At 41.5% G+C, this 245,661-nt stretch overlaps 30 protein-coding genes, 2 long non-coding RNA genes and 12 other non-coding genes across 72 annotated transcripts, besides 3 other annotated features; 20 read left to right on the top strand and 24 right to left on the bottom strand.

Moving 5' to 3' along the window:
• The first annotated feature begins 12,598 nt into the window (after positions 1 to 12,598).
• On the top strand, positions 12,599 to 54,825 carry mspo (M-spondin). 2 transcript variants are annotated; one of them, NM_001299498.1, is made up of 6 exons: positions 12,599 to 13,409; positions 41,614 to 42,068; positions 42,451 to 42,672; positions 46,049 to 46,278; positions 53,145 to 53,567; positions 53,836 to 54,825. In NM_001299498.1, exons 1-6 carry the CDS (start codon positions 12,953 to 12,955, stop codon positions 53,852 to 53,854), a joined length of 1,806 nt encoding a protein of 601 aa, NP_001286427.1. In that variant the 5' UTR covers positions 12,599 to 12,952; the 3' UTR covers positions 53,855 to 54,825. The 2 variants fall into 2 exon arrangements, with proteins under 2 accessions (NP_001286427.1, NP_725407.1); NM_166063.2 differs by having other exon boundaries at positions 53,836 to 54,268.
• On the top strand, positions 48,085 to 51,615 carry CG30480 (uncharacterized protein). 2 transcript variants are annotated; one of them, NM_001274047.1, is made up of 2 exons: positions 48,085 to 50,921; positions 50,993 to 51,615. In NM_001274047.1, the coding sequence occupies exon 1, from the start codon at positions 48,133 to 48,135 to the stop codon at positions 50,893 to 50,895; it is 2,763 nt and encodes a 920-aa protein (NP_001260976.1). In that variant the 5' UTR covers positions 48,085 to 48,132; the 3' UTR covers positions 50,896 to 50,921; positions 50,993 to 51,615. The 2 variants fall into 2 exon arrangements, with proteins under 2 accessions (NP_001260976.1, NP_725409.1); NM_166064.2 differs by having other exon boundaries at positions 48,085 to 51,050.
• On the top strand, positions 48,085 to 51,756 carry CG30479 (uncharacterized protein). 2 transcript variants are annotated; one of them, NM_001274046.1, is made up of 2 exons: positions 48,085 to 50,921; positions 50,993 to 51,615. In NM_001274046.1, exon 2 carries the CDS (start codon positions 51,193 to 51,195, stop codon positions 51,514 to 51,516), a length of 324 nt encoding a protein of 107 aa, NP_001260975.1. In that variant the 5' UTR covers positions 48,085 to 50,921; positions 50,993 to 51,192; the 3' UTR covers positions 51,517 to 51,615. The 2 variants fall into 2 exon arrangements, with proteins under 2 accessions (NP_001260975.1, NP_610981.1); NM_137137.3 differs by lacking the exon at positions 48,085 to 50,921 and having other exon boundaries at positions 51,159 to 51,756.
• On the bottom strand, positions 54,546 to 57,830 carry Targ (Tarag). 4 transcript variants are annotated; one of them, NM_001299497.1, is made up of 7 exons: positions 57,783 to 57,830; positions 57,121 to 57,722; positions 56,699 to 56,953; positions 56,298 to 56,634; positions 55,631 to 56,238; positions 55,077 to 55,569; positions 54,546 to 55,012 (listed from the first exon to the last, which is right to left on the bottom strand). In NM_001299497.1, exons 1-4 carry the CDS (start codon positions 57,803 to 57,805, stop codon positions 56,441 to 56,443), a joined length of 1,074 nt encoding a protein of 357 aa, NP_001286426.1. In that variant the 5' UTR covers positions 57,806 to 57,830; the 3' UTR covers positions 54,546 to 55,012; positions 55,077 to 55,569; positions 55,631 to 56,238; positions 56,298 to 56,440. The 4 variants fall into 4 exon arrangements, with proteins under 4 accessions (NP_001286426.1, NP_001286425.1, NP_610980.2 ...); NM_001299496.1 differs by having other exon boundaries at positions 55,631 to 56,247; positions 56,703 to 56,953; NM_137136.2 differs by having other exon boundaries at positions 56,703 to 56,953.
• Positions 57,831 to 59,403: 1,573 nt separating this feature from the next.
• CG12860 (uncharacterized protein) lies at positions 59,404 to 60,580 on the top strand. The gene has a single exon (NM_137135.3). It carries the CDS (start codon positions 59,530 to 59,532, stop codon positions 60,478 to 60,480), a length of 951 nt encoding a protein of 316 aa, NP_610979.1. The 5' UTR covers positions 59,404 to 59,529; the 3' UTR covers positions 60,481 to 60,580.
• Positions 60,581 to 60,714: 134 nt separating this feature from the next.
• Positions 60,715 to 60,747: a mobile genetic element.
• A 117-nt stretch (positions 60,748 to 60,864) lies between these two features.
• On the top strand, positions 60,865 to 61,975 carry CG12861 (uncharacterized protein). The gene has a single exon (NM_137134.3). The coding sequence runs from the start codon at positions 60,973 to 60,975 to the stop codon at positions 61,690 to 61,692; it is 720 nt and encodes a 239-aa protein (NP_610978.2). The 5' UTR covers positions 60,865 to 60,972; the 3' UTR covers positions 61,693 to 61,975.
• A 5,490-nt stretch (positions 61,976 to 67,465) lies between these two features.
• Positions 67,466 to 69,423, top strand: Adgf-E (Adenosine deaminase-related growth factor E). The gene is made up of 2 exons (NM_137133.2): positions 67,466 to 68,554; positions 68,722 to 69,423. Exons 1-2 carry the CDS (start codon positions 67,556 to 67,558, stop codon positions 69,340 to 69,342), a joined length of 1,620 nt encoding a protein of 539 aa, NP_610977.1. The 5' UTR covers positions 67,466 to 67,555; the 3' UTR covers positions 69,343 to 69,423.
• Positions 69,424 to 79,876: 10,453 nt separating this feature from the next.
• Positions 79,877 to 80,951, bottom strand: CG10139 (uncharacterized protein). Of its 2 annotated transcripts, NM_001299495.1 has the most exons (3): positions 80,912 to 80,951; positions 80,665 to 80,847; positions 79,877 to 80,607 (listed from the first exon to the last, which is right to left on the bottom strand). In NM_001299495.1, the coding sequence occupies exons 2-3, from the start codon at positions 80,821 to 80,823 to the stop codon at positions 80,134 to 80,136; spliced, it is 633 nt and encodes a 210-aa protein (NP_001286424.1). In that variant the 5' UTR covers positions 80,824 to 80,847; positions 80,912 to 80,951; the 3' UTR covers positions 79,877 to 80,133. The 2 variants fall into 2 exon arrangements, with proteins under 2 accessions (NP_001286424.1, NP_610976.1); NM_137132.3 differs by having other exon boundaries at positions 80,070 to 80,607; positions 80,665 to 80,951.
• A 4,643-nt stretch (positions 80,952 to 85,594) lies between these two features.
• CG12862 (uncharacterized protein) lies at positions 85,595 to 86,007 on the top strand (the record flags this gene model as incomplete). Its single annotated transcript, NM_137131.1, has 2 exons — positions 85,595 to 85,677; positions 85,767 to 86,007. The coding sequence occupies 2 exons, from the start codon at positions 85,595 to 85,597 to the stop codon at positions 86,005 to 86,007; spliced, it is 324 nt and encodes a 107-aa protein (NP_610975.1).
• A 451-nt stretch (positions 86,008 to 86,458) lies between these two features.
• On the bottom strand, positions 86,459 to 86,860 carry lncRNA:CR42715 (long non-coding RNA:CR42715). The gene is made up of 2 exons (NR_133119.1): positions 86,791 to 86,860; positions 86,459 to 86,725 (listed from the first exon to the last, which is right to left on the bottom strand). It is a non-coding gene; the product is annotated as a long non-coding RNA:CR42715 (long non-coding RNA).
• Positions 86,861 to 87,285: 425 nt separating this feature from the next.
• Mtkl (Mtk-like) lies at positions 87,286 to 87,683 on the bottom strand. 2 transcript variants are annotated; one of them, NM_001299494.1, is made up of 1 exon: positions 87,286 to 87,683. In NM_001299494.1, the coding sequence occupies exon 1, from the start codon at positions 87,661 to 87,663 to the stop codon at positions 87,511 to 87,513; it is 153 nt and encodes a 50-aa protein (NP_001286423.1). In that variant the 5' UTR covers positions 87,664 to 87,683; the 3' UTR covers positions 87,286 to 87,510. The 2 variants fall into 2 exon arrangements, with proteins under 2 accessions (NP_001286423.1, NP_001246322.1); NM_001259393.2 differs by having other exon boundaries at positions 87,446 to 87,683.
• Positions 87,684 to 95,197: 7,514 nt separating this feature from the next.
• On the bottom strand, positions 95,198 to 96,311 carry Had2 (beta Hydroxy acid dehydrogenase 2). The gene is made up of 2 exons (NM_137130.3): positions 95,890 to 96,311; positions 95,198 to 95,833 (listed from the first exon to the last, which is right to left on the bottom strand). The coding sequence occupies exons 1-2, from the start codon at positions 96,298 to 96,300 to the stop codon at positions 95,297 to 95,299; spliced, it is 948 nt and encodes a 315-aa protein (NP_610974.1). The 5' UTR covers positions 96,301 to 96,311; the 3' UTR covers positions 95,198 to 95,296.
• Positions 96,312 to 101,722: 5,411 nt separating this feature from the next.
• Positions 101,723 to 104,620, bottom strand: Uhg5 (U snoRNA host gene 5). Of its 2 annotated transcripts, NR_033157.2 has the most exons (12): positions 104,471 to 104,620; positions 104,201 to 104,261; positions 103,927 to 103,981; positions 103,690 to 103,743; positions 103,455 to 103,508; positions 103,217 to 103,276; positions 102,976 to 103,032; positions 102,752 to 102,804; positions 102,490 to 102,534; positions 102,243 to 102,301; positions 102,001 to 102,064; positions 101,723 to 101,818 (listed from the first exon to the last, which is right to left on the bottom strand). It is a non-coding gene; the product is annotated as a U snoRNA host gene 5 (long non-coding RNA). The 2 variants fall into 2 exon arrangements; NR_033158.2 differs by lacking the exon at positions 103,690 to 103,743.
• Positions 101,891 to 101,968, bottom strand: snoRNA:Or-CD4. The gene has a single exon (NR_003804.1). It is a non-coding gene; the product is annotated as a snoRNA:Or-CD4 (small nucleolar RNA).
• Positions 102,130 to 102,214, bottom strand: snoRNA:Me28S-G2703c. Its single transcript, NR_003803.1, has one exon. It is a non-coding gene; the product is annotated as a snoRNA:Me28S-G2703c (small nucleolar RNA).
• snoRNA:Me28S-G2703b lies at positions 102,371 to 102,457 on the bottom strand. Its single transcript, NR_003802.1, has one exon. It is a non-coding gene; the product is annotated as a snoRNA:Me28S-G2703b (small nucleolar RNA).
• snoRNA:Me28S-G2703a lies at positions 102,614 to 102,704 on the bottom strand. Its single transcript, NR_003801.1, has one exon. It is a non-coding gene; the product is annotated as a snoRNA:Me28S-G2703a (small nucleolar RNA).
• On the bottom strand, positions 102,875 to 102,945 carry snoRNA:Me28S-A992. The gene has a single exon (NR_003800.1). It is a non-coding gene; the product is annotated as a snoRNA:Me28S-A992 (small nucleolar RNA).
• snoRNA:Me18S-A1061 lies at positions 103,104 to 103,179 on the bottom strand. Its single transcript, NR_003799.1, has one exon. It is a non-coding gene; the product is annotated as a snoRNA:Me18S-A1061 (small nucleolar RNA).
• On the bottom strand, positions 103,344 to 103,419 carry snoRNA:Me18S-G1952. The gene has a single exon (NR_003798.1). It is a non-coding gene; the product is annotated as a snoRNA:Me18S-G1952 (small nucleolar RNA).
• snoRNA:Me28S-U1848 lies at positions 103,572 to 103,651 on the bottom strand. The gene has a single exon (NR_003797.1). It is a non-coding gene; the product is annotated as a snoRNA:Me28S-U1848 (small nucleolar RNA).
• snoRNA:Me28S-C3227b lies at positions 103,812 to 103,891 on the bottom strand. Its single transcript, NR_003796.1, has one exon. It is a non-coding gene; the product is annotated as a snoRNA:Me28S-C3227b (small nucleolar RNA).
• On the bottom strand, positions 104,054 to 104,133 carry snoRNA:Me28S-C3227a. Its single transcript, NR_003795.1, has one exon. It is a non-coding gene; the product is annotated as a snoRNA:Me28S-C3227a (small nucleolar RNA).
• On the bottom strand, positions 104,340 to 104,439 carry snoRNA:Me18S-C1366. The gene has a single exon (NR_003794.1). It is a non-coding gene; the product is annotated as a snoRNA:Me18S-C1366 (small nucleolar RNA).
• Positions 104,621 to 104,900: 280 nt separating the features above from the next.
• On the top strand, positions 104,901 to 106,423 carry CG12863 (uncharacterized protein). Its single transcript, NM_137129.4, has 3 exons — positions 104,901 to 105,363; positions 105,415 to 105,603; positions 105,659 to 106,423. Exons 1-3 carry the CDS (start codon positions 104,969 to 104,971, stop codon positions 106,386 to 106,388), a joined length of 1,314 nt encoding a protein of 437 aa, NP_610973.3. The 5' UTR covers positions 104,901 to 104,968; the 3' UTR covers positions 106,389 to 106,423.
• Positions 106,424 to 106,539: 116 nt separating this feature from the next.
• Sec61beta (Sec61 beta subunit) lies at positions 106,540 to 107,450 on the bottom strand. Its single transcript, NM_143780.4, has 3 exons — positions 107,319 to 107,450; positions 107,051 to 107,262; positions 106,540 to 106,987 (listed from the first exon to the last, which is right to left on the bottom strand). Exons 1-3 carry the CDS (start codon positions 107,319 to 107,321, stop codon positions 106,900 to 106,902), a joined length of 303 nt encoding a protein of 100 aa, NP_652037.1. The 5' UTR covers positions 107,322 to 107,450; the 3' UTR covers positions 106,540 to 106,899.
• A 652-nt stretch (positions 107,451 to 108,102) lies between these two features.
• Positions 108,103 to 119,067, top strand: Su(var)2-HP2. 2 transcript variants are annotated; one of them, NM_137128.4, is made up of 9 exons: positions 108,103 to 108,403; positions 108,476 to 108,793; positions 108,861 to 109,175; positions 109,235 to 109,378; positions 109,460 to 109,711; positions 109,821 to 114,440; positions 114,530 to 114,601; positions 114,737 to 118,323; positions 118,388 to 119,067. In NM_137128.4, exons 1-9 carry the CDS (start codon positions 108,355 to 108,357, stop codon positions 118,802 to 118,804), a joined length of 9,774 nt encoding a protein of 3,257 aa, NP_610972.2. In that variant the 5' UTR covers positions 108,103 to 108,354; the 3' UTR covers positions 118,805 to 119,067. The 2 variants fall into 2 exon arrangements, with proteins under 2 accessions (NP_610972.2, NP_788354.1); NM_176174.3 differs by lacking the exons at positions 109,460 to 109,711; positions 109,821 to 114,440.
• Positions 119,068 to 119,240: 173 nt separating this feature from the next.
• Positions 119,241 to 119,914, top strand: CG33468 (uncharacterized protein). Its single transcript, NM_206115.3, has 2 exons — positions 119,241 to 119,292; positions 119,360 to 119,914. Exons 1-2 carry the CDS (start codon positions 119,262 to 119,264, stop codon positions 119,845 to 119,847), a joined length of 519 nt encoding a protein of 172 aa, NP_995837.1. The 5' UTR covers positions 119,241 to 119,261; the 3' UTR covers positions 119,848 to 119,914.
• Positions 119,915 to 119,918: 4 nt separating this feature from the next.
• Positions 119,919 to 120,569, top strand: CG33469 (uncharacterized protein). Of its 2 annotated transcripts, NM_001299493.1 has the most exons (2): positions 119,919 to 119,977; positions 120,029 to 120,569. In NM_001299493.1, the coding sequence occupies exon 2, from the start codon at positions 120,046 to 120,048 to the stop codon at positions 120,526 to 120,528; it is 483 nt and encodes a 160-aa protein (NP_001286422.1). In that variant the 5' UTR covers positions 119,919 to 119,977; positions 120,029 to 120,045; the 3' UTR covers positions 120,529 to 120,569. The 2 variants fall into 2 exon arrangements, with proteins under 2 accessions (NP_001286422.1, NP_995836.1); NM_206114.3 differs by having other exon boundaries at positions 119,919 to 120,569.
• Positions 120,570 to 120,923: 354 nt separating this feature from the next.
• On the top strand, positions 120,924 to 121,672 carry CG12868 (uncharacterized protein). The gene is made up of 2 exons (NM_137127.3): positions 120,924 to 121,054; positions 121,116 to 121,672. The coding sequence occupies exons 1-2, from the start codon at positions 121,021 to 121,023 to the stop codon at positions 121,583 to 121,585; spliced, it is 504 nt and encodes a 167-aa protein (NP_610971.2). The 5' UTR covers positions 120,924 to 121,020; the 3' UTR covers positions 121,586 to 121,672.
• A 211-nt stretch (positions 121,673 to 121,883) lies between these two features.
• tra2 (transformer 2) lies at positions 121,884 to 124,217 on the top strand. Of its 7 annotated transcripts, NM_057417.3 has the most exons (7): positions 121,884 to 122,024; positions 122,098 to 122,237; positions 122,296 to 122,487; positions 122,720 to 122,873; positions 122,932 to 123,060; positions 123,345 to 123,717; positions 123,779 to 124,217. In NM_057417.3, coding segments are annotated over exons 3-7 (681 nt in total). In that variant the 5' UTR covers positions 121,884 to 122,024; positions 122,098 to 122,237; positions 122,296 to 122,485; the 3' UTR covers positions 123,802 to 124,217.
• scaRNA:PsiU5-44 (small Cajal body-specific RNA : PsiU5-44) lies at positions 123,097 to 123,235 on the top strand. The gene has a single exon (NR_048113.2). It is a non-coding gene; the product is annotated as a small cajal body-specific RNA : PsiU5-44 (small nucleolar RNA).
• On the bottom strand, positions 124,211 to 124,943 carry Blos1 (Biogenesis of lysosome-related organelles complex 1, subunit 1). The gene is made up of 2 exons (NM_166060.3): positions 124,818 to 124,943; positions 124,211 to 124,759 (listed from the first exon to the last, which is right to left on the bottom strand). The coding sequence occupies exons 1-2, from the start codon at positions 124,876 to 124,878 to the stop codon at positions 124,377 to 124,379; spliced, it is 444 nt and encodes a 147-aa protein (NP_725401.2). The 5' UTR covers positions 124,879 to 124,943; the 3' UTR covers positions 124,211 to 124,376.
• Positions 124,944 to 125,004: 61 nt separating this feature from the next.
• Polr1A (RNA polymerase I subunit A) lies at positions 125,005 to 130,610 on the top strand. The gene is made up of 10 exons (NM_079019.3): positions 125,005 to 125,445; positions 125,503 to 125,866; positions 125,923 to 127,288; positions 127,348 to 127,841; positions 127,897 to 128,182; positions 128,249 to 129,176; positions 129,235 to 129,439; positions 129,500 to 129,617; positions 129,678 to 129,777; positions 129,835 to 130,610. Exons 1-10 carry the CDS (start codon positions 125,103 to 125,105, stop codon positions 130,557 to 130,559), a joined length of 4,929 nt encoding a protein of 1,642 aa, NP_523743.1. The 5' UTR covers positions 125,005 to 125,102; the 3' UTR covers positions 130,560 to 130,610.
• CG12869 (uncharacterized protein) lies at positions 130,604 to 135,018 on the bottom strand. 4 transcript variants are annotated; one of them, NM_137125.3, is made up of 4 exons: positions 134,992 to 135,018; positions 133,340 to 133,672; positions 133,178 to 133,270; positions 130,604 to 133,007 (listed from the first exon to the last, which is right to left on the bottom strand). In NM_137125.3, the coding sequence occupies exons 2-4, from the start codon at positions 133,457 to 133,459 to the stop codon at positions 131,163 to 131,165; spliced, it is 2,058 nt and encodes a 685-aa protein (NP_610969.1). In that variant the 5' UTR covers positions 133,460 to 133,672; positions 134,992 to 135,018; the 3' UTR covers positions 130,604 to 131,162. The 4 variants fall into 3 exon arrangements, with proteins under 4 accessions (NP_610969.1, NP_001286420.1, NP_001369085.1 ...); NM_001299491.1 differs by lacking the exon at positions 134,992 to 135,018 and adding an exon at positions 134,144 to 134,219 and having other exon boundaries at positions 133,340 to 134,078; NM_001382021.1 differs by lacking the exon at positions 134,992 to 135,018 and having other exon boundaries at positions 133,340 to 133,676.
• A 3,285-nt stretch (positions 135,019 to 138,303) lies between these two features.
• ttv (tout-velu) lies at positions 138,304 to 199,954 on the bottom strand. 4 transcript variants are annotated; one of them, NM_001369957.1, is made up of 10 exons: positions 198,230 to 199,645; positions 173,157 to 173,309; positions 163,136 to 163,210; positions 162,836 to 162,962; positions 161,148 to 161,267; positions 143,198 to 143,301; positions 142,975 to 143,125; positions 142,590 to 142,916; positions 142,211 to 142,527; positions 140,900 to 142,103 (listed from the first exon to the last, which is right to left on the bottom strand). In NM_001369957.1, exons 1-10 carry the CDS (start codon positions 199,027 to 199,029, stop codon positions 141,959 to 141,961), a joined length of 2,319 nt encoding a protein of 772 aa, NP_001356963.1. In that variant the 5' UTR covers positions 199,030 to 199,645; the 3' UTR covers positions 140,900 to 141,958. The 4 variants fall into 3 exon arrangements, with proteins under 4 accessions (NP_001260971.1, NP_001356963.1, NP_477231.1 ...); NM_001274042.1 differs by having other exon boundaries at positions 138,304 to 142,103; positions 198,230 to 199,954; NM_001274043.1 differs by lacking the exons at positions 162,836 to 162,962; positions 163,136 to 163,210; positions 173,157 to 173,309; positions 198,230 to 199,645 and adding an exon at positions 162,213 to 162,340.
• On the top strand, positions 150,450 to 155,411 carry LamC (Lamin C). Of its 2 annotated transcripts, none has more exons than NM_079018.3 (4): positions 150,450 to 150,996; positions 153,374 to 153,968; positions 154,039 to 154,761; positions 154,910 to 155,411. In NM_079018.3, exons 1-4 carry the CDS (start codon positions 150,596 to 150,598, stop codon positions 155,054 to 155,056), a joined length of 1,866 nt encoding a protein of 621 aa, NP_523742.2. In that variant the 5' UTR covers positions 150,450 to 150,595; the 3' UTR covers positions 155,057 to 155,411. The 2 variants fall into 2 exon arrangements, with proteins under 2 accessions (NP_523742.2, NP_001260974.1); NM_001274045.1 differs by having other exon boundaries at positions 154,039 to 154,844.
• CG43919 (uncharacterized protein) lies at positions 171,912 to 172,456 on the top strand (the record flags this gene model as incomplete). Its single annotated transcript, NM_001274044.1, has 2 exons — positions 171,912 to 172,176; positions 172,248 to 172,456. 2 exons carry the CDS (start codon positions 171,912 to 171,914, stop codon positions 172,454 to 172,456), a joined length of 474 nt encoding a protein of 157 aa, NP_001260973.1.
• Positions 179,849 to 182,071, top strand: CG30076 (uncharacterized protein). The gene is made up of 3 exons (NM_166059.2): positions 179,849 to 179,977; positions 180,085 to 180,158; positions 180,446 to 182,071. Exons 1-3 carry the CDS (start codon positions 179,963 to 179,965, stop codon positions 181,782 to 181,784), a joined length of 1,428 nt encoding a protein of 475 aa, NP_725400.2. The 5' UTR covers positions 179,849 to 179,962; the 3' UTR covers positions 181,785 to 182,071.
• Positions 189,019 to 189,077: a mobile genetic element.
• Positions 199,955 to 211,009: 11,055 nt separating the features above from the next.
• Positions 211,010 to 213,662, top strand: Cpr51A (Cuticular protein 51A). The gene is made up of 2 exons (NM_137124.3): positions 211,010 to 211,152; positions 213,155 to 213,662. Exons 1-2 carry the CDS (start codon positions 211,093 to 211,095, stop codon positions 213,527 to 213,529), a joined length of 435 nt encoding a protein of 144 aa, NP_610968.1. The 5' UTR covers positions 211,010 to 211,092; the 3' UTR covers positions 213,530 to 213,662.
• Positions 211,229 to 212,191, bottom strand: CG30197 (uncharacterized protein). Its single transcript, NM_166058.2, has 4 exons — positions 212,137 to 212,191; positions 212,006 to 212,068; positions 211,765 to 211,938; positions 211,229 to 211,417 (listed from the first exon to the last, which is right to left on the bottom strand). The coding sequence occupies exons 1-4, from the start codon at positions 212,138 to 212,140 to the stop codon at positions 211,317 to 211,319; spliced, it is 342 nt and encodes a 113-aa protein (NP_725399.1). The 5' UTR covers positions 212,141 to 212,191; the 3' UTR covers positions 211,229 to 211,316.
• Positions 213,663 to 213,727: 65 nt separating the features above from the next.
• On the bottom strand, positions 213,728 to 222,263 carry Asx (Additional sex combs). Of its 4 annotated transcripts, none has more exons than NM_166057.2 (11): positions 221,852 to 222,263; positions 220,739 to 221,053; positions 219,740 to 220,670; positions 219,076 to 219,679; positions 218,872 to 218,964; positions 218,740 to 218,805; positions 217,909 to 218,681; positions 216,438 to 217,835; positions 216,061 to 216,381; positions 215,758 to 215,998; positions 213,728 to 215,216 (listed from the first exon to the last, which is right to left on the bottom strand). In NM_166057.2, exons 2-11 carry the CDS (start codon positions 220,972 to 220,974, stop codon positions 214,870 to 214,872), a joined length of 5,010 nt encoding a protein of 1,669 aa, NP_725398.1. In that variant the 5' UTR covers positions 220,975 to 221,053; positions 221,852 to 222,263; the 3' UTR covers positions 213,728 to 214,869. The 4 variants fall into 4 exon arrangements, with proteins under 4 accessions (NP_725398.1, NP_001260969.1, NP_001260970.1 ...); NM_001274040.1 differs by having other exon boundaries at positions 218,740 to 218,808; positions 221,852 to 221,994; NM_001274041.1 differs by lacking the exon at positions 218,740 to 218,805 and having other exon boundaries at positions 215,727 to 215,998; positions 221,651 to 222,263.
• A 469-nt stretch (positions 222,264 to 222,732) lies between these two features.
• Cpsf160 (Cleavage and polyadenylation specificity factor 160) lies at positions 222,733 to 228,874 on the top strand. Of its 2 annotated transcripts, NM_206111.3 has the most exon segments (5): positions 222,733 to 223,690; positions 223,760 to 224,323; positions 224,382 to 224,867; positions 224,925 to 227,663; positions 228,777 to 228,874. In NM_206111.3, coding segments are annotated over 4 exon segments (4,368 nt in total). In that variant the 5' UTR covers positions 222,733 to 222,856; the 3' UTR covers positions 227,409 to 227,663; positions 228,777 to 228,874.
• Positions 227,672 to 228,777: a mobile genetic element.
• Positions 228,875 to 228,908: 34 nt separating the features above from the next.
• On the bottom strand, positions 228,909 to 245,034 carry PRAS40 (Proline-rich Akt substrate 40 kDa). Its single transcript, NM_001316420.1, has 4 exons — positions 244,431 to 245,034; positions 229,881 to 231,069; positions 229,642 to 229,814; positions 228,909 to 229,574 (listed from the first exon to the last, which is right to left on the bottom strand). Exons 1-4 carry the CDS (start codon positions 244,638 to 244,640, stop codon positions 229,458 to 229,460), a joined length of 1,689 nt encoding a protein of 562 aa, NP_001303349.1. The 5' UTR covers positions 244,641 to 245,034; the 3' UTR covers positions 228,909 to 229,457.
• Between the last annotated feature and the right edge of the window lie 627 nt (positions 245,035 to 245,661).

Raw genomic sequence — 245,661 nt, 5'->3', positions numbered from 1 at the left:
GGAAATCGATTAAACTCAATTGATGCCATAAATTTGAAAAGGAGCTGTGTGCATTCTTGCAAGGAGTTTGCAGGAGTATATAGCCATTGCAACATATTGTTGTTTTTTTTTTTTCGAACCACATTTTTTGACAGTGTACGAGCCAAACTTTTGCTGGGGGTATATGTGAGTCTCAGATGTCGACAGCTAACGCGCTTTAATGCAGGTGATTAATTGCTTTTGAGGTTCCGTCGGCTGCGTGTTGGAAAATTTTGAAAATTTCATTAACTCTTGTGTAGAAGTTTTCCGAGCTTAAGCCTTGTGCTTCGCCCCAAGTGGAGTTTTTCGTGTGCGGGAATCTCTGCCGCTGAGTGACTTTTGTCGGCGAGCATTTCTATTTGGCTTAGTCGCTGGCTAATTAAGTTAAAGTCTACCGCCTGACAGGTGCCCCGCCCACTCGTCCTTCGATACAGAGGCGGCTGCTAATGATGCCGGCTGACGGGCTTTAAATTGTTTTTGATTTACTTACTTCCGCTCTGATAAATTACATTTGCCGACGACAAAGTTCACTCGACAGTTTGGCTAATGCGCAAACTTTTCGCGGCAAAATGCGTGTGTGAGTGTGCGAGTCTGTGTGTAGTGAAAAGCTTGTTGGGAATTTGAATAATTTATTCATATGTTACGTGGTTGTCGCTGCTTGTCGCCAACGGATTCGCGGCCAAACGCGCAGCTCTAATGCAAATTTAATTAGCCCCCGAGTGTATCAAATTGTCATCTGTCTGCAGCTCAACTTTCTTAATACCAAATGTGTTTTTCCATTTTCTCCTAGCCTTTCCCTTCCTCTCCTCTCCTCTCCTCACCGACTTTTCTTTTGAGCTGAGCAAACAAATCTAAGCACAAATTTATTTGGCCAAGCAAGAGGAGCTGATCAAATTGAGCACTTCTGTTGGCAGCGAGCAGCTGCAAAAAGGCAAACAATTTTTATAATTTATTTGCTCTGCTTGCAACTGTATAGAAAATGTCATAAAAATTGTTGAATGCACGGAGAAGGGGACTTCAGATTTTTCAGGATGAAAACCACTTTTGAAGTGAACCAAGTCTTGAGAATTGCATCCCTTGGCTTGTCCTCCACTCAAGTGGACTTTGGCCAATAAAATGTGTTATCTAATCCCCGGAAATAGTTAGTACTTTAGCACCCTTCTATGCGCCCCTTTTCGAATATCAGCAAAAAAAAAAACGAGGAGCTGCGGAAAATCCAAGAACCGGAAATTGTTGCATTAAAAATGCATTTTCTGTACAAACTAGTCAAGTAATAATGAGGTTTTATTAGTAAGAACTTGCGCTTGCGTTGGGTAAATTTCAGAAAAATGTCAGCCAACTGAAGTTTTTTTAACCTTGGGCTAGAAATCGTCCTTGAGCGAATTTAAATACGCCAAACTATGAAAACAACCATTATTTAACGAAATTACAAATCGAAGCCCACAACAATTATATTTAAACGATTTCACGCAACAATAAGACGATTATGTTTTCCGATTTGAAACCCTTAAAAAAGTTTTGCCAATGGGCTTTATCAATAGTTACCTATGGTGCCAAGCAATAATAATGTAATAAAAAACTCTTGAGCTCAAAGCATTTCGCAGTCAAAGCGCATTTCGATTTCAAGGACCCCAAAGATTAGAGCGGCTCCTTGGCAACAGGACCTGCGTAGAGGTTTTCCCTTTTGCTCCTTTTTGGCAAACTGCCTCACGCACTCAAACAAACACACGTCCTGCGTTGAGAGGGCAAACTTGAGGCTGTCAGGATATAATAATTGGCGTAATTCAAGAGGCTGGCAAATGAAAAATGAGCCCAGATTTCAGTTTTTTGTTTGCCCTGAGTGTGCAAATAAATAAATAAATAAATAACTCACAGGGATGCCAAGTGTCAAGTGGCGGGGGGCAGTTCACAGGACCCTCAACCAAGTCCATAAATAACAAATTGGATTTTGATGGGCCATTTGTTAGCCAGCTAATTCGAAACGTGTATTTATTTCCAGGCCCCGTATTTCCCGGCCAATTAAAAAGCCGGTAAGAAGTGCAAATTATGACAGCCATCTGCGGCCCAGATGCATTTGCCAAATGTTAGTTTTGGCTTAATTAGCTGGCCAAGGACCAGCAGCATCCGCCAACGCTTTTGCAATTTAAAACTGTCAACGGCAGGACAGGACGGGACAGGACCTTGTAGTCCCCCCATTTCCTGGCCATTTCTGGCGGCACATGTCCACAGCATGCTGTAATTTATTAGCAACAGTCAACCGCACAGGATCTCCACTTTCCACTATCCAAAAGGACCTATCCGCTCTCTACACACGCACCATGATAAATGGCATTTATATTGGGTTACACTCTCGGCCAAAACTGGAGAAACACTTCTGCATGCCATAATTATCAAGGACCTCATCGCTCCCGCTCCCTCTCCCTCTCCCTCTACCCTCTACTTCCTGTCTCTTTCTACGGCTCCTGTCGCCTCCTGTTTGTCGTTTGCCTTTTCAGCTTTAATTGCCCTTTTTGTGTGAGCGGTTGGAAATATACCCACTAAGCTGACAACTGTAATTATTCACTGTAATATGACATTATTTATGCTCTTTTAATGCTACATTTTCTTTGCCGCGCTCCATAAATGATTCACAAAGGGGTAACAAGCATGTACGTATACTAACTCGAACTTTAATGCTTACCTTATTTTACTTAAATTCAATTTTTCCATTCCGCAATCAACTTTCTTTTCATTTTCAATTTGTCACTTAAAGATTTATGGCCGTTGGGACAGGCTCACCCTCAAAAAAAAAAAAAGAAAGCGAATTCGGTTGTATTGACAACATTGGATACTTTTTAATTTCAGACCCACGTAACCTGAAATTTGAAACTTTTCTCGGCCAGTTGTCACATACATTGGGTCAAGTTGTCAACGCCACAGTTGCCACGTTTAACTTCCTTGTTTTTACCAGGACATTTTCTCCTTTGAGCCACCCCAACCATCCAAGGAGAAGGAACCACCCAGGCGGCAACTTGTCGCCACTTTATTAACTGTCAATTTGAAAATGAAATTTTTTTTCAGCGGGACTTGCATTTCTCTTTCATGAAATTAATATATGGCGAGTGTATGCTAGATATGGTTTAACAATAAATTATTATTTACTTAAGCAGAACATTTAGATGATAATGATTAATAATTATTTCACATACGGTTTCAGCATACACAAATTTTATTTCTATTCCCCCCTTTTAAAGTGACTTAAATTCTGAGTTCTATAAATATGTCCGAGTTCTGTGACAACGTGGGTTAATTATAATTAATCAACGAAATTGGGCACATTCTTTAGCTTGGCTATTTTTGGTGCTTCCGGGAATACTTTAAAGTGCCGATTTATGAATGCTTAGCGCCATTGGTTTGTATTTAAGTTATTAGGGTATTCGAGTAACTTATTTATTTATTTGTAGATTTCATGTAATATTGTGCCTGGAATTTGACAATATGCTGGCACCTACTTCCTTATAAGCAGGAAACTCCCGCTGGGGGTAGAAGATGTATGTTCCACTTCGTCCCACTTTCTCCACATCAGCGACTTACTCTGTCACTTTCTCGGTTGCGCCTGACAAAACATGAAATTTAATATTTGTTGTCATGTTAGAGGAAAAAACATGGAAAATTTGAACATGATAAATGTTTTTTGGAGGGCATCCGAGCAACGCACATGCCAGGGAAAACTTCCTGGGCCCCGGCCCCTGATTGTTCCGCCACGTGGGTGTCGTTTTGCCTGCTGAGACATGGCACGGGGATTTGTTCAACAAAATAACAACAAAATAATAAAACCAGCAGCAACAAAAGCAGCAGAAAAAAGCAGCAACAACAAAATAATAAAACCAGCAGCAACAAAAGGAGAAGATGAACAGAGTGTTTGTGCCATTAACCCAGTTGTTGAATTTCTCTATTTTTTTTTTGCCTTCAGACTTGCAACATCAAAGCGGCAGAGCGACAATGCCGATGATGCCCAGATAGAAAAACTCAACGAGCTGCGGGACTTGCCCCGCTCGACATTCAAGTGCATGGCACAATTGCGGGCGCAGCGAAATAAAAGTATAAATATAAATAAAATTGTATAAAAAATCCCGAGTGCAATAAAGACTGAAATAAGAAATACGGAATATATATGTACATATTCACAATATATCCGCTGCCTTATGAAGTGAGTGTTGTGGGCGGTTTTTTTTTGGCTGGGTTTGTTGCACCATAAGAACCTTGACATGCAATCCAGAATCGAAAGTATGTTTCGCTTTTTTGTTTTTTTTTTTTGGTAGCTGGAAGGTTGCAAATGCTGGCAGTGAAATGAAAAGCATTTGCTTGTTCGTCTGACATTTCAATTGTTTGATTTATTAGGGAATATTTGTATCGTGCTGAAACTGATTACGTTCTTCACACGTCACAGATGGTGTTTTCAAGTTAATTTACAAACTCCATATTATTTGTATAGATACATACTTTTTAAAATATATATATTCCAATGTTCTTGTTGTTATTTTTAATAAATTTGCTGTTAGCTCCTTGACATTGATGATTCTTGTGCCACACACTCATCTTCCTGCTTTGAACTTAATATAGACGACAGACACTCAACATGACAGATTCAATCCCTAACTACTCATTTTCATGTACATGTACTTTGTAGTAAAAATACATATATATACATATATGTACATATGTACCATTTGCTGTTGTAGATTTGTTTTTAAAAGTAGCAAGCTGCCAGATTTTCAGTGGCTCTCCCCTCATTTTTTCCCCTCATAACATAAAAAACTAGCGTGTCTAATGAGCAATTCAGAAAGTTTTCATTTTCATTTTCATTTTCTGCGCTCTTTGCTTTTTCCGCGCATTTTGCCTTTGGCTTTGCCGTGCCATCTTCACCACACAGAACCGCACTTAGACCTTCTTAAGTGACAACTTGAGAGTCAGCTGGAGGGTAGAAAGAATTTCCACTGCCCCCGCCGCATTGCCACGCCCGCTCCTTTCGCGCCGCCCGTTTTCCGAGTCTTGGCTAATAGGCCTTGGTCTTGATGCTGCATTTTCCTCCGCTGGCTGGGGCGAAAATAGTTTTCCGCGCTTCGTCGTTGTTGTCTCGAGTATTTGAGTGAGTGATTCACGTCAACTGAGGCATGATTCTATAGAACTAAATGAGTTGTCGCTCTTATTTTGCTTATTTTCAGTTTTTATTTTGTCTTTTGTGTGGGGGTGAATGGTGATCTTTAAGGCGCTGCCACAGTGGCACTTCAATTTAGTGGAAAAAGCGCTAATTTACTAGTTCACTGTAAGAATAAGATTAGCTATAAATCACTGTAAAATATAATATAATATTCTACTAAATGCGAAGTATTTCATTAAATATATATTTAATATATATATATTAGTAATATGAATTAAATAAATTTACACTTTTGAGTTAAGTGTGTTCGCTTTCCTCGCACATCAAAGAAGAACAACCCTCCTGGAAAATGTTTAAAAATATTGAAATCCGTCTTGTTGAGCAGCAAAATATTTTCGTGTAATTTGTAGCTGCAGTGCTTATTAAATATTTGCCATATTTTCCATCCGTCCGCCAAAATTTTCCACCCCAGAACCGTTTAGATTACAAGCAGCGACAACTGCAGGAAAAGCATCTTGAAATATGCCATGGCAAAATCACGGCAATCGCGTAATTAGCAATTTTCCAAGTTGTTGTTTCTGTGCAATCTCGCAGATATTTTGTGTATGCACTTTATATTTAGCCCGATTTGGTAGTGCAAGTTCCTCTTTCGGTGTTCCCAGTCTTCCGTGGATTATACGAAATTCCTTGGAATTATGTGGGGCGACAAGTAAATTGAGCGCACAGGCGGCAGCCCCTTCGCATCTCTTCGTCTCTGTCCTTTTGCTCTATCGCTCTCTTTCTTAGTTGGCCTTCCTTTCACCTGCCACATGTCGCCTGCGAACAGTGGCCAAAAATGCAAATGCCACATATATAAGTTAGCTAAAGAATTATAAGCTTAAATATCATCTTATACTGTTGTTAACTTTAAAAAAACTTTTTTTAATATGTTTTTTGTATTAAGATTTATATTTTTCTAAAGCTACGCTTTTTTGTCTTTTTTAATATTTCATAAAAGAAACCATCAGTTGTGTTAACCTTTATCAATATTTAAAAATTCAATTTATTGCTGCTCTTAGCGAAATTCGTATCCACTATGCCAGTCCTTGGGCTTTCTTTGCCTTCCGTTGCCAGGTTTTCCCCATTTTCACCGCCTTTTCCTTCCTTCCTCGGCTTTTTCTTCCTTCTCGGCCTGTGTCAACGGCAATTTTTGCATTTTAATTGCCTGACAGGCTAATTGCTGCCGTAGTTGTGGTAGTTGCTGTTGTTTTTTCAGCCAACTCGATTGTTGTTTCAGCACTTAGCCCGTTTCTCGAGCAGTCCACGGCCTAAGTCTACCAATATGCCGGAGCATTCATTTGCCGAAGGATTCGAAAGAAGGATGTGTTAGCGTTTTCGAGCAAACAGCAAAACGGCAGGAACGGATGAAAAACATGGCAAAAGTTGCACACTGCGTGGCTCTAATAATAAATGTTGTTTTGCCAACCAATCGCCCCCTGTCAGTGGCAAATGCGATGAAATGCGTGCCGAAGGAATTGCAAAATGCCGGAATATCCTTTTCATTGTCCCCGACTTTCGCCGGAAGTCACGTGCTCGGCATCAGTGGCAGGCGGTGCCCCAGAAAGTTGCAAAATGATTTGGAACTATTTATTGAAAATTACCGTGTGAGTGCGTTCATTCCGCCGAATTACTTGTGGTGAAAATCGGAAAAAATGTACGGAATCCGTACTACGGATGCCCGAAAATTGTTGGCGTATGTGTCACACGAACGTAATAAGTGCAAGAAAAATCGCTTTTCTATTTGTTTTCGCTTTCACAGTCGAGTTCCAGCAAAAAAGAAAGAAAGAATGAAAAGTACTGGTCTGAATAATAAGAAGAAACTTACTTTCATATAAATGTTATACATTTGGTCTTAGCTTACAGATATATTAATAATATCACAAAAGCAAAAAACTTTGTCTATGAATATAAACCCATTATTATACAGTTAAATAAAAAATTTCTTTAATAGTAATTTTTTACAAACTTATCTAGCTGATAGTTGATACTATTTTATTCAAATTTTTTTTCAAAAAAGTGAATTTAAAATAAGGGGAAAAACTGCACCACAAGGACATTAAATTCTTCGACCATAATGAAGAGCCTGGAAATCGTTTTAATAACGCTGAATTTAATATCCTGGCGAACTGGCAAAAAGGAGCAGTGCATTAAAAGCCGCGTTAAATGGCAAAGGAATGCCGTCCCTGTTGCTCCTGCAGGACGTGAATTTTAATGAAATGACGACTGATTTAAGAGGCGGACAGTGGGCGTGGCAACAGGTTTGAGTTACATTTTCATAGCACACTTTTCAGATGCGCAAAAATGCGTTATGCATGAGCACTTGGCGAGTGCAGGAAAGCAGAAAGAAAGCCAGAAGCTGACACAGTTAGGCATAAAATTATGACAGACAGGCGGTTTGGAAAATAGGCGGTGGAAAAACTGGTGGCGCAGCTGAAAGGCAAAATACGAGGGCGAGCGAGCAGTCAAGGGTGCGTGGCTGGGACTACATTTTAATGACTTTTCCTTGGCTCTTTAAATTCTCCCCATCCCCAGTCCACACGAAATTTATGCAATTAATGTTGCGCAAATGTTTGGAAATGCAATTCTCCATTTGGCATGCACTTTGACACAGACGTCCGCAGCAAAAACGCCAGCGACTGGAACCGAATGGCAGGCGAATGCAGAGCGTAGCACCCAAATTAGCTTTTCGTTTTCCACATTTTCCCCCAACCTACCAGTTTCCACCATTTCCTACCACTTTTTGTTTTTTTCCTTCTTTTTTTCTTTTCGGCGCTCACACAAAGTAGTCAAATGCCATCGGGCATGAGCCAAGGAATTGCCAAAGTGACAGGCAGTAACAACAATTTGGCCAGGAGTGCGGGTCTCGGATTGGATTAGACAGTGGCTACGTGACCCTGCGCTTTAATTAAGCGCAGTCGGCAAGTTGCCCCAAAGTGGGTGGCTGTGGGCCAAGTGGGCAGTTCAGGGCATAAAAAGTTGGAAAAGGGCATAGAAGTGCACGCTTTGTCAAGGAAATACCGCCTTTCTGAGACTTAAAACGAAATCCTAATCGACTTTCAATAGCTGTAACTAACTTCGTTATTGCCTCAGCATTCTATTGCATCACATCAAAGGAGCTGTATTTAATTCAACTTTATAATATCGAAGAACGCTACAAACATTCGATGATTCTACACTTCTATTATTCCATAGAAATTCGTACTTTAATGTTTTCTTTTCATGTTGAATAAGTTATGATTCTAGGAACGCTGAACCACACAACCGCAGATAAGCCCGTGAACATAGAGATCCAAACTAAGCATCAAAACAATTTCCACTCGTTTATAATCAATTATTGGGAACCCAACAATACAATCAATGGCCATTGATGGGCGGGAACTTATGGGCTTCCTTTGTACGCCTCATTATGCCGCGTGCAAAATTAATTGAATCAGAGCGATAACAAAAGCCAACTGGTCGCTTAAATCGGGCCAATTGCAATCACCGCATAATTACTGCCAAATTCGAAATGCATTTTCAGTGTCACAGATGCTAGGACGAGGGCCAAACCAAAAAAAAAAACCTAATTGAAATTATATAATTCGTGGCGAGACAATTGCATAAAAGCAGCGAACAGCTCCCTTACACAAATATGTATTTTTAATTGATTTGCAATGGATTTTTGCACAGGCAGCTAATAAAATGTAGCCACAGATCGACTGACCGAAACTAAATGTTATTCCATTTAATTTGCATTCGACTGTGTCGAGTAATATATCAATGGATTTCAGTTAGCTGCAAGTAAGTGTTGTTGCGTCATCAGCATACTAAAAATCAAATTAAATGTTTCGTCATCATAAAAATGTTAGCGAAAATACATATTTGACCAGCGCAGCAAAACCAAGAAATGGGTAAATATTATTTATTTATATGTATAATATCTATGTATATGTATTTTGGCTGACCAACGCCGAGGAGCATAAATTATGCGCTAAGCCCTCGGAAACTGACAAATTTTTGGCGTTGCACTGGATTATGTGACTTAAGAGCGAATGATGCCAAAGAATTTTTAATGAACTCGTTCACTTCCCCCTTTCACCACATAATTTTCACCACATTTCTGATAAATTACCTACATGACGGAAATATTTTATTATTCAGCCTGATATATCAAAAGCTACCGTTCTTAAATGTTAATTTCTCACTTAGAGCCAAGTTATCACATTGCTACCATACATTCCAAAAGGTAAAAATAGCTAATTTACCAAACCAATGCAGTTTGCGAAAGGGGAATGCAGTTTGTCAGATGCATTTTGAGTGAGCATCTGCCATGGATACCAAAACGCCGACCTCTTCAAAATGCCAAGCAGGAATTGAGTCAAAAGTCTGATGATTGTGGGTGGCCCAGAATGCATTGTGAGGTAAACGTAGTTGCAACACGCAGCATGCAACATGCAAATTCATTGATCAATGTTTCATCGAGACCTTCGGAGTATTTTGATTTTCCGATGACATTCGTGTGCAGCCTTTGTTGTTTCTATGCAGTGGATTTGTTGCGATAAATAAGAATATATGTGCAATGCATGCATAGTTTTTATGCAAATGTGCCACCAAAGCATTCACGATTTCCAGGAGGAAGTGCATCCGACGTACGCCAGATGCATCAACAGTCGCTGCTGGTTGGCATTTTGGTTGCTTTGTGTTCGGCTTTCAATAAAACAGCGACAGCGGAACAGGTGAGGTTGGGCAGGAAAATTTCGGGGGTTTTGGAAAATTGCATACATATGTGGCATGGGGTCTACGGATCCTGTTTGTCTGCACGTCTACGTGTCTGTTTGGCAAATGCCAACTTTATTAGGAATTTTTGCCATTCGCTGGCTCATGAGGCGAGCGTAGAACATTTTTGGGGGCCGCATTTCCACATTTTCCTGCCAATCCATCCGCTGTCCCTTTTGGTTCATGTATTTGGGATTTTACTTTGGCTGAATGGATTATATTCGTATTTTGCCGACAAACAAACACAAATATCTTGTCTGCTCAGGTGGGTGGAAGTGAGAGCGAAACTAAAAACCGGGGAAAACCAGAGAGAGAGAGGGAGAGAGAGAGAGAGAGAGAGTGAGGAAAATGAGAGGAAGAAAACTCATGCGCTGTGCAGTGGAGAGAATTTCCCATTGTTTTCTAAACATCAGTAGTTAATGCCGACATTATTGAAAACCTATATATAAATTATAATTTATAGAGCTCTTAGATTATTTTTGTTGATTTTGTTGATAAGCTTAAAATATTAATCTTAGAATTGTTATAAATTTTTCGCATAAAATAAAATCATTTTTGTTTGTGTCATTATAAAATTTATTCGTTTTTTTCACGATCATGAAGATGGTTTTACAAATTAGTATGTAAATATTATATTATCTTAAACCTATTTTAAAAAGAAATACATAAAAATAAATTTGGAATTAATTTCCATAAATCGAAGTCGTCAATTGTAACTCTCCTGCATTAGGTCACAAACATTACACAAAACGAGCATTAGCACCTCATTTGAATGGATTCCATTAGGGCTTGTGTATTTGTGTATGACGCACTTAACTAATGGCCCGGCGTTTAAAGCCCCATAAAAAGGCCCAAAGGACAGCTGAACAACCTGGTAGTGACCATGTCTAAGACAAATGGCGGACTGTCCGTTTATAATTGACCGCAGGCGGTTAGAGACACGGCCAAGTGGTTGGGGCTACACATTATCGTTGTGGTCGTCGTTCAAGTAGAATGGACAATTATTATTAACTGCAATAAATTTCACGCACGCACAATTTACATAGACTGGGAAAAACGAGGAGCAGTCAATTTTGTTAACTGTGATAACATATAGTGACTTTCGTCACTACGTAGACATGCTGTTCGTTAAATACAGTTGAATAATGAATATATATTATTTTATACAAGATTGATAAAAAATAAATTTAATTTCTTCGAGTGCCGAGAAGTACTCAAGCGTATCGCAGGACACGATCTATAAAGGACACAGGACACGGACATTCGGTCAGGACACGTACAACTCATTTAAGTGCAACATAATTGTGTGTGTCCAAGTTTCGGGAAGCTCCCACCTGAAGACTGCGCTTCCCCGAGGGATGGGACAATGGATCCAGGGGGGGTGGGGGTGGTATAATTGCCACCGGGAGCACATGTCAATGGCAATTACCGGCAGTGAGTTCAAGTGGAGTTCTGAAAGAATGCCGGACCGCTGACCACCACCCCCATACTAAATAAATCGATAGTTGTGGCCGTTGTGTTGCCATTAGCGTGTTGTTTAATTGAATTGTAGCAATTAAAGAGCTTCAATTGGTTTTAATCGGAAATTGTTCTCATTGTTCGAGCACAATGGTAAAAGTCGAGCTGTCGCACACACACACACATGCTCGTTGATAGTCGCAGATTGAGATAGATGTGTGCACACACACACACATATACGTAAATAGTCGTCATTCACATAAGCCCGCCTCATTAACGCTGACATTCAGAACTGGCAGAAAGGAAATGTGCAATAAATGCGACTAAGCCTGTGGAAATCACCAGCAACAAGAGCAACAACAACAACAACAACAACAACAATAATAGCAACAGAAGCGGAGTGGTGCGGAAAAGCACCACACAAGCCACGGTAATCACAGGGGGTTAATCGCAGTTGGGGGTTAAGCCAACAATGGGAGTTCAACTAACGCTCATCTGGGGAAAAGTCAAGTGTTCGGCGGCAGTCAAATTCGCAGTCTCATAAGGGATTTTCGAGTTTCTGTCATTGAACTGCATAAGTGAAGGTTAAAATCCATCAACATAGTACTTAAATAATACAGTAAAAACTATTGGAACTCAAATTAATCATGAAACATAGTAAAATCTTTTATTATTACATAAAAAAAGAAAATTCCTGATGGTTATTAAATTATAAGTAATAGTAGTAATGTTAAATGCTCTTATGTTTATATTTATATGTATGTTTATATTGACGCTTAAAAACTATATTTTAATGAAATCTAAATTGACATAAAAATAGAAGATATTAGTCAGATTATTAAATAAACTATCACTCTCTTTATAATTTAATGTTAGTCCTAGCTGTTAACAGAACAGTAAAAGTTAACATAAAACTTAACATCAACCTAGTGGCACTAAAAAATATCCTCGGGCAACACCAGTTAGCTGGGAGCTCAACAGGCTGTTTCTTTCTTTTTTCTCCGCCTTCAACAACAGTTGGACGATAAGAATTTCCCCAACACGGAAATTTCTTTACTCTCTCTGCCAAAGGATGGTTAATATTCTCCCGCATTTCCGCACTCTCTCTCTCACTCTCAATTTCTGCAGTGCTTCACCGTTGTTCTCTCTCCCATGGGCCATGTTTTCATTGCCTGCCGCAACATTTGCTCAGTCCGCGACGAACTCTCAACGCGGGCGGTTGTGTAGAATCTGTGGCAAGTTCTTGCTCCATTCGCACCCATATCGAATTTATTGAGCTTGCTGCGCGCCAAAAGTCCAAAAAGTGAAGAAAACGCAGAGCGTACAAAGTTGGAGAAACCAAAAATAAATATGTGAATGCCGCGAGTGTGTGTGTGCGTTTATTTTTAAGCGACGGCCCCCGAAGGCAAATGTGAAGTGTAAGCGGCAAACAAAATACAAAAAAAAAGCAAAAAAGATAAGTAAAGAGCGAGAAATATAAATTATATCAAAACAAAAATAGCCGCCAGAAGGCAAGCGAATTAGCACGCAACATTTGACGAAATGGGAGCGACACCGAAAACAGACTTTCCGGCTCACTGGCTGCTGTGTATCCTTCTGGCTCTCGGCTCCTTATCCTCGAAAGCGAATGCCGTTAGTGCTTATGGCGCCTCCTTCATTTCGAACCCATCCATATATGCATACAGTGTCGAAAATCAGCCGGATGAACGCGAGTCCAGGGACAACAACATCAAGTTTGCCGCTGAGCACGGCAATCTGAATTCCAATTCCAATCTGAATCGTAATTACTACTACACCGATGATCCCAGTCCCGTTTCCAATCTGAATCCGACTGCCTCGCTGGCCACGCCTCCCGCCACCCAGCCCGCCCCGCAGACGGGCTGCACCCTGGACCGCCTGGCCGTCTACAAGGTCGTCTTGCACACCTACTGGACCCGGGAGCTCTTCCCCAAGCACTATCCCGACTGGCGACCCACCGCCCAGTGGACCAAGACATTAGGTGAGTACTCCATATGACACCATTATAATTGTTTTTAAATTTTGGTTTTACTTAAGACTATTAACCAAACAAATAAATGCAAGTTGGTCTAGGCTTGTGTATCTAGAAACCATAAACTTGTGATCATAAACTTTGATAATAAAATAATGATTTTTAAAGAAATATAGCACTGATTTAAGAGCGCAAGCTTTTTAGGTTTATAAACATAAATTGAAACGTATTTAATGCTTTAATATTTGTACGCTTTAATTTGCGCCTAATTGGAATTCCAGCAGAATTGCAGCATCAATTTTCGTACAAATATTTTGCGATTTTCCAATTTTTTTAAATTCGTTCAAACAAGCAAATCCAAACCAATTGGGCCCAATGCCCCAGCCAAAATGGGTCAAACATTGTGTGTCTCCCACTCCAGTGATTACTCAATCGTTGAGATGGGGATAAGGATCTCATAATTTGTGCCAGCACAGCAGCCAGGCACCAAATGCCCACAGACTAATTTGTCACAATGCCTTACCTCTCACCTCTCTCCCAATTTGTCAGACATGCATATGTACACACGGATATGTATGGGCATCTACATACGTAAGGAAAATAAATCGAAAAGCAATTTCGCAGCAAGTTGGCTAAACATTTTCGGTTCGTTTTGGTATTTTGGGTTAAATCAGTGGGGTCTTTGGTTTGGTTTGGAAAATGCCTTTGGCCGCATTGGCGTGTCGCTTGTCTTATCAATGTTTTTGCAGATTTAGCTGTCGATTTATAGCACACAGGCACACACACTCGCTCACTCGCTCACACACTCCCACACTCACATTGGTAGCTTGCAGGATATTCAGACGACCCAGTGAGACAAGTAAATCTGACAGCTAAACAACCAAAGCCTGGCCCACATGCAGGGCCAAATAAAAAAGGATAAGCAGGAAGCGGAAAAGAAATGCGATTTGTACGTGCTTATGCGCGATGTGCTGGTCTCAGCGCAAAACGAGAAATTGGATAAAGTTGTTCAATATAAATAAGAGGGAAAGGACCTGCCATCACATAGCTCATTCTTATCCGGGAATTCGAATTTTTGATGTTTTGATTTTAAAGCTTATCGTGAAGAATGGTCGCTCTATATTTTTCTCTCTCATATGAGTAATTAAATGGGCATTACGAGCTATACATCTCTGGGCCATAAACTTCATTCTTTCCCTTGTTGTTTATAGTGTCGTCTGGCTTATTTATAGTTTTTCCTCTTGCGGCAGGCAGTGTGCCACAGTGCGTATGCGTGATTTATGTGAGCACTGCACTTGTGCTTATACTTGCATAAAATATAGCGAAAAGGACTAGTGCCCGTACTTTATCGTAAACTACACTATAGTTTTGCTATTCAGTCGAGTGTTTTTGCTGCTTAACACTTAAAATGCAGTAGAGTGTGCGTTTATTTTGGAGAATTTCTTCAGGTTTCCCCTTAAGAATGCTTGATATAGTGTGAATTATTATTTTAGAAACTTTTTTCTGTATGGGATAAACACAAAAGAAAAATAATCGTTGTTAAGATAGCAACTATGAAATATTCGAAGTACTTGGTATCCATAGAGTTAATTTGTTTTTGCCTTAAAACAAGCTTATCAACTACCAAAATATACATGACACATTTCGCAGAACACTAGGCATTTCACATTAAATATGAACTAATGCCCCCGGACACAATATCCTTCTCGGAATTCTGGAATTCCTGCTACTCCTGTCACTGGCGTCTCAACTTGTTTCCCCTGATAGCCGTTTAGTCCTGGCCAGCGGCACATGCGAAGCTGGTCTGATACTGTTCCCTTAGTCCGAGAACGAGTCCTGGCCGAATCCGGAATGCCATTTGGCATTAAAATTCAAGCAGCAGAGCGGGGCAAAAGGATAGCAACAGAACAAAAAAAAAAACAAAAAAAAGTAAGGAAAAAGCTTAGCAATGCACTTCGACTTGGGGCGGTGGAAAATCGTAGTCGAAGTGGGTGGGCTGGAGGGGCAATGGCTTCCTGCCTGTCATATCCTGTTTATATATAATTTTCAGTGCGCAACTCTAACATCCGTTACATTTCAACTGGTTGGAGGCGGCACAGAACAAAAAAAAAAAAAACAACTAGGAGCACCAGCAAAAAAGGATATACTATATATATGGAGGTCCTTTTGTTTTTGCTGTCGAAGGAGTTTCGCAGCGCAAAATTTATTATGAATGTTCAAAAACAAGCAGCGACAGCGATTGCAGCGCGAGGGAAATGCACTGCCCTCGTCCGCTCGCCTTTTGTGCCGCCAAGTCGCCCCCAATGTCCCAATGCCTGATCCTTTCCCATTCTCATTGCATTTCCCATTCGAGTTTGCTCCTCGGCGAGTTGTTAAATTTCATTTGCCGCTGCCCCGGCGACTGTTGTCGCTGTTTTTATCGCAAATTGAAACCGAAATAAAGTTCGCCTCCTGCTGAATATTTGTTTTAGTCCTGCCATTTTTTCCATTCGCTCACTCCTTGCGCCGCCTTGTCACAGTTTTTGTTTGGCCCAAAACGAAACACATTCGCCGAAAGAAGCATTTTCGCAACAGTTTTATGCTTTTTTGTTTGCTGATAGTTCGGCTTTGGTAGTCGGTTCGTCTCTGTTTTTGCCATTTTTATTGCTTGTCGAGGTTTTTGTTGAGTCAATTCTCGAGCGTTTTGCAAGCCAAAATGAAATGTTGCACTCTGGCAAGTTGCATTTCAAATGACTGCCACGAAAAACGGCCTCGAGGCACTGAAAAAAAAACCTACTAGTTTCTGAGGCATTAACTTTATGCTGTCAGCTTAAATTATTTCATACAATTTGTTCTCTATCTTGAGAGCAATTGTTTTTATAAATTCACCTTAGATGAACAATTTACTTAAGCAATTAAAATACACTTTTCTGAATTACCAAATATTTCTCGCAGTGCCTGAATATGCGATTTATCGGCCAGGGTTCACTTGTTTAGGTCGACGGCTTTTACCGGCTAGATTGCCAAAATTAATTGGTCTACAAATAAAGAGGGAAGTTGATTGAATTTCGGAGGTGGTCGCCAGGTATATCCGATAATCCCCCCGCCCCACTGATCCGTTGTCAATGCCACTTTACGACCCACCACCACGAACATCGCCACCACCATCATGGCCAACAATATTCCGCCCCTCGAAGTGTTCGCAATTTGTGCCGCATAACTTGCGGCCCATTGTCCAGAGTCCTGCCGAGAAGTCCTTGCGGCTTTCAGCTCGTTAATTGCCACGTCCATTGGGGCAATTATCCTGGCTGCTGCTTTCGCCGCTGCCCATTTGTTTTTGACTGCCGCTGCGGCAGGACGTGCGTGCGTTTGTAGTTGGTGTTAAATACTTTCGCCTGCGGCACTTTCACGCCTCGCATTTTATTGTTGCCTCTGCCTAATTTTCAACTTTCTTTTTGCTCTTTTGACTAAATAAATTATCGAGTAACAGGCGGCGCATAAATGTATGCTGCATACACATACATTTCACATGAGCCAAGTACTCTCTTTTGCCGCATATTTAATGCATTTCCCCACAGACAAAAAACATACGGAAAATGCCAGCGAGGCCCTTGTGTCTCTGCGCCTTTTTATTTCATTTTCAAACCAAACTTTAAATGTTTGTAATTTTTTGTTTCAAGCATATGGGAAAATGGGAAGCATAAGGCGCATGTTCGAGCCGAAAATATCGTACGATAAAAATGGCAACTACGGATGGAGGATTATTTCCCAGGAGGATTTATTTTGGGGGGCTTTTGTCTGTTAAGCTAATGGGAAAATCGTGTAAGAAATGGAAAATGTTTTAATCAGCAGACTTAAATGTTTACCACACGTATATATATTTATATTATTTCAAGAAAATGCTCTAGCTATATGTGCCATTAATTTGCTTCGCGCAACTGATAACCATTAGATAAACGGTTTGTGAACCCAGATTACGGCTTAAAGCATTTCGGATTTGTTCCATGCGTATTTTTTTTTTCGGTTAGGGAGTGCTTCGCCTTTATAAGTCCGGAGTCATACATTAAGAATTCATAACACAGAACAAGAAAAGCTCCTGGCAGAGCCGTACATCTTGAAAATGCTGCTGACAACGCAATTTCCTTGCGTCTGGCGCTGTTTCTCAGCTGAAGCATAAGTACATTAATAATAAATGTAAATACTTTTTCTTATTTTACCTGGTCTTTTTTGCTAGCAGAGGGGAGAGCACTGTTTTTCCGAGATCTTTCCGACCACTTGCACTTACTTAGTGCCGGCTAAAGCTTAAAGTGTCGTAATTAAAAGCAGCCAATGCTACCCAAATGTTGTGCTTTCCCTCGGTGAAAAACCAGATTTCCCCCTGGATGTAAAATGAGTAGCGGTAGCTCTTTTACATGGCTAAAAATCACGGCAAACAAAATTTTCGCTGGCTCACTTTCCCAGCTCAGCCGTTTTCCATTTTTCCCGCATTTACTTGCATGAATAAATTTCGTCTGCATGTCCTTTACGTTCGTCCTGCTCCGCTCGGCCCCCCTCCCTTCCTTCTCATTCCATCACTTTCAGTTCTTTCTTTTGTATACATTGTGCCTTGTCAAATTCATATCATTATTCATTCATACATGATTAGACAACGCAACAGAACACGAGAGAAGACAAGAAAACCGTGCCCAGGTTTTGTATTACACAGAGAGTGAAAGTTTTCCAGTGGGCTGTTGCCAAGGGTGGGGTAAGAGAAAATGGGAAATGGGAAAATCCTTGAGCCGGGGCAAAAGCCTGAACCCAACGAGTCAGACAGGCGTGGCATTGGCAAATGGAAATTAATGAATGAAATTTGATATAATGTCAGGTTCGGTTTCCCCCAGGCTTCCAGAGTTTTCAGTGCTTTATTTGGATTTTTACTTTAACAATGTTTGCTCGATATTAAATGCTATCCAGCAGATTGCGTATAAGCCAATTTTAATTATTTATTCGGCGCGCATTAAAATTACATTATATTTATATTATTCGCGGTGTGTTACATAAATGAATCAATTGAACAACGTATGCTTGGCGGGTAAAAAAAACACACAAAAAATCAGATATGAGGACATATTTCACCTGGGCTAATTAACAATCAATTTCACAATTTGTTTCACGTTTTTATTGCTCTTGGTAAATTTAAATCCAAATGTAAGGTTGTAAGGAAACCCGAATGAGAATAATTCAACTTAAATTAAAACACAAATATTTTGAATTAGCATAATCCTAATTGGCCAAAACATGCTTCCGATCGATTGGCCGTGTTTATGAATATTTATTTATTAAATTGCATTGATCTAGTTTATCTATTGTTGGTTGTAATGTTTTGTTTTGCATTTATTTTTGATGCGCAAAGAGAAAATCATTTTAAATGCTTAAATGATTAAAATGTAAATGTGCTTGAAAATACACCAGTAAGGTTTGTTGACTTTTTGCATGATGGAAATTAATTGTCAAATAATACAGAGTTTTTATCGCAACAAAATACTCTACGAAAAAATGGCAAATTGCGCCGAGCAAAAAACAAGGCTATTAAATTTTTAATGTGTTTTTTTATCTAAAGAAATGCATAAATTCCGCGATAAATATTTGCTATAAGTTTTTATTAAAATCATATATTAAAAGTGGCAAAGTCTATTAATCAAGCATATTTAGGACTTCGGTTCCAAGCGGGTTACCTTTGCGCACTTTTTCATTGCGTATCTTTCATGACAAATCGGAAGGTAATAAAATTCGCAATTGGAAATTGCGAAATTCCGGTTAAATGCATTTGCTGACCGTTTACTCATTTACATATATGTACGTAGTTTGCCCTGCCAAACGCAATATTTGTGCAGTTTATTTATTTTATTGTGGCTGCATTTTTTTTTTGTATTTGTCAGCACAAATGACTAGCTTTTGATTTATGTTTGCATGCGTGGCAGTGTGCACAAAATCAATATTTAACAAAATTCAAAATAGGTTGAAATAAAACCGCGCGACGCTGGAAAGTAGGCAACGCAAATTGGGACAGCAAATCGAGATCCTAATTAAGTGTGCCACATAAATCAGTGGCGCCCCCAAAAGAAATCCGCCTCATTAATAATGCATTTGCATGGAAATGTGTAAGCGATATGATCACAAAACCCTTCAACACAAATTTATGGTCTGTGCAAACAGGGAGATTTTTGAAAAAGTACCTTGCGGTTACTTCTTGCTTGCCACAACGAGAGTTATGTATGAATGTCTGTGTGTCTGTGTGCCACCCAACTGCTAATGGCAGCCTAATTATGCCGAGAGTGAGCGGGAAAAGGGACTTCCTCTGTTGCAAAAGGGTTTCCCGTCTGGCTCGTAAATTTTCCCCCCATTTACCTGCAGCTTTAAGACGCACACAAACACAAACACACACATACACACACACCTTTTTTGGTCTACATAAATCTTTTCTGCCAGGTGGCTGAACCCTGCGCAGTTTTTCCAAACAGAGTTGTCTCTTTCCAGACAAGCGGCAGACAACATGCGTGCCCCTTTTCCCATTTTCCCGCCGCCACCGGAAAACAGCACCGAAATCGGAAACGCGTCGCACAAAACTTTGTTTGTCTGTATTTATGTCTGCGTAATGTGCTGCGATTCGTGGGTGCGCCATTTCATAGGTGGGCGGCATTTTTGTTTGTGATGGTGGGCCCGGGAGTGTTTTACTTTTCTTGTTGTGCGTCTGAGTTTTCTTTTGAGGCTTTCTTTCACGGGCTTTTCCCGCCAGCTGCAAAAGTCTGGCGTTACGTTTCCCCCTGGAGAATGTGAACAAATTATAGACGCATTTTGTGATTTATATCACTGAAAAGTAGGCATTTTAGGTCGCGGGGTTGAACTTTAAAATCATTAAACTGGGAATGTGGCAAGCATGACGATGTGAAATTAGAAAGCCTGCGATAAAATTGAATGTAAATTGTTTGGCAAACAAAAAAAAAAAAAACAGGTAGGATGATTTATACGTGATATAAAAGGTGCCTGTTTATCGACTTTATTTTGATGTACGTTAATGTTTTACTCAATCTATTGCTTTCGGTGAAAAAGTATTTGAGTTATCCATGTCACATAAGTTATACCATTTTATTCCATTCATTGCTAACGCTTTCAAAGGCCACGTGTGACATTTATCTGTTTCGTCTGACAGGACATCACGCGTGTATTGTTATCCTTTAGATTGTATCTTTTCCCCTGGCCAACCGACAACACACCCGAGGCCTTAATTAAGGACACCGACAGAACGAACCGAACCCGAGAATTCGAAAAAGAAAAGGAAACAAATATTAAGATAGGGGAAAATTATGATTGAGACAAATTGTCGGCTACGTGACAAGTCCGCATAAATTTTCTCGCATTCCGTTTGAGCGACTGTCAATAGGACATAAAACTCATTTAATTAAGCAATTTCATGAACGGAAGACGATGGCGGAGTGGTGAAGACCAATGAAGAAGAAGCATTTCCTAGATGTTGGAAGCAATTTATAAGGATTGCACCCTGGGGAGAGGCCATATTTTTGTTTTGCGGCAAGTTAATGGCTGCACAGTAAAGTTGGAGAATATGCGGATGTGGAGGAAAGATCAAAGCTGTGGCTTCTTAGACAACTTTTTTATTTCGATAGATGATCCAATTTTTATGGTCAATCAGGCGTGTAATGAGATAAACTCAATGAGATTTTCTTCAGGCGCTCGGATGACCGATAGCCGGGATACGATAGCCCATGGCTAAATTAACCACTTGCCGATGCATTCGAAATGAGCCGGCAAAGAGGAAAATGAGGGGACTGAACGCGTCAAGCGGGAAAATAACAAGGAACAACGACCCAGCCGGGTGGGTGTCAGTCTGCGGAAAATGGTAAACAACGTTCGCAAAGAAAAACAACCAAGGGGGTCAATTTTCCCAAAGGGGGGAGGGAGGAGAGGCACTGCAGGCAATCTGTCGCGAGAAAAAACCTTCAAGTGTTAATAAATGCGGCGGCACAACAACAAACAACCCAAGAAACTGAACTGAACTGAACCCAAAGAACTTCAAAGCCCCCCAAAAACCAAAAATACGAAACACAATTTCTTGGTGGAAAATTAAATATGAACCGTAAGCTTCTTGAAATAAAAATAAGCCTCTGTGAAAGATTACCGAATATATCTACCTTAACCTAATTAGAGTTTCGTCGAGGGTGAGATTTTATACCAGGGGCTAGGAAAATGATTTGGGGTTGTTCAAATAGGGGGATTGGTTTTTAATACGGCAGTTATGGTTGAGTAAAGTAAACAATCTTGGGGTTGTGTCAAAAATAGGTTAGCAATTTGAAGATATGATGTATTTTCTTTTTTTTAAAAAGGTAATAACAATGCTTTTATCATGAGCAAAAAAGCAATTGGGTATTGCTTGTATTAGAAACTCCGAATATTTGGCTAACCTGTGTTGCTGTTAATTTGCGTTACGCAAAAACTCTGAGGGGGATTAAGAACTCAGTTTTGCATGTTTAAAAAGCGCGAGACAAAAGTTTGGTCCAATAAAACAGACACGAAATACACGTAAAACAACTTGGAAGCGCCAGAAAATTTGCTAAAGCGTTAAAAAATGTACTCAAACCCCCCCGGCTCACTCTGGCCCTCCAAAAACTGTAGAATAAGTAACAAATAAAAACAAAATAGGGGGAAAAAAAAACTTGGCTAAGCGTAAATAAACCAAATATAAACTTTGGCTGCTGCTGCTGTCCGGGATGGCATGGTACGAGTCGAGTATTGCCTGGCAGACAAACTTGCTCTCAACTTGGCTTTCTACGCCCGAGTTTGCTTAGTAGCCGAAGACAATAACAACAAGAAAATCCTAGCATCCTACGGGGGGCACTTTCTCTAGTCTCTATTCTCATTTCCCCGCTGCGGTCGCTTCTACTGCTGCTGCTGCTGCTGTTGTTGTTGTCGTTTCGGTGTGAATAATGTTGCTGTTATTTATGCCTCAATGCGCCACGCCCTGAAAAAAAATAAACCCAGAAGAAATTGCAATTTCCACGCCCAAGTTTCGGGCACTTTCACTTGACGATGCTCGCCCCACCTCCAAGGACCCAAAAAGCAACCCCAAAATGTTGCTGCTTTTTATTAAAAGTTTCTTTCTTCTTCACAAAACCCATACCCCTAAACCCTAATACCCACATAGACCATTCCTCGTACCCCAGAACAATGGGCACATTTTTTAAAGTGTTTTTTATTGTCGCGTTAACCGACCGCAACGACTTATTGGTAGGTTGGGCATGGGCAGAGAGTTTCGCCAACTTTTGCGTAAGTGTAAATTATTGTCAGGGTCAGAAAGTTGCGCCCAAAGTTAGTTGCCAGACTGGCAGTAACTTTGGCTTAATACCTTTAACTAAGTTCTCGAGCTGCATAATTTTTGAGAACATTTAACTTAATTAACAGTCCAATGCAGACGCTTTTGTACGGTCCAGTCCGAAAGTGTAAATAAAAACGCCGCACTAACTTTCAATTAACGTCGACTTAACCGGAGGTTAACCCCACTGAACGTGTAATAAACTCGCCTTATTGTTGTTGTTCTTTAAATAAAAATTTATGTGCCACTTCTGCGCTGCAGCCAAGTGAGGCAAAGAAAAAACACTTTCACTAAGGCTGCCGGACTGTCCTGTTTATATATCCTTTGGCCCCCCCCCCCTCCCTTCTGACTTTTGAAATATGTTCGAGCTGTTTGTGAAATTTGGAAAGGGAAAAGGACCGTTTCAGTTCAGCTTTTGGACAGCAATTAAGTGAGCAGTCTGACCCCGAGAAACGAAAAGAAAGCTGAAGTAAATATTTTCTAAAAATCAAGATGAAAGAGTTATTCAATAAGATAGCTTTAAAAATATTTTTAATACAATATATTCAATTAAAGTGCTCAGTGTAAACTCGTTAAAAAAAAGAACTTGTCTATAAAGCTGCACTTTTCCATTGTCTGCTATTATAATTTTTTCTTCTTCGTAATTGTTTAAAGGAATCTTAAGGACAATGCCAAGTCGTTCATTGTTTAAACTGCATTCCTTGGTTGCCTGCGTTTTATGGTTAAATTGGCATTGATGGGGGTCGTCGACCCTCTTGATTTGTTGCCGACAATTGAATGCCTTGAAAATCTTTGCCTTCCTCACAAAACCAGAAATGAAAAGCCAACTAATGCCGAAGGGCAAAAATTTCCTAAGGGAACGGCACAGAGTCATCAAATTTTAATGCCACTCATAATTTTTTCAGGCAACCAATGCGCAAGGTTTTTGCTGTCACTAACCGAGGCAGCAAAATAAATGTCAAATCAGCAGATATGAGAGTACAGTTATGCCAAAGGGAATTGAGAATTGAAAAGTTTTTTGCTTTCTGAAAAAAAAAAATCAGCAGAGATGTAACATTTAAAGGGGTTTAGATACGGAAACTTTTGCGTTTTTGCCATTTATAAATGACAATAAACTGATAATATAATTTTATTGCACATACAAGGCACAAAATCCAGTACTTCTGAGCTTTACAATTTTATCGGCATATATCGATTAATCGAATCAGTGACAGATTTACAAGGTACAGTCTGGCATCTCTGACACGTGAACCACTTACATCCATCGCACACAATCCCCGAGCATCATATGCCATTTCGCTTTTCCAACCTTTTTTTCCGCCGGCTCCTCTTGTTTGTGGCCAACTTTTGAGTGCGGAAGTTCCTTGAGGGTTAGACACACAGAACAACAATACGAAAAAAAAGGCCTAAAAGGGTTGCTCTTATTGTTATCGAAGCGAGTGGATGGTGTACGGCTCCATTGAATTATGTGCACAACATGAAAACAAACAAACAAATAAAGTAGGCAGCTGAATTGATTGTTGCACTGTAGACCTACTCCACCTTGCTCCACAATTGGAGATCATAAATATTTATGTGGCACCCTTTCGAGGAACTGTGATAGGTATATAAATATCAGCAGCACCTTTCTCGTAACAACAGCACAGTATCAGTGTGGTGTAGTTGAGCGTGAAACGCAGAATTTATTATGTTATCGCTTCAGCGATTTACTTTATCGATTTCACAATCAGTGAGAATGAAGCCCTTAAAAAAATAACCTTTTGGCAACTCTGATGCTCCCCAGATAATTTTCAGACCCCCACCATCCCTGTTTGTTTGCCTTGGCATTTCGGCAGCCTCCTTTAGGCAATGTGGCAAATATTGTTATTTGTTTTAAAAATTTAAGGCCAACGCGCACTTGACTTTGATTCGAGCTTAGGTCACCTTACTTATCTGACTTGTGCATTTTTAATGAGCTCTCCTAATGGATAATGCTCAACTTTGATGTAGGTTATGCAAAGAGTTATGCAGAAGGTTATTGATAACCGTTGTTGTGCGGATTTCCAAAAGTTATAATCAGCTTATTTTTATGCAGTGAGAACATTTTTCGAGGGAAAGGAATTTGAAAGTTGGAAATGTTAGCAGCGCACAGCGATGATCAGAAATTTAAGCTCGGTTAGATACTCATAGTTTTACAAAGAAAAACTTATTTGACATCCATACTTGTTAGTCCTCTTCTTGTTGTTTAAATATTTGAAAACAATATCTAATAATTTATTTTACATTTCCTCCCTGTAAAATATTCACTAATTCGCTTTTGTTCGTTCCCATTCCAGGTAAGAATATCCTGCGCTATCCTTTAGCTGCCCAGGACTCGAGTTGGGGCTTCGAATCCTGTTTATTTATAACGCTATTAGGACTGCATCCGTTGCCCGATGGCGAGTTTTGCAGCCCTGGTCCCGTCACTGAATTGATAATAATTGGATTAGCACATATTTTTGCGAGCGGTACGAGGGGGGCGGTAAGTGAACCGTGTACGTGGAGCCCGTTGGCCCCAGCGGTCGGTTAATAGTGCCCAAAAGGTTTACGCCACGTTGGCCACGCATCGAAGCATCACTGTGATATATGGCTGGTCGTGGGCTGGTGTCCTGAAAGGAGGACGGTTAGTGGCTGCAAAATATTTTGCAAAATTTTTCACCGCCTGCCATATTTTTCAATATTCCTGTCGAGAGCTGGGCGCGTTGTGGATGCGTTGCGCTCCAGCAATTTTACATTTTATATGGCCAGGCTTGGCGACCTAAATCGACTTAGCTACCCCTCATATATACATACATATGTATAAATATATATTTATATATATAGACGTATGTGTATACCTCTCTCTGTCTGGCGCTCTCGCATACATACATATATATACATATACATATGTATAAATATATATTTATATATATAGACGTATGTGTATACCTCTCTCTGTCTGGCGCTCTCGCACTTTGTGGCAGCAAGTTTATGCGCCCTAAAGTATTCATCACTTAATTTCCACGTGCCGTTGCCATTTTCAAAATTTATGACTTCGCTTTGCAGCTATCTAGCCTTCTATGCACTGCCCCATCCTCCATTCACCATGTTGACAACTTTCGCAGAGGGAGCTACGTACATTTAGCCAGAGGGAAAATCCCCATTTCGGGTTACAGTTTGCCGTTTGCCATCTGTCAGCGTCCCCAAATAGAATTATGTCAGCTAATTGAATTTGACGTCGACTTGACATGGATTTATGCTCTAATGCAGTTGCCCCGGAAACGGCGGTATAATCAAATTTTAGCGGAAAATAGTTTTCCATTTTTGGGGGGATTTCTAGTTGTGGGGTGCAAAATTTGGCTGCAACTTTTTACGTATGGTTCAAGGGACCAAGGCAAATAACATTATTGGCGATTTAATAGCCTATGGTCGTACTAAATGGCAATTAAACGGGAATTAAGGGAAAATCTATTAGAGAATTTATGCTATAATAGGAAAGAGCTAACTGGAATTTAGCACTCCACATTCCCATCGAATTTCGAACAAAAAAATTGGTTTGCGATATTCCTTTGAAACCAACTTGTCCTTTCAAAGCCATATTCAATCACAGTTCAGCTTTTGTGCCCACAATTGATGATGTGCATTTTTCAAGCTCAATTTAAAATTAATCAATTGTTTTGCCTGCCTTTGGATTGAACACTCGATCACAGATGTGTGCGGTCTGGTGGACTTTTAAAATGTCGTTTATCTTGTGGCTGTCTGCGCTTTTCCATAATGACCTTTCATTCACTTTTTGATTGATTTTGTGGTCAGAACACCACAATTTCTCTCTATAATTCGATGTTCCTCAATGGCGGCCGTGCTTTTTCCCAGTCCGATGACACTTTGTTCAACTTTTAACAACCGCATTGCGTATCTGTGGCCAAAAATAATGAAGATTTTATGGCTAACGGCTCGTCGATTTCAATACCCAGTGCGCGCTGGGGTTGTTCAGTAAATCCGCAAAAATAAAACCGATACTGGTTGCAATTGAATTCCTAACCCGAATCGAATGCAGCATCATCAATTGTATACAATTATATTCCGGCTGTTATCTGAAATAAACACGAAAATCTATCGAAACGTAACGAATTGTGTTGGACGTGCCTAACTGTTAATGCGGTTATAATACGCCACCGGATTATCATTGATTATGGGTGTGGGTGGTTGGGGGTGTATGGGTGTGTGTATGTGTGTCTGTGCTTCTCGGGGGTGGCAAGTGGGAGGTATGCGAGTGTGTGTGTGAACACGCCCTCCAGGAGCAGAAATAACTGTTTGTGCGCGTCGATCCAAACAGACACAAAACGCACAAAACTCGACATACGCCACGTTTATGCGTTAAATAACTCGAACTAGCAATTCAATGCTGTAACATGGTGTAAAAATGGTTTTACATACTTTCGAAACTAAATTATTAAAATCACAACGTAATGAATAAAATAAGTGTCTTAAGTTTTTTTTTTTATTAAAAAAATGATTGAGACGCCCTCAAATTGATTTCGAGTTTATAAATCAGCTTTGTATGAACGAAGAAAGATTTCCGTTTAACATAGAATAATTATTTTTGAAATGCTGCTTCATACGAAATTATCAAGATATCGACTCTGCATAAACCAGCGGCAGTTTGGAATCTATTCCCCCGCTTAACTTCTCTCTGTCTGCCGTAAAACTTTGTCGAGTGTATAGACATAATTTCAATTTTCATTTGGTATTAATGTCTCTCCTATAACTGCTTATGTGTTTGTTATGTGTAGCTGTGTCTGTGCACAAATTGCCGCAGCCTTGTCTGGGAAATGGATCAGGAGCTGGTGGTAGCGGTGTGGGTGAACCGGAGTATAGGGTTTCCAGAACTTAAATGAGCTCCTCGTTATATATGACTGGAAAATGCGGTATTGGCAAAATCCCAGGAGCGCGCTTTAGTTGATAGCACTGGCGAAATACAATAGATGCAGAAAAAAAAAAAACTGGTTACCGCTCAGTTAGTGAGCCATAGGGTCGATTGGCTAAAATAGAGGAACAAATAGGGTTGGAGAAGTGGTATAAATTCCACTTGCTTTTTACGACCATCGTACATGCTTCAATAAATGAAATATGTCAGAGAAAAAGTTTGTTGTGATAAAATATGCTGGAATTTCATTTTATCGCATAAATCTGCAGGGCACTAAGCAAAAAATGTGCGCACATAAAATTGGTAAGTATATTTTTGTTGAAACTGGTACTTTGTCAAAAGGCAAGTTAGATTTTAATTAAAAAACGTTCGCCTGTCAAAGAGTTCTATTTTCCGTTGAAGTATTAAAGCAATAATGGCTAGTGCATCTTATTGATTGCACAACAAAGTTTTATTAAAATCTTTTAAATGAGCAACACAAACTTCTGAAATCAAATTCATACAATTAATTAATTCTTCTCTTAAATGAGTCGAAGTTTGAGTTTTCATCCAACTTCTGTAATTGCTCGAAACTCAAATAATTTGCACACAATTCGTTTTTAATTAAAAATAAATATTCAGATGTCTCCAAAAATCTAAAATGCCCACTCCAACACGGGGATTACAGTCTTAGACCTGTGAAGTAGCCGCAAAATTTAAATTTCAAATCAAAGTCCCATGAAAGAAGAAAGAATATTTGATGGCAGCAGACAAAGGCCGTTAAGTAAACCAATCAAAGTGGAAGAAGACCAGGCCGCAAAAAGAATTTAATAATATCGCAGGAACGCGAAAAGTCCTGACGCGGGGGTAGTAGGCCACAAAATGCCAGGGAAATGCAAAACACAAACAGTTTGAACTGGCCAGCCACATCCGGCAAACTCGGCGGGGTTTTCCCTAGCTTTTCCCGCTTCTCCGTGCACCTCCTCAAAAAACCCCCGACTAGTTGTGCTCTTCGTTGCGTGCTTAATTAAATGATCATCATTTGCGCGCAATCAACGCACAAATAAATTTTCAGCCGCCATCTCTTTCTGGGTTTTCTCCGTTTCCCATCCGTTCCCGCTTTTCCGGCATCCTGGTCCTGTTCCTGGTCCTGACCCAAGGCGTTTGTTAGTTGTGTTTGTTTGGCGGGTTTCCGCTTGAAATTATACCCTGACTACCGAGCGTCGCTTGCCTGGGCTGTTGTCTTAATTAATTCCTAATTTTCCTCTTCGGCTTTGACTCCTTTTTGCGTATTTAATTGAAAATTTCTTCAAAGAAATTCCATTGTTGGCTTGTTTATGGGTGAAAAGCTGGCTGCCAACTGTTGGCCATTTGACAGACGACGCGTTTTATTCATTTGCATATTGCTTTGGCTTTGGCTTTGGCACTTTCTTGCCTTTTTGTTATGGCTTTGTTTATGGGGCCGCCTTACGTTTCCGCTTTTATTGGCGTCCTGCCAATTGCTGCCCATAAATTTGATTACATTTCGGACCAAGATTATAGCGCAGACTTTCGCAGGCCCTTGGGCGCTCAATTAGCGGGGTCAGGAGCGCTAATTAAATTTCCACTGCAGCCGCAACAATTCGATAAAATGCATAACGCATACGCCCTGGTGTCTGCGCGCTTATGATGCTTGCATTACGTTTCCGGCGATGCATAATTAAACAATTTTTTGACTTGCAGCCAGTTGACCCGGTCGATCCGATATAAGTATATAATGTTAATCAGCTTTCGAGCGATTTCCTTACAAATTGCTTGGTAATGTCATTATAATTCGATTGAAAAAGCAGGAGAAATGTGGTTAAGACTATAAGATACCCGTTACTCAGACAGTGAAGAGGCAAAGCGGGGATTGTTTCATTCAGAAAGTTTATGCTTTAGTCCTTATAGTCCTTTTCTTCGTTCTACCTGTTACATACTTTTCATTGAATCTAGCATACCCTCTTACTCTGCTAGTAAGGGGTATAATTGCTACACAGGCCTCACTGCATAATTGCATTTGCAGTGCCAGCCGGAGTATATTGCATTCGCACATTCATCACATATTCGTGTCACTTGTGCATCGATGGGGCTTATTAAGTGCCGCTAGTAGCTGCTCATGCAATTAACCCAATTCGGCCAAATGAGTTTTACATGTTTTACAGTCGCGTCCGCTATGAGCCGAATTTAGCATCACTTGCAGCTGGCTAAATGCTGTCGCCACTTCTGCTCTATTTAAGCAACCGTTTGAGAGTATTTGAATACCAAATCTTAATCATTTTATATGAGCTTAGTCATGTCTGGCAGTTTTGTGATACATAGCAGTAACTAACCGTTGATACTAATACTAATACAAATATTTGTTTAATACAACATCAAACTTCAACTATCTCAGCTGACTTTATCTACCGACTGTCCCACAGAAGCCAAATTGACAGCCACAAAGTCTTTTGTTCGAAAGTTGTATCTCTACTTTTTCAACACACGAATGAGGGGCCATAAAAATTAGACAAAAACATGGAAAAATCTGACAAAAACCAAAGAAGCCGAAACATACTCCCGAGCTAATTTTCAGTGGGTTCCTTTGTTTGAGTCCCTATTTTTGTAAAGCCTAACGCGCTTTATTTAACACTCGCGGCTCAGAACGCAAGCAAAATGGCACAAATATATATATATATATGTATATATACATAAGCTGGAATCGGCAAAAGAGAGTTGGGGAAACGCAGAGCGGCAAGCAAAACAAGTCATAAAGATAAAGAAAATTTATGGAGGCGGCAAGAGAGCTTTGAGGGAAAACAACAATTTTGGGGGAAGGGGGGGGGGGGTGGGGAAAGGGAGGACAAAAGGATCCAGAAGCTGGGTACCAGGAAAATTAGGTTAACGATTTTTCACTCTCGGCTGCAAAAGCAGCGCAGGATAAAAACAAAGAATATGTTTTCAGCAGCCGAAACGAAATGGAGACTATCTGCTGTTTTTGCGAGTGAGTTTTGCACAATTTACAGTCGACCCGTTACAGTTTAAAGTTTATGGGCCCCGCCCTTTGTCCAAAAATGTCGCCTTTATCGCTAAACGATGCCTAAGTGAGGCTCCAATACCAACCAACCAACCACCCACCCGCCACCCCTTTTCCGGGACACATTAGCCGGAAAGGACATCGATATCCCAGCCTTGGCATGTTCCCTTCTTTTTGGGTTAATGGCCTCCGCCTCCAGCTTGTGCGCTTTCCATTTCACTTTAAAGGCTGCCTAAGTCCACAGTTTGCGGTTACTTAAGGAGTCCTTTTCCTTGCCCTCATCGAAGTCGAAGTCGCAGCGAAATTAACAATCCTTGCAATAAATTCTTGGAACAACTGGGGCGTTGCGCAATCGATAGAGGGATTTGGTTTTTTTGTTTTTGTATTTTTTGCGAAAAAACATAAAATTAATTAAAATTAATTGCCGCAACATATTTGCTTTTGGTTGGCTTTCGGGTTTTTCGGAAACTTTTATTTCTGGCTCCATGGAATTCGTTGTTTGTCTTTTGGCTGGGTTTCTGTACCAGCTTGTTACAAAAATATTTCAACAAGCTGCGCACACAAAATAAAACCCAAAATCGCATGCACAACAATGGCGTAGAGGTGAGGGTGGCATCCTGGCAGGATGTTCGGCTATTGTGACCTACTTGCAGGTGTGCGGCATATGTTGTGGCCCAGCTCTTTGTGTTTGGGCCAAGTTGTGGCTGAAGGCTTAGATAAGCTTCCTCAAAGCCTGCCGCTGCTGTTGCTGCTGCTGATGAAGTGATGTTTCGTGGCCAACTTTGCTTGGTGAATTGTGCTCCTGCACCTCAGAAGGCAAAGGCGCTGAAGATTGGATGAGTAATATTTATAGATGAGAATTCAATTCTGCGAAACGCTAGCTTCAGATGAAGTGAGTGGGGTGTTTGTGTCAACTGTTCTATATATTTTACTTTTTTGGCTATTTATAACATATAAATAGGCATATATGTAAATATAACATTTACATTGTTGTATGCGTAATTCGTAATGTAGCTAATAGCAGTAACTGGAGAGCTTTGGTAATATATTTTTAGCACTGATGGATTAATTTTTTTTTTATATTTTCCAGAACGAATACCTCAGATTCAAAGGGTATTTTAGTAACGACTTTGGGTGTGTTCATTTCCTCTTGCACCCATCCGTTTGTGGTTTTTGCCTACCATATTGTTGATGCTGTTTCTCTTTCATTTTTTTCGTTATTGGAAATTGAATTCTGTTGCTGTTTTCCCAGTTTTTTTTGTCTATTTTTTTTGTTGTGGTCTTTGCAGCTTGTGGCTGGTTGTTTGTACTGTTTTTGTTGGCGCTGCCGTTTTGTATTTATATTTATTTCTGATCTTCTTGCTTGGGGCCCACTATTGGTGCAACTTTTGTGCGGCCTCAACCTCAACTTGCCTCTGGTCAAGCATTTGCCTTAAAAAATAGTTTATGAAGTATGGCAAGTATTTCCATTTGCCAGTTTAACACAGTTGTAAATGTTTTACAAAATAGTAGAATCAAATAGAAATGAAATAAAAATGGCCAGGAGGTCTTGGGGTGGTAAAGGTAACTGCTTGTGTCCACCTGTTTCGTCCTTTGGCATGTCTAGGATTCTGTTTGCATTGCCAATGGCTGTTCGGTCTAGTAAATAACAACAAAGTCGGAAATTTCAGCTGCCTGGGATGTTGTTGTTTCGGTTGTTGTTGTTGTCTGGCAGTGCATAAATATGCTAAAAATGTAAATATTTCGAGGAAAATATTGCACAAGTAAGTCACGAATCGTACATGTGTATTTGCTTGGCTACAAGTCCGTTTTCTCGTTTCGCATGGCCCCCTTTTTCATTTCGGTGGCATATAGGGCGTATGCGTAATATTTCACTCGCATCGATGCATTGATAAATATGCAAATCGAGAGCAATTTCATCGCAATTTTATCGAACTTTTAATTAAAAGACAATCAAGGCGTCGAGGAATATGAAATATGTGTTTAAGGTATTAAAGAAAAAACCGAATTTCGAACTTTTCAGATTTAATTTTACAAAAGGTAATAAATACATGCAGCTTTACTTTGGCAAAATATGAAAACCATACTGCAGCTTAAGGGCACTTTTCGTAGGTAAGCTTGGCTTTTGTGTTTTGTAATTTTTTTTTTTTTACTTTTTTTTCTGTGCGTGTCTCGAGGGCGCAACGTGTAAACAAAAGTTTAGACTTTAGTGCGATAAGCGCTCCTGTGTACGCATGTGTGTGTCTATTTTCTTGTGTGTGTGTGTGTGTGTGTGTGCAGACGCTGACAGTTTACATGGCAGCAAAGTTTCAAGAGTTTAGCCAACAAAACTGCCAAAGGAATTACATAAACATTGCGGGAGGAGAAAGCTGAAGGCAGTGGGTTGTGCAGAGAAAAGGCAGAAAGCAAAAGACAAGCCAAGCGGGCGCCTGATTACGAGTGGAAAACAGAAATAACACAGCGCAAAAAAAAAAAGAGCCAAGATACTTTCCAACTTCAGGTTGAATGTCTACCTACAACTTTAGCAACTTTGATTAAAAATTCCACTAATAAACAAACAAACCAAACAGTATTCTTTTCACGTCGCTGCTTCAGTCCTCGAGAGCCTTGTCAACATTGATGGTTGACAAGGAGCACACACACGTGGGTATTGTTTTAATAAACGGCCCTAAGCTGGCTTGCTTAAGAACCTTTCCTAAATTATTATTAAAAACATAATAAATAGTAATTACATTCACATATATAACCAAGATCTAAAGCCCATCTTAAGCCAGTTACAATCTACTTTATTTATTAAAAATGAAAAAAAAACGTAAGTTATAAGAAACCTACAGGTAGAGAAAGACATCAGTAAAGATTTTTTGAATGTTTTGTGCATAAATTAAGCAGATATATTTATATATATAAGATATAAATTTAAACTTTTAGCTAATCAACGTATATGTTGTAATTTCCGAAACCGCTAACTGAACAAAAAGGTAATTCCCTTTGTGCGTCTAAGAAAAACCCTTTTTCCCGAAAACACACAATCTCTGTTCCCAATCGTTTCACCTCAAGATGACAGACGGGGATTGTGGGGGGGCTTTTGGAAAACTTTGTAAGCTCAATAAACATTGCGTTTACCGAAAAAAAAAGTTTGTTACTTTCTATATATATATTTTTTAGTTGCTGCTTGCATTGCACTCCTGTGTGGGTGCGTTTGCCTGTATGGGTGCCGCCATTTTGTTGTGTAAACTTGTTGGCGCGTCCAAAAGTTTACGCCCACCCACCCACTAACACACACACAAACACATACACCCACACAGACGTGAGACTCCCGCTTCTGCAGCCATTTTGTAAATTTCATGTGCATTATATTTGCAAATTTGCGTTGTTTATTTATGCGCGGCAATGCGCAGAGCACAACGAACACACAACATACAACGTACAACATACAAACACACACATACACAGGCACTCGCACGCACACAGATGCGGCAAACCAGCTAACGCACACACACTCACATGCGACTGGGGAGCGTTATTTGCTCGTTTGTGGTTGTGCATAATGCACGAGTATTTTGTTGAACTTTGCTCTTTAATTGCAATTGCATTTTAAGCTGGAACAATACTAGAATTGTTTTATACGCTTGTGTGTGTGTGTGTGTGGCTGTGCGCGTGCATGTGAGTGGCCCTAAATAAATTTATTAATTAAATATAGTTGCTAATTAAAGTTGTGCCGGGGCACCAGAACGTATACGCCATGATATCCCCCGTATATTCCCACTTTCCTAATTGCATATTTAATGGGCAAAGCTTGCCGTTTGACTTATTGATTGGCTTTCGCTTGTTGTTCATCGTTGTTGCTTGTTTTGGATTTGTGCAGGGGTTCAACTGCTAATTAATTTTCACTTTGTCGCTGTACGAGAAATGGAAAAGTGTAAAGGGCAAATTGCATTCGGTGCAGGATCAAATGGTTTTACGTCTGGAGCGGAGCCACTCAGCTTTTACAATTTGTATTGGATTGCAAAACAGCATTTTTGCGTTTGCTATTTGCACAGATATGAGTTCCCTGGTGTTTATTAATCAACTATGTTATTCCCACACAGCAAGTTCAGTGGCCTTGTGGGTTGGAAACTGTTGCTTTCTGCATTTGTTTTCTTCTTTCTAGTTGGAAAACACAATCCACTCTAATCAACGAATGGAAAGTTGTTAAATAAGTAGAAAGTTCTACAGTGGAATGTTGTAAAATTTAGTTTAATCATGTTAAGTTTCTTTAGCTACAGAATCAGCTTAGAGTTATTAATCACAGGGCTTTATTAATACTCAGACATAGAATTGTTAACAAAAGATTGAAAATTAAGTGTTCCAATTAAATCCGACTCACGTCTTTAATCTCCTTCAATCTGATTTTCTTGAAATAAATGTCGAACTCATTTTGTTTTACTCAATTTCACCGTAGCAACATTAAATTGGCAACAAAATCTTCATGTTCTTTGCCCCGGCAGTCTGATGATAGCTCTTCGCTATTGGTTTTATTATTTTGTTCAATTATTCGAATGCAACAAATGTATTGACGACAACAGAAATTTCCAGTTAAATGCGGGACTTCAAGTGTCTGTGCATGTGCGTACCATTTCAGTTTGTTTTTATGAATGTGGCTTGTTTTATTTAGCAGCTTTACGAGCCGAGTAGCGGAAAAGGTGGAGTTGGGTGGAAATGGGGCGGAAGAGTGGGTGGTTGGGCATGAGTGAGTGGTGAAATGTCGCTGACTTGCCGCAAGAAATCAATCAAAAACTGTGGCAAGTACAAAAGAAAAGGAAGCAAAAAAAAAAATAACAAAAGGCTCGGCGCACGCGATGCTCATCAATTTGTGTGTCATTCGGAGAGTGTCCTTGCATGCTCCTGTGGCCTTATGTGAGTGGGTGTGGTATGTGTGTGTGAGTGTATAAAGGATGTGCTTCTGTCAATGTGTGTGCTAGCGTGGGTAATGCCTGGCTTTTGTGTTTGCTTAGTGCAGTGCAAACAAAGGACAATGCATTCAGTCCACAATCATTGGGCTCCTCCTTCTTGCCGATTTTTCCTCTCCCAGTTTCACCCTGCCCTCCTGTTGCTCCTCTTCGTATTTCGCTATTGCAACCTAACATGACTGACACACTTTTCATGCTACAATAAGCCATTATAATGAATGTAGCCAGAAAGTAAGCCAAAAACCCAACACACATTCCGTTTCAGTCAGCCGAAGGAAAACAGGAAAGCAGGCAACAGGAAAAAAGCATTTCGAAAATTGTTAAGAGGGGCAAAGATTGGAGGATAATACCCCCAGGTGTTGAATTCAGGGAATTGTTAGGTGTATGCAGTCTAACAAGCAGTCTAAATAGGTATTAGGGATACCAGTAAAATCAATACTTGCCTGCACATTTTGAAGGTAAGCCCTTCAGTTGATACAAGCACACAGAATTTGGTACACAATTTTCCAGTCATTCATTAGTTTGCACTAATAGAAATTGCTTAAATTAAAAAAATTCCAATAAATATGCGTGTGTTTACGAAAGAAGCTTTAAATCTAAATGGCAAACCTGTTTATGATCATTCCCAGTTCAATTTCAGTAATTGAAATGCATGTTTGCGAACAAATTTGGCCAAAGTAGAAAAGTCATAAGCAAACACGAATGCTATTTTGAACACATTCACTTAGCTTAAGACACTTTTAGGCACAGGAATTTTCGAAAATTAGCTTCGAAGAGAGCATTGTCATCCCGATAAAGCTGGAAAATGGTACATAATTGGCACTGCAATTTGCCACAGTGAGGCATGCGTCATAACGACCATGTGTTTGCAGACAAATGACAGATGGACCAGACAGATAAATAGGAGGACAGATGACAGGACGACTAAGTAAGCTAAGCAACCCTCATTTGTCACATGATTTTATAAACTCTTGTTGCCCTGATCATCCTGGCATTGTGATGGCGATGCTGATGTTGATGGTAGCTCCTTACGCAGGCCAACAGGCATCTTGTTAGCTTGTTATGTTTTTGGTCAATTTCGTTTGTAATCCCCTTTGAGCCTCTCGCAAACATTCGCCGGCTCATTGTGAGGGCGTCAATAGAAGAGGTAGTCATGGGATGGAAGATGGGTTTGTTCGTTGGGAAATGGGGCCAAGTGACAAGTTTAATGCCAGCTTTCTTGTTTGCCAACATAATTGGCCAGCTGATGGCTTCTGGGCCAGGCACATCTTGGCCTAATCCCGACATGTAGCTGCACACATTAATTAACACAGATAAGGCTGAGAGGCAGCCGCAACTGCAACTAAAAATCCTTCAACCCTGCAGTCATTAAACTTAAAAGAACAACCGAGAAAACTGACAATGAAACCGCACACTGTACGAAAAGCGGTTGCTATTTTCAAGTCAAGAGAAAGGGTGGTATAGAAATTTTATTGATAGTAATAAACTATATTACACTTTTATATACAATATTATATAATACGGTTTAGCAATTATTTCTGTTTGCTTGAGTGGGGACGTTTTCTATATGTATAATAGAATTCAACCATTATTTTGGTTTTATCCTATACATTTATATTCAGCATTTCATAGAAAACAATATTTAAAGTGTTATCGTCACCGTAAGAGAAAATCCCTTGCACACGACTATCCGGACATTCTATTCTCTGCGTGTCTGCGGTTGCCTAAGGATCCAAAATGGGTGCTGCGGTTGCCGGAGCCTGGAAATCTCCCACGTACTCAGTGTTGATGCTAGTGCCTTAGGTTACCACATCACAGGCGACACCAAGTTGACATTTTATCGGGAGTCGTGACTGCTAGTTCCACTGGCAAATATGACAGAAATTACTATTAACAGGCAGTCGCAGTCGCAGTTGCAGCTGCATTCGCTCATTCCACTTCCTTGGCTTTATTGAGCGCATGAGAAGTGCAGCATTCCGCATTCTGCATCCAGCATATGCGGCGTATGCGTAATGTCACTGTGGGTGGTATGTGCCACCATGGATGTGTCTTAAGGCAGGAGCTGCAGCTTCTGACATCTGACAATGTCAGATTTTTGGCTCTCCCTCTGCTGCTTTTGCTGCTTTTGTACTGCTTTAAAATTCAGACGTTATACGCCATGTGAGCCGGGCGAAATTAGGTAAAATGCAAATATTTATTTAGCGGAAAGTGATATTCGCGTGTGTATAAAGCAATTTATATTAAGCACATGCATTACGTATACGCCAGGTGTGCGTTTCTATGCCATTTTCCTGTGGCTCATTTCTATTTTTTGTTTTTTTTTTTTTGGCTGTAATCTATTAATAGCGTGTCCGTCGACGTTTCGGATTTACCTATTTGCCTGGACTGACAAGCCAATTAAATTTGACATACATAATTAAGTGCGCTGTGTGAGTAGAAAGGCAAATAACAGACAATCGCTGGGAATGGGAAAAATGAATTTTTAATTAGCGGCCAGCTGAATGCAGGATGATTATAGATTGATATAGGTTGTCTAGAGCAGATATCCAGCCAATTTTAGATAAAAACGAGTGGTCTGAGTGTATATCAATCAAGTTCCCTCCCTGGCATCCAATTAAACTTATTCATCATTATATATGAATATATTAAGGTATATTTGAGTTAATTCCATCACTACGGACAAACATCGGGATATTTGAGCAGAACGTTATTCATTTTCCCAGCGGAGAATTAAGCTTGGATGAATTTCAGCTGTGGGGCCTGACTTGCTCGAAGCTTAACATTTAAGCATCGGATATAACCGTAGCCACACATATAGCATTCCATCAAATAGCAAACGTGCGCTGACACACCCATTTCACCGGCTTTTCCTCACAGTTTTTCCCGCTTTTCTCTCTGGCCATGATATTGCTGCGTTAATCCTTCTTCTCCTGGCTTATTTATGTGTACTTTCCGTCTCTTATTTGAGTTTCTCAGTTCTTTTACTGTGTTTTTCGAGGCGAGAGACAATGCCTGTGCCGGCGGCGACTTAATGCCTCGGCTATTAAATTCAAATTTATTGCCTATAATTAAATTTTTTCGTGACGGAAATCGCAGGAAATTGAGCATCCAGCCAAACGAAAACAAGCGACCAGAAAAAAAAAACGCGACGAATCGTAATTCATTTTTCGCACAGAAAAACCTGTGTATGTGTGTATATGCATGTGGGTGAGATAGTGTGGGAAAAGTGTGTCAGCTGTGCGTCATAAATTGAATGAAATGTGTGTCATATTGGTTGGATTTATACATATATTAATACCGACCGACCGGAGCACATATTTTTCTGCCAATTAAAAAGCAATACGCTAGAGCAGGGTATGTTTACCATGAGTCATAACAGTTGCTTTTGGCCAGCAGCCAGATTGCACTATTTAGATATTGTGTATCAATGTTGTTATTCTCGGGCAAGGTTGCCGATTTTCAATTATGATATGATCAGACACACAGAGCGCAGAGAATCGAGCCAGACCAAACATTCTCCTAAGTTTGCGGTGCCAACGGGCCATTGGGCCAACGGGGCGTATGCGCAATGTCTTTTCATTCGAATGCTAACTGAAATTTATGGAGCATACGAGGCATGCATTTATATTACGTGCCGTGCCGTGAGTCCTGCTTGGCAGTAATTTCCGGCAGCTTCGTGGCTGTTTTTGGCTTTTAATGTGCATAATTAAGCATTAATTACGCCCCCACCATCCATCGCAATAACCCAGAAATGGTTGTTTTTACAGCGCCCATTTATTTGGCCGCCTCGGAAATTTCGCCCCCAGATGTGGGGGACATGGGAACTCAAACCGCGTCACCATATCGGGAAACCATTTGCACAATTTAAGCATTTAATTGCAAATTTATTATGCTTATTCTGTGGCCATTCTGTAATTGATTGACCGTTGCGTTTGGTTTAAACATATACATATGTATGTATGTACATGTGCCATTCTATTTTGTGGATTTGTCTGGGAAAGCGAAAGCAGCTGAAGGTGAACAGCTGTGGTCTGCTGACCTTTATTGGTGTGTAGAACAGACAAATCCTGTTGCTTTTCGAGACTCTTGTTAGTTTACAGATAGAATTCTTCATTGGTATAATGATCTATTCTCATGGACTTATGTTTCTTGACACTCTTTTTTACATTTTAAGCATAGAGGTCATTTTTAACTTATTACAAATATACACTTTTATCAGACTTAATTTACGTAGCTTGAAGTTACAGAGTTTCTACTGTTGTCCTAATTATTCACCTATTGATTTGTCTTCTATCTATGCAAATTGAAAATGTTGTATGTAGCAAAACATGGAAACTTGTTTGGCATGTTTGACACAATTTCCCCGAGTCAATTTATTAGCTCGATTTCTCCGCTCGTCGCCATGCTGGAAAATCTGCTAAAATGGCCAGAAACTTTTCAGAAATTCTCCAACAGACGCCCTCGCACCATTTTCGGCCACATTTTTCCCCAATCCATTTGACAGCAGTGACCCGAGAGTCGGCTACAGAGCTTGTCAATTACCCAGAGTGCCACCCAGGTGGTGGAAACTATGCCAGCGAATAAATAATATTTCATTTGACTTAGTTTCCAGAGAGGAGGGAAAAAATGGCAACGGCTGTGATGAAAGCCAGCGGCAAAGTTGAAAAGGCAGAAATATGCTTTGTAGTTTAGTTTATTCATTAGTCGTCGTCGCCATCATCGTCACGGCCTGTTGTCAAAGAAGTCCGTCGTCTTACACTCGCAGCAAAACTTGTAAATTAAAAATGCGTCCACAGAGAGCGGGGCAAACTAATAAATAAGCCGGCAGCACAGCAAAAGCGGAAGGAAAACGAAACGAAACGAAATAAAAAAGCGCAAAAGAAAAATATCTCAGAATGAAATGGCAGATGAAAGCAGACAAAGGGGAAAAAGTGGCACAAGTGGCATGTTGCAATGTTAATTGAAGACAAATAAGAGCCGACGGAGAACCGTTGCGATGCTGTTGAGGTTACTCGATGAGGCCGACTTCCCGAGATCCGCCTCGAAGGACCATGCAAACAAGAAACCACCAGTCGCAACATCAAAGGCCACTGCACGGCTGCAGGAGACCCTAGACCCTAGACCCCAGACCCTAGTCGAGGTGGTGCTCCATAGTTGCTTCATGCTGCTCAATGGGTGCTGCGCAACTGGGTGGGTTTTCATGTGACACCCAGATGACTTTGAGGCCCAGCGCGAATTGGAGCGCAGTAGTTTTAAATTACTTGCGGTCTGGGCGAAAGGCAAAGAGATAAATATAAGACGGAAGTTTGCTGGTGAAAAAAAAAAACTTTATACAGGTGCTAATCAAAGACGCGGGGCGCTTTCATGATAAAGTTTTTATTAAAAAAAATAGTTGAAAGTAAATAGCTGACGGGAAAAAAGTAATAAAAAAAAATTAAAAGGAAAATATATAACAATTTGCTAATTTCTAGTAAGCTTTATTTTCTACTTTCATCTAAATATAGTTGTTATATATTACCCTTATCTTTGTTCAGACACTCGTTTCTCTTAATTTAAAGTACTTCCCATCAGCTTTTTGTGCATTTTTCCCATGTCGCCTTGCACCACTTCCACTCCACTCAATTTTACCACACTTTTACAACCGATTAAGTATTTTCCCAATTTCCCATACCGCACCCAGCTGCATTTCCCATGGCAACCATTTAACGCTCAGCACTTTGGCTGAAAAAGTGTCGCTTTAATTCGACGCGCAGCCGTTGCGTATACGTAATCTGCCACTTAAGTTGACACCATTTTGAAACAGTTGAAAAGCACTCGTTGAATCTTGAACGCAGAGAATGGCGCAAGTGACAACCAGCTGCTAAATTGCAAATATTTGCAAATTTTCAGCATTTCTTTCTGTTTGGCTTCGAAAAGCTCATTAAATTTTAATGACTCGCCAATGATGAGCTCCGTTCACCGTTTCGCTTCTTTTTCGCCCGCAGGTCGCACCCACAATGCCAACTATGCACTGTACCACATTGGACAACCGGCGACGGCGGCTGTCAAACAGTTTGCGGAATCGGGACGAACGGATCTGCTGGACAGCAATGCCGGCGAGCAGCAGCAGGTCCAGATGCAGCTGCAGTCGCAGATGCAGGCGGGCAAATCCCCATCAGGTGGGATCAGCAGCGGCACGACTAGTTTCAACGCCACAGCCGCATCCACAGCCACACCCACTGGTGGTAGTGGTGGCAGCGGTGGCAGCGGTGGCAGCGGTGGCACTGGCACCACCACCGCCGAGCGCAGCGTGTTCGATGAGTTCAGCATGCCGGCGATTCCGATGGGCGCCGGACGCAGTGAGGCAAAAGTGTTTGTCGACAGCAATCACAGTCTGGTCTCGCTAATGACACGCATTGTTCCCTCGCCGGACTGGTTCATCGGCGTGGATTCGTTCGAGGTGAGAGCATAAGCCACAAAATCACAGAAAATCAAACGGATGAAATTTCTGTTCGATTGTTGCATCTATAGGAGATGCCATTTTTCCCCAATTCATAGGGGCTTTCAATAACTAGCAGTGCAGTGACAGCATGTATTTGAGTTATTTGAGTTCGATTCATTCAAATAATTTAAACGGTTCTACCTTCTCCTTAACTTGCATCTTGCCAAAAATTTGCTAATTTGACATTTATGTAGCTTAAGCCCAATTAAACCTGTTCATCATATTACATTCCTTTGTGGCTTACAGTTTACATTTATGATTTTAAGCACAATCGCTTAAGGATTTAACAAAAATGCTTTAGCAGTTACCTAAAACTTCCTTGAATGCCCACATCTTTTAGCTCTGCGTGGGTGGCTCCTGGATCGATACGGTGACCGTTGAGCTGGATCCTTTGGATGCGGGCACGGATAATGGCTTCACCTTCACGGCGCCCAACTGGCCAACAGAACCTCAGGGCGTCATCTATCGGATCACCTCGCGTTATCCTGGACATCCTGCGGGTAGCTTTTATTATCCGAAGAGCAAACGATTGCCGCCCATCGCCACGTTCCAGTTTATCAAGGTGAGTGGACGCCAAACGGATCCTCGGATTCCCGCTGCAAATGGAAAAGGTTAAACAAGTTAATTAACAGCAAATTAGCAGTCGAAATGCCTTTTTTCCCAACAATTCACACCACTCGGGCAACCATAATGACTTTTTCCAAAAAACCAAAAAAAAAAAAAAAAGAGAAAACCAGTGCGAAAAAATCAAAGTGCTAATGAGCCATTAGCATTACAATGGCGTCAACAGCGTCTACCACATTCGCACAAACGCACACACATAAACAAAGCAACCACTTTTCTCGCCATGCAAACATGTGTAATGGCTGTGCGTGTCTCTCTGCCTGTGTGTGTGTGTATGTTGGTATATCTGTGTGTGTGAGATGGTGTGCGTGTAAAGGGCGTATTCCCTTGGCTGCGTGTTAATGCGCTTTATAAATCAGTTGAGTTCACAGCTTGGATCGTGGAAAAAAAAGGAACGCACGAAATACGAAATGGCCAACGGAAAAAAAAATACGGGAAATAATGATAATTACCTTATAATTATTTGGGCCAAAATAACACGGGCATGCAGAAATGTGCTAAGAGGAAATGTAAACAAATTAAAGCAGTTTGACAACAGTCACGGGCATAGAAATTAATTTTATAGCTTTTTATAGCACACATTTGTGGGCCATTGAATATGCGCAATTAGCTTAAATGGGTGTCGAATTATAATTCATGGGCTTAAATATGACAGTTATGGAAATCATTCCAAATTCTTTAAAATTGGTAAATATTTTGGAAAAGGTTATTGAATTTAAAATGATGGCGCCAGGAAATAAGGTTATTGAAATAATCGCATTTTGAAATTTATTACCATTTTAATAATATTTTGTAGTTGATTTCAATGTGCATCAAAAGGAAGCTATTGAATTGTAATTTGTAGATATGCTAATTATTTGCAAACTTAAAGCGCTATTAGCTGAATTTTATGATGAAAATTAGTTATATTAAAACTCGTTTTAAATATATATGCAAATTATGAGTATCTCAAACGATTTGCTTAAAAAACATTTATGACTGCACATTATATAATTGAAAATAAACTTGATTCAATTATTCTAAACACAGGGGAAAATATCCGATGCTGATTGAATTCGCATATTGCAAAGCAGAACCCTTGAGAGAACCATTTCACTTACCACGCCGAAACATGTCCTGCATTATCCTTATGGAGGCGGCACAGCCGTTTGTGCCATTGTTTTCAAGCGCTGCAATAAACATTATTCTGCACTCCTTAATAAATGCCAATCCATTAGGCCCGCCAGACACAAAGGACAAACGCCAAAGGACCTCAGCCAAACGGCGCTGCAACAAAGAACCCTCAACGGCAGTAAAAACGCCCCAACAGAGCGAAATGGCAATAGCCAGAATAGCCAGAGCAGGACGGGTGGCTATTGGAGCATTGTAATTATATTGCTGGACATCCAAGACATCCAGAAAGTGGCGCACTTACGGCTACAATGCCTTGGGTCGCTCATCAAAATTGCTTTTATGTGTGGCCCAAGGAAGCGCACATAAAATTTATGCCTCGGGCTCCACGTCCATTGCTCCCCCATTTGCTCCCCAGTCCATTGCCAGATGTTTCGACTACGTTTGCATAGTTTATTTCACAGGGGCACTTTATGTATAGATATAGGTATATATAGAAGGGGCAATTGCTACGTGGGCATGGGCGAGTGGGCGTGGCTGCCCACTGTACGTGCGGTCATTATTCTTTATTTGTTGCTGCTGCTCGCCATGCAGCTCGTATTATTGTAACGCCTTTTTGACACTACTAATTTTAGTTTTATTTTCTAGGCTTTTCTCGGAGTGGGCGTGTTGAAGCCTCTACTCTTTTGGGGGGCGTTTTTAGTAGGGTACATTAGCTGTATGGTGGCGTTTGGCATTATATGTTGTTACAGGAATTCAAACAGCAAAACATTATTAACCGATTTAGCTGCTAGTCACATTAATTATGTCCAATTTTGCTTACAATTGATTTTATTGTTTGGAAAATCTAAGGAAATATTCGAATTTATTATAAAACGGAATTGGGCCTTAGTTTATTGTATTTATCATCTAAGAATTCCGCCTTGAGTGCTAAACAGATCTTTATGTTTTCCATTAAACTGCATACCCAGGGCAAAGAAAGTTCGCATTGGTTAAACGAAAGGTCTGTCATTTTATTAGTATCCAAAACGCCCAAGGCTGCCGACTTTTGTTTATGGCCAACAGAATGGAAAGTTATTTACTTATATGCGTTATTTTATGGCCAGCACATGTCCAAGGTCCTAGTGTAATTATGTGTTGATTTGCTTCCTTTGCATTGCCCAACAGCTAAGGGGTAGTTGGGCATTAAATTCTTAAATTCTGAGGCCCGAGACCGAATTGCTGGAATATTTGTGTGTCATTTAGTGAATGGCAAAAGGCACGTAATCTCGGCAGCCGGGAATGCTGAGGGTTTTCACTCGCCGTCTGGGTAATCCACAAGGAATTTCACAGTTTTTCCAGCCCCACCACCCCCTTCCCCTACCAGCGTTCTATCTTTTTTTGTGTGTGCTGGATTATTGTGTATTTTAATGCCACTAAAGCAACACGCGTCTCTCCGCCATTGTTTTGATTTTTTTCCTGAATTTTTCCTGGATTTTTTCGTTTGTTTTTTTTTTTTTTTGTAGTGCCTTAGATTTCTTTTTTTGTATTTTTTCATTGTGGCTTCTGGCGCCGCTGTCGACGCATTTGCAGAATGTAGAATGTAGGTACCAAAAGGTAGACCAAGATAAGCCAGCAAAAAGCGGAGGGGTCTACAATAACAATGCGTATTGTATATAGAAAATGACAGCGGCCCAAACAAATAAATTAAAATGCGCGACAGCGCACCAAACAAAGTTTTTCATACCCTGGAAGTGTCAGTGGGTTGTGGGGAATATTGGTGCGAGGTACACTTTGGTCGCTGGGTTGATTATATGATTATATGAGAAGAATCACTTAAAGTCGCCTTGGTTTTGGTTGGCTCTTTTGTGCTTGTTCTTTGTTCAATGCTCAATAAGACTCGTTGTTAAAGAAAGAGCAAATCTCAGGCAAATCTAGACTGGCGTTTAATACCCTTAGATTCCATAGAGGTTCGTGGCCATTTCATACCTCTGCTGCAACATCAAACCCCCCCCCCTCCCTTTGGCTGTGTCAATATTTGCCACAAATTGAAATTAGCAGCGCGTTAAGAGCACCTGTACTCCCGGTCCTTGGTTGCTCGGCATTCCGCATCCTGTACACGGAGTTGCTGATGCCGGGCACATAATCCCCGTAAATTAATATGCTGCACATGTGTCTGAAGCCGGGGGACTAACATTCCGTCCCTTTGGGCATCCTATTTGCAGCTGAAGGAGTACGAGCTGAGCGAGGTGTTTAACATTGCCGAGGACGATCGCAAGTACGAGACGGTCCAGACCCAGACCCACCTGGACGCGGAGCACAATCACGTGGAGATGAACAACGAGTTGTCCGCCAGCATCGAACGGGAACGACAAACGGAGCAGCAGCAGTTGCAGCAGAACGACGACGAGAGGCAGCGCATTCGGTCCCAGCTGTTGGCCAAAATGAATCCCATGTAAGTGCTACAAATGTGCCATAAGCTATGCTAAAAACCCTGAGAAAAAAAAATCAAAGGGAAATGAAGAGCATATTGTAGAAATGTAATTTAGCAAAGATAAACTTTTAATAGCGCAAATACTCCACAAACTAATACTAATAAAAGTCGACCAAATAAGCTCATGTTAGAGTTGAAAACTTTTTGAAATTGCGATTCGCATTATGCAACATTTTGGGTTAGCAAACAATTCTGAATCAAAGGGATTTTTAAGTTAGCTTTACAATTTTTAATTGACAATTTAAAATTTTTAAACTTTTTTATTAAAATTAAAATATTTTTATTAAAATAAATTGAATATAGTTTTATAGATATTAATATGGTTTATATATAAGCATTTTTAGCTTAACAGTTCAAGGCTCTCCAGTCTCTAGGTCGAATGATAAGCCTTCAAAATAACGAAAAACGAGTCATTTTTTAGAGCCCATTAAAAATTGGTTATCTTATAAGTATCGATTGACAAAAACAAATGATTAATTAATAGATATCACCGAGTTTCCTCGCCACTTGGCCTTTGCCAGACTGCTGAGAATAATACCTAAAAAGTAGAAACAGTTGCCATTCGACAGCTTTAACTGTTTCTTCAGGCCAAGAGTAAGCCTTAAATGGCACGTTTCGTATACGTAATCTGTTTTGGAGTGCAGAGAGCGCTTCAATTGGCCCTATTTAACATATGCGTAGAGTGCTTTCCCCTAACTCAAGACCAACTACTTTCAACACTCCTCCGTCTACATATGCATTCACATATTTAAAGCAACGTGCCAAGCCCCGAGCTGTTGGAAAAACAAGCGAATGGGTGGGTGGGTGTTTTGGTTGGAAGGCAAAGGAAAACAGCTTTCTGGCACACTTCAAAGCACATTACACCGCTTTGGAGGCGTCGGGTGTGGCCCAGAACTAAAGACCGAAAGAGCCGAGGGAGAGTCGCCCGAGTGGCACGTACCTGGGTAATGCTGCATCTTTAAAAAGCCGCCCAATTCCTTGGATCTCACAAAACTCCGGTCGGGGAGAAACTACAACTAATCCCTGCTAACAGTTCCAGTCTCATCCACATCCACATCCACATCTACATCCTCATCCGCATCCCCTTCAGCGCTTGCTGTCTATTTTCGTGCCACTTTTGGCCAAAGCTGCTGGAGTGGATTTTGGCACCATTGGCACTGGTAACCTGCATATTTAATGACAATCCCCACCAGCCAACGGGACGTGTTCGAGTGCCAAGAGCCGGCGAGTGGGCGTTGTCGACTGGCCCCACTTTTCCTGGCACTCTGACAGGGTTGGAAACAAAGGCCGGAGACCCCGACGGATATCAGTTGGGTCTGCCAAATGTGCGGAATACTCGGACCAGTTTGAAAGTAATTACTATCTTATCGAATGCCATGTCGCGGGTGGCCTATAAAAGTAGAGAAATTGCCGGCAATCGGGCAAAGAGTTAAGTGCCAGCAACATGTCCGGAATCCCACCAGCAACCTTCACCGTAATCGCAGGTAGTGCAGCCCACAATCAGCGTCGCAAGAATCGAAATCGGGAACATAGCCAACAGAAGAATTCGACCAGTGAGCATATGGAATTCGCAGTCTAAATTGCGATCAAACATAAACCTTAACAATTTCCAGAGACTGAACCGAATACGGCGGGGTCGAAGACAAATAGTTGCCGCATTGTTTAGATATAGTAACTATCTTATCTGTACAAGGATTTAACGCATGAAAATACATTTCCCATGACATAAACACCGAGTATAAATGGGCCGAACAAAGCATTTGGGGTTTCAGTTAATGGCCCAAACGAAGACGAGACGGCATAATTATCGACAAAATGAAAACGACAATCGTGGAGGAGAGGAGTGTGAATGAAACGATAGAAACAATAGCCACGAGCAGTGGCTCCGTCCAGGAGACAATCGAGATCGTGAATATCGATGGATCTGTAGCACCAAAGCATCGTCACCATCATCACCATCACAGACATCATCATCACCATGAAAGGCAGGAAAATGTTGAAGTTGTGGCAACAGAGGAAGTGATTCTTGTGGAGAACGCACCGAAATCGAGGAAGCATCACCACCACAAGCAGAGGACTTCTCCACCACCGCCCCTGCCGCAAACCTCACCACCATTCCTCACCCCCACTGAAGAAGTGGGTTTCAATGTGGTGTGGGAACCCCAGGCCTTTTGGAACCAGCCCTCACCCAATCCCTCCACTGATCTAGATCTCTCACAGGATAACGAGGTTGTCGATGCAGTGGAGACTATGGACACTACTTCAGCTTCCGATGAATTCACCACTGTTGTTTTTCAATCAGAGACAAAGGAGTCTATTAGGGAAACACAGAAGCACACTAGAGTGGTGGAGGAGGAAATAATAATTGATCAATTGGACCCACCACCCTATGCACCACCGCCACTTCAAGTGCAGACAGGATTCTTTCCAGTGGCTCAGCAGCCCCCACTTTCACCCATCGCAGAAGTGGTGCAAACAGATGTGGTGGCGGAATCGGTGGAACCTCCACTACCGCCTACAGGTTATATTCCCAGAATAAATCTAAAGCCAACGGAAACTATTGTCGAGAATGTCGAGGTCATCGTGCCCGCACAAATTCAACAAGAGCCGGAGTTTATTCCGCAGCCGGGATTTGTGGCCAGAATTGTGGAGAACATAGAAGTTGCCGCAGCATCTAAGTCATCACTGGTTTCACCTCAAAAGAGTTATTATCCTCGGACAGGCATGGTGGAGACGATTGTGGAAGATATTGAAGTGGTAAAAGATGATGCTCCTGTTCAGAGTGGTTATATTCCCGGAAATGTTGAAGTGGAATCGATTGTGGAAAATATAGATGCCGATTCTCCCTTTCTTCTTCCACCCAATGGATTCGCTACTGATGAGTCCATTGTGGAAAACATTGAAGTCTCGACAGATGTAGATGATTCTCCATTTCTGCTTCCAGTTAATGGCTTTGACTCTGAACCAGTCTGTGTGGAATCGATTGTTGAAAATATAGAAGTTACACCTTCTCAACCTGTCCTGCAAATATCAGATCAAAGTGTTGTTCCTGCAGGCTTTGTCGAGTCTGCGGTGGAAGACATACAAGTCATAGAAACGGAAGATCCCCCATTCCTACTGCCGACTGAAAATGACTTTACTGCTCAGGCAGGCAATGTGGAATCCCTGATAGAAAATATAGAAGTAACTACGGAGGTGGATCTCACATTAAGACAATCAGAACAAATAGAAAATCTACCTCGATCTGGTTTCGTGGAATCCATTGTAGAAAACATTGAAGTCACTCAAGAAGTAGATCCCCCACAGCCTGCAGTTCCAAGTGATGTGGTCACTCAGAGTGGTCTAGTAGAATCGATAGTGGAAAACATCGAAGTCACAGAAATAGTGGATATACAAGCTCCGGCTCCACCACAAACTGGATTTGTGGAATCGGTAGTGGAACGTTTAGATGTCACGGAAGAAGTTGAACCTTCAGTGCGACCACCACTTCCACTTAGCTATCCTCCTCGTTCAGGGTTCGTAGAATCTATCGTGGAGAATATAGAAGTAGAACAAGTTACTCCTTCTTATCAACCTCCCCAGCAAATTGTTCCTCAATCAGGTTTTGTAGAAACATTTGTAGAGGATATTGAAATCAAAGAATCTGCGCTACCGCCAATTCAAAATGGATATGCACCCCAAGCAGGAGTAGTTGAAACAATTGTCGAAGAAGTAGAAATCGTACCCGATCCTCCACGTCAATCCATAGTGACAACCGATTATATGCCCCGTGCAAGTTTGGTTCAAGAACTGGTTGTGGAATCACTTGAGGTCACACCAACATCATCGCCTCCACCCGAACAGTTTCCCTTCATTTCCAGAGAGAGCCTAATCGTAGCTGATGATTACGTGGAGGTGGAAGAAGTCACCCCTTACAATACGGCACCACATAGTCCAATAGTGGAAGTGGAAAGATTGAGTGAAGCCGAGTCTTATGTGGAGATTAATGAAGTTGCACCAGTTAATACTCCACCCCAGAGGTCCGTTGAAGTGGGTTTCCTTCCCAGACCCAGCTTAGCCGAAACGGCGGTGGTTGTGGAATCAGTGGAGGTAACTCCAACTCCAACACCGCCACCAAGCCCAGCACTGAAACTCAAAATACCACCGTCGAATCAGATACCATCGGAGGTGATTGTGGACCAACCAGTTCCATCTTCAACTTTCAAGCCACCAGCGAAGCCACTTAACAATTTCATTCTAACTGATCTGGTCATCGACGATCCTCCATTCGTAGAAGTGGTGGAAAGGGAAGTGGTTGTTGAGTCCGCAAACAATGGCCAAGTCACTGAGGTTATCGAAGTCACGGAAGAGATCATACAACCCGTCACACCCATCGGAACTGTTTTGGTGGGGGAGGTATCCGAGCAAAACAGCGACAAATTTGGCAAGCGATATTCCCTAAGTGCGACACTGGCTGATGGACAGCAGCAGGTGCAGGGAAAACCGGAAACGAATCAGTCACCACCGATCCAAAAACGAGATAAACCCACCGAACCACCGAAGCGTAGATGTTGCCAGTGTAAATGCATCATTTCCTAAAGCAGAGGTCAGGGGCTTTCCCCAAGGCAAGTGAATCAGTACAAAACCATATCATATCATAGAAATCTTATCAATAACTGGGTCTTTTTATTATCAGCCTGGGAATGTAAGCTCCACCTATCGCATATCTAATCAGGTAAAACAGAAGACCCTCCAAAAAAAAAAAATCACAGTAATTGATAGTTAATTACCGGCGGACACTCGAGGAAATAGCGTAGATAAGTGGCAAACTCAAGAACCCCAATCGACCCGAAAGTGCTGGTCAGTCAGTCAGTCAGTAGTTAGCCATCGGTCGAGATGCCACCCCCAGGACGCGGATACGGAGGACCACCTCCACGGGGTCCCGGAATCGCCTACGGACCACCGCCACCTCGAGTGAATGTCGGCATCAATATCGGCGGACCACCGCGTCCGCCGCCCATAGGCGTGGGCATCGGCTTTGCTCCGCCACCCGTGGTGGTTGCACCACCGCCACCAACTGTGATCGTCGGAGCACCACCACCACCGCCCATGGTCGTGATGCCGCCGCCACGGCCCACCGTTGTGGTGGGTGGCCAGGCTCCGGTGGCCAGTGTGTATGCCCAGCCGCAAGGAGAGGTTTTCTGCTGCACTATTCTCTGACGAAAAATAGGAAATGAAAAACTGTGCTTCTGTATAGAATTATTCACTACGTGTACATATATGCCTTAAATAAGTAAAATAAAATAGTTAACTCATAGTAAAGTCCACAGTCCATGTTCAATTCAAGTTCAAAATGGCTTAAAAGACATTTTAATGCAATCAAAAATCATTGTCCAGTGTGTTGTTTTAATTTTTGAAGTGTGAACCAATGAAAGTATTAATAAAATGAATGCAAACCATAATTGTATGTTATATAATTAAATACACATATAATAAACTGCTACCCTCACGATTTTCCCATTGCATTTGACCGATGCAAATATTCAATAATCACATTGAAAGCATGACAAATTTCAAACAATTGTCAGTTTAAGTATACAATTTGAGCAAACCAATTATAATATTAATATCAATTTACCGTCGCTTTCCGATTGGGAAAACTAATTCACTTCGGGCCAGAGAGCAATTTCCTCGTCACATGTGTCCAAAGGCTGAGTCACAGTCAGTTTATCGAGCACAGGAAATGCAAATTGCGCCTCAAACAACATTTACTTAATACATTTTGATGTGCTCATCTAACGGTAATTGCCGTGAACATGATCGAAGCAAATTGTCGCTAATAACTTCCATGTTCCATGTTCCAGGCAGGCAGGGCGTTTGCAAAAGGAAAAGGGAATTTGAGTATGGAAAATGCTGTATGTAATTTCAATTTGAGAATTTTCCTCATTATTTTCGTTGGGCCCATGGCGCTTGGCGTCCTTCTCTGGGTATTTCAATATTTTTGCCAATTTATTTGCGCTCCTCCCTCCAATCGTCCCGTTGCTCATCAGAGTTGAGTTTCTGTGCCTGTTCGTCTGCCTTTTGATTTTTTATTATTATTTGCGCGATTTTGCACGCGGCGTGTGTATGCAAATAAACGAAAAACTGCAGGAAACAAAACACGGAAGTTGCCCAGGAAGGAAGGCAGGAAGGAAGGAAGCCAGGCAGCGCCACAGCCAAACGTAGTCTGCAAAATGGGAACTTCGGGGGATTGTGGTTCGCGCGTGGGTCCTCCTCCAGAAGAAAAAAAAAAAGAAACATAAAAAATACCCTCCTGGGTTCCATGGCATAGGGGTCTCCGATTTCGCATTCCGGCCTTTTTGGGCTCTTTGGGCTCACTGTCTGTCAGCCAGCAACACGGCACGAAGGCTGGCTGGCAAAAGGCAAATTTAAATTGAAATTTTCCACAGTTGATGTTCTGAAATAACAAACGTGAGCAGCCAGCGAGCACACCTTTGAAAATGGAAGAGGCGGAGGCACACGGGTCGTATGTGTAATGTGGCAGTCTTTTAGCGTCAGCAAGTTAAGCTACTCTGGTAGAGCAAATCATGAAGGTGGAATATATATATAGCAGATCTAAACCCTTCAAAGAAATTGCTGTGTGAGGCTAAGCAATTTGGAGATTACAAAAATATAATGTTAATTATAAACAAAATTTAGGATTAAGTGCCTAATGGTATCAATTCATTTGCTCGAGCCAACTATAGTATAATAAGTATAATTTGCAGAATTTAAAAACAGGCTGTCTTATTATTTCAAATTGTTTCGTGCAAGACCTAACAAGACCTTTTCACATTATTCACTTGCAGCTATGGCAGCAACAACAGCCTGCAGCCGGCACCTGGTCAGGTGGTCAGTGTGGTGCCGAAGAACGACAAGCATGCGATCCTGCAGAGCATCGCCAGCAGCTATCGGCGTGCCGCAGATGCCAGCGATGCAAACGCCTCCAAACCGACACCATCCGCGATTGGTGGTGGCAAGGCCGGTGGTGCGGTGGGCGGTGGTGCTGCCACCCGCAGGCGGAGCTCCGCGCAGCGTCGTCGTGATTGCCGCGTGAGCCACTGGTCCGAGTGGACGGCCTGCAGCAAAAGTTGCGGCGTCGGCGAGATGCATCGCTACCGCAAGGTCATAAAGCACGGCAAGAGGGGCGGACGACAGTGCCCGGCGCTCCAGCAGTCCAAGTGGTGCGGCACCGAGCGCAACTGTCACGGGTCGCAGACCTATTTTAATTGGTAAGTGTGCCGCGCCGCGGAAAACTCAATCAAATTAGTGTTACACTGCAAACAATTTCAATTCATTAATATTAATTAAATTGGAATTTAATTCAATTTCGCATTTCACATCAAATTTATATACACAATCGAAAAGGGGAAGTCCTTTGTTTTTATATAGATAACACAAAAAATCCATAATAGATTGATATTTTTATATTTTTTTGTTCTTTGACTCACCCCACAAGTATATACAATTAAAATATATATATGTCCGATTCGATTTCAGGTCCGATTCCGACACATGAACGATCCACTTGGCGGAGGCACAGGCGATATAAATATAATTTTAATTTAAGGCGTAAGAATTGCTTTTTCTGTGTGAACAAGAAAGACCAGCCAGGCCGTTAGGAGTGTGGTTCATCCCGCAAGGAGATTTTAATTTAACTTTACATTATCAAATGACATTGTTTTTAACGCAGACGGCAGAGACTTCAATTAAAAATGGATTAAATTAGAGGCGACGATGGGGAAGACTACTGACAATATTAAAAAACACAAGAAAGATTTAGACACAGGACACAGAGGATTGGAGTCATTCGTCCTGCGGATGTCGATTCAAACATTCTTATGTTTATGTGTTCACATTGATTTATATTTTTTTTTTCGTTGCTTTAGCTCTAAATAATATGTAAAAAAATCATCATAAAATATAAAAAATGAAGAAAAAAAAAACAAAACATTGAACAGTAGACGTACAAAGTTTAGAAAGCAAATCAAAGTAAACAAGAAGCGTGAAAATTTGCATACCCAAACAAGGAAAAATGGAAACAAAACCAAATGAAAAACCAAACACAGCACACTTGAACCTATAAGCGTGGAGCCAAAGTGTGTTGTTCAGCAACTAAGCTAATATTAGATGTAAACTAAGCTAACTAATAACTTAAAATGGATTGCAATAAAAGTCAACCCCAAAAAGAACTCACTTGAATTGAAATTATATTGAAAATAAATCTGTAATAAGGAGGAAGTAATAGTTAATGACATCGGTCAATTAACAATTACATGGATATACAAACATTTACTCAGAATTTGGAACGAGGACCAGTAAAAAAAAGTCATAAAAATGCCTAAGCTATTAGTTGTAAGACAATCCCAAGTTCCAAGCAGGAGAACCAATAAATATTGCAATTCCAATAGTCCAATTCCTCATTGGGCCATCCTGTTGCGACATTTAATAAGCAAGGGCAGCAGAAGCTTCAGAAATCCGGACACTATGAGACATAATCCCGCAAAGCAAAAGGCAGCAGAATAGTTTCCCGTGATGCCTATCAATTTACCAGCAATTGTAGTCCCAATAAAGGCGCCCATTCCCATGGCCAATGAGGTAATCCCAAAAGCGTTGGTCAGTTTTGAAAGTCCCAGGTATTTCACGTATATCAAACCTCTCAGTGTGGAATAAACAGCTATTCCATGGAAATGAGAGAGGGTAATATTGTAAACTTAAGTAAGGTAAGTAAATGTACGCACCAGGCGCTACAGCATAGGAGAAGCCATACAGAAACTGGAACCAAATCAAGTTCTCTCCATAGAAGGCGCTAATCAAAACGGAAACACCACCGAAAATTAGACCACAACCACAAAGTCCGAGGGTCCAACTACGCCTTTTGTAAGCGAGGATGCCAAGGATGTTTCTCATCACAAGATTACTAATTCCGATAATGGGGCCGATCATACGGGCATATTCGACGGGGATCGTGGTTCGTGCAGACGAGTAAACAAAGGGTATATTAAAGCCCATCGGGAACAGAAAGGCGGACGCCACCAGAATCTTGAACTCAAACTGTTTCAGCAGGCGGTAGTCGAATAGTTTGAGCACAGTGAGCATAAACCGGCTATTCCTACAGGAATTTTGCTTTTTCTGATTCTCGTTTGACCATCTTCGTTCCCTATGAACTCTAGAAATCCTATCGGGTTCATCATCCACACGAATGTTCTTGATGCCATAGTTCACTTGCTGGGTCTAAGTGAAAGTTGGTGGTGTTCTTAAGTTGAAGCGAATTTATTCTTAATACAACACTTACGTTCTTATCCGATCCCATTAGTAGGAACTCCTTGCCGTCGACGTTCTCCTTGCTGTGCGGCTTTTCGTATTCGGCAGGACCCGTATAGAAGAGATCCTCCCGCTCCAGGGGCGCCGGGCGGATGAGCAGATTCTGCTCATCAGCATTTTGCGACTTCTTCCGCCGCCTCCAACAACAGTTCGAACAGGAGGGGCAGAACTTGGCGCATCCTTTCTTTTTTGGGCGTGGCTCATATGTACTTAGGATACTCCGGCTTTTAGCAGTCATCGCGGATTGACGTAAATAGTCATGCACGTAGAAGTTGCCGTAATACTCATCCGAACTGGTATCCGAAGAACCGGGTAAATGGTACATGCCCACCTGGGTGGGAGCCACCTCCACATAGGCGACCACCATCAACAGGATCAACATTATCAGCCCCGCCTGCGTCCGCAGCATGTTCCTCCATCCGATGATTGGCACCAGCCAGCTGTTGAGGAACGTGAAGAGTACTATGCCCGCACCGCCACCGCTGCAGGAAAATCCATTGGCCATCGGACGGTACCGCTCAAAGTAGTAGCCAACAATCAGCTGCGAACTTGCCCAGATCATGCTCAACGTAATACCACCTGCGCAGGCTAGTACTATTATTCATCGAATATCGTACAGCAATCTAGAATCAACCTACCAAGGACGCTGTAAAAGAAGATCAGCATGGTCAAGCTGACGCTCCAACTGGACGCCAGTATTGAAACTGCGGAACACAGGACCCCAGCGATGGCTACCTTTCGGAAACCAAAACGATTTATCAGGACAGCAGAAAACGCTCCGCTAGTGAAGTAGCAACCAATCTGGACACTGGCCACAAACGATACCGACGATATGGAGACATCCAGATCCTGGGCAATGGATGGCAATAAGACCCCAATGGTAAAAATTAAACCATCGATTATCAGCTGGGCGAGGAAGGACAGCACCATGATTACCCAACCGAATCCGCCGTCCGGTGGTATCACCATATAGATCTGTGGATGACAAGAGTCGTCATTCGTTTCTCAATTCACCACCACAAGAATGCTATTCACTCACTTACAAAAACCATACCGGAGCCAAGTCGTCTTCCACCACGGCTAAAGTCAAAGGACTCCTTCGAATTTTTACTTTCCATGTCGAACGATTGCTTGCGCGTTCGATTTCCGTCGTATTCGCTGAAAGATTCCGGCGATGCGGTATCGGCCAACTGTACTGTAGTTACATTGAACGAGAGACCCGATTCCTGTTGATCGGTTTCCTTAGGGACCACATATGAATCCTCGGAATCGTATTTGGGAATCAAGGGGGATCCTGTAAGAAGGCTACAGTTTTAGCTACAAGAAATGCATTTGGTAGGTTCCTCAATTTCAAGCAAATGGCCAAAAATAGCTTAGACAAAATTCAATTGCATGACAATAAAATAAAAATAAAAAAAAAAACATTTTTGTAAAAAGGAAGGCAGCGCTATGATAACTTACTCTTTTTATAAAACTTTTGCGTTTTGGTAATGAGTGGTTCTGCCCTATCATATTCATCCGTATAGCTAGTAAAGCTCAACATCTGAGACACCTCATCTGTGCTCTCGATATATTCATTCTCATTATCCCTGTGTGTGGACAATTCCTTGCTAAATCCACGGGTCCTAGAGTATTTTTTCTCAAAGGCCGGTTCCACAAACGGCACCTCAGATATTGGCTCAATTGGCCTAGATGGTGGAATTGCTGGCTGGTTTTTCGAAATCTCAGGCTCATTTGATGCCCCCACAAGCATATGGGGAAATCTTCTGATAGGCAGCTTGGGAAGAAAAGTTGGATTAAAGCTTTCGTAGAACGAAGGCAAATCCACTTCACTCCCGTGAGACTGACTAAGGGACAAGAATGATGTGCGCCCATTCAGGATATCCGTTGAAACTGTGCCGACGGCCACACTGACCATTTGTGGTCGCGTGTTTCGCGTATCATTGTAATAGATGGATGAGTTTTGAACCGAGATGTCCAGCCTGGACAGAGATTGGGATCTCAAGCTACTTCCACTTGGCTGTGCAGCGGCGGTCTTATCTTCATATTGGCTGCTGGGGAAGCTGAAAAACAGAGGGATTTGGTCGAGTTGAGTGCTTTGCTGGGCGAACAGACTCAGTCACCTTCGCCTACGATTCCTGCTCATTTTTCGACTCTGTCGCAGAGTGTTCCTGACATCTTTCACAAATCTCTCTGCGTCTCGACCCGAACCCAATGCACAGTGGCTGGCTACGTGTCTGGCTGCAAGATGAGAAGCCCCAGCAACAGGAACGGGAATTCATGGGGATTCGTGGGATTCGGGAACTGTCGCCAGACATTAGCTGCTCCTGGCTACCAAATGCTGTCATGGCTGCCAGGCGAGCGTGACAAACGGAGTTGGTTGGTAGTTGCTTGTTGGTGACCCCCAGTTGCTCCTCCTCCGCAATTGCCCCACTGCAACTGTTACTTTTTAGCCATCGCCTCGCCATCGCCATCTTCTTTTGCCTGGCGAATCCCTATTGCCACAACCCGATCCCAGCTCCGTTCCACCCGCTTGCCTGTTTATTTTGGGGCCGAAACAAAATTGCATCAGTGCAATTTCATTGATTGTAAGTAAATGAAATCATTCCTTAGTCGTCTGAGTTTTGCACGGAGAGCGGAGCGATTGGAGTGGAGCGGCTAAAGTGCATCTCAGCTTTAGGGGCAGTAACTTCATTGGCAGTCACTCAAAGGCAACAAGAGCTGAAGTATTGGGGTCGACTGTTTCCCCAGTTGATTAAATGGAAAGTGATGCCCGGGCTCTTGAATTGGAGGCAGTCGGTCCATGCTTTATGAAACAAACCTCGCCCCTGGAAACTTTAACTAAGCCAGCCCTGCTTTTGCAAAATGAATTACAAACAAAGTGCACTAATTAATTAGCGTAAAGGCCAGCAAACTTTTCGACCAGCCACTTCAGCTTCATCTACACCTTCCCCCCCCCCTGGATTTTTCCTGTTCTCCCGCGGGGGAGCACCGATTGCAGCGGCTATTTTTCCTGGCCAACAACTCTATGCGGAAATTGTTTTTTTCCAAAAGGTTCGCTCGTACGTGCTCGTTTTTTATGGCCCACGTTGTGTTTTCCTATTTTTCGATTTTTTTTCCCCTGAGCGCCTTGAAATCGAAACGGCCAAAAGATTGCGCTGCCAAATTGTTAACAGCAATTGACCCAATTTTATGGGAGCCCTCATGCATGGCCACTCTCGGACGGCAGTGACTCCAATGAAAATAGCGGCGTAAAAGCGAAAACTGCCCCGAGAACAGCAAGCAGCGAGCGGCGACCAACGCGGCGTATACTTATTCTAGTGGACTTCTGTTGTTTTTTTTTTCGCAGGGGGTCAGCTTTGTATGTATATTTTTCGTTCTGTTTTATTTTTTTTTTTTTTTGTTGGGCTTTGTCGTTTGGCTGGCTGCACTCTGTTTGCATTTAACTTGCAAACAAGCTGGGGCAAAAATTCGTAAAGTGAAGGTTGCGTTGCCTATTTTTTCTTTATTGTTATTTGCCTGCAAATCAAGGCAGCTGGACATTGCAAATTCGCTGGCATCGAATCCATTCGCAATTAACTGCAGAACAAACAAGGAAAACCCATTTGGTCCGTGGCCCGGAAAAGGCTCAATTCGCGACAGTATTCGAGGAATTACACACTTAAATCTGGAATCCATAGAGAAGTAGCTGTTGAAATGTAAATAAAATAGATCCCATCATGGCGGCCTTGGACTAGATTTCTTGCCAACTATTGGTTCAGCACCTTGGTGTTAGCCAGATCAAAGCAGAGCGTTCGCCTGTACAGACCAAAATTTCGTGTCTCTCAACCTGCCACAGCACCGGTTCCAATCCAAAACCTCCGTTTAGTTATGTTTCTGGCCAAAAGTTCATCAATACTTCGCCCGCAGCTTCTTAATGAGGTGAAGGGACTAGTGAAGTCACAATTTCTGGCTCTGTCACAGGTCGACCGACGCTTTGCCCACTCGGACGATAGGTGCGCCAATAAGAAATCCAGGAAGTGCGAGCAGAGCCCACCCAAGGGTGTAGGTTTGCCCCCCCGGGATCGAAGACATTCTCATACGGATGGCGTCAGTGATAAGTGCGCGAAGAACAAAAAAGATAAGCGGGAGTGCAAGAAGTTTGAGTCCGAGAATGCCAAAAAGCCGGAATGCAAACCGCCCGTTGTCCGTGCTCCAAAATACTACAAGCAGCTAAAACCGTGCAAGACCGACAAGGAGCTCTCCGAGCTGCATCCCAAGTATCTGGGTGTATGGGGTCGTTGCGACATACCCTACAAGCCAGAGCCCGATTGCACCGATCCCTGTGATTTGGCCGTACGTTTGGATGACAAGTACTACAAGCCCAGCAAATCGCTGGACCGCGAATTCGACCAGTACTGGGTGGAGTGCTTCTTCCGGAAGCAGAAACGCTGCTGCCGCAAGGTTGCTCCTGAGCGCACTTACCGCGTGTTAACCAAAAAGTGCGTTTCCGCTCCGAAGAAGGCGCCTTGCTTCACCGTCAATCCCATGCCATGCAAACAAGAGGCCAAAACCAGCCCCTGTCCCAAGATCAAGCTATGCGAGTGTCCGCCGGCAGCTGCCATTAACAATTGTAAACTGGTGCGAAGACACACAAGATGCCGGCGTCGCGCATGCCAGTATCCCAGCTTCTCGGAGTGCCAGCACGAGGAGCTGAACACCAGCAGACCCATCGAGTGCCGCTGCCTGGAGGTGCCGCCGCTTTGCCTTGTCTATCGACACGCTCTCCTCAACCGCCGACTTCCCTGTGAGCCTCTGAAGCCGCGCAATGAATCGTGTTAAAGGAGGCACACTTTGGATTTGTGGACCCATTCATGGTGCTTCAACAATAGGCAGATAAAAATTAACAGTGTAATAAAAGATACGAAATTTTTGGTTAAATAAATCTTTCAAAATATTTACATTTAATGCATTTAGTCTATGGGGGGGTTTTGGTCTCTGTTGTATACGCCGTTAGGTGGGACTATCAAATAGAGGTGCTTTACTTAGATCGAGTCTTCTCCTATTGGCAGTGCCAGTAACAGGTATCTGATAGTTGAGGCACTCGACACATATTTTATTTTTAATTATTTACATATGCTTAGATCTAATCATAAATTTTGAATCAAGTAGGCCTTAAGACAAAACTTCAACTGTCCTAGCCAATTTCAGATTACTTTCGAATCATTCGTAAACAGTTGTTCGAGTGGTCAACACACATAACACCTTAGCCTCCCCAAAAATCCAGGTTTCCGTTTTGGTTTCCTTTCAAAATTCCAGTTAAATTCAGTTAGAATGGGGGTGTTGCAGACAGTGCAACGAACGCTGTTGATGCAGCACAGCTTGGGATCGCTGACGATCAAGCGCACATACGACACGGTGAAGAAGATGAATCTGCGTCGCAGGCGTTTGGAGCATCTGAAAGAACTCAAGAGGCTAGACGAAATGTGCTACAAGGCGGCCAGTCGCAACGATAAGAAGTGCCACCCGCCGGTGCTACCGCTACCCAAGATGGAGTGCATAGACGACCCATGTGCGGAATCAGAGATGCCATTGGATCTGGACCACTATACTCCGAGCGACAAGGCCGCGCGCAAATATCAACGCACCTGGTGCGAGTGCTATATGATACCCAAGGCGGCTGTCAAGGCCAGGAAATGCTATCCGAATAGACCGCGGCGTAAGTTCGAGTGTCCGAGGGTCTCTGATGTCGAGTGCCGCTGGGATCCCATGCCCTGTGATGACGTGAAGAAAAAGCCCGAGATACTGATTGAAGTGCCGCGTATCGGGAAGTGGCCATGCTGCAAGATCCCCACGCCAGGTTGCCGCGATGGCCGGATACCGCCCTCCTGCGACGCTGGTCGAATTCCCACTTGCTGCAAGAAGCGTCGCACCAAGTATCCCAGCTTCTCGGAGTGCAAAAAGGAACTGCTCGACCCCATCCCACCATGCGAGTGCGAGAAGAAGGTTAACATGTGCGACGTGTATGCATATTTCCGCCATAAGACACACTAACTTCGGTCCCTGAAAGAGCTTGGAAATCAAGGCGGTATAAGAAGCCCACCTGGATGATGAAGAAGTCACAAAATTGGCTAGCGTGTATTGCTGTTCATTGTTTATGGGTTCATTTACAAAAGTTTGACCCTTTAGCCCTTGCCGCCTTTTACCAATCCTGATTACCCATTTTAAAAGGTGACAAATTCAAAAATTTCCATTTCAAATATAGCTTGAATCCAGTCTTAAATTACTTTTGGATGTTGTTGCTACCGACATTAAATTGATTTCACAAATTACCAATCTGATTTTTGTCTTCGTCTCGAGCGCGACTTGCACGCATCCTTGATGGTTAATTCTCGGCAAACAGCGAGTTCCTTTTGCTGCACTGCCACGCCCCTTGTCCTAGTTCTCCCACTAGCCGCCCCACCCGCTTTTCGCAGCTCTTTAGTTGGAGTGCTCTCCTGTGCAATTCCTAAAAGGGATTTGCATGCCGCTGAGATGTTTATCGCAAATTGTTGCCGTCGTCTGCGTTCGTGGAGGATGTTGTGACGATGTCGTCTGACGGCGCACAAATGTCAACAGCACAAAGCTCTGACGTTTACATTGAAAGTCACTTTGGGCGCCAGGCAGCCAAACAGACAAACAGAGGGATCCTGGGATCCTAGCATCCTGGCATCCTCGCATCCTGGTATCCGGGGGGAGACCAAGGCGGGCGATGGCTAATGAAAAGTGCCAACAGAATCCAATGCATTTTTATTTAAATGCAAATGTTTAGCCTGCCGGCAAGTGTTTAATTGTGGAGCCCGGGCATTGACAAGGGTGGCTCCTGAAAGGTCCTGGAAATGAGGATTTGCCACACATTCATCGTGCCTGTTCGTTTGCCTGTTGTTTTGGCCAAAGTATGCCCTGGAGTGACATTTCGTACAAATGAAATGTATGGCTGAAAAGTTGTCTATTTCTGTGCCCAGGCAAATAATTTTATTATAAAAGTTGTTTCTGGGAACTTGTGGCTTTTCGTGAGTAATAGACACCATGTTTCTGTGGCCATTTTCGTAAGAGAGTATATTCGCATGTAAGGAAAGTAGAGTGAGATATATGTCAAGTAGAGTTGTGGTAAAAGTGTGAAGAGTAGCGCACTGAATAGAATGCGTTGTATCCTTTAGCAATTGCACTTTAAATATCTAGTAAATGTCCATATCCTTCTAGTTTACTTATCCTTGTACATATAATGTGGATTTATTTTTTTTTTTTTTTACCAAAGAATATAACCGATTATTTGCAACTTGTGCCATGTTTTGCCGCTGGTCGAATGGGCTTTATGGATCCCACTAGTCATGGAGATTATGATAAGGCTTTACGACTTTGGATGTCCAGTAGCTGGCTGGATTAAAAGCTTTTTGCGGTTTGGATATGGGAGGCCGGAATGGAAGGAAAAGCGGCGGTTGGGCTTACTATGGAGCCCCAGGCAGGGTAAACAAACAAATTTAGTTATGACCAACAAAGTTGCAAGGCCCCTTTGGTTTACAGCTCGGCCAATTAGCTGGACGACGATGCTGACCTTAATTACACGTGCACTTTTAGTGCAACCAGTGTGCACTCGCCCCAACCCATTTTGCCACACATTTGTTGCAGCTTAGCCCATAATCTGGACATATATATATATATACCCTATATAGTCAACATACATGTGTAGCTGCACCCACATAACCATAAATGTAAAATGCCACGGGTATGCCATTCCATTCCATACCATTTTTGTTTTGCCATATTTTTTCGCTTTTTTTTTTGTTTTACTCAGCTGGCTACACTTTACACACTTTGTTGGCTCCGTGTCCGGGTCTAAATGTTGCTGCTGGATTGTTAATATTATTTTATAATTTCGTTTTATTACTCCTACTCCGCCGTGGAGCGTTGTAAACATGTTGTCGTGAATGGACGCGGATGCTGTGCGCCGGGATTCCCCGCTGCCATTCGGGTAGTCAAAGTGCGCCATTAAACGTTAAGCAGGCAATGAGGGCGGAGCGTTAAATGCCGAGCGGGGATTTTGGGGGTCAGAGATGAAGACGTTTAACCCGACACACTAAAGCAGCAGCATAGAAACTATGAAAATGCAAGCTTTGATCGCTTTAAGTTGGTTACTGCTTTCAGCAACTCATATTTCCTTGCAACTCGATTGAGCGTAGAAATCCTTTACGTACGGAAAAAATCAAAACTCCAAGTTGGCCAAAGGTAAAAGTGGTTTGCCTATTACAGTGCACTAACATTGCACTTTATGATTTTTGTTACCTTTGCTTTCACACACACTTGATCAATTTATACTCCTGGCTTTGTTGTTTTCCTCAATGGGCTTGTGTAGCTTTGGTATCGGGGCTTACTCATGTGAAAACCTGTTCGAGCCATAAGCTTTTATAACCTTTTTTTTGTTTTGCTTTTGCTTTCTAGTTTTGCTGGAACTAAAAAATATTGCTGTTGCTCTTAAAATTAAAATAGACTATGATGACGTTTAACTTACAACTCTTGTTTTTCACTATTCAATAATAAAGCAAAAAAAAAAATATTTTAGTTAACAGGTTCGAAGTCTAAGTTTACTGTCAAACAAAATGAACGGTATACGAATATAATACCGCTAAACTTCAGACTTTTCCCCGTACTTCAATCACTTCGCAGAAAAAATAAGTAAAATGGCTGCCTACTTTGCGGCGGAGCTGTAAATTTCGCCTTTCATCAATCGCCTTCTGCGCGACATATTTTTATTGACATTTATTGAAGGCGCAATTCTATTGATATAATTCAAATAGGCAACAACGTGCCACGCAATTCAAACGCGACAAAAATGTAAATTGCCTGACAGAGAGAGTGCGAGCAAGAGGGGAGATTACGTGCCGAGCGAGAAGACAAATCAATTTGAAGGAACACAATTTGAGGACCAGGCGTACGTAGGACTCGAAATGATAATGAAGGCACCACATTTTGTCGCCATTGTGCGAGTGACAATGGGCCACAGATAAAAATGACAGCCACAAGCTGGCAACTAAGTCGGGATGAGATCTCCTGGGGGTCTATTGTCTCAGGAGCCAAACGATGGCCGCTGGATGCGGATTGCCGGAATGGGTAATGCACACATTGTGATTGTGGCAAAGAGTTTAAGCAGCTGTTGTCTGGCCGGCGTCTAACTGTCAGACTGCGGCTTATCGCCAGGGTTTTGACAATTTTCCGACTGCCCAGAGTTGCCTCCATTTTTTTATTTTTATTTTTTTTTTGTCATTTTGCCATGGCGGCTGCCAGTTTAATTATGACATTTCATTTCGAGTTCATTGTTGGCCAAATCTCTGGCTGCGCACAAAAGCATGCAACAGTTTTTTGCAACTGCCGCACAAGCGGAAGTACATTTGTCGTCGGCTGCACAGACCGGAAGTTGTATCACACATGTACATATCACACATTCAACGCTTGTGTTTATGCCACAAATATTTAAGGGAAACATTTAGGAAGATCTGGAAATGAATGTAGTTCCTCGTTTCAAGTGCACTTTAAAGTTTAAATTGTAGTTCATTTCAAAAATGTACAAAGATCTTAAGCTTTCGTTTAATCTTCACAAGCCAACTGGAAAGTATTTTTTCATTTTTGAGTTTACTCAACACACAGTTTTATATAAGCAAATGAAATTCGGATTTAAGCGAATAAAGAATGTATAAGATGCATAGCATATTCTTGCTAATACCACCAATAGCAATACATTATTTTGTTGCGGTGGTCTGGGAACCATTAGTTCGAAGTTGGCCCGGATAATGAAGCCATTTTCGCCTAGGGTGCCGATTTAAGATACCATTTATGAAACATGTGCCGGCATTTATGCATATTAAATTAGTCAGCTTAGGCAAATAAACAGGCCAGAGGACCACCGAACCCTTTTTTATGGTCCCGAGAACTGCGTCATATTCCCACACATTTAGCTTAATATTCAGAGGTTCAGCTGGCCCCGAAAAAAGCACACTCCGGTGGCAAAAGGAAAGGGATCCGTATAATAGTTGTTTGGGGCAACTTAAAAACGCATGTTGGAACTTTTCAAGTGTGAATTGCTCTTCATTTTTGCAGCAGACAGACCACCACCCAACGGAAAAACTGGGCGAGCTGAAAGGAACTGAACTGAAAAGGCGTTCGTTGCCTACTTTTTCCAGGCACTGTTTCCCTTCGAATACGGCTATGTGTGTGTGTGTGTGTGTGTGTGGTCGTGGGTGTAAGTGTGAGTCGCAGTTGTAACAAAAAGAAACATAAAATAAAATGGCAACGGCAGAAATGTTTTATAAAAATTTATATGAGCATAATTTGTAACTGCAGAGAAAAAGAAGAAAAACGCACACGCAGAAAGGAAAAGATGGAAAAAGAGATGTTACAACGATCCCTCCTACGGGGCGTATGAGTGTTTTTGCGTCTGTGGGCGCTGGGCGGTGGGCGTGGTCGTGTCAGACAATGGAAACTGAAAATGGGCTGCAGATGTAGAAAATGAACATATTTTCGGCTGTGGCCAAGTAGAGCCGCTCGATTTGAATTGCCAAAAAAGCGCTGTGGGTGTCTGGGTAATAAATAGAGTACATCCCTAGAAAATGAGAAGACAAAACTTAAAAAATGCTGCGCTAATAACCGATGTCATTGTGCCAAGTGGTACAGAACAATTTCTCAACTCGATTTCATTTAGACATTATTTTTCACATAACTTAAAAGAAATATGAATCATTTTCAAATGACAAAAACATCGTAGTCTATATAAACTAAATTTTCAGTACACAAAGTTGCAGGTTTATTTGTATATATTTATCACATTCTGTGCCTGTCACTAATTTTCCATAAATGCCAAAACAATAAACCAGAATATATTTTTGCATACTCTTTCGAACGAAAGTGATCAATAGTAATTAAAGATAAATTTGCAAGCAATACTGTAGTCAGTGTTTATCAGTTATCAGTTTTCCCCCATTTCCCAGCCGTTTTTAGCTGTTTTTCCAGATTTTCCAACTTTGGCATGTGGCACACAATTAAGATGCAAATTGTTTTTGCACAAAATCAAATTTCTCTCTCCGGCAGACAACAACAGGCATATCAGTTTGCCACTTGCCGAACTCTTTCCGTTTTCCCAACTCTTTGCAGTTGTTGTTGCTAAGTGACAAATACAACAACAACAGCAACAACAACAATTGGGGAAAATGCTTAAATGTCGTTCAAGTTTGCGAGTTAAGTGCACTACGTATGCAATCGACACATGTGTGCAACAAAACTCGTTAACACTTGAAAAGTTTCATGGGCCCGAGGGCAGGTCGGAAAATTCTGGGCTCACTGCACTTCCCACACACACACACCCATCCGAACTGAAGGGACGTGTCCCACAGATACATACGTCTGTGTGTGTGTGTGCGAGTATCTGAGTGCGAGCAAAGTAATGCTGCTGAAAAAACACTTAAGCAAAATGTTGTATATATTTTGTAACCAAGTGAGGCGCAGAGTTGAGCTTGCCTCCATTTAGTTCGTTAGATAAATCTTTGCGTGCCTGTGTGTGTGTGTGTGTGTGTTAGCCAGCACGAGTGTGTGTGTGTTGCCCTTTGGGCATCTTGTAATCGTTGGGGCTGAGACCCGATTGACAAGTAGATGATGCCTGGAATGCAAATCCTATGCTCCCTCAAAGAAACTCTCGGCAAATTGCTTGAAAGCATCACTTGACGTTGGCCAATGCTACAAGAGTTTCCGACTTCACTACGTAATAATAGGTAGTAATTAAATAGTTTTGAAAGAGGACCTGAAACATTTGATTTTTCTGACTTTAATTTCTAAATTCCATAAAATGTGAAAAATTTATATTTGAAAGTCAAAAAATAGGGGCAAAGCGCAGATGACGGTCCTGTTGAGCCACAGGATGCTCCTCGCTGGATGGGCGAGGCGTGCCACGCCCACCGCCGCCCAGTGGATACACCACAATCCAGAAAAGATGACGCTGCTCGAGATGCTGGGCACCACCAATCTACGCAAGAGCACCCCCAAGGACTACCGAATCCTGCGCGAGATCTTCAACTCCTTCGAACGATACTCCGGAGTCGGCAACGACATTCAATTGACCTTGCCAGAGCGCGCTGCCAACGAGCTGATCATGTGCGAAAAGAAGCGGGAGTACGAGAAGGGCATCATGGATCCATCGAAGTTCGCGCCGGGACACCACATCTTCCAGGTGCTCACCAAGGTGAAGAAGTCGCCGCTCTTCCAGATCCTGCGACGGATGCCCAAGGGTGCGGCCCTCAAGGCGCACGACACCTCCATGTGCAGTTCGAGGGTGGTGATCGAGATAACCTATCGGGATAACCTGTGGGTATGTACCACACAAAACGGCTGCCGTGTGGAGGAGTTCCGATTCGCAAAGGATAAGCCCAAGGACGTCAGTTTCGAGAATGGCGAGTGGCAGCCCATGGAAAAGCTCAGAGAATTGCGCGGCGAGGAGAATCTTAGAAAGTATTTACAAATGCGATTCAGCATGTACCCTTTGGCCAGCTTTACGACCAATGCCCACGCCTGGCGCCACATGATGGGCATCTTTGGCCTGCTGGACGGTCTACTACAGTACGCCCCCGTTTGGGGCGACTACTACTACAATGCGCTAAAGGAATTCTACGCCGACGGAGTGCAATATTTGGAGGTAAGATCTGTGCTCCCGCAGCTCTACTCCCTGGATGGTAGCCGGATGCCCAAGCGGGAAACTGTGCAAATCTACAAGGACACACTGGAGCGATTTAAGAAGGAGCATCCAGGATTCATCGATTCCAAACTGATATACGCGCCCATTCGGCATGTGCAACCAGAATTAGTGGGAGAATACATTAAGGAGTGCACAGAACTGAATGTGAGTATAAATTGCCATCCATGAATTCTGGTCCCATTAGAATTTAAACTACGTGTAATGCTGTATTGCTTACATTTTGTAGCCTAATTGTTAGTAATCGACTTCGCTTTAGAAAAATAGAGAAGCACAGAATATACAAAATGCATTCTAATTAAAACCATTTTCAGAAAGAGTTTCCCAGCTTCGTGGTTGGCTTCGATTTGGTGGGTCAGGAGGACGTGGGTCATCCGCTGAGCAATTTCGCAGCGGAGCTACTCAAGCTGCCCGACCACATCCACTTTTACTTCCACGCCGGCCAGACCAACTGGTATGGATCACATGTGGACCAGAATCTGTTGGACGCCATTGTGCTGGGCACGAAGAGGATCGGTCATGGCTACACGATCACCAAGCACCCGGTCCTCATGCGGCTGGCCAAGTACCTGAACATCGCGCTGGAGGTGTGTCCGGTATCCAACCAGGTGCTCCAACTGGGATCCGACTACCGCAGTCATCCGGCTGCCACGCTGATCGCCGAGAATGTGCCCATGGTGATCGCCTCCGGCAGTCCGGGCTTCTGGCGAGCCGCTCCTCTGTCCCATGACTTCTACATGGCCTTTCTGGGCATTGCACCCATGAATGCCGATCTGAAGTTTCTCAAGCGAACCGCCAAGAATTCCATTAAGTACAGCTCGCTAAAGGATGAGGCCAAGGCCGAGGCCATGGAGAAGTGGAAAAAGCAATGGGATAAGTGGGTCGAGAATATAGTCAGACAAAGGAAAAAGGATTCAGAGACTGAAAAGAAATAAAGCACATACTAGATAGCTGACTAATAAATTGCATGTGTACTATACATTGTTAGTATATGTTTCTATAAATATTTAAACAACTCTTACCGTACTATCATTATTTGAAGCATGAAACTTTACAATTAGTCAAAGTACAGCAATGGCGTTTTGGATGTCACTCGACTTTTTCGTAGTTTGTCCCCAGTTCGAAATCGTACCTGAATTTGCGCAACATTGTTGTAGGGACCACAAACTTTTCCACTCACGCACATCGAAAAGCCCCAAAGTCAATGACCAATGGCAAAATGGGGGGGGAAATATTCGGGATAAACCTTGAGCTGCACTTTCAGTCGCACCGCAAATTGTTTGAGTTTCCGCTTCTTGATTATTTCAGGCAAACCAATAAGTTTCTTGCCAACTTTTTATTGCATACTTCGCTGCGGGTGGTGGAGAGGGTGGTGGTGAAAGTGGGGGGTCATGCAAATGTCACAGAAACTAACACTTCCGGGTCGTATATGTGTGGGTACTAATTTCATTGACTTCCATTTCCCGCCTACCCATACACACACATGACAGAGTTAGCGGAGGGCGAGAAGTTTGGAAAAGTCTTCGATACGATCAAGAAAATAAACTTTCTGCCCTGCCTGCCATTGCTTATAATTAAAAACTTTATTATTTGTTTAACTTTGCCCGCAGCTGTTGCACATTTGACAGACAGAGACAGAGGGTAGCTGTGCAGGAAAATGGGGAAAACTCTGTTCGCAGCCACACAAGAATTACCAGCAATTATCGAAAAAGTTTCGCTTTATTTATCGCCCGAAAGTCACTCAGTTTTCTCCATACACATTTTTTGGTCCTTTCAATCTACCAATACAGAAATTGACAGCCATGTTTCTGTCAACTTTTTAACGATGCAAAAACACATTTATGCCAGAGCGCTCCTGGCGACGTCTAATTTGCAAATTCATGAATATAAAGTGGCCTCGCAATGCCAAACAAATTAATCAAATATGCTAATTTTTCGTTTTTTGCCAAACTCACACAGGCACTCGGCTATCATTATTCGCGTTAAAAATATGCGTAAAAAGTAGAGATTTGCAACGAGATGGGAACCTGTGCATCTGCCAGGAGATCTTAAACAAAAGTGAAAAGCTACTGCAACTGCAAAAAGCCAAAAGGACACGCCAAAGTTAAAATTCAGGCTTTAGTCTCATTTTACCCTTAAAATATTTATATTTAAATTTCAAAACTGGGATCAAGCTTTCATAGTTTATGATACCAATCTATATCGAGTGTTTAAGGTAATAAGAAATATTGGCTGATGAAATTATGAAGCTAAGTAATAAGTGCTATTTAAAATTGTCGCATTGCCGTCTCACTTTTTCATAAGCACACATGAACAACGCACAAGTATACCAATTTCCACATAGGGATAAATCCTGAACTGCCATAAATCAGCAAATCCCTTCCTCCTATGAATTTCTACCCAATTTCCCTGGCACTCTCTCTCTCTCTCTCTTTCCCTGTTGCATTTTGATGTCTTGCTTTGGCATCTAAAGTCCAAAATCATCATCATGATGCCGGCTGGTATGGGGGGATTGGCATGAGGATTGAATTGAGAATGGCATGATGACCATGGAGGCATAAAGCGCAGTTAGTTTGCATACAAATGGCATTTGGAAATGTGCAAGAGGATTGCGCAAAAATCAACGCGACATGCCAAACAGGACAAATAATGTGCATAAATTTATCCCCAGATGGGTGGACCACCAGCCAAAGATTGGACGTATAGATGGCACGAAGGGTTGGTCCACAGCAATAATAAAAAAAAAAGCAAACAAGTGCTGGTCAATATGTTGCACTGGATGTGGGCATGAGTGTGCGGATGATGCTCCTGCTGATGATGATTAGATTGCTGCATGTGAAACTGGACAAGATTTCGGTTGGGCAAGGAGACAGCCACATAATAACGCTTATACCCTGGACATTAGCATGACCAAAGAACGGGGTGGCAGGACGACGGACCACCAACTGATTGGCATCGTCGCTTACACTTTTCTTGCTTGTCCAAATCAGCCCCTCGTCCTCTCCGCCCATCTGAATTGATCAAAGTATCAAATATGCAGACACTCTGGAATTTTTCGTAATATGGATGCCGGTGGAAAACGAGTCAAAAGTGAGTTTTCCATACAGCTCTGACCTTATATACAGACTGTCTGCTTGTGTGTTGTATAAGAATGCATTAGATCTTTGTGTTTTGCATTAATGGTGTTGGTTTCCTTTGAGATAAATAACTGGGATACAAATGGTTTTGGTCTGGATTGTGATGAGTTGTATTCATTGATATGGTGGCAACATATTTAATTAACTGCATTCTCTTTGAGATTGTTGTTGTTATCATTCGTATACACTCATATTTATTATAGCTATTTTCTATGTTTAAAAAGAAAACTTATAAAAATGCATGAGTTGGCAAGTTGCTGCCGCCAATATTTTATTTTTAGCTTCTTAACAAAAACGGTTTTGACTTTGAATTTGCGGCGAAAAAACTGTTCTGTTTATTAAATAGGTACGAATTACATTTTATAATAGTTTAAATATAAAAAGAAATTAAAGCTATACGCAATTGAATAAAATTAAGCAAATATTTTCATACTTTGCTCTTGTAGGGAAAGGCTTTAACACTCATGCATATAATCACTTTTATTACGGATATCAATTTAACAATTAACGTAAATCGTTTTTGCTCACTCACGACGCAGTTACCAGGCCTACCAATAGTTTATTGTTTAAAGGGATCAACACGACCACAAAAGCACAAACACACACGAACATACACAAGCGCAATAATTGCATTATATTTCACCATTTCCATGCAATTTTCCTTTTGGCTGCCATTGTCGGCTTCGAGTGAATAGCGCCATCTGTCGGCCGGGCTAACGAACACTCCGCAGGTTAAAGTGCTCAACAATCAAATGACTCCAGCCCATTGTGACTCGTATTGCGATTGCAGCTACCAAACAAATTTGCAAATCATCAAATATAATTTCTAAACAAATTACAAACGAACTGCCGCAGCCCCAAAAGTTGGCAATGCAATGTACCATACAAATTGACCACACAGTTGCATACAACTCACTTTAGGCCCATGTTGCACTGTACGTTTGTGCGTTTGTGTCTCCTGAACATTTACAAATTATGCCATAAATGTATCCTCGCAGCCCAACACATGCACACACAGGGACAAAGATGATTTGCCGCTGGCATTAAATTTCACAGTCGGATTTTCGGGGTGGAGGCGCATTGTGTGTTTACCACTGCAGTTGCATTCCCGTTAACTGATAGCCGTTTTCCCTTTTCCCGCCCGCTCCTGATCATGCATCTGCTCCTGATTCTGTGATTCTGATTCCGAATCCGATTCGGATACGGATACTGTTCACCCAGCGCCGGCTAAATCATATGCAAATGCATGCGTATGACATTTGGGCTCGAAATTTTATTGTCCGCTCCGGTTGCTAAATTATTTAGAGCCTGATTCCTGTTGCCATGACGATCCAGGACGAGTGGGGATGCACTGTTAAAAACGTTTGCTATTGATTCTGTTAAAGTAGCAATCTCAGTCTTGGGCTAACGAAAATTATGCAATAAATTGTTAATATTAAGCTTTTGAATTTTTATCATATATTATATACATATTGTGCATTATTACAAAATATTGCCAGCTTTGTATAACATTTTAAATATATACATATTTCTAGCTGAACTTGATTATTATTTTCAACAGTGTAAACCGACAACATGCATTTTGGTCTCTGCCCAACACCACAGACAACCGCATAATTTATGCAAAATGCGTATGGGAATGCGTGTGTGTGTGTGTGCGTGGGCGTAACAATGTGTGTGTACGTGCGAGTGTCGCAAGTTTTAGTTGCTTTTTGGCATTGAAATCGAGCCGAGCTTTTCGGGCCTGTCTTTCAATTTGACATAAAACCTTTGCCAGATCCTTTTTTTGGCTCACGCATGACACTTTATGCAAAGTGCTTATCCCTTCCCCGCCTCTGCTTCTTACCCTCCTCTTCCGGTCTCCCTTTTTTTGGGCGTATTTCACGCCCTTTTGCCGCCACACATCAAAATAAACGTAAGAAAATGTATGTTCCCATATATTTGTATATATGTATTGCCCTTGAAGAATATCTCCCGCAAATAAGCCTCGCAAATTTTCTTTTCCCTTTGTACAGCTCTTATATGAGCAGCCAACCGTGTGTAAAAAAAAAAACAAAGAAATTCATACAAAAGTTCATTAAATTGCGAACCCTTTGCTCAAAGAGGATTTAAAATGTATTAAAAACTGATGGTAATAACCAAAATATATGAATTAAATTAGTAAAAAATGTTCAAGAATAATTTACAATTAAAGTGCTATATACTAAAATGTGTAACATCTTAGCAAACAACTTTTTACATACAATATCTTTTTAGCTTAAAGTGCATTTCAGTCCCACAATTTTAACAAGAATCGTTACGGAACTGACGTGGAAAACCGGGACGTAAATTGCGAGGAACCCGCAACTCAGCTCGTTGAGCAGATAAGCAAACAGATTTATGACTGCATTTAGGGGTAAGCATTTGCAGTGAGCTCTCGTTTTCCTCTCAAACTTTTGACTCTGGAGGCCTTTAAAAATGCAGAAGACAACACTCAATTCGTACGCCGTCATTCGTAATTAAAACGAACCACTCACGTACTTTTGCCAGCCAGACAAACAGAGCCAACGACTGTCAAAAGTCGCCTACGAATTGTCCGTTCGTCCGTCCATCCGTCCGAATCCTCAAATTGACAGCCAGCCGAATGGAGTGGGGTATATGTGTATATATCTATATGGGGCGAAAGAGATGGCCAGACCGGACATGGACACACAATAATTTAGTACGTAATAGACACGACCCTGCCGAATCGGAGTCCCTTGTCCGTTCTGCAGAGAACGTTGTCCGTTGTCCGTAGTCGCACCAACAGACAGATGCTAGACAACCCCGGTTGCAGCCCTGAACTTGTTCATTAACACAAAACATAAGCCGCCAGACAGACATGTGAATGATGAAGCACTAGCGAGTCAGTCAAATGGAGTGGGTGACGGCAAAATGGACAGGGATACTCGTAGATATCATAAATTGCGCAACTAGGGCTGACCGACATAAACATAAGCTATCAAGAAATTAGTCTTGATTTAGTATGTCTTACTGGAATTAGTGAAATGTACAAATGATTTCAGCTAAATTGTAATATTATATAATCTTAAAATAAATATGTTCTAACTTAATTTGATTTCAATTTGGTTTACAATGTATTGTTTTTAGACAATACTAACTTAGACGAGCTCATCTCTCTATAGAGGGTTCGGTGTTGCAGGCCTTTAGACCATAGTTCAAGTGCCATTAAAATCGAGTCTTGGCACTCGGGCATCTGCCAATGTGAAGGGAACATAGAATGGGAATGGAAATAGGAATGGGAATGGCAATGTCTATGGAAATGGGATGAGGGGGAAGTTTGTGCAACAAATTAGTAGCAAAGTTGGCTCGGACCCGTAACTCCGCACCTACTCCTTGGCCGACTCGCACTGGGCAAATATCCGACTGCGGAAATTGCAATGAGACACGTGATCATGGAGACTCGACTACATCCGCTTGCCAGACAAATAAATCTTCATTTTGACTTGAACTTTTGCTGCGGTCCGTCGGCCAAAACGAGAAGTTGGTAGCAAATTAACAGCTGTTGCGTAGCTGTGGTTCCGAGCTCTACGCTTGCGAGCTACCGAGTAGTACAGAGTCCTGAGTTCCTGCGGCTTCTCAGGTGATTTACGGCCAAGTTGAGACTCGGCTAACGGCGTCTGCATATTAATATGTGACTTGGCATTTTACTTTCTACGCCATGGAACTTGCAATCAAATCCGACTCCTGCACTTTCCACCAGACACATTCCATTTCGTTGTATGCCCCGACCTGCTCGCAGCACGTTTTATTGTTGTGCCGGCCAATTTGTGACGAGTGAGTGCATATAATAAAGCAAATTATATTTCAAATTCAAATGCTATGCAGTCGAGCGGAAGGCGTCTCAAGAGCCGGGCTCGCAACGATAACGTGGCTGTGAGCACGGACTACGTATACGCCACGTTGTCTAGTTGGCCAACGTTGCAACGTGACCATGGCCTCTGCGACGGCTGGTTGCGAAAAGTATGTTACAATTATTTTCATCAAAAAACCAGCCAGCGAATTCCCCGTCGCACACCACGCAAAATGGTTACTTGCATTTTGATACTGAGAATTGATCGTTTTCAAAAACTAACTTGTAAACAAACATCTTTTAATACTAAATCCAATTAGTTTGGATTTTGACTAACAAATAAATTATTTTAATAAACAAGCTTAGCTAAAGTAATGGTAAATACTGTAAATACACTATTAAAAAATTAACATTGAGTTTTACCATTATCCCTAATGTAATATAATTAAATATGGTACTCTAATAAATCATATTTTGTGACTTTTCGATTTTATTATCTAAATTGCTTAATGGATGTTAAACCGTTTGATTTCATCTAATTGCATTTAAATAAAAATTGAATGCAAATACTGGTCGCAATCGCAGGAAACCAAGAATAGTCTTCCGTAATAATTTAATTTAATCCGATTAGTTTAATTGGTCGCCTGGACATCATTTGTGTGCAATTTTTTTGCCATTGCTCCAGCAATTGTTGTTTTTTCTATGCAATGCACTACAACATGAGGGGCAACGAGCAGAACAAAACAGGAGTGCACTTGAAATTGTTGATGGGCGAAGTGAGTCGACTTTTGTGTGCGTCAGAATATCCTTTCATCAGGACTTTCCTGCCCAACGGTTGCATCCGCATGCTTAAAGTTTTGTTTCGGGTTTTTAATTTTTTTCTGGTTTCGTTGTCAACTTTTCCCTTTGTTTTGCATTTTAGTTGCCCGTGGCCTCTGACCCCAACCCCATCCACCTCAGTGATCCCCTCCCCTACCATTACCAACGAATTGGGAAAAGCATTTCGAAAATGTGGAGAAATGAAAACTTCTGGCCCCGGTCTGCAATGCTGACCGATGTCGACATCGTTGTTGGCCAGCCGCATGGCATAAAGAGCGACAGTCCGCAGGACATTTTATATTTAATTTACAGTGTGACCGCAGTTGGTTTCCGTCCATCTATCTGTCTGTCTCTGTTTCGCCGGTATCTGCCCTCTCTCTCTCTCTGCACTCGCTTCGTCCTTATACGAGTATATGTGCATATAATACCAACCATTCTGTGCTGTGCGAGTGCATTTAATAAAGTGCAGTGCGGCTATGAAAATGAACGGGGTGGCGATGGATTGGTTGATTTCCACTTTTTGGACGTTCCCGCATCATTGTTTCTGTTTGTTCTCGCCAAACGGTCAGAAATTAATTTCTAATTCCCATTATGGTGGTCCAGCTTGCCGAAATCTACCAAATACGCTATCCATTAAGTAAACACGTATATATATTTGAACGAGAATTGCATTAAATAAAGTTCCAAATAGGCTTTCGGCCGTCCAAAGTGGGGATTAGCGAGTGGGCAACTGACGGGGGATGATGGACGGGGGAGGGGGGAGTGGCACAATCACAGTGGCCTACAGTTGCCACAACAACAACTGAAAATAAGCCCAACAAATTCGAATGGGTATTAAAACGGAAAACTTGAAAGGGATGCAGCGTTGGAAGTACTTTCAATGCTCTTTAAAGAACTTCAATTGAACATATCTCGAATATGGTAATATCTCTAAAAAAAAAAATTAATTACAAACTAAAAAGAACAAATCAAAAATAACACTTATGTTTATTCTATATAAACACATATATATATATATATTCCATATATTCTATATATATTCTAGGGCATAAAATCGCCCATATAAGAGTATGCGTGCAACGCAAAATTCCATTCTCAATTATTTTTACCCTGTATCCACTCGACATTTTTTTTTTTTTTTTTTTTTTGAGTTCCTGAACTTGTGGGGATTTCAGCAAGGAGGCAGAAGGATGGAGGAACATGGGCGGCATTCTGAATTGGTGCCGAGCATTGGATGAGCTGAAGCCGGCCATGTCCATGTCCATGCCCATTCAGTGTGCAGTCGTCCACACTTTTATTGCTTTAATTGCGCACCGAAGCGCAACAAGAATCGACGCACATCCCTCTCACATCCAGGACACACATGTTGCTAATGAAGTTTCTAACAACATTTCAACTCCTGTCAGATCATAATCTGTTAATCTGCGAGGCCCGACCCACGGCCCAGGATGGCTGATGTGGCATAAAAGTAAACTGGAACATGTCCTGGCGACAACTGTACGTAAAACACTCCAATCCCAAGACACTCGAGTCTTTTACTTTATTTTTTGACCCTGGAGAGGGGATACAAGTAAATGATGATGGATTCTTACTTTGTCATCGAAGGGCGAGTGTCATTGGGGGACTTTTGCTCTAAAGACTGAGTTCAACAGTCAATATGTATACAGATTGGAAGATGGCTAATTAAAGGGAAATACATGGCAATCGATATGGCTCTAAGGTATAAAAAGAAGGTAGAAGCAACTTAATCCTGTGGAACTTTATCTCTACATTGACACTCTGCATAGGACTATTTTGGGAAATTGATATAGGTTAAATAAGCAGCATTTTGCAGTTACAATTGCTAATTATTTTGAGTGCCTTGTGAACAAGTTCACCTCTGGTGATAATATAAATTTACCTTAACTTGGTACTAATTCATTAACTCTAAGTTAAAATTGCCTTCGTTTTGTTGCAATATTACAATTTACTAATTTGATCGATTGACTAAGCTGCCACCGAAACTCAGAGCATTGATAATATCCTTTGGCAAATACAAACACAAATAAAGGCTGGCAAATACAAGCAGTCGCACACACACACACATCTGCAATTTGAGCAACATGTCAAAGTAAACAAACACTGTCAATGGGAAAACTACTCGAGGGGGTGGGCAAATTAAGAGGGTGGTGCTGACGCATTTGTATGTGTTATGCTTACGCCTCGATTGTGCTGGAAAATCAACAAGCCCATCGACGACGGAACATTCATTGACGTCTAAGCGCCGAATGGGTGTGTATTTTAATTAAACCTGTTTTTCGAAGGCATTTATCAGATGCAGACAGGATGTGCACCTCAACGCACCCACCGACCACCCACCGCTATCAGGTGCCACAAACAAAAACTAGAAAATTCTAGCGTGCTAAAAGCACGGTAACAAATGGAGATCATATAGAGGAACAGAATGTTTATAGATCCAATTCACATTGTACATTCAACATGTGTATAATATATTGAAATATATTGCAATTTTATTGAAGGGATTTGGAAGGTACAAATACATATATTTCAAACATATAAGTAAACATTTATTATTAGAAGCATATTTTTATTAATTACAAATTTACTAAAATAAAGTTCAAAACAATTTCCCTCAAAGTAGACTGTTTAATAGATACTTTTATATCATATCATACTGCTCTCGAAAAAAAAGTTATTATCGAAGTAGACTAAGCATTTTTCTAAGTACATAGAATAGCCATTCAAGCCAGAACCCAAAATGTTTCCCTGTTAATGGACTTTCGATATTTGCAGGAAGTTATGGCAGCCTGATTTATGTCCATGCCTTTTACCTTTGGCTGGCGTCCACCAGGTGAAGTCGTTTAATTATTGAACAAGAAGGGCTAACCGGGCCTTTGGTTGGCTGGCAATCAAATTTGGAATGGCCTGGCATAAAAATTGTAAGCAGATTTCCATTGGCATGCTGTCATTTCCATAGCCATTGCCATTGCCATTACTTACTTACATCAAATAAAACCAGTTTACAGCCCGACACATAAAGTTCTCCAATTGAGGGAAAATCGGAAAAACACAGAAATCAAAGTAAGCACCTAAGCGGCTTATGCAAAAGACAATCGAGCCCCATACCCACTTCTAGATCTTCTTCTTCGCATTTTATTCCCATTTTACAATGCCAATAGGCAAAAAGTGTTAAACAAAATTTGCGTCTGGCGTTTATTGAGTGGAACGAACGCCTCAGTTCGAGCTGAATGGAAAATGTAAAAATCTAACCAGCCACTCGCCGGGTAAAAGCAAAAGTTTAAATTACTTTCTAGTAAAACTTTGATCCGCAACAAAAAAAAAATGGGCTAAAAGCAGAATGCCAGCGAGATTAATGCTTAAAGCGTAAAGGGTAAAATGCTGAATTGTTAAATAACTAATGCATGGCCAATGAACTTGCCGAGCAAAAGTTTTAGCAATTTATCTGCGTGCCCCCTTTTGCGCCTGCTTTAGTTTCCTTCAAAATATTTTATGTTAAATACATGATATGAATTTCGAAAAAAATCCATGTTCTATGGTGCAACATTTTTTTGAAAATTATAATTAATAATCTCAAAATAATTTACTACATTTTTTGTATAGAACTTTTTAAAAACGAAAAGTTCTGAAATAAATTTTTATTCAAAATGAAGAACCATTTATACATAGTGCAGTTGGTTCTCTTTAAAAATATTTACTAATAATACAAAATTAAGGTGTTTCAAAGTAATAATAAAAATGTATCCAAAATTTACTAAATAATAAAATGATTTTTTTTTACAAATTTACAATTTTTTTTCCTTACAAATTTCGAATAGAAGTAAGCCTCCCAGGTTAGCAAAAATGTTGCATATTTAATTAATCATAATTGTACAGTTCATGTTTTATTCAAACTATAGTCAATACTAAAAACTAATATTTTAATTATAAGTGGGAGCCCGATCGATGGACGCTGCCTCCAATATCACCTTCATTATCTTGTCCTTGGCAAACTCGGAGGCGTCGGTGTTCAACTGTCGTAGCCGGTCGGCCACAAAGTCTCCGAAGATCTGGGAGCTGTCCTTCTGGGTGCGCAGAGCATTGGCCACTGCCTTGTTGACCATTTCCTCGTCCATAATGCTGATGGTGGACATCTCGCCCTCGCCTTCAACGTCGTCCTCTAGCCTTTGCTCGCCGCCGCCGGTCAGGGAGCACGATGAGAACATGACCTGCTCTGGTTCGTAAAGTGCCAGGTTCTCAATGATTTCCTCGTAGTCGACGGACTGATCCGATGCACTGATTTTTTCCTTTTTTACCGGGGAAGTTTTTGGCTGCGACTTCACCTTGACCTTGTAGGGAGTGGTGCTGGAGCTGCTGGCGGATGACCTGTTTAAGGGGCTGTCGTCTGTGGTTTTCTGGAAAGGTGATAGATCCAAATTAGGCGGGATTGATGACAAACTGTGCACACTTACGATTTGCTGTTTAAGGTTTAAGTGCTTCATATGCTTCTTGGTCGACGCATGTGCACGCAGATCGCTTATTTTGGTGTTTACGCAGCATTTGCAGAAGCGGCAGTGCGCCCGGTAGGAGTCGTCCGGATCACGCCGCAGCCACGCACGAAACTCCTCCATTTGCAGCCACACATCGCGCAGTTTCTGCTTGTAAATTTTCATAATTCGACAAAAAAGCGCAATGGAAATTAATTAAAACACGACGTACAGCAACAATGTCAATGCAATAGTGATGACAATAACAATGAGAGTAGTGACGCCTGCCGCCAGTGTTGCCAGTTTGCTGGCAGCAAAAAAGCTGTTTCTAGCTGTACAGAAAAAAAGCTGTCTTACGCAGGGCGAAGAAAGCTTTAAAAAAGCTAAAACGCCACAGTGCGCCTGTGTGCTTTTCGTGACGCTTATAGATAGCCAGGTTCAATAATAGCATGAGTACGATATTTATTTACAATTTTATTATATACAATATAATAATTATTAATTGCATTATTAATTTGATATATATATTGGTACATTTTTTGTTTTGTTTTATTTCACTAATATATTAGGAATATTTTTAGTGAACAGGCGAATATTAAATTTATCTAATGGCTCGAATTTAGCTAGATATTACCAATAAATTAGCTGATCTGGCCACATTGTCATCTCTAGATGAATTCTTGCTATCGTGTGCAGCTACTTACTGATCATGACCTATCGATAGCACAGTAATCAGCTTATCGATAAGCCGCGATCAAATGTTTTTTTGAATAATTTAATTCAAGTAGTAGTATAGTTAAAAAATCAAAATAATCGAATAATCTTTATAATCTTAATTTTATACAAAAATTTAAGAATACGGGACACCGGTTTTTTGAACCATTTTTTTTTCATTTTGCATTCTTTCAATTCCTACCAAATATTGTGTGCCTTTTTTTTATTTTATTAGGGAGAATTCACCCGCCATGCGATGTCCTTTGTAGTAGGGCTTCCGGGCATTGGCAAAGGACTCTCGAGCTGGCAGACAAACAAAACTGAACCGCAGACAACCCACTCAATTGGAGTTGGCTCCTTTAAAAGTTCATTCGTTTGTAAATAATTTTTAGCCGGCGGCAAAATCGATACTTCGCTTAAGATTTTTGCATATATAGCGACCATCGCATAGCTCTGAAAATTTTGTCAAGCTGCGCAAAACTTTCAACGGCAGCCGACGAGCAAAGTTATATGAGCAGCGTATGCCGATAATGCATAAGAGAAAAGTTGGGGGGAAAAGGCGGAGAAATGGGAGAAGAAGAAGGAGAAATGAAAGCATAAGCCGAATGGGGAAGTTTTACTATTAAAGTTTTTCATCAGCGCCTATTTGTCGAGCTCTCGAAACTTGGCCCTAAACCCCTTTTTTGGTGCTGGGGCGAAGGGCAAATATTTGTCAGGCAATTAAATGTTTACTGTTTTTATTATATGCTCTTGTTTGCCCTACCCTTCTCCCCAATTTTATTGTGACAAAGGAGCGGAATGAATGAAAGGGTTTTTGTCGGCTATTCCGGCTAAAATTAATCACACGCCCCGTTGCCGCAGTGCAAACAATCCAGCAAAGGTAAAAGCGTACAGACTAACCGCAGTACAGCTTAGTGTGCACCTTGCATTCAGGATGTTGAAAATATTAGCTTCGAAGGTTTGGGATTGTAATAAACCTACAAGAGATGAAAACGTGAGTCACCAGCAGAGACATTTAACTGGTGCCCTTCGTCACTAAGTGGACTGCCGTCCACAATGAAGTCGCGAGACAAACAAATAGATAAAAACCATCCGCAGATCATTTCAGACCAACTTCTCACCTACCTAACCATAATTATTTCGTATCAATTAATAAACCACAACCATCGTCATCCACTCAATGGTAATGGGATTTGCTGGTCAGCATTTGAAGCGATTCATTGAAGCGGATCAGCCACTCGTTCCGGCTCAAGCACCACCCAGTCTCGATTTTCCGGCATTTGCATACAAATTAATTAACAACACTCGTTCGGGGCCATAGTAAATTAATAATTTAGCCAGACATTACGCATATACGACGCATCGGCTGAGTGGCAGTAAAAAGCTGTCCAAAAACGCGTCGGAGATGGGCCAAGAGTCATTTTAATTACCACATAACAGGGCAGCGGGCCACAAATGGCAACTGGGAAATGCGAAATGCGAAATGCCGGGGCTTTTGGAATGGGTGAGCGGAAAATGGGAAATGGAGAAGGGAAAGCATGTCACGCTAAATGGGAAATGTTGCGAATACGACCTGAGGGCACAAGTGCCTGGAAGTCTGCGTGAGTGTGTGCGTTTTATGACATTGCCAATTTACGAAATTTCATAAATATAAATTGGTTTTAAATGTTAAAATAAAACAATTAAAATTGCCGCTGGTAAGCAGCAAAGTGAGTGCCCCAACTCCGCCGAAATGCGTTCATGGGCCATATTCACGAATTTAGTAAACATTCGAGGAGCCCTGAATAATTTAGTCGAGATTATGATTGCATTTCCCGCGAGAGGAAGTGAGTGCAAATCGGAAATTAGCCCCATCCACACTATTCACATTTATGTACATTGAACTTTTAGCCAAATCACAGCCGGTAAAATGGCTCAATTCAAACGAGGCAAACAACAAAATCATTTTAGCCCACAAACCATTTCTTTGCTGTTTGTAAACAGCTGAAAAACGCTGGAAATTGTTTATGGCTGTTACTGTTCTCGAACATTTCATCGGTTGGCCATAAAAGGGCATGACAAATGAATGAAATTCGTTGGCAATTTTCGTTTTCAGTGCCCTCATAAATTTCGCACTAATAAAACTGCGGAAAAGTGTGCTACAAAAAGCTATTGGAAAGGCATCCAATTCAAGTGCAGTAAATACAACTTGAACAATATGCTCCGCCGCATTTCTGTAAGTCAGTAATCAATGTGGAGTTCTCCGAGCTCAGATGAAATCTTTGACTTTAAGTTGGAGCTATTAAATGGCGGAGCATGGCCAACAAATCGATATTTAATGACAGAGCTTAGTCGCACCCGCCCACCCAAGAACACGCCCCCCAGACTAACACTCACACACCCAAACAAAGCGAGCACATACATCATTGTCAATGTCAAAGTGTCAAAGCAAACTTTGCAGTGCACAAAGCCAACGGCGCATAGTTATTACACTGAAAGAAATATAAATCGTTCTCCAACTTTAGCCATTATATGATGTATAAAATCAATGAGGTTCACAGCTGTTACTTAGCAGTGCAAAAAATATTATAAATACAAATATTCCTCGACCTCAAATAAAAGTTTTTGCCTTGTGCTCTGCGAAATTCTCAATCCTCAGTGTTCGAAATCATTTCATCGGGCCGACCCAAGTCAAGTGCAATAAACCCTCGAATCGGCTGGGGAGTTTTGCATTCGGCCACGCCCACATAATGCCATCGCCTCTGTAGCCCGCAGTTATGATGTTGCAGTAAGCAGCGAGTAAACTGCAATTTGCGCACAAAAACTTTGCTTGCGACAAACTTTCCGCCCCATATGTCCCTCTCTTTCGCTCGCATTGTTTTTATCTCTCTCACTCCGCTTTGCAAACGGGCAACAATTTGAACTGACAAAGTCCGGCGATAAAAAAAAATGTTTAAGTACTTAAGTTGCGCTCCGAATGCATCGCACAAAAGTTTATTAAACAAACAGGTAACAATAAAAGTGAATGGCGGAGAGAGAGGGTGATAAAGAAACATGGATGATTTACTCATTCTGCTTTTCTTTTTAACAGATGTTTCAATGAATAACAAATTTATAGTTGCCGATGTTGTGTGGGTCAACGAGGTTTTTATATAACTGAGGTGGAAAAGGGATGGTCGTCTAAAAATATATGTATATAGTACTATGTATATATAGTTTGAAAGTCACAGCAATTTTCACAAATGGGCTTTCTAGAATTTTTGTTTAGGAAAATATTTTCTTAAAAGCCGTTGATTTTAAGAATTATGATAAATAACTAAACATTAAACGTAATATTTAATACATATAAACACATTTAGTTTCTCTTATATTCTTTTTTAATGCACTGTCGAAATAATAAATAAGTTTTTTTCTTTAACAAATTTTGTTCTTTTGTAAGACAACCGCGAGAAAAATCCCAAATAATTGGGTGTCGAATTGACGAGTTGCTTGTGTTTAGCAATAAGCCCCTCGCCCACTCACCATTAACAATGTACAGTCATCACCGCTCTCCTGTCGACCTTCGTCCTGCCCAACCACCAGCGCTCCCTCCTGGCGCCACGCCCCCTGCGCCATCCCCGCCCACCAATTGGATGTACGCCACTCGCATAATCAATTATGCGTCTGCAGTGCGTCCAAAGTTCTCTCTAAACTTGGCAATTTATTTGCACCGGAAACTCAACATAAATCAAACTAATTTCTCCTGGGATTTTTCAGCACAACTTCCAACGTGTCTCCCATTCGCCATCTCTGTCCCGCTCGCACTGCTGGCGCGCTGGTCACGTGTCTCGCTGCGTGTGAGAGAGCAGGATAGCAAATGGGGCGGGTGTGGCAAATTGAATTTGTCGCGGTGTATCGCATAATTTGGGGAGTATTGTGTTTCTAATTGGCCGCTCGAAGGATTCACAAAAGTGAAAGCCCCAAGACATGAGGAAATTCGAAGGATCTACTGATTAGACAGGCTGTGTTCTAAATTATCAACGGTATTACATGGATGTATATGCAGTGAATGCAAATTGCGTGAGACATCCCTATTCAACTGGATCGCATTGTGTTCTTGTCGCCTGTTGACTTGAATATTTCCGCATATTTCAGTTGTCCTTGGCAGAAAGGTAGCTCGCATTCAACCTGGGCATTAACAATTTTGTAAGTTACCTAATAGTCCGGTGAATTGCATCAGAAGATGGAATCGCTGGACGAGTGGGACACACGTGTGGACCGCATCATCAAGCTGCCGGTGGGAAAAGCGCTAATAGAGAAGGACAAGTGGAGGTTTTATAACATTCCTGAAATGCACTTTTCCAAGTGCATAAATCTGTCGCTACCTCCAATTAAGTCCCTCACCTCCTCATTAGCTTAGACCAGATAGCGGTAGACATGGACGACGGAGCGAGGTGGTACCGGGAGATTTATGAGATCTTTGACGTGACATCGGTGCCACCACGTCAGTTCATCTGTCACGATTTGGCACCGTACCACGAACCGAAACCCGATTCACCTGACCAGGTGTTCGAGTACAAGGACTTCCTGAGCTACCTGGGCATACTGCAAACTCTGCCTTTGGACACCTTGCAGCGCCTCGAAAAGCCCCTCTGATGGTCCAAATGGCATCGATTCCTCGACGGCTACATCGACGCTCCTTCTTATCCTTCTCCTCTACCCGACAACCTTGATGATGATGATGATGATGATGTGGCTGTGCAAGATGACAGCGATCGTGCTGCGTGGCAGTAACAGCAAATTTGCATTACCTGGGCAGGTGTGTTCCTGCTTCCACTTCCCCAAATGAGCTTAATGCTAGTCGCGCTTAAACGAGGGCTGATTGAAAAGTTTGAAGTTTGACAAACAAGCACATTTTACCACGTTTTTATTTGTTTATTAAAGTTTCCTTTGAATTTTATATGCTTTTATATATATGTTTTTTGATGCCACAAAATAAAGGGGTATTATTAGTATGCATTTTACTAAGTACTACAAATGGGTAAGCTTTAGGCTCAAGCAGCCTCTAAGTTCCTGAGTCCAAAAACCTCTTAGCACCCACAGCCCTGATTTCCAAGCGTATTGCACTTTCCCGGTGATTTTCGAAACAATTTCCTCATCAGCGGTAACTGTGAGCCACATTTCCAGCACCGTCGTCATCCTGGCCACATCACCTTGTTTCGGTTTGGAATGCTCGCGGCGCTGCTCCCGAGCTTTGAACACACACACACACACCACCTCTTCCACCTGCCGCCGCCCCCTGAATTTTGCGCCCACAGCGGCGCACACCTGGCGTCGCTGGGAAATTGAAAATGTTTGTTGCTGCGGCAAGAGTCTGCAAAGTTGGCAAATCGAGATTGCAGTTTGCTGTGACGATGATGTTTACGAGGAGAATGTTACCTGCTGCCGTTCGGCTAATAACTGCAAGCCGCAGGTCCGTAAAATAAGCATATGTATAATTACACAATGTCGCAGGAAATAAAAATTCACACAAGCCAAAAGCTTTAAATAAATAAAGTTTAAATTCAAGGAAAAAAGGAAAAAACAATTTTCTAATATGCTCAACACTTTGAGGCTTAGATGACGAAAATGTGAGCTCATGTGTGCAACCTGTTATTAAAATCATAAATCTGCATTAGCCGAGACTGGGTGGGCAAACAAAACGGCTTTATCAGCTAGACAACGCATTTATCATACTTTTTTGCCATACATATATAAATTTATTTTAGGCGCTCGTTCGTCTCTTTTTTTTAATAAACTCTCGCCGACGCTTCGCACAGGGCTTATGTCCTGAAAGGCGTCCTTTAATTCATTTTCCATGCACACACACTCGCACACACATAGTCGGACTAAAAAAACAGCGGAAAATGATTAAAAACCACTTTAATATATCTTCTTTGTCACTCCAGCGAGCCGCGAAGGAGAAAAGGACGTGGATGGGTAGGCTTACGAGAAGCCCTCGTCGACTGACAGTGGGTCCTTTAAATTGTGCTTGTCTAGGACTCACAAAAAAGGATTCACAATACTCTAGATGTTATGAAATTCAATTATGGTTAGAGTTTTGATACAGTAACAGTTATAGTTTTATTTGGTTTAAATTATAATAGTTTTATTCACTAGTTAACCCTTACTAGGATTAAATGGAGATGGCCTCATATCGAAAGGATTGCGTCCGGGTGGCGGTGGTGGCATCCAAACTCTTGCCTCGCCCAGGAAAACTCCCAATAAAGTCATATATATGACTAGAAACAGAGAAAACTGAAGACTTTTCATATTTGAAATCAACTGAGCTCAGTTGCTGGATTGCCAAGCGTATTTATATGCGATTTTATATGTGCTTAAGTGATTCCCCACTTGATGATGAACTTATCAGTAAAACATGGGAATTTTTTATTTTAGGGGTCTTTAGCGCTCAGACTTTGGATTCCATTATAGAGTATACTATATATATTGTACTTATCAGCAAAGTTCGGCAGCCAAGTAAAACGAGAACATATATTTCTCATTCATTGCAAATTCAATATTCTAACAAACCTTTCACTTTACAATGGGGGAATCAAATTTCCATGCAAACCACATCATGAAAATATATTGCAATGCGAACAATAGGTTAATATGAATAACTGGCATAATTAGCCAAACTTTAGTAGCCCCATTAAGGTATTAGTGAAATTTGTTAATGGCGAATTGCGCTTCTTGTGTTGTATTTATCGATTTTGTAGCTTCTCAATTTACCGAAAATAAAACAGGACTCGCATAGGATGAAACAGACAGAAAAAAAGTTCAAAATTACAACGCATAGTTGCGGTCAATTGTTAGTGCAAAATACCCCAAACAATTAGAAACCACAATTGCTGTTCTGGCCAAGGGAGAACTTTTCATTTTTCCCGGCAGGAGTGCAGGCTGCACTTCCCTCTGCCACTTCCCCCCCCCCCCCCCCTTTCGACGCTCTCCTCCTTGCTCCCTTTTGAAGTTTTTCAGCTGCAAATGCATTCTGAGGTTAATGCTCGCAGCCAAACGAAGGGCGAACATCGAGGCACCCACAGTTTTGCCCACTTCAGTCCTTCGGTTCGGTTCGGTTTATAAACTTGCCCGGCCAATGCTGTCCTGCCAGTACATTTGGCAAATTTTCTTTCTCCTCGGAGCTCAACTTTCCTGCAGCTGCAGTTTTCCAAACCCAACCACCCAACCACCCAACCACCCACTCCGCCCACTTGGCCATCCCTCTGTCAAGTGAGGCGGGCATAATGCGATTTTAATACAGATTTCGCCCGGCTCCCCATTGGGGTTCTGGAGACTGAAGTCTGTCATGTTGCACGGCACTCCCCAATAGAGAATTGTGTATGTAATTTATAAGCTCTTAACTGTTTATTTGCTGGCTAAAACCCAACCATACATTTGGGTCGCACTCAATCGGTTGATACCTGCGTATCCGGCCAGGCACTTAAGCCGCTTACAGATTTTGCTCATTTTGCGAAAGTTCGCCATGACTTTTGTGCAATTGAATAATTAGTTGGGAGATTTGAAAATTAAATGAGTTTCGGGATTGGCAGGAACCTATGAAATATTCGAGTCACCGAAAACGGACATTTGGGCCAGTTAATTAGCTTTATTTGGTTAATTAACAGATGTGAGTGTGTAGTATGTGGGAACTGATTATGACAACTATTAGTGCAACATTAAATATGCTTTTAACTTAAGTAGTTTAATAGTTTAGTATAAAAAACATATACGTATGTATATATTCGTGATTAAGAGGCATATACTTATAATTATGAATGTAGATCTTATAGATCTCAAACTTAATCGAGAGTTTTAGTCAGCAGAAGCGAACGTCTAATCCTAATCCATTAAAATTCCCATTTCAAAAGCCTTTTCCCACGCAAATCCCATACTAGTTGCTCCACTTTTGTGGGGCTTTTCACCTTCAACTCGTTCGCTTTTGTTTTTAAGTGTGTCGGCGGCTGAGCACTTTAGCACACCCAAAGCACCCAAAGCCGAACTCAAACGCCAATGGTTTTTTGTTGGGTGCATTCGTGGGTGGCTCATGCTTTTACAATCCTATTAAAGTATCAGACAATCTAATCAACGGCAGGCGGCAGCTCAAAAACCGCGCGTCCTGCACACGCGCTAAACGTTGCCAAAAAGCGACGACCGCAGACAGGACGAAAGCTCAGCTCAGCACGGCAGGATGGGTGGCCAAGTGGGTGGTGGATGGTGGGCAGCCTTTGGCTAGTGGGTGGCAGATCAGCAATTGCTGACGCCATGGCTGCTCGTTGACAGCCCCTCCACAGCGCCAATCCCCAAGCATTCGGTCTACAACTAAACACGCAGATAGACAAGCAGATAGCAACAACAGCCATCACAAGAATGCCAACAATGGCACCAAACAACAATCGCATTACAAGGCAAAATGTCCAGTAAAACAGGCGGAGGCAGAGTCGACTATTTGATGGCTTTTGGGGGGCTGGCTGCCAAGGGTAGTCGTAATGGAAAGATGGATCCCACTTTCTCGGCCAGCGCAGGTGTCGTGAGAAAATCACGTTGTGTTTGGTAGAAACTATCACGAGACTCACGCAGATATATCTTCAAAATATCATCATCAATCTGATCATGCTACATTTACATACTGATACTGAAATTACTATCAAGTCCATTTGTTCTTATGGATAGCTTTTCTATCTTTTCTTGACCACAGAATGTCATATAATTTTCTGAACTAGTAGATTATGATTCTTTAGGTTCTAAGAATATATCATATTGGTTTAGGTAATCCCTATATTTGCAGACTCACGCACCCATCTCCGTTAGTAACTTTTGCCATCGGAGTCGCATTGTTGGCTCGGTCTGCGTCAGTTTAATTTGAATACACTTAAGTGTGTTGCGGTGTGCCTGGGAGCCGTTACGAGAATTTCCAATTGAAAATCACTTCAAGTTTAATTTGATTGCCGCTCCGGCAGCTGAGAGAAGTGGTTAGCCATCCCGGTCTCCGATTCTCGGAAGCCAGCGCCAACCGAGTCGTCGGCACTGCCATTCGATTTTGCGTAGATTGTCTCTCGATTTTAATCACATTTCGTCCCGACATTAATATTGATGAAAACTTGTTGTGTTCTGCATAATTTCTGAGCCATCAGTGGAAACAGCAACATGTTTTCGGTCGTTCCCTAGCCCCCAAAAAAGTAATGGTAATACCCGGACTCGTATACGAATTTCCTTAAGTTTCGGTCGGTGAAGTTTCATTACTTGATTATTTCTGCGTGGGGTAGAAAGAAAAGGAGCTGAAAAAATGCACGACGAACGAAATTAAATCTCCAGGAGGCAAAGTCAACGAAAAAGGCCAAATGGAATGCGCCACGCAGACAAAACGATACGAAACGAGTGGAGTCGAGTCGAGGGCTGAGAATGTAATGCAATCAAGAAGCCAGAAAGCGGAGAGCCCCAAAAATCAGTTCACAAAGAATGCGGAATACCCTCTACGAGTCAGCTCACCTTACAGCCCCCCCTATCCACGCCAAATTAAATTGAATTTTTCCGACTTTGGTTCTGGCACTAACAAAGGCTTAACACTTTATTAACTTAATGCCCCCATCCATCTTCGGCGGTGGATGACCCCTGACAAGGTGTGGAGGGTACCGACGTGCCCGGTCATAATCATCTTTACGCCACAACGATGATGAACCCATTATGCCGCCCATAGTACACATTCCAGGTGAGGGTAAAAAGAAGCAACAAAAATTGAATTTTCATTATTTACAGCATATTACACACACATCCTTGTGGCCCTCGAGTCCTGCCGGCCCGGGTATCGTGTATCGATAGGCATATGTGCCTATATATGCATCAAGTGGGTGGGCTGTGCTTTATTCGCATGCAACGCGGCGTATACGTAACGACAAATACAAATAAAAAAAAAAAAAGGGCCAGGACGAGTGTGAGATAGACAGACAGGCTGACAGGATGGACCCTTTGGGCTAGGAAATTAATTAAATTAAGTCAACGAAAAGTGAAACGCCAGACGCACATAGTCGCTGTATCCCCACACACTTATGCACTTCCTGTTATCCTGGCGAGCAGGAAGCCCTTGCCCGCAGGACACAGTCTTTGACATTCATCGCCTCCCTCATCGCTGCTCCTCATCGCTGCTCATCACTTTCAGTTGCGATGCGGCCGCCATCCGCGATAAGCTCGCTTCGTTATAATCCTAATTAAATATTTAGGTTTACTCTATGGCTGTATTTACTCAGCTCCCCCCTTTCGTGTCCTGTTTTCTGTTTTTGCCCTGCTTGCTTGGCTTTATCTGATAAGCCCTTCGCTGGATGGGCAAGGGTTAATTGCATTAGAGTTATGACAATTGCCAGCAAATTTGAGTTGGCAAAAAATAGCGAAAAGCAAATACGAAATGTGATTGCGAAAACAAACTCAAATACAGAACGAGACTAATTAGATAAGACTTGGCACATTGAGAAGCGCCGAGAGAGGCGCTTTGGGGTACAGTTGTGCTTGCCAAACTAAAAAGGAGTTTTTTGTAGCATTATTGTCAAGAACTGTAATCTCCGACTGAACCAAATATGGAAAGCACTTCACCAACAGCTTTGCAGTCCAGACAGGATCAAATACTCCGCTGATATGCAAGGGTCCTGGAACCCCTGAAATGCTATCTGTTTTAACAATTCCCCGCCCATAGCCAAACATCGTCCCACCATTTTCATGACCATCTGACGTTTGCCGGCGCAGTTGAGACAGGGCGCAATTTGTTTTAATCAACAAAGTCGAAAAAGGGGCACGTAGATCTCCATTCTGTGAGAAATTAAATAAACTTTGTGTTGGCCAAACAATTTGCCCATCGTCCGCCTCCGAAGCGTCTGCGGTTTTGACCGCCGTTCCAGACACAAAAAAGCGAAGGGCTACAAAAACGCTGACGGGCATCCACGACGAAGGTTCTTTCGCCAAGGACTCGGACGTGACTGTTTGGCAAGGATAAGGGCATGCAGCATGCACTCCTTTAAAGCGATTTAATAATGCAACCAAGCTCGGGCCAAGGACATTCATTTTCTTGAGCACACAAATTTGTCATAATGAAGTCGAATTCTTGGCCTCCACGCTTAGAGTCCCAAAGTAATAACCAATACGGATAAATGAAAATTCCAAACGAAGAACATAAATTATTTCAAATGCTCTGATTTATTGGCTGGCCACAACAAATGCCACAAACAAGGCGAGAAAGATTTTCCGAAAGGAAGACGTTTGGCAGACTTCTTTGGAGATTTTAGACAACTGCAAAAATAACGACCACTTCGTGATGTCCTTTAATCTTATGTCTGTTTGAAATTATTTATATATAGATTAGGTTTTTTTTTTATTTCGGTAAGAGCAATATTATTTCGCTGTTCTTTGAGCTATCGCGGCATTTATTGTGTGTCCATTGTGGGTTATCAATAAAGCAAATTGAATTTGCTGCGGTGCAAAAAGTGCCACTGAGGTCGATCAAGATAAATGTCGGCGGGAGAGCGATGCCAAGAAAATGGGAAATTGCCTCGAAGACAGTTGAAGCTTCGGGCAATTGTTTGCCATGGTTTGCCATGGTTTGCCATTGCTTGCGAATGTTTGTTTTGTTTGATTTTCGGGGCGTACAAATGAAATAGTCAAGTGAAATGGAACTCACGGATTCTTTTGTCTTTTGGCCCCTACAATGATAAATTGAAAGAGGTTAGCCATTGATTTGGGGATACCTTCTTTCAGTTCTCACCCGCATCGCAGGCTTTGACATCTTCATTCGCCTCACAACCTGCTTATTTATTTATCATCCTTACATACTTTGAATGTAATGAATCAAATCGAATCGAATCGAATGGGATCGACTCGCTTCGGTTTGAATCAACTTTGTGCGCTTCGAGGCGTAAATGTTTTATGGAATGATTTATTATTCGACAAGGCCCTATCTGGGATTCGCTGGCTGCGGGGGCGTGGCCAGGGGCTAGGCCATAAAACATGACCCCTTATTTGTTGCTACTTCTGCTGGTCCTATTTGGCCCGAAGGTCCGAAGGAACACGTCAAATCGATTGTTAACAACTGAGCTAACAAGAACAAATGTCGTTGTGATTGAAAAATTGTTATCTCTTTGTCTACGTGTTGTTTTCCTCTACTTTTTTTCCACATTTCGGTGGTGTGTTTGTAAGGTGAGGAAACGTGGTAAGCATCGTGGATATAATTAATGATGCTGTGGCGACAAAGAAATCCGAGTTTTTCTTTGTTATCCGGAATTTAATTAGTGGTCGAGCAAATCCCTTTGAACTTGACGGTGGCGTAAACTGATTGGTACAAATTCAAATGCTTTTCTAGTCTCCCTCAGTGGTTTTTCCTGCCAATGTTACCCCATCTCAAGCTCACTTGAAATTAATTACTTTGATTGCGCCGGCTTTAATTACATGCATCCATCTGCCTCTCTCTCCGATTGCACTCTTTTATTTCTCGTCCTCATCGAAAAACACACAAATGAAATTGGGCATAAAACAATGCACTTCCGCTTTACCCCGACACATGGCTTCCTTCCGTTTCCGCTTTAGCGCCATTTTGCAAACGCCCACCCATCCGCAGGGTTCAATAAACACGAGGTCCTAACGCCTGGATCGAGCCAGAAAAAAAGGAGTAATGGAGTAGTAAGCCAAAGTAAAGCAAAGAGGGCATTGAAATTGTTGCCTGCTTTATGTTGTCATTCCATTAATTATCGTTCGTTATTTTAACTTTTAGCAGCACCCCCCACATCGCCATTGTGCACAGTCTGCACTTTACAAATACATAGCTCCACCTCATAACGTTGGCCAACTCTTTTTGCCTTTTGTCATCTTTTTTTCGTAACGATTGCAATTTTTTGTCAACGCCTTTTGTTTGCACATTAAATGGCATTGGCTAGCCAGCGCCATGTGCAATTGTCCTGCCATCCTTCCCACACCTTCCCACACCTTCACATCCTGCACCTCCGCTCTATAAAATTCCGATGGTCGATGGTCTGGGTAATGAATTACTAGCCACATGCTTTTTGTCCACCGCCCGCTGTCTCGCAACAATGACATTGCAGTTTTTAGCCGCCGCCAACAATTTCAGGGCCGCAGACGATTCAGGATCCTCTACAGGATACTGAACCCAAAAACGAAGCACCCATAGGCCCCACTGTACGCGTCTGTCTGCAAATTATGCGACTTTAATTGTTATATGGCCATGGCCACTCTTTTAAATACTTGGCATTGAAATACGGCCCAGACGCAACATTTTAATTAAGATGGTTTCTGGCCGTTAAGTGCAATCAGATAAAGAGTTTTTAAAAATGAATATATTCATTTATATTCATTGGCTATCCACAAATTATTATTATTAATTAATTTAAAGCAGATCTTCGGGTACTTTTTTTTGATTTTGGCAAATAAGAAATGTATTAAAATGAAAATCTTATCGCCCGTCCTAATCTTTTACTAGTATTTGCACTTAGACAAAAGACCTCTAAATCCCCGTATTTAAAGCAATTGCAAAAGTGCTGCCAACAACAAATCCGGCGCTCAAATAAAGATTTTTCACTTAAGCAGCTCTCAGTTCGAGGAAAATTCTCCAGCGCCCGAATGAAAAATGAGTTAGGGCCGCCAGCATTCATCAGGCCAAGTGCCGAAATGGGGAAAATTGTAATGGGAAAACTAAGAAAAGCGTCGAGGGCGAGAATACCGAAGCGGAAATGTGACACGTTGTACTTGAATGCTTCGCCTGGAAGAGCGTTTCCGGTTGCCGCAAAAATTAATTTCATTAATGCACGAAACAGGAGCTGGAGAAGCGAGCCAAGGAGCAGAGTAAGACTACGCCGGGCCATTAAGTTGGCTCGCAGTTTATTCAGCGAACATCACAAACGCAGCAATTAATATCCTATTCAAACTGCTTCTTCAGTTTGGCCAGTTGGATGAGGAATTCATCACGAACGGCCCGCCTCTCGTCGAGTTTTTCCAGTGACACCAGCTGCTCACACTGCCGTGCAATCTCGGCCAGCGTTTCCCGATCCTCCTGGGTATTCGGGGTCTCTCCATAGGTGGCACTCACCGCAGAGATTTCCCCACCAAAACGCTGGAAGTAGTCAGCCACACCACCAGGCGCATTCAGATGGGCTGTCTCCAGGGATCCTAGCAGGGCATATCGCAATCCCAAGCCCTGGCTGAGAACTCGATCCACATCGGCCACGCTGAGGATACCGGAGCCCACCAGGCGCCACACCTCGTTCAGAATGGCATACTGAATCCGATTGGTGGCGAAGCCCTGAATCTCTCTTTTTAAAGTTACCGGACGTTGGCCCAGGCTGAGCATTAGGTCACGGGTTCGCTCCACCGCACTCGGGGATGTCCAGGGAGCTGGGACAATCTCTACCAGGGGTATAAAATACGGCGGGTTCAGTGGATGAGCCACTAGCATCTGTTTAAATATGAAGCACTTAACTAAATCCAGGGTAAGAATTGAACTTGACCCACCTGTTGTCTCTTTTGCAGACCCTCGCTGTACAGCGATGGCATAAAGGTGCTCGTGGAACTGGCCACCACTGTCTGCTCCTCGAGCAGCTCATCCAACTGCGAGTACAGACTCTTCTTCAGATGCAAAACTTCGGGAACACACTCCTGTATGTGCACCGCCTCCCTGGTGAGTTCCTCTAGTCGAGTGGTGACCCCGATCAGGGCAAACTGTTCCGAGGCCCGTATATTGCCACGCAACGCGCTCTGCTCCTCCAGCCGATGCAAATCCTTGTCCAGCTCCTGCAGCGCAGTGGCCAACTGGCTCTCCAGGATGTCATACAGTTGGACACGATAGCCAGCTGCTGCAAAGAGCATCGCCCACGCCCTGCCGATCAGTCCACTGCCCACGATCCCAATCTTTTGGCTGCTCATTTCGAACTATCATCGGGTAGCGTTCCGAATATACGAGTAAGTGGTCCGGATCAGAACGGAACTGCAGATTTATCGCCATCGGTTCAAGTTCAGCCCACAATCACATCAGTCATGCGGCATTGTGCCCCACTATTGATAATAAATTGTTTATTTATGAACGTACACTGCGAAAAGGACCGTTAACCCTTTCAAATGTGCAAATTTAAATTTAATTTTCAAATCAGAACTATTTGACATACTAAAATCTTTGCTTTATAAAGATGTAAACAAAATTTAGAACGGAAACTACTACTACTTGCCACATGAGGCAACTGCAAAGGAGCACCAGTAACATTATTTTCATCGTTCTATGTGCCACTGAATTTAAATGAATCTGTATATAATCTTTTTATAATTGTTGTGTGGAATGATCTAATCATTTGAACTTTATCTTGTTTGAAATCATAAAGCATGAGTGTTCAATACCAGCTAACATCAATGTTAGGACTTGCAGATACCTGGTACTCTTTTAGCCAGTTTCAAATTTAAATTAAATTATTAGGAAATTAAGAAAGTTGCATTACTTTAACTACAGAATGTAAATGGTAACAGTCTAAATGCTTCCATTTCCTTATTAATTAATTAGACACACCAAAGTTTTCATATTAAAGCAACAGATAATTAGTAGCAGTCGTTTCTTGAGTCCTTACCCTGAAGCGCTTTTAGGCCAGATTCGAACTGAGATTGTACAAAGGAAAACCCTTTGAAGTCTCCACAAATTTAATAATTAATTTCGGCTCACATTTACTCATATTGTATCGGTTCAAGTGCGCTGTCCACCAGGCACCACGCCACCCCAACACCTCTTCACCCTGCCATTTACAGTCTCATTAAATTTAATTGCTTATCAACTTTGAAGGCCCTGTGAAATGCTCGGCAGCCCATTAATTGATAATCCCATATTTTGTGATTTATTAAAGCTTAAGCTTTCCCTTTCAGCGATAAGGATGGGCACATATATGTACATATATATTTATACTGAGAGGTGGGAGTGTGACATATCGCCCAGCTGACAAAAGCCTGCATGTAATACTTTTATGCATATTTCGCGCATATTTTTCTGACATTGTAAGTGGCTGAGGCTGCCAGCAATAAATTATTGAATAAGCACTGCGAACAACAACTACAGCACAGCGCCAAAGAAGCCCGGCACAGGAAGAGACAGCAGCAGAGGCGCTGCATTGGTGGAATGGAGTTGTGGGACGACGAAGTTCTCGTTTTCATATGTAAACCACATTAATCATACGCCCCGTTTGCGTTTTCATTTACGCCACTGACATGCGAGTGGTAAAAAAAAGAAAGAAAAAGGGAGACAGAGAGAGAGAAATGCGAACGAATGAATAACAACAGCAATAACAGGAGCCGGAATCGGAATCGGAAAAGCGGCTGGGCGTAGTGGATCCGATCCATATCCCCAGACGAAACTGTTAGGCAGCCGGGTTAAATCAGCCATGAAATGCCATCTACACTATGGCAAGCCATAAAAATAATTCAACAAAGGGCCAGCCAGAAATATTTATACACATTGAGAGACTCGCATTTCACTTCATTGCATTTAAATGCCTGTTAATTAAAAATGGAAAACGGAAATCAATGCCAGATGCAAAGGGAGTGCTGTTCAAAAGCGTTTACGTTCACGTTTACGCTTACAATTGCTGGTTTCCTCTTTTCCCTTTTGGCCAAGTGCTCAATGGAGAGGAAGGCAAAAGGTAAAAAATTAATCCGAATTTCGATACGCCAATTAAACGGCATATTTTATTTACTTTGCCATTTATTGAAATTTATTTGGAAATTTAAAAGCGAAATCGTTCTGATTTCAAAGCCTATCCAAATGTGCATTTACCTTAGTTATTCGCAATTTAGGGGCTTCACTTGTAATTGTAATAAAAGGGCGCCACTTGCAGGTGCTCCACATTCGAAAACTAATTAAATTAGAAATGCCCAGGTTACCTTAAAGCCAAAGGATCCTCGCTGCTTCAGCTGCATCCACCGACGCCAATCAAATGCGGTCAACTGTCACAGGAGCAGAAATCAAAATCACCAACAAAAAAGTTAAAACAGCTGTAGTAGCATTGGCAGCCGTTACAAAAAAAGGCAACCTTAAAATCAATTAATTTTATTGGCCATCTTCCATTGCCCAGAAAATCCATCCGTGTGCGGAAAACAGAAATGTCATTGTGGTGAAAAACTATTTCCCAAACAGAGCGCAATTCTCCGTTTATTTCGACCTTTTTTTTTCGTCCTGTCACTTTCAGCAAGGGTATTATGGTTTAGCATCTCTAACGGCCTTGTAACAAATTAAATTGGTTTAAAGTGATTATTTCAGAAAGTATTTCGTATATCCGAATCGCAAACGAAATTCCATTCCTTCACTTAAATTCGATGTACTGCTTAAGGCTTTGAAAATCTGTTATAATATATCTTCTATGTGGAATAAATCCAAGAAAAAATGTAAAGATACTTTTCACACCCTACTTTCATGCAGCACCTAAAATGGTTTCAAGTCCCTCGAAATTTTTTAGATAAAAGGGTATTGCAGCTTCGTGGAGCGCAGACAGAACCACTTGTCCCTATTTTTTATATCCTTTGTCATTGGGCAGCATCTAAATCTGAGTCTATCTCGTCTCTGACATTGACAAAAGTGCAAAGGATTAAAAGTTGTACACGGAGCCGAACAAAAGCCATTGAGAGGTAACCACATAGATACACACCCGCCGGATTTTATACACTTTTTTTTTTACAGCCTCACTGAGGAATTGAAGTCACGTAGTTTGTGTGCAAATTTTTTTGCCGCTGCGTTCACAGGGGGAAATTGTTCGTGTCCGTGTTCCGTGTTCTATGTCCGTGTGCGCAAAGGTCCCTTTTTTGATTCGGTTATGTTGCTAAATTTAATTCTTGCTTAGCCGCCGCATTCTCTGATTAAATTTTGCCCCCGACACTTACGTGATTTCAATGCGTAATTTATGCCAATAAGCCGTAGTCGAGGCCATATGGACTGGCCAACCCGAAACCCGGAGTCTGGCAAACTTTTAATTAGTTTAGTGTCACTGGAAAGGCCTGGTTGGGCAGAAGCCCATCGCATTGGTAGGGTATTTGTTTTGAGTAGGTGCCAAGTGGCAAACACACTCGGGTATTCAGAGATTTGAGACTCTGAGATTTAGTGCAGATCCTGCAGATAACCGCGCTCACGTGTTAATGTCTGTTTGCTTGCCTCGAATCGCCTGAATGCCATGTGTGTTGTGGGCTTTCCTCTGGCTTAGATTGTAATCGGGATCCGGATCCGTTGCCTTGGCCACACTTGTCATCCGGCCACCGAGATTCGTTCTTTGGTCCTGTGAACTACACCGCCTCTCTCCTCACCCCGAGTGTCCACACCCCCATTTTGCCATCCAATTAACTTGATGTCGTCGCAGTTGCTCCGTTCCGAGGTGAAAAGTCGCAGCCAAATCAAATGTGCCGAAGCGGGGAAAAGTCGCGTGCCTGTCAACAAAGAGAAATCTCTGCCAGTGTAGGTCCTGGCAAAAAGCGGTCAAAGTTTGCCTTTGAATACTCTTCGCAGGACACGGGATGGGGAAAGTGAGCGCTCGAGTCCTGCGAGTGGAATCTTCAAAGGGATTCCCCTTTCAGAGAGTTATATTACGTGAGCAACCCAGTTTCCCCAATGGTCTTTTAAGTCAGTTTAATGAAACGTGAGGAAATTTATATAGATTGCAGGAAATTACTTTATAACATAAGGCTTACATATATTTCTGAAAGCTATATGAGATGTACATTGAAACAAGATATCAGCGCTCGTTAAATTATTAGAAACCATAAACTTATCAAGGCTCGTAGAGAAATCTTTCCAAGCTAATAGGACATCAATAGGGCATACGATTTTCAATATCTTCCGGAAATAAATGCATCTCCCTCATTTCTTTTGGCTTTGTTTGTCCATCTGGCTCTTTGCCGTTCGTTTGCTGGCGTTCAGCCCAATTTAATAGTTTTCGATTTGTTGAAAAGCGAATGCCAAAGCACAGAAAATAAATTGTCACAGAAATGCCGGCCAACTTGAGCTGCTCGCCGGCTGCTCCCCAGTTAACCGCAAAAACCAGGGCCAGAGATCCGATGACAGAAGACAGAGCCCAGAACGAAGACAGGCAGAAAGGCAAAGTTTCCTGCAGGAGCCACTCGATGCGGAGCTCCTTGGCCTTATCTTTATCAGTTTCGGGAGCGAAAAAGCGCAGCGATGTCCTTGTCGACACATATCGAGTGCAAAAAGTTCGACGACTTGGCGCGTCCGTCGATGCCACCCAGTACTTTCTGCCAGCTTTCAGCAAGCCACCAGGAACACTGAAAAAAACGTTGCCATACTTGCTAGACCAAGAAAATAAAAAAAATCAAAATAAAAAGTCATCATCACATTCCTTGAAGTTTAATACAAACTATATTGCGTTCCATAAGTTGATTTTTGTCTAAATGCAAACTCTTGTAGCAGTGCATACAAAACAACTCGTTGAAAATCTTGTCGGCTCCACTAAAGTCTCAAGTGAAGTTGTAAATAGCGCGGTCATGATGGGGAAGTGGGAAGTATTCAATTGAATTCATTGCGTTTTGATGGCACAACCCTCGTTCCCCCGAGATAATTATCAACTTAATAAAAAACCAACTAACTGTCATTTAAAATGCCCCATAAAATCGCATAAAAGCGCATAAAGTGCCAGGCACACATCGTTCTCGCTGCAACTCGTTGTAAATATGCTCGTGCTCGACATGCACTCAATGAATGAAATGTGTGCACAATGTTGAAAATAGTTGTGACCCCGCCACCCCCTCCCTACGAACTCCATAAAGTGGGGGAGTTTCCTTTTGCTGCTCACGTTGTTGTTGTTGCTCACACGGCTGGCGGGGCAGGCGACTTCCGCTTATGTGGACAGCACTACAGCATGATAAATTGATGTTTGCCGCCCTTAAAAATGCAATGAAATATGGGAGACACCGGGGAAGGCTAGTGGGAATGGGAAAATTGCAAGGCGGCGCAAGTGCCGAGAATAGTGAGTTCGGAAAATCATCTTACAATTTGGAATGCTCTCTTTATGTTAATATCTGTGTACAGATAAATAAATATCAAAATGTAACGACCAAACATTCAAACTGAATGTTTCGCAGCAGGCAGCATTTGCAGTGAAGCACAACGGTGCTGCCACTTCGTACTAAACTTCCTAAAGCTTCCGCATTAGTACGCCAGATGTCGCTTCATAGAATGAAATATTACGGATAACAGATGGCGCTCTTAGTTGTACTAAATCAGTGGATAAAACTTTATGAAATTGAGCAAAAATCTATTTGAAATCGTACTCATACATTTATGCAACCCCCATATAGAAATATACATTTTAGTTTTAGTACTTGAATTCAGTAGTCATTTATTTGCATTTTTATTATAGAAAAATATATTCCGTTTGTTATTGTTGTAGATAGTTATTGGTTGTAGATAAACCTGTAAGATAAAATAAAAACAAATTAGTCTTTATTCAAAAATATGGTTCGCTCCGTCTGATATATGAATAATTTTATCAGTTGGGGAAATCTCTTATACAGCATGGATTTGCTCAGTAAAAATATCGGACTTTTTTTTCCTCATTTTAAATAAATGTTAATGTGAAATTTAGTTTTATATACCTTTTCAAAAAGACGTAAGTTACTACCAAATCAATGGATCATTTGCCTTTGTGCGTGAAGAAGTCTGCAATAAGAAATATTGAAATTAGAAATATGAATATAAATGTTAAAAATATTCCAAATTTGAAATGTATCAGTTGGGGAAAAATGACTTATCAAACAGCATGGCTTTGTCTCAGTGTAAAACCACGGACTGTATTGTCATCATTTCGAACACAGAATTACAATTTTTATTTAATTACCTTTTCATTCGAGAAGTTTTGATTCATCAATCAGTTTAATCGATATTTTAAAACGAAACCTGCAACAGAAATAAAATAACAATTAGCATCCTGATATTTAAGTGCCATCAAGCGTAAATTTGAAGTTAATAATCAGTTGGGGAAAGAAGACATAAAATGTCAGCATGATTTTACTTTGTATAAGTTCCACGGACGGAAAATATCATCATTCTAAATAAATAACTACAAAAAAATAATGGTAATTTACCTTTATAGTTCTTCTGAAGTCCAGTTTTTTAGATTTAAGATGTATCTGTAATTTTAGAGAAATTGGTTTGGTTAGCTGCTACATATTTAAAGCATATAACATTCAATTTCATTTGTAAAGCGTTTATTTCAGACAGGGAAAGTGAACAGCACGGTTGTTTTAGGGTTCTACTCAGAAGAGGGAATCCTGAGATAGGAAAATTTCATCATATGAAACGCTTATCAAAGAAATTCGTATCTAAGCAATATCTATATCTGCTTACCTTAAGTATTAAGTATCTCATCAAATGATCTGGATTAAGCATCTGGGTCACATCTAAAATGCAAAAAATTATTCATTGTCAATAATATGATCAAAAACCATTGAATTAATGAAAATGAAATGCTATATCAGCTTCGAAAAGTTTGTAACATGTGTGTTTCTAATGAACTATACTAGAAGTAACATCATATAAACAATGAGTGCGAAACTTTGAAGAACACCTACCATCTTAGGACGATCTTGACCGTAAGAGTCCCTCGATAAACAGAAAGTGGCACAGGTCTGTAAAAAAAAGTTATTGTTAATAATGACTTCTAATGGGTTTTTATATACAAAATGCTGCTTGGTTTTTATGAATCAGAAAAATATATCCGCATTTACCACTCAGTAGAACGAAAGTTAATAGATAAAGGTATTCATCATTTAAACTTGTGCAGCATATTACCAAATTTCATTTAAATCTTACCTTAATTGCGCTTCCAACAAATGAATTCAGCTTGTTTTAGCATGACGTATCCTTTCGAATCTGCAAAAGAAGATAAAACCAGAGTTAGCAAATCAAAAAGTACTAATTACAATTTTTATTTATATTGAATTTCAGTTGCAAAATTTGCAGCCATTTAAATTTAATCACAAAAGTCGTACGGTAATTACTTTCATCAATAAAAAAAAAACATACAAACAAAATAAACAAGTTTTCTTACCTTATGTCACGACTGATCCATTTTATTATTTTCCATGTATCTGATGGATGTAATCTGTAAATATACATTTTGATTAGTGATATGTTCCAATAAAATAAATGTATACTACTTGAATATCGAATCAGTTACTATTAAATAGCAGCCTTGGGGTTTAATATCACGGATATCAAACGGTAATTACTTATCATCAATTAAACTGATTTTAGTGTTATATAGTAATTTAAGTTTAAATTACCTCGAAAAAAATGAATTGCCGTCAAAGAAAGATTCACAAAATTGTCACATTATTCTGAAAGAAACGAAATCTTAGGTTAGGTCTGCAATTTCATTTTCATTCATAGAAAATACTAATTAATTGATTTCAGAATCCTTTTGGTTTAATTTTAAGTTGTGAATCAACAGCACTTTGTTCAGATTAAACTTATCATCAGGTACAATCTTTTTTAAAACAATTAAGTCATATTTATCTCACCTCGATCACATTTTTCCAAAATGCTTCAAAAAATGGCGGCTTCTTTTTCACAGAGCTAAAAATAAAAACGAAAAACTAGGGTTAATGTATACTCATTTTCTGTTTTCAAAACTTATACATTTATGATTTTATCAGAATCCTTTTGGTTTAATTTTAAGTTGTAAATCAACAGCACTTTGTTCAGATTGAACTTATCATCAGAAAAACACTTCTCAATTATGAATGCAAAGAAGTCTCATTCATGAATGTATGTTAGAAAGAGAAGACTACATACCATCGCGTGCAATGCCGGCTGTCCCTCTCTTTTCACCGCTCGCCACGTGTTTTTTCACATTCTAGAACAAAAAAAAATGAGAACTTAGTTATTTGCTTCCCACAATTGCATTTTAAAGCAATTCAGTTGTTAAATTTAGTTTATCAGTTGGCCGTTCTTATTCTTTCTACAGGAAAAGAATGCCAAATCTTGCGACTTGGCACTCGACTCTTCAGAAAAAGAACAATCATCAAGTAACTATTAAATTCATGCATTTTAATGTTCACTTACTTTTAATCCATTCATTGCAGTTGCATGAGATTGATATTTTAGCTTTTCTTTCTTTTCAAATGTAAGACCACATGGCCTTGCATTAGAGTACACATTTTACGGAATTCTTTCAAACACACCACAGCTCGCCAAGAAATTTTCAATTAAAAGAAATTTTTCTGGTTGCACGCTGCTTTTATAGACTTTTGTGATTTTAGTGTGACCAGAGGAGGCAAGGCATAATTTCCATTAATTTATCTATACAAGTATCGAATAGTGCCTGGCGTTGCCACTTTCTTAAATCAATCGAATATAAATTAATTTATAATAATTTAAATAAAACAACTAAAATCATGTGATTTAAACTGAAAAGGAATGGTATATTAAAAAATCGCATTGTTTTATTTTTAAAATAAAAGTTGAATGTTTACATTTTGAATACTGCCGGAGCTCACTCTTCTTCTTCCCCGGCTTGTTGACAGTGTGGTGGTGTTCACGATAAATAAACGTTTTAGCATAATGTTTGATAATAAAAGCGATAAGCTGCTGCTTGAAATGGAGGAAGACGATGCTGCTCCCGAGGATCAGCACCCCCGCTGCGAGCACGGGCCGACGGTTTTGTTCAACCGACAATCCCAACTTCCCGACCAGGGTTATTATGCCTGTTCAGCCCATCGGGACTCAAAACTCTGCAATTATCACTTGCCAGCGGATCAGTGGAAGGGTCAGACCACCAGGACGGCACTCACCAAAAGGGACTATCCCTTGCCATGCAGGAAACCAGCTAATCCCGCCATTTGTGATCCCACACTAAGCCTTACAGCGCTTTCCCAGGACAAAGTCAATGCCCAATACTTTTTTGATGAAGCTGCGCTCAACTTCTTGGCAAATCAGTGTGAGCATATAGGAGCTAGGTGGGTAATTCCAGCAATTTAGTTAAGCCCTTTCTAATCTAGTTATATCAGCAAGGTTATATGCATGGGCGCACCGCGTCTACACTTCCATCTGCGACACAAATTGCAAAGTTTTCTGTTGGATTTGGATGAGAGATTTGCCGAATATCTGGGTCCTGAAGAGTTCTGTCTGTACAATATGTGCAATAATCACTTCTTTTACGATCGAACGCCCTTTGAACAATTCCTGGCAGGTACCAGGTAATATATTTATTATATGATGGTTACCGCAATTATAAAATGTCTCATTTGCCAGTTCCGATCGACTGGTGATTGTAACAGATCCTCCATTTGGCTGTCGCACTGAACTGATTTCGCACACCCTGCGCAGCCTTAGAAAACTGCATAATCAAATCAACCGATTGCCATCCACTCCACTGTCCATATTCTGGATATATCCCTATTATTCAGCTAACCACATCAGGCAGGAAATGCCTGAGCTTGAAATGTGTGAATACAGGATCAATTACACTAATCACCTTAGATATACGAATGTGGGCAAGCAGAGTCGGTTTTGTGGATCACCCGTGAGGCTGTTCACCAACGTGCCACTGCGACTTCTTCAATTGCCCCCTGAAGAGGGCTATAAGTACTGCCAAAAATGCGATTGTTACACTGCCAAGGAGAACCTGCACTGCAACCGCTGCGGGAAGTGCCCCTCGGTGAATGGCCAAACGTACAAGCACTGCGAGTCCTGCGATGCCTGTGTGAAACCCAACTATGTGCATTGCTCCGACTGTAGAAGGTGCACGCAGAAGGAGGGACACAACTGCTCCTTCTATCAGACCAAACAACACTGCTGGATGTGCGGCCAGAAAGGCCATATCGAAACCAAGTGCCCAAACTTCCGCAAGAGAAAGACGAACTATACCAAAGGCTGCCTTTTGTGCGGCAAACGAAATCACAGGGAAAAGCGATGCTCGTACCGCTCAAAATACTTCAGGGAACAGTGTTTTATGAACGAAACAACAATTCAGTGTCTTTAAGATACATACAAATATATATGTACAAAGATAAATACAAATTGCATTTCTTTATATACTGAGGGGCACTTTAGACTGTATGCATTTATGCAGTTTATAAGAACAACACTGACAAAACCTTCACTACCATCCATAAACAACAGGGCACACATTTGTTTAATACAAAATTTATTTGTTCTTAACACTTTTCGTTGAATGTCTTACAAGTTCTTGAATTGCAACGGCTGCGCGCGGAATTTCTGATGCACATGACCACGATAAATTGTGGAATGAATTCTCAGCCCGCCGGATGAACGAACGGATTGGGGGAAAACGATTAAATTTTGAAAATATGCATTACGTTTAAACAGGTTTTTAACTTAAGCTTAGGTATAATTAATTTCATGTGGAAACACACCAATGCCTCAACAAGCGGAATGGATCTCTTCTTATCTCGCCGCAAAAGAAATGATGACGTCGACATTGTTCACGCTCGTTGAGGTGAAAGTATTTTATTGGCTACGAAATGCATGGCTTAAGAACGATTGTATTTGCCCCAAATGTGCAGCATGAAGACGGAAGCGATGAAGAGCAGCGACATGACCAGCACGGGTACGGGACCACTGCAGCAAAAGTCTCATTAGCACTGGGCCTTTAATATAAATATAGCCGAGTTATTCACTTACACTTTGATACCGGGCGAGTCGTCCGTGTAGAAACGCCACATGCCACCAGTTCCGGCTCCGCCGGGTGCACGGCTCCGGGCCGCTGTGGTGCTGGTGGTGGTCTTGCGCTGCTTCAGGGTGCTGCCGCCTCCGGATCCGGCGCTACGTGGCGCCGACAATTTGCTGGGGGAGCGCGATCCGCTGCCCACGGACGTTGAACTGGCTGGAGCGGGCTGGCAAATGTGTTTTAATTAGTTGCCGCACTCAATTGCCATCTAGTTTAACTCACCATTTTGGGCTATCTGTTCCTCTGGACCGACTGACCTGGAAAATATGAACGGGCGAAGTGGAATCTGAACGTGAATCTGAATCTGACGTGCTCGGCTTCGTGTCGCTTCGTCTTTTTTCGTTCCACGTCACTTTGGTGGTGGCACCGCTGCCGATAGGTCGTGACGCTGAGGTGACAGCTATCGTGCACTTAGACAGCTGGAGATGACAGGCTAAGGCAACTCAACTATCGGCTGCTTTGGCTCTAAAATGAACTAGTAAAAAAAAAACGAAGAAATAATATATTCAAGTTATGAATTTAATAGATAACAATAATAGATAAAATATTAATTCTACAAAATGAATTGTTTAAATCAATTTGAATGAATCCTATTAATATAATTGGCTATTATTAAAACTCCGATAATAAATGCTATTATTCTTGATTTCCCTTGATTTAATTATATAATACATACTTAATAACTATATAATTATATAGAATAAAAACTTAATCACGCATTTAATAGATCATATAGATATAGAATATATAGAAAATCAATGAAATCGATTTTGATAGCGATAATGTGCAACCTTGCATGTAAGTTATTTTTAGATTTTAGCTGGGCAAGCGCAATTTTCTTGGCGCGCACCAAACAATTTGTAAATAATATTTTTGCTTAACTGGTATTGGTTCGACTGCGAATCACTAAAAATTATTAAGTGACTTAAGCACCGTGTTTTAAACATTGTTAATCGGAACGGCCACACCGAAGCGCGGGCTCACTAAACGCTTTTGTCATTTTTGCACATCTGTACAACGTTCACGTTAATTGCAGCGGCATCATCTTTGCTGGATTTCAAAGGAATATTTTGCGGTGAAAAGAACGAAAAAGTGCTTGCATTTGTGCGCTAATGGGTATATGAGGTCCTTCTGCTAAAGGAATGCCAAGTCATACAAACTTTTCGCGATTCGCCTTAATGGAAATAGATAAGACGCGGCGCAGTTGAAAGATTGCAAATTGATCCACCGATCGACCGACGCACATGAAAAGTGAAGTATGGAGGACATTGAATATTTAGACGAGTACAAAGACTTGGTGCTGCCAGGTGCGTGATTTCAGCTTCCAATGCTATAAATACTTCTAATGTGATTTGTCTGTCTACTTTGCGCGCGCACAGGGATTAAATCGAGTGCTCCGACAGCATCTTCTGCCGGCGTTCCGCGGCAGCGGCGCATTTCATCAGACTCGAGCAACTCGTCGTCGATTGATGCGGACATTTTCCAAAAGCTCTTCCATGGCAAGTACCTCGACGACGAACTGCTTAAGGAGGGCTCTGGCTCGAAGTCGCAGGACAGGCGTCGACGCCCCCCATCTCCCTCCTCCAGCGACGAGTCCAACGATGCCTTGGAAGCCCTCTTCTGCGGGAAGAGCAGCCAGTCAAAGCTGAGCAAGAGGCGCGAACGGTATGAGTCGTTCGATTCGGTGGACGACCTAGGTGGGCATTTCGCAATGGTTTCAATGACGCATTTTATCAATAACATTTACTTTATGCCTACACTTAGGAGAAGCCCTAATGCGTCCATCGCACAGGCTGACCGTACCCAAGCCCAGTACCTCTCAGGCAGGTTCCAAAAAGTCACAAGATGCTGCCCCACACAGAAGCATTAGCAATAGCAGCAGCAGCAACATTGCCATGTCATCTGGGCAAACTTATGCATGTCCAAAAAACAAGAAAACCAATTCTGTGGCCAACAAGACAGCAGTATCTGCAAATGGTGATAAATGGGCTTCCGGCAAAAACAAGACCGTTACCATTGTAAAGCCCCAAAAAACAGATCTAAGGCCTTCGCGGCTTGAACCCAAAACAGATCCATTAAGTAAGTTCGATATTGTGCTACATATCTGGCTGTGCATAACCACTTCGTATTTTCCATAGATTTGGGTGACTTATACGGGGACTCTGACAGCGATTCGTCCTATGAGTATGAATCGGACTTTTACGGCGATCAAGACTCCGATGAAGAGGATGAGCCGGTGATCGACATTTCAACGGACACAAGCAGGACCACATCGGTGGCGGGTAAGTCAGCGTTATTAACTAGTTGATACTGCCAACCCTCTGATAATATTCATAATATGTAAACACACATAAACCGTGTAGACACTGTGACACCTGTTGTTTCCGACGACGAGGGCCAGGAGCCGCAGAGTGAGCTGAATCAGCGTCATGCGAATGATCAGGAGTCTTTTTTGAGCAGCACCTACGAACGCCTGCAGTCGTATTTGAGTAATCTCAGTTCCGCCGAGCCGCCGCCAATCTATAAGAAACAGAATAGTGCGAGAAAATCCCGCTCCAACGAAAAGAAACCCTCTTCTTCCCAACAGGTTAAGCATGCTAATGAGCAATCAGCGGGTAAGTGTGCACCAACGTCCATTGGGGCGTCCATTTCTGAGCGCCCTCGTGAACCCTTACCTCTGCTACACCCTTACATTTGTAACTTTTTCTGCTTTTTGTTTCGCAGCCAGTGACAAAGAGGCTAATAAAAAGGAGCGGGATTTGGAGCCACCGGAGGCGAGCAGCAGTGCGAAATCCTCGGCCAGCAAGGCTAGCGGTAGTCGCAAGCTGTATGACGTAGCTAATAATGCTACGCTTGAGGCTGTGGAGCGCATGAGTCTCGACCTGGCCGAGCAAATCATGGAGATCGATGTGGAGCGATCTTACGAGTTCGAAAAGCGGTCTGCCTCAAAGTCGCGTAGCTTATCCAGATCTAAGATTCCAGCAGATTCTAGCACCTCGCAATTGGGTCACGTGCGAAAGCTAACCTATTCGAGCGAAAGACTGGATCAACCGGAACCTTTGGGCACCCAGTTGCGTCGGTCGAAGAGCGAGTCCTTACCAAAGCGAGGTCGCCCTCGTGGCCAAAAGCAGCGTAAGAACCGTGGAGCAACCATGGAGGAAAAAAGTGCTAATTGCCGGGATGGGGAAGGAGAGCCAGTCAAAAGAAAACGCGGAAGGCCTCGCAAAATTATTCCAAAGGAGGAGGCTAAAACAGCAGAGACTGAAAATACAATTGAAAGCTTGAACACAAATGTTCCTCTCTCAATAGATACGAGCAAAGAAAATCCGGAAACGGAGACGGTTAATTTAGAAGTGCCAATAAAACAGGATGAACTAGTTAGCGATTTGGACAATGCCAAGGAGCTCACAGGATCTACCAATTTACCCCAGGATGATATTGAAATGGCGTCAAATCACCAAGAAACGGATCTTAAATGTGCTCCGGACAGGGTTGCGCTGGATAAGTCTGAGTCCACGCCAAAGGTCGAAGAAGAACAGCTTTGTAAAGTGGACACACCTAGTGATACTGCACTGGACGAAAGCAAAGTATCCGAAAGTGCAAAAAATCATATTGAATTGGAAGATAAGGATAAGGATAAGGAGGAAACTCAGAAGGAATCTCCCAATGGCAATTCGAAGGAAACCAATGAAAACTCGGTTATAGTTACTAATGAAGTTGAATTACCAGCTAAAAAGGCTGAAGCCAAGGCAGAAGCGGGAAATATTGTTGAGGAAAGCGACTCCCAACTTGCTGAGGATTTTAAATTGGCTGAAGAGATCTTAGCCGCTGAGGTTGGTAAGGGAGTTGAAGCCAACGAGGTATCAGTGACATCTGTGCAGGGAGAACAAAATCCAGTCATTGAAATTGTTAAAGAGTTAGAGCAAGAAACCATTTCGGAAGTCGTGCCCGCTCAGAATGATCAATCTTCAGTCGAAGACCAAACTTTAGCTGATAAAGAAAATCCAGTGGAAAAACCGTCTCCAGTTAAGGCACCATCCTCTAGTAAGGATGAACCACCTGCAGAAGAAAACTTGCCTGCTCCTGACCAGGATCCAATTGAACAACAGAAAACACCTGTAGCAAAAAATCAACAGCATGACAAAGAACACAATGAAGCTCCCAAAGCCGAATCTTTGTCTGTTTCTGATATTCCGTCTAGCTCAGTCACTCCATCCAAGAAACGAAATCATTCCTCCCCAGCTAATACCCCCAAGAAATCGAAAGAAATTGAAGCTTTGCAAAGTTCGGTGCCGCGAAGAGCGCTTAGGTCTGATAAAGCAACTCCTCAAAACCTAAGGGAAAGTCGGTCGAAGCGGACACTGAAAACCGAGCTCACACTACTTATGGATGATACAATGAGACGAAGCAGTCCGAGACTAGGAAGGTCGCCAGCGGAAAGTCATTCCTCACACGAACGCTCTCCGATGGAAAAGAAAGTGACAGTCTCCAAGTTGGCCAAAGATTTAATAACAATAGATAAGGAAAAAGAGATAGAGCTGAAGTCGCTACCTGATGCGTCTGAAACTAAGGATGTAAAGATAACCAAAACCACTACAGCATCAGATACTTCCATACTGACGGATGAAAATCCTAGCTCTAGTAAGACTGAAATGAAGAAGTTGAAGGGTAAACCGTTGAAGGCAAAAAAGATGAGTAGGACCAGTGAGACAGAAGTTAAGAAGGCAATAGCAGATTCCAATGAAGACATACCTTCTATTTTTTCCATAAAATGTGTTGAAGAACATTTAACTTCTAGTGAATCGGAACAGAAAGACGAAAAAGAGGAGTTATTATGTCCAAAACCGCAAATAGATTGTACCAATACGGATTTAGAACAATCCACGGCTATTGAAACTGATACGGAACAAGTTGAGGAAAAACGATCAAATCGCAGAAAATCGCGCAGGATTCGAAATGAAAAATTCAAAACTGAAACGGACACACTTTCCGACCATTTGGATGCAAAGAAAGCGGAGAATGCATCTCTGGAAATTAGCATGCGACCTAAATGTACATTGGAGACTCAGCAAAGTGATCCTGTCACTGCTAAGAATAAGCGAAACTCCGGCAGATTAAGTCGTAAAGAAAAATCTGTTATTAATGCGGCCAAATCCGAAAAGGACAAAAGCCCATCCGCCATATCTCAGTCCACTGAAAGAAAACAACTTTTAAATGAAAACCCTTCTAAGAAGGATAAAAAAACAGAGCAATCTGGTAACAAAAAAGAAGCGGTAGTGGGTCCACTTGACAAGACGGAAACGTCAAGTAGCACAAATATAATCGATAAAAAAAGTAATGAAAGTTTTGACAGTGCAATGCAACCGAGTGACAGGCTAAATCAAAAGGAGTCAGCTTTTACGAAATTGTCATCAATATCCAGTCCCAAAAAAATCATGAAAGATCAGGATAAGGATTTGGATGCATTAAGCAAAGGCGGAGACTCGAATCCAACTATAAGAGATACCGGCGAGGACAGTAGACAGACTGATAAGAAACACCAAGAGAACGATACTAAACATGAGGAAGAGGATAGTTCAAAGTTAAAGGCTAATATAGATGAAACAAAATCTTCTTCAGAAAAGGACGCGGAGCCTATTTCAAAAGACTCTTCACAGGATTCAGCCAAACCCAGACTCTCGAAACCAAAGTCCAGAAACAAGCGTAAGAAAAACGAAAAGAAACCTAATGATAGTATTGCTGAATCTGATATAGAAGGTGGTTTTCAAGTTAACACAGAAACCGTTCAAGCTACATGTTCTACACCTTCAGAGTCCAATAAAAAGGACATGGTTAAATCTGATGAAACAAACGAGGAACCAAACTTATCCGAAACAGAAATAGGAAGAATAAGGAAACGCGGGCAGGCTTTTCACATTGAGAATCCCAAAGATGATTTACATATTACTCCGCAAAATGAAAACCAGAGCATTGCCGGTGTTAATTTTGAGAAACAGGTGCCATTGCCAGAAAGTGTTGAATCCGATACTCCGATTATGAAAATACCAACGAAAACTTACCTAATGTGTACAAAAAACAAAACATCGTTATTGTCTGCCTCAGAAGATCCTGATATTGTCCTCGAGCCACAGAAGTTGATCACCACATCAAAAGGCGACTCTAATCCAGATCTAGATAATGCCAATAATTTGGAAACCAGTTCGACGCAGGATCCAAAAGAACATGAATTTTCTGATCAAACTTTCACAGATAATTCCGATATCATTCCTTCATGTACAAAAAAGTCGCAGATTGTTTTTCCTACTACTCCAACAAAAAGCAGCGATCAAACCAAAAACAGCTTTATAACGCCCAATAGGTCACCAAAATCCAAACGAAATGTTTCAAAAGAGGCGAAAAGATTAGACAACAGCTTTGAGGAAAGTCAGAATGCAGCTTCGGAATCCTCGGCTTCTAAAGTCCAAAAAGAACTCAGGACTCCTACAGCATCCTGTCGAAAGCTGCGTGTGTTAATAAAAAGAACTCCCACCTCAAGTTTGCCTACAAACTCAAGGAAGTCTATATTTAAGAAAACTCCCGCGAAATCGAAGCGCTTGACTAAAATTCTTGAGAGCATGGAAAAAACGCCATCTAGGGAGCCGTCCGTTTCTTTAGGTGAAGTTAATCCTGACTCTGATCCTGTTGCTGCAGAATCCGTTGCAGTTCTTCATGAATCTGATAGGGATCTTGAATCAAACGAAATCCCAAATGAAGAAGTTTTTGAGGATACGGAAGAGGCGTCTGCTGAAGACACAGACAATAAATTAAAAAAGAAAGAGGACGATCACGAATTGGAAGTAAATGACATTTGCGCAGCGAGTAAAAATCCTATCACAGACGATTCAACTAAGGACGCGTCATCAAACAAGTCAACAGATAGTGATGTTTTGCAGGAAACAAAGGACGAATTATCTAACTCGTTAATCAACGCGACTCAAGGCGAGGATACCCCAATAAAGGAGTTGACCGAAGAGGAAGTTCCTAATAATAAAACCGTTGAAGATGAATCTAAAAAACAGGAAATCTTAAAAGATCTAGAACCGGATAATGCAGCGTTAGAAGAGGATACTGCTTCCACAGCGAAAGCCGCCGAGGAGATGGACCTTTACATAAAGGAGAAGTCCAATGTTAAATCGGTTCTAGCCGAACCAGAAACTGATGTAACAGATGACGAGGAACTCGCCCAAAGCCCAATTCCGAACTCATCGGAAACAACAAGTGTCACGGATGATCCCGAACCCAGCACATCCAGCGTGGTGAAGCGCAGCTTGCGCAAGCGGGAAGCGGATTCTTCACAGCCAGATGGTTAATAGCTTGCCCAATAATTCCATTTTTTTCCAGTACATTTGCAAATCTTACAAATATTTTCTTTCTCATCCCTTCTTTTTATTTAGAAGCTGCCAAACGAAAGCAACGCCAAGATGTGGAGAAGTCACTAACTGGCAAAAAGGAACAAGTTAAACCAGGTGAGTCTACAATTCATTCTAGTTCATTATTCACGTTATTTGCTTTTTTACTAACTTCGAAACTATGATGCTTTTGATTTTGGTAATTGGAAAACTTTGTTTCTATATATTTCTAATCTATCTACTTAATTACAGCTCGACGCCGACAACTCGCTGAGGTAGAAGAACGACCATCCCTTAAACGCTCAAAGACGGAGTCAGAAGCCAAGTCCACTGTCCAGGGCAAATATATCTCTATTATTGGCAATGAGACTATCATGTCATCCACAACAGCGCCCATTAGGGAAACCAACAGAGAGGCGGCCAGCACATCTCCATCTGCAAGAAAGTCGGCGGTACAAGAAGCCAAGCACGTCGAAACCACTAAGCATATCATCCTAGGACCACCAGGCAAAAAGCTGCTTCATTCAGATAGTCCAGCCGCGGAAGTCAAGAAGCCCATGGTGCAAACTCTGCTGAGTTCCACTCTAAGTCTTCAAAAACCTTCGACACTAGACGATGGTAGTCCACTGAAAATAAGGAAATCCTTGAAGAAGTCGATTGCCGATGAAAACATTGACGGCGATCAGTCGATCTTTAGCAGTTCCTCTGTGCTTAATAAAAATACGTCTGTTGTTGCTCCGAGAAAGGTTAATATATCCGTGTCCCTATTGCAATCGAAGGACACTCAAGTGGAAACGGCTGCATCGTCATCCGAAACACCAATATTGACAAAAAAGGAAAAACTTAAAACACAGAAATCGACCAAGAAACCGGAGGGCAATAAGAAAACGGAGAGCAAGAAAAAATCTTTAGTACAAGGCCCTCAAATGAAAACCCAAAAATCCGAGGAGGCTGTATCGGGCCCAAAAATTTTGAATAAATACCTAAAATCGGAAACCGAATCCTCAAGGAAAACAGTTTCCACAGTAACAGGCCGGAAACAAATTGGGCAACTGGAGGTTTTGAAGAAACCGGAAAGCAGAAAGTCGGAGGAGTCTTTAGTAGAAGCAATTTCTCGGAAAAAGCAATCCCAAGTCCAACGGTTAAGTAAAATAGATGGTAGAAAATCTGAAGGAACATCTTTACCTCAACCAGATGTCTCGAAGTCTGAAACTGCTTTGAAAGCAGCTTTGCCCAAGGAAACAGAGTTTCCAGTTCAAGACGCAGAAATCGAGAAAATGTCTAAAGGTCGCGGACACCAAAATGCGGTCAAAAACACCAAAACGGAACAGCCCAAATCGAAGCCCAAGACTGAGGTTCGTTCCCTGCAAGCTGAGGCTGCTACTGAGCTAATGGATTCGATGGACTCTCAATCAGATGTATCCGATATCCGCGCAACATTTCCCGAATCCCAAGGAATCTTCAATGTGCCAGGTCACATGACCCGAGCTATCAGCAGCAACAGATCACTGGCACCTACACCAACTCCCATGTCTGACAGTCAACGAAATGCTTCTAAGGAGCGCTTTACGCCTGTTTCGGACCAAAAAAAACCAATCAGGGAATCACAGACTTTATCAAAGCGTCGTGCACGAGGTGGAAGGAACCAGCCACTTGTTTCAAAAAGGAAAGCGGGTGAAGCGGAAGACGGTACAGCGGTGATCAATCCCAAGAGACCCAGAGAGATGGATGAAGAGGACCACCCACAACAGAATGATCATGTCCAAGAATCTGCATTTGCTGCGTTCCCAGTAAAAATAACAGCTGCTTCTTCTGTTATTCCCCAAGTAGTGCGTTCTACGGGTAATACAGTTCCTCAAAATATTAGTCCCCGCAAACTTTGCGTGAAAATAAATCGGAGGCCCTATAATAAGTGGCTTCGGAGCACGCAGGAGAGGAATGAAGAACAAGAAGGATCTCGTAATGTAACGTCATTACCACTGCTTGGTGAAACCTCGGAAACGGATTCAGCGGCGGAGTCGATGTCAGAATCAATTCTGCAATCCCAAGTACAGTCGGAGCCTGCTATTCAGCCACTGCCTGCATCCCAGCCCGATTCTTGTACATTACAGGCCTCAGATCTCCGAATAAGGGAAAGCTCAGCTCAACTTGCTCCAATTGCAGCTTATGATTCACCGGCAGCTAACGATTCATCGACATCACCCGCTTTAGACATCGCACCCGAAAGTGCACAGACAGCTAAAGCAACCTTGAACACTGCTCTCTGTCCATCGACTGAAAAACATCTTCCTGACGAACCAACGTTGCTGGAAAGTTCCAAGAAGGTTGCAGAACCGCAGAAGCTACAAACGTTTCAAGCCAAATGTTTGCCTGTGCCAATTCCAGAGGTAAAGTCAGAGCCGGAAGATATCATGGATGAGCATTCACCTAATGAGCCCATGCCTATGGTTGCTGCAGCACCAGCAACACCTCAACCACATGCGATTACGGAAGACGCTGGGCCCGACACTATTCAAGTCAACACCTTGGGTGTTTCCACTTCATCTAGGCCGCTTGAGTTACATTCAATTCCCTCCGCCAGTGACCCTGACGGAAACCCCAATGCCATTGGGCAGACCAAGATGTACTCATTTCTCTACCCGAAACGTTACAAGCAATCCTATGACGACGTCGGTCTAGACTTCTGCTGTCCAAATCTCGATGGACCAATGCGGGCTATTGATTTTACTCGATTGCATTCGAAGGCCGAGGTACCGGTGCTGGAAATCCCGCAGTTCCTGGTTATAACCACCAAGTTTATCTCTAAGGCGGATAAGAATATGCCAAGTAAGGTGCGGGCAAAGCTGGAATTACTGGACAAGTCGAAAGAACGGGATTCCAGTAAACTGACCCCGACGGCTACCACTCCGACTGCTGATCCCACCGGTCCTTCATCCTTTTCACCTGCTCCCGCTTCGGTTGGTCCGGCAACTCAACCGTTTCCATCGATTATACAGAATTTGCTATCGGCTCCCCTACCTGATCCAGGTCTATTTAATCATCCCACAACCGTGGACCCATCTACTTCCACTCCCGTAGTTTCAGGCAGTTCCTCTTCCACTACCATTTCGGCGGACTTGGATTCTTTAAGCAAACAGTTGCCACGTGGCACAAAACTGATCAAGAAGTCAGTGCAACAAGTGGCTACCAATCCCTCATTAGCCGGCACCTCGATGGTAATTAATGCGTCGCCGTCCTTTATTCAGTTACCTCCGATTTGCCCCAACGACAAGCAGCGCGTGGAGTTGCAGGCGAGGGTTCAAATGTTTGACTTGGTGCTCCAGACCCTCAGCCGGCGGGCAGCCAACTTATCAGTGGCCGAGCGACAGCGTACCATTGAGGAAATTGTAAGGACCAGCTCGTTAATGGCCATCGACGTGGATGTGGGTACAAAGCTTTTGGAAAACTATGTACATTACTTAAACAAGGCTACCAGCACAATGACTCCTCTAACCCCGGCCCAAATCAACTCGAGCTTAGGCGCTTCCACCAGCTCGACGCTTTCCAAAAGCATAGCCACCTCCGACATCCCACAGCAAGGGAAGAAAATATCTGCGGACCATGCCCAACAGCGGAGTTCTCTCCCCGCTACCATTCCCCTTTACGATGGGGGCAGGAACACACTTGGCTTTCCGTATAGCTGCTCGAAATCGACGGCAGGGCGAAAGTCTTCATATGTTGCCACCAGCACGCCTGTGAAAGCCTCCACATCCCAAGCAGCAGCAGCAGCAGCTCTAGGAAACGCTCAGCCAAGATCCACGTTGGGGATCCCGAAAAGTGTTCGGGAAGACGCTAGTCAGGTAGTTATTATTTACGACAAATATTTATGTGGTCATTAATAAACAATTTATTGTTCCTAAACAGTTCGTTAATCTCAACACAACAGTGTGTATGCCAGCACCAAGGACGAATGCCAAGAAAAAACCAGGGACTTCGGGCCCTTTAAAGTCGATGAATTCTTCACCAGCTGTGCAGAAACCGGCGCTGTGCAAACAGCAGACGGCGCCGGCAAGAACTCTGTCCAAGAGCACAGTCTCATCCGTTGCACGAGCGAAATCAACAGGGTCTTTAAGTGCAGTGTTGGGTGAGACTCCTGCTGACGAATTCGTATCCCCCGCCGGAATGAGTCTGAGTACCACCGGAAATCCGAATGTCTTCATCATTAACCACGCGGTGCAGTCAGAGGAAAGCATCCTGCCTGACTCCAACAGCAGCGTAGGGCACATGGAAACGACGGTGATCAAAGGCGAGCTGGATGATTCTGCGGAGATTATTATATAGCAGGGCAAAGACTATAAACCAGTTGGAAAGTATTCTAAGTTACTTTAGCACAGTTAATTAAGAGTTAATTATTTCGTTGAACGCAAAATCATAATTTTGTAATTCTGAAATGAAGAATTTGTTAAACCTTACGCAGCATCGTCATTTTTTTTTTTTTTTTTTGAAATAAATGGTTAAATATTTTATTCAGTGTGGGACTTTCAAGTAAATATCTTATAGTTATCATTGCATATTTATTAAGTATCCAAATAAAATATAAATATAAACATTCTAACATTTTTTTATATAAGCCGAAACGCATAAATCGTGTAAAATAAGAAATAAGAAAAATTACATTTCGTTCGAAGCTTTTGGAGCCATTGGCGAAATCTTAAAGCTCTTGTGAAATATTACAGAGCGATAAGTATAAAAGTTGCGCAGGGGAAAAACCGTTTCTATTAACAACAAATTTTTCAAGATGACAACATCTGCTGTTGAAGCTCCCAATAGTAAGTTTAGTTAAAACTTTACAGAGGCATATTATAATGATGCACATATGTATATAATAATCTACAGGTGCATATCCCGATTTAGAAAAGCGACTGGAAAGGTATTTGCGAAGTGTGTTTTGCCTAAAGGAAATCGATACTAAAAATGAGTACATTCCAACCGAAGTGGAGTACTTTGGAGTTCTGAGTTTAAGCGATGTTCGAGCGCCTCGCCGAAAACTGTGGTACATGTACTATGCGACAACAGATCAGGTGGACAAAACTGTGGATCAGATCCATCGTAAATATGGCCAAAAGAATATGTACGAGCTGTTCAGAAAACCGGTATATACAGGGGCTGGAATGCGATCCCGTGTTAAGAACCACTTTAAAGGGCTTAAGTGGCACGTAAAAGGAAACATTTTGGAAGCCCCGCTAGGTAGCTCCCTTAATGATGAGAAAGTGGTTAACACAATTGCAGATTTATATCAGAACGAAAGGAGAAGATACTTCGATTACCTTATGTCTAGGAGTAATCTGTATAAATCGTGTACATATCGAAACATAAATGCATAAAATATTTTCATTTATGTATAAGACTTTCTAGAATAAAGCTTTAAAATAATAAATGCCAATAAATGCTAACCAGTATTCTTTTAACGCTTGTTGAGGTAGGAAGGCAAAATTGCCGCACACTTATCAATGGGCAAAGCCTATGAATCACCTTAAGTTTTCATCTGATTATATTTCTTAATAGCAGGGAATATTAGCAACATGGACGATAAATTGGAAAAGTACTGGAGACGTCTATTTTATATGAAGTCAGTTGCAGAACCTACGTCGTTGGATGCTGATACGATAGAATATTTCGGAATATTCAGTATTGACGAACCAAATGTCGCTGCCCAAAAACGGTGGTACATTTATTATGGCCTTAGATTAGAAAGGTTAAAGGTTCTGGAAAGGATTCGAAAGAAATATGGCAATAGGAATGTCAGAGAAATATTTCAGATCGCCACATTCAGCGGAGTGGGATTTCATAAAGTCGTCAGAGAATATTTCTCCAACTTAAAATGGTTCACAAGCAGAAATCAATTGGAAGCTCCACTAAATAGTTATTATAATGATGAAAGACTAGTGAAAACTGTTTCGGACTTGCATAACAAGGAGCAAAAAAGAATCTTTGACTATATAATGATACAACACGCCTGGTTTGAGCGGTATAATGATCAAAAACCACCTCCTGCTAAACATTAAACTAACTAAAAACATCGACTTACAGTCGACATCTGTTGACTAAAAGCGGCATGTGTATTTGTTGATAGGGGGTATTATTATACATTTTACAACCTATTGGTCAAGTTAAATGATTTATAAAAATATGTCGAATAAAATATATACACACACAAGTAGCTTGCGGTTATAATATAGTAGTACATAATAGTATATACCTTGGAGTCTAAAGACACAGTCATCCGATCATCCTAATCAACAAACATAAACACCCTAGTTGTCTGCATTAATAGGTATTAAAAAGAAACAAGCGCATTAAAAGCTCACTGTTTTTTGATAGGCCACAGGGTTGCTTCAAAAAGCTCTTTTGTTGTGAAATTGGAAATCGTAAACAAAACGAAACAAACTTTATACAAATCAGTTGAAATCGTATTTGTTGGGTATTTAATAAGAGTGCGTAGGAAGTTAACACGCATTCAGAAGTCAGAGAAGCAAGAGTCACCTCGTTATTAAAATATGACAACGAATTCAGTAACTGATAAGAACACGGGTAATTAAAACGGCAAATTATTTATTTGGAACATCAACGATGATTAACAACCGATTCGCAGAAGGAGATTACAACCTGGATGAGGAAATCGACAGCCATTTGAGAAAATTGTTCTGTCTAAAACCAAAAGCTGAAACACCCAAACTCAATCCCTACATAGTAGAATTCTTTGGAGTTCTTAGCTTGACAGATCTCCGTGCCCCACAAAGAAAACTATGGGTCATATATCACGCCAAGCAGCCTGATCTGGACAAGACCGTTGATGAGATCCACGAGAAGTATGGCAAGAAGAATATGTTTGATCTGTACCGCACACCAGTTTTCAGTGGAGTTGCTCTGCGGGACAGTGTGAGAAAGCACTTCTCGAACCTAAAGTGGTTTACGACGGGAAATCTCCTGGAAGCCCCACCTAAAAGCCACTTCAACGACGAGCGAGTGGTGAAAACCATCACGGATCTGCATCATCTGGAACACCAGAGACTATATAATTATGTGATGGTGAAGAATATGTGGTCTATGCGGTATCGCTAAACTAACCTGTGATTTAGGATTAAATTTGTATATGACTATCTAAAAGCAAGAATAATAAATTGTACTATTACAAAATCCATATAACATAATGGTTTGCTAACCAATCAAATAGTATTGTTTTCTTGTAGTACAAATTTTGTTTATTTTCCTATATTTCGTTGAATAAAGTACATAATAATTATGCTGATTTAATTTGTTAAATATATTCGATAACATTAAATAAATTCCGCTTGTGTTTTTTTTTTCTAAATGGATGACAACGCCGCATAAGGGTTAAAGTGCCAATCGATAACGCACGTCCTCACCTATCGCCACCCCTGTTGAAGCGTGCGTCTTTCTAAACGCAGACAGAATAAATAAAACCTGCCAAAGGCTATCAATTAATTGGTAAACACTGATTGGGTGTGCAATATAGCAGGGAATCAAACCCTCAAAAATGGTAAGAACGGCAATCCAAATAGTGTGCACCCATTCATCTTCTTTTTTCGCCACCATTGCTCCGATAAGCGAAGTTTCGATAGGTAAGCAAAAAGCCAATGGATCGGGAGCCACTCAGTAGCGGGCGTCTCCATTGCAGCGCCAGATATAAACACAAGCGATCGGCGTCATCATCGTCAGCGGGGACAACTTCATCCGGACACAAGGACCGCAGGTAAATGTGTACACACATATGTGAGACGACCCTAAACGATACCTCTTTTGACATGAAGCATCGAGTAGTTTTGACTGGCAGTTTGGAAAAAAGGTTCAACTGTCATAGGGCCCTTTCATTTGGATTTGCCCCCTCAGCCGATTCAGCTGGTGCTCTTGCCAAGAAAGTTAAAACCAAAAATCATTCAAGCCGATTTCATTTCATTGGAAGAAACCAACCAACCAACCAACCAACCAACGAACATCACTATGTAAGAACCCACCGAAGCAATCATTTTCATTCTACGTCCAACTACCAAAGAATTTGGCCGAAAGAGGTCGAACCCAACCGTAGCATTTGTCAAGTCACACAAATTTTCCAACTGTCAGTTACCAAGGCGTGCAAGAACCACCCGAAATCCACACGAAATACAAAACTTTTCAAGACCCTCAAGAACGAACCGCAAGATAATCTTATTTCATTCCATTCCACATCGAATCAAGGTCTGACTACGATTACTGTGGCAGTCGCCGGCACCAGCGGTCCTCCTCTCGCCGACGCTCCCGTTCGCGTTCCTCCTCGGAGTCGCCGCCACCGGAGCCGCGTCATCGCTCCGGACGTTCATCACGCGATCGCGAACGAATGCACAAGTCTCGCGTAAGCCATTCTGCCGATTAATGCCTCCTTTCAATCCTAAAGATCTTCGGCGTTTCAGGAACATCCACAAGCAAGCCGCTGCATAGGAGTCTTTGGACTGAACACAAATACCTCGCAGCACAAGGTACGCGAGCTGTTCAACAAGTACGGACCTATCGAACGCATCCAGATGGTGATTGACGCACAAGTAAGTCGGTTTTCGATAAGCATTGCTAAGATATTTCCTGCCTGAATCCTTTTGTGTAGACAAATCCGCTGAAGCCCTGCAGTTTTGTCTTAATTTCTGGCTAGATAAAATTTGATAGCGATTGTGAGTTTTTGTGTATTCCAAACTAAAAGCTAAAGGCTTGCTGTCACAGTGGCATATTGTTCGAAGGAAATATTGATCTCCCGAAATCAATATGTGTTCAGTTGTTAGGAAAGTTCAAGTTCACAAACGTAGATTAACCCTTAATAACTTCTGACATACAGACACAGCGTTCCCGGGGCTTTTGTTTCATTTACTTTGAGAAACTCAGCGATGCCCGCGCGGCTAAGGACAGCTGCTCCGGAATAGAAGTGGATGGTCGCCGTATTCGCGTCGATTTCTCTATAACCCAACGGGCTCATACCCCAACTCCGGGTGTGTATTTGGGTCGTCAGCCGCGTGGAAAAGCTCCACGCTCATTTTCACCGCGTAGAGGACGCCGTGTGTATCACGATCGCTCCGCTTCGCCCTATGACAACTATCGTGATCGCTATGATTACCGCAACGATCGCTACGACCGTAATCTCCGCAGGAGCCCTAGTCGCAACCGTTACACTCGCAACAGGAGCTACAGCCGTTCACGCTCTCCGCAACTACGTAAAGTTTATTCCTCCGTCTATTTAATCAAACGTTTATCCTGTATATTTTCCACGATTAGGTCGAACTTCATCGCGCTATTAAAGCGCCTGGGGAGGAGGCTACTTCATTAACTCGTGCTCCTAAGTTCGCCCAACTGGATTGTGTCAAACGGGCTGTAAAGGAGCATACGACTGAAATATTGTTTTGGTGAATCCTATCCCATCTAATGCATTTGGTTGGCGAACAGTTCGCAACTAGATTAATTAATTATTCACCCAAAACACCCTTTAATCATAATAATTCGGTTACTATTATTAATGCTGTATAAAAACATAAATTGTAAATATCAAATCAATTACCAACATTACATACAGAGGTCCGCATGGATTGTGATATGTATTTTAAAGGAACTGCAGCAAACTGATAATGATAACATTAAACTAATTTTAATTATAAATGCAATTGTGCAGCAGGTACAAAATAAAGATTAATTTGTACAGAAGCGACGATTAACTTGTGAATGGGCGTTTTATTGAATTGGTCGTACATATCATTTACTTAAGCTTCTATAAATTTCAGTTTAATTAGGATTAACTAAGTTTGTATGGGAAGCAGAACCGGTCATACACTTACTCAATGGATCTCCACAGGATACAAATGCATTCTTTGGAAAACGCTCAAGTAGCACTGGGATTTGCACTTGCCGACGCTGAAGTAGAGGCCTCCAGGGATGTACCTGCTCCGCTCGATGTCTGTGTCGCTCGAGAGGCTTTGTAGGCCAGCTCTAGGGTCTGGTTAATCGTATGCATGTCCCCCTCTATGCTGCGTGCCCAGTTCTCCACGTCGCCGAGATCCTTTAGGGCAGTGCTGAATTGGTCGATGAGCTGCAGCCATTGGTGGGTCTGCTTGGCGAAATTGGTGGCGCCCAAGTGCAGTTGCTTTGCCTCTGCGTCCAGCCGCTTCTGGTTCAGGTAGGCCTGAGCCACGCCCACATTTAGGGTGTCCACCAGAGACTGAGTGAGCTCATTGGACGCTTCTATTGCCTCCTTTCGACGCACCTCTGAAATTTAAGCCTTGTAATCGTTTGTGCCAAATACAAACTACAATTGGCCTTGTACCCTGTTCCTGTTTTCGCTTCGCCTGCTCCTTGTGATGCTCCTTAACCATGGAAGTTAACATATTCAAGCTTATTGCAAACAAATCCAAAGAAAAAACAATTTTTGTCCAAACACTTGAAATCAGCTGATTTGCTAAAGACGAGCCAAGACCGATAGATAATTTCGATAAGCAGATTGACCGTTAAAATCGATACGGTTCCACCTCTAATAGCCACACACGTGCGCGGCTGTTGCGCTCATCTTTTTCTCGAGTTTTTATAGAAATCGTGGCTTAAATAAGGCAAAATGGGGTCTAAACGCGCGATGGACGTGCACATGTTCCCTTCGGACCTGGAATTCGCCGTGTTCACGGACCAGGAGATCCGCAAACTGAGCGTAGTGAAGGTGATCACGGGCATCACGTTCGATGCACTGGGACACGCGATACCCGGTGGTCTATACGACATCCGAATGGGCTCCTACGGCCGGTGCATGGATCCCTGTGGGACGTGTCTTAAGTTGCAGGACTGTCCGGGCCATATGGGCCACATAGAGCTAGGCACGCCCGTCTACAATCCCTTCTTCATTAAGTTTGTGCAGCGACTTCTCTGCATATTCTGTTTGCACTGCTACAAGCTGCAGATGAAGGGTAACTAACGACTTACTTTTATTATCTAATTATCAGCTAACAGCTGCTCTATTGCAGATCACGAATGTGAGATAATTATGTTACAGCTGCGCCTAATCGACGCTGGGTACATCATCGAGGCGCAGGAGTTGGAACTCTTCAAGTCAGAAATTGTGTGCCAAAACACCGAAAATCTGGTAGCCATCAAAAACGGCGATATGGTGCACCCACACATTGCTGCCATGTATAAACTGCTGGAAAAAAATGAGAAGAACTCCAGCAACTCCACTAAGACGAGCTGTTCCCTGCGCACAGCCATTACGCATTCGGCACTGCAGCGACTGGGCAAGAAGTGCAGGCACTGTAACAAGTCTATGCGTTTCGTGCGTTATATGCATCGTAGGCTGGTATTCTACGTGACTTTGGCAGATATTAAAGAACGGTAAGTAGGCCACTTACACAACACCAGATAATTTCTAATATAACTTCTCTTGTCAGCGTTGGCACGGGCGCAGAAACCGGTGGTCAGAATAAAGTGATCTTCGCAGACGAATGTCGTCGTTATCTGCGCCAGATATACGCAAATTACCCTGAACTATTAAAGCTGCTAGTGCCTGTTTTGGGGCTAAGCAACACGGATTTGACTCAGGGCGATCGTTCGCCGGTGGATCTGTTCTTCATGGACACGCTTCCGGTGACGCCGCCGCGCGCTCGACCACTGAACATGGTCGGTGACATGCTAAAGGGAAATCCCCAAACGGACATCTACATAAACATCATTGAAAACAACCATGTATTGAATGTGGTACTCAAGTACATGAAGGGCGGCCAGGAAAAGCTCACAGAAGAGGCTAAGGCCGCCTATCAGACCCTAAAGGGTGAAACAGCTCATGAGAAATTGTATACGGCTTGGTTGGCTCTTCAAATGTCGGTGGATGTTCTCCTCGATGTGAATATGTCCCGAGAAATGAAATCTGGTGAAGGTCTGAAGCAAATCATTGAAAAGAAGAGTGGTCTCATTCGAAGCCATATGATGGGCAAACGTGTTAATTACGCCGCTCGTACTGTCATTACGCCGGATCCCAATATAAATGTGGATGAGATTGGCATCCCAGATATTTTTGCGAAGAAACTGTCGTATCCCGTGCCCGTGACCGAATGGAATGTTACAGAGCTGCGCAAAATGGTTATGAACGGTCCGGACGTGCATCCCGGAGCGAACTATATACAGGACAAGAACGGATTCACCACATATATACCGGCGGACAATGCCTCCAAGCGTGAGAGTTTGGCCAAGCTACTTTTGTCGAATCCCAAGGATGGCATTAAGATCGTTCATCGGCATGTTCTCAATGGCGACGTCCTACTGCTTAACCGACAGCCCTCGCTGCATAAGCCATCGATTATGGGTCACAAGGCTCGCATTTTGCATGGTGAGAAGACTTTCCGTCTACACTACTCAAACTGCAAGGCATACAACGCCGATTTTGATGGCGATGAAATGAATGCCCACTATCCGCAGAGTGAGGTGGCGAGGGCGGAAGCTTACAACCTAGTGAATGTGGCCAGCAACTATTTGGTGCCCAAGGACGGCACACCGTTGGGTGGTCTCATTCAGGATCACGTCATTTCGGGTGTAAAGCTGTCGATTCGTGGACGATTCTTTAATCGTGAAGACTACCAGCAATTGGTGTTTCAGGGACTATCTCAACTTAAAAAGGATATCAAGCTGCTGCCACCGACTATTTTAAAGCCAGCTGTGCTTTGGTCTGGAAAGCAGATCTTGTCCACCATTATCATCAACATAATTCCCGAGGGATACGAAAGAATTAATCTGGATTCATTTGCCAAGATTGCTGGAAAGGTAATTACGTTTAAAGTAAATTATATACCTTTTTTTTTATCAACTTCTGTGACTTTCAGAATTGGAACGTGTCCCGTCCACGACCGCCCATTTGTGGCACAAATCCAGAAGGAAACGACCTAAGCGAAAGCCAAGTGCAAATCAGAAACGGAGAACTGCTTGTTGGTGTTTTGGATAAACAACAGTATGGGGCCACCACGTATGGATTGATTCACTGCATGTATGAGCTATACGGCGGCGATGTGTCAACTTTGCTGCTTACCGCTTTCACGAAAGTATTTACCTTTTTCCTGCAACTGGAAGGTTTTACTTTGGGTGTCAAGGATATTCTTGTTACCGACGTAGCAGATCGTAAGAGAAGGAAGATTATTCGCGAGTGTCGCAATGTGGGAAACAGCGCAGTAGCTGCTGCTCTAGAATTGGAAGATGAGCCGCCGCACGATGAGCTGGTTGAGAAAATGGAAGCGGCATATGTAAAGGATTCGAAGTTCCGAGTGCTTTTGGATCGTAAATACAAATCACTCTTGGATGGCTACACAAATGACATTAATAGGTGAGTTCATTCAAAACCGATCAACAGGTCATATTAACATTTTTTCTTTTTCTAGTACTTGTCTGCCCAGAGGTCTTATTACCAAGTTCCCATCAAACAATCTGCAATTGATGGTTCTATCTGGTGCCAAGGGATCCATGGTGAACACCATGCAAATCTCCTGTCTGCTCGGACAAATTGAGTTAGAAGGAAAGCGACCGCCTTTGATGATATCCGGCAAGTCTCTGCCAAGCTTTACATCCTTCGAAACCTCGCCCAAGTCTGGAGGTTTTATCGATGGACGTTTTATGACCGGCATTCAGCCGCAGGACTTTTTCTTCCATTGCATGGCTGGTCGTGAAGTATGTGTGAAATAATTTCCGAAAATTTTCTACGAGTATTTATTATTTACCTTTATAAAATTGTAGGGTCTCATTGATACTGCTGTGAAAACATCGCGTTCCGGTTATCTTCAACGCTGTCTTATTAAACATCTGGAGGGGCTAAGTGTCCATTATGATCTTACTGTACGCGATAGTGACAATAGTGTGGTTCAGTTCCTATATGGCGAGGATGGTTTAGACATTCTGAAGTCAAAGTTTTTCAACGATAAGTTCTGTGCAGACTTCCTTACACAGAATGCAACGGCAATTCTACGCCCTGCTCAACTTCAATTGATGAAGGATGAGGAACAGCTAGCCAAGGTCCAGCGCCACGAGAAACACATCCGCAGCTGGGAGAAGAAAAAGCCAGCTAAGCTACGTGCCGCCTTCACTCATTTCTCCGAGGAGCTCCGCGAGGAGGTGGAGGTGAAGCGACCCAATGAGATTAATAGCAAAACAGGGCGTCGGCGCTTTGATGAGGGCCTCCTAAAGTTATGGAAAAAGGCCGATGCAGAGGACAAGGCTTTATACCGCAAGAAGTACGCCCGTTGTCCAGATCCCACGGTAGCTGTATACAAGCAGGATCTTTACTATGGCAGTGTGTCAGAAAGAACGAGGAAACTCATTACCGATTATGCTAAGAGGAAGCCAGCACTGAAGGAGACTATAGCCGATATTATGCGAGTAAAGACAATTAAGTCACTGGCGGCGCCAGGTGAACCAGTGGGTCTGATAGCAGCCCAATCGATAGGAGAACCCTCGACTCAGATGACATTGAACACTTTCCATTTTGCGGGTCGTGGTGAGATGAACGTGACTCTGGGTATTCCTCGACTACGAGAAATTCTCATGCTGGCCTCATCAAACATCAAAACGCCGTCTATGGATATACCCATAAAGCCTGGTCAGCAGCATCAGGCGGAAAAGCTGCGCATAAATCTAAATTCAGTGACGTTGGCAAACCTTTTAGAATGTGAGTGCATAAATGTAAATTATTATACGTATACAATGATGAAAATTCCCTTATATAGACGTCCACGTTAGCACTGGTTTGACTCTGGACCCGGAGCGATCTTATGAGTATGATATGCGCTTCCAATTCCTGCCCAGAGAGGTCTATAAGGAGGACTATGGTGTACGACCCAAACATATAATCAAATACATGCACCAGACCTTTTTTAAACAACTGATTCGCGCCATCTTGAAGGTTTCAAATGCTTCTAGGACAACGAAAATGTAAGCCAACTAGCGCTAGGTCCCTGAATACTTTAAGTAATACATCTTCTGTAATTTCAGAGTTGTAATAGACGACAAAAAGGACGCTGATAAAGAAGATGATAACGATTTGGACAACGGCGATGAAGTGGGCCGTTCTAAGGCCAAGGCTAATGATGATGATTCATCAGACGATAACGTAAGTTATGTCTAACAAAACTTGGAATTGTAAATACATATGTATATACTGTTTGTAAAGGACGATGACGATGCAACTGGAGTAAAGCTTAAGCAACGCAAAACAGATGAGAAGGACTACGACGACCCAGACGACGTCGAGGAACTCCATGATGCTAATGGTATGCTACAAATCTTGTATATTCCTAGAGGTGTTAATACTAACAACTGATTTTCAGACGATGACGACGAGGCGGAGGATGAGGACGACGAGGAAAAGGGTCAGGATGGTAATGATAATGATGGCGATGATAAAGCGGTAGAGAGGTTGCTGAGCAACGATATGGTCAAAGCATACACCTACGACAAGGAGAACCATTTGTGGTGCCAGGTCAAGTTGAATCTGAGTGTGCGGTACCAGAAGCCCGATCTTACCTCCATAATCCGGGAGTTGGCGGGCAAGAGTGTGGTCCACCAAGTGCAGCACATCAAGCGGGCCATTATCTACAAAGGCACCGATGATGACCAGCTCCTAAAGACCGACGGCATTAATATTGGCGAGATGTTCCAGCACAACAAGATTCTTGATCTGAACCGCCTTTACTCCAATGACATTCACGCGATTGCTAGGACGTACGGCATCGAAGCAGCGTCTCAAGTGATCGTTAAGGAAGTGAGCAATGTGTTCAAGGTCTACGGAATTACTGTGGATCGCCGCCACCTGTCGCTAATTGCCGATTACATGACCTTCGACGGCACTTTCCAACCGTTGTCACGCAAGGGCATGGAGCACTCCTCGTCGCCCCTGCAGCAGATGTCCTTCGAGTCCAGCTTGCAGTTCCTCAAGAGCGCCGCTGGATTCGGCAGAGCGGATGAGCTTAGCTCGCCGTCGAGTCGTTTGATGGTTGGCCTCCCGGTGCGGAATGGTACTGGTGCCTTTGAGTTGCTGACGAAAATTTGTTAATTTGTTTAAATATAAATTGAAATTTTTTAAATAAACATACATTAAACGTGTAAAATGTTGGTTTATTTAATCACGGAGAAGTGTAAACATTTAAGTTAAAAGTACATATACAAAACTACAATGAAAATTTTTGGTTTGCTTTCAGAACTTATCACAAGTCAACTGGTATTGCCAGTTCCTAACAGCCACACTCGGCTCGAATTGGCCGGCAACAGGGTCCAGGAGTTCCTCAACAGTTCCAAGTGTACCTCCAAATCCGGAAACCGTTCCAGCTCGTGTTCCTCCTCCATTTCTGACACCTCCTGCAGTTCCTGTTCCGAATCCTGCTCCAACTCCTGCTCCTCCAATAGGGTGGGTAATCTTGAAATCGTACGGTTGCAACTGCCTGGGACGTCTTGTCCGTTGTTTGTTGAGGACCTGTTCTCGTCGCTCCCCCTCAAGATTACCGTCTCCACCTCCAGATTCAACTGCTCCGCTTCCATCCTGCTCCCGTTTCGTTGCACGACCACCTTTGCGCCAGGACTCGACATTAGCAATGCCCGAGGTGGATGGCACCTCGTCCTTCCGGCCCCCAAAGATGGTCGTCCAACGAAACCACTTATGTCATAAGCTGTAGCAATCTGATGCCGAGGATGCACTGCGTCTTCTCATTGCATTCGGATCTCTTTTGAGTAGATAAACGCACAGACACAGGCAGGCAAGGAGTAGGCACACCAATCCCAACATCGCATAGAATCCCTGGCGGTAGCGTGCTGCATCGGCACTCGCTTCCAAGAGTCGTACCCGCTGGCCCAGAGCTCCTCCTCCCCTCAAGTCCTCCTCTCTTTCCAGTGGCATTAACACCTGCCAGAATCCGTAAACCATTTGCAAGTGATTGGAGTAGCCCGAATCCAGTTGATTGCTGGCCGTGTAGGAATTGGAGGGTGCTGCTCGATAGGTATCGTGGCGGTTGCTACGCGATAAGCTTCTATCTAGCCCTGGAGCTCCTGTCTCCCCTCTAAGTAGCTTATCCACCTCAGCCTCATCGACTGATCCTGTCTGCGGCGTCTTTGCTTGCTCTCCCAAGCTATAAACGAATGGGTTCTCCTTGTTGTACGGTAACCAGCCGTCGTATATCCGCCCCGGAGTGGGGTTGCCATTTTTAATGAAGTTCGCAAATGCTCCTCTTATTTTGCGACAGAGCTGCTCCTCCTCGCCACTGAATCTTCGACGAGCTATCTGCTGAAACAGACTCGGACCGAGGAGAAGTGGGAGATCTGAGCTGTGGGAGGCTCCGCCAAAAAGATTTCTTCTGCCTCGCATGTCCATCGAGTGGGAGTGGTCGAATACATAGGCATAGCTAGTGGTTCCATTTAAAAGCTCCAAGATTCGTGAGTACGGTAACTCATAGAGTGATTCCGAGAGTAGTCGTTGCATTCCAGCCAGCAAGTGGCTGACACCCTCTCCCTTGCCATTGAAGTACCTCCATCTAATGGCCGCCAGTTGCGTGGAGCTCTCCTCACCCACCGACTCCAGTGCTCGCATCACATTCGGCAACAATGTGTGATTGATGTACTTATGTAGCGCCACCTGACCCTCCCTGGCCACGTCCAGCCAGTAGTCCTGCAGGAAGGCTCCTTCGTTGGAGGTGATGCCCAGCAGTACGGGGGGCAATGTTTTGTTACGAAGGCGTTGTTCGAGTGGCAATCCTTCGGGTAGTATTACTCCCAGCTGGGAGCTTCCGTTGCCATGGTTATAAACGCTTTCGTATGCACGGAGCAAGTCCTCCCGGCTCTTGCGCCTCAGACAACCCATCAACTGGCGACGTTGTGCCTCCTCAAATTGGCAGCCCAATTTCTGTACCAGCACTTGACCAGTTTCCACTATCCATTTTTGGTGATTCTGACCCAAGGCTCGCATAATGGGACCGGGTGACATGAGCACCAGTTGTTTAACCTGGCTGGAATCCTCCAAAGTAGCAACTAGTGCCAGAGGTGCTCCTCCACTCCCATGACCCAGAAGAGTAATGTGATCTGGATTGCCGCCAAAGGCATCTGCATTCCTTCGAATCCACCGCAGTGCCATCTGAACATCACTTAGGCCATAATTTCCAGGCACATTACGATGCTGTTCGCCTAGACTCAGCCATCCGTAGATATTATTTCGGTACTGGACACTGACTACCACAATGCCCTCTCCGGCCAGATCCAAGCCATTGATGCGATTTCTGGGCCAGTCGTAGGCAAACTCCTCACCCGTGACAATGACCACTATGGGCAGCTTGCCGTACCGCATTCCCGATTCCGGTGTCCAAATGTTCAGGTACAGGCAGTCCTCGTCGGTGCTCACTGATCTGGGCATGGAGCCATCGGAGCTCTCGTCGTAGATGGTGTTCGCGAGCTGCGGGCACAGCGGCTGCATGGTGGTGGCCTGGAGGGTGCGGTTGAAGCTGGAGCTCGGCTTGGCGGGCTGGAAACGAAAATATCTAACTTCAATCGTTGCTAATCAAATGTGGGCCAATTAAAGAGAACTCATTGTAAACCCAATGACTGCTCAATGGTGTTCAAAACAAATAGTATCTATGTATTTAAGAGATGCATGCCTAAATAAAATGAGATCTATGTTCCTTCATTACTTACAGCAAATCGTAGTTCGTTGATGGGCGCCTGGGCGTAGGGAATGCCCAGAAAGGCGTAGACAGCGCCACGTGTCCCATCCGGAAAGACCTTGAGCTGGAAGCAAAGATGAAGTTTTAGCGCATTAAAGTAGAATAATTTATTTCCAAAGTGGTATGTCCTCACCCCAATGAGATCCCCTTGCTCCAATTTAATGTGCGTCTGTTGGGCGGAAATGTATGGCGACAGGTGAATCAGGATCGGGAGTAGACGCAAAATCTGCTGAATCCTTAATGCATTCCACATGATTGCCAGTTGCAACGCTCACTTGTTAGCTCTCACTTTTAGCACATAACTTTTGCATAGTTCATGGCGCATTTAAGCGCATTTATTAATTATCGTACGTCGTTTTTCTGCACTTTTTTTCGACCACAAAATATATAGATATGTATATTTCACAGAATTTTCGGTTTTTTCGCTGCAACTTTTCGTTCGCTCGGTGTTGAAATGAAAACTGAGCTACAAAAAACAAATTGTGAAACACACACACCACGAATAAAGTTAGGCTGCTGCCCTGGGTCGCTGAGCTAACAAAAATTTCTGCTAGAATTATTTCAATTGTTTTCTGGTGTCATTACGCCGTTGTTGCTTTTGCTGCTGCGGTGCGCAGCGAATCATTCATGCATCCATAGATCAAAACACCAGCGACACCACCAACCAACATACCAACCATCCATTCCATTCAGCAGCGAAATGAGTGTGGAAAGCAGCGGCGCGTTGGGCAGGTTGCTTATACGGCCATGGTAACGGACCTCAACTTCATGTCGATCTGGACCCTAAAACCCAAGAGGCAGCTCTCCCGAATGGCCACAATTAAGTCCCAACGAGGGTGGATCGGGGGTTATTAGAGTATCTTTCCTATTTTCTAACATTTGTATGGTTTTTCACCATTTATTAATTTTTCACATAAATTAATTACTCATTACTCACTCAGTAAGGCATAGGTTGTGCCTCGGCATTTCGCAGAATCAGACTGAATTCATCTCTCATGTGTAAGTTTAATTAAATTGTCTAGAGGCTGTCTATATTATACGCTCAAATTCTAGCATATTCTTTGGGCAGTCTTCTTCAGCAAACTGAAACAATTATGATTTTCGATGTATCTACAGTTCCTATGTTTAAGCTATGCATTTCCATGGCTTTTATAACTTCAAGATATGTGGATAACTATTTAAACTTCTCGACCCTCCCTCGTTCTTGTTTTTCATTGAATTCCGCACTGCTGTTAATGTCAAACATAAATTTTTCTCTGCTTCACAACTCTCTATTCCTGCCTCTTTCCCACCCTCGTGCCATCTCACTCCCGCCTGTGGCAAATGAAGTTGTCGCTGGGTTTTTGGGGTCTGCAGCGCAGATAATGTACCATAATGCTGCCGTAATTTCTCCACTTGCCCAATATGCTGTTGCCGGTGGTGGCTGAATGGGATGGTGTGGATCCGATTCCGATTCCGATTCCAAGTCCGAATCACAATCCGATGTTGTTAGTTTGCCAGAGAGTCGGTGACTCTGCTCGCCGTTGCGTAGTTCCGGTCTGTGGAGTTGGATGGTCGATCGCTGGATGGCATCTGCCGGAATAGCCGCAATTAACTTGGATGCGAGAATTGTGGGAGAGCGGCGAGTGCTCCAGCATCATGTACCAAAATTATGTATTTTAATTAGTTTAAATCGGAATTTGTTTGTAGACCTGCGCGGATTACCAGCACAAAATCGACCTCGCCAGCAGCCAATCTGGCAGACCTACAGAAATGCACTGGCCAAAATAATCAGACAGTTCTTACATAAAAGTACTGCATCAAATGTATATTCTATTTATTAGTAAATCTCAAAATCCTATAAAACATAGTACAACAAATACAAAAAATGATGAAAATTATATAGTGCTTGTTTTAGTGTTAGTTTTAGAAAAAATTTAGCTGAAGCGACGTACATCATTTTCGGTTAATTATGAATTACCAAGAGCACATTTAAATGGACGCCCCACTGGAGTCGCCATCTCCCCCACCCTTCTCCGCTGCCACCGCACTTTCTTTTGACCCGGCCAATGGGAAGTTAATCAATTTATGCCTGCAACCGTCGACGGTTCGCAGTTTGGTTTTGTGCGGGTCGCTGTTCAATTATTATAAATGGCAATGTCGGCCTAGTTTGTCCTATATGCGCTCATGTGCTTGTCTGTGTGTGTGGTGGCCCAGTTGGCTGTAAACAAATTAGCCTGGCCGAGTGCCGGGAAAATCTCAACAAAGGTTGACGCCACTGGCATGGCAGGTGAAATTTTGTTAATTGCTCTCGTCTATCAGTATTATAAATCATATCAGGGGCGTCCAAATTATGATGCTATAAATTTTAAAATGAAGATTGAAACTAAACCTATATAGGTATAAATTAAGCCATTCAAAAATCCAAACCGAAAAGTAGCTGCGACTTAGATGCTCATGAAAATTTTTCTACCAATGCTGTAAATCAATTCAGATTACCAGATTTTTCTCGGTAGCCTATAAATTGCGACTTCCATTTCACCACCTGGAATTCACTTGGACTTTGCACCTTTTTGGCCAACTTTTCTACCCTGTCGCTTCAAGCTGTTTGCTGGCCAAAGGCTACAGATTGTGGTGACATTAAAGTGCTGATAGTATTTTTGCCTTCGACCAATAAATTCGTCAGAGTAACGTTTGACACAAATCTTGCAGTCGACACTTGTAAGCGAAGACCTTTTAATGAAAACACAAATTGTACTGAAATTTATACAAATATTTGTGGAGTGCATATTGAGAAATTTTGGCAGCTGCACTCGATGTGGAAAAATAGCAACAACAAGGACACTTGAGGCCGAAACCCTCAAGTCGCCGAAACTTTGGCCTTTGTTGCATTGTCGTAATGAAAATATTTATGATTTTTGGAGCCGAGTTGATTGTTTACATATTGCCAAAGCATATTGAAAACTTCTTTATTAAATTTTACTTCAATAAAAGCCAATTGTTTCTTGTTGCTCCACATTTCTATATGTATGTATATATGTCTGTACAAAATGCCTGGCAAAAGTTTTTAGTTTTCTGCCAGAGCAAGCTGCGTATATTTCCCCCAATTTCCCGCACACCATTTTCCCAGATGAAAAATCTGAGGGATGTGGGCTGTGCTGCCTGATTGCTATGGCTTCTGTTTCAGGTCCTGCTGATACGATGTCGGAGGTTGACTGCTTCACCGATTCAAATTGTGTTGCATATTTTCATATTTTTGCTAAACAATAGCATCAGATGTCGTCGTTGTTGCTTTTGGCGTATCTCTGCAAATATTTGTTGCATGTTTGTGTACGAAATCGTTTAGTTAACGAGTCGTAAACACTTGTGATAGAATTCGACCAGACATTTGTGCTATGAATTTATGCATGCATTTTTTTCCTGAATAACTCCCATTAGTTTAAATCCCGTTCGACATGCACTTTTGGACACAAATTCAATAAATTCCTGACTTTTTCGGGCTGGCCTTTGATTTCATTAGCAGAAATAATTAAGTATATTTTTAAAATTCGAACATTTTAAGCGAATGGATTTTATTACGCATACGCAATGTGGGCAGAAGTAGCAAGAAATCATGTTGCAGCTGCTTGATTTATATAAAAAAAATACATAATTAGAACTTAAATAAGTTATTAAAAGCAAACAATCTAAGCAATTTACGTGAGTTATTAATTAATTATTAATTAAAAAGGGGCGTGTGTCACTCATGCCCTTTAATAAGCGGGGAAAATATTTGAAAACATAAATTGGTGCCGGGAAAAACACTCAACTGGTCCGCGGGTATTACGTAATTAGCAGAAACTACGCAAAGCAAACAGCCAGTGGGCCATTTACGTAAAGTATTTAACAAAACAATGCACAGAAGTTGCCTGTGCCGCCGGTTGCTTTAAGCCTAATTTAACGGCTCTGCAGACAAACAACGGGAATGGCGAACAGCGGCAGCCATTTTCTTTATGCCCCAAACCGCACACACAAGTTGGTAGTACTTAACGGGTTAAAAGGGGCGGGGAGGGTGGAAATGGGCGGGGGCGTTGAAAGAGGACCGGAACATGGCCCACTTTCTAATTAATGCAAAATATTGCAGCTGCAAAAAGAAACTAGCATATGTGCTGCCTACTTTTAGGTTGTCCCATGTGAGTGTATGCTAGCTTTTTTTTTGGATGGCATTTTCATGGGTAGTGAGTGGGTAGTTGTGGGGGCGTGGCACTCTGGCGGTTTCTTTGTTGCCTGCATAAAGCATCACTCACACACACTCAATCACGCACGCACGCACGTAGAGAGTGTTGTAGTTGCAGCTGCAACATGCAACAACAACCTTGGCAATGTCAACAGCACGGCATCCTGGCGGAAGCAAGTGACCGCCGCCAGGGGTCGCCTGTGTGCTGCTAAATTAAACCATGCAAAAAATGTTTGCCCCATGTGGTGAAGGATGCAGTGGAGAATGGGTCCAATAAAAAAACAGCTGGGTTTTTTGAAAATCCAAGCACTATGTGCTTTATGAAGAGTTATCGATTTTTGTTAATCTAGCAAAGAACTTATTTTAATTCAGTTTTTTTTATACATATTTACCAACGATTATTAGTTATTACAAACTTAATGCATGATAAGTCCGACATATTGATACTTCTTTCATTCCAGATCCTGTGCTCGTGTCTCAAAAGCACAATTTCCCAGTTAAATTGATACTAAAAGCATTCTATAATGGATTTAATTATGGCAAGCCGACCCTGCAATAATTCATTTGGTAAGTGCTTCGTCATCGGGCTGCAAAAAAGGCATGCAAACCGCGAAATTTCATTGCAGACATGAGAAGGCAGTGCAATTTAATAATTTTCCAGAGCAGCTTAGAGTTCAGAGTGCTATGTATACGTAAATTAAGTTTTTCCTCCTAGTTTGGCAAACCAGAAACATGGCGACGCATTCTACGGCAACGAAATTTTCAGCATGCTAAAAAGTTTGCCGCTAATTCCTTGGGCAAACTTTAACACAAATGTGTTTAGATGGCGAATCCTGTGGCACCTTGCTAAATTGAAAATGCATTAGCAGCTTAATTTTGAACGGAGATAGAACACAATGTTTCGAGTTTCAGTTTAATTTTTATTCAAAAATCACATTTGTTGTTTTTTATATATATAGATACATATATATATATATATATATAATATTTCTGCTGCAATGTTTGCCAATAATTTACGGTTTAGGCTTACTGCGTTTTCGCTTCCATGGGTTTATTTATGTAATTTACATTTGTTCATGTGTGTGTTCTTATGTGGTGTGTTGTGGCTGTGGGTGTATGTCTTAAGCTTTAACAATCATTACTAGGCAATAGTATTAAGCACATTCACTATATATATTGGTTTACATTTAATGGCTGCTCAACGCGGATTTCTTATGGTTTCTGTACAAATTGAAAGTATTATTTATTTTGAACAAACAAACGGGCAGGACATAAATAAATATTTTCATGAACGGTTTGCATTTACATTATTTTTTCTGCAACATGCCAATCACCTCATATTTGCCAATGGAAATGTACAGAAACAGAAATATAATTTCATTTGCCAAGTGACATTCCTGTTTGCAATGATTTCAATTGAATTAATGGGCATTTTGCATTAAGCTGATGGGACAGATGAGTGAATTCATTTCAGAGTATCTATCTTAAGCTCAGATATGTTTTTCCAGAAGCACTGCCAGCACACAGATATTACTAGTTTGAGCTCTACAAAATGATATTTCGGTAGATATAGTTTGGTAAAATGCAGTAAGAATCGTAAATGATAGGATTTCGTATCGTTGCATTTTTCCAAAAACTTTTTTCTTCACATTTTATTGTCGTTTTTGTCAAGCCTTTCTATGCAAATTGTCTCAATGGTGGCAAGTTATTAATAAACAGTAGGATTTTTCGTATATAACTGGGTTATTTTTTATATTACTAACATGTAATTTTCATCTAGTTAGCCCAATTTAACAGAACTTTACTTCTTGAAAATTCAATTAACTTTACAATGTGTTAGGTTTTCCCATTTTGTGTTCTGCCATTTATGCAAAGCTTGAATCATCATTTGCTGGAATGTATTTAATTTTATTGAACATCCACATCCCATCGAAATACAAATAGGTGAATGAATATATTCCACTTGTAATTTTTTACACATGGCTTGCCCAGTTAAATGTGGCAAAATAATTGATTATGCACAATTATCCCTATAACGCAAATGAAATAAATGAAAAAAAATGTGCGGGAAATGGGTGGGAATGCACATGCAGTTTTCAATAGTATCACAACATCCATATTCGTAGTTCAACTTTTTCTCATTTTATTAAGATTGGTTGGGTGTTCAGGTTTTCGGTTTTTTTTTCATTTCTGCGCTGCTTCATGTTAATGTTAATGCAATAAATTTAATTACCATCTCGCAGGCTGCAGTAACTATTTTATTATTATTAATAAATGGCTTTTGCAATCATTTTACGTGTTTGTGTTTGGCCTTTTTTTATACTCCGTTTTTGTTTTCATTTCGTATTTGTGTGGGCGGGGCGGGATCAAGGAGCCTTTTCAATATTTTTGGTCAAGTTGTTTTGTATTGTTTGTTTTGTTTTGCTTTGGTTTGCTTTTGTCTTGGATTAGATCTTTCACTATGTATAGTTTGTTTGTTTTTAAATCTGTATAAAAAGTGCAATTGTCTGTTCTTGTGTCTTTGTTTACCTGGTTTTTGTTTTTGTCGTGTCAAATACAAATTCTCAAATACAATTATATATACGAGTTATAATACAAAAATCCTTTACACACAGATACAAAAAATAAAACGCACTGTACAAAATTTGATCTGATTCGATATCAACTTTCCACAGTTGCCTATATGTATACGTATGTATGTATATGTTGCAGTGTATGCATGCATGAGTATCCTGTTTAAGAGTGTGTGTGTGTGTGTGAGTGTGTGTGCGTGTGTTGTGCATATCCTTCGCCTTGGGCCACACACATTCCGAATATGCATATCCATATAACTGGCATTTTTGATTATTATTATTCGTAGTCAACGGCAAAAATGTTTGTTTGAAATGTTTGATTTATGTGCATGCTGATAGGGAACATTTCATTGCATTTGTCGTCCCTGTCCATCCATCCATCCATCCGTCCGTCCGTCCGTCCATTCGATTCCGTCTGCTCGCTGGCACAGTCGAGTTTTGACATTCGCACAGCATCCATTCATATACGTATGTATTCATATTGCCGATAAGCATATTCGACTGATAAATGCTAAACAATTTCGCCGTTTGGCAGTCAAGAGTTTCGAGTTTCGAGTTTCGAGAGTCGGGGCATCAATCGACTGCCCACTAAGTATGCAAGTATGGCTTCCTAAGAACCATTTTTCTGGCCAGGATAAACACAAATAGCAGTACAATAATTCAGTCAACCTAAATATATATATGTGTTTCCAGAAATCTTTGGATACATGAAAATAAAGCCGTAATATAAATGGCTTGGCTGTTCAAATATTTTTTGTAGAATAAAGAATTGCACAAATATTGAAATGCTTCTGGTCAATCCAAACTCATTTGATATGTTGAAGCTTAGTTATTGCTTTCAGCTCTTATTGCCCTTCGCACTTGGAAATTGACAATGCGAAAAAGTAAATACAAATTAAAAATCAACTAATAAAACAAACGTATTGAATTCATCTGCAATCGTGTATATTTGTTGTAAAAAATAGTTATAGAAATATACTTTAGCTCTAGTATATGTATAGAATTGTGGTTGCTTAAACTAAAAACGCTTCGCTTCAGAGAAGCCTCTTCTTTTGATATGCGCATGTGGTTAAAAGTTGATTGCATATTGATAATTGATTTACGTACTTCAGTAAATGGCCACGATAAGAATTAAAAAACTGAGGTGTCCAAATAAAAAATTGCACATAACGAATTGAAAATGGAAAGCTACTTAAACCATAAACTTAGCATTAGTTAATTGCTTCTCCTCGGCGGATTTGTGCATTTATTTCTGAATGGCCCGAAAAGAGTTCGTATTCCTTTTCAGTGGCAATTACTGCTGCTGTTCCATAATAGCCACGGATAATCAAAAGATACAGTCGATGTGTTTTTTATACGGAATTCGAGGAGCCTCAAGTTGGAATTTAAAACTGAAATTGAGACGACTGTGCCTTGCGCATACACATTCACATTGATAAATCACTAACTATACACGGAGAGTTACAACAAGGACATACAAACATTTACACATACAAAACTCAACTCACACAGTACAAAAATCGGCTACTTATGTTCCTAGACATATATCAATTTACATATTGTATGTATGCATATAGAAAATTTGCTAAGCGCAGCTAATTTGAAATTAGCAAAAAAGATGGCAAAATCGTTTGCTTCGCTTGCAGTTAACTAGGCTAATTCACATAATCGTATTTAAGGACTATATATATATACACATTGCATATATAATTGCAAAGGATGCCGTATGTTTACATCGATGTACACATACATACATTTACAAGCGCCCTTTGGCTCCTAACTAAGTTTCATCTTTTCGCTACTAATAATAATTAACATAGTTCTTGCATCGCTTGGCCAGCGTCAAAAAACAGCATTTCATCTAAACATATGTGTGTGTGTGTTTTTTCTGTGTTCATATTCGTATGGTTATTGGTGTTGATGGTAGTGTTGGTATTGGTATTGGTGTAGCTGTGGGTGTGTGGTGTATATGTATTCAGTACTATTAACGCTTGTAGCTATTGCCAGGATGCACATATCGCTAGCTGCCGACCAACTCGATCTGGCGGTATTTCTTGCGCAAATTGGAAACTGGATCACGATACAGCATGGGATCCATGCGCAAATTGGAACGTATCAGCGGCATATAGCTGCAAGGATATGAAAGAAATAGGATGCGTTTTGAAAATTGAGATCGGAAGCTTTAGAAGAACTAGTCTTTGAAGTTATATGTAGCTCTTCAGGATGTGAAACTTACCCAAACACGGCCGCAAAGGTATTCAGGCAGCTCTGGCGCTGGATAAAGTGGTCGGGATCGTTCCAGGGCGAACGACCCGTCTCTCGATCCTTGTAGCCCTTGCGCTGCGTCACCTTGATCGGCGGCTTTCTGGTCACGTGCGAGACCAGCAGGTTCATTAGGATGTCCTCGCAGTTGGAGGACTGCTGTACAGTCTTAAGTAGCAGCAACGACAGCCAATTGGTGTACAAGTAGTTGTAGTAGCGGTGGTAGAATGCCGCCCCAGTTAGCACAATCGAATAGTAGTTTGTCCACTTGGACGTATAACCCCAGGCATTCTGCAAGAAATAGCAATGAGTAATTTCAGTAAAATTAAATACCCTCCCCCCTCCCAATTCACCTTGGAATCATCCCAGAAGTGAGCTCTCGCCGGATAGCCAACGATGCGCTCGGGAAAATCCCGCCACACCGTGTAGGCAAAGTCCAGTTCATCCGTATTGAGTATGGCATCTTCATCCAGCGACAGAACGGCATCCGTCTGAATCTCATCGTAGGGCAGGAATCGTTGTGATATGCTAGGTCGTCCCTCAGTCGTCTGGCTTGTGGGTCCAGCTCCCTGACTCCTCGTGCTGCCCCCCAGGGAAATCACGTGCAAGGGTATGTGGCTGGTGGGGGGCCAGCGTTTCTTCAACGGCAACGGCCGATCGGCTGCCCAAAGGACAAGGATCTAAAAGGCAAAGTGTATTGCATTAATATGAACGTGCGATAGCACTGTATTTACATACCCGCTCCACGAACTGGCTCTTCGTGATGGTCCTGACTAGCTTGTAGAGCGCTGCATTCGGTCCCAGGGCGGCACCAATCTGCACATAGATAACCGCCGTGTAGTTGTGACGCGGCTCCGCACCCATCGAGTTGAGCAGAAACGGCATGTACCTGAAGTTGGTGGTGGTTATAATCGATTGAGCTACAAGCTTGCATAACAAGACATATGGGTGGGAGACCAACCTTGAGCTGTCGGCAAAGGTGGGCAACGTGAGCAGGGCGCCCGGCGAGCTGTTCCAAACCAGGCTGCTTCGCACCGGATAATCCGGCAAACGTTCGCGTATGATCTGCAAGATACGGATGGAAGATACGCAGTGACTCAGTTAACGCTTGTTTAATGGCTTGTCGATACGCTCAAGTGGTGATTGCCAATTGATTGCCTAATGAGGAGGAGAGCAACGAGGAACGCGAGGCCTTTGGAGCTGATCTGAATTTCGAGTGCAGTTCAAGGAGCGGGCCAAATTGCGTTTTGAATAGTCCTCCCAGTGGTCCACTCCCATTCCCTGGTGTTCCGACCCGGTTTTCCCCCCATCCGTTTGGTTTGTCCTCCGCTGAGTGTGATAACTCAATGGGCCTGAGTTGTTGCCTAATTTTCCGCTTGGCGCAGATGGTGCCCTTTTTTCCCAACCAGCCAGTTTTCCCCATTCAGATTTACAACGCGGGTCGAAAAAAAAGAGTACTGAAAGTGAAATCCTTGAACTGCAGCCATCTGGTTGAGCTTTGGAGTTATTGCATCGAGTGGAAATGGTCATACAAATCAATACATGTTACCTTGGCAAAGTTTTAAGATGTAGTATCAATTATATGAATTTATATTATTTCTCTCCTATAAATAAATAAATATGTGCACTCTCTGATCGTTAGCTATTAAGTCGAGCTCAGCTGTGGATTTATTCACGCATATATGAATGTCGAGCGGTGTTACCGCAGTTTCCGCTGCGCAGCGGAAGTCGCACAGTAACCACTGTGGGCGGAAGTGCCCCTCCTTCCTTCCCTCGCTCTTCACGTGTTAGGCAAAGGAGTCAAGATACGAGGGCTGGCGTTTGGCTTTGCGTGCCATTAACGCGGCGTTAATTTGTCGCTCAAAGTGTGAGCGCACCTTAAAGTATGCCATGCCAAATTAGTTAGACATCACAGCTGCAGTTAACTCGCCGAGACCCCTTAGCAGTTTGCATTTGGCACTGTTTTGGTTGGCTCACCGTTTGCGTTGCAGTTCGGGTTGAATGCAATTATAATTGCAAAGCCTGACCCCAACTAAGAGCTTAGTGCTGCTGGGGCGCTGTTCGAGTTGAGTTATGCAAGTACAGGTGCAGCCACGTGCACCTGACAGAAAACAGAAGACGGTGCGTTATGCAAGTGCCACCCACTACCCACCCACTACCACCCACTACTCACTATGCACAAACCATGCACAAGCCATGAGCACCCAACAGCCACCATTTACCACCCACTCCAGTTCATTCGTGTTATTTCTGTCTGGCACGCTCCGCTTTTGTGCGTGTGGTTAGTGGAATTTGCATTTGCATGGACGATCATCTCCCGGCGGAATTCCACTGCTATTCAGGCTAAAAGACATAATGAGACGTTTGGGAGCGGTACCAACAATTAGACGCAATTACGGCTGATAGATCGACAGTTGGCAATGTTTTGAAGTGCATACCCTATATGTTCAAAAGCTAAACTCTATATATATATATAAGACACAAGTTAAGAGATAAGCTATACTTTAATATTTACAATAACATAAATAATCTTTTTATCAGAAAATGGTAAGAAAAATATGCCAGGAGTTCAGAAAGCTTATGGACCCCACCCATCTGCAGTTTTCCAAACTATCAATATTCATAAGCTTAAACTAAAGCCAGGGCATCCTAACTTCGTTGGGGATTTAGAATATTTAGTTTTTCACCTGGTTTTTTTTTTTGTTTACATCCATCATGGTTTCATGGTGATGCCCCGCTCGTTAAGCGCCACACGGCAGGTGCAGGAGCAAACTAACCAAACTAGGATTACGCTGCTGCAGTCTGCTCGTCCTGCCGATCCTTGGCTCCTTGTCTGGCTGCCAACGCGTCTCAAGTGCCTGCTTTATATTTTGTAATTATAATTCCTTCTTTGGGTCCTACCATCCCCCCCTCCCCATCTTTGCATAATCAACGCTCAGCGCGGCGAGCGTGTTTGTTTTAACCCTTTCTTTTGGGCCCGCTGTGTGTGCGTGATTATCTCTGTGTGTGTGTTTGAATATGGGTGGGTTTTTGTTGTCCTGCGACATAATTAAGTCAATCTCATGCTGTTGACGCTGCCAGCATAATTGAGAGCGAGAGGCACCTAACAGACAGAGATGGCCTATGCCTGCGATTCAATTATGCACATTGCATACTGCATATATGTTTGGGCCTGGCCCAGACAGATGGTTCAGCCCCCCCTCCCCCCTCGCTCGCATTATAATTGGCCAACAAACTGCGTTTAATTGGCTTAGATCCATGCCCCACAGCCAGCATTTTTAAGTTGCCTGCAGCAGCATAAAGCTACAGTTGAAATTGCCTACAGACTATTTAACAAGCGAGTTGAAATTAAGATATAAGCGAAATATAACCACACAAACGTTTGTAAAATTCATAAGAGTTTTCACACTTTATAAGATGGTAATCTTAAATTCTCACAAGTATTGTTTACTCGGTGGGTTAAGGAGGTGGTATCACTGTAATTCTGTTTGCTTGGCTACACATGTCCGGGAAATCTCTTATTCGGTTGCCGGTTTTCTTTTCCATCATTCGTGGCTGCCAGGCTGCATTTGGATGCAAGCCAGGAGACTTATCGCAGCATAAGGAGCACCAGGAGCAGCGGCAACAATCGCAGCTGACACTACTTAAGAAGCATATATGGCAGTAAGTGAGGTGGGCGGAAAAGGAAGGCAGCCAGAACTTCATTTCCGTATCGCATCAGCAGCGAGTTCATGCATAGATGTGTGCCTTTGCGATGATTAAGTGGATCGAGTGACTGAGGTAGTTGCAAGCAGCTGGAGGCCCAGGACCCAATAGAGTGGATAATGTAGACAAATAAAACAGGTGGATGCCTTGCAGGCCTGCAAGTATTTGGCTTAAATACGAGACTTAAAGGGCTCACCAGCCATCGAAAATGAAGCAAAACATGTAAATTTGTCTTGACTTGTGTGGAATTCCATTAACAGCTTGGCCAACAATTTTACTCGTTGCACTTTACTTGCACATATTTTATGCAATGTGCAGTTTACATGTCTGGCGAAATTTGCTTCAATTAATTGCAAGAATTTCCTTTGGTCTCTCAAAGTCAAAGCTCCTATTAGCTGCCGTACAGGTTTATTTTGTTTTGGCCCTCGTTGAAAGATATTTTAAATTGAAGCTTTTGGCAAAGGGTTACTTTAGCAGATTTGCAGGAGATTAATGAATGTTTGTGTTTCAAATAAAAAGTGAAGCTTTAAAACAGAAAAGTTTACATTTAACAGAGATAGATTTTAATTAAAAGCATTGCTGCCAGAGGAGATTTGAGTATATAAAACATATTGTTAGGTTTTATAATATAAGATTTACATGCAGAAGTTTGGTTAACCTATTTATTTTTACTTCAGGTATCTTCACTGTTTTTTTTTTTTTGCTAATCAGATTTAGGCGGCGCACTGCTGCAGCTTACATAAAAGCATATATGTATGTTTACAAATTCAATTCTGCTGGGTGATGGCATTGCAAAAGTTTTCGTTTCCTGTTCTTTGGGCTAGCAATAAGAAAACGTCGGTTTCGTTTTCTGCATACTATTTTTCCTAGCATACTTCTTGGGGCCTCTCAACTTGCTGCATCTGTGTATGTTGTGTGTGTGAGTGTGTGGGTGGGCGTGGCAAGCGGGTTAAAAGTTCCAAGCTGTGCAAAGGCAGCTGCATACATAAAATGTAGTTCTCTGTTGGCCAGGCTGAAAGTTGCACTCAGTGACACCCAAAACACTCAACATCCAAAATACAACAAAAACGAGGGGGGAAAAAATGAGAAAAAGGCGAAACTCCGTCGAAGACAAACACTAAATTAACTTATGCAAGTAGCTAAAAGAGACATGAACACAGAGATAAAAATGAGAAAAAGAAAGGAAGTAAAAAATGGTATGTAAATGCTTGACATCAACTTCCTCCTACAAACTTTCGTTGATTAAAAATTAACAAATGTCGCAAAGTGCAAAATTAAGCAAACAAAATACATGGCGTATGCGTATGTAGTTGACTTCACTTTTAATTTCCATAAATAACTCAGAATCTCTACTCAATTATGCTGCAGACAAAAAAAGGCACAAAACTTTATAAAAAATAGGAAAACAAGAATCCCTCCCCTGAAACGTAGAAATATTTAAAAATTGAAGCACGCTCGCCGATACGCAAACAATTTTACCCTTTTGTGGTTTTTGGCTTATGACAATTAAACAAAAACGGCAACAAATCGCTAAACCAATTTCGAACCGAATTCATTTTATACACATTACTTTTTGTGTTTTTTTTAGTCATATATTTTATATGCGCCATTGGGACGTGTTTTTGCACAGAAATTTATCGATCTAAACTTGTTGACCAACGTTAATTAAGTGCGATTTCAGGAGCGTAGAGGGATTGGTTTTTTTTTTGGGGGGGCTTATGCAATGATTTGTAAATGCGCGGGTTGCACAATACTTTGGCTTTGTTTTTGGATTAGCCAGAATTCAAATAAATGATTTTATGGTGGGAATGGGGGAGTAAGCTCCTAAATATGCAAAGTAACCGATGAAAAATTCAGGGATTTCAATATTTATTTATTTTAGTTTTTCTGTGCAGTGCAAATAGAATATGCATGTTCTGTTTTAGTTCCTTAGGATTTCAACTGTATCTTCTTTCGATTTCTTTTTTAAGAATAATAAGGTATTTAAATCGTTTCAAAGTTAAGTTCGTTTTTTTTTTGAGCTCTTTAAGCTCTGATCTGCGATTAAATTCGACATGATTCCTTCAGCACCTCTTCAGCTTAATCGCCAGCAATTTGGCTCTTGGCGTTCATTCATCTTATAACGTCATTTGCCATGACTTCAAACTTTAAGCTGACGATGATGTCATTATAGTTGGCAAACTTCGGAGCTGTCGCTACAACGCAAATGAAAATATTAAAAAAAAAAAAACAACAACAACAAATGCCGAAGTTATGAAGCAGCTTTGACAAATTCGAAAAACAAGCAAAACGAAAAAAAAATATATATATTCAGCAAAGACAAACAAGTTTCGAAACGGCGGCCGAAAAGAGAAGTTAACTTTAATTTTGTTTGATTTCAGTTTATTCGGTGCGAGTATCTTTGTGTATGCTTTATTCAACGATAGGCGCAGCAGGCCAATATAGACAAGCAAATGTAACAGAAGGCAAATAAATGCCAAATAAATATTTATTCGCAGAAGTTTGCACAAATTAAAAGCCCTGCGGGCTACTTGTTTGTTTATTTGTCATTTCTTTATTTTGGGTTAATCGATACGATACTTGTTGTGTCAAATGGCGTGCCAGAAGGTTTCACATTTCGTTATGAAATGATAAAAACGTTAAATAAAATTGCAGAAAGATGCTTGTTACAATTACAGATACTTTAATATATAATGATTAAATTAAAGTGCCTCTGACTTTTATAATCAACCATTCCATTGAGTAAATTTCCCTTTGCCCTCATTCTTATCAATTTGTAATCTTAATCCCCAGCTATTCATCAAGCTAAAAAAAAAACTCAGCTAGAATACTTTGAAGACAAAAAACAAAAAAACACAAAGAACAGAATAATAATAAAACCAAACAAAGTCCAAATGAGACAACAAACACAAACATTTAACATCTGGTTAGGCTTTAATGTTCGTTTTTTTTCCACACACACAAACGGGCTCATTAATTAATTTTAATTAGCTAACGCTCACAGCTTACAAACGGATCACAAGTATAATTATAATTTCGAAAAGGGAAGTGGCGAGTTTGGGTAAGAAAATAATTTCAACGCTCGTTCATGATTAAAAATAATTCGGTGACGTCACAGAGAAGCGGCTACGTTTTGGAGGTCAGTGCTATATACACTCGATTTACTTTTTTCTCCGTCTTTCGTTTTTTTTTTTTTGTCGTTTTTCTTTGCTTGACTGCCTCTCGGGTGGTGACGTCACGGGCGTCGTTAACATTGCACGAGAAGTTCACATATTTTCTCACAGCGTGTGTTGAGACAGAGAATTCACAGCTCTCTAGTTCTCTCACTCTCATTGCGATTCTCAGGGGCAAAATAAAAAACAGTTTGCCGGCTATTTTTTGCATTTGAAAATAAAAGTTGGCAAAGGGGGAAAAATCGCTCTGCCACTTTTTAGGTGCTTATTTATTTATTATGACTGTGGGGCATCTACAAAAGCGTTCCAGTAAACTCAATGTCAATAAATATTTCACTTATGACATGTTCACACTACGCCAAGCCGTTTTCCACCAACCACCAACCACCACCACCCACCAGGAATGTTATGTACTGGTGCTACTCCCAGTCGTATTTCATAATTTTGGACAAGTCACTGGGCCATAATTGACCCGCCGCTGATCGATAAGCTCGAGTGACACATTGCGCATTCGAACTGTGGGCCAAATGGCACGGAATTGATGATATGTGGGCGGGCGTTCATTGTGGTCGCTTTTCATGTGTCGCAATCTCTATTAAGGGAACTACATTATGCGGCCAACGAAAATCGAACAAATCATAATGAAAATGTGTGGCCAACGGGTGGAAGAATGTAATGATGCCGAAGGGAAATGTTCGTTAGGCAATGTTCAAACATATGCATAGATGGGTTATATTCCAACGTTTTCAAATCTTACAAACTATTTTCTAAAGTTTACTCCATTTCTTTTTCTAGTAAAATTTCTAATTCTGTAGCACTTAGCGCGTTCATTAACCTTGGGCAACTCAATGAAGATCTTATTGAAGATTGGAATGCATCGCTGGGATTCCGCCTAAAGGTACAGTGCAGCTTCTTTAAAAAGAACACTGTAAGTTTAATGCTAGAACTTAACAAAAACATGTGTTTCTTACAAATTTCTTTCATTTTATATTAAAACACGATTTTCAAGATTTTTAAAGATTTTCCAGAGAAGTAAAACAAAATGTAAAGAACTCGTTTTTGGGACCAGTTGGTGTGTTTGTTAGTTGTTCGATTTCTATTTAGAGTTCCAGCGGCACAAACAGCTGTACATAGGAAAGCACAACAACTCTTACATATGCGAATGGGAAAGCGAATATGGTGGAAGGCGAAACAACAATAATACTAAAGCCAAAAGGTGAGAGCGGAAAAAATAGAGAGAGCAGCGCCGCATTCGTGTTGTATTTGGTTTTTTATGACCGCCGCCGCCGACGACGACTAATTTTGTCGATGATAGCCGTTCGTTTCGAGTCAAAGTTTCAGTCAATTTTTAGTCGTCAAAGCAGGCGGACGTCCAAGCAAAAAAAATTCAGAATCAAAAATATTGACAGTGACTTGAGAGGATTACGTACTTAACTTAGCAACTCGCACCTCGCAAAAAGAAAAGAAAACACATTGCAAAAATGTCAGCACGCCGCGTCACATTGAACACACGCGTTTCGCGCGCCTCCACCTCCACGCCGGTGGGCGGGGCATCCACCTCGTCAAGGGTGGGCGCCACCTCACCCACCTCGCCCACGCGCACCAGCCGGCAGCAGGAGAAGGAGGAACTGCAGCATTTGAACGATCGCCTGGCCTGCTACATCGATCGCATGCGCAACCTGGAGAACGAGAACAGCCGGCTCACCCAGGAACTGAATCTCGCCCAGGATACCGTCAACAGGGAGACCTCTAATCTGAAGGCGGTCTATGAGAAGGAGCTGGCCGCCGCTCGCAAGCTGCTCGATGAGACCGCCAAAGAGAAGGCCAAGCTTGAGATCGATATCAAGCGTCTGTGGGAGGAGAACGACGACTTGAAGCCCAGGTAAAGCTCCAAGACGGCGGGTTCAGGTTTGGGCTCGGAATTGGTAACAGCGTATTATCAGCCAGTGATGTCATATGTACATATGTACCCATGCCGGGCCACTGGAGCGCGAGACACAGGCAGAAAATGGGGGCAACTTTGGGAGCCTTGTCAAGAAAATGTGGAATCAATAATGCACAGCACGAAAAGCAGCGAAATTTCTTCGATTTGTAAAGTAAAAGTACAGTCAGTCGAGATTTCTAGAAATGCACTACTTTTTATCAAATTGTTTTTTTTTTTTTACTTTTTTGTTGTATTTTGTATTGAAATAAGCGAATTTTATATTTATTTCTTAGGTACAGTTGACCTAGAAGTTCAATTCCAGCTATGTAGTTATGTAGCGAAAACAATAACAAATTGTTTTATTTATAAAGGCAATATATTTAATTTTCATATTTCATGCTATTCGTAAGAAGAAAAGAGTTTTAGTAAGATACAAACTTCAGTTTCCATGGTTGTTTTTTTTTTATATGTAGGGAGTGACAGAGACAGACAGAGAACGGGGCAGACTGAGAGCGAGCGAGGCCGATGATGTCATGCCAAAAGCACATTTTGAAAGCCAAGCACATGGGAAACTCTCTCGACTCTTTCGCTGTTGTTTATTTTTTGCATTTACACTTCCAGAATTCTCTAGGCATTTTTATGCAAATGTTTAGTTCTCAGCTAATGTGTGAGTAGTAAACCAAAAGAAACCCAATGAAAATCAAAAAGGAAGAATCGAAATACCGCCGTAAATCTCAATGAAGGTTACAAGACTATGATGTCATATGGCACTCAGTTACAGATCCATTTGTAATACCAGTTTCTGGTGGGAAGTCAACAAAAGTTGGGTTGCTTAGCTTTTCCACTTGCGAGATTTCCGTTTCGCGTCGTTTGCGTTATCATATTTATTTTTGGTATTTACTGCGCGATGAGGCCCAAAGCTTTTTCAATTCATAATAGCCACAATTTGTTGTTTGTGCGTTTTGCAATGCGTTAACGAAGTTAAGAGTTTGGCTAAAAGGCGGGTGCCTAAATGTTGGGTAAACTTGATTTTTCGGCTACTTAAGGTGTGGCTTATACGTTGAGCAACGGACCGGAATAACCAAGGAAATTGTTTATGATGATTACGATTAGATACGATAAGATTGCAGCAGAATTATGGAACTTGTGATAAAAGATTTATCTTTTGTTGAGTGTCCATATTGCTTAAATTATTTTCATTTGTGAATGCTGGCTGTGCTTAATTATTTTAAATTTTTTTTTGAAGAATTTAGAAAGCCAAATATATTTTCATATTTATTCTTTGGTGACAATAGCATACATATGTACAAGCGAATTAGGTCAGCGGAAGGAATTGGGGAGGAAAAATGGAACTTTAACACGCTCACACAAAACGCACAAAAAAGGGGGAAATTTATGAAAATCTAGAACGCAAACAAAACAACCTTGAATCTATTTTGTTTTTATATTTCCCCATTTTTACACAACTTTTCTTGATTAGCTACGAAAACTGTTTACATTTTCTCGTTGCAACAGCAAAAACCGAAAGAAAATCGATAAAACAGAATAGAAGATTTTCAATCCATGAAAATAAACTTTCAAAAATGGTCAACACAATCGCCGTAAAAGGCGCCAAACTATATATATAATTTTAATTACGTTTTCATTGAACGCATGACATGCAAAGTCAATTATTTCATAGTTGAAATTATTGGATTTGTTATAGAGAATAATTTAAAACGTGCCGACCACGCGAGTCGCCGATTGACAACCAAAATTGATATCCGAAAATATGCAGGGATTATTTGTGGAATTTTCGTAGCTATTTTTTATAGCGAGTTTGTTTTTGCCTAAATAGAATTTCAAATACAAAAAATAAAAGGCGCTCATAAATCACAGGGGGTGGTGGGGTTTCGCAGGGGGGACGGGGTGAACTGGTCAGAAATAGCCGGGCTACTTTATGCTAATGGCATGTGACGACTTCTCCCAAGGCAAACAAAAACCTCGAAATGTTTGAGTATTTGATTCTTCTATGGAGGAGGATCGATGAACGAGTTTCCAAGCGACTATAGCATTTAAATAAATGAAATGAATAATACATAAGCGATATAAAGAGAGCGGTTTAGCTTTCGCAAACAAATGTGAGTCGCAATGTGACTCAGTTATAATTATATAGATAAGTGACGTCATTCAATGAGCACATGTAGATAAAAGCAAAAAAAACAATTGCTCCTATGAACCGCCTAAATTTCGATAAGGGATTACTCAGGCAAATAGGCTGATTAATTATTAAATTAAAAAGTTCTTTGTTATAAAAGATTATTAATTTTTAAACCAAATCCATTTTAAATTTAAGACTCGACAAAAAGACGAAGGAGGCTACCGTGGCAGAGAACAATGCCCGCCTGTATGAGAACCGCTACAACGAGGTGAATGGCAAGTACAACCAATCGTTGGCCGATCGCAAGAAGTTCGAGGATCAGGCCAAGGAGCTCGCTCTGGAGAACGAACGCCTGCGCCGCCAACTGGATGATCTTCGCAAGCAGCTGGAGGCGGAGACGCTGGCCCGCGTCGATCTGGAGAACCAGAACCAGAGCCTGCGCGAGGAGCTGGCCTTCAAGGATCAGGTGCACACCCAGGAGCTCACCGAGACCCGATCCCGTCGCCAGATCGAGATCAGCGAGATCGATGGCCGACTGTCGCGTCAATACGAGGCCAAGCTGCAGCAATCGCTCCAGGAACTGCGTGATCAGTACGAGGGTCAAATGCGCATCAATCGCGAGGAGATCGAGCTGCTGTACGACAATGAGATCCAGAACCTCAAGGCTGCTGCCAATAGGGCTGCCCAGGGATCCGCTCTTGCCACCGAGGAAGTCCGTCTCATGCGCACCAAGATCGATGGCTTGAACGCCAAGCTACAGAATCTGGAGGACACCAATGCTGGCTTGAATGTGAGTACTGCAATTGCCAAACTAAATTCCCCGTGTGATTTTAATGTTGACATTTTCTCATTTACCATAGGCTCGCATTCGGGAGCTGGAGAACCTCTTGGACACGGAGCGCCAGCGCCACAACCAGTACATCGCCTCCTTGGAAGCCGAACTACAGCGTATGCGCGACGAGATGGCTCACCAGCTGCAGGAGTACCAGGGTCTGATGGACATCAAGGTGTCGTTGGATCTCGAAATTGCCGCTTACGACAAACTGCTGTGCGGTGAGGAGCGTCGCCTGAACATCGAGTCGCCCGGACGCCCGACTACCGACTCCGGTATCTCCAGCAATGGCAGCCACTTGACCGCCAGTGCCAGTTCCCGATCCGGCAGGGTCACGCCCAGTGGCCGTCGCTCGGCTACACCTGGCATCTCTGGATCCAGCGCCGTGAAGCGTCGCCGCACCGTGATCGATGAGAGCGAGGATCGCACTCTGTCCGAGTACTCGGTGAATGCCGCCGCCAAGGGAGATCTGGAGATCATCGAGGCGGACGTTGAGGGACGCTTCATCAAGCTGCACAACAAGGGAACCGAGGAGATCAATCTGACTGGCTGGCAGCTAACCCGCATTGCCGGCGACGAGGAACTGGCCTTCAAGTTCTCGCGCGGATCGAAGGTACTCGGCGGTGCTAGTGTAACCATTTGGTCCGTCGATGCTGGTACCGCACATGATCCACCCAACAATCTGGTGATGAAGAAGAAGTGGCCGGTGGCCAACTCGATGCGATCGGTGCTGGCCAATGCCGACAAAGAGGTGAGAGTCTTGTCCATATACAACACATGCGGCACTTGCGACATCTGCCGCCACTGCAGACACCTCGAATTCGTGCTCGACCAGTACGATATGCCATAGACCTTTGCATATTTCGACTATAATTTACGTTATATCTTTTGCCTTTCAGGATGTTGCCAGCTACGACCGTGTCCGTGCTAACGTTTCCAGCCACACCTCGCGGCATCGCAGCAGTGGCACGCCCAGTACGGGCTTTACCCTCGGTTCCGGAGCTGGCTCCACTGGCGTGAGGAGCCTCTTCTCCCTGCTCTTCTAGGCGGGAGCTTCAACTTCGAATCGGACTGGCTTGGCTTGGATCCTGAGGCCCAGCCAAACAAAACCCAACTCACCGCAGAGACTCACAGACTCCGAGCTGCACATTCAAACCACACACAGATCTGTTCTGCATATCAAGCTTATTGTGAAACTATGTACAACAATCAAAACTTGTTCAACTCTTAATGTTAAATGTTTAAGTGACCTTAGTACATGTCTTTGACTCTATGCGTCTCCTATGTTTAAGTAAGTTTTTTCACGCTCTACACCCTACTCTCACTCTCTCTCTCTGTAATTTATGACGAGAACATGCATTTTGGTAAAAATACAAAAATAAACAAACAAATAAATGTTACAAGAAAGTTGGCTGGAAAATCAATTAATGAGATTTAGCCGTGCGGTCGCCTGCGTTGATATCTTTTTTGCGAGGAAGCCAAATCGGCTTAGGCCAGTGGAAAACTTCTTGAGATGCTGTCGCGGCATTTTGCACTATCTGGGATCCAGGACCATGGGCCAGGCCATAATGGACAGGTAAGTGGGGGAAATTAACTACAAGAAGTCAGGTGGACAGGTGCAGCTGGGAGCAAAACTGTGGGCTAAAACCGAACGAGGTCAACGAAAAAGTTTCGCAACTTTACAACTTGAAAATAAATTAGGTTGGATCACTGGGAAAGGTCGAGCAAACCGAAGCAAAAGTTTTTAATGGAGCAAATATACAGCTTCAGGGCAGTTGTAGAAATATACTATTTAACAATTCTAGGGCTGCCATTCAAACTAATAAACGACTCGTTTCGGATACAAAAATAATGCTTAGAAATACATATGTGCAATAAAAGCCAGTTGTACTAGTTCGTTTCTTTCTAATCTCCAACTAGAATACAGGAAAAACCTAGGCGTCCCACTGTTTAATCTGCATCCTTTGGCTTACTCCAAAGGAATTAGCATTGCCAGGACGAAGAAGAAGATCCCTTCACTTGGCGCCGCCTTAGCCAAATTGCGTTATCTATTGCCCAGGCATTTCTCGCAGTGCATGAGCAGCCACTAAGGCAACTTAGCGGCGCTTGAGTGAGTGCACGATTCAATGGAATGAATGCGAGAGAAAGGCGGCGGAGAAAGGTGAAAGCGGCTGAGACGGCTGCGAAGACTGAGAGGGCTCAGAAGACTGAGGGGGCGGGCAGACAGTTGACTTCAAAGTAGTTTTCCTTGGCAAAGTTTTTTTCCTCCTTGGCGCACGTTTGCATGCGCATAATAGGATTAGTCAAAGTAATAAGTTGTTTTTCTTCCTCCACTTTTAGCTGCTGATGCTACCTAGATTCCTGCTGCTCACAGGACCTGCTTTTGCCGGATTGCTGCCACTTTTAACGGCCAAGCGGCGAGTGGGCGTGGCCAGTGCTTTGATATGCACGCCTCGATGAGACAAAGCGGACAGGTGAGGTGCAGAAAGTTTCTTTCTTTTGCCATCTGCCTGCGAGTATGCAACATATTATGTTGCATGAAAAACAAAGCCACAAAGCAAAAAAAAAAAACAAATAAAATACCAGAAACAAAGCGCGTTAAGTCTGCATGGGAAAATCAAGAAAAGGGTTTTTCCAGCTTACAATGGAAATCTTGAAATCTGACGCATAACAGAAATGAACAAAAAATCTGTCGGTATTACAGGCTTAAGTTTCCCGATTATAAATATTTTCCACAAAGATATGACTTTCTTCTCGTGAATTCTTTACAGTATGATTATTTATAAATGTTAGCGAAATTTCGTTTACTTTTCCACAGTGCACACTGGGTATGCAGAACATTTCGAGCCCAACCCAAACTTTTGGCTTATTGTGGTTTATTTAGTTGTTTTGTGAATTTTTGTGACCATTTTCGAACTTTTACCAGCTTCCGCTTTTCGTCTCCCTGTGCAACTCGAGTGCATGGCACACGCTTATCGGTCACATCCATTCGGTCCCAAATCACACACACTGGAGCACACAAAGAGACTTTTGGGGCTTAGGCCAAGATTTTGGGGCCACTGTGGGCCGACAGTAAGTTCGGTAAGTGGACTTTGAGTGACCTTTTTTGTGGGGATTCTGTGGGCAGGGCCAATCGGCTCCACACACACACACACACGTACATATATTCTGCGGCCTACGCACTTAGTTTCCTTTCGACGGATGTTGTAAAAGTTCGACTGTGGTCTTACTTTGGGTTCAATTTTTGATTTATTAATTGAAATAATTGGGGATATCAGAAAAGGGATTGGGATTTGGGATTGAGTGCCAAAGTGTCGAAGGAATTGATTTGTGCTTAAAAACCGAAAAGGCTGAGTGGAATATTCTGGGTTTTAAATCTTTAGATAGGAGGAAAAAAGCTGCCACATTTTATGAAATATTGAGCACAATCTTAGCATTGGTTTAATAAATTTGTTCTGACCTCGCAAAATTATCAATTTTTAACGGTATTTAAAAGATTTCCAAACCCACCTAATTGATTTAATCAAGACAAACCACTTAATTATATAATTTGCGTTATATGACATAATTTGGGTCAAGAGTGGCGCTATTCACTGTCTAATAAAGGGCATGGCCATCGAAAACAGAGCAACACATTTCAGGATGAGATTCGGGATGTGTGTGCGTGGCTGAAGCGTCTAACAACCCAAATAACTGCTTAATTTGTTTTTCCTCCGACCCGTGCCATGAAAAACCCCTACTGAAATTCACCTTTGCTGTTTGCTTGCACAGCAGCAACAATAACAACAGCAGGCGATGAGGGTAAACAAAGGTTGACCCAAACCCGAACCCAAACTCAAACTCGAACCTAAAAACCGAGAAACCCCCCTTAAAACCGTCAGCTGACTGTTAGTTTGTTGACTTTAATGGACCAGTTTTATGGTAGAGGAGCGAGTGGCAAAAGGATACGCCGGACAAAACTGACACCGCCTGGTCACATGCGGTTCAACGCCCAGAATGAGCAGATTTTCCCAACAAGGCCAGTTGAGGCAGTCGAAATTATTTGCCACTTTTTTCGTAGCTCTGGGCTTTAGAGGGTTAAGAGCGTTCTAGGCTTGTTTATGCCTAAATCAATTTGCCGCATGAACGGGTCTTAAGTGTAAGCGAAGGGAAAAGGATTTCCCCAAAGACCCACATCCCCCCGGTACGCCAACCCATTCATATTCATACGTGCCCCGGACTAAAGGATTATTAGGAACTTTCCGCTCCAAAAGTGAGACGTGAGTGGCCAACCTTACCAAGGGATGTACATGTACATGTATGTGGTATGAGGGGCGGCAAAAAAATGTGCAAAATTAATAATAACAAATTATAAAGGCATTTCCCGCAGAGACCACGCCCTGCCAAAGAGGAATTTCTGTTCTGTTTATAAATATTCTGGAATTGTTTTGCCCCGGGGCAAGTATTTGTGCCATCTCAGGAACTCTTCTGCATATTAAAGCCGCAAAGGAGGCGGTTGAAAGGCGGGCGGATAGACATGATGTTTGACCCTTGCGGAGCTGCATTCCTGGCCATATGCAAAATGTGGGTCAAATAAGCCAGAAAGGATTGTGCACACACACGGCCATTACGTGATGCACGTGCCACACCTCAGCAGGTGGGCGTGGTCCGATGTCTCTGCCTGCGCTTTTAACCTATCCCTACTCGCCTACCCCCCCATCCCTTCCCTCCTGTCGAAAATGCCACAATTCATCTTTTTAATCGCGACCCATAAATCAAATGTGCGCCGCAAAAATGCAGGCCAAACGTAAAACTTGTGCACGAAAAATTCTGATGCACTTCGTGGCGCAATTTAAGTTTTACAGCAAAATCATAGAGGGAATAGTCTACTCACTAATTGCACTCAAAGGGTTTCATAAACGCGAATCACGAATTAGATATGCACACAAAAATATTGAGTGGCTCTTTAAATTGATTTAACAATATTCGTTTGAATAACGATTTGGTTAATTATGGAAATTGTCATAAATCTTCAACCTGTGATGCCTGTGGGCAGCAGGTCGATCAAAACCCAATTAACTTTGGTTGCGAACCACGAACGAACCAGCATCTGCCCCTCACACCGACGAATAATAATTATTAGAGAGCAGGCCAAATTAGTTGGCCAAGTGTGAGCGAAGCGGTGAAAGGGGGGGAGGGGGATTGCTTTCACCTTCCGTCACATAAATCAAACTAAACTCTCTCTCTATGCGTGTCGTCCTTTGTTGACCATGTTCTGGTCGATTGTGGACCCAGTCGTTAATTGCCTTGGCAAACCCACACCGCCCTCGTCCTTTCGTCCTTTCGAGGCGGTCACAAGGTACAGTAAAAATATTTGTGTTTAATTTGGTTACACACATTTTGGTTGCTGTAACTGCAAATTGATTATTACTAGCCAGAAACGCTGGCAAATGAACGAGCCAAGAGGCCAGCGGGTTAAGGGAGGATCAGAAGTGGAGAATCCTGCCAATGGAGCCGCAATCTGCACAACTCTCGGCTACCCATTTCCCTTGCCGCTCCATTGGGCTGCGGTTTTTGTCAACGAGCAGAGCGACAGACACGACGACATTGCAATGTTGTCGGTCGTCATGGGTTAACATGGCTGGGTTGCTCTCTACATGGTTGTAGGTGCACTGAGATAAAAAGTTATAGAAGAAATCCTGAAACTATCCTGACAGGACTCTCAAGAAGTTCTTTAAGCATTAGTTACTTAAAGAAGTCATAAACATTTAGCGTTTGTAAGGCTTCATAACTTTCTAATTAGAGCGACGTACCTTTTGATATTTCAGCTCGTGATTAAGTACACTATTCTTTCTCACTGAATGAGCATGCAAAAGATTCGCCACAATCGCGAATCTGGATGCGTACTGGGAGTCAGTCGTCTCCGGTTTCAGTTGGCAGCTTCAGCTTGCTCCCCTCCCCCCCTCCGCCACTCTCTCCCCGCGATGATTACACAAAATTGAATGCCGTGCAGCATCCTTGCCGTGAATGTGTCTACATCTCTGCACGATGCTCCCTGTCCCTGGTTGTGTGTCAATTTGAGTGTTGAAAAGTGGTCTCCAGTGGCGGCGGTTTAGTTTGCTTTTCGCGTCTATACCCAACACCCCTCCCACCCCTCCGGAAAACGCAACCCGCCCTTTTGGCATTTTGCTACTCTGGTCTTCTACGATGTGTGTGTGTGTGTGTGTGGAGAAACGCGAATTTCTGCTTGCCATTTGTGTGCAGATAACTTTGTTGTTCGCTGTTTGTTGTTTTCCGTTTGCATGCCCGAGAATGTGCGGAATGCGTGTGTTTTATTTATACACCCCCACCCATTTGCCAATGGGCCACCTCCCACTCATTTGCCACCCCCCCAACTTTAGGCATTCGGTGGGCGTTTTTGGCAAATGTATTCCAAAATCAAATTCAATGGCTACGCAAAAGTTTTGCTACTTAGGGTTTAAATGTATCTGGCAGATACACTTGGGCGGCCTGCACAGTAGTTTTCTTGTACAAATCAAATTTCCAGCACTGTTAGCCATCGATGTTTTAAGAACTTAGAGACTACACTAATGCCTTTTTAGCCTTAAAGAGCGGAATCTTTAGAGAACTACAAAAAAAGAGTAATGCAAGCTGAGACATTTCTATTCTATCTTTTTGAACTCATTTAAAGACAAAGCATAAAGTAGCTAGCAATATTTTCGAACTGGCCTTAATACGACTCACACATCGTAAATACAAATAAAAGTAAAGTTGGGTACGCTTAATTACAGCACGCAGTGTGCCAAAGTCCGGAACACGAGACCAAGTTGTTGCATACTCGTAGTTCCATCGACCAAGTTGCAAGTTCCCGGCTATTCGATGCCCAAAAACCCCACCTCGGAGTCGCTAAGTAGAGCAAAGAACATACTCGTTACTTGTTTCTTGTCGATTGAGCGAACCAACAAAAGCCGCAACAACTTGCCAAGTAAGTTCGAGTTGCTATTTGGAAACCTCCGAACCTCAGAACCTTCGAGCCTCAGCTCACCCCCCCCCCCCCTGTCAAAGTTCCATCATCATCCTCCTGCTAGCCAAGTTATCAGCCGCAAATAGGCGGCGTGTACACATGCAAATGTTCCCCGGGAGAAACTTAGCACTCACCTCGAATGTTGTGAAGACGATTTTCTCAATGGATCCGAAGTAGCGTTCCCACAGGACCTGCGTCTGCTGGCGGAGGGCGAAGATGCGTTCCGCCGGTATGGAGCGCACGATGTCGGGTACCTATATATGTATGCGGTAGCAGCGGGAGGAAGAGAAGAGAAGAGGAGCGGGGATTAGAGATGGATGTAACCAGTGCTGGCGTAATTCCAGCTTAATAGATGCAGCTCATCCCGGCACCTGAGCAACAATGCATTAATTTAGAATGCACAGCTTAATTGGTTAAAGGGTTACGGCCAACCACCCACAGGTGCCATTCATCATAATTGCAGGGGCAGCAGTGGTGCCCACACTATTGCCCCACTAAATTGCAACGCCATAAAGAGTTTGCCCAGCCAGTCGGATAGAGTCGAGTTGCGAGTCCGTGCTCAAGTTTCCTGCTCAAGTTAACTTAATTAATTGCATTTCCTGCCAATAAACTACAAAGGCAAACATGCCAATGGACGGGGACAGGAAGTGCAAGGGGAAAAAGAAGATGGAGGAGCAGGAAAAGCAGCTGGGCAGAGGTGGAGGTGGTGGTGGGCGGTGATATCCCAGTGGGCAGGCCAATTGGCAAACATTGTGCCAAGACTTTGTCGCGAATGAAGTGCGACAGCAGTGAAAAGTTCACAGAGAGCAAATATCGCAGACATCTTTGTACTTTTAAATCACGACAAAGTTTCTAAAAAGTATGCTAAACAGAAATACTTGCCTCTCTTTTGAATCGGAGAAAGTCCATTTCTTATAAAGTTAGTGGCTGAAATAATTTTCCTTTTTATATTTATAGTCAATGTAGACTTAAGCGAACTATTTTCTCTGTGTGCAACATCAGCAGTTGAAGGCGCAAAAGCGTGAAGAAAAGGACACTGGCAGGCAAACAAATGAAGCAGGACACGCGCACAGGGAAGGAGTGTCCAAGGGCTTTCAGTCCGGCGTAACATGAAAAGGTGCGGACATTGGGACAAAGAGCTGCGAACCACTCACCTGGCTCTGATTGGAAAATCTTCGCCGCAAACAGAGGCTACCTACCAGTGGACTAAGCGCTCCTCCTAATGGAGCAGCCAAAGTTGAGCCGTTAAGACTTGAGGGGGATTCTTGCTCTTGCTGTCTTTCGATTCATTTTACTAGGAATTATCTCGTGTTTATGCTAGTAGTTTTGTCAACAGAAATACATAGTTTTTCGGGAGACATTTAAGTTTAGGTTCAAAAAGCATGGCTTACGATAATTACAAAAATAGGTATTTGCAGTTAAGTTAACTGAATATCAAGCAGCTTGGATAACCAGGATCTCTGAGCACCGGCGAAACGGGTGCACGAATCTTGCTGCCTCGTTACAGAATATTCATCAACGGCAAATGGCCAGTCACTTAAAGAGACCAATAAAAAGTGCATATTTGTGACAGCTCTCTGGGTTTTTTTTTTTCAAAAGGGGCTCACATCGCAGCCATCCAAACAAGCGGCGCACATAAACAATGAAAACTTTACTCTTTTTAGACAGGTCTGAAATGAAATCGCTTTGACCAAACGACTCCAAAAAGTGGCACACGAACTACCTTTCAATATTTCATATATATGTATATGTACACATACACATATACACCCGTACGTCCACAGATATCAATAAATATATATATATATATGCTCCAGCTCACCTGCAGCAGGAGCCGCTCATCGGCCCAAATGGCGGCCTGCTTCCAATCGATTTTCGATTCAAACGGCAACACCCAGGCATTGGACAATAGTACGGGAATGCAACCAGCCTGCAAGGCTTCGAGGAATCTGCAAAAAAAAAAAGAGGAACGAACATACGAAAAAATATGAAAAAAAACTGGCATTGTGAAATGTAAAATGAAAATTGTTTTTTATGCTTTTCACCCATTTTTTATTACGCTTTTTATATCTTTTTTGACTTTTTCTGTGAGGCATTTTTTTTTTTTTTTGTTTGTGCTTACCTAAAGGAACCCAAACGACGTCCGCGCGGCACCAAGCAGAAAGTGGAATTTTGCAGTAAGGTCTCGTAGTCGTATCTGCAATGGAGGTGGAAAAGGGATAGGAAATGAGTGAGAAAGAGCGGGCAGAACATGTAAATTAGTGAGAGCCATGGCATTGCATAATGGGATTCGGGAGCAATTAATTGAACAAAGGTTCCTGGCGACGAAAATGTGACCCCAAAGAGATGCAGTCATCCGTTGAGAACTTAAGGGCATTACGATATGATAATGGATGGTGAGGGCGGGGGGTGTGGCAACGAATTCGGTTCTTAAGGAAATCAAATTTGCAAATGGGTGCAAAAGAGTTAAAGAATGGTTTACGTAGTCAAAAAGTGCTTTAAAATACAACAATGTACTTAGTTCCTGAAATCGATAGAATAATTTCTCAGCGACTCACGTTCGTTTAGCTAGCATTAAAGTAATTATCTTTCCGTTTAGGGAATAAACTTTCCTTCCGACTACATTTCTCTTAATTTTTTATCAGTTACTTTGCTCTACGTTGCGTCTTATTCCTGCTGCTTAGCAATTGAAACGGATTCTATTCAACTCGTTTTGCTCTGCTCTTTGATATTCGACGAAATTTCTATCATTCCAGCTTCATGTTCAACAGGGCGTATGCTTAGCATTTGCTCACATTACTCATACGCCACGTTACCCGACTACGCAATGTGCTGAAAAGTGTAATCCGAAGGATGCAAGGAAGGGAGGGAGTGGGGGTGCTTTAAGCGAAGACCACAGTGCGCGTTTTGTGTGGCCATTTCAATCTTTAATTCCAAAATCAAAGCCACGAAATGCATCAAACAGCCATAATACGTATACGCCATGTACGCCAAACATTGAATCAGGTGTGTGCGTGTGTAGGTGTGTGTATGTACATACATATATTGTCCACAGGGGTCGGTGGCTTAGTTGGGCGGGAATTAGGTGCTTTTGGAGTCGGACAGAGGGAACGGTGTGCTGGCAGTTTACAAGTTAAGTTGCGCGTAAAATTACATGTAGTTGGTCATGTTCTGCCCTCCAGCCAACGTGCACAACCATCCCTACCATCCTCTTTTGCGATCCAGCAACCACCCCCCCCCCCCCCGGAAATCCCGACCCCTCATCATGTAACTCCCCTAAATGGTCAGCAATTTGAGCTCGGTACACTCGCGTTTTAAAAGCAGAATCAGCAAAAAAAAAAATTATTAGGAAACTGCATGCGCAGCTTTTTGGACATTGACAACGCACCGAAAGCTAGAGAGAGCTGGGTATAGAGCATTAGAAAGAAAGAGAAAGATAGAGAGAGAGGGGTGGTGGGAGGCAGCCTGCAAAAGTCCCAGTCTTTGCTATGAATAATCTTGAGCAAACAACATAAATTGCATGTTGGCTTGCTTCTGACATTTTGGCGAGCGTTGAAAAATTACACTGCCAAATGCATAGGCAGGCAACCAAAGAGGTTGATGGAATTCGCAAAGTAGAGAATGGGTTAAATCTGCTGTTAGAGTTCATAAAATTACGCAATGCAACCTCAAGCAGTTCCGAGAAATTAAAGTAGTTTCTTAAGCTAGAAAAATAATACAAAATATATAAATAAACTTAAGGATTATGTAAAGAGTTTACAAGCTGAAATAATTCTAAAATTAAGTTTGTTAAAATAAATCTCGCAAAGCTATTTGAATTACCCATTTATTTCTAGAATTTGTTCGTTTATTCTACACTCTTGTGTTAGGGGGCGTGGTTTTTGGCCTAACTAATTAGAGAACATTATGCATACAAGACTTTTGGTTATACATTCGACTACATGTGTCGGAACATTTGCAGCTCCTTATGCAGGTCACTGCACTGGCTTGTATCTATGTACTATGCATATATTCATATATTGTATCTATAAATGTGTGTATATGAAGTTCTGGAATGCCGCTTTTCGACATTTGCTCTTCGCTTGTTAGCTACTTGTTTAAGCAATTAAGAGCCGCCAACATGCAATGTTGTATTTGTTGCACTTGTTTAGACAGCAGCTCCGTTCATCCTGCGATCCCTACTTGCCGACCCAACTTTAATTAAATGATTTTTAGCTTTCAGCCAAGTTGGGCGAAACAGTTCTATTCGGTTCGGTTCAGTTAAGTTCGGCTTGGGTTGAGTTGCACCCCAACAGCATGCGAGCGAAACTTTTGCTATTTACACGCGTTTGTTGTCAAAAGTTGTTGCTGACTCTGTTCTGTTTCTAAAAACAGAGATGTTTATGCCACTGGCAGTGTGTGCCTAGTTAAGCTGGAAAAGCAAAAACACGCTACTTCATTAGGCATAATGCAGATGGCCAAGAATTAATACGCAAAATGAGGCAGTAATTACAATAGCTCTTGATTTTTCTTCATTCTTCTTCTCTTTATCACGAGTTCACTTTTCCATTTATTAGCCGGGGAAAAAATTTGCAAAAGCTCATCAAGTTGCTTACAACTTGCGTGCTATATTCAAAGAGTTATTTATTTTTTAACTCTTATTACAACAGTTTATAACTGGCGTGTTTTATAACTTATGCAACAAGTTGGGAATTTTATTGCCTTTTTCCGTGCCTTTAAAAACTTTCTTTGATGTCACTTAAAGGCTAAATGCGCAGCAGTAATTAATATTGCAGCAAACTTTCCGTTTTATGAAGGTTAAGTTCTTTTGAATGTTATATATATTGGAACAAATCCAACATCTTCAAAGATACAATTCTTTATTATACGCTTGTTATCTATATTAGCATCATGTTTCTTAACTTTTAACTGAGTGTTTCCTTTTTAAAACAACAATTATGTCCGTCTGCCACAATAAATTCTTAATTAATAAAGAACTTTGTTTTTAATCGACATTTTTTATGTCGAAAAGTTTGTCACTCAAAAGTTTGCAATGAAAAAAACCTTTTGCAATTTTATGAACCGCTCTAGGAAATCAAATAAATTATGAGTTTCTTTTATATTGCCTGTTTCAGAGCCGCGACAAACTTTGTTCAATAAGAATTTCAGCACACACTGTGCAATTACTTAGTCAGAGTTAAATTGCTCCAATGTCCCACCTGTTGCCAGCATTTGCTACCGGAGATTTAGGGGGAGTTTGGGTTCACTGAAGGCGGAGGGAATGCCACAAAGTAAGTCACTTCAGTTCATGTCAATTGCTCGAGCCTAGGCCAGCAGAAAATTAACATAAGCAACTGGGAGGATGGCGGTAACCCACTAAGCTCGCAGCAGGCATATAATTTAAGTGGTTTCCAGCTGTCAAAGGTTGCCCTCCTGCTGCCGGTGGTTTCATTTTCCTGGGGCTTTGTGGACTTCTTTTTTTTCTGCCCCCGAAGCTGTTTGTTGTTCGGGGAATTCTGGTTCTAGGGCTGATTGAGTGACTGACAAACTGACTGACTGGCGGCGGTGGGGAATGAGGTTGTGATTTCCCATTTAGTCTCATCATTGGGGCTTTGCCTTTGACAGGTGGAGCATCCACCTTTTGCTTTTCCCTACTCCCTGCAACGTAATTCACCTTTTGTAGTTTTCCGCATATCGGTTCTCGAGTTTTTTTGGTTGATTTTTTTTTTCTCTTCCGCCGGCAAGCACTTATGTATCGTTCTTTTGTATTTCAGATTGTGCCTCGTCATTGCTGCTTTTTGCCAAGAGCTCTTCTAACTTGGCTGCGGTGGCGTATACGCAACATTTAGTTAATTGCCAAATGTAAACTATACGAAACTGCCTGTCAGCTGCAGCAGAATGCAAAATTAATTAAAAATATCAAAAAAAAAAAAAAAAACAGAAAAAACCATCTTAAAAAGCCGAGCAGAGCTGAGGGGTAAAAATATATACAACTATAATTGAGCAAAAAGAAGTGGGCAAAATGTCAAGACCGAGTACGAAGTTGGCAAAAAGTTTTCGCGAAAGAGAGAGTCTACGATGAATTTTAATGAAAATTAAATTTTTCAAAAACAGCATTCGGAATAAAGACAATTTGAAAATCATTTTAAATGCGGGGCAAGTCCTCAGAAAGCAAAGAAGAGAAAATTGAACAAAAAAGGGAGATGAAAAAAAGACATCCACCCATACGCATCAAAATGGGAGAAAAAAGCGGGTAAAAACGCAGCTGTAAAAGTTGCCATTGTTTGGCCAAAAAGCAGTAGAAAACTCATGGCAAAAAGTTGATAAGAAGGAACACAGGAACACAGCAGCTAGAAAAATGGTACAGCGCAAAAAAGGTACTATTTTTAAGATATGAAAAATAATAAAAATAAAATAAATAGGTGGTTATACTTTTCATGAAGCTATGTTCTGGTATAACTAATTATTTGGCTTAAATGATGCTATTTAAATTTAGTTTCTACAAAATACAAACAGAAATCCTAAATGTTGCTGGCATTAGTTTTTATTAACTTAAACTTGTTAATTCATCGCGTAAACCAGCAATGCATGCTACTTTTTATAAGTTTAATAAACGTATTTGTATTATGCTAAAATATTTTAATATTTTTTATATATAATAATAATAATAATAATATAATTTTCTTGCTCTGCAGAGCAGCATAAAGGCAAGTGGAGACGGCAGCGAAACATTAAACATGGCGCATTAGTTACAAGTGCAAAGCTCGCGTCAAGCGTTGTCGAGAGACCACCACCGATGTCCCTGTTTTAGCTACCATCCTTTGGCCATGCTGCTGCACCCCTCCCCCCCCCCCCCTTGGCCCATTCTCTTGGCCATTTCGCTGGCTTTGTGTGTGACCATCGGGGTAGTAGTCGCTTGTCGCCAGCTTGTGATAATGGCTCATAATGAAAGCAACAGAAGCATAACCGCATGAAGACGCCGTGCAATTGCGAATGCAGCTCGCACAAAATGCGTGCGGGAGTTGCGAAGCGAAAGGAAAATGCTTTCTTTCGACTGCAATCGGGTTGGGTCGGCCAAAATGCATAAAAAACAAATGCATTTACGATTATTACAGAAACTGAAAGACACTTGAAACGGGGCGGTAACCATAAGTTGAGGTAAAATAAAACTAAACGAGCGTGGCGAGCTAAAGTAACATGTCGCCAGAAACTTGGTTTTGTAACTAAACAAGGAATTTGTTTTTAATTTGTTCTAGGTACTAAAGCTATCTGTCAAATTTGATCAAGTAGCTCAAAACTATTTAAACATAAGGTTCATTGACTATTTACGTAAATCGTTGGCATATCGTCGCTGAAATTAAAAGTACCTCCGAGCAAAGTCTGGTTATTATTTTCAGGGCTCATGGGAGGTCCTTATGCGCAGGACATTACAGCAATGGCCGGCAATTACTTGGCACGTTTTTTGGGGCAACTCACACACACCTATACACCTACATATATACATACACATACATATATATATTATAGCAAAGGGGAAATAGAAGAAAGTACTCAAAGAAATTGCCATTGCAGAACTGAGCAGCGTTCCCTGGTTACTGGTTCTTTCTTGGCCAAGGAGCCGACGCCTTCTGTTCCTCCTGCTTTCCTGCTTTTGCGCCTGCAAGTGTGTCGCCTTTTTAAAGTGATTTATGTGGAAATCTGAGATTAACGTGGAAAGTGGCAACCGGTGGAAGGTGGCTGGCGGAAGGGGAGAATGGGCAGGTGGAGCTTCTCGAACAGGTGCAACGGCAGGTGCACCTTGCACCGAACTAAAGTTTTCACTCGCCCTCCTTGCGTCCTGCATGTTGTTGATAATGATGATGCTGGCATGAAAATTTATTACTTGGGAAATTACATTATGAAAAATGCATAAAGCCGGATCCGAGGGGAGATGAAGAGGCGGTGGCAAAAGCAGGCATTGGGGTCCTTTAATGAGTTGAGATTCTTCGTTTTCATATGTTTAAATTAGTTTGCATGTTCGACGAGTTGCAGCATTTTAAATTAAGTTTAATGGGGTCAAAGAGGATGTGCTTAAGAATCATTATTTCTCATTTTAAAAGGGATAACAAGGGCAGCAGCCTTAACCTGATATATATACATAAAGATTTATAAATATGCATATAAAGAAGAATAAAAGTTGAAGCAAGAGTTTTTTATGGCTCGCTATTTTATAATTTAATAGGGCTGAAATATGCACTAACATCTTAACTTAAGATGACAGAGAATGAAGATTTAATAAAACATGAAACTACATTACATAAACTAGTTTCCTATTGAAAGTATATTTATAAAAGTAATTTAATTTTATTTTTCAATCACCTGCTGAGTAGTTTTCTCCACGTGCCACTCACATATTTATATGTAAATGTTTGCAAATGCCAAACTGTAATTCCAGTTTCCCCAGGGACCTTGAACTCCCGAAATTTTCCTTGTAAATTTGCTCACACACACCCATAAGCCACCACATACGCACATTAACACACTGGAAAATAAACTGCGTATTGAAAAATTGCAAGCCAAATAGACTTTATAAATTGTTAAGCTCAAATTAAAGGGCCACAAAAAGTTGAAAGTTGCTTCGGGACAACCTTGAGGCACTCCAGGGTGGCTACGTGGGGCTGCAACAGTTGGCGTGGCAGCAACGTGGCGTATACGTAATTTCGTCGCGTCTGCTGTTAGCGGCAACGTAAAAAAAAAACAAGAGGCACACAAACACCAAAAAGAAAATGAGGAACAAGTTTCACTTCCAAGGACATTTACATGGCGTCTCATTATTTGCCACAGTTGCTACTTTCAGCTGACTTCAAAAATAGGCAAAGTCTGACAAACAAGTGAAAGCGCATGTCTGTACACTGAGAGAATAAAATAATAGAAACCAAAAGAAACACATTTAGTAAGTAACTAGTATGTATTTAATAAGTTAAAGTTAAGCTGTTTTAACTGCTTTCAAGCAGTTATAAAAAATATGGGTTATATATGGATGGACAGGACAACGTTTTTTACGTCATTATAAACACATAAAAAGTATCCTAAGTCGTGCCAACCGCAGATCCGAAAAAGTTCGAAGAACTGGATAAAATCGTTGACCTCGTATCAAAAGCCACGAAGTGAAAAAATGGATTTAATGTCATGTGGCTTGTTTCTACCCATCATCATCATCATCACCATTATCCTGATCTGCGCCGGCCCATCAAGCCAAGTCCTTCGTTTTCCGCGACTGTAATGCATATGGTGCATGACATCGTCATCGACGGAAAAAGCCATTGACGCCTTAGGCTCATTACAATAGCAACAATGGAAACCAAAGAAAAAAGGCCGCAAAACGTCAGCGAGAAAAAAAATTTCATTAAAAGCAGCTCAAGGTTTTTGAATGCAGCTAAAAAAGTTTATTTCGAAGTCACAGGCTGTGGTAAAGTTGAAGTAATAAGCAAACTTTTTAATGGATTTTGTGTTGCGGAATAGCGCTGTATATTTAACATATACCTATATATGTACATATGTATGCTGTTATATGTGCTAAATGTGGGAGTTGGAGCAATTAACTATGAGCACTAATGGCCTTTGAATTAGTCATGTAATTATAAATTCATAAAAGCAAATTAAAGCATTTAAATAGTATAAATACTATTCTTTATATTCAGCTGAAAAATGAAAACATTTGTTTTGTGTTAAAGCCACTGCCATTTAATAAATTCAAAACATATTTATTACTTATAAATATTTAGGAAATTCATTAAAATATTCCTAGATTTACCAATAGCCTAGATTTGAAGCTCCGTTGACCAGCAAATAAACGAGAAAACTTTACCAAGCCATTGTCAAATTGAATGCATTTCTGCTTCTGGCTTTAGATTTGCTAGGAGTTACCCCCTCCCCCTCCCCCTCTTTATTACCATCATCACTATGTATATTAAAGGAGGCAACAACAACAATGCGCATTTTGCATATTAATGCCGTGGAAAACTCATCAAAAATACAGAAGCTCAACTCACCCAAAGAACTTTGGTGCCCAGGCGTATTCACGAGCTTTTAGAGATTGCGAGCAAAAAAAAGAAATCGCTGACGCTATTCAAGGGTATTATGCAATTTTCTCCAAATATATATATATACATACATATATAGTTGGAGCCAACACATGGAGAGCGATGCGATGTAGAGAATGTAAGGAAGAGATCGAAAGATATATCTGACAGGTGCATTAACGAAGTTTCCAGACAGCGAAGGCCCCTTGATAAAAAATGATGTGAGTGGAAAAGCAATTTGCTTGATTATGTAGAACAGTGCAGGAAGTTCGGTGTTTGGGGGAATAGATTGAGGAAAGTGGGGAGCATAAATCGCTGACGCTTGACGCCAAAGCAGATTTGTCGCATAAGTCATGTCAAATTACGAGGGGGCCAAAAGGGACCCAGAGGAGGGGGCAAAAGGGAAGGCTTACCGCCAAACTGCCGCACTGAAAAATTACATTCAATTAAAGGTAAAATGCAAAAGGTTGCGTTGACAGTTTTCCGCGTTCAAAAATATAGACCACTGATACTCAAGATGTACGGTAATTGAATGCCTCCATAATTATTTGACATCATTATGACAGTAAATAAAAAGAGAGATAAAAAGAAAAATTAATAATGTATAGAAAAAGTCGGAAAAGTTTGATTGTGTCATTGAGAAAAATAATTTTACAATTTAAACGATCTGCTTTTGAGAAATAGATACAGAGCAAGAAAAGCATTTCACAACCAAAACAAACAAACACAATTATATATACTTCCAATCCATGATCCAAATCAGTTTATTAAGATCGAAGCATTCGAGTTAAATATGCCTTTCTTTGATTATTTGTCATTATTTTTTTGTTTTCGTAAAAAAAATAGCACTCCAAAAATATGAAAGCGGTGTACCAAGCTATCATACTTCTCGGTTTGTTTAAGCTTTTGAGCTCAATAGAATTAACGACAATAAATAACACAATATGTGTAGACTGTTCGAAGGACAAACAGGTTAAATGCATAATTGAAGATACAGGATTTGAATGTTTTAACGAGCACTCGATGAAGGTAATCAACGGAAAGTCATTAAAACCGAAGCCTCCAAGTACCGAAAATTTGGATGTATGCATACCAAAAGACTTGAAGATTCTTTGCATTGATGGTATGCCAATATTTTGTTGCATAAGTTTTTTTGAGTACACCATTTCAAATGCATTTTCTGTACCAATTTAGAGAGCAACTTTCTGAAAGTCATCGTTTGGTCGCCAAAACTTGGATGTCAAATAGTCCACAGAGAGTACCCAAATAGGGATACGTGTTTCACTGCCAGTCTTATCTGTCCGTGTGTTGAGACCCAAAAGGGATCCGGAAAAGCGAAGGTCACCTATAGTTTGCTACTTATAGTAACCTTGTACTTAATAAACTTGTGCAACCTAAGATAACTAAAATAAATTAATCAACAATACAATTTTGAATGAATTTGACTCAAGTCTCGATATAAAGATCGTAGCAATCTTTTTTTTTTTCTATTCATTTGTTTTATAAATTATGGCCCAACTTTCATTTGCTATAACTTAACTTCCAAAACTTTAACAATCTAACCCACGTGATGAGTTTATTCCTGACAACCATTTCCATAACTTCATCTGCACCATTAATTTGGCCAACGTAAACGACCCAAGTTTTGCCCGAAAAACATTTCAAATCATCTGACCATGATTGAAAAGTCACTGTCCTGAATTTGCTCATCGTTGAATTTTTCGACGCAGTCGCTAAACGAAATCCATTGGCATTGCAAATGCCTTTGGCCCAAGTGTCGTGCCATTTAAATGAGCTTGTCAAGTCGGATTTCAGCACATTAATCACCACGCACATCCAGAAGATACATATATATATCTCTTTATATATATATATAGATGTGTAAGAAGTTTATAGTGGGCGGGGCCGAGACTCCGGTTAATGGCCAAAAGGATGGGGCGTGGCTGCTATTAGCACGATGGCGGAGGCTAAACAAATTACTTTGCGGACCCAATGACAGCTAGAAACAATTTTTGGCCACTTCGCCAGCGACAATCATCGTCTTTAGCGACTTTATGGGTTAGGGGCATGGGGGAAATGGGGTCGTACTCATCCTCCACTCACCTGTCGTATTCCCGGTTGTCCTCGTCGCAGCGATTATCCTGCAGCTCCCGCCAACTTTTCCCGTGGCGACAGGTGGTGACCAGGACCATGTCGCGTCCGTTGTGCAAATGAAAGAGCGAGTTGCGCGTCTCCGATCCAATGCCATGCACGTATCTGCAAAAATCAAGGGACACCAGGTTATTAGTGCTCAAAGTTTAAAGGAATTTAAAGCTATTCGGCAAAGTTTTAAAATTTATACCAAAAAACATCTAGCTTTATGTAACTTATTGGAAAATATATATTAGTTTAAGAGCAGTATTTAAGAGTAGTACTAGTTTCTGAAAATATATTTTTCAAATACAAACAAGAAGATTAACAAGAAGATTGTTTTCCCCTACTTATACCTGTAGTTGCCTACAAATCTTTGGTCCTCACTATTGAAAGCATGCTTTATGGCCGACAATAACAGAGATTGCCTCCATATTTCCCGATCCCCAGACGAATCACCTAAGCTTCGATTTTATTCGAGCATTTGAGAAGTTGTGGCCTTACAACCCAATCGCCATCGCAATCGGGAAATGCTTACACAAACACAAAAGCGAATGTGGCAGTGGCAGTTGGATTAAACTGCTCCGATTGTTCTTCAGTTGGCATAAACAGCGGCGTCAAAATCAATTGCAATAAACCAACCGCATGGCGGGCAGTATGGGATGATTCCGTTTAGATACGGACTGAAATCTGAGCTGGCCGTCAGCAGAGCAGCAATTGAAACAAAAGATGAACATTGCGACAGCGACACTAACAATAAAAGGCTCACGCACACACACAAGGAAGCAAACAAACAGGAGAGCACCCACACAAACACACTCGGCAACGGACAGTAAACGTTTTCGAGTGTATGGCTAAGCAAAATGGCAGCATCAGCTGTGCACTTGGAAAAATAATGACACACCACTCATGATTTTTCACACTGAATGTTATAATAATTTTAGTTTATTTTAACATTTCGCATGTTTCATCCACTAAAATAAATTTAATTACATATTACGCTACAGAATTCGTCTTCTGAAAGATGGTTTTCCAATTTCTGTTTAAAATCTTTAAAAGCTGTGCAACAGGAGGGGAATAGAATGGAATTATATAGTTTCTCAGTAATGGGATCACACTTTTTTTAAGTGCTCTAAGGAAGCTTTCGCATCAGCAGTCGAGCAGAAAAGGAGAAGCTTCTGGGCACAAAAAAATAAAACAAGAACTCCAATAGAATCCAGTGAGCAGGATAAGGTTGTGTGGTTGTGCGGTTGTGTGTGTGTACGTGTGTATGTGCAATTTCCTTCTGCTTGGCTTGCAGTTGAGCAAATTTCATACACAATGAGCCACGTCGGTGGCTTCACTTCACCTCTGCACCACCGAATCACCGAACCATCCAGCCAAACAAAAAAACTAAACCAAGCCAAACCAAAACCAAACTCGGCCAACACAGCAGATTGGGCAGCGCTGATTTCCGTTGTCCGACTACCGGGAGTATCCTTGCTCCTTGTGGAAGCGGGCAAAGGAACGCCTGGCTCTCTTCCTGTTTTCCAAGGACGAAGGAAGGGTGGCAAGGGGAAAAGCGGCAGCTAAGCCATAAGTTATTTGATTTAATCAGCGTGTCGCTGCCGCTGGCGAATATATCTGAGGTTACGGCTCCAGAATCGAAATGAAACAAAATGTGTGCGTATCAGTGGGCAAGGAAAACCACTAGCTACCAAAATAAATGTGAGGAAAAAAATTAGGTCACTTCGTTTGGTATAGATTTATTTGCTTAAAGCGTATTGATCAAATGCCATTTGGTTTAATGTAAATAACTCCGCTGCAGCATTACAAACTGTATTTAAAGCGAGCAAATTAAAATCAATCGTTTATTTAGCCAGCAGTTTGAAATGTTTACACAGACAAACTTCTAACTACTACTACTAAATTTTGTTAGTTGTGCACTAAAATATTAAAAAGTATTTAAAATGATGCATAATTCAGTCAGTTACAATTGGCTATTCACAGAAAAAGAATACAAAAATCTTTTAAAATTCCATCAATTCATTTGGAAATCAAATTGAAAACCAATTTGCAGCCATGGGAAAACGCTAATGATACGAATAAATAGATACAACAATTTATTTGTCAATTTATTTCCATAAGAAATTTGATTGAATATGACAGCCGTTGCAGCAGCAACAACAACCCACAATCAATGGCCATGCAAGTGAATTGAAGCCACAGAAAAAAAATTTGTTTAATAAAATGCCAAGGGATGAGTATTTTATGGGGCATCAGGGATTCTGCAGATACTGCCTTTCTGTCGTGTAAATTAATTTAGGACGCTGGCAGATGTACAAAACGCAGAAACAGAGGCAGAGAGAGAGAGAGATGTCGGCCACATTAATATAAATTAAGTACATGGCCCGGCAATAGAGGCTGAAAAAATGCTTTCAGCGCCCATTAAGAACCGGCTATGGTCTGTTCTAATCTAATTTATGCCCTAAATGGCCCACTGGCCCTCTGTATCCGGAAATCTGGAGGTGAAAAAGGTCCATCTGAGCATTTGGCGGCAGCATTACTTTGATCCTGTTGAAAAATTGGAACACCTTAAATCACAAATTCTGTTAAATTTTCGGTTTAAAAGACATTACTATTACTTCAAGCTGAAAGTAAAAAAAAGAAACCGCCCTCTTTCATGTGTTTAAAAAACGAATTAAGAAACCTTTGAAGAGGACATAAATGTTAAATTTAGCATATGGCTTAAACGGCAATTACTCCCGACACTGCTGAAAAATATGAAAGTATAATTCACATACCATATTGACTTATGGTTTAACTTTAATCTGCCGCCCTTTATACGCAGCAATTGATAAAACGTTTTTCACCGGGGAAAAAACGCCCCATTCATAGGAAAAGAATGCCCTGAAATGGGTCAATTAAATATTGATTGGGCCGGGACTGCAGGCCACAACCGAAAAAACGGGAAGCCATTCGGGCAAAGGAACCAAAAGCCATTTGGAGGGCTGTCATCGCCAGTGCGGCTCCAATGACAATAAAGTGCAATAACCAGACGAAGGGACCATTGAACCGGTCGGAGTCCTAGTGGAGTCCCGCTCCTGACCACTAATCCAAACATAATCTAAAATAATTGAGTATGCCCAGGACGCGAAGCTTTTTTCGCCCCCGGTCCGTCCGACGGTCCGATGGTCCGTCCACTCTGAATAATTTATGCGCGCATTAAATAAGCTTAAAATGTGTGCGGGCCCTGCTTTTTTCTTTTAGTGTGCGAACAGAATGTGGGTATATGTATATATATCTGGAATATCTAGTATCTGCTGGGTCCGCGGGCATTGTCTGCCGCACTTCGGCTTACATGGGTTAATGCCTGCGAACGGGAGATCCTTGTACGTTGCCAAGGGGCTATGGCTTATGACATAAGTTAATGTTTTCCACCCAACCATTCTGGACCCCTGCGAGTTGTCGCCTTCGCGGCCAAATCGCCCGGGGTTATGCAGCATTTGCTCCAGCCGAAGCTTATCTATGCAACTTCAAAGCTTTTGTGATGGCCCAGTCACATTCACATGAGCTCACAATCCATGGATGGTGGGCTAAGAAAACGTGGCGTATGCGCAATATCTCCAGCTTCTTCTTTTGTGTTTCGATCATAAAATGGTGTCGCAAAACTGCAACGAGAGCAGACTTTCACAGGAAAAAGTAAAAAAAAAAAAGCAAAAAAAAGGATAAAATATAAAAACGGAACAACAGAAACGCTACTGGCCTTAAATCAGTGCAGGCAAGCAAAGGAAGAGCAGGACATCAGGGATACTGCTGAGACTCCAGAATTATGCGAGAAATGGGCGAAAGGTTGAAGGGGCTTCGAGCGGCGAACGACAGGTAAATGCATTTTTACTCCGGCGAAATAAACGTAAATATAATTTTAAGTGCAACAGCAGCAGCATCAATATCAACAAATTGGTTTACACGAGAGAAACAAAAACCGAAAACGGCCAGGACATGAAAATCAATTTATTTTTAAGACTTTAAGATGAATACAAGTTTAACAGTAGAACTTTGTATCCTTCAGATAAATGTACATTTCTTAAATACCAAACTATTCTTAAAACATTTTTAAATGCGTTTTCCATCTCTTGCTTACTTCGGTGAACTGCAACAACGTCACTTTCGTTACGTCATTTGTAAATCATTGCCCCTTTTGCCTCTTTTGTCCACTATTGGATGCCTAATGTAGGCGACCATCGATCCGTATCAATCACGGTCCGTTTCTACGGCCTGTTTCCAGGACTCGTCAAAGTTATTGCACCAAACAATGCTTTTGTTATCCTTCTGGCTACGCTAGGACCCAAAATGCGAATGGTATCAACGTTTTAGATACAAGTCGAAGGGGCGAGATGGAAAAATCTGTGGCATCGAGGCGAAATTCGAGCTCATACAATTTGCAGTTAGCTCTCGCCTTATGCTTCGCCAAACTGATACAGGATACAGGCAGTACCATCTATGTAGCACTCCCTTCGCAAACTCATATTCCCGTCAGGCAATCGACTGCACTGAGAAAAATCTATCCGCCGCTTATTAAAAGTTCTTAAAAAATAAGTAACAAAATTAATTTTATATATATTTAAATTGATTTGACCCAACAGCGCAAGTTCACAACTTAACTTTTAAGTTCCTGCGCTAAGTAAGATTTTAGTTAATTGAAAATTTAAAAAGAATTTCGCGGTGTAAGCGTGCGTGTTGGTTCATTGTTGTTGTGGCATGTTTGGTTTTATTGTGTTTATATTTGGCTTAGGGCATCAATTTGCTTTTATGCAAGGACGACCACAACGACAAGGAGTTCAGGATTCCGGCTGTAAGCTAGCATTATCAGTGAAGTCAGGCTAGGCAGCAATAGCACAAATATGTCTATATGCATGTATGTGTGCATGTGGAGCATGTACAATGTTCTTGGATTGAAGGCAAGGGGCATATTGCATTAGCTGGTAGTGCAACAACGTTGATGTTGCATCGATTACATAATCCATTTACACAAATGGCATTTTAAATACATTATTGACTGACTGAAGCGTGGAGCGCGTTTTGAACAAGGCTTCAGTGCGACCAACATTGCGTATGCGTATTGTGCCAACCAAACCAAAGAGTTAAGCAAATTCAATTGATGTGCATGGGCGGTAATATATGCGTATTAACGTCTCCCCCCTCACTCGACCTATTTAACAGATGTTTAATTAGTGCACAAATGCAATTGTTGCTGCCTGATAAGTCCGCAAAGGGCAAGCCAATACGGCTTAAAACGGCTTACTCACATTTATTGAAGGCCGATAATATAATAACGAGCCGTGTTAGATAACACATTGTTTAATTGAACATTGTAGACGTCTTTGTTGGAGCAAAGTCTTAATCGATTTAACGATATACACGACTCGCCGTTGATTGAAGTGCTGCCAACGCTTAAATCAACGAATTAAAATCACATATTCATTTCAAAACTTAATAGACCACTTAATTTATTTCAAGTGTGTGTAATTATAATGGTCTGTTGTACCTTAAAATAAATAAATAAATAATTAATTGATCTGAACAAATTTTTTACTTTACATTTAGCCATGTTTGCCAAATTTAAGCATAAGAAAAACAATTTTCAGAATTACATATTAAAATTTAAAATCAAAATACTTGACCTATGTTTCTACGAATGATACTTAATATGGATGTCAAAATAATTTTCGTATAACCACTTAAATTCGACAAAACAGATATTTTTTAAACATTTTTGCAGTTGACACACAACTCTTGATAATGAGGCATTTGACTTTGAAGTGGCGCCATCTGGCGCAGAGATATATTTTCGAGTGGAGTACTTTGATCAAACAGAAAAATATCTCAACAATCATCAACAGCATTACCATGGCCATCATTATAATGTTGATGGGCAAAAGAGTGCACACACGCCACAAAGTCATTTACCGAACCGAATCGTTTGGCACGTTTCGGCCCACAGATGGCGCATTGATGATGATTATACATATATCGCATGAGGACGCTGATGAGGATGCAATATATTGTGAGCCAATGCCTGGCATCGATAAATTTAAGTGCAGGCATCAAAGCAGAGCTGAAAACGCTCATTAATAAGTATTAAGTAATAATTAAACAGTTGCAATGGTGCCTGGTGCAAATCGAAGCTTTTGATGAATTTTAAGAAAAATTTAAAACTTATTCAAAGCGTTCACGCCACCCGGTAGGCAGGTGCAAAATGCAGGCGAAATCAAGCAGCAAGAAAATGCACACGGAAACCGAAAAGCGAACAGAAATGCAGAGTAGATGCCAAGGGGATAGTGCAGAAATATATACATGGATGTACGTATGTATAAACGTATAAAAACAAGGCAAAATAAAGGAAGGAAAACCGAGCAGCCAGACAAAACCACAGGCACTAAAGATACCGAAAAGTAATGGAACTAATTGCTCAACGAAAGGCGGCCAGCCTATCAGTCAAAAGCCCATTGTTGCCCACGAAAGTGAAAATGAAAATGCCAATGCCAAGCTCAAAGCCAACTAGCTGCAATAATAATTGGAGCAACTGCAACTTGCAACCAGCAACCAACCAGCTAGTTGCAACAACCAAGTGGCAACTACTATGTAGTATATAAAAGCAAGTGCTTTGCGCGCAGGCGCCGACAGTTGAAATTCGCCAGCAGCCACGAAACAACGAGCACTTAACTCGAAAATCTGCATTCAACAATTGCTGAAATATTCAAATCGTGCGGTGAGAAAATCGAAACCTATTGACCAAAATGAGGAAGCATTGCGTAAGTAAGCCAGAAATGGATTTCCGAGGAAGTGTTATACATCAGCTAATTGTCACTGTCACCCGTTTTGCATCCGGCTGGATTTTGGGTAACTTCAACTCTCGTAGATCAATTGCATTTGGATGTTTTTGCTGCTGGAGCTGATTTTGATCAGAGCCGAACAGCAGGCAGAGGATCACAGGTGGGTTTATTCCCTCAAAGGATTTCTCAATAAAAAAGAAAGCAAAATTCGTATCCCGTTGTTAATAATTGGCGAAGTTCGAAATTGAAACATAAAAGTGATCGTTTCCTAAGCTATTATTTGAACATAACAAAATGAAACTTTTAATCAGTGCTTTAGTGCCATACCCCACTTAAAAGTCTCTTAAGTAAAAACTTATCCTTTCTCACACATAAAATGTCTGTTGTAAAATGCCAATAAATTGAATCGAATGATATTCGCCACTTTTGCTTTCGCTTTTCCCGCAGAATTCAGCGACGTTTTATGTGGCAAGAGATGAATAACTCCGTAATGGGTGGCGTGTTGGGACGAATGTTCAACGGAGCCCGGGCAATGAAGTCGATGCTCACGGATCTCATGCCGAGCACGGCGGGACATGGCCAAAAAATCAACATGGATTTACTGCCGACAGAAATGACGCGAGTGAAGTACATTATACGCAATCCACAAACTAACAAGCCAATGAAGATCATCAAGATGCGGCCGTCGCCGAAGAAGGTGATCAAACTGAGGAGACCCATACCCAAGCCCACTATCACTGAGTCCTCGGTGATGATCTCCCACGGAATCCACAAAGATCATCGCATGAGACAGTTGGAAAAGGAGCAAGAACTCATAGCTGAAGGCAAGGCTCCGATGACCAGCGATGAGGCAATAATGGAAAAGTACTTTAAGAAGCGTCCACGAGGCGGTTCCTCCAATGAGGTCATCTCTGGCAAGATTATGGAGTACCAGAGCTGGAAGCCCGTCTACAAAGCAGGAGAAACGCCATCATCTTTCGTGACTTTAAGACCACAACCCCTGACCCATTTGCACACGGATATATCCAGTGGAGATCATGAGATGTTGCCAAAGCCCGAGAAACTGGTGAGCTACGAGTATGAACGGGATGAAGATGACGTGGCGGAGAACGAAGTGGCCAAGCAAACGGGTCATCGTTACGAGGTCACCGAGCATACGGGAGAAGCTAGTGGCGAGGTGGAAACGGTCGAGACAGTGGCCTCCATGGAGAGCGGTTTTGTGCCCAGTCAGGGAATGACTTTCAGGTCACCACCACCAGCACAGCATGCGCCGAGGCCCAGACAACGAACGCCGTCCAGTACCACAACTACCAGCACAACCACAACAGAGGCACCCAACTATCCCGCCTCGTTCCTAAAGAAATACCGTGAACGAGAGGCCACCACCACGCGCAGACCACGGAAACACCACAACAAGGAGGTCTATCTGATCCGCGAGGGCGAGGACAGCTCGGAGGGCAGCACCACACCGCCAACCTTTGCGATGAGCAGTTTGAGGGCTCGCCTCCAGGATCAGCAGCGCCATCAGAAACATCAGCACAAGCAGCAGCTGGAGGAGGAGGAGCTGGAGGCCGCCCTCGTGGATGCCATGCATGGCGAGAAGTGGCCAGCGGAGGTGGCCCACAGCAGTTTCCAGCTGGCCAGTCCGATTGGACCCAGTGCGGTGGCATTCGAGCAACCTCTGGCCAAGGCGCCAAGGGGCCAATACAAGCGCCAGACGCGCGACAATATCCGGCAACGTGGATCAATCAAGTTTGCCGACAAACCCAACTACGATGAAGCCTGAGGAAGCGGGCAAAGTCACCAGTTAGCAACCAAAGAGCCAAAGGCTGCAGTTGAGCTACATGAATTTTAAATAAATTCAGTAGTTTTTTGTGCAACATACGGTGACATGTGTACGAAGAAACTTATCCCTCTACAATGAATGACCCTTTTGGCTTTAATTTAATTTATGTCGAAGCGAACATTTTATTTTATTTAGTACAAATATGTACAAGTCAAAATTGTAACAAGTTCTATTTAAAACACAATTTGTTACAAGTTTACAAAATAAACTAGGAAAACTTTATTTAAAATTAAACCTTGTCGTTGTTATTCGAATATCTTCTAAAAAGATTAAAAAAAAAACTCGCATGTTAAGATTGATTTCATCTGTTTGGACTTATCTATTAACCACACTTGAACTTTGTTTAATTGACTTATCTAAGATTTAAGTTTATAGCTATTCGCGAAGTAAAAGTAAGCTAAACTAACAATTTCCCAGTGGATTGCATTTCATTCGCGGGACGGAGTCAATGCACCCATGACACGCAATAATATGCAGCATGCCGCAACGGACATAAAACTCTGGAAATATTTTGACTTTTAATTAATGCCAGTTAGCGATTTTCCCTTGGATGTTTGTGTGTGTTATCGCATTCCGCTTAGCAGCTTGCATTTGACAACTAATTTAAAAAGTTTACATGGCCGACAGCCTTGGGCTCTGAAATCGAGAGCATTGCGGCGAAGTGGGTTAAACCTGCTATAAATTCCAGAACAAAAGCCATAAGACACACTGTGCGACAGAGGCGGGTATAGAGCAAAGAAAAGAGATAGCCAGATGCGAACAAAGAAAAGCGCATTTCCACTTTGAGTGCGGTTTTTAATCAACTAAAGCAACGCCAACAACAAACTGCAACTGAATTAAAAAAACTCAGAATGCCCAGTAAAACCAGAGGAAAGGGGAGAAGGGAAACGGGAATGGAGGGCAAAGGGAAAACGCGATAAACTTTAAATGAAACGACATGTCGGCTTAACTGGCGAGGGAAAACGCAGGGAAATGCCGGAAAACTGGGGAGCCTACAGATTGGAATTGCCGATAGCCAACTATGCAATGAAAATGAGATAAGGAAATTCTAGATTACCAACGCGGCCAGCGAAAAATGAACTGGGCACAAAGTTAGTTAAGATAAGGATCTGAATTTTAAAGAACCCGATAATTTTGCCATTACCTTTGCATGTTTAGATACAAATTATATTGTATAGAAAAAACAAAGAACAATAGGTGAAAATGAAGCGTGCCACAAAATATATCTCTCAGAAGCCATTAAAATTATTTTCTTCAAACAACCAGCCCAGCTAACAAAAGTTTCCATTTTTATTTAGCACTTTTTCTTTGCGAAAAACTTCCTAAAACTTTGGCTTATCAAGAAATTAGATGCTTTATGTGATTTCAATACTTGCAGAAGACTTTTTAACAAAATAAAAATTTGTCTCTACCATAAACATTATGACAAATCCATAAGAAACTTTAATTTGCCAGCGAAAATCGCAATCAAGATGAGCTCACCTGGAGCCCAGAAAAGCAGGTGATCCACTAACAAAAGCCAAATTGTTGGTTTGTTGTGGGCCACGCCCCTCTGGCAAAGTCTCACCTACGCCCACGTAAAAAGCAAACGAAAGTTTGCAAGTTGAATTTGCCTTTTTTCAAGGACATTATTGGGGACATGGCTGGGCTGACTTCCTTTTGTGCATATTTGGAAGGGCGGGTGCTTTAAGTCAGGGTTCATGTCGACCTATACACCTGTCCGCTGGCAGGAAACGTGTCCTTTGCCACGCCCTCTAATCCCGCCATGAAGGCTGTCCCACTGTAGAGTGCACCAAATACAAATTAGAATTTAAATGAACAATGCAACTGGAGCGGAAGTTTCTGCGATTCAAAGGGGATTTCTATCTAACTCTGTGAACATTCGAGGAAGTAAGCTGAACACCAAGATATAAAAACTATATATTTATACATATGTTTAAATTTAGCTAATGAGTCTCCATCAGTCGCTTATCGTCTTGTTGCAATCATATAAAATATTACAAGTAATGCAAATACAAATTATAAACCATTTAATATATTATTTGATTTCAAATAACAATATTAGGAGAGGAATTTTATAAATATTTTAGAATATACTTATTTAGCAAGGACTCTTGGAAGTGGCCACAATGTCATGCAGTTCGGCACGTAATTTCTTCCATCTTTTCCCCTCTTTTTATACACACCTTTGCTCTTTTTCCCGCCCCATTTGCAACGTAGTCCTGTTAAAACTGAAAATCGAAGGAAGAAAAAGTTTCGAGATTTTTGCACTGAAGGCGATGTCAAACTGGGTCGCTTCAACTCATCGGCGAAATGTCAAACGGATTAATGGAATTTCTCAACGAAAAGCGCAGCCAATGGTAAAATGCAAGAACGGAAATTGAAAATGATCATTAACTTAAAAAACACTTATACGCGATGGAAGATGTCAAAGGGATTAATGGAATTTCACCTGGAAGTTTTATAGGAAAATAAAGTTAAAATAAGACTGAATAAAATATGAAAAATTTCGATTCTTGGTGGTTTACTTCTTTAATGTAAAATACTTGTATCTTTACATTTATTTTCGTTTTGAATTTAAAAGTATGATATAATTTTATTGTTAAGTACCCTAGAATTATTAAAAGATTCAGACTTAACGAACTAACGAAGTTGAATTGTCTAAGATCTGAAGTTGAATATAAAATAGAAAGAACAGTGAAAATTGTGGCATTTGAAAATGCAGCTTGCAATCATTGATTGATTCCTTTTTCCATTTATAAATTAAATTAAATAAAATGTAATAAATACCTGAAACCGATTTCCAAACCTAAAGCTGCACAACATGCCCATTGTTTCCTATTTGAAACTGATGCGATGGCAAATACAAAGCGAATCGATTACGCAAGGCGACTACGAAGCGAGAGTCCTTTTGGCCATTCCTTGCAAAATGGAATTGTGCGGGGATTCTTTTACAGCGCAGCCAACCAAGTCAATTAAATATTGAAAGAACGTTTAAATTGTAGCCCGGTTAACCGGCGAAACGGTTAAACATGAGCTGGCTGCCCTCGCAACGCATTCATTAATTTGCCTGGCACCTTTTGGCGACCTACTGCTGTCAAAGTTGAATTTATTAAACGAAATTCTTTTAATTAAAATCGTGACAGGTGAAAAATGGTTGGTTTGGTGTGGGCGATTGGCTGGCTGAGTGCGGCTCACATCAAACTGAATCGTGTCGAAATTATATCAATTATGAATTTGGACAATTCAACAGGAGCCAATTTGATAGTGTCCTCGATGCGAGCATTGAACTCGCAATCAACGAAGCCAGCATTCGTATATAGCACAAGCTGATTCATTTGCCGTAGAAAACATTGCTGTTTGCTTTCCCCAGAATGGTCCCCCAAATACACAGCAAGAAATAAGGGGGCTGGTTGCTGGGTGGCAAATAAATGGAAAAGCTGACGGCAAACAACGATAGCTCTCTGCCATCGTTTAGCGTCAGGTTTCGAAGTGCGAAATGTTCCCAGCTCGCTAAAAAATTAAATATTCAAATATAGTTGTTGCCACAGCTCACAGGAAGAACCTTAAACTGGCGGCAAAGCAAAAGGGGATGGAGTGGGGAGAGGGGGGGGTCTGCAAAGGATTCGCGGGATGTAAGAGGACCCGTTTAGCTTGGAAACCAGAGCTCTCGAACTAAAGAGGGACACGAGCAGTTGCGCACATCCATATGCATATGGTGGAGGCGACAAAAGTGTTTCCAGCTGATGGCCAGCTGAAAGATTGGAGGACTGACTCAATATATTCCTAAATAACAAATAAAACTCTATATATTATATTATTCATAATCACAATATCTCTTAAGTTAAGTAAGCTTAAATGTTTTCATGAAAGAACTCTCGTTTTCGATCCGCGTTAATGAGTTCGTGTTCATTAAAGTAAAACGTTAAAGACAACTTTGTCGGCTGGCAATCATGTGGAACTACAGCTTCAGTTTCAGGCTGGTCTTCCAGCTGCAGTTCAGTGCAGCAGTTGCACGGTCCTGGAGCTCGAGTTTATGGCTGAAACTAGCGCAGTTAAAAGCCCAGCGGGCGAGTGCCACCAGAATGAAGATGTGTGGGTGTTGCCAAGTTTATTCGGGCTGGTGTATATGTACGTGTGAGTGTGTCTGTGTGTGTGTGTGTGTTGGCCGTTGAAGTGTAATCAACAGCACGGCGGCAATTACGGCAGACACTTGTGTGGGTGAGAGTAGTCCTGGCTGACAACCCCTAGCCACCCTTCGTTTCCTTCCCTTCGATGTAGGCGCAAAAGTTGGCGAGTGGATAACGCGGCACAATTTGCCAAACTGCACTGAGCGGATTTAGCGCAAACTACTAAAATGCCGAGAAGGAACATGTGGATAAAGCACTTACATCAGTGCATTCGCCCCTGCCATCTGGGATTTTCATTCCGGAACGCAGAAACTGAGCACGTTAGAGGCGCACATTATATATTTTAATGCATATTACATTTCACGTTACGAATTAAATACGTAGCACGATGGAATAAAACAGCCAGCAGCGCCAGTTTAGCCCTCGCGGAAATGGACCCATCAGGTGGAAATATTGAGGGTGGAGTCCATGAACTAACGGCTAACTTTCAATATTGCTATTGGTCGGGGAGTTCGACGGGTAATTGGCGCATTTAATCCACGATGGAGCTCAGCCATTAGCAAAACCAATACATGTTTCGTTTGTTTCGAACTTTTAGTGTCTTAAGTGTGCATTTGGGTTTTGAGTTGAGGCAAGAAACAATTATAATATCAAAGCTGAATAAGCAGAGCACAGCTCTAGTTTAGTCAACACTCAACTTTCCTGCACAACTTATTCATGGGAGATACTGTACATTCTAATCAATACGATGTTTGCTCCTTTTGTTTCCGGATTAAAAGTTCATTTTTTCATAATTCCAAAATATTTCCTACTTAAAGCGCACGAACAATTTATCAAGTCTTTTACATTTTTCTCAGAATTTAGCCATTGCATAGTCGATTCACCTTTTCCGCTCATTCCCCTGCATTGATTTTAATAGCCTGCAAGTGCGGAAAAAGGAGTGAGTCCTGCCATACCGATTGGCTGGCTGCTCATATCAATAACCAAACACAAACAGAAAGTTTTCTCTACGATGCAGGGAGAGCCATTCAATTTTTATTAAATAACTTCATGCATGGCAAGTGCTCGGCTGCGAACGGATTCGGTTTTCTAGTCGATGCGTGGATGAGGATGTGGATAGGAACTGGGATGTGGGATGTGGGTCTACTCCTGTCGCTGCTCGATGGCTCTGTCAATAGCACAGTCGAAGCATCTGGACGGCTGAAGTGGTTCTGGGGGGGGGGGGGGGGGGAACGTGTGGCAGGGGGATTTTTATTGATACGCCCCGATGTCCAGGCTCCAAATCGCATATTATCGCGTCCTGTGAGTGTGTATTTGTGGAAGAGTATGGGTTTTGGGCGTATCCTGCCATGTCCTGCGCCTGCACTGATCATTAATCTTTGCAAGCTGCCAACGTGTTCGCCTTTTTCGGACCTCAATTGCCCGGCGAGTGTGAGTGTGTGCATTAAATGGCGGATGAAGTCCATTAGAAAACTATTGAAGCACATTTTGTCGATTGCAGCCAGCAACTAGCAGTCAAGCAGAGCCAAACTCCATATCCTGGCCATGTGGCAGGATGTGGCAGCTGCCGCAATTGAATGCTATCGTCGATTCTAAAACCTCCCCTTTCAGCCCCTTGGAGTCTTAAAGCGAATGCAGCCAGAGTTCGATTTTCAATTAACCGACGAAAGAGCTGCAATTTGTTGGTCTAATCGAAGAATTTTTGTATCGTAAGAGAAACTACCAGCAAATCCGAGTATATGGGTTATATTATCTCTATGTTCCATAAAAGATGAAGCTTTTCAAGAGTTTTAGACCTTAATAGGAAAAACTGATTTATAGTATGTAGGATTCCAAAGAATAAATTTGAATTTTTTGAGCTAACTTAGTTAGTAAGCTAGAAAATCTGAATCAAACAAACAAAAGGGCAAGTAAATAAATTATAGAAGAATCCGATGCTCAACCGCAAATAAAGTTCTTTGAGTATTAAGAAAAAAATAAATAAAAGCAATTTAATATGAAAGAAACAAAAAAAAAGGGGGAAAACATACATAAACAATTTGCGCTTTAGCCCTTTTTTCCCTGGCTTATTTTCCATTTTTGCCCTTTTATGGTATTTGCTGCCCGCTTTTTGTTGGTATTTTGCTTAATTATCCACATGAAAAGTCCTTCACAAATTCCATGGGGCCAGCGCGAAAAGATGGAGCGCAGAAAAAGCGTGAAATGAAATTACATTAACAGTGGTCTATAGAAGTTGAAAATATGTTAGAAATGCGAGCGGACCAGAAGTGAACGCCAAGTGCCAAAATGAAGCTAACTTTGATGAGATTTCGCCAAGAGCCTGATGCCTTTGGATGCCTCTTCGTGGTCGAAAGGAAAATAGCGTGAATTCTAGGGGCTGATTTTGGTATCTGAAAGTTGTCATTACAAAAGTTGGGTATGTCAGCTAAATTACATTTCAGTAATATTAAAATATCAATTTGTTTTGTTGCTATATTATCCTCTTAGGTACTCTATTTGAAAGTTTGAATTACATTTTTTTTAATATTACAGCTGCTGTTGAATACAGTGAAGTGTATTTATTTACAAACTACTTGCACGCAATTAATTTTGGTCGTTAACAGCAGACGCCAAACGAATGTCTGGTTTTTCACTTCAGTGTTCAAATGCAAACGTTGGCCACAAAGATCCGGAAAAAGGTTCGTATAACCCAAATATATTCTTTTTACTTATTTAGAAATACTTCTTCAGCTTTTCTCTATTGACAAGAGTATTTATTTTTATTTTGGTTCAGCTCTTTTTGGGTTTCTCTTTTATGCAGTTCATTTGCAAACATACAGCCAAAGAATGGCTAAATAAATAAATGGGAATGAACGAAAAAATTTAATTAAATCAAATGCACACACACACATATAAACGTGTATGTGTGGGTAGTTGGCTTTTTAATTTGATTATATGTTTACGTTTCAGAATTTTTTTTGATTATACATTTTGCTTTAGGCAGATGGTGTTTGTTGTTTCAGAAGGCAAAAGACAAATGTTAGGGGAATAAGTAAAAATAAAGTAAGAGTGAAAGCTAAAGGCGAGTTCCTCGACTATTAGATACCCGTTGCTTAACTAGTGTTACCACGAGGGAGATATAGATACAATATACCCTTGCAGTAATTATGTAAATCAGTTCTAACTTTCACCCGATATATTAGCAATCAGATAAATAAATCTCCAGATAAATAAAACCCTAGTTAAATAAAACCGTTACGTAACCCCAGATAATCTAACACATGAACGACCGGAAAGAAAGCTACGCAAAAATTAAAAAAAAATCCTGATCAGGATTAAACTAACACTTAATCTATCTGTTACCAATTTTTCAAGGAATACCAAATGCCCATTTACCATTCTACTTTACGAGTAACGGTTATAAATATGCAGGGTAACATGCAGAGTGTAAATTCAATTAAAAAACGCTTTTCAAATATTCATTACGGCAGGGGGCGGTGGGTGGTGGGTGGTAGCAGCGAGAAGTTGGTTAATTAGCGCCTGGAAGTATGCTGCGGTTTTTTGTTCCAATTTTACATCTCTGAGGAGAAAAAGGCAACTTGTACGCCTGCTTGCATATGTAATAATAATAATCAAGTCACAAAAACGGGACATGCACGCCACTGGGCGCACTGGGGAATACTCCGAGGCGAATTGCTATTTAAAATATTAAAATTTACAAATACAAGTGAAAGAAATATTAAATAAATTTTTAAATACACCTGCATAGAACGTATCTAATAATAAGCTTACAATGTACATCTTCAAGTGACCCTAAATCAGTAGAATTTTGGTTTTAATGAAGTAATCAAACTTTTGTGCACTTTTTTTCGCTGTGCATAGACCCCATTCAACCCTCAATAGAAGGCTTTTTGTGAAAATGTTCAAGCTCCAAAAAAGCGCTCAAAAAGCGTGGAAATTTGATTGTTGTTGCCGGCTGCGGCTGCTGTGGCATGATGAAGTGTCATGAAATTTAATCAATTTATTTGAAACGTGAGCGGATTCCACGACACTTTTGCCTGTGTGTGTGCCCTATGTTCTTATTGTTGTTGGGCAATAAATAACAGCAGCGTCGTCTGTCGGTTGCTCAACTAAAAATTGTAACAGAGCAAAAGTGCCAAAGTAAATAACAAACAATGAAAATGCAATAACAACAGGGCCAAAAATGAAAGGAAAGGCGCCGGGTGGAAGGGCAGTGCGGAGTAATATCGCAAATAAAGTTTCATTGTTTAGCCAGCGGGAATAACCGCACGGCACACACAGATACTCACGAATACATCAAAACCCTCCCAGCACACACACACACATGAATACACTTCCTGGGGGCCAACAAAAAAAATTAAAGTGAGGAAAAGGGAAAATGAAAGGGTAGTAAAAGTCTGCAGCGAACTTTGAATGAGCTTGCATGGAAGGACATTACTAAGCTGGATTTTTTGCGGATTTTCCGGGCAACAACATTGTAAAATTTCGCACTTTTGTAGTGGTCACTGTTAATTTTAAGAAAAAGGAGAAAATTAGCTAAACATTTATTTATGTAAATCAAATAGTAAGAAATTGAAGAACATTCTTATCTAAAAATGTAAAAAAAAAATAAAGGAATTTCTTTAAAAACAAATTATTCTAAATTCAAATACAATAAAAGCGATTTTTGGCTAATACCAATTGCTCTTTTTAAACGTTTTTTTTTTGGTGGATAGGATAGCCAAATGGTAAATGGTACGCTTTTCAGGGTGAGGCATACGGAAAAGCCAACACCTCTCGCCCCATTTTAGCTGGGTCCTTTTGGAAAATCCTTTGCCTACTCCTCCGCCAAGGCACGTACGCAGACCAAAAGAACCTCCCGCCCTGAAAAGCATCCATTTGTCAGGACCCCGTCCAGGGCTTATACATAGAAACTTTCTGGCCCACTTCGGTGAACGTTTTGTGCCATTATTGTTGGCATAACTCCGCAACGCAGAGCGTTTTGCGAAGGCCAAAACCAGGAGGGCATGGAGAACGTTTATAAATTTATTGTTTTTCCACGACGCATGTACTCAAGTGTTGCTGCGTGTTTTTGGCAACAAATTTGTTCAACAACCATGGCGCGAAGTGAGGGAAATTAGGGGAGGCAAAAGCCCATTCAACTCGTTGCGGTGACGCATTTTATCATAATTACATTAACACCACCGCCACCCCGGCCTGCCTTCTTTTATATATCTCGCTCATAAATTTAAAACAGATCCCCCAAAGTAGGCAAACCCGTAGAATCTTTAAAGCCAAACTCCAAGCCGTAACTTTGGCGTGCTGCGAAATAATGGTGCAAATAAACATAAATAAATGCACTGCAGCAGGAGCTGTGCGTGTTCTTGTATTTGTTATTGTTGTTGGTTGCAAACTGCACACATGAGAAAAGTAAGAGTATCGGATGGCCCAACTGACAAATGCTAAAGATACATTTTACCAAAAGTTATAATAAATAGAAATTATTTTAAGTTCGTTTTCAAAATTAAATAAAAGAACCCCTATCAAGAATATGTATAAAAGGCAAAATGATATATTAAAATAAATATTTATTTAAAACAATAAATTATGAGGAGCTTCAGAAAATCCTTATGGTTTTATGATAGTTTTCTGTGCCGTTTCAGGTAATGTTTCTGGCATTTTGGCTCACGAAATCCATTTCGCGCCATATGGGCATTTAGCACAATCCGAACCGCAAAACCAGGAGCCCGAGACTCGAGTCAAGCCAAGTGAAAGGGCCAACACACACACTCACTCACACACACACACTCACACACACACATACAGAGTTTCGCACACATAGGCATAATTAAAAACATTTTTGCAGCCACCAAAGAGAAAGCAGAGAAAGAGAAGAGATGACCAACCGAGGGGCCTTCACATATTTAGGCCAAAGTTTCTGCAATCCTGGCCCAAAACACATGCCACATGCTCTCAACACACAACCACATTCCACTTCATTATGACTCATTGCGAAATGAGATTAAAATGAAATGTTTTTTATTTCTTAAATGCCGCGCCAACCGTACGTAGAATTATATTCGCAAAATGAAATGCCAAATATGTGGAAATGCAGCGGGGGTGAATTGTTTAGTGGCTTCAGTGGTTTCCCGATCTCTGATGCACTGCATCCTCATTTTGGGGGGCCACTCAATTGGGTGAAATTGAATAATAATTTGATACGAGTGCCCAGAATCTTACTCTTTATTCCTTTGCGAAATTCTTTTCGAATAAGCGCTCAAAGTTTGAAAACCAAAGATTTTTGTGGGAGAAACTTTTGTGGGTTATGTGTGGGTATGTTAATTGAGTTTAAGTTGGCACTCTTTTTATGGTAAAAAAAACATTTTGTCATGCCCAAGTCTTGCTCCCAGTAGCTGAGTGGAGGGTATCCGATAATCGAGTATAGCTTTTCCACTTTTGTTTTTTTTTATATGATATTGCTCGCTATTTATCGCCAAATCATTTTGTTAAGCTAATTTGACGCAGCTCGCTTCGCAGCCGAAAATATTGAGCATAAAACTTATTTATGGTCATCATGCTGCCTTCACTGTTTTATTGACATTTATTTGGCACACAAACACGCACACTTGGCTGACCCTGGGCCCGAGTACAAAGGAAATCTGCATAAGTCAGTGAAGAAAATTCCAAAATCGAAAAAAGAAGGAAATGAGACGAAAAATGCCAACTAATGTCACTTAGTGGATGTCGGAGGGTGCTGTCGGCGGACAGCTGAATTTCGAGACAATTTAGGAACTGCTTTTTAAAATGGCTCGCGGCTGTCGCAAATCCGAAATGAGATGCACGCGGAATTCCAGTGCGATAACCTCGGCGTGCTGGGTTCATTGATAATGAGTTTCTCAAGGAATAGCGGCCAGTGGGTTGCGTCGATCGGATGGGTCAGACGAGATTGTAGTCCGGTGGTGGCGGGCGGATAGTATTTCACACGTTCTGGGTTCTGGGTGGATAACATCAGCCCTCTTTTGGCCGTTTCGGCACGTGCCGTCAATAAAGCTGAAAATCGCATAAACTGTTTGAGCCGCTTACACGTCATAAGTAGCGAGTACTTGGGCGAATTCTGGGGGCCTCTTCCATCTTCCGCACGATAAAGTTGCCCGGTAACCCGAACCATCTTCCCCCGCACAACCACTCGTCTGGTTATTGGCATCTTTAGGGCCAGAGAACTGAAATTCCGTGCCATAATCAATTCAATTCGTCGGCATAGATTTAGAGCAGAGGCATCGAGCAACTTGGAGGAATATTGAAGGCATATAACCAGGAATGTGCTTTATGACTGAACTTCTCTTAGCTATTAACAAATATTTTATATCCAACTTAAACATAAATATTATTGGTTATGTTGAGTTAGATACCTTCGGTGGCAATAGAATTAAATTTTGTCTCTGATTTGAATAATTTATTTAACGTAATGAATAATTATGCTTAACATATTAAAGAAATTTAAACCGAAAATTGTGCGCAATATAATTAATGGAAAATTATAATTGAATCATCCTGAGTGATGGAAATGAATTGATATATACAAAATTATAATTTATCTTTTAAATGAGCAGATTGAATTATACGAAAACCATAATTGGAATGCAACTGAATCGGAAACAATGGCAACGAACAGCAATTCCAGTTCGTTATTATTTCGACACATATTTCGAATTTCTTTCTTACAACATTCTCAGGTGCAAGTTTCTTGCTAGTTTCGTGATTTTGATTAGATTTTGTAGTAACCGGAAATTTCCCCAAGGCCACAGGCAATCGAAGAGTAGATCGAATTTGTGGAAAATTAATTAAGTTTAAAGCTCGCACCCAGTTGAAAGCTAATTTAAATCCACAGCAAAGGCAGAGTAAATCGAATCGCAATGAAATAGTACCGAATGCGAGCCACAACGAATTGATTTGAGCGATTTGCGGATTGGGTGTTGGTGTGGGTGTGCTGTTTCGCTGGAAAAGTTGCAACAAAAAATGTTTGCCAGTAAAATGCAATTGCAATTTGGCATGACCAACTACGCATGCTGCGCAACAGCATCCAACAGCCAACCGACATCTAAATCCACATCCAGGGCCAAATCCCCAACCGAATGAAACTCAAAGCCAACTAAACCAGCAAAAACCAGAAGCCAACATCCCTTAGAGCAATAGATGGACATGTGCTGCGAATTCCAAATGTCAGAAGCCCTGTACGTACATATATATATTTAGTATCTATATGTACATACATATATGACCAAAAAAATCGTACAGATGTTAGCTTCGAGTCAATCGAAAAGGCTGTTTTTGAAATTAACAAAGTTCCAAAAAAGTAATAATAAATAATTGCCCAAATGCGAAGTGAGTTGGAAGCGCCTTGGTTTCTTCGCTAATTGGAGGGAAACCAAATTATGAGCACAACTTGCCGTGCCTCTCAAGGTGAATTGCTTGCCGGCAGGGTGAAGTTTTCCCTCTAATTGCGGAAAGTCACTCATAAAAAGACCCATCAAGTTTCAGTTAAGCGGCAAGCAATTGTCACAAAAACCCAGCCAGCCAAGTTATAGATACCGAATGAGTATGTTACCCCCGCAGGTAGTACGTATATACATACATATGTACACATATCTTACCATATATGCCGAGCATATGAAATTCGCACACCATCAACGGCGATATGAAAGGTTAATAAAACCAAGCTAAGAACGTGCGAAACGAAGGCGTTGGCACCTGGCAAAACGTTTCACATGCTCATTTTTCTCGGGTTTGGGGAAAAACTTTGGTTTTTTGGGGAAGCATGCTAGCTGATTTTATTCTCTGGGGATTCCCCCAGAAACTGACGCCAAATTCCAATGCCAATATGGGGGAGCCATCGAATTGTGAGGCACTGAGCTCATTAAACGTTAAGTAAGTCAAATGAATGTTGCCCACTTATTGTTTTTATAAAGATAAGTAATTTACATTTACATGGGGACAAGCGTCGAGATTCCTCGAAAAAAGGAAAAAGACTTCATTAGTGATGAATAAAGTTAAAAAGTAATATTTTATAATCTTCGCTTAATTAAAGAGTTATCCAAAACCTCCTCTTCACGTTGAATTAGCTGTCAAGACCTTGGCAGACTTTTTCGATTTGTCAGGATAATCATGGCCAATGATTGATAATGACCGAGTTAGTTATCTTTCCTTATTGATGATCTCATTGGTACCAGTCTGAGTTGTGATTATATTCCCGAATCTCAGACAATATCTCGCCGATAAAAGCCAGAAACCGAAACCCCAAAGAAGAATGTCAAACGCAGACTCCCAACCGCAGATTAACTCTGACCCCAGATGGGGCACAGTTTCCCCCTCTCTGCCACATCCCACTTTGCTTATATTCCACGCCCCTTTCACTTATAATTTTTCCCCACTTTCCCCACAATTCACACACACACACGAAGTACGACGAGCGTGAGCGTCCTGCAATTAAACGGGAAAAGGAAAACTTTTCCAACATTTTCCCAGGGAAGCGAAGCCGCAATAGGATGTCCATGCAACTGGGTATGTAAATGTGGGCGATGGGTGGTGGGCGGTAGGTGGTGGGAGGGGAGTGGGAGTGGGATTGGGAGTGGTTTTGTGGTGGTGGGTAGGCAGGCGGCCTTGGGATATGTGGATAGTGTCGTATGGCTTCTTTCCGTCTGCTCAGCTCGACAATATTGATGCACAATGAACCAAGTATGTATTCACTTGGTTTTAATTAAATATGTTTTAAGAATATGAGTTAAGGTTTTAAAATTATTAAAAAATTATTTATGCATAGTAAAATTAAATATATTACAATATAATTTGCAAATTAAACAAAATATAAAATCATTTCTTTCAGTGCACTGGCTGGTGTTTGGACGCATAATTGTAAAGTGGCCTTGTACGTGTCGTCCCTTTTGCTTTTAATTGTATGTGTAAAGTGAAGTGTGGGTGGGGATGGCGGTGTTTAACCCACCCACTTGCCCCCTTTCATCATTCCCATCCAAGGAGTGCGTAGTTGTGTATGTGTTGTTAACAACTTTAACATCACTTTGGCGTACCCTTCTCGAAAGTATTTATACGACTTTGTTTGCTGATTTCGCTGCTGCTGCTGTTCGCCTTCAAACTGATAAAGTTAACTCGGTACAAAAAACATTATACATATAAATTATATATGCAAAAAATTCTTTATTATTCTGTATACGCTCATTTTCAATCACTTTTTCAGCCATTTATATGATGTTTTCAAAGTGTTTTATAATTTCTAACGCGGTTATTGCATATCAATCAATAAGAACTCTGAATCAGCAAATCTATTTCATGATTTTTAAGGAGTTTTAAGCTAATTTTAAATTCAACTTACTGGAATATGTTCCCTTAACTAAAACTACAGTCATTCCCTAACATACTTGTAAAACATTAATTGCCGGAGTGTTAATTGCTGTTGACCAGCACTTAACTTAATTAACAATTGTCCTACAGGAATTTCCATAGATATATTTTGAAGTTGTTCTCCGCTATCGAAGCCATGTGGGGGTGAAAATCAATTTTAAATTAGGGCACAATGAGCTCATGTCGCCACGTGGATATCAGGTGATATAGAGGAGATCCAACCGTAAACAGCTAGCCACCCACCGCCCACCTACACTCACCTCACGTATAGGACAAAGGTCAGGTGTACAGGGTCTTCCAATACTGAACAGCAAAAAAAAATTCCATTTACACTTTAATAAATAAGTATAATGATAAGTAATAGGTAAACTAAGTAAGCAAATTTTATTAATACTATTTATAGTTTACATGAAATACACAGGTATTTTTTCGCATGATATTTCCTATATGAAAACCAAAACCACTAACCATGCAATATTCTCAGTAAAATTGATATTTTGCTCCTGTGTCCCGATGAATCGAGTTTCATGTCAAAGGAAGCGACATCCCAGTCCATGTTGTATCCTTTGCCGTTGTGGGCGCCCGAAGTGAGTAAACAAGAATAAAGCGGCGACAAACAAAAGACTGGCAACAGCAGAAAAACAGAAAACAGGATCCAGGACACCAAGGGCCCACGAGGCCCAAAACGAGAAGCAACTAGCAACTTGGAATATGGAAGGACATGACGAATGACGCGTTGCTAGACAATTTTTCAATTTGAATGGCCCCCCACAACAGAAACAAAAAAAAAAAAAGAAATGGGGGCCTGAAACTCGAATAGTGAAACGTTTCGGATTTCGATTGGGTTTTCGCATTTGCTCCTCTGGCTTCAGCCTGTGTTTTTTTGGGACGGCCTAAAGGATTGGCAACGATAGATGCAACCTGCAATTTGCCGCCTGACTAACCCAGACGACGGGTTCAAATGGGAGTTGTTTCGATTGGTGTGGAATTTAAGACTCGAGCGAATTTTTCCGCCCAGGGCAGCACAATGAATTTTCGAAAATTGGCCATATACTGGAAGCTACCTTTTTTGATTTAATACTGCATCATTTTGCATACAGTTTAAGTGATTAAATCCCTAAATGTAAGCTTGACAAATGTTTGGATTTCCCGGATTTTCACTGGTTTTCTTACATTTTTCATAACTACCTTGCAAGAGAATCTTTTATATTCGCTTATAATTTCCCTTTGAGGATTTAAAAATTGCTTTTAAGCAAATGACTTTTTACACCGAATAATTCTAAGCGCTTTACAGTTCCAGGATAATAAAAAGATTATTTACCTGACCGCACTGATTTTAAATATGAAAAGTTATTCACCAATACACTTGTACTTGGATTTATGTATTTCATTGATTTTCATTGGAAATAATAAATTTGTATACATTTACATTTAGTTATTGATACATCGCTATAAACGAAAGTAAACGTATAAAATGAAGTTTTCTTGTGAGAATGCTTTTGTATTCAAACTTGCAATTATACCTATTGAATGAATATAAAATGTTTTCTTTCTTAGTTTCCCACAAGTTGTGCTTATGAATAATAATTTTTTTTTGTAAAAATCTATTTATTAATCATTCTAAGCATCTAATAACGTTGAATAGAAAGAAAGAAAAACAAAAAGTTCAGCAAACCCGTTTGTTTACTGATATTACTTTATTACTAAAGAACAGCGTTTCTTGTATATATGGATAACTTTCTAAGGCAAATAGTTTCTATGCATTTTTAAACTATTAGTTCCAAACTATGACCTATGACCTGTTTGTTCCAATTGATCAAACCCCATGAGAACTTGAAGCACGTAAGATTCATATTCACTTACCGCTTTCCTTTGAAGGCCAGCAGATACTTCTTGTTGGCGGGGAAATTGTTGGACTGCACGGTTCCTGTGGCGCCGGCCCTCAGCGGGAATTGTTTGTGGAAGAGCGGGATGCTGACGTCGAAACCGTGTCGCAGTTGGAGCACTCCCATGCTGGCCTTGGCCAAAATGGCCTCACCCGCATCGAAACCCAATGAGTTCTCCGCGTAATCCGGCCAAGTGCCCGAGTACAGATTGAAGATAATGTGGTTCCTGCCATTGTTCCAATACGGCAATCTTGCCAATCTGGATGGCACATTCCGAACATAATCCTCGGATAGGGAATCTCGATCCAGGGTATCGATACCGAGCACAAAGAGACAGGCGGCCGTGGGATCACTGGTATAATATCTCGATTCCTGGATGGCAGTGAGTATCTTTTGATAGTTGGCCGAGGTGGGCGGGGCAGCGCCCAGTGAGTTAAGTGGTTCCGGTGGATAGATATAGACCAAAAAGCGATCATAACAGCGGGTAAAATCGAAACAGGTCTCCATGCGGCAGTCGGGTTTGCGGGTAACCAGGTGCTTGGAGCTATCCAAACTCTTCGATTGATTGCTCTGCAGCAGTTGGAGTTCCTGCATATCGTGGGCGCCCAGGAAGCTGGGCAACTGCTCGTGGGGTTGAACTCCACCATCCTTGGCCGATTCGTGCTGGGCTCTACGGGGTCTCAATGGTGAGACTTTCAGGCGATAGCCACCGAAATAGGCGTAGGCCAAAAAAGCGCAGGAAACGAAGACCAAAATATAACGCTTTTTGGCCTGCATTTTGTGGTTTTAGTGTATCCAAAGCCTTAAGATCCGCAATAATTTTGATTTATATTATTATTATTTACTTTTATTTATTTTCCGGGGATGCTGTATGGGTGTGCGTGTGTTTGTGTATGTGGGAGAGCGTGCGTGCGTGTGTGTGATGGTGTGTGTGCGGCAGAGAGAGAGAGAGTGAGGCGGGGGTTCCGACAACAACAATAACAACACGAATTTACACTAGTTGTCGCGCATTTTCGATTTTGGTTATTTTGTTTTATTTGGCCACTGGATTCACTCTTCAACTAATAGATAACATGGCCAGAATTTGTTGTTATTTGTTACACATACATTGCGGCGGCAAACACATGTACATTCCGCTTTATTCGTTCATAATCTTTTATGATTTCTCATTTCCTGGCGCGTTTAATTTGGTGAGGGGGGCGGCAGGGTTCGATCCTCGCTTTTCACGAGGAAATGCATTGCGCACACACATTTAGCTCACTTATTCACTTCATTTCCATTAAGTTTACACATTTGTTTTGCGCTCTTAAACAACAGAAACATTAAACAAACACACACAAAACATTTTTAGCTGCTAAAAATCAGACGGCGGTCGCGACTTAAGCAACACTGCCACCGCGGTGTTGTGCAGCACCAAAAGAGCGCGAATAGAGCGGGGGCGACAGGGTTGCCAGCTGTGCCACAGAGCGTTAGTGTTTGAATTGAAAACAATACTATTAATTCTGTTTTTATTCACAATTATTGCGATATGGTCTTTTCACTGCTCATATATTCTATTAATTATTTACTTGGAATTTACTAAGTCTTTTATATATCCATTGTGTGCCAATTTTCTCGCGCCGAGGCGTCTTTGATAACAGCTGAACTGCAAAATATCCTCGAAAAAGGCGCGTCTTAACGTTTTGATAGCTCGGCGTGTACTGGCCAACTTATCACGCTACCAAGGACTTCGCTGGAATTCGCAGACTGATTGGAAAACTTGCACATGCGCTGTTTGGCGCGCTCCTGTTTGTATTTCTCCAACAGGTGGCAACGCCGCGACAACAGCTGTTGAGTTCAAATTTAAAATAATTCTTCAATGATAAATCTCTAATTCGGGTGGCGTTTTGTGTGGGAGTGATTACCGTGGGTTGGAATCTTAATCCCCCCGGGCGTAATATGTTTTGCGAAATGCAATTACCACTACAATAACTGCTGCAAACAACTTACCGCTGTGGTGCATCATAATAATAATTGTTTGGCTTGAAATTAATTACACTTTCGGTGACCCCAAACATCACGTTTTGCCCATTGTAGATTTGCCAAATGTTACCCAGGGGTATTTCATGTATGCCTATATTAATTATTCGCCAAACTAATTACACCTGCAATTATGTGTTAACATAAAAAATGATTACATGTCTTTTGATATATCTATTCTATGTACCTTTAAAACATAACACTTTTTGCTCAGCCGCACTAAAAGTTAAAAAATATAACTATATGTATTAATGATATTACTAAATAATTTACACATAATTTTTAGAACATTTAACAAGCATTTTTATTAGTTTTAATTCGAATTTAAGTATTTCAATTCATCGCTGTTTGTATCTGTGCAGGAAAAAAGAAAAGAACACCAAAAAATTGATGCGTGTAATTAAAAAAAAAAAAGCGACATAAACAAACTGTTTTTGTGGATTGGACATTTTCGCATCCGCATTCTTGCGTCCGGCTTTGCGCTTTTTTGGCCACGCGCAATTTCCCGTTATAAACGCGCTTAGGCTGGAATTTCAATTATGCACAGGAATGCCCCCCGCCCCCTGACCAAGACCCCTGTCGCTCTGCTTCTTCCTGTGCACTTCCTGCGCCGTGGCCGCAATTATGATGCGTCCGCTTAGATAGAAAGCTTCCCAAAAAACGAATTATGTCAGGGCAGCTGAGAGTCCTGCGGTGCAGAACTCCTTCAAAATTTCATAGCTTTCCTTTGCAACAAAATCTATTGGAAAATGAGTAAAAATAGCAAAAATTACCAAATATCCCATTCGGAATGATGCGTAAAACTTTCACTCTCCGAATTACCTGAACTTTAATGTAATATTTAACTGGCAAACTAATATTCCATAAACAAATTATTAAATTGCTGAAAAAAACCCATACGTGGTGAAAAAATTACTAAATTACAGGTAAATATAAGTTTAAGTTGTGCTACCATTCAAATATATAGAGTTAAAAGTTTTCCACACATTTCCGCAGTATAGTATGTGCATATGTCACAGTCGCGACCTACGACCTTGCCATTTCGCCTGTGCAAATTGCTCGTCTTCCGCCGGCAGTGCACACGACCCACTTGATGGCCATGCATCTCGTTTCCGTTTCCGGCGTGCCTCTAATTAAGTGTCAGACCGTTGAGGTCCTCCAGCTGCCCGTTGCTCCTTTTTTGCCATTTAATATGCACTCTTTTGTGAGATTATTGGGTTTGCTCACACGCCAATTTTCCTTTTCTTTTCTTTTCCCATCGTTTTGTTCGGTTTCTGCTAAATCACGAACAACGCCCCCCATTCAGAGTTAATCAATCATGCACATGGTGCATAATTTGACTTCCTAAAGAAGACTTTTAGGTGTCTGCCAGCTGGGGACCCCGTTCTATCTATCTGTCTTTTATCCTCCTTCGAAGCGGAAACTTGATGGATTTTCAGCTCGGTTGTTGTTTCTTTCTCATGCTAATGAAACAATTTTGGATTTAGCCGGACAGTTGAATCCTCATGTCCCTTTGCGCATCCTTCAATATTATTCGTTATATTTTAGTTTTCATCTATTACTGATTATATAATTTCAATTTACGATTAAAATTAATTAATAACACGCCTATAGATATTTTGATAAGTATAACAAATATCAGTAATCCAAGTTATTCATACGCATTTAATTTAAAAAATATAATTTAATAAAATACTTTCAAATAGAACGGAATTTTTTATTTCAGTGCACTTTCAGGCTATCAAGCTCACGACCACATGACAATCAACCGGCTGGAGTTAAAGTTTAAGTTCTGCTGCTGTTGCTGCTGCTCCTGCTTTATCCTCATCTTCATCTTCATCAAAATACTTACAAAATAAACAAAAATACATACAAAATACATACAACTTTAACATAAATTCATTAGCCACAAGTCAAAGTGTCGGGCAAAAAGGGGGAGATATATACTTCCACGCCAAGTACCCACCGAAATTTATGACGTCACTTTTAGTTGCCACCTCGAGTTTATGGATGCTGAAGACACTGAAGAATGCCAACCGCACTCTTGGCCAAACTTTATTACAGATTTTTTTAACGAGCTTGTTGGAAAAAGGCACACGGTAAGCTTATGTGGCTGAGAAAATTAAGTGGAGTGCTATAAAAATGGTCGAAATCAAAGAGGGGAAAGATCTTTCTTAAATCTAGGGTTTTGTTCGAAAATCACGATGATTGAAAGTAATGTTAACAGTCTTAGAAAGAATACAGATACCGAAAAATTGGAGCATTCCTAACATAAATAAACATTATAGACCAAATATCAAGTGTTTTGTTTTAAAAAAATGTATTTAGAATAATTTTTTATTGCATACTCTTGGGAGTGATAGAAAAACACAAATATAGGGCATGTCTTTAAAGAGTAATAATTAAAATTCACCATTTTTCAAATGTAGCCTGAGGACCAAGAAAAAGAAATAGACAGTTTGCCCCAGGGATACCAATATTCCAATCGGCATTCCCACATAAACCCTTTGACATCATAAAGTGGCCATATTATGTGCTGGTTCTGTCTTTTACGAGTCGAATGTGAAAGATTATGGGTGCCGAGGTGTGAACTCATTCTTCCTGGAAAAGGCAATATCTCCATCGTACCGAAAATGCAATATCTATATGCACAAACACACGGCAACGCAGAGAGAACAGCTGCCATATCTTGTCAGATTTGCATGGCGGAGGTGAACATGACAGGCCCAACGTCGATGCCCGCAGGACGTGCCAAGGATAACGCCATTCCAGCCACCCGATTTACTCACCCAAATACACAAGCATACAGTTCGAGACATCGCGTGACACCGCAGCTAAACAGGAAAAAAGATGTGAACCATCAGCAATAAAATTAGACATTAACTAACTCTTCTTAACAACCCAAAGGTTGTTGAATGATGTATAAAATATGAAGAAGAATGTAATCCAAATGTATTAAAATTTAAAAATGAAGTTACCTTTACAATTCACTTAACTCGAAATTCTTCAAATTTATTTTAAAGTTAATGGCCGAAATACTGAGATTGCCTGCCAGTTTTAAAGCATATGTGATGACAAACACTTTGTTTTCAGTGTATATAAATCTTGCCCTGCGATGCGCAGAGCTTTAAGCAGAAATGATTATTAAGCTGGTTCCCCCAAACTGGGCGAATGGGCGTGGAAGGACAGTGTCTTGGTCAGTTTACAAATCCAATCAACGTTGCGTATACTTGATATGCAAACAGGAGGAAAGGAAACTTTCCTAACTGCTACTATGGCTTTTGCTCGTTTTATTTCTGCTACTTATACTGCTGCTTCAGCCAAATTAGTTTAGCAAACATCAAACAGGCGAAAGCAGAAGCTGCAGCCAATCAAAGCAACAAGCTCGATGTGAAAAAGAAAAGTGTTTGACTTTGGCTTTCGATATAACGCATACGCCACGTGTGGCAAGCCCGAAATAAACATGAACATATGCGGCTGTGTGCCTGAGTGTCAAAATAATTCAATTTATTTAGCCAACGAGAAAAATGCGAAGCAAATAAAAGGCAGAAAAAAAAACATTTTTTGCTGATGTTTGTTTCTGATTTTGCTTTACAAAGATACACATGTGCAGGCGAAAGGAAACACACAATTTCAGTTTCAGTAAGCAAACATTTTATGCATAATCCTTGAGCATAAAGCTCCGTTTCTGCACTTTCCTCGCCAAGTGAGCCGGAAAATGTGTTATTTTATGCGTAACGTAATTTTAAGAGGCAATTTCACAAACTTTTACTGCACTTCCACCAGGAGTTTTATATTCCTCGATGCTCAAGGTCAGAAGTGTAAGGGAAATCCAAAATATTATAAATACCCTTAAATACGCGCCGAGCTTAATACGCATGATTTTCCCCTGATTTTCCCCTTCCCCCCCCCCCCCCCCCCCGCTTAACTTATATATCATCCGCGAAACGATCAAAGGAAAGATTAGCGAGCCACGCAAAATGCCCGCCAGTGAAATTCATCCGAAGCCTTGAAAAGCAAAGGAAACGCATGATGTTTAAATTTAAATTCGCTTTAATTGCTCTGCATTCTAATTGAATTGGCCGCAAAAACATATATTTCAAGTGACAAAACATTAACGAATTAATGAATAATTTCCGTCAGGTTGGCAAAGTGTTTTAGTTAATACAAATAAACGTCTGTCGTGTTTATTGAATTAATATGCCCGTTTAGATTTGTTCACAGGCAATTTCATTTTACAAAATTGTTGTACTTCATTAAAAATTGCAAATCTAATTCGAAAACTCAAATAGCCGAAATTCAATTTCCATTGAATAAGGCATTCAATTGCATGATTTCTATATCTGTTCGATTCAATTTAATTTTGTGAATTGAATTACATGGCTAAGCACCCAGAAAATGTAATCATAAATTTCGTGCAAAGCACATAGGCAGGACATCCAACCGAAACCCGATTCCCTGGCCACTTTTCGATACTCTTGGCCAGATAAACATTTGTCCTGGCCAAGTGACACTCTGTTGCTGCAACATATTGCATTTTAATGGGAATTTCGTTTTCATTGTCAACACTTTTGTGAATTATGAGGCGGTGGGTGGGTAGTTGGTAAGCGAGTGAGTGAGTGCGGAAAGTAAACTGGCTAAAGGACACCGGGAGTCGTAAATTCAGGCTCGAGATTAGAGAACTGCAAGTGAAGTTGAACGAGATGAGCTTCTCCTGGCTGCTCATCCATGCCACAGCCAGCCAGGACATTTGACACTTTTCTGGCTTAATGAGGCAGGAAGCTCCGTCTTCGCTCTGGATCCTTGCATCCTTGAATCCTTGGGATCCCTGGCTGCCTCTATTTCTCTATTGTCTTCTGGCCGCACATTTGCGGACGACGTGTGTCAACGCATTGTGCGGTGTAAATTGCTTGCTGCCACATCTTCCCACACCCAAACCGATTCCCGCAGCCCCGCATCTCCGCATCTCTGCATCTTCGCTCATCTGGGTAACCAATGCAGCACTTGTGAGCCCGCTTGTCACCGCTCCTTCACCGCTTTCCCCACCCCCACTCCCCACTCCTGCCGTACCGCCTTCATCGAGCCATTCAAGCCGCCGCCCTGCGTTGACAAGTTGTGTGCATAAATTGCAACTGCCTGGGATGTATACAAAACATGTGAAGGATGCGAGGCTGCTGCTGCTACTTCAGAGCACTGAAAAACAAACAGGTTTATCTAGCACAAATATTTATTGAGTAATCTAATATTTAATACCAAAAAAAAAGATTATGTATCAAATGGGTTTCAATTGAACATTTCATCAAAACTACTTAGTAGGATTATGTTTCTAGTTAAACTATGATATCGAATAGTAATTAAAATTAAAATGCTTTACTGCATATGTTTTACCATCCCATAATTAGACAATTTGTGTGCATACTTTACATTTCTTATTAAAATGTTAATTTCAACTTTTTTGAATTCGAAAGCTGCTGCAGACAGTTGAATTCTTTATTCCAGTGCCTTCCTGATGTCGCTGCTCCTGACTATGCATGAGTGCGAGTGTATCCTTGATGCTTTAGGATTTTATTTGCTGGCTTAATAAAGGCATCAGGCATCAGGGAGCGAGTACCAAGTGCCCGGCCGAAAACCGGCCCCAAGTTTCAATGCTCTCGCCCTCGTGCAACCCCCCCACCTCCACCATCACCTCCACCACCACCTTTAGCCCTTGATAATATGTATGTGTGGGTGCATATGTATGTGTGCCAGTGCTTGTGGTGCATCCTCACTTCCGGTTTGGCAATGCAGCATGATGCAGCTTAAATTGCTGCCTCAATTACACATGTCTCGGTCTCTGGGATATCTGTGCGGGTTTTGCAGGGTCAATGCTGCCCGACAGCCGACAGCCACTGCTCTTCAACTTTAATGCGATTTTAAAGGTCGGAGCAGCGGTAAGAGCTGTCTAGAAACGAGAACCCAACTGCAGATGAGGTCGTGACACGAATGGTATTATGTTTTTATTAATTGCAACAGCTTTTTATGACAGGAAGCATTATTTAAACGGCGCTTTCAAACTGCTAGTGGTTTAGTTAATAAAATAGCTTTTTACAACATCATGGCAGTCTTCAAAGAAAGCTACTAGAATATTTTGAAATTATTATTATAAGAATATGTATAAAGTACCCAAAAATTAGAAAATTATAATGCCAAAATAAAATATTCCAATTAAATGCGAATATCTTTTAAACTGAAGACAGGCATTTTCGAGTGAAACTACAATTCAGCAAAATTATAATGTACTCTCTAACTCACAAATCTCTCTCTACTAAATCAACCCCATTTGGAAATCCCAAAAAAAAAACAAACAAAAAATACCCCCTTTCCTCGCCAGGCAAATGCAAATTCGCTGGAATGCAATGCACATTTAGATGCGCTGGCCATTTGTATTGTGTCCTGACTTAATTAACGCTGACTTACTCATGTTGCCAGGACTCGCACTCCTCGCTCCCCTGCTCCTTTTAGCCCCCGCAGGAGTCCTTCATAAGCCGCTTGCTGGCATTGTTGCTGTCTTTTGTTTGATAATTACTTTTGATAACTTGGCTCTCTCTCACTTAGTGAGTCTGTCTCTCGTTGTTGTCCCCTTTTACGCTATTTTACTTGGCCTTCCCTCCACTTCCCCCTGCATTTTCCCCGTTTTTCACGCGGTTTTTCGGTTTATTTTATTTTTGTTGCTGCTGGCGGTTTTTCAGCTGCCGGCATGGTGCATATGGCGCCATTACAGAGCTTATCAGCCAGCTTTCGAATAAGCTTTAGTTTTAGTTTCAGTCCCCACCCCTCCGTTGGCCCCTCTTCATACGTCCCCCCGTTGGCAAGCGACCGGGCTAAGTGCTGCGTAAGCCTTGAGGTAGGTCAAGTAAAAAATTTCAACCAGGCCCGTAAAGGGCAGCGACAACACCGACTGCACTGAATAATGCAATTAACATGGGGCAAAGCCGCGTTGCAAGACCATGAAATATTAAGGACCATATGCACGAAGGCTTAAAGCTGCCACGAGATACGCCGCCGAAAGTGGCAGATACTTCAGTCTGTTTCGAGGAATAGGTGTCTTGCATTATAAGTAATATTTCGATTCCCTTGAAACGGCAAAACCGTGATTTATAAATAGCAGTAAGGTAAGAAGAATCGAAAATATTTTTAAAAATATGTTTGTCCTATTCGGTAAGTAAACATTTGTTGGCTTGAGAGTTGCTGTGGCCCTATAATATTTGCCACTCAATTTACATATGGTAAGGCATCCAATTTGATCCCCTATCCCAAAAGTTCCCCCTTTTATCAACTGTTTGCCATGCAAATGTGTGTGTGTGTCTGTGCATAATGTCCGCCGTTGTTGTTTGTGTTGTTGTTGTTTCTGGACGTTTCTGTATCGCACATTCGGTTTTATTGCATTCCTTTTTCGCACGCACGAGGCCTCAAGTCTTCAGTTCGTACTCCTCTTCTAAATGTCAGCTGTCAAATATATATACATACATACAGACCGTATATAGATATGTGCGTGCACGCCTACACTCCAAAAAACATACCATCAGTTATATTTTCAGTATCACTCAGTAAACCCCCTTAAAGCGCTCTACCAAGGAGTTAATATGAAAAGCATTTAACTTTTCCTAACAAGCCTATTTAATTATCTTTTGCAAATATTAGAAAATAGCTAATTTTTTAAATCTCTGAACATTTTAAAAATTATTTCAATAAATACCATTCAATAATTCCAATTTAATAATTTTAAACCTATTTCTCCGAGTGTACATGCATATTTTGTAACCATAAGTTGGTAACTTTTGCCACAGTGTCCTTGAGACGTGTATGTGTGTGTACGTGCATGTGTGTGGGTGTGTTTTGTCTGTTGCCAAGTGTCTGGGTTTTTGTGTTAGTGGACAGCTGTTAAAGTGACAACATCGCGTTGAAAATTTATGCGATTGCTTATAAATCGGATTTATTTTAGATATGCAGGCAAGTGATTCATTGATGATACCGGCAAGTTCCAGAAGCGTGTTTAGAGCAATCGCATAATCAACGGTGAGTTTTATAAGCCTGGTTTACTGCCTCCAACCGCCAAAAGTGACCCATAAAAAGTGAATTAATTCCAAAAGTTGTTTTATTTTAAGACTCTTCGCTGAGAAGATTTGAATTGATAAGTTTAAAGATGAAACATACTTTTGGTCAGTTGTTCACCAGCAATATAAAAGCCTAAAACAATATAATAAAATAGTAAAAAATACTTATAAACAGTGATTTATTTTCCAATTAACAAACTCTAACCCACATTTGCCTAATGAAAGGAAAATCAACCCACTTAACGGAATTTCCCACACAAGCCACTTAATCGCAATATAACAAGTTGATGGATATCAGTCCAATTATTCAAATCATTAACATAATTTCGATTATTCGTAGGAATCCATAGGAGTGACTATAAAAATGCAAATCAAAAGGTCATTGATTCGCCCACAAAAGCGTAAAGAAACTGAAATTGCCCCGAAAGACATCATTTGTATGGCCTGGCCATAATCACAAATAAATAATTAACAAATTTTGATTGAAAATGTCAAATTGCCATAGCCCTGAGCTAAATCCGAGACCGAGACGCTGAAGACCCACAAAGTCAAAAAAAAAAAAAAACGATGTGTGTATATGTATAAAATGAGTAAATTTGCATAAAAGCGGCGATAAAAGAGAGCGCCAAAACAATTTGTCAATGTAACGCCCAAGAGACTGCCCCGCCCTCACTCTCCTTTGACCCCCCCCTCCCTTCCCTGCACACACAAACTGCTTGGTGGCTTTTGGGAGAGGAAGGGGGACGGAGAAAGAGGCAGAAGAGGAGGTGGTGATAGCGTGCTAATTTGCGAAGGCAAAGTCAAAATAGAGCCATAAATATGGTCAATGTTTGAAGTGGTTTCCTTTCCTTCCGGACCACCACACTCGCTGTCTCTTTCGGCGACACCTATACCTTTCTCTTTCCACCGCACAAATACCCCTCCTTTTCCCACATTGGACATCATTAAGCCGACAATGTGTAATTACACATTTATCGATAAGGCAACCTGATGACTTGTGGAGCGGTCTCTCACCTTGAGCTTTTCACATTGATTCCAACTGCAGGCCAAAAAACCGCTCCGAAAACTCGTCCACCATCCCGATATCATTGAATTCAAAATTCGTGCAGTAACAATAAAAGTAAAATAGTAAAAAAGAAGGTAGTTAACTAAACTGTTATTACATCTGCGAATCATAGAAAGAGCAATGGTGAAAGGTGGTTGGGGGAAGGCGAATCGAAAGTGGAACGAACGGAAATATAGCAAATAAAGCATTCGCACCGTGGGCCGCGCAAGAAAAATTTTGGACCTGCCCACAAATGGGGCTTCAGAACGCGAAGGTTTCTATTACGTGAGGAAATTCTTAAGAACCAGAGGAATTCACTTTTCTGAATGTCTGCCTATGGAGCAACTGAGTGCATCAACCCTGATGTGAATGTTTAATTTGCCATTAAATGCAGCTGTAGTTTGCACTAAAGAGTGCTTAAATTTAATAGCTGGAAAGTTATAAAAAAAATGGTATATAATAAACTTCAGTTAATTTAAGTTGCCAAGTTCGAAACATATATGACCTAATGAGCGGCTTATTTTATAATTAAGGAACTACAAGGCAAAGTACGCAAATTTTTCAAATGACAATCAAAAACAATGTCAGTCTGCGAGTCTCAGTAGTTTGTGGTCAAAACAATGGCTAACAAGTTAGACAAGGAAGCTCAAGAAACGCATACCATAATTACGATTATTAATTCGAAGCTACAAACCAACCACCTGCTTCCCACATTTATTAGGCCATTTATTTTGGAGTTTACACACTACCACGTTTCTCAAGAGCAAACTTGCCCCACGGACAAGTGACTCCACCTCATTTTTTTGGACCCAAAAACCCAATAAATGTTAATTCAATTAGGCCGTATCTAAATCAGCCACAAAGCTTGCCCAATTTTTCCACTGTAGATTCCGAGGTGGGTGAGTCCAAATTGCATTCCAAACCCGAATCCTCCAGCTGTTGTCGAGTGGTTATGGCGCTGCTGATCCAAAACCCGAAAAGGGTGCCCCAAACACAACGTAATGCTCCACTTACTTCCTCGAACACACGAATCGAAATGTGCTTTCAATTTGCACAAAAAAAAAAAAAAAACTCCGCCGCATACATAAATTACATAAGTTGACCATAAAACCTGTGGAAACGGAGCATTTGCAGGAGAAGAAGCCGCAGAATGGGTGAGGTAAGTGCACCTTTTTGGAGCACCTCTTGGAAACTGGTTGGCCAACTGACCTTGAAGCCGTTCGGAGATGGGGCCACTTACGCAATGCAGCGTATACAGCGATTCCAGTTCGATCTTATTCACGATCTACACGAAAGTCAACAAATTGCATCTATCCCAACGACCAGATTGCAAAATTACATTTGAAGTTTTTATTTTTTAGTGTGAATGCTGAGTGTTTCCCCCAACAACAGTAAAACAACAACAGCACACGGCAGATCTTTTACTTGTCAAAAATGTAAACACTAACGTCTCGGGTGGGGAAAAAAAATTAAAAAAAAATAAAAAAAAAAACTGAAAAGCTGAAAAGATGTCTAAAAAAGCGAAGCGACGTCGCTGCCGACGCCGCCGCTTTTTGGCCAGCTCTCAAGTGCGATATAAAAGCCCGGCCACAAGCCGCTCAACGATCCACAGTCCAAAGTCGCTTGCAGCGAAATACATCTATCCATACCCAGTGCACAGAAAGTTGAAACACCCCAGAAAATATGTACAAATTCGTGTTGATCGCCAGCCTGCTGGTCGCCCTCTGCATGGCAGCTCCTCCCGTGAGTGTTTAGAAAAAAAAATTGTTAAAATATTTACAAATTATGAAAGACATATGAAGAACACTGAAGAAAGTTTACGGGCTAAAGAGTTTGCATTTAGTGACAAATTAATGAGTTTATAACGTGATATTGCTGCCGTGTCCGTTGATTTTGCTGCCTGGTTTTCACGATCTCACGCACTTGGGTCGCTTGGTGCTGCGATCCATTTCGCATTTCTCAAAGCTGCCGCACTTGACATTGCCGCAATAACTGCCAGTAGCTCCAGCTAGAAAATTAAGCACACAAAAATTATTTTTTTTTTTATTCAAATTTGGATATTAAAAAGAAGGTTAAAAAGAAAAAACCAAAAAAAAATTACAGGGAGATCAAGATTCCATAAAATTCAATAAGGTCAAAAAATTGTACCTTATTATTAAGATTCTCCACAAAGATGATTTTAAATTCGAAAAGTCAAAAAGCCACTTTTAAACACGATTCAATTATACTTATTATAGTAGATAGTAGTAGTAGTAGTAGTAGTAGTAGTAGATAGTAGTAGTAGATAGTATGTTATATAGATAGTATGTTACATAGATAATAGTATGCTATATAGATGATATATAGAAAACTTACAGTTCTTGCTGCCGAAGGGCGATTTATCGGCTCCAGAATTTCCCAGGACATTCGGTTGAGCACAACTGCGACCGTTGCACAAATTCGGACAGCATTTTCCGCCGATGGCGCTGCACTCGCTGTCATGCAGGCATTTTGGCGTACAGTTCTGAACCTTGGTGGATGAAGGACAATCTGGTGGAAAAACGATTGGGATTGTCCATGAGAAAGCTCCGCGAAAGCTGAGAAAGCCAACACTTACCACCCGCAGCAAAGGCAGCAACCACACAGGCAGCAATTAACAGTGAAAGAAAGCCGAGCTTAACTGAAATTATATAAATTTATAGGCGAATTCTTAGTGGTTCCGCATCTCATGCGAATATTTATAGCCACCCATGATGATAGTTGAACGTCCGCTACGTTACTATAGTTAACATCGACTGGCGTTCAACGGGCTTTATATGCCCCGATCGGCGGTTTCGAGTCGAACAAGTTTTCTGCTTATTTGCCTTTGTATTTTTTCATTTTTCACTTGATTTTTATATATATGTTTTACCTCCCCAACTTGCCTTGACGAGAGGTACTAAAAACAAAGGAGAGAAAAAAAAACACGGACAAAAGCAACAGCAAAGCACTTATCAATTTGACTTTGAATTTACATACGAACAGGATGGAAATACGCGATATCTGAAGACGCTACCTCAAAAATATATATTCAGTTGATTTTAAAGTATTTTTACAAATTTTTCGAAATTCAAACTATTTTCAAAAAGAGTTGAATGGGTAATCAAATTGTTGGTCTCACTAAAAAAATTTATTTTTATAGATGCCATAATGTTATAGCGCATAAAACAACCTTAGGTCTTGAATCTCTATCTTAACTACATCGACACATTTCAATTACTATTTCCGTTCATGCACTTGGATAAAAAAAAGGGGGGAAAATGTGTCAAAACGTCGTAATGAGTTTGTCATTTCTTCTTCTTCAACTTGAACGATGGTTGAATCATCCAGACAAAAACTACGTTTATACGAGGCTCCGGAAGTCAAGAAAAAATATTTTTAAAAATGTAAAATCACATTTTGTGTGACTTGCTTAAAATTAAACGTGATAGTTTTGTGGCTCAATAGGTCATAGAAGATATTGTAGGCAGGTGATCGCATTGTCGACTGCGGTAAATGGAGAATCCCGCAGTCTACTTAACCGAACCTCACAATGTAGATATTGGAATTAGAAACTGAAACAATTTGTTATTAAAATATACATGAATAAATTTAACAAAAAGGGGGCGTGTTTTGTAAGCTTGACCGAGAGATATTATTCTTAAAAATACATATGTACACTCAGTTATCTATAGACTAATACACTTGAAAGCGAGTTTCTAAAAGAATTTGTTTTTTTTTATTTCAGCGCCAGGAATCCGAAGCCGAAAGGATAGAGAGGGAGGAGTACGAGAAATATCAGAATGAAAACGCCCAGTACTCGTTCAATTCGAGTGTGGATGATAAGATCAACGATGGACAAATCTCACGTAATGAGGAGCGCGAAGGAGGCACTGTTCGTGGTTCCTACAGCTACTTCGATGGTTTCGTGAAGCGCCGTGTTGAGTACATCGCCGATAAGGACGGCTACAGGGTGCTCAAGGACGAGATCGAGGATGTCGGCAATGGTCCTTCGTTCAATCCCGATGGCATAGCCAACGTGGAGGGCTCTATGATCGGCAAATACTCCATCAAACTGGATAAGGCCGACGATGACAAGCACTACAAGGACATTCATGCCTAGGGCAAAATGAACTGAGGATTTCTAACATTTAGAAACGGACTGAATACTTTGTAGACCCCCAAAATAGAGTAAAACACAATCTGAACAAAAAGTGTATTTCTTCTTCTCCCAAATAAAATATTGAAAAAACTTTAAACAAATGAAAATGAATTCCACTAAATAGCAAATATCGCAAGTCCGGTTCCACTTCTTCGTATTACTTTCTTATTTTCAAATTTATTTGTAATAATGTTTATGTATTGGTTAATTTTGCGGTGAGTGCATTTAGGAGCAAAATGTTCTTCGTTTAAGTTTTGTTTTTGAATTTAGTTTAGATCGCCATCGCTTCTTGCTGTTGCTGTTGATTTACTGGCAATAATTTGTGTAGTTTCCTCATAACGTGTTTGGTTTTTCGTTCGTATGATGTATCTCTTTTATAATTTTCATTGTATTTTTGTATTTATCAACAGTTATTAGCTTAACATATAGGGTCTCGTTTAGAAATCAATTACGTGTATTACAGTTACGTTTATACGCTACATGCTAAAGAAATGTGGGCATGAAGAGTCTTAGATCGTTTGGGTGGATAATACTAAACTTAAAGAATTACAAATTATAGCCTAAGCGCTGGGCCAAAGCGTTTTCAAAATACATTATGAATATTTCATAAATTACACGGTAAACTTAAGTATGCTTAACTAATAATAAGTATTGATCCAGTTCGCGTAATCAAAATCGAACCAATCAAATCACGCATATACAGCGATTAAATTATAAAAATATAGTCATCCGACGTGAGTGAGTCCATATGCTAACCTAACCTCGCACGTACTTCATAATGTATATAAATTACATTTAAAACATAAATATTTACATTAGAAATAGTTCTTTAGTTTTCCATTGTTTTCCTATGCCTTTTCTTCGATCATATTTGCTTTGCTGTATTTTAAATGATATCCATATCAAGTTCTATTATTTTTTTACGTGCTTGTGATATCCTTAAACAATCACAAAAAATAACGAGTATCTTAAGGGATATGCAACAAGCACAAAATAGACAACACTAGCTTGCATTTTAGGCTTAACCGATCCTATCTTTATACAAAAAGTGTTACGAATTGCCAGTGTTCTTAGTTTACATGAATTGCAAATGAATTTAATTACATTTATGTATTGTTGCCATTGCTGTGTCTGTGCGTAAGCCTCTGCACGTCCATTGTTTTAATTTGTTTGTTGTACACTTGGTTTTTGCTATTTCTCTTTGATTGCTATAGTTCACAATTTAAACATTTGGTTGGTACCTCTCTACTGGGATCGACTAAAAGTACGGGTCTCTAAGTAACTACAAAACGTTATCCACCTCATCTAATCACACAGGCGACACACAGCTTGGCCGCACCGATGCAGTCGTCGTGGCAAAAGGCTCCGCACTGTTGGCAGATCACCATCGCATTGAGTGAGCAGGCGCAGTTGTTCGCCGTGGCCGTAGCTTCATTGCCCGGCGGAGTGTTCTCCCCGGTTTGATGCAATTGCAGCAATGGATGCTGATGCTGAGTCCCAGTTGGTTGCGATTGGGGCTGCTGGTTGATCGGCGAAGGTGCTGCAGTTGGTGACGCGTTGGTCGTCACTATGTAGTTGTTGCCAGCTTCCATAAGCGCGACGGCCGATGAGTTGGTATTGCTGCCGTCAATGTAGGCGATGTTGGGTCCTAGATGGAAAGCAAATTCATTTTTTAACAAAATGTATATGGCAGGAAACAGCGACTCTTTGGTTAAATACTTACAAATAAATTAACTAATCTATTAAATATAAACATGTTTATTAACAAGGTGTTTAGCAGTAGCCGTGCCTACTATACAATTTGTAACCCAACTTTTTGTAGGTCATTACTTTTACCAAAGTTTACAAACAATTTGAATTTTGCATTTTATGAACATTAAATTTAAAACGAAAATCAAATACAAATCATATATGTACAGTATAAATTCGGAAATTGTAAAAACTGAAGTAATATCGGTTCTTTCTATTTAATTTAGGGGCATTGACATCCCACATTAAAATTTCATGCAGCTAGGCTAGATAATATATGTAGAAAGTATAAAAGAAATGCGATCACGTAGGTTAATCTAACAAATCTAAGCAACAAACTAATGACTGCGTGCCAATTATGGTAACATGACCAATGATGAATTTGTGGGTGGTGATTTAAAAGACGTACCTCGCTAACCACTAATAATACACCAATTTACCTGCAGCGATATTGCGCCGCACAATATTCGCGGCTGCGCCTACATTGCCCAGCGGCTGCGGCTGCTGATGTTGCTGCTGCTGCTGCATTTCGTGGTGATGATGATGCAACGCATCTGTGGCGGAAATTGGTGGTGCTATAACGTTGCCGCTGCCAGCCGTTGTGTCCACCGATGCTGGACGCCCGCGTCCACCCATAGGAATGCCGTTTATGCTGTGCAGCGGATTCTGAACAGTAACGAACTAAATGGCACAAATATTAGTATGCAACTAACTAATTGTTGAAACTAAACATTTTAAGTCACCTGGTTTTGATGCATTGGCGGGGCACTGGAGGCTCTAGGCGCTTGATTGTCAGCTGCACCCACATTCGCCCGATGAACGAGAACATATTGTCCATTGCCATTTTGGTGTATCAACTGCTCCGGTGCTGGCTGCTGAGGATTTTGTACAGGCACTGGCGAAGTCGTCGACTGGTGATGCTGCTGAAGCATTTGCAATTGCTGAGCGGTGGCTGTAGCTCCTCCAGGTCCGGGACTAAACACATGCCGGATGAGCGTTGTGGGTGACGGCTTCCGTTGGACATATTTCTTTCTTGGGAAACCACTCATACGCGGTCCAATAACCTAGAATACCAGAACATTAAGAAGTAATGACCAGTAAAATAAATTTGTTACACTACCTTGTATACTCCCGGACGTCCGACACCCATGACATTCGGCGGCAATCCAGCGGGCAGAGCTCCAGCACCAACTGCTCCACTGACCAACAGCTCCTCTTGCTTTAATACATTTTGTGGGGGTGCTGCTGCGACTGCAGCTGCCATGCTACCCGTGGCCGTCGTTATGTTGGACATGGGTGTGGCAGCCACCGTTGATACATTCAAGGTCACAGGGTTTATAGGTGCTGGCGCAGTGGTTGTCGTCGGCTGATGTTGGTTGAGAATCGCCGCAGGCGGTCGCAACTGAGCCTTGAGATTCTCGCGGTTTGGACTATTCTGGATAACAGCCTGGCAGATTTGATAGCTACGCTCCAGATTTACTGCACCCGGTGGTAACCTATTGCTGGTTGCTTTGCGCCCTTTTCCCGTTGGCATTTTTGGCTGCAATCTTTGCTGGGCAATGGTGGTTGGCACTCCCGATGGTGGCAGAGTTTTCATAGTCAGCACGTTGGGTAACTGCTGCATATTACTGTTGTGATTTGCCAACTGTTGTTGTTGGACTGTCTGCTGCTGAGGGGCAGGTACTGGCGGAGATTGCTGCTGTTGCGCGCCCGTCACAGCAACAACATTGGCATAGGCGGACGGAATAGATGCGGTATTTGCCGTCGTTGCTGCTGTGGTAGGTGATGCATTGGCAGGACGCGTCATTGAGATGATATTTAGTGGCTTTGCTATGAATTTAGCCTGTGTTGTTGGTAGTGCAACATTTTGCTGCTGTTGTTGCTGCTGTTGTAGCAGATTGTTGTTGGCGGCCTGGGCGAGAAGTTGTCGCTGGTGTAGTTGCGCCTGCTGCAAGGCAAACTGCTGAATCTGCTGATGCTTTTGTTGTGCCGTAGCCTGCTGTTGATGTTGCTCCAGTTGTTGCTGCTGCTGCTGCTGATGTTGCTGTGCGATCAGGTTAGGAGACAAGAACTGTTGGGTTCCGTTGCGGAGAGCCACTGGTAATGTCTTGCCCAAGGAATTGCTACTTGTTGCTTGCTGTTGCTGCTGCTGCTGTTGCTGGTGCTGTTGTTGTTGTTGCTGCTGCTGCTGTGCTGCCGCCGCCTGCAGCGTGAACTGTTGTAGTAGTTGCTGTTGCTGTTGTTGGCGTTGCTGCTGAAGCAAAAAGTTGCCAATTATCTGACCATTGGAATCCACCAATATCTGTCTTTGCTGCTGTGCATTGGACTGAGCGTTCTGTTGCGGCTGTTGCGATGCTTGGTGCGGCATTTGATTAATGGTAAGACTGTTGGTGCTGCTGCATAGGCTTATGTTGTTGCTGCTGTCGTTGCTATTGCTACTATTGGTTATCACCGTGCTGGACACTTCCATTTCGGCAGCAGACATTGGTACAGCATCACAGAGCATTTCCTGGCCGATCTAGAAATGGGTGTTAAAACAAAAATGTATGTTAAAACTGCATTTTGGTAATGTTTTCATTGTCTGGACTCACATCATTTCCAAATTCACTATGGGCCTGCGGCATAAACGAATGCTGAGCCAATTGGACGACATCCTGGATATGCAACTGTTGATGATGCTGCTGCTGATTTTGTTGCTGCTGATGCTGCTGCAGTTTGTCCACTATTTCACGGACAGCTTCGCTGTCTTCATCAATTAACTGCTGTTCCTCCGTCATACATTCTACCACTTCATCGTCTTCATCCTCCTCTTGATCACCCTCATCTTCGTCACCGAGAACATCGTGGCACACATCATTGTGCATAATGTCGTCGATGACGTCGGCATCTTGCACTACATCCATCAGATCGATTGCTTCATGGCTTAGATTACGCTGCTGATCTCCGCTTGACTGCGAACTGCTTAACTTAATGTCGCCAAAGTTCCAATCGTGCTGCACATGCTGGTACATTTCATTGGAGTTCAACTCCACGGGTAACTCCTGTTGCTGCTGCTGTAACTTGGCCACAGTTGAAAGCATGGCTTGGACATTTGCCAACGTAGTTTCAGCTGCTGCTGCCAGCGTCAGTGGAGCCGTTGGTGCTCCGGCCGACGATGAAGTTGTGGGCGCGGTCGTCGTCGAGCCGGAATTGCTACTGGAGCACGAAGATGACATTGAGGCGGAGGAAGATGAGGACGATGTGCAGCTGGTCGATGTAATCGAACTGGCCGGCGTCGACCCAGAAATTGAGCTTGCAATGGGGAGCGGTGAGTCCTCCGGCTTATCACTATGCTCTTCCAGTTTATTAGCTGCAGTTGTCGCCGCTGCAAAGAAAACGTGTCATTTTACATTCTTTCAATGCATAAAAATAACTCTGATTACTGTTGGACGATGAAGATGAAGTGAAGAAGTTGTGATTGATAGTGGATTGATGTTCTTGAAAATAGGCTGCTTAAAACCAAAAAACAAGAAACATTAGTTACTTATTCTGGCAATTATACTAGACGAACATACCGTGATCGATAGTATCTGAGAAAACGAAATCATGGCTATTTGTTCCTGTCGTTATATCTGCCTCGTTTGAATTGTCCAAAGGCGCTTTGGTTTCTGCAATAATAGTAATGCCAATTTAAATAAGCCATTTATATGGGTGGAGTACTCTTAATATAGCTAATGCAATGCTATCTATATTGTTCGCTCTGAATAGCTCTTACTTACCAGCTGCTAGTTCGACGTTTTGTAAGTAGCTTACAAATTGGTTAGCCACATCCGGATTTGGTGCTAACGCTTCCGGCTTTGGTGTATGTGGGGTAACGGCAGCAATTGCTGGCATGGCAGCCGCCGATGCAATGGAGTCCACATCTTCCTTAGAATCCACTTGTTTCATGGCAACGATCATCTCCTTACTGCATTCAGATGGCTCAATTTTATCACAGGTACTGTTGATAAGTGGCTGATGTTGTCGCTGATGCTGTTGCTCGTCCTTGATTTTCATTTCGACTGCAGAGTGATCCACAACATCAACCATTGGAGCTGCGACAACATTCCCTGACGCATTAGGAACAATTTCGTCCATCTTCGGCTGCTTGCTGTCCTTTGATGTGCTGGGCAGCTCGTCGAGATCATCGTCCAAATTAATGGTCGCTATCGTTGTGGGTGCCTGCTTGCGCTGCGAAGGACTGCTCGATGGACGTTTGAGGACACGGCGTTGCTGTTCGTTAAGCACATTATTCTGGCTGCCAGTGGGTGGAAACGTGCTTGATTTATCTGCTACTGCCACTGCTACTGTAGTTTTAGCTGATGTCGTTTCGCACTTTGTGCTCTGCAAGTTTTTCAATAATATAACTGGGATATAAATAATGGGGAATATTTGGTAACTTACCAAATCAAATTTTAATTCAGTCTCATTATCACATGTTGCTTGTTGCAGTGGTTTTTGTTGCGATGTCGCTGGTGGTTTGGGCTCACTCTTAATGCTTGCCGAAAGCTTCTGATTCTTGCAATCGCTTTCTAACTTATCCTTATCCTTCCCCCTAGAATTCTTCTCGCCCCAGAAGGGCTCAAAGTGTTTCAGCTTCCAGGGATCCAACTTGTTCTTTTCGCGCTCTGCTTCCGTTTTAAGTTTCAGCTGGTTTTCGGGTGTAAACTCGCCTTCGCTTAGTCGTTCCCGCCACTCCAAGCAGGCTCGGGCAAAAAACTCGTTGTTTAGACAGGAGGCACTTAGCCTTATAGCCTCCGATGGACTGCCTCCACTTGCGCTACTGCTAGGTTGCTCTAGTTCGCTGGCCTCGCGATCCACGCTGGGCAGCAGTTGTATGAGATTGTATTGATAGAGCGGTGGCAAAAGCGAGAACGTTTGCTTGTTCAACAGCGCTCTTAAGTTGGTGGAGGCCAGTATGGAGTCGGGGGTCTCCAGGTCGATCTTTCCGTCTTTTGTTTGCTCAATCTGCGCTGCTGTCGTCAGCTTCTTATTGCTCCTCCGACGGGGCTTAACACTAAAACCGGGTATGGAGGCCAGGACCTCCCGCATGGTCGAAGCTTGAGAGGTGCCCGCCTTGCTGCCGGGTGAGATGGCGGATGGATAGCTGGAGGTGGCTTGGGCTTGTGCTGCGGCCGCTGCTGCTGCTGCTGCCGCCGCTGCTGCCGCCGCCGCTGCTGCTGCCGCTTTGACCTGTTGCTGTTGCTGAATGCGTCGGCTGCATATTAAACGCGTGGGCGGGGCAGGAGCAGTACTGACGGCAGCCTCTTCGCTGGGCGCCATCGGTTTCTTCTCAGGTGGTATTGGTTTCACGATAATGCGTGGCAGGTGGCGTCTGGAATAAAATTAGTATAGAAATTTAGAGATTCTCGTGGCGCTCGGGTAAATCGTTTTAGAACTAACCTGAGACTGTGTGTGTGCTTGGTAGACGGTGACACTTCCAGTTGCTCCAGCGCAAGAGGATCCTTCTCGTCGTCGTCCACCAGATTCACATGCTCCATTATCATCGTAGGCGGTGGAGCGGCCAACAGGGATTGCTGCTGCAGCATCGGCTGGTGATGCTGATCCGCTTGTGGAATGAGAAGTTGTTGGTGCTGCGACGACGTCGTCGTCGTCGTATCCGGCGTAATGGTTTTCATTGTTAATCGCTCTGCCTAATCTATTTACAGCGAACTTTTGATCCATGCACCCATGTCAAGCAAGTTTCTTCCGCACACACTGGAAATGTTGAGAAATAGATAATTTAATATTATTTTTTTGTTAACAATGAAATAGTTTTGTTATGTGATGGTTTATTTGGATATAAATTAAAAACAGAGCATTAATTCTTTACTTTAAATTGCTTGGCAACTTGACAATGATCATATACAAATGCAAAATGATGTGTAACAAAAATGAATGTAACTTCTTATAGTTTTCAAATTTAAATTTGTTTATTTGATTTATCCGTGTTGGGGTTCAGCCAATATTGCTTGTTTTTAACATTTTCAAGCTTCCCAGTCGATTTTAGATGCCATATTAGATGGCAAAACTAGTTTTTGGTTAATACTATAGTGCACGAAATTAATCCTGATCGGCTGCACTAACGAATTGTCCATTTTAAGGCAAAAAGTGTCTGTATAATTTTAACGTTGCGCCCTTTGTATATGTATGTACGTCATCTGTGTGCATGTATGTGCGCATATATTTCGTTAGAAGTGTGTGCGTGTGTTTTATTTTTTTATATGTAATGAAATTGCGGCTATACGGAGATTTTTCCGTTTGTTATGCCTTAGTTTTAATTATTGTTTTTGTTTTCCTCACGACTTTTCTCACTTGCCAGCAGTAATTTTAAACAAATCAACAATGTAACAGCAGTAACAACAACAAATACGAACGACCTGCAAAGTTGGTTATATTTTTTTCTCACGCACGCATACACATACACACAAACACACACAAATGCACACTAGCACATCGGAGAAGTAGAAAAATGACTTTTGTTCCTATTTAAGTAACTAATTGCGGGTATTTTACCTATTTATGGTACGGATTTAGATCTGTACTAGAGCACTATCTTTTGCATAATGCCGATTTCCGCCTCGTTAATGGCTCACTAAATTAAATATTGAATGGGGGAAATGTGAATGCCAAACACACAAACAAAGCAGCTACAAAATGATTCTTTTCTAGCCAACTATGCCGGTCCCTTTCTGGCGCACGCGTTTTCCCGTATCGGGCGCAGCGCCCGTTTCTCTCTCACACTCACTATGCAGAAAAGCTGCGTTTAATTGAATGAAATTGTTTAAGTTACTACAACGCAAACACTAGTCACTAATCACACCAACTAGTTAATGTTTTTTCGTGGCCAGTTTTAAACGCAAAACGCTCGAATTTCTGGCTGCCCTGCCAAGTCCGATGGGGTTGTTGATGTCGCATCCGATACATCGGATAGGAGCGGATGTATTTGCGCAGTCACTGCTCCCGCACCAGGGCTGCCAACTATCGATTGAACGATCAGGTCAAGAAGTAGCTAGAAATAAGCTGGCAAATATGAAGCGTTACGTACGTAGCGGTTATTTGATTTTAAGTTATGTTACATTTACGTACATATATAATATAATTGTATAACGTGTGCATACAAAATAATTGTTATAAAAATATACAAGCTCTAAGACCAAAATGCACTATAAATAATTTCTAAATGTTTAGACTCGTAACTTATGCAAATACGTAACATACGTATCATTTTACATGTTCAGATAAAAAAATATAGCTTTTATTTGGTCAAATACATTTTGCAAGATATTAACTAACGAAATACTTAAAAACCGCTAAAACAAAAAGCAAGACAAAAATCAAGCCAATATGGTATTCCACCCACTAAAACGGCGAACAAGTTTTCACATCCAATGAGCGATAACTTTGCACCCACAATCGATAGTTCCGCAGCTGCTGTGTGTGTTGGGCCGGCAAATTGTTAAACTGGCTGAAATTGTTAATAATGTTTTAAGAAATTGCGACACCAATTAAACCACCGCAATGTTTTCGATGTGCAAGCAGACGCACTCCGCCACGGCGGTGGAGTTTTCGATAGCATGCCGCTTCTTTAACAATCTGGATGAGAACCTGGTGGTGGCGGGCGCCAATGTACTAAAGGTGTACCGGATAGCGCCCAACGTGGAGGCGAGCCAGCGTCAAAAGCTGAATCCCAGCGAGATGCGTCTGGCGCCCAAAATGCGACTGGAATGCCTAGCCACATATACGCTCTACGGCAATGTGATGTCGCTGCAGTGCGTCTCATTGGCGGGTGCCATGCGGGATGCGCTGTTGATTAGTTTCAAGGACGCGAAATTGTCCGTACTGCAGCACGATCCCGATACGTTTGCGCTGAAAACTCTCTCACTTCACTATTTCGAGGAAGATGACATACGTGGTGGTTGGACGGGTCGCTATTTTGTGCCCACAGTTCGCGTAGATCCCGATTCCAGGTGTGCCGTCATGTTGGTCTACGGCAAACGGCTGGTGGTACTGCCCTTTCGCAAGGACAACAGCCTGGACGAGATCGAGCTAGCGGATGTGAAGCCAATTAAAAAGGCTCCGACGGCAATGGTCAGCAGGACGCCTATTATGGCATCGTACCTGATAGCACTGCGAGATCTTGATGAGAAGATCGACAATGTTCTGGACATACAATTCCTGCACGGCTACTACGAACCAACGCTGCTTATACTCTACGAACCGGTGCGAACCTGTCCGGGAAGAATAAAGGTGCGCTCCGATACTTGCGTTTTGGTGGCCATTTCGTTGAACATTCAACAGCGAGTGCATCCGATTATTTGGACCGTGAACAGTCTACCTTTTGACTGCCTACAAGTGGGTGTTTGAAAATGCCACTTACCTTTTAGGAGTCACAACGTTTAATGTGTCATTTTTCCCTTGCAGGTTTACCCGATTCAGAAGCCAATTGGGGGTTGTCTGGTAATGACAGTCAATGCTGTAATCTATCTCAATCAGAGTGTCCCTCCATATGGCGTCAGTTTAAACAGTTCAGCGGATAACAGCACCGCATTTCCACTGAAGCCACAGGATGGCGTTCGTATTAGTTTGGATTGTGCTAACTTTGCATTTATTGATGTCGACAAGCTGGTAATCTCGCTTCGCACTGGAGATCTATACGTGCTTACGCTTTGCGTTGACTCAATGAGAACGGTTAGGAACTTCCATTTCCACAAAGCAGCCGCCAGTGTGCTAACTAGTTGTATCTGCGTTCTGCACTCCGAATACATATTTTTGGGATCACGTCTCGGAAATTCCTTATTGCTGCACTTTACAGAGGAGGACCAGAGCACGGTCATTACGTTAGATGAGGTGGAACAGCAATCGGAGCAGCAGCAAAGGAATCTGCAGGACGAGGATCAGAATTTGGAGGAAATTTTTGATGTAGATCAATTGGAAATGGCACCGACCCAAGCAAAATCGCGTCGTATTGAGGATGAGGAACTAGAGGTTTGTAAACAATATACTTAAAGTTTTGAATTGTTTTTAAATTTGATCGTTTTTACAGGTGTATGGTTCTGGAGCTAAGGCATCGGTTCTTCAGCTGCGAAAATTCATATTTGAGGTGTGCGACAGTCTAATGAATGTAGCACCAATCAACTACATGTGCGCCGGAGAAAGAGTGGAATTCGAAGAGGATGGCGTTACGTTGCGACCACATGCGGAATCTCTGCAAGATCTAAAGATAGAACTAGTCGCTGCCACGGGTCACAGCAAAAACGGAGCTCTGTCCGTATTTGTAAACTGCATTAATCCTCAAATCATAACAAGCTTTGAGTTAGATGGGTGCCTCGATGTGTGGACTGTGTTTGATGATGCCACTAAGAAGTCTTCGCGAAATGATCAGCATGATTTCATGTTGCTTTCACAAAGGAATTCTACATTGGTTTTACAAACAGGACAGGAAATTAATGAAATCGAGAATACGGGCTTTACGGTTAACCAGCCGACCATATTTGTCGGTAATCTCGGACAGCAGCGGTTCATTGTTCAGGTTAGTTTGAGGTCGTATTAATGGTATTTTGTATATAATTATTTCTTTATTCATTAGGTCACCACCCGTCATGTCAGATTATTGCAAGGAACTCGATTAATTCAAAATGTCCCCATTGATGTGGGCTCGCCAGTGGTACAGGTGTCCATAGCAGATCCCTACGTTTGCCTGCGAGTGCTCAACGGTCAGGTTATCACATTAGCGCTGCGAGAAACCCGTGGAACTCCTCGTTTGGCTATCAACAAGCATACCATTAGCAGCTCACCCGCAGTGGTTGCCATTTCGGCATATAAAGATTTATCAGGACTATTCACAGTGAAAGGTGATGATATAAACCTGACCGGCAGCTCAAACAGTGCATTTGGACATAGTTTTGGCGGCTACATGAAGGCCGAGCCCAACATGAAGGTGGAGGACGAAGAAGATCTGCTCTACGGCGATGCCGGAAGTGCCTTCAAGATGAACAGCATGGCGGATTTGGCGAAACAATCAAAACAAAAGAACTCGGACTGGTGGCGACGCCTTCTTGTGCAAGCAAAGCCCAGCTATTGGTTAGTGGTTGCCCGTCAGAGTGGCACCTTGGAGATCTACTCAATGCCGGACATGAAGCTTGTGTATCTCGTAAACGATGTGGGCAATGGTTCAATGGTTCTTACGGATGCAATGGAATTCGTGCCGATTTCACTGACCACGCAGGAGAACTCGAAGGCGGGCATTGTACAGGCTTGTATGCCGCAGCATGCTAACTCTCCACTGCCATTGGAATTGAGTGTAATAGGCTTGGGTCTAAATGGAGAAAGACCTTTACTTTTGGTCAGGACTCGAGTAGAGCTGCTAATATACCAGGTGTTCCGATATCCCAAGGGTCACCTGAAGATACGTTTCCGAAAGATGGATCAACTGAATTTGCTGGACCAACAGCCGACGCATATTGACTTGGATGAGAACGATGAGCAGGAGGAGATAGAATCTTATCAAATGCAACCAAAGTATGTCCAAAAACTACGACCATTCGCCAACGTTGGAGGACTCTCCGGCGTTATGGTATGCGGCGTCAATCCTTGCTTTGTTTTCCTAACATTCCGAGGAGAACTTCGCATACATCGGCTGCTTGGTAACGGAGATGTGCGTAGCTTTGCTGCCTTCAACAATGTTAATATTCCCAATGGATTCCTTTACTTTGACACAACCTATGAGCTTAAGATCTCTGTGTTGCCCAGCTACTTGAGTTATGACTCCGTTTGGCCGGTGAGAAAGGTTCCTCTCAGATGTACACCAAGACAACTTGTTTACCATCGCGAGAATCGGGTTTATTGCCTAATCACTCAAACGGAGGAACCGATGACCAAGTACTATCGGTTTAACGGCGAGGATAAGGAGCTGTCCGAGGAAAGCCGTGGCGAGAGATTCATCTACCCCATTGGCTCGCAATTCGAAATGGTTTTAATATCACCAGAAACCTGGGAAATTGTGCCAGATGCATCAATTACCTTTGAGCCCTGGGAACACGTCACCGCCTTTAAGATCGTTAAGTTGTCTTACGAAGGTACAAGATCAGGACTCAAGGAATACCTTTGCATTGGAACTAACTTTAATTACAGTGAGGATATTACCAGCAGAGGAAATATTCATATATATGATATTATAGAAGTGGTTCCCGAACCCGGAAAACCGATGACCAAATTCAAGATAAAGGAAATATTTAAGAAGGAGCAGAAGGGACCAGTTTCTGCCATTTCAGATGTTTTGGGTTTTCTGGTGACGGGACTTGGCCAGAAGATCTACATTTGGCAACTTCGTGATGGAGACCTTATTGGAGTGGCTTTTATAGATACAAATATCTATGTCCATCAGATTATCACCGTGAAATCCCTGATTTTTATTGCAGATGTTTACAAATCCATAAGTTTGCTGCGCTTCCAGGAGGAGTATCGCACATTGTCGCTGGCCTCGCGAGATTTTAATCCTCTGGAGGTTTATGGAATTGAATTCATGGTGGATAACTCAAATCTGGGTTTCCTGGTGACCGATGCCGAGCGCAATATAATTGTCTACATGTATCAGCCGGAGGCCAGGGAATCACTGGGTGGCCAAAAACTTCTCCGCAAGGCGGATTATCACCTGGGTCAGGTGGTAAACACCATGTTTCGGGTGCAGTGCCATCAAAAGGGATTGCATCAGCGACAACCCTTCCTCTACGAAAACAAGCATTTCGTAGTTTATGGCACGCTGGATGGAGCTTTGGGATATTGCTTGCCCCTTCCCGAGAAAGTCTACAGGAGATTCCTTATGTTGCAGAATGTGCTCCTTTCCTATCAGGAACACCTTTGCGGCCTCAATCCCAAGGAATACCGCACTCTCAAGTCATCCAAGAAACAAGGCATCAACCCGTCTCGCTGCATCATTGACGGAGATTTAATTTGGTCATATCGACTAATGGCCAATTCGGAACGCAATGAAGTGGCGAAAAAGATTGGCACGCGCACTGAAGAAATCTTGGGGGATTTGCTGGAAATCGAACGACTAGCCAGCGTTTTTTAGACATCCTATAGTGTGAAAGATGTAAAGTTTTAGTTGATAGTTGTATTTGTAATTTATGTTACGAGTTTCCCAATTGTAAATCTAGTTTTATAGGCACAACAAAGTATTTTGTTAAGTAAACTTGGAGTTTCTTATGGTTTTGGTGGTCTGGAACACAATTCTGAGCGCTATGGCAGCTCGTTGGACTGTATATCAATAATACAATTAAAAATGTATGCTATCTTAAAGACAAAAACATGGATGGCCGAAGTATTGGGTCTAATCAAAGACACTAGAATAACAAGATGCGTAACGCCATACGATTTTTTGGCACACAATTTTTTGGCCGTGGCTCTAGAGGTGGCTCCAGGCTCTCTCGAATTTTTGTTAGAGAGCGAGAGAGCGAAGAGCGCTACAGCGAACCGCTCTTTTCTACGCATACAGTGATAGCAGACAACTTTATGTGTGCACACGTATGCTCATGCATTGTAAATTTGACAAAATATGCCCTTCACCTTAGAAGTTCTTTGACTTTAAATCTATATTATTTTTGATCAATTGGCACCATGCGAAAAATTCTTGTTTTGCATTGCCTTAACGTTATTATTATTTGAAAATAGATTAGAAATAGTCAAATCTATGTACATATTATCACAAAAATAAATTTCAAAAATGACTTTATATAAGAATATTTGTCATTAGAGTATTCATCTTGCGGCGTGTGAAAAATTAATAAGGCAATGATTGTTGAGTGCTTGGTGTCCGCACTTCGTGCCTCAAGATATGAACAAAGCAAAGACACTGGAATAATTCTAGTGTCTTTGATATTACTTTTGCAATAAACAGTTATCATATTTAATTATTTAGTATATTTATTAAGTCATTTGACTTAATATGATGTAACATTAACATTAAAAGTGTTTCAAAAAAAATATTTCGCTTTTAAAAAATTGTCAGATGAGAGACAAATTAGAATTAAACATAAATATAAATGTGTAAACGATAGCTAATTCGAGCGGCGATTTATACAAACGAATTTAAAAAGCTTTAAAATTATAATAATCAGGGCGCGAATTTTTAAAAATTATTTTATTTTATCATATTGCTACGAAATTGGCAAAAACTACCCTAATATGTACTATGTAAATTCATTTCTTCGATCAGAATTGATTTCGGCCCGAAAATCGTCTTCTAGCACAACACGCACACATATACGAGTTCTCGACTCTTGTTTTTACTCACACAAGCAAGCAAATTAAATTTTTAGATTTCTTACGCTCTCAGCGGGAGTGAGCGGAAAGAGAGCAATTTTGGCCGTCGCTAAAAAATTGGCTGCATAGTGCCAAACCAATGTATGGCCGTTACGCATCTTGTTATTCTAGTGTCTTTGGTCTAATCCTCCAAATAGATTTCTTTCTCTCCAGGGTTTTTTAGCTGTATATGGATTTACCTCTCTGTATAAGAGAAGATTGAAGCTGAAGGAATTCGAAACCATTACCAAAATGAAACAATTGAAGACATAAATTGGACGCTTTTGTGATGCGTCTTGCCTGTGTCACAGCTGAAGCTGATGGCATTCTTTATGTATTTTATAATATATATAATGTATATGTATACTAGATTATTCATTGTATAAACTAACAACATCATCAGTATCAGTATCAGTTAGTTAACTCAATGTGCAACAGCCGATGATAGGCGTACACTCGTCGAACGAAGAAAATACACATTTCCAATCGAAGATCATCCGAAAAAATGAAAGAAAACTTATAGGCGATGTATAATTAAAGAAATTGCAAACTGTCTGCTTAATTGGTACTTGGTAGTTTGTAGGTGGTGCGTATGTGGTGTTCATGTGTTTCATGTGTTATATGAAGGACATGTGGGTATTTGTGGGTGTCTGTGGAAGGCGCTTCGTGTATCCTTGTTTCGTTGAGCAACTAATTTAGTTCAAATAGCGAAAACAATTTTGAAGGCGGCGGCTAGGCGACAGGCAAACAAATTATGCAGATTGCGAGCTGATATATTTATGTGTACGTAGTGGTGACTCCAAAATCCCTGCCAGCTTAGCTAGCCCTCGATCTGAGATCGCAGGCGGGGCCGTGGCAAGTCCCCAAAAACAGCCTCGCCATGGACACTTCTGGTCAGCGCTTGGATGCTTGCCGCTATGTCGATGTTGTCCATTCCCTGACAAAAAAGAAATCAGCCATTAGTTTCGTATGTTTTTTTTTTTACTGTTAAATACTGATCTCACCTCCTCGCAGCCCTGCCCGAAGTTATTGTTGTTGGCCACAGCAGCTCTCTCGGCCAGCGTGGTGTTTGCTATCTCGATGGGCAGACTCCGGGCGAAGTTCATCAACTGCGCATGGCTAGGACGCCCTCCGCCTCGCACTGGTATGGAAATGGAGCTATCCGGGTCCAGAGCATCTGTAAGTTGGAAACATATTGGGGGTAAATAAAAATGCTAGTGACGTACAATTTTCTAGAACTCACCTTCAGCTTCATCCGCAGCTTCGTCATCTAGGACACTTCGTAGGCCATTTTGTTGGCTCAGCTGCTGGAAGGGATTGTGCTGAGGCTGCTGCTGGTAGATCAGGCTACGCGTGTAGCTAGGCACAGGCACGGACTGAACCGGAACCGGAGCATCCACATCCTCCAGATCGAACAGGCAGTCATCTGCATCTTCGTTAACACTGGACTGACCCACTCCATTTGGGGTCAACGTCTGGGTGGGTGGACCACCAGCACCGCCGGCTGCTGATTGCTGCCGGAAGGTGGGGCTGTTGCCCACGCTCATGGGCGTGGCTTCTGGGGTGGCGGGCGGTGTGTCAAAGTGCGACATCTTCCTGGCCATCGAGACACTCTGCGGGGCCTGCTGCTGCTGCTGCTGTTGCGCCTGCAACTGTTGCTGCTGTTGCTGCGCCAGCAACTGTTGCTGCGGCTGCTGGTTCAGCGATAGGAAGTTGGGCGGATGTGTCAACGTAGTAGTGGGTGTGGTGGGTCCACCATTCAACTCCCGCCGGCTGCTGATGGTGTTCCTGCGCCGGGCAGTCGCACTCTGCGGCTGATTGGCCGCCACATCAAGGGCAGGGAGCATGGCACGATCGAGTAGCTCCGAGGCCTGCTCGGGCAACGCACGAATAACTTTGAATAGCAACGCGCAGTCCTGATCCGATTTCTCCCGGAAACTGTTTAGTAACTGGAACTGAGTGCGCGTATACCGCTCGATTCTCTCATTTGTCTCCACAATCTCCTCCTGCAATCGCGCCTGCTGGTGCGCTTGTATCATTCTCAATCTCTGCACCCTGGCATCAGTGGGATTCGAAGACAGGGATCCGATGCTTAGACTCGATGCGGAGTTGGATAGTCCACTGGTGGGTCGAGTGGATCCAGAGTCACTGCCTGTGTGATCCATGATCAGCAGCTCGAAGGTCTCCGAGAAGGCTTTGTTGGACTTCCGTTGAGCCAGCTCCTCGCTGCTGGTCAACAGCGTGCAGTTGATGAGGTAGAGAGTGGGCGTGGCCCCGGCGCCCGCCGTCAATCGCTTGGCGCATAGCACCTCCTTGCAGTTGATGCACAGGCTCAGCTGCCAACTCTGGCCAGCGGCTTCCAGGGTGAGACCATACAACAGCTCCCGCTGATTAATCACAGCCACGGTGAGGTCTGGAATGGGACCATAGGCCTGAAACGGCAAGAAAAAAGTTGAATATTATTGCTTGTTTAATTCTATTCTATTATTTAATTCCTTTATTCCTTTTTGTTAGATTTTTTATCAACCATACTACATGGTTATTGATTTGGGTATCAGGCTTTCCCTGGGTGCAATCCTCACATTCATATTAAATTGGATTACCTTTAGTCAACAAGTTGATAACACTTTCCACACAGTCAGTCTGGTCAATGTCTGATAAAGAGGGATTACCAATTCGCCCCATTATTATCTGCACTTTTGATCACAACAGAAAAGCCAGCCTTTCTTCGATGTTTACCCAGTCAACAACCCCGCCGCACAGTAGTTCAAGTGCAAATTTGTCAATTATGTTCATTTCGAGTGGCGGCACCCGATTGTGTGAAGACTTTATCGGAAAACAAGAAACCGCTGATGAACACGAAAACAACAAACAATTAGTGCAATGGCAAAATGATGTTGATGATGGGTGCCATCATATAGAGCAGAAGACAACTTGAATTATTCTGGCTGTCATGGTGACAAACAGAAGATGTGATGGGTAAACAACAAGTTCATGATATCGCCGGAATAGATTAAAATAGTCTGGTTTCCAAATGCCAAAATAGAAACAAACAAGTTTGCAGTCTGCCAATGAAACCTAAATATATCTATCATCATAATGCCCCGCCAATTTAGACACATAGTTATGCAAAATAATTCCGGCATTTTTGGAATCGTAGCACGTGTTTGCCGACTGACACAGGAGAGAAAAACACTTTTTATAGACGTGCTTGGCTAAATTTGACACTCGCGTCCACCACAATCAAGTAATATTCATATAGCTTGGACAATGGAGAGCGCAGGGCGAGATGTGGAGCGGGTGGGACACTGGACACAAGTCCACACAAGTGCACAAACAACCATTCGCACACGTAGATACACCGAATTAAATTGAATTAACGTACGAACTGCAAACGTCAACAGAAATCAAATGACAATGTTGCCCGACGTCAGCTAAGCGCTTCTGAATCGCATAGCATCGTTTTCGTTTTCCACATAACCATCCTCATCACTTTTTGCCAGGTGGACAAGAGATCATCTCTCTCATCTCTGATCCACATATCATTGAATAATATACTTTAATATATACTTCATATACATTCAATTAAATTCTTGAACTAAAACGAAATGTTTATCATTCGTTCAAAAGGCTGATATTGTCATAATTTTGGCTGTCAACTCAATTTCCGGCATTTCAAAACTGCAGCTGCATTCGTTCGTCTTTATTTAGAAATTTGTTTTCGCATCCATTTTGGACAATAACAAGTTGCGGTCACACCCACTCAAAAAAAAAAAATTGTTTTCAATGCAAATTCCGAACTTGTTGTTTACAACGAGTGCGGTAATATCTAATCAGGCCCAGTCAGTCGGTGGCAATAATTATACATATGAATGAAACCGAAAAACAGGCACTAAAATGTGACACAGCAAATGCATTGTTGTCAAGTGTTTTGGCACTCGGCTGATATTATTGCCGGCAAACGCATAAACATATTTATGGGCTCAAGCCTATTTGCTCGGTTTAAAATTGCAGTTTTATGGCTGTTTTCGTAACCGCAAGACCCGACTGACTGGCTGACCGACTGACTTGTTGTTCTTGCTGCTAATTTGCTGTGCTGATACCCTGTAAGATGGGGATTTGGGCGCAATGAGTAATTATGCCTTTCTTCGATTGAGGAGCAGATAAGATAAGTGGTACGATTTTAGATTTATGATTATATCTGCTGCGAAGGCGTAATTAAGAAATCGAGAAGTTACGAGTAAATGCCAACATATAAGTAACCCAAAAATATCTTGATCACATATAACCATTCCCCAAAAAATACAGCAATAAATATGGGTATTTAGAACGGAAAGTTTTCGCATCTAGGGTAACTGATAAATCGATCATTGCTGATTGCCATCCATCATCATTCATTCAGCATTTTTTTGTTTAGCGTTATTTATGGTTTTATGGCACAAGCTGGCTAAGCTTGAAGTGGGTGTTTTTGTTGACTCGTTGGACGGGCCCCAAAACGCCCGACATTATCAGTTAAGATTTAAGACAAATCATCATCAGAGCCATCATACTGATTAGCTGCATTACCTCCTATGCAGATGCAGTTTTACCCTTTGCTTGCCAAACATTTTGCATGCATTTTTCGCCCCTGCTGCGAATCGCGATCTGCCAAATGTCAATGACTCTTCTCAGTGACTTTCAGACTGCAATGACAACAATTGAAGGCAATAGTTGCCTTCGTCGTTGTCGTCGTCGTTCTCGTCGTCGTCACTTCATTGGATTGCTTAATTAACCTAACTGCCTGTTCGAATGATCGACTCTTGCTTAATTGAAATTAAATGTCTGCGCGCTGTCCTGCTAATTATGTGACTGTGGCGCCACCTAGTGGCCGGAACCAGTGGCTGTTAGCTAATTAAATAACCGTTTACGTTCGACTTTGACGTATGACCATTTGCTTTATGGCCCAGGCCAGCCAAGACGGGCATTTGATTAATTGTAATCGCGTCTTCTGGCCGAAATAATAAATAAAACATGGCGTGTTCTAACTGGTAGTGGTTGGCCGAAAGAGATGCAAAATCGCCAAAGGAAACGCGCCGAGGAGCACGTAACTACTCAAGTCGCACGCTCTTCGCATATCGGAAATCAGTATGAAGCGATTTAATTGAATCGCGCGACATTTAAGTAATGTATGCAATCTAGACGGAATCAATTGCATTGGTGCCAACTGTCGAAAACGTTGTCCAACTGTCAGCTTGAGTCCGTCGATCACTTAATATGCATAGTGGATAACTATAGAAAATCAAAATACTTTATTGCAACCAAAGACATGGTGTAATAATAAATGGATTCTAGAACGAAGCTCAGAAACTATGGCAATTCATTAGATTAGATTTATTGATCTCTTTAATGTGTTAATGCTACGAAAGCAACTGAAACAGAATTTTACCTTCGTTTATATCATTATATGTTTGTATATAATTAAATAAACTGCATAATATGGCCGTAAAGTCGACTATAACTTGAGAGTTATGTATAAATCATGTAGCAATCTCGGACGGGAAGTACGAGTGCATTAAGATGGAGCTATCAAGTGATTCTGCTTTTCAGTTATGCTGCAAAGCAAATAATGACGTTTTGCTATCATTGAAAAACCCTTGCGTACTTTTCAATTGCCTGTATCTATTTTATTTGGATTTTTTCTGTATTATACAAACGAGCGAGGCAATTGAAATTCATATCAGTGGGTAATGGTGTCTGGAAATAATGCATATTCCCTCGGCGCTGCTTATGCAACCAGAACGATTCCCATAAAACAAACAACTTTAGAGCAAAATGTGTGTAATAATTTCTCGCATTTTGCACATTGCTGCATAATTAATTTGTTGTTGTTGTGCGAGGCGACTGTGCAGTTTAATTGATTGAACGGCATTAATTAAGCCTGTAGTCTGTGACACTTGATGTGTCTAAATACTGGTCGCCTAACTAACTAACCACTTACTTATATTTCGATGCATATCAAATCGCTTTGCTATTGACTTGGCGAAAAACAAAAACATTAAGCTGTGTCCAAAGGGATAAATTAGTAGTTTGTCAGACATATTATAAAATATTTTCACTTTCACAACGGCACAAATAAAGATGACATGCATAAAAAAGATACGAAGAGTAGCAACAAATTGTATTTTAAGCCTCTTAAATTATTCTGCTTTTGTTATTCTCCTGTGAGATAATAATTTGCTTATCAGTTGATCTCGTATTAGTCTGATATCACACTTGAAAATCTAATAGATAACAAAAGGGAGGGGATTGGCTGAAAATGCCGGGAGGGGGCATTAACCTGTTGCAAGTGCTGGCACCCTCGTTAATTACCAATAAATCAGATCGTCAATCATCCGTAGCTGGCACACCTTTCGCCGAAAAAAAGATAGATTGAAAGAGAGAAAAGAAAATAACAATCAACCGCCCGATTGACGCATTTTCCTTTGTTTTGTTTTCCATTTCTAATTCTATTTTCATTGGATTTTACTTTTTTTTATAGCTTTGAGATAACTCGCCCGTGTTGCGTTTCATCGGCAGAAACCGAAACTGAGCCAAAAAGAAAATAAGTTGTAAACAAATCAACTGGCAAAAGAAACTACGAAAATAATCTTTTATAGATTTGGATCCCCCTCGAAATGGGGATGGCAAGGAGGAGGGGTTCGCTCTGGGGTGCGACTTGGTTCGCCTCGCTGCTCGCGAATAATACAATAATATAATACCCTCTACATCTCCCTCTTCCACTTCTTGCATTTTTTTCTTTTTTCATTTTCATTTTTTCTTTTTCGTTTTTTCTTTTTTTTTTCTTCATTTTTAGTTAGTTTTGCCTCTTTTTTTTTTGTGTCGAAAAAAAGAGGCAAACACATTTCGCTCAGATACGTCGCCGTTCGTCGTTGGCCATTATCATAAACAACTTTAGACAGCTGGGGACACACGCGCTGGCTGGGCGTTTTCGCTCTGCGGATTGCGATGCCAATTTGTATTGCCGCGCTCGGTTTTTTTGTAAAAAAAAAAAAAAAATTTCCACTACCAATCGGCGGGCTTGCGATTTGGCCAGTCCAGTCCATCTAGGGCTTTTGTTGTGCTCCTCCGTCCGTTTCTTGGGTTCTTTCTGGGCCGCCAATGTGAGTCACTCGATGGCCTAAGCCCCTACATCAAAGTGCCTTTGGGTCACTTGTTGGTCGAAACTTGTTTTCCCAGCCATTTAATGGGCCTAATATTTAGGGTTTTGGGTTCTGTTTTTTTTTTATTGGAATTAATTGTTTACCCAATTTAAAGGGCTTCGTTTTTGAATCGTAACAACGCATTTATAGCAGATTCTCATGAAGAGCAGCTTAGCTATACAAATTGTATTTTAAAGAATTTAAAATGCTGTTAGTCTTTCGACTAGTATTCAATCCACTTAAGTTGTGGCTTTGTAAGCCTTAGTAAAAATTGATTATCACCCCAGCTTTTATTTAGATCGTACACGTATTACAAAATTAATTGCTGTCATGTTCAACTTTCTAAACCAATTTAAGCTTATTGTTTTCCAAGCCCTCCGTCCCCTGCACCCACCTCATTCGCACTTCCCTAATAAAATGTTGCCTTATCTACGAAAAAAAACAAAAAATAAAAGGAAAACTAGTAAAAAAAAAAGCGTATCATTCAATGTCGTTTGAAAACAAAATCTGATAACGCCCCAGACCCAAAACATCGCATATAGTCTCGCCAGCCAAAGTGCCTACCGCACGCTCCCTCCTCCCCCTACCTCTCCACCGAGCCCTGCTCCCAAAAGATATATATTTCAATCGGGATTAGAATGAGGAACTGGAAAAAAGCTAGGGAAACGTGCACACGTGTGCTCCCCGCAGAAGGATTAAACTTTTTTTTTGTAAGTATGTAAATAAATGTGCTGAAATGAGTCGAATCTCGATTGTCTACACATGAAAATAAATTTACCTATAAAATTATTAATTATTAAATAAATAATTATTAAATAATATATGCTCCATAACAGTTTGTTTAAGCAACTAGACAAGAAAACATTATGTTTACTTAGCCAGTAAGTAGGTATGCTTTTATGAATAACATCAGATTAGATTATCAAATCAGATAACTTTTTGGTGTGACCTTACTTTACGAAAATATAAAAAAAGTTAAATGGTAAAAGCTTATTTTATTGAAATCATAAATGCTCAGTTATTAATATATTATTAAAATCAATTATCAATAATTACGAATTTAATTTTAGGTATTTGACTTTTCAAGGCCCTTCTTTATATATATATTACACGGTCAAATCAACTCATCGATTTCGCTCAGTGTGTAACAGTAAATTAAGCGCAACAATGTTTGCCCATCGGCACTGCTAAACAGACTTCGAACAACGAAGTGTGCGAGGGGTAAAAAAGGGGTTGGGGGTTCTGGGGGGACTGCGAGGTACATAGGTGTGCCAGTGTTATCTAAAAACTTTGACAAACAAATTTACGTTGGCGTGGATTTTGTTTGCCCAGCGCGCACCGCACAGCCGGCTACAGCTCAAATTTAATAAGCAAACAGCAAAGATGGCGGAATTCTCGGGCCTGCCCAACGTCTGCTGTTGTTAATTGTTAGTTTTATACACACTCACACAGCTCGTATAAATAATAATATGAATATACGGCCACATATGTACATTTGTACTAGAATAATGAGATCATCTCATCTCTAGCGATCCCAAAACGCGACCTGCGCCTATTTTCGGAGCTACCGAATTATAGAGTTGTGATAAGACCTGCTTATTTGTGCAAACGGTCTAATTATAGCTTTTTTCCAGGCGTAATAATTACAAGACAGCCAAATATTGATAAGACTATCAACACTAAGAAAAAATAATAATTAAACTGTTTGAAGAATACTGAAGAACACAAGATGTTGATGATCAAAAACGGACGTACTAGAATTCATTTGTATAAGCGTTTTGAGAACAAGATTTTTGATTTCGATCTAAGAATTCTTCTACGTGCTCTACTCTTAATATCGTAAACTATTTGAATTTTTTTTTTTTATTTTCCACTCCTATTTGCGTATCAAATTTAGACCCCTTGTTTCGTGTTTATCCGAAGTAAACAAATCTTTGTGGCCGCCGCACATTTGACACAGTTTTCATTATTTATTTATTTCTCGCCTGGCCACTACTATTATTTCTATTTTTTCGGCTGCATTGTGTGTGTTGTTGTGCCTCAGAGCAAATATTTATGCGAAACCATCATAATTTGGGGGAAGCGATCAAAATTAACCCCTCACCCGATAAAATCACGCATGCTAAACGTGATCGACGTGATCAAAAAGAAAAAAACAAAATAGAAAGAAAGAAAGAATGAAAAAATCAGAGAATCAACCCCCCGAACCCAAAATGCCACCACCCCTTTTGGCATTCTTCAACCCTCTTGCACACGCAAAATAAATTATTCGCGTTTAGATATTTTGAAAAGAAGAGGTGTTTTCTTTGCTTTATTTTTATTTTTATTTTTAGCCGGCTTGCGATTTCTCAATTCAAGAATTTATAGTTCTGTTTACACGAGAGCATTTTTGTACCATGTATGTATATGGCACTCAGTAGCTACATACATGTACATATGTATGTATTATGTACATTTTACAAGGCAAGTGAAAAAAGGTTAAGAGTTTACGAGCAAGGGCCAGGCTCATTAGATTGGCCCAAAGATTGGTTCGCTGAAGTGTGTGGGCTTTATAACAGTACGGCAATCGACTGCCGCTGACTTCAAGGTTATATTTGTTAAAGATTAACATTGGTTTTCAATTAACCGACACGCGCGCTGCAAGCAGCTGGTCATATGTATATGTATGTACATAAATGTATTTATTTTTCCATATGTATTTATGTGGGGTCAAAGGGGTGGTTAACTGTGATTGACCAGCGTACTCTTCTGGGACTCTGAAGCTCTGACCTTGCCATATCATAATGGCAATCTCCTGCTTGGGATGATGTGTTGCTTTCCAAAGGGTCAGTAAATGAATATAAGCATAAGCAATCAGTCTAAAAGAGATAATTGAACTTGGCATATCAGGTGAAAAGTATAGAATACAACCTCAACAATTTGCTTCCAATTTTAACTTTTTATTTTAGATGATAAGAGCCCGCCCGACTTTTTATAAAGGGCCATCTTAGAGAGTGATAATATAGCCCACAGTTTTGATAAGAAATTTCTTTTATAAGCAAATATAATACCTTCCAGTTTGCATTATTATTCATTTCCTAGACACATTTTATCATCATTGTTTTTTTTTTTTAGTTTTTTCTTTTTCGGCCCAGACAGCAATTAGGCCCTACTCGCCTGATTTTTGATAAAGTATTTGTGATTTCCCACTTATCATTCCACAATTCCACTTACTAGTATTGTTACACAAACCCATGCAGCAAAACCGCCTCGATTCACAGACTTTACATTTGATAATGACTATTTTTAGAGTACACAAACGTTGTCATTGCAGGCGCGCCTTATATTCTCAACCATATGAGGAAAATATAACTTAAACTGATTGATAACTCGTGCTTGGGATTTGCTCTGTTGATATTTGCCTTGTGGGTAATCGGTGGATTGGAAAAGGGTTTTCGGTTTCATAACGCGATTAACTGGGATAAAAATAAACATGGCCATTAGCATATGAATGCAGTTGTTTTGTTTTCTCTTGTTTTAGCTTTGTTCAACAAACTCGTTTCTCGACCCATTCAAAGATCGTGTATTGTTTTGATTTTCAATTAACCAATTTTCACAGGTGAGAGTCCCAACAATTGAAGAAGGGCGGAGGAGATTAAAGGCTCTAATCATAAATAAACCACTTGGAAAGGCGAAACTGGGAGGCAGACATCGATTGACGACAGCGCGACTGGCAGCAATCGTTTTATACATATGTACTCGTATATATATACTCTATACTACTATATAGAAAAGTGGCAGGGAGTATCAGTATTTGTGTCGCCGCGTTTTTACCGTTTGATAACCTAGAAAAGACGCCTAGGTAGGTGTGAGTGTATGCAAGAGTGTATATATATATGTGTGTGTGTGGGCGCTGGACAATCAAAATTGATAAGGGGCGTGCGCACAATCACAATCACAGCTACTTTTACTGCTGGATTAAGAGGCGATGACAAACAAACTGCAAGATACATGAATTCATTTTGTAAACAACATACATAGTCCTAATTCTAGTCCATTCGCACAGAAATATCCAAAAGAATGCGCAATAATTGTACATTCTTTTAGTTTACTGATTTATACAAAAAGTTCTAAAATGTTTAAACTTCATTTAATAGCTACCATAAATAATATGAAACACATATTTAATTCGCTTTGTAGACAATTGTAGCCATATATTATTCATCACAAAATCATAAAAGCATAATTGAGTGCTTTCAAAAACAATCATAATTACAAACAGATGTCACTTTAAGTGCGCGTTTCGAGTTAGCGAGCACTATTGTCAGTCAATTTCATTAGTGTTGCACAAGTCATTAGGAAGTTCGAGTTGACTAAATTCAAGCATATAGCCTTGTAATGGCCCATCACACATCTTGCCCATATGTCGTCCGGCATTTCAACAAATTTTATGCATAAATTCATAATTTAAACATTTCGGAGCCTACGCAGTGGAGAGCTTTTATGGCCAGGGTTGGGGTATTTTCAGTGGTGGGGATGATGGGGAGATGGTGGTGCTCCGACTTGTCAACTGGCCCATCAAGTGGGCCCGAAAAAGCCATTCGCCAGCAGTCCGCAAGCAGGCATTTATGCCTTAGTGACCCCCTACCCGGCTTTCAATACATACATACATATGTATGTATGTACATAATATATGTATAGTTTTTATGGCTGCCTTTTGTACGCCTACACATGGCAAAACAAAGTAACATTGAAATGTTTATTAACCATGAAGAGAAACTACTAAGGCTAGAAAATGAAAATCAATTGACTAGAATAACTTAATCAAGAAAAGAGCGAATTTACAGGGTATAGGATAGTACAAGTTAAGTGTTGCTTATTGAACATTCCAAAAGCGGACAGAAATACACTCTACAGGGTATGCGATAGTTCAAGTTGAGAATAGAAATAATCCGATTTTGCTTTCTTGATATGAAGTTGTTTTGATCCAAAGGTCTCCCAGCTGACCAATCCCAAAGGATTAACAATTTATTTATCTAGCTAGCAGTATGGCACTACTGATATCGTTTGGAGTTTCTTCGAGTGAGCGCCTCTTGGAGCAACTCCCTCTCTTTTGGGCGCCCAGTGGGCCTTTTGTAGCCCCCTTTCTTCCGCTGCCCGGCCAACTCCGTCGACTTTACGGCGGTCCAGTGCCCGGCCGGCCGCATTTGGAAATCTCGAAAACTTGTTTATCCAACACACACACTCACACACACCCTCACACACACTCGAAAAAAAATATACTGCCAAGAGATGGGGGAAAAAATTATAAACAAGTTTTTTGTTTTGTATTTCGGCTCGACCGTTGTTGTTCTTCCTCTGCCTGTGCCTTCGCCTCTGCCCCTCGCCACGCCCCGCTTGCCAACCCCTCGCGACCGCTCTTTGTGCTTTTTACTTCTTGCTTGTGTGTTTTGTCGCTGGTTTCGTAATTTATTCTAAAAGCGTTCCGTTTTGGCTCTACATAGAAGTGTATACATATAAACACACGAGCCTGCATACTGATTTATACATACAGACTCATACTTGTGGCATATACATATGCTGTGAGGGGTATTTTAATAACAGTTATACCCTCGATCGATGATATCGAAACTAATTTATCAGTTGTGTAAGATAGTTTCTTTTGATTTTAGATACCGCTGCTCAAAAACCTATAGAGATTTTACAAGATTCAATATTTGTAATATCCTAAAAGATTTATGTTACTATTATGCTTAATTAGATATGCTTTATTAAATTTTTAATGTCGACACTCATTTATAATACGAAAAATATATAAGAAGTGTTTGAAAGGTGAAGATAGCGTATCTGCAATTCGGTGTAGTTGCAAATTTGGTTTACTTTGTTTTCATTTGGTTTTTTGTTTTGTTTTGTGAGCTTTGAATTATTCAAAATAACACTTTTGGTCTATTTGTCCGCGTTGCTGTTGTTGTAGCACGCCTCAGCGCTTTTGAAGTGGGTGCAACACAACACACAAAGCAACAAAAGCAACAATAGCGGCTATAGCCGACGATCTGCCAACCGCAAAAACAAAAACTAACAAGTCGTTGCCGTATTGGACAATTCAATTTTGCATTACAATAAATACAGCACTCGAGTTACAAACGTGCGGTGAAGGTACTTTTGTGCAAGCACCGCGATAACCGATTTTCTAAAATATTAATGAGTCAATCTTCAATATATGTATGTATATTCAAAATGAAAAGATTTCATTACATATATACATATATTTAAGCACTCAGGACTGCTTTAAGTTCGGAACATACATATGCAACTGGTAAAATCTAAGAAATAAAAATGATCCTCCCGAGACCACGTCCACCCACTGGCTGTCAAACCTCGGGCCAGCAACTCCAGTGGCTGTCAAAATCTGACGAGTGGCGTGGTCGAAAGTGGGGATAAAACGGGGACAGAGCGAAAGAAAGGGGGGATACTGAGATTTAACCTTGAAAAGTGTGGACAAGACAAGCGGCGATGACGCAGATATTCAGTTGTTTTTATTTTGTTAAATGGATAAGGTAGCACCAGGAACGAAAGATGGAAAAATTCGGCAAAACTTAATAATAACAACAATTACAGACATAAAAAGTGAGGGGGAGAGGTTCCCGAAAAAAAAAACTTCGTATACAGCGCGGTCCACCAAAGTATTATTTGCCTGCAAATGTCAACTACTCAAGAACCAGTTTACCTTCTTAATAAATACACTTATGATCCGTATTTATGCACATAATTTTAATATAAATATAATAAAAAGCAAATATTAACCATTCGATTATGAACTTTAATAAATTCATAATTCATAATCGAAATTTTAAATGCCAAGATAGCTACTACAAATAAACAACGTGATTATTTCCTTATATGCTATTTGTTAGTGGCAAAAAAATGTATTTAAAATAAATAATTGCCGTGCTAACTTTTCATTCCAATCGCTTTACCAAAAACATTATTATTTGATTTATTCGCAAAAAAAATTATTTTTTGCTGGTCTTGAGTTGATAAATTCAAGTTTGGGAATTTACCACTTGTTTATATCTTTCGACTAAGTTATGAAGAAACAAAATGAAAAACAACTACAATAACAATCAAGAAAATATGGGAAAGTTTTTCAAGAAATCCCCATTTTACAACAAAAGACCAGATATTAATTTGTGTATTTAAGTAATGACTAATGACGACATCGGTGATCTATAAATTATACATACATATGTATACATACAGATACATACATACATATATAATCAGATAAAAATTAAAAAATACATACATATGCATATATATAAATAAATATGAATGCTTGTAAGTACTACCTGTTATTTTTAATAATTAAATAATTGGTATAACAAAATATTTCCAGGTGCATTTGTATAATTATTTTCTTGGTAGGGACACCCTTAAATTCTTTTACAAGAAGGACATAAATTTGCGACTTTATTAACCATTAACACACAACTTCCGAATTCCAGAACTGGAATATTCCACTTCGCTTAACCCCTGAATGCCAACCCCTTTGCAACTTTGTGACGTTTTTGGGAAAGCGAAACCGAACTGAAAATTTACTAAACGAAATTATGCAAATTACTTGCAACTGAGGGTGTGACAAATGAAAAGCAAGAGCGAATAAATCATAAAAAAACGCGAATAAAAACGGGAAAAAGAAGGCGAGTGAAACAGAAGCTGACGCAGGAAACTAAAAATACCGGCGATCAGGTTGGCAAAGAGAATACCGAACCAGAACAGGGTGCTCCTGCTTGAAAAGGAGGAGCGAATGATAAACAGGTGCGGAACAGGAGGAGAGTGATAATGGTGGAAGAGGGGGGGAGGGGAACGCGAAGGAGCGGGCAGACCAAAAATAAACCAGAAAATGTGAGGATTCCTCACGAGTTTCCTATGAGCAAATGGATGACCCTATTTCTTCTTGCCCTTCCATATTCCCTACATCACTCAGTAGACCTTCTCCTTCCAATTCACGATTCCAGGCCTACATATGCACACACATATGTATGTATAGGCCTATGTTTGTTTTGTGTGTGTGAGAATAGGCGGCACAGGCAGAAACGGCAAAAAAAATAAAGCCGGCACACAAAACATAAAGAACGATAATAAAAACACATAAACACACACTGACAGCGCAACAACGCAAATACAGTGAATTTCGCTTAACAATTACTTTGATTAATGCAACTAAATAGAGTGTACTGTTAGGTTACACCAGCTCAATTAAGGGGAATAGCATATTAAGCGAAAAACTTTTAATACTTTTAAGCTATAATATATGCTTTTCATTGTGTTTGCATTTTTTGTTAATAACAATGTATTAGCGGATTATTAATGCATTGCTTGAGCGAACATTGTGTTCTATTCCCCTGTGGTCCTTTTAATCGTATCTTCACTGTGTGCCCGCAAAGAGAGCGAAAGAGCGCGAACTAGTGTCCCAGCATAGGCCTTTAGCCCATTGTTGTTGCCTTTTATGCTGCGCCGTTGTTGCCTTTGCCTACTCCCCAATCAATACATATTCCGTCCTGCTCTGGCACGCTGGGCGATAATCGGTTGACGAACTATATAACGGCTATAGTTGAATACCGAGAGAGACTTACGTGCTTAAAGAACTCCATGATATGGCTGTAGAAGACGAAGTCCAGAGGATACTTCTGCTGGAACACCTGCGACAGGAGGATCGCGGTGGGTACCTCGCCGCTGGCGACCTCTGCACCGCCCACGCGGCCCCCTGCGCCGCTGCTGCTGTTGCTGCGCTGCAATTTCGAAGTCGAAGCAACGAAATTCGAGCATTTGCACGAGATCAACATGATTTTGTTATTGCCGGTTAGCTGATAACGGTAATTGATGCGTTGCTCTCTTTCTCTCTCTCTCTTTCTATATTTCTTCTCACTTCACTAGCAAAACACTTCGATGTTCTTCTTCCTCTTCCTAATTTATATCTTGCAGCGCTTGATAATAACTAACAACGAGTCCTTTAAATCACTTTCCCGCTCAATGTTGTTCGATACTTCGAGTGCAATTCAAGAACCCCTCGAGTCAGAAGTCGACGGGCATTTGCGGGTATTCCGAGATTTTACGAGTTTTCTTCTGGTGACCGAAAACAATCGAACATAGCATACACCCACAACCGTTCAATTTTTTTGTCGACTGTCTCCGATATCAGGAGGTTGTTTGCCTGAAGCAATCGGTTATCGCAATTCAGTATGACCGAGGTGGAAATAGCCGGTCATTTTGGGAATTCCCTAAAATATCTTCGCTGAAACAGTTCTTGGTAACACCAGATGAAAGTGATCTGGCAACTCTGAAAGTTACCAATGTTAACAGAGCGTGCGGCTAACAGTGAATAATATTATATCTAGGTGTTTAATTGCTGACATTAAATGTTATGTTCCAGGGATTATTATAAATAAGAATGTTTATTTAGCTTGCGCAAGAATTCCATATCCTGTTTCATTAACAAACTTTCAGTATCGTCATGGGATAACCGTGAAAAAATCATATTTATACATGTGGGGAGTTGCCATCCAGGTTTGTTAACTTGATTTTTTGAATCCAATAGTTAAAAGTCATATTGAAAAGTCTAGACTTCAACCATGTCAAATATATTATGCATCTGTCAAATGTCAAATACGTAAGTAATATGTATATGCATAAAATATTTTTGTTAATTGCTTCTACATGTTATTCATATCAAGAGGGAATCCTTAACTTTATTCAAAGCTGAAAATTTGCACAAAAAGATGGCTGCAAAATTGAAAAGTCTACACATTTTTCTTGTTTGCCAGAATTTTGATGAAAAGGAGCAAAAGGAATTCAAATAGCTGCTTA

Source organism: Drosophila melanogaster, chromosome 2R (genome assembly GCF_000001215.4).
Source record: "Drosophila melanogaster chromosome 2R".
NCBI lineage: Eukaryota > Metazoa > Arthropoda > Insecta > Diptera > Drosophilidae > Drosophila > Drosophila melanogaster.
The sequence above is the reverse complement of the archived record's forward strand: the minus strand, read 5'-3'. Positions and strand labels throughout refer to the sequence as shown.

What these genes read in the sequence shown, in the direction of transcription:
- CG12863 (NM_137129.4), top strand. Translation starts at nt 104,969, where the DNA reads ATGTTTGATAATAAAAGCGATAAGCTGCTGCTTGAAATGGAGGAAGAC. An exon ending in TGTGAGCATATAGGAGCTAG is followed by an intron (nt 105,364 to 105,414) that starts GTGGGTAATTCC and finishes TAGTTATATCAG; the next exon opens with CAAGGTTATATGCATGGGCG. An exon ending in CAATTCCTGGCAGGTACCAG is followed by an intron (nt 105,604 to 105,658) that starts GTAATATATTTA and finishes CTCATTTGCCAG; the next exon opens with TTCCGATCGACTGGTGATTG.
- Cpr51A (NM_137124.3), top strand. Translation starts at nt 211,093, where the DNA reads ATGTACAAATTCGTGTTGATCGCCAGCCTGCTGGTCGCCCTCTGCATG. An exon ending in TCTGCATGGCAGCTCCTCCC is followed by an intron (nt 211,153 to 213,154) that starts GTGAGTGTTTAG and finishes TTTTTATTTCAG; the next exon opens with CGCCAGGAATCCGAAGCCGA.
- CG12869 (NM_137125.3), bottom strand. Translation starts at nt 133,459, where the DNA reads ATGTGGAATGCATTAAGGATTCAGCAGATTTTGCGTCTACTCCCGATC. An exon ending in AGCAAGGGGATCTCATTGGG is followed by an intron (nt 133,271 to 133,339) that starts GTGAGGACATAC and finishes CTTTGCTTCCAG; the next exon opens with CTCAAGGTCTTTCCGGATGG. An exon ending in TCAACGAACTACGATTTGCT is followed by an intron (nt 133,008 to 133,177) that starts GTAAGTAATGAA and finishes TTTCGTTTCCAG; the next exon opens with CCCGCCAAGCCGAGCTCCAG.
- Adgf-E (NM_137133.2), top strand. Translation starts at nt 67,556, where the DNA reads ATGACGGTCCTGTTGAGCCACAGGATGCTCCTCGCTGGATGGGCGAGG. An exon ending in AGGAGTGCACAGAACTGAAT is followed by an intron (nt 68,555 to 68,721) that starts GTGAGTATAAAT and finishes AACCATTTTCAG; the next exon opens with AAAGAGTTTCCCAGCTTCGT.
- tra2 (NM_057416.3), top strand. Translation starts at nt 122,122, where the DNA reads ATGGATCGGGAGCCACTCAGTAGCGGGCGTCTCCATTGCAGCGCCAGA. An exon ending in AACGAATGCACAAGTCTCGC is followed by an intron (nt 122,874 to 122,931) that starts GTAAGCCATTCT and finishes TCGGCGTTTCAG; the next exon opens with GAACATCCACAAGCAAGCCG. An exon ending in AGATGGTGATTGACGCACAA is followed by an intron (nt 123,061 to 123,344) that starts GTAAGTCGGTTT and finishes TCTGACATACAG; the next exon opens with ACACAGCGTTCCCGGGGCTT.
- Mtkl (NM_001299494.1), bottom strand. Translation starts at nt 87,663, where the DNA reads ATGAAAAGTCTTCAGTTTTCTCTGTTTCTAGTCATATATATGACTTTA.
- Asx (NM_001274040.1), bottom strand. Translation starts at nt 220,974, where the DNA reads ATGAAAACCATTACGCCGGATACGACGACGACGACGTCGTCGCAGCAC. An exon ending in ATAGTGAATTTGGAAATGAT is followed by an intron (nt 217,836 to 217,908) that starts GTGAGTCCAGAC and finishes ACCCATTTCTAG; the next exon opens with ATCGGCCAGGAAATGCTCTG. An exon ending in GCGGCGCAATATCGCTGCAG is followed by an intron (nt 215,217 to 215,757) that starts GTAAATTGGTGT and finishes CTTTCCATCTAG; the next exon opens with GACCCAACATCGCCTACATT.
- CG33468 (NM_206115.3), top strand. Translation starts at nt 119,262, where the DNA reads ATGACAACATCTGCTGTTGAAGCTCCCAATA. An exon ending in TGCTGTTGAAGCTCCCAATA is followed by an intron (nt 119,293 to 119,359) that starts GTAAGTTTAGTT and finishes AATAATCTACAG; the next exon opens with GTGCATATCCCGATTTAGAA.
- mspo (NM_001299498.1), top strand. Translation starts at nt 12,953, where the DNA reads ATGGGAGCGACACCGAAAACAGACTTTCCGGCTCACTGGCTGCTGTGT. An exon ending in TCGGCGTGGATTCGTTCGAG is followed by an intron (nt 42,069 to 42,450) that starts GTGAGAGCATAA and finishes CACATCTTTTAG; the next exon opens with CTCTGCGTGGGTGGCTCCTG. An exon ending in TTGGCCAAAATGAATCCCAT is followed by an intron (nt 46,279 to 53,144) that starts GTAAGTGCTACA and finishes ATTCACTTGCAG; the next exon opens with CTATGGCAGCAACAACAGCC.
- CG12868 (NM_137127.3), top strand. Translation starts at nt 121,021, where the DNA reads ATGACAACGAATTCAGTAACTGATAAGAACACGG. An exon ending in AGTAACTGATAAGAACACGG is followed by an intron (nt 121,055 to 121,115) that starts GTAATTAAAACG and finishes ACCGATTCGCAG; the next exon opens with AAGGAGATTACAACCTGGAT.
- CG12861 (NM_137134.3), top strand. Translation starts at nt 60,973, where the DNA reads ATGGGGGTGTTGCAGACAGTGCAACGAACGCTGTTGATGCAGCACAGC.
- Sec61beta (NM_143780.4), bottom strand. An exon ending in GACTCGCCCGGTATCAAAGT is followed by an intron (nt 106,988 to 107,050) that starts GTAAGTGAATAA and finishes CTTTTGCTGCAG; the next exon opens with TGGTCCCGTACCCGTGCTGG.
- CG33469 (NM_001299493.1), top strand. Translation starts at nt 120,046, where the DNA reads ATGGACGATAAATTGGAAAAGTACTGGAGACGTCTATTTTATATGAAG.
- CG30076 (NM_166059.2), top strand. An exon ending in CAGCAGGCAGAGGATCACAG is followed by an intron (nt 180,159 to 180,445) that starts GTGGGTTTATTC and finishes CTTTTCCCGCAG; the next exon opens with AATTCAGCGACGTTTTATGT.
- Targ (NM_001299496.1), bottom strand. Translation starts at nt 57,805, where the DNA reads ATGAGCAGGAATCGTAGGCGAAG. An exon ending in TTGGCTCCGGTATGGTTTTT is followed by an intron (nt 56,635 to 56,702) that starts GTAAGTGAGTGA and finishes TGTCATCCACAG; the next exon opens with ATCTATATGGTGATACCACC. An exon ending in CTCCTATGCTGTAGCGCCTG is followed by an intron (nt 55,013 to 55,076) that starts GTGCGTACATTT and finishes TCCATGGAATAG; the next exon opens with CTGTTTATTCCACACTGAGA.
- CG12860 (NM_137135.3), top strand. Translation starts at nt 59,530, where the DNA reads ATGTTTCTGGCCAAAAGTTCATCAATACTTCGCCCGCAGCTTCTTAAT.
- Blos1 (NM_166060.3), bottom strand. Translation starts at nt 124,878, where the DNA reads ATGTTAACTTCCATGGTTAAGGAGCATCACAAGGAGCAGGCGAAGCGA. An exon ending in GAAGCGAAAACAGGAACAGG is followed by an intron (nt 124,760 to 124,817) that starts GTACAAGGCCAA and finishes CTTAAATTTCAG; the next exon opens with AGGTGCGTCGAAAGGAGGCA.
- Had2 (NM_137130.3), bottom strand. Translation starts at nt 96,300, where the DNA reads ATGAGCAGCCAAAAGATTGGGATCGTGGGCAGTGGACTGATCGGCAGG. An exon ending in GTCTGCAAAAGAGACAACAG is followed by an intron (nt 95,834 to 95,889) that starts GTGGGTCAAGTT and finishes ATATTTAAACAG; the next exon opens with ATGCTAGTGGCTCATCCACT.
- CG10139 (NM_137132.3), bottom strand. Translation starts at nt 80,865, where the DNA reads ATGAAAATTTACAAGCAGAAACTGCGCGATGTGTGGCTGCAAATGGAG. An exon ending in TAAACCTTAAACAGCAAATC is followed by an intron (nt 80,608 to 80,664) that starts GTAAGTGTGCAC and finishes TCACCTTTCCAG; the next exon opens with AAAACCACAGACGACAGCCC.
- LamC (NM_001274045.1), top strand. Translation starts at nt 150,596, where the DNA reads ATGTCAGCACGCCGCGTCACATTGAACACACGCGTTTCGCGCGCCTCC. An exon ending in AACGACGACTTGAAGCCCAG is followed by an intron (nt 150,997 to 153,373) that starts GTAAAGCTCCAA and finishes TTTAAATTTAAG; the next exon opens with ACTCGACAAAAAGACGAAGG. An exon ending in ACACCAATGCTGGCTTGAAT is followed by an intron (nt 153,969 to 154,038) that starts GTGAGTACTGCA and finishes CATTTACCATAG; the next exon opens with GCTCGCATTCGGGAGCTGGA.
- ttv (NM_001274042.1), bottom strand. Translation starts at nt 199,029, where the DNA reads ATGCAGGCCAAAAAGCGTTATATTTTGGTCTTCGTTTCCTGCGCTTTT. An exon ending in ACCTTTGCCGACAGCTCAAG is followed by an intron (nt 143,126 to 143,197) that starts GTTGGTCTCCCA and finishes CACCAACTTCAG; the next exon opens with GTACATGCCGTTTCTGCTCA. An exon ending in AGAGCCAGTTCGTGGAGCGG is followed by an intron (nt 142,917 to 142,974) that starts GTATGTAAATAC and finishes TTTGCCTTTTAG; the next exon opens with ATCCTTGTCCTTTGGGCAGC.
- PRAS40 (NM_001316420.1), bottom strand. Translation starts at nt 244,640, where the DNA reads ATGTTGATCTCGTGCAAATGCTCGAATTTCGTTGCTTCGACTTCGAAA. An exon ending in TCATGGAGTTCTTTAAGCAC is followed by an intron (nt 231,070 to 244,430) that starts GTAAGTCTCTCT and finishes TTGCCGTTTCAG; the next exon opens with GCCTATGGTCCCATTCCAGA. An exon ending in AGCTGCGGATGAAGCTGAAG is followed by an intron (nt 229,815 to 229,880) that starts GTGAGTTCTAGA and finishes TCCAACTTACAG; the next exon opens with ATGCTCTGGACCCGGATAGC.
- CG30197 (NM_166058.2), bottom strand. An exon ending in TGCTGCCTTTGCTGCGGGTG is followed by an intron (nt 211,939 to 212,005) that starts GTAAGTGTTGGC and finishes TTTTTCCACCAG; the next exon opens with ATTGTCCTTCATCCACCAAG. An exon ending in GCCCTTCGGCAGCAAGAACT is followed by an intron (nt 211,418 to 211,764) that starts GTAAGTTTTCTA and finishes TTAATTTTCTAG; the next exon opens with CTGGAGCTACTGGCAGTTAT.
- Cpsf160 (NM_166056.3), top strand. Translation starts at nt 222,857, where the DNA reads ATGTTTTCGATGTGCAAGCAGACGCACTCCGCCACGGCGGTGGAGTTT. An exon ending in CCTGTCCGGGAAGAATAAAG is followed by an intron (nt 223,586 to 223,759) that starts GTGCGCTCCGAT and finishes TTTCCCTTGCAG; the next exon opens with GTTTACCCGATTCAGAAGCC. An exon ending in AGCAGCGGTTCATTGTTCAG is followed by an intron (nt 224,868 to 224,924) that starts GTTAGTTTGAGG and finishes TTTATTCATTAG; the next exon opens with GTCACCACCCGTCATGTCAG.
- Polr1A (NM_079019.3), top strand. Translation starts at nt 125,103, where the DNA reads ATGGGGTCTAAACGCGCGATGGACGTGCACATGTTCCCTTCGGACCTG. An exon ending in ATTGCATGGCTGGTCGTGAA is followed by an intron (nt 128,183 to 128,248) that starts GTATGTGTGAAA and finishes ATAAAATTGTAG; the next exon opens with GGTCTCATTGATACTGCTGT. An exon ending in GGAACTCCATGATGCTAATG is followed by an intron (nt 129,778 to 129,834) that starts GTATGCTACAAA and finishes ACTGATTTTCAG; the next exon opens with ACGATGACGACGAGGCGGAG.